General features: G+C 36.0%; 5 protein-coding genes across 15 annotated transcripts; 4 read left to right on the top strand and 1 right to left on the bottom strand.

Annotated features, from left to right (window-relative positions):
• Positions 1 to 8,898: 8,898 nt before the first annotated feature.
• LOC106071470 (GRIP and coiled-coil domain-containing protein-like) lies at positions 8,899 to 28,690 on the top strand. 2 transcript variants are annotated; one of them, XM_056016473.1, is made up of 5 exons: positions 8,899 to 8,961; positions 13,261 to 13,308; positions 14,085 to 14,118; positions 14,301 to 14,382; positions 25,588 to 28,690. In XM_056016473.1, exons 1-5 carry the CDS (start codon positions 8,905 to 8,907, stop codon positions 25,658 to 25,660), a joined length of 294 nt encoding a protein of 97 aa, XP_055872448.1. In that variant the 5' UTR covers positions 8,899 to 8,904; the 3' UTR covers positions 25,661 to 28,690. The 2 variants fall into 2 exon arrangements, with proteins under 2 accessions (XP_055872448.1, XP_055872447.1); XM_056016472.1 differs by lacking the exon at positions 8,899 to 8,961 and adding an exon at positions 11,626 to 12,459 and having other exon boundaries at positions 13,264 to 13,308.
• Positions 28,691 to 40,735: 12,045 nt separating this feature from the next.
• LOC106077764 (uncharacterized) lies at positions 40,736 to 98,420 on the top strand. The gene is made up of 9 exons (XM_056015114.1): positions 40,736 to 41,155; positions 85,791 to 85,814; positions 87,582 to 87,687; positions 88,196 to 88,468; positions 89,576 to 89,779; positions 92,087 to 92,160; positions 92,746 to 92,812; positions 94,270 to 94,437; positions 94,833 to 98,420. Exons 1-9 carry the CDS (start codon positions 41,057 to 41,059, stop codon positions 94,997 to 94,999), a joined length of 1,182 nt encoding a protein of 393 aa, XP_055871089.1. The 5' UTR covers positions 40,736 to 41,056; the 3' UTR covers positions 95,000 to 98,420.
• Positions 98,421 to 99,529: 1,109 nt separating this feature from the next.
• Positions 99,530 to 118,941, top strand: LOC106077761 (MFS-type transporter SLC18B1-like). 3 transcript variants are annotated; one of them, XM_056016079.1, is made up of 14 exons: positions 99,610 to 99,782; positions 102,117 to 102,616; positions 103,475 to 103,570; positions 110,152 to 110,225; positions 110,785 to 110,932; positions 111,667 to 111,735; positions 111,843 to 111,933; positions 112,251 to 112,387; positions 112,759 to 112,857; positions 113,245 to 113,339; positions 114,652 to 114,747; positions 115,291 to 115,365; positions 116,893 to 116,986; positions 117,577 to 118,941. In XM_056016079.1, the coding sequence occupies exons 2-14, from the start codon at positions 102,284 to 102,286 to the stop codon at positions 117,802 to 117,804; spliced, it is 1,635 nt and encodes a 544-aa protein (XP_055872054.1). In that variant the 5' UTR covers positions 99,610 to 99,782; positions 102,117 to 102,283; the 3' UTR covers positions 117,805 to 118,941. The 3 variants fall into 3 exon arrangements, with proteins under 3 accessions (XP_055872057.1, XP_055872055.1, XP_055872054.1); XM_056016082.1 differs by lacking the exon at positions 116,893 to 116,986 and having other exon boundaries at positions 99,530 to 99,782; positions 117,577 to 117,697; XM_056016080.1 differs by lacking the exons at positions 111,843 to 111,933; positions 112,251 to 112,387 and having other exon boundaries at positions 99,580 to 99,782.
• A 2,824-nt stretch (positions 118,942 to 121,765) lies between these two features.
• Positions 121,766 to 140,553, top strand: LOC106077760 (MFS-type transporter SLC18B1-like). Of its 5 annotated transcripts, none has more exons than XM_056016077.1 (14): positions 121,766 to 121,919; positions 128,410 to 128,929; positions 130,369 to 130,464; positions 130,894 to 130,967; positions 132,235 to 132,382; positions 133,422 to 133,490; positions 133,574 to 133,664; positions 134,318 to 134,454; positions 135,156 to 135,254; positions 135,557 to 135,651; positions 135,828 to 135,923; positions 136,832 to 136,906; positions 138,103 to 138,196; positions 138,596 to 140,553. In XM_056016077.1, the coding sequence occupies exons 2-14, from the start codon at positions 128,507 to 128,509 to the stop codon at positions 138,824 to 138,826; spliced, it is 1,728 nt and encodes a 575-aa protein (XP_055872052.1). In that variant the 5' UTR covers positions 121,766 to 121,919; positions 128,410 to 128,506; the 3' UTR covers positions 138,827 to 140,553. The 5 variants fall into 5 exon arrangements, with proteins under 5 accessions (XP_055872052.1, XP_055872051.1, XP_055872049.1 ...); XM_056016076.1 differs by having other exon boundaries at positions 121,766 to 122,084; XM_056016074.1 differs by having other exon boundaries at positions 121,766 to 122,088.
• A 194-nt stretch (positions 140,554 to 140,747) lies between these two features.
• LOC106077757 (solute carrier organic anion transporter family member 5A1-like) lies at positions 140,748 to 237,529 on the bottom strand. 4 transcript variants are annotated; one of them, XM_056016069.1, is made up of 14 exons: positions 237,359 to 237,529; positions 194,812 to 194,971; positions 168,667 to 169,525; positions 167,324 to 167,751; positions 162,233 to 162,550; positions 154,195 to 154,359; positions 153,280 to 153,360; positions 150,977 to 151,094; positions 150,204 to 150,384; positions 149,831 to 150,024; positions 148,765 to 148,829; positions 147,960 to 148,088; positions 147,240 to 147,340; positions 140,748 to 146,421 (listed from the first exon to the last, which is right to left on the bottom strand). In XM_056016069.1, exons 3-14 carry the CDS (start codon positions 169,149 to 169,151, stop codon positions 146,119 to 146,121), a joined length of 2,568 nt encoding a protein of 855 aa, XP_055872044.1. In that variant the 5' UTR covers positions 169,152 to 169,525; positions 194,812 to 194,971; positions 237,359 to 237,529; the 3' UTR covers positions 140,748 to 146,118. The 4 variants fall into 4 exon arrangements, with proteins under 4 accessions (XP_055872044.1, XP_055872045.1, XP_055872048.1 ...); XM_056016070.1 differs by having other exon boundaries at positions 194,812 to 194,948; XM_056016073.1 differs by lacking the exon at positions 194,812 to 194,971.
• Between the last annotated feature and the right edge of the window lie 1,293 nt (positions 237,530 to 238,822).

Here is a 238,822-nt window from a genome sequence, read left to right as displayed (position 1 = left end):
CGAGTGATGCCCAAACTAAGGCTATTTTTGGCTCGTGATGCGAAGAACTCTAGACCCTCGAAACGTCTGCCCAGAGATGCTCAGTTCCATCAGACTTGTGTGTGTGTGTGTGTGTGCGGTCAGTGAGACGCGTGTCGGTAATTAATACGACCCCCTCCCTTTCCCCAGGCCAAAAAGGGTTAAACAAATCCCAGAAAATACAAAGTGTGTGACAAGTTGTTGGCCCATTAATGTGTCCAATGTAGACACATTTGAGAACCTTTCACGTGGACTTATAAATCTTAACAGTCCCTAAGAAGCAGCTGATGGAAATATCAGATATGTAGTTAAAAAAACAAAACTTGAATGTAATTATTATTTAGTCACATCGGTACTATTAAACCCATACCGTGCCTATTCAGTTTTCTACAATACAATCCACTATTAATCCATCTACCTTTTCGAGGGATAAAAATGATGCTGTATTTGCATTGCCGATATAGATGGAAATTAATCAAGTACAAATAGCATTAATACGTCTCCGCCAACGCGATACTATCCATTCTTCTCGAGCAGGAAAAAAAAAAAGTCTCCCAACTTCAATTGATCCGTGACCAAAACAGGCCCGTTACAAAACGTCTTACTGAATACAAAGATGCTCTTACGGTGACCAAGCCCATTACAGACGTACGTGCGTTTGGTGTGCATCGCATGACTTTCACGCCCTGTTTTTCATTTAATTAATCTACTCCACCTACACCCCTTTTACTGTGATGTGCGCGCTGTAGACGCCAGTAGAATACATTTCTGCAGTTTTCTCTTTTGTTTTAAGGTCGACCAGTTCTTATTTATAAACAGTTTTTAAACGAGTGCTATGCAATCAAGCACTATTTTAGAGTAATAAAGGTCTACTCTATAACCTCCTCCCCCAACGACTTAAAGAATAAAGGTCACCTTAAAACAAACATATGGCTCCACAGAGAATCATCCTCCCCCAAATGCAGTTAACAACGCCCCTGTGTACTCTTTCCTTTAAAAAAAAAATCCTAATTAGATTCTACAAGGAGGTTTTTGTACCCCCAATGATAGCATACTATTAAATAAAACGACAGTACGTTGATGGCTTATCCAATCAATGACGAGACGTAACCTGTGAGACAATCTATTGATTTTCTTAAATACTAAAACAAAGTCAATAAGAGATTATAAAAAATATATTAAAAAAAAACAAGGGCGACGATCCAATGCGTTGTTAAATGGGCTCAATGTGGTAATCCCCGCTTTCTTTGAAAAAGCTTATTTCAACTCCCTCTGTCTGTCAAGTAACAAAGTTACTTTCTACCACACCCTATCTCGGATCAAGTGGAAATTTAGCACAATTGTTTCTTGTACCTGACCAAACAAGAACCATTATAAAAAATATCAAATTTGTTGAATAACTTTTGGTAATTAATAATTTTGTTTGGTATTGGACAATGGAAAGAAATCGCACTTGACAGATGTGGTGATATAAATTGAATTCGTCCCTTTGAGGAGGCTAGAGCCCTGATGTTGCTTTTTTTTTCAATGCATTTAAAAAGCGATCACGGTAACATTCACAGAGACCTTCCTTCTTTCTTCCCCTCCCAACTGGTCCAAACAAGTGATAGGATCATAGCATAAAGGAAAAAAACGCATGAAATTGCGCTAAACAAAAAAACAATTGGTAAATTTATTTCTAATCGCAAAGAAACTGGAACAGAGCAGTGAGATTCATAACAAACGAATATTCACATTTGACTAGAGTAACACCTTTAGTAAAATCACTAAATTTAGAAAGCCTTCATGAGAGAGGATTCAAAACTAAAGTAGCAATTATACAAAAACCACTGAACCATAATCTTCAAATACAAAAAAACAAAATTTAATCAAATACTCAGAAAGACACAAAGATAACGGGAATAAGTCTCAGCAAGATACTCGTCACCAAGGGAGTTTCAGATACGGATCCTAAGGGGATATTTTTTTTCCGAAATGACATTAAAAACGAATGAAATATTGAGTGTGAAGTAGAGTTACTGACTAACGAGAAACCTAATACCGATACATGTTTTCTGAACTCAGTTCCTACTCTATGAAGCAGGCCGAGGTCTATCGTTTCTCAGTCCATATCTATTGCTTTCTTGTAATGCTTCATTATTTGCAAGAAGTCTTTCCAGTGAGATTTGCACATTCAAGTTCCTCTATTAACAGTCCAGCTTCAGATTTTACAACTTCTAGACTAGCACACGTCACGGGTGCGCAAACTGTTCCTGCACATCTGTTTATTTATTCAATTATTGACTGAATACTTACAAACATTTGAGCCGAGTGCGGGAACTCCCGCTGCAGCCATGTTTTTTTTTTAAAAGTAAGCCAAATTTTAATTTTAAGATGATTCTATTTTGATAAATGATAACATAGTCGACGTTTAGGCCCATTAGGTCGCCGTTTTCGAAATACCTGTCCACCTATGAAGAGACTGCAAACTACTAGTAGGAATTGAGGAGTTATACTTAAGAAAGAAGTGTTGCAAGGTAGAAAAGTGTGTGTGTGTGTGTGAGAGAGAGAGAGAGAGAGGTGTTATAATTTAAGACAAAGAGAGAGGAGATATATGATCCCCTCCCCCTTTTCACAACTAAACTAGATGGACTAGCAGATCGATAACGTGGTCCTAAACAATATGCGACCATCTAGGTGAACCCCCCAGCCCCCAAACAACGCGTTCCCATCCAGCAGCTTCGCATTGATCAGCAATAAAACATCTTCCTTGATGTCATACTAATAGACTGAGACGCTTATCCCAACTAACACACAGGCACATACAAGCAATATTACAACGTGGACATGAAGTGCGGCAACTGAAGCGTTCACATTTATTGCAATCACTTGAGTATGTGATGGACAGATGCAGCACCATGGCAGTGTGTTCACTTACTGCTGAAGTCGTTTCCTTTATTTTAGAAATGCAGCTAATTGTGATCAGGTAATTACAAAAAGGGATGCGTGACTTCAGATGGCAAGGTAGGCCAAGTTTGTGGTATATCGAAGTAAAACAAGGTTAGGGTTAGGGTTCTTTCCTTTTCAATGTTGACAGCATGGAAAAATTAATAATTTACGAACGAGTTTAAGATTGCCGCATAGCGCACATGCTAATAGCACAGCTCAGTTCGCTGTGGCCCAATCTCTTTAGTGGGCATGTGGATGGAGGGATTGTCTGTGCTGCCTTCAGGCGCTCACCTAACACAGCTCGAGTCCTTTTGATAGGCTGCCAAGTGATTTATCCAACTTGATTAATCAAGTTATGCAGTTAATTAAAAAATAAAAAAAAGTAATCAGTAAATATAAAGAAGAACAACATTTGTTTTTAACTAATTAAAAAAAAAGTTTTATTAAATGTAGTTGTATCATTTAGATTGGATTTTTAAAGTAATTAAAATTTGTAATAGATCTAGAAACAACGATTTTGTTTAGCGTTATTTCATGCTTTTAGTTTTCTTAATACTCTATGATCCAATCACTTGTCTGGACCCGTTGGGAAAAAAAAAGGGGAGGGGGGGCGTTGGGTGAAAAAAATGGGATATCTGGGTGAATTTTTACCGTATTCTCTTTTTAAAAGCGCATACACCTGAATTCGAACTCATGGCGCAAGCCTCATCAAGCAGACATCCTAACAGCTTTGCTAGTGAGGCGAATATGAAAATAGAAGATTGCATAGTTATCTATTGTTTGTATAAAGTTACTTTGAAGCGGCGACTTATAATGAGACTAATTCAACTTATACCACCACTTCAGTCAAGTACTATTTCTTTCCCTTGTTCGAGATGACAAACAAATAATTTATTACCAATTGTTAATTAACTAATTTATAATTTTTTTTAAATTGATTCTTGTGTTGTTAGGTACAAGAAATAAGTGTGCAAAATTTCAGCTTGATCCGAGATCGGGTGTGGGAGAATTAACGTTTACAAACTTTTTACCACAAAGACAGTGAGTTGATAATAAGCTTTTAAAAAGAAACAAATGTAGAGAAAAAAAAATGCGTTGATTTTATGTATTTAGTATAAGTTAAAGTTAAATTTACACCCAACGATTTCCCCCCTATTTTTTTTTTAGTGCTTTTTAATACGTATAAGCGTGATTAAACTAAGGTCCTCCCGCGCCGTTCGGCGCATTGGGCGGCAAGCTGTCTCCAAAAAGATCTGTCACTAGCAATTTCTGAAGCCTCCTCCCACTTGGTGTCCACTGTTCTGAGGTCCTCCATGAAGGTGTGGCGCCAAGTTATACGAGGGCGTCCCTGTTTGCGCTTTCCTCGTATTGGCCTCCATGTCATCGCAGCTCTTGGTATGCGTAGTTCATTTTGTTGGAGAACATGTCCAGCAAATCTCATGAGACGCTCTGTCACAACCCCACTAAGTGTTCGACTCCCAGTTCGGCATAGGATTTCCTTGTTTGAGACCCGATTTGTGTAACTGACACCCAAAATCCGCCTCAGCCCATTTTGAATAAATAACAGCCAATACTTTACAATTGGCAACACGTACACTGTACAAATATCTCTCTGATAACACCGTACTGCCGTATTAACTCTTGCACTGGCCTCTCCGTCTCATTCCGGGCTTGCACTGGGTTCAACAGTTCAGGACTGACTTCACACACAAGGCTCGTTGTGTCGGACTCGATCGCAGACCAAGATCAAGACGCCAGTCGTCTCAACTGTACCGGTACTTGACAGTACTCCGCACTGAACCGTCGTAATGCTCCGTACAGAATCACACCGTTGAACTGTGCTGTAGTTGACCGTGTTCTGAACCCCTGTCGTGAACCTTCTGTCGTGAACCATTTTGACTGTGTCACCTCCACTCTTTATATAGGGTCCCTGCTGGCCTTCTAGAACCGGGCAGAACGTCGCTGGACCATTCTGGGTGGTCAGATGACTACAACCCTCGTGACGCTCCTGAGCTCTGTTCACGACGTCGATCCTTCCCGAACCATCATGTTGACACTCGTATCGGCCGACCGTCGTAACTCATCACGGTTGACCGCTCGTCTAGCGCTGGCCTGGGGCGATTTGCGTCGGCTGACTACACTCACACCACTACCCCCATCTGTGCCACCACCAGGTTTATAACAATATGTTGCTGTCGGGATGAAGATTGTGTTGAGAAGGTGTTGTTTTTTTTTTGTCTCGAGTCCAATGGCTTGGCTTGTCCAAATAAGCGTGATTAAGACAATGCTAATTTACAAATCTGTTATAACGTGTGTTTTTTTAATGGATTAATATACATACACTTTTTTTTAAATAATCTTAGCATTAACAAGCAGTCTTTCAAACATCTCACTTATACAAATACAATAGAAGCATAAGAGGTGCTTCTGGTTTTGTTTGAGGTTATATGTGTCCGTTGTAGAAAATCATCAGTAGTTTTCCATTACGTTCGCATTTCAGCCTCCTTGACATGTGTACCTTTATGGAATCTCTCAGCCGTGTTCGCTAATGACAAGTCCCAAATAAGGCGCGGGGAAAACAGCAAAAAAAAAAAAAAAAAAAAAATGTAGAAAGCGCATTTCTCGTGACATTTGGCAATCCTGGTGTTCACGTGCTTTGAAGATGTGGCCCACTACTTCAGCCTCGTTTTCAGAGCATCTTTTCGCCAGATGCTTATGTACTGCTAGCAATTCTTCGTGATTGTCCTATGTGTTGAGCCTAAGACTCTTAGAACTCAAGGCCTATGGAAGCTTGTCTACATCTGCCTGTCAGAACAAACTTCTGTCTGGGAAAGATCCTAGCAGATGTAAATGATTACATCCCTATTACCGATGGTTCGTATCAGAGGACGGTCGGATCAGAAGCGAGGCTAAAGGCTAAGCACGCGGGGAAACTCCCATAATTTCCTTCTTTGTACCGCAACGGCAGAGCATGTGTCCGACATAAAAAAAAAAACGGCCAATTGAAGAACTGTGTGTGTTTAAAGACATGTTTGTTGGGGCTTTCTTGCATCTCCGAAAGTGCAATGTACTCGGTCCACATGTTCTTGTTCCTTCCCTGTTGGCCTGATTGTCTCTTCGACCATTTCCACTCGATCACTGCTAACACAAATGCCTCAGAAGTTGCAAGTTCAAGTGGGTTGAGTTTTGTTCTGAATGTGTCATCCTCCTGGTTTTAGCTTGTTAGTTACAGGGCCAATAAAAAGTTGGCAGTTTTCAATAAACTTCTTTGTTCAAATACCGAAAATCAAATCCAAGACTCTCAAGTGCAGTGACAACGTTTATACTAAGCAATGAAGAAAAATCCTTCAGTGAATCGACCAGTGATTTGGCTACTGGCAAACTGTAATGCTCGAGTCTGGAAGCTCACTGTCTCAATTTATTGCAACCAGTATACAACATGATGAAATTGCTTTCCAATTAGTCCTGCCAGTCTATAAATAGCCTCCATTTAGAGGGTGTAAAATGTACAGAAACATACATCACCTCCCATTGCATAGTGTTGCGTTTCCATTGCATAATTTATCTTTCATTACATAGTATTACTTTTCTTTGCATTGTATTGCGTTCTATTGCCTGTATTACATAGTAATGCTTTTCATTGCGTAGTGTTGACTTTCATTAACTTTTGCTGCATAGTTTAACCATTCATTGCATAGTACTAACTTTCATTGCATAGTACTAACTTTCATTGCATAGTATAGCCATTCATTGCATAGTATTCTTTCTTTGCATAGTACTGACTTTCTTTGCATAGTATAGCCATTCATTGCATAGTATTAACTTTCAATGTCTAGTGTTGCCTTTCATCAAATGGTATTAACTTTCATTACCTAGTATCGCCATTCATCAAATGGTATTGACCTTCATTGCCTAGTGTTGCCTTTCATCAAATGGTATTGACCTTCATTGCCTAGTGTTGCCTTTCATCAAATGGTATTAACTTTCATTGCCTAGTATCGCCATTCATCAAATGGTATTAACTCTCATTGCCTAGTGTTGCCCTTCATCAAATGGTATTGACCTTCATTGCCTAGTGTTGCCTTTCATCAAATGGTATTAACTTTCATTACCTAGTATCGCCATTCATCAAATGGTATTGACCTTCATTGCCTAGTGTTGCCTTTCATCAAATGGTATTGACCTTCATTGCCTAGTGTTGCCTTTCATCAAATGGTATTAACTTTCATTGCCTAGTATCGCCATTCATCAAATGGTATTAACTCTCATTGCCTAGTGTTGCCCTTCATCAAATGGTATTGACCTTCATTGCCTAGTGTTGCCTTTCATCAAATGGTATTAACTTTCATTACCTAGTATCGCCATTCATCAAATGGTATTGACCTTCATTGCCTAGTGTTGCCTTTCATCAAATGGTATTGACCTTCATTGCCTAGTGTTGCCTTTCATCAAATGGTATTAACTCTCATTGCCTAGTGTTGCCTTTCATCAAATGGTATTGACCTTCATTGCCTAGTGTTGCCTTTCATCAAATGGTATTGACCTTCATTGCCTAGTGTTGCCTTTCATCAAATGGTATTAACTTTCATTACCTAGTATCGCCATTCATCAAATGGTATTAACTCTCGTTGCCTAGTGCTGCCTTTCATCAAATGGTATTAACCTTCATTGCCTAGTCTTGCCTTTCATCAAATGGTATTAACTTTCATTACCTAGTATCGCCATTCATCAAATGGTATTGACCTTCATTGCCTAGTGTTGCCTTTCATCAAATGGTATTGACCTTCATTGCCTAGTGTTGCCTTTCATCAAATGGTATTAACTTTCATTACCTAGTATCGCCATTCATCAAATGGTATTAACTCTCATTGCCTAGTGTTGCCTTTCATCAAATGGTATTGACCTTCATTGCCTAGTGTTGCCTTTCATCAAATGGTATTAACTCTCATTGCCTAGTGTTGCCTTTCATCAAATGGTATTGACCTTCATTGCCTAGTGTTGCCTTTCATCAAATGGTATTGACCTTCATTGCCTAGTGTTGCCTTTCATCAAATGGTATTAACTTTCATTACCTAGTATCGCCATTCATCAAATGGTATTAACTCTCGTTGCCTAGTGTTGCCTTTCATCAAATGGTATTAACCTTCATTGCCTAGTGTTGCCTTTCATCAAATGGTATTAACTTTCATTACCTAGTATCGCCATTCATCAAATGGTATTGACCTTCATTGCCTAGTGTTGCCTTTCATCAAATGGTATTGACCTTCATTGCCTAGTGTTGCCTTTCATCAAATGGTATTAACTTTCATTGCCTAGTATCGCCATTCATCAAATGGTATTAACTCTCATTGCCTAGTGTTGCCCTTCATCAAATGGTATTGACCTTCATTGCCTAGTGTTGCCTTTCATCAAATGGTATTAACTTTCATTACCTAGTATCGCCATTCATCAAATGGTATTAACTCTCATTGCCTAGTGTTGCCTTTCATCAAATGGTATTGACCTTCATTGCCTAGTGTTGCCTTTCATCAAATGGTATTAACTCTCATTGCCTAGTGTTGCCTTTCATCAAATGGTATTGACCTTCATTGCCTAGTGTTGCCTTTCATCAAATGGTATTGACCTTCATTGCCTAGTGTTGCCTTTCATCAAATGGTATTAACTTTCATTACCTAGTATCGCCATTCATCAAATGGTATTAACTCTCGTTGCCTAGTGTTGCCTTTCATCAAATGGTATTAACCTTCATTGCCTAGTGTTGCCTTTCATCAAATGGTATTAACTTTCATTACCTAGTATCGCCATTCATCAAATGGTATTAACTCTCATTGCCTAGTGTTGCCTTTCATCAAATGGTATTGACTTTCATTGCATAGTATTGCTTTCTATTGCAAAATATTGCATAGTTTTGTCTTCCATCACATCAGACCTAGTGATCTAAAGGACAAAGGGCAGACGATGTTAAGGCCAACGGTTAACAAGCACGTTGTCATGTGGCCAGCACAACTAAAACAGGTACCCATTAGAGTTAGGTGGACTCAGGGGCGAATTGAAAATTCTGAAATTCAAAACCCCAGTCTTCATTATGCCCCCTATATCAAGTGTAATATTACCAATTAATTTAGATCAGTCATGTAATTAAATTTGTAATACATGTAGACTAACAATAATAAATCTGTACGATTAGAAATATTTTTATCAATTGTTTTTGTTTAGCGAAATTTCATGCTTTTAGCTTTCTCAATGCACTATGATCTTATTACTTGTCTGGACCAGTTGGGAAAAGGAGGAGGAATGGGGTATCTACATGAATGTTACCGTTATCGCTTTTTAATTGCATTTATAAAAAAAAGCTTTATGGCTTGAATTCAAAGGGGACTTTACTTCTAAATCAATTTATACCACCTCATCTGTCAAATACAATTTCTTTCCCTTGTTTGATACCAAAAACAAAAATTAATTAAAAATAGTTAATTAACTAATTGGTTAATTGTTTTTAATGAAAATTGTTTTGTCAGGTGCAAGAAATAATTGTGCAAAATTTCAACTTGTTCCAAAATTGGGTGTGAGAGAAATTAAGTGTACAAACAAACAAAGTCAGTTGATATAGGCTTTGTAAAAATATAATTAACAGTTAATAGATAACTATTTTCTAAATCTATTTATAAGTATAACTTAGTATACGTCTATAATTATAATATATAACTTTTTAAAATGTTAGTTTACAAAATAATTAGATTTCTAGACCAGTGTTTCCCAAACTTTTTCCATAACGGAACACTTTGTATATATATTTAGAGTATTTAGTGGAACACTTCTTTTTTGTTTTTATGATTTAATCACTTTTAAGATATATTATATCCTGGAAGAGAATTTAATAATGATATATGTATTTTCTTTACATCAGAAATGATGTAAGCTATTTGAATTCTAATATATCTGATGTGGCATCAAGCCTTTTTCTATACTTTGACTTGGTTGCAACACAAAAAGCCTGCTTCAATCAAATAGGCTGTAGGAACTAACATAAAATAATGCTAACTAGTTTTCAAAAATATTATGATACTTTGTATCTTTGTTTCAAAGTAGAACTAGAATCTAGATCAGTTTAAAGTTAATAGAAATGTTATAGAATTTATTTTATTACCAAGAAGAACTTATACAAATCTTTTTTTTTTCTGCATTTACTTAGTGATTAATTCGCACATAGGCCTATTTCTTGATTATTCCAGTAGTGTTCCACGGAACCTAGTTTGGGAAACATGGATCTAGACATAGATCTTCAATAGTACAATGACAACATCTAGATCTACATATCATAATTAATATCATTTTTACTAAAAACAAGAGACTCTTTTTTTTTCTATAATATAGGTCTAGTAGTCCTAGATCTAGAATAGATCTAACCCATTCCAAGGCCTACAACTTTACTGCAAGACTTATCAAATCTAGATCTACATCTAGTCACAATAGAATCTAGTGTTAATAATAATAATTAATATATTAATAAATTACCCGCCACTGTTATCTGTTGACACTGTGTATCTTTAATCTTATAATAATCCTGTCAGACAGAGCTATATCTAAGTTGACTAAGTATCAGTTACACAGAAATCCTAGTAGAATTTATAATTGAATAGAGCTGAGTTACAAAGTGTCACAGGTGTGAATATCCTGAACTTGAGCTGAGGGAGGCTTGGTGTTCTCTTCATGAATCGAATTAATATATTATAATTCAGAAATTGAATATTAGAATAACTTTGAATAAGTTATTCCAATTCAAGTTATTGAGTCAATAACTTGAATAATATTAATTACATTAATAATAATAATAAGTTATTCTTTACTTTGTCTTTGCAGAAGTGCAATTTTAACAATTAATATCATTGTGATTGATTTTATCAACTTTATAAATTAAAGTTCAACTTGAACTCTAGACTAGAGGCTTATCAAAAATAATCAAGCTAAATTAATTTACTAGATAAATACTAAAATAGAGGCAGAAAATGAATTGTCACAAATTGTGACTGTGACGACTGTCACATCAGACTTTTTTTTTTATATAAATTAGATCTATAAATCTAGAATCTATTATCTAAATTAACTAGATGTCTAAATATTAAATATATTAATTTTAATATATTTTAAATTTTTATATTCTGAACTATCGTCGAGACTAATACCTTTTACTATTTACTTATAACTTATAGACTTATAAATTATCTTAAGTCTTATATTCTTATCTAATATTAAATATCTATTTATCGAATAATATATTCTATATTATATTTATATATTGTCTATAATCAAAATTTAATCATTTCTAATGCTGTGTGTTTAGGTCCTGGAGGCATAAGCATAAGCCGTTTAATGCTGATTTAGACCTGATCTATAATCTATCTAGATCTAGAATATATATAAATCTATAATATAAATAATATAATATATTGACTTGATTTTATGATTGTAGCCTATTGTGACCCAACAGGAAGTAAACAAATACATTTGACCCCTTTTTGTTCCTTTTTTTGCCCTTTCATGCCCAAACCAATACAAAAATTTGAACTTTTGCTTTGGGCTTATCAAATTAATAATTTAGGTGATCTAAAATACAGTTCTAGATCAAGATCTTTTTTTCCTTATAATTTATTATTAAAGAAAAAAACTTTGAAAAAAAAGACTTATTTTTTTAGTTTATTTACGTTCTTTATCTCGTTGGCAGTATTTGTTTTGTTTTCAAAATGTACAAATAGATAACTTTTTTAGTTTCTAAATGGAAAGCCTTTTTTTCAAAGTTGTGCATTCCAGGGCAACTTGACAGTAACATTTCAATAATTTTCATAATGAAAGGATTCATATTTATTTTTAAACGTCTTTACTTCATATAATTTTCCTTTTTATACTTGCTTAATTTGTTAACTTTGTACAATGGGATCAGGAGCCAGCAAATCTTCCAAAATTCAAGAAAAATCGACAAAACAACCTGTTGCTAATGTCAATAAACAAGAAAATCAGAAGTCGCCTTTAGATGTGAACAGTAAAAATAGCACTACTAAAAAACTAGATTCTAAAAATGACGCATCCTCTTTAAATCAGATAAAAACAAAAGACCTAAATTCATCTGAATTGATTAATGAGAAAAATAAGCAAAACAAAAGTAAGAAAATTACCAGTGATTATGATTACAATAACAAGTTACAGTTTGAAGAGGATTCAGAAATAAATGATGATATAGATGAAGTTTTAAAAATACCTACTTCACATGATAATTCTAAAAAGCCAAATAAAAAGGACATTAAACAGTTAGTAAGAAACAAAGAAAACAATTACAATAATATCTCAACTAATGTGCAGCAAGATTTTCCAGAAACTTACGCACAGAGACAGCAAAGAAAACAATATAAACTTCAGCAGGATATTTTAATTCGTGAAAAGACAATCATTAGAAATTCAAAGGACTGGGATTATGATGATAATGATGATGACAAAAATTATGAGGACACTGAAATGGAAAGTAAAATTCTAGATCTACATTTTTTAAAATATACTTTCTATATATAGCTTTGTTCTTTAGATAATGCTGTATAAAAACACATTACACTGTTGTATATCAATCCATATTATTTAAAAGAGTCCAGTTTTTAAAAATACATAGTCTCATTTCTTTCTCCTTTTACCTTATTGAAGTCAGAACTTCATGGAGCAATCTGAAACCTAGATGATGATCTCAAAAACGGCTCTAACAATTTTCCTTGAAAAGAGTTGATGTATATTGTTGTGAAAAGAATTGGCTATAGAGGGAAAACTTTGGTTTGACCGTTATAATTTTTCAAAGTAAAAAAAAAGAAATTAATTTAAATTTGACTAGAGAACTAGGCCTAGATCTAGATCCAGAATGGGTTTTAAAAGGACTATATATTGCCTTTGGGAATTTCAGAATGTAAGGCATTCTTGATTCAAGAGTTTAATATGTTAATGTTCATGAAAATTTTGTGCATTGTCTAAGTCTAAATTTTTAGGCCTATCATGGGAATATTATAAAGTGTAGTAGATCTATACATTTGCTTAACTAGGATTCTTTCTTGGGGGGAATGGGGATATTGGGGCAGGAAAAAATGTTCCAATGATTTTTAATCTAGCTTTCATAACTTATTAAGAGAAAAATGATCGCTCTAAGTTTTACAAAAGAAATATTGTTTAAAATAGTATTTTTAATATTTTTCTTGTTACTTTTTTCTTTTTTTTTCTACAAATGTAAATTTTCTAATAAATATAGGCAAGTGACATTTTGATATTGCTCTTATCATTTGACAGGAATCACCTAAAAAATTTGATGCATCTAAATTTAGAGCTGCAAACAAGGTCAGTTTTTTATTTATAGATGATATATTTCACAATATAAGTATATATTTATTGTTCCACCTGACCATAGCTAATAAAATGAAAAAGAAACTAAAAAATTTTCTGAACCAAATGAGAGACTACAATATAAAATTATAATACTTTCTTTGAATTGTGTTTTCTTGCCCATTCTGCTGAGACTTTTGTTTTGAAAGAAAATACTGTATTGACCCATTGAAATCACTACTTCAGTGTTATCACAAGACATTAGAAGACTTGCTGTATAAATAGAATAACATTGGCAGCTTGATGATGTTGGTTTTATGGGTCAAGTAGATACAGAATATTCGCTCAATCAGTATCCCCCCACCCCCCAATATTTTATAGAGATAAAAAAAACTTTGATCTTATAGTGCTACAAATTAATGAAATAATGTAATTTAGGCTATTTCGAGTTCAAGATACTGGTATGCCTAGAATATTGACTTTAAAAAACAATTCCCATGATTTATAATAATTAGAAAAATGAATTTAACTTTTTTTTCTATCATCTAACCCAGATGAATGGGAAGATTTTTTTTTGGTGGATCATTGTCTTAGCTTTCTTCTGCTTTCTAGATGTCTGTAATGATAATGTGATCCTCTCCTTCTAGTTTGTCTCTCTTACTTTCTTCATCCGGTACTATATGTCTTCAAGGTGTTTTTTTAAGACTTAATCTTGTAACATGACAAATAAGATACTATTTTGAAAATGCCATTAAGTTAATGAACATCTTTTCATTATTTCTTATTTCCAGGAGCAGAAAAAGGATTTCCCAACATTAAAAGATGGTAAGAAGTCTTTTTTTTTAAATTGTTAGTAACGTGTAAGCAAGTATGACATATATTTTATGAATGTTTAAAAGAAGACTTTTCCTTAAATACACAAGGACTCATTTCTTGTGTATACTCTTTAAAAATTTCAAAAATTATTTATAGTAAGCGTAGTCCTTTAACAATTTTTTTAATGCTAGACATGACAACACCAAGGTATTTTCAACCACCTGACCAGAGGTTAGATGACATTGGTGTCAAGAAAAGAGATGATACTTATCTGTAAGTTTGATCTATATATATTTTTATTTTCAGAATCATTTCATTGCTTTAAATACTGTCATCTGCCTACAGAGTGTGATGTTGTGATTAGCAACACATTCAACTGGTAGATTAAGGTTCACTGACTTAGATTCATAATCTTTCAAATGTCCATTGTGATTATATAAACTACTTGATTACAATTTCTTCGGTTTATCATGTACATTTTGAAAAAAAAATGACAAGGAAGGTTGCAATTTTTTTTTTCTGGTTCGGAGATTTGGTGATTCCGGGGCATAATTAGGTAGACGTTGGGATCTTATAGTGATGTAATGGGGATGGCTTCCCCCATCCCTATGTTGAAAAAAATCTAATATATATTACATCTAGATCTAGAAGTAGATCTAGACTATATCTTAACACTTTCAGTGCGGGGTTACTCTCCAGGAGGAACTTCTCTAGCGTTGTAGAGTGTGGCGTTACTCTCCCTGAGTAACTTGGTATATAGTGTTTGTTTCATTATTTTTCTTTATTTTTATTTCTTTCCGGTTGAGAGAGTGATTGTTCTTTTATTTCATAGTTGATTGGATGCCATACGTGCACATTTTATTTTCAAATCTTTGTTTTAGTGACACCGTGTTTTTCGCTTTGAATGGATTCTAAAATGGATTTAGGTGAATGTAGTGGACTTTCTAGACCTGTGACTAATTCTAGATCTAGGCGAATCACCTAAGAATGAGCCTGGCATAAATGAAAATTATTTATCCCAGTCATCTTCTGTTCTGGACTGCTTCTCTGCCCTCTTCACACGTACCATCATGGATATTGAGATAGGGTACATAAATGCTTATGCTCTAAAGAAAGTGAAACAAAACATCTCATTGAGAAGAAGATCAAGATTTCACAACTGGAAACCTGTTACAAAGTATGAAATGATTAAATTTTTAGCAACCACCATGGCTATGGACAAAAAAACAAGCATCCAAGACTTTTTTTCGACAGACGATATTTTTTTATACTCTGTTTTCCTCTGAAATGTTTGAGAGGGACAGGTTTTTGTCATTATTTTGTTCAATGCTACATTGCAGGGAACCAGATGCTGAAGGTAAAAACAAGATAGAGCCATTCGTCAATCTCTTGATTGAAAATTACAACACTGTCTACACCCCTTTCCAAAATGTGGCCATTGACGATATGATAGTGGGTTTTAAAGGAAGATGGCTGTACAAGCAATTTAACCCTTCAAAACCATATAAATACCATATCTAAAGCTTTGGGCTTGTTGATAGCTGTACAGAATATGTGCTCAATCTTCTGACATACTATGGAAAAAACACCTCATTTGACCCAAACAGTGACAAGGACGGAGGGCAGGCAGTACAGATTTTTAGGACTTTGCTTGGCGTCATTGGCAGAGGTTACCATTTTTTGCTGATCGCAAAGAACAATATTATACTGGAACAGTACAGACTACCCACAAAGGCTTTCCTGATGAAATTAAAAAGCTAACCATGAGGCTCAAGGAGTCTAGATATTGGGCGACAGCTGAAGAAAAACTAATGGTAGTGTAATGACACAAGATGCGTAGAAGTTGATGTGAATCGGGTTTTTCCTAAGTAATGTGACGAGTAAGAACAGAGTAGGATAATGAACAAGAAGAATAACGGACAAGACGCCTAAGAGGACGACGCTAGGCTAGCGACGACAGAGGACTGTGCCCTTTTTATTGTTTATTAAATTGTTGAAGTTATCAGCCTGCGTTATTAAGTATATTCTTGATTCATTCTGTTGTTGTGTCATATGGACTCGCATGCACCAGTAACATATATATACTCATCAACAAAATAGACCATCAACAGATGTGGCGACCCACGACGGCCAGGGCGTCATTTTGATCTACAATCTAGTTAACTTCGTGTTCTGGATATATCTATCTACAATTCTACACTTGGCGAAGTACACTGGAGAAGTACTGGATTAACATTCGTTTATTTCTACTAGATCTACCCTACGTCTGTGCTAATTATCTGGACTGCAGCTGGATTTTGGCATCTTTGTTCCAGTGGATCTAGACTTTCTATTAGAGAAAATTCGAAACCGTTACCAGCGTCTAGCTTTGTCAGCCAGGTTAGATATTTTTAGATTGAACTTGGATCTATATTGACTAGATCTATATCTATTGTGTCTGAACCCAGAACTATTTCGTCCGTGTAAGTGATCTAGGGCAGTCCGTCGTCAGTATACCTCTATCTAAATATATATACCTCAAGACTACTCAAGAGTGAAGATACCTCATTTTGTCAGGTTTATCTGTTTATTGTGAGTACGGGAAGTCACCTGAGTCTACATATCTAGTATCTACAAGCTGACCGTTGGATCGAGTCACCTTGTCTGGCTTGTCAGGTTTGTTTTTCAAGCTATTAATTGACTGTTGCAGTGTTGCTGAGCTTACAATCTAATCTACACACGAGTGATGGTATACCCTACTACCACACTGCGTGACCATCTATTCAACTTGTAAAGTTGACTAATTTATATTCATCAAAAGAGAGAGTTGGACTTAGTCATTTTTTTTACCTCTCTTGAGACAGCACCACCAGCTTGTCTCAGTATTGACTTATGTTCCTGACCTGAAGACAGAAGCCAGCACCAACAGATCATCAAGTGGAACCGGAACCTTGGAACCTGACCAGAGGACTTTATCTGAGATTCGTACCATACTGTGGCAGCACCAGGAGAGATTGGCCTAACTCAGTACTGCCTGTCGAGTAGCCTGTGGGAGCACACCTTGCCTTGCCTAAGACTAAGACAGTGGGGAACTTGTGTGGAACTGACCGTTGTAGCTCCGTGGACTGAACAAAGGGGATCTAACTAAAGATAAGTTTATTTTTTCTCTCCATTATTATTAAATTAAGTCTATTAGGGACAGTAGATCTTTGTTAAGAGCAGGTTGCCTGATAAGGGCGTCATTATAGGACACATTAGAAAGTGGACCTGCTCCATTTAATAAAGTCTCGATGATTGTTTAGATTGTCTTGTTTTGTTCGTATCCACGTACATTTTATTTTTTTTAGAAGTCAAGTGAAGTTATCTTTATTTGTCTCTTTCAGTGTATACTTCCTCTAAAAAGTCTCATCTCATTAGAATAGATTTATTTTTTTTGTGTCTTATTACGTTTATTTTACACTATTCTTATTATATATTAGTAATTTTATCTTAAGTAGATAAGGTAAGCCACGTTTAATCTAGATTATAAATTCTAGATTGTTTCCAGGTATTAACTAAATTGTTATACCTATGAGAGCCTTAGATCTATTTTATCCTGAAGACAACTGAGTCTAAGGAGTAATTATTTATATATAGATCTTTTGTCCCGATTAATCGGTTGACATTATTTTATAGATGTGTTTAAACACAGTCTAATTGGTCAGAATAAAATTTTTTGTCAGTATCACTGGATTGTGATTTACTGTTGGAGGTATAATATTGATTTATCTATTTGAAGTTGTATTGAAGTTGTATTGAATCTAGACTAGTGACTAGAATAGTCCTAGGGGTATTTATTGGCAAGAAGTAAGTCCATTGAATTAAGTATTGAGGTATTGATAAAAGTATATAATATGATATTTGTTTATGTGGTCTAAAGTAAGTCCACTGAATTAAGGTGATATAAAATTTTGAGTTGTATTCAAGTATTGTGGCTGTGAGTAAGTCCACTGAGGTAATATTTGTTAATATAACATTGAGCAAAGGTATTTAAATATATATATATTACAAGAAGTATTTGAAAGTGAGTTTTTGTGAAAACTAAATTGGGATATTTAGGCCAATAGGGAGGCCATATCAAAACTATATCGAGACATTGTTTAAAATAAAATAAGCATAATGGCAACAGCTCCAAACTTTGATTATATGGAGACTTTTCGCCAGCAAATTATTGCTGAGGCTAAACAATTAGAACTTAAAGGGAAGGACCTAACTAGCTATGTACAGCAAATGGTGACAATAGAGAGAGATAGAATTGATCAGATAAGGGAGAAAGAAAAAGATAGGGAAGCACAATTAATAAAAGAAGAAGCAGATAGGAAATTACAATATGATCTTGAGAAATTGAGAATTGAAGCTGAACAAAATAAACAAAAAGTTAATAGCAATAATACTAATGATAGATCTAATACTAATACTACCAATGCCCCAGACAATCACATTGAAACCAATAATAGTAATAATCACACAAACAACACTAATATTTCAAGTGATAACAACCATTGGTTGAGGAAAAAACTACAACCCTTTCAGGAGGCTAGAGATTGTATTTCAGACTACCTAAAGAGATATGAAATTAAAATGGTTAATTGTAATATAAGGGAGGAAGAGTGGTCTCAAATTTTGTTAGACTTTGTACAAGGGCAAGCTCTTACAATTTGTCAAAACCATAATCATACTGTACAAAATAGCTACCAAGTTTTAAAAAAGGAATTGCTGAATGCATATGGACACAATGCCAGCACATTCAGAAAAAAATATTTTGAAAACACACCTTCCAATCAGATAGAACCACAAACCACTATAAATTTGGAAAAAGACTATTTTAATAAATGGCTGGGATTTGAGAAGATTGACAGTACCTTTGAGGGATTAAAAAATTTTATATTACTTGATAATTTTGTAGCCAAGTGTGACCCGCAATTACAATCATTTATCAAAGAAAGGAATCCCAAAGTTTTGGATGATGTTACTGAGATAATAAGAACATATAAAAATGCCTATCCCAACAACCTTTTTTCATGTAAAGATAAAAAGAATATTGATCTAGTGGGATATACACAGGAAAACAATGAAAGAAGTAGAAATAGAAGTAGGGATAGCCAACATTTTAGATATAGCAATAGTAGAGATAGGTCAAACAACAGGGATGTTACATGTTATAGATGTGGGAAAAAAGGACATATGGCTATGAGATGCAGGGGAACACAAAACAGGTCAAACAGTAGGAATAATTATAATAGATCAAGTAGTACACATAATTACAATAGGACAGATAGTAGAAATAATTACAGAGCAGACAGTAGGAATAGGTACAGCAATTACAACAACAATTACAATAATAACACATACAATAGGAGTAAAAGCAGGGAATATAAAAATAGAGATTCTGACAGAGTGTTTTTTGTTAGGGAAAATAAAAACAATTTTGCTTTCTACCCAGCTTTTATTAACAATGTTCCAATAAAGGCAATCCGAGATAGTGGCTGTAACACACTCGTGGTTTGGGCTGATCTCATTGAGGCGCAATATTATAGGGGATATACAAGGAAAGTGGAGTTGGCAGATGGCAGTATAAAGGAATTTAAAGTATTTAAAGTGTTTATTGAGACACCTTTTTACACTGGCCATTGTGAGGGAGTAGCCATGCCTAACATGAGACATGATATGTTGATTGGAAACTTAACAGGTTTGAAGGAATGTTCAAGACAGGAAATTGAAGCATGGGAAAAGAAATATGAAAGGTTACAGCAGAATAGGAATACTGAAACAGATAATTACATTAGTAATATGGTAATAACCAGATCTAAGAATAAGCCAAAACAAGAAACTCAGGAACTTATTGATATGAATGATGAAATAGTTAATGGTGAAGAAGATAAAGAGAAAGAGGTTGAAATACAAGGTCAAAAACAAGACGAAACGCAAGCAGAAAAACAGAAAGATGGAACTGAAGAAATGAAAACAGAAAAATTGAAAGGAATAAACAAATTGGCTCAAGAACAAAAACAAGATAACATCATTGGGAAAACATATGACAGAATTAGTGACAGGAGAAATAATAACCCAATGGAGAAATATGTCATAGAAGAAGGAATACTATTTAGGAAAACAAAAATAAATGATAGAGAAATAAAACAATTAGTCTTACCACAAAAGTATTGGAAGGATGTCATGATTTTGTCACATGACAGTAATTTAAGTGGACATAGAGGTATAAAGAAATGTTTTAGAAATTTAGCAACTCAAGTATTTTGGCCTAAAATGAAAGGAACCATATCAAAATACATAAGATCATGTGATATGTGTCAAAGAAGGGGACTTAAGGGTAAATTAGGTAAAGCTCCATTACAGTCAATGGATGAACCAAATAAACCATTTCAAAAAATAGCAATAGACATCATAGGACCTTTAACTAAAACAGAACATAATAATAAGTACATATTGACAATAGTAGACATGTTCAGTAGATATCCTGAAGCAGTGGTATTATCCAATATAGACACAGAAAATATTATTAATGCTTTAGATCAAAAGTTCATAGTCAGACATGGGATACCAAAAACATTACTATCAGACAATGCTTCTATGTTTACATCTGAGTTATTTAAAAGATGGATATTAAAATATGGTATAGAACACATTAAATCATCGCCATTCCACCCGGAAGCCAACGGGCTTTGTGAACGCCTTAACGGTGTTATAAAAAGATCCTTAGCTAAAATTGTAGAAAATAATCAGAAAAACTGGGATCAATATATTAATTTTGTTCTATTTTCTATTAGAAATAATATTCATGAGGCAACTCAATTTTCACCATATGAGTTAGTACATGGAAGGAAACCTAGGGATGAAATACAAATTTTTAAAGAAAGTTTGATCTTAAATAAAATAGAAAAGGAAAATGACAATGAAACAGCTTTAGATTTAAAACAAATATGGGCGGAAGCTTTTGAGAATAACATGAAATATAAAGAAACAGTACATGAGAACTTAAATGAAAAAAGAAAATTAAGAACATTGGAGGTAGGAGACAAGGTATTACTTTTGGTAATTGACTTAAAAAACAAATTAGGAAAACAGTGGAAGGGTCCATTTGTTGTTACAAATAAAACAAGTGAAGTAAACTATAAGATTAATATGAATGGAAAGATAAAAACATATCATATAAATAATTTGAAGTTATACAATGAGAGAAATGAAAATCAATTTCAAAATTTGGATACAGAAGTAAACAATGAAAATCAAACTCAAAAGTTAGATACAGAAACTGTGGAAAATGAAAATCAAGTAGATGAATGTTTAATTGTTTTAATCAATGAGGAAACTAATGAAAATGATATTAAAAATATTCCTATACTAGAAACTAAAGATAACCAAACATGGGAAAAACTGAATTTAGAAAATTTATCTCCAGAAAAAACAAAAGACATAATAAATGTAATCAATGATTTTAAAGAAATTTTTTCCAGTTTGCCAGGAAAAACAAATATCATAAAGCATGACATAAAGTTAACTAGTGACAAACCTATTTTCATGAAACCTTATAGGATTCCATTACACTTACAGGGAAAAGTTAAAGATGAAATAGACAACTTATTAAAACTAGGAATAATAGAACCATCCAATTCAGCTTATGCTTCACCAATAGTTATAGCAAAGAAAAAGAATGGGGATATAAGGTTATGCATAGATTATAGACAGTTAAATAAGATAACTGAATTTGATCCTTACCCTATGCCTAACATTGATGACATATTACACAAATTGTCCAATGCTAAAGTATTTACAAAATTGGATCTGACAAAAGGATATTGGCAAATTCCTTTAACCAATAGAGCTAAACCTTATACTGCATTTATCACTCCTTATGGAATATTCCAATGGAACTTTATGAGCTTTGGGCTTATAAATGCTCCAGCTACCTTTAATAGGATGATGATGTCGGTTATAGGTCATAGAAAAAAATGTAATCTGTTACTTAGATGATATATGCATTTTTCATGAGGATTGGAAAGAACATTTAAAAGGAATTAGGGAGATTTTTGAGTTAATTAAACAAAATGGTCTAACAGTTCAAGCAGAAAAGGTAGAGATAGGCTTAGAAGAAATCACATTTTTAGGACATAGAGTTAAAAATAATACTATCAGTCCCATTGAAGATAATGTAAAGAAGATATTAGAAATAGAAATACCAACAACACAAAAACAGATTAAATCAATACTAGGGATGATAAACTATTATAGAAAATACATACCAAATTTAGCAGAGATAGTTGATCCATTAAACCAGTTATTAAAGAAAGGACAGCCTAGAAAAGTGACTTGTAATAGAAAGTGTGTAGAAGCTATAGAGAAAGTTAAGCATATTTTTTCTACAAATTTGATATTGAGATTACCGGATGTTTCTAAAATATTCTATGTCACTACTGATGCTTCTGGTAGTGCTATAGGAGGTTGTTTGATGCAGAAGTATGATAAATTACACCCAATAATTTATGTAAGTAGGAAATTATCTGATACTGAGAAGAGATACAGTGTCATAGAGAAGGAGGCTTTAGCTGTTGTTTGGGTTGTAACTAAGTTGGAAAGCTATTTACTGGGAAACAAATTCATATTGTTATCTGATCACAGGCCTCTTAAGTTTATGCAAGAAAAAAGTATTAAAAATGGTAGATTATACAGGTGGTTTCTAATTTTACAAGAATATAATTTTCAATTGGAGGCTATTAGGGGAGAAATTAATATTGTAGCTGACATGTTGTCAAGAGTTACAGTGAGATAAACTGTTGTAAATAATGATTATTCATTTTGATTTGTTTATGCATGTATATATATGTATATGTTCTAGTCAATGGGTATGAATAAGTTGTTTATATATGGACTATATATATTTTATTTCCTTTAAAGGAAGATAACTCAGTAAAATATAAATTGGGAATTTTATTAAATCAAGGGAGATAATTATAAAATTTCAATAATTGAAGTCAAAGGTGTAAATTAAAGTAAGTATGATCATCTACAGTCATTATTTTTTTATATAATCATTATCATCCATTAGTAAAAGGCTAGGTCAGTTTGGAAATGGTAAGTGGAGAGAAAATATACTTATTGGTACCCAACAAAAAAGTTAAGTAGAATAATTTGGAAAGCTGTTTTGACACAAATATTACATTTTGTCTGACAGGTAGGGTTTGGTGTGATGTGAGGCGACCAGCCATGAACATATAGCCAATGACAGTATTTACTCTGAAAAACTCTGATTTATGCCTATGGAGTCAGCAAAGGCATCTTCGTATGTGGACTATATACATGTGTATTTACTCTGAAAAACTGTTTTATGTCTGTGGAATCGACAAAGGCATCGTCGTATGGGGACTGTATACATGTCTTGATGGACTTAGTACTATTAGTTGGTGAAACTATTACACTGTACTATACTATTTCATCGTCAATGACATGAGTGATGATTAGAACACTGTATACCGGATATTTTCTTACCAATAACTGTATTGGAACTGTACATATTGTTTTCTTGGTGTCAACATTCAACTACAGTGTGAACTTTGTGACATAGGAACATGGACAATTTTACCAGGAACTGATGAAGATGGGAAACATGATGATGTCCATCAAGATCAAGATATATGTTTGTTTTGTCTTTCCCCAAAATTTTGGCCATGTATATTGTACAGACATGACAGTAGGGATAGTGTTTTAGACTGAAAAAAAAAATTGACAAAATTTTTTTTTTTGATAAAGGGGGGAGGAAATATGTAATGACACAAGATGCGTAGAAGTTGATGTGAATCGGGTTTTTCCTAAGTAATGTGACGAGTAAGAACAGAGTAGGATAATGAACAAGAAGAATAACGGACAAGACGCCTAAGAGGACGACGCTAGGCTAGCGACGACAGAGGACTGTGCCCTTTTTATTGTTTATTAAATTGTTGAAGTTATCAGCCTGCGTTATTAAGTATATTCTTGATTCATTCTGTTGTTGTGTCATATGGACTCGCATGCACCAGTAACATATATATACTCATCAACAAAATAGACACTCATCAACAAAATAGACCATCAACAGTAGTAAGCTGGCAAGACAAAAAAGCCTGTAGCTATTGTGTCTACCATGGGAAAAGCTGAAAACAGAGAAATAAAAAATAAAATGAAGCCTGCCATCGTGGATACATACAACAAGTACATGTATGGTTGCAATCTAGTTGATCAGAAAATTGGCTACTACGAATTACAGAATAGAAAAGTATCCAATGGTGGAAAAAATTGTTTCACTGGATAGTTGAGATAACAATTACAAAGCCCATGTTCTCTATTTGATGTGCAAAAATGAAGAGAAAAGAGAAATGTTGAGTTTGAACAATTTTAAAATTCAACTTGTCCATGCGCTATGTATGGAAGCAGCCGCTGTGATGCCCCCAGAAGAGAAAGACAGAAGAAAGCCGGTAGTAGGAAGACCAATGAAAAATCCCCAGGCTAGATGCAGGCAAGCATATACCGGTAATTGACTATTCAGATAAAGAAAACGGGTGTAAAGTTTGCAGCACACCCAAAAAGCCAGCGCGCACTCATTTCATTTGTAGTGATTGTCCTGATAGACCTCATCTGCATCCAAAAGATTGTTTCAAAAAATGACACACACAAGTTCTTATTTAAAATGCTGATGAAAAAAAACCTGTAAATAGTGTATATATATAGTGACATTGATTTTCAATTTGGTTTTGGGATTTGTGTAAATATTGTGTAAATAGAAATTTTCTTCATTTTTGTGAACATCAAAGAAATTGAAAAAAAAAAAAAAAGACTTGTGCAAATGCTGTTTTTTTATTAGTATTATGTGACAAATATGTGTGGTTAAGTGAATATTCTTTTATTGTGGATTTACTTTAAAAACAAGGGAATAATAAACCTTTCAGTAAGTTGGATTTTTACTTAGTTTTTTTTTGATACACTTCAAATTCATCTAAAAAAATTATTTTATTGAATTTTTATTTATCTGATACTTCAACTTTTTGCCCATTCATTTCCCTTTAACTTGATACCAAATATATTTAAATATTTTAAGAAATAAAAAAAGTTATAGTAGTTTTTGTAGCGCCACCCTCTCTCCCATCTTGGCTCTTCCTGAAAAAACTCCAATTTTTCAATGAAAAAAATTTGCACCCAAAGAGTTAAAGAGTTCTAAATCAGAACTTTAGGTCTAGTATTACATCTAGATGTCCATAAAATGAACATACCAGTAAATAATCGCACTAATACACCTATCTTGCTAGCAGAATCAGAAAATCTATATATTTTTTTGGCAGCTGACAATGCCTGAATTAAAAAAAAGATTTTTCATTATTTTTTTTTTATTAATTTCTTTTATTTGAAATCTAATAATGGAGGTAATGTCTTTAAAAAAAATATATTTTATAAAATGTTTTTCTTGTTTATTTAAAGATACAAACAAGCTCCAAATTATGACAAAGATGAACTTGATTTAATGAGACAACTAGAGGAAGAGCTTCTGTGATAGCCTCATTGTGCACATCTATGGGTCAATGGACATGAAAAAAAAAATGACTGTTGACAACATTCGGCATGGTAATAATACACTGAGAAATGATTTGCTAACATGCAAGTCATTAATAAATACATTTTGTAATATTATTTTTTATTGATAAATAATATTAAAATATGTTCCCTTACAATATTTTTAAATACTGGTAAGTAATAAAATCATGCCTTCATTGATTGACGCAGCATTTCAGGTTCATAAACTTTTTGTTGATTGGCTTAAATGATCCGTCCATTTTTGTTTTTAATGAAGCTAAATTTTTCTTCTAAGCTACTTTTTTTTTTATTGTATATTAATTTTTTTTTACAAATACAGTAATAACCTGACTTTTACACTATATAACAATACCAGAAATGTATATCTCTAGTCTTATGAAGTATGACATTTATTGTAAGCTATATTTTTATGTATAGTCTCTTTTTTATTCTTATATATTTCTGAAATACTTCTGTTTTTATTGGAGGATGCAACAGAAGTTTTTATTCATTAAAAGTTCATTGTACTTGGAAAAACAACTTCATCTCTAAACTAAGAACTTTACATGTCAAATACCAGTGATGTTTGTATACTATTTCTGCATCTCTTGTGACAAAATATACAGGTCACAAATGGATCTGCAAAGTCACATGAAACACTGCACTCATCCTTTAATCTTCGAACTTGCCTTAATTTATTTTATTTTTTTTATTTATGACTGAATCTAGAAACAAAGAAGGAAAAAAAATGAAATTTCTAAAGAGATATGTTTTTAAAATATTGTTTAATGCATTTGTAGAATTTTATTTGAGAATTTTTTATTATTTAATATATCTGTGATAATAAGATAAAAAGAAACTGTGATAATACATTATACATAACTATTAGTCAAAACACAAATGCCAACTGTTCTGCATCATGAAGTTATTATTATCTTATTTATCCAAATATATCTAAATAAATTCTGTTACCATGTTTTATTCATCCATTTATATCTGTTTAAATTCTGTTACCATGTTAATATTTAAAACTGTACAAAGCTTTTATTTGCAAAGCTGCTGTCATACGTATTTAAAATAAAATAAAATCACACACATATCATGATTCCCCTATCTGTGGCCTTAATATAAAATTGTTTGATCATCGCTGGGCTATTTGATGATTGCTCAGGTTTGTGAAGTTATACATGTAGTTTGTAGCCTATGATGTTCTCTTTGTTTTATTGTTATCATCTCTAATCTATGCCTGTGGTCCTTTCTGGGGCATAGGCCACCAACCATCTTCCTCCAGGCTTCTCGGTTCTGGGTGAGTCTCTCCATCTGTCCCTACATCTTTCCCATCTGCTTGGCATCTGCTTCTGTGTGCTGATGGTGGTGGTGGTCCTGGTAGAGATGATGGTATTTGGCCTCTGGCTTTCATCGACACGCCTCATAAACCTTCCAGCTGGAGGTCCATCTTCTCCCAGGTCCGTGACTTCTATTGATTTGCTGTTTGGTGTTTCTGTAGCTAGTGGTTTTTCAACAGGGAAGGGTAGCTAGCTCTACACCAAACCCTCCTCATTTCTCAGCCGGGCTTGGGACCGTCCAGTTTTTTTATTGTTATATCTCAGGCCATTTTGAAGCAGTTCAAACCTCACCCCCCCCCCACCTCCATAAAAATGAATTGACTACATCTTCTCTATCAAATGTTGTATTATTACTATAGTTAACCTGAATTGTATCAAACATGTCATTAACATTATCAAATGCTTTAGTGGTACTATCAAACATCAGGGCCAGTCTGAGGTATTGGCGAATTCAGCAGCCGCTTAGGACCTCCTATTGGTGAGAGTCTCACACAGGGCTCAAAGAACAAAGTTTTTGAGTGAAAAAGTTGTGAAACATGAATCAAATGTCAAACATATCATAAGTCTCAAACATATCAGAAGTCTATGGCTCTTTATCTACTAGCCTATCTCTAAGTGTCTACTATGATTCTTCAATGTTTATTCCCAAATGCTTAGAACTAATTGTTAGACTATAGGTGTTAGAAAACCTTTGCTGCTTTTTTTTTCTTGGTGAAATGTCAAAACGTTATTTCAAGTTTGGTGATCATGAATTGTCCATGAAGCACATTCATGCTATCAGCGCCATATAAATTTAACTTAATTGATGATTTAGATATAACAACAGGAAAGTTTTTAATTCATTGCATATTTTTCATTCTTAACTTTTTTGTTTTCTATTACATTTGCGGCCACTCTATTCACTTCGCCTAGGGCTTCCAATTACCTAAGTCCGGCCCTGCAAACATGTCAGTTTCATTATCAAGAATGTCAGTGGCATTATCAAACATGTCAGTTGCATTATCAAACATGTTAGCAACATTATTGCTACTTTTTTTCTTAGTGTAATTTGCGTAAATTAATTTCTTGTCAATATTTCATATGAAATTTAAATCATTCAAACACTGTAAAAAAAATATTATATAAATACTTTTATAGAGCCATAAATTTACTTTATAATTTATTTTTAATGAGCTTAAACCATTTATATACAAAATTGATACCTGGCCATTTCAGTGGAAACAATTATGGCATGAAATGCTCATAGCTGCTTTATGTTACAAATAGAATGATAAAAACATTTCAAAGCAATGATTTTAAATTTATCATGCACAAATGTATTACAAATATTCAAAATGTTAATATAATTGAGATAATTTAATTTTTAAGACACACCTTTTTTCAATGTCTCCTAACATGACCTTTGGCACCACCTTTGAAAAGACATTCAGCTTTATAAAATTGTTGATATATACATTTTTTGTTTGACAAATCTGTATGTTAAGAGTGCTAAAAGTTTTACAATGTATATATACTTAGAATGGTTCAATCAATGTTCAGTTGTTTTGAAATTGTTGTTAATGTCTGTATTTATTGACCTTACAGCAATACGTTTTGTACATTTTGACTATTTAATGTAGATGTTGTAGATATTCTGATGGAGAAATATTTTAAAATAAATATAAGAGCAGTACAAAACATTTTCTTTAGTTACCTTTTTTCCAACTGCATTTTTTTTTTAAATTTATTACATAAGGAATTTTCTTTCACTTTACCTGTTGTAATAATAATAATAATAATAATAATCTTTATTATGCATAAAGAAATTCGTCATACAATTTGTGCGTTACACCAAACAAAACTACAGAAAACCAAAAAGAAACATTTTAAAAATTAAATCTAGAAACATTACAATACTTTAACAATTGACATTAGTAGGCCTACTGGTATCTTTAGTAGGCCTACTGGTATCTTTAGTAGGCCTACTGGTATCTTTAGAATCTTCAATAATTGGCCATATTCATTGTAGGCTACATTCTGTCTCCTATTAATTTTTTTCCCTAATAGGTTTTTTATTCTGTTAAAACAATGTACTATTTTATTGTATTGGAAATCAATTATCACATTTTATAATTATTGTGAAACCTTTTTTAAAACTAATCTAGAACGATTACATATTCAATGATAGTGTCAATAAAACATTCACTATCACAATTTACACTTATACTGGTATCTCAAAAGTCTTAACTAATCCCTCATAAAGAAAAATGACTACATACAAGTTACTGGCCCCGAGAACACACCTTTGGACAGTGGTGTAGCATCCATGGCGTGAAGGGGTTCAATGAACCCGGGCCCACAGCTGTGGCGTAGCAACCATGGCGCGAAGGAGCTCATTACGCTTGGGCCCATGTCTCAAGGCCAGTTGGAGCCCATATTAGAACTTAGGAAGAATATTGTTTGTTCATTTGAAACACTTTTAAGTCGTTTAACTCTGTTAAGAAGTTGTTAAAACGTTCACTTTTAAGACACTATTACTTATATGCAGTCCTAAGTGAATCAAACGTTATGACATAATTACTTTTTTAAAGAAAAAGGTACGATCTTTACATTTGAATGTCTTTACATTTAGTTTACTCATTTTTTGTCACACACTAAATTTGTCTTATTGGCTGGAGAGGAGCCCATCAAGATGTTCTTGAACTCGGAGTACTAGTGTGATATTTACTTGTGTAGCAGGCAGTGGTTACGCGCGGCAATTCCAGATCCCACCTCATCGTGGTTGTCGCGTGAACACCCCATGTGGGGGTGGCCAAGTGGAACTGGTTTTTGATTACAGGTTTTAAAGGCCAGGTGATCAATGTAAAATTAAAACAGCCACACGTCTCCAGCTCCCAACTTAGTAGCCACTGTATTCGGCTCACAAGGCTGAGTACGGGGGTGAAAAGATCGGAGCCCAGCGTGCTACGATACGGCGCGCCATAAACGTTGGGGGACCTCGGGGCCAGTGTTTCCGGAGACACCGGCATCGCACTAAGCCGCCACGCCGACGGCATTGGTAACGAACGTTGAAAAAGACGGTCTCCAAAATTTCCCCTCTCTCGAGGGCAAGCTCGCAGTGCCGACAATGGGTTCAGCGGTCTTGGACACCAGTCCAAGACATTCAGCTACTGTCTCAACGATTGGGACAGCCTATGTGTCTTACATGCAACCAGTCCGCCCCCCCCCCCGGGGCAAAATTTCTCTCTATGCAAAAGTCAAGTGTCGAAAACGCGGTATGAGCATTACCGGTCTAACAGGCTCCGACCACACAACGGCAACGATAGGTTTGTGGTCGAAAAATGTGCTACTATCGGACAAGAAAACGCGGGAGGAAACGGTTTCCTCTGGATGTGAGACAGGAGGCCAGCATCCCTCGGGTACGACGCCCGAGCCCAGCCCACTAACACAGAGCGCCACGATGGCCTCAAGCACATACGGTGGAGTCGTGCCCCACCAAAAGACCGGCAATACCATAGGATGTGAGAAAGGTGGCCAGCATCCCTCGGGTACGACGCCCGAGCCCAGCCCGCTAACCCAGAGCGCCACGATGGCCTCACGCACAAACGGGGGAGTTGTGCCCCCCCCACGAAAACCCGAAAGGTGACCGTACTAGGAGGCAAGGCTAGAGGACGTGGTACACCCTCATTCACCAAAACCCGAAAGGTGAACGCACCAGGAGGCAAGGCAGGGGGGAGTGGTGCACCCCCACCCGGTTACGACCGAAGCAAACAGCTACGGATTATCCACCTCAATCTGAATCGGCAGTTCTCGTTGAAACGGATCGATGTCTATACGATAGCAGAGCAATACGAGGCAGATGTCCTACTGTGCCAAGAGACTTTACGCTCAGACTAGGGGCCACCTCTTCTTTACGGCTTCACAGCCTACCGGTGTTCCTGCTCGAGGTGCCAGGTACTTGTAACGTTCGTACGTAATACGCTTACAGCCTGAGTAGTGGAATCCAGCGCCCCTGCGGGACCCGGTGGGACTGACACTTTGACAGTGGAGGTGTACAAATATGGTCAGCGATTCACATGCGTAAACATATACAATCCACCTAAGTCTGAGTTGCAATTCAAACTGCGTGAGCCTTTTGGTACAAGGATGATCGTTGCGGGTGATTTTAACGCTAAGTCCCCAGCGTGGGGATGCGCGGACTCTGATATCCGAGGGCGCCGACTACTTGAGATATGTGACGAAACAAATCTGGTTGTTTTGCAGGGCAAAGACAGCCCCCCGACCTTTCTGCACACCGGGCATGGGGGTATGTCGCGGCCAGATTTGTCCGTGGTGTCAACTGACTTAAGGTCACAGTCAAGAGTGGACGTGCTCAACGACGTCGGTAGTGATCATCTGCCGGTCTTGGTCACAATCGAACTCGGAAAGCTCAACGTGAGTACCCCATATACAGAACCAAAATGGGTGTATAAACGTGCTAACTGTGATCTGTTTAGGAGTGCATCGGATGTAGCTCTGAACGGATTGGATATCCAAGCAGATTGCATTAACCGGACTTACGGACTCTTTGTCAAAGCCATCTTAGGTGCTGCTCAAAAAGCTATCCCGAGGTCCTACGGGGGGCGCAAGTTTAGTCACTTTTGGTCTCCCGCACTGGCACGCCTAATCCGACTAAGGCGGTCTGCACGCAGGCAGCATAGTCGTCGAAAAACCGATGAAACCAGAAGAGCTTACAACAAGCTTACGGCGGAGGTGAAGGAAGCCATTGCGGAGGGTACGAGACAGAAGTGGGCGAAGACATGTGCTAACCTGGATCTTGCGGACGGACGACAGGCATGGAAACTTCTCAATAACCTAACCAGGGCGAAAGAACCAAAAGCAGCTGCGCCCCTGCAAACGGCTCAAGGCTTGGTGGTCACTGACTCTAAACGGTCGGACGCTCTAAACCAGTGGTCTTCAACCTTTTTTGGCCTACCGCCCCTTTTCGAATGTTTTCTTTAAAAAAAATCCGCCACCGCCCCCCTCTAAGAAAAACAGTTCTGAAGAAGCGTGAGAAAGCAAATTTGAACAAAATATCATCTATTTATTAATTTGTATGCTGTCAATAACACTTATCCCGCTTAGGAGACGACCGCATGCCAAAGGCGATTGTTGTGAACTCCTTGGCCTATGACTGACGAGCTTTGAGGAGGACTGGGTTACAGAGGTGCCCCCCTTCCCCGTTTGCGATATAAAGATTTATTCAGGCGCCATTTCGCTCTCACTGGCATAGAGGAAAGTACCTGGCAGCATTCTCTGGCAGCAGATAGCCTCTGAGAGAAACAGTTCGAGAGCTCTTACAAAAACTGCGGGACAAACATTTGCTACAACGGCTTTGTCTGCACAAAATTCGGGAAAATATGTAGGTCGCAGTTTGGTTTGCGTAGTTATGTGAAACACTGGACTCAGCCGTAATCTTCGGAATGAAAGGCAAAAACAGCCAATATTATCATTATGCAAAAATTATGTCAAATAATTTGCAGTGATTACACACAAAAATTAATTGTAAAGACTTTCCTTCAAATCCTAAGAATATTTGGGCCTACTGTTTTTAGGTTTAATTGTCAATTTAGTTTTATTTTTTAATATAAATATTACTATTACTGAATTCACTACAAATGAAATTAAGCTAATGGTAACCTTGTGCTTCCTGCAGTCTGACAATATTAGAAATTTCAAGCTTTAAATTAGTCAAAGCAAGGCGAAGGTCTACTCTATTGGCTACATCCAGTCTATTTCTTTGCTTATTTATTAACTTTGTTACGCACTAAATCTAGGTTAACCATGTATGTTTACTGAAAAGCTAAAACATCATTCCAATTTCGACCAAAGTTTCGGAACTTTACTGAAACTTTAAATGCAGCCACATCTCTGTTGTGCCTCCAGGGGCGTAGCTAGGAATTTCCATCGTTTGGGGGCCAGGGGGCCTGACATTTCTGGGGCCGCTGCATTTTGCGTAATATTTAATTTAATTAATTAAAAAAGCACTAATTTGGGGGATTTTCAATTTCCCCCCTCCCCCCACCCTAGATACGCCACTGTGTGCCTCCTATGTTTAGATTCTTTTACTGAAGACATAGTTTTGTAAATCTATTTTTTTCATGCAACTCAATTTGAATGCCAGTAACACATGTTTAATAAGTGTAATTTATATATATATATATATATATATATATATATATATATATATATATATATATATATATATATATATATATATATATATATATATATATATATATATATATATTTAATTTTAGAAGCAAATCTTAATTTCTTCATAGAATTGTTATGTAAATGGAATAGATATAGGTGTCCTTGGGCACTAATTCATTTGTCAATAAACAAGTGATATGAGATTGTAAAACTCTTTAAAATAGATTTAATATCTCGATAAAAGAGAAAATGATATTATCAATAAAAGTTAATCTCTTTCCTAGCATTCGGAAGTTAGTTTCATTCATTTGTGTTAGATGCCTACCTTGTACAACAATTTTTTACAACTAGAGTCTTACACCTTTTTCATCATTTGTTTCATAAAACTGTTGAAAGAAGTGATTATTGTCGGCATGGGATTGTATTTTATTTACAGTTTTATGATTAGATTCAAATAGAAATGAAATTGCGGGCTATACTTTTATTGTGTATCATAACTAACAATGTGAATAGTGAATAGATTTGTTCTTTATCCTATATCACCTATGAAGTCATTGTAGCGTCCAACCACTGATGGTTTCCTTTATCTTCTTATCTTATCATAAGCTACATAACTAGACAATTTTGAAAAATATTTCATCTCGAACAGTAAAAAAGTCTTTTTGTGTTACATATGTTTTAAAATAAATTTAGTTTTAATCAATTTTTCAACAATATCACAAGTATTTTAAAAAAGCTATGCATTTTTCTAATAAGCCATTAACACATATCCTGCTTTGCAGTTGTTGTTTTTTTTTATTTTAATATTGTTTTAATTGTAGATTTTTATAATTGTTCATGAATATTCTTAAATTATTTTTGGATATCGCTATATGTTCGTTAAGCCGACTTGGTTTTAGGGTTTCTGTTCTTAAATTAGAAGCAAGTTAACTATAATTTGTCTATATTTAGTTTCCCAGCTTTAATGTTGAAGAATTTTTTAATTTGTTTTGTTTTAGAGCACCTTTAGTTTCTTCTTTCCACCTTTATGCCCAGCGCCCCCTTACCGCCCCATTTTGTGCCCAGCGCCCCCCTACCGCCCCTTTGGCTCTCAACGCCCCCCAAAACCTCGAAAACGCCCCCTAGGGGGCGATATCGCCCCCGTTGAAGACCACTGCTCTAAACCATGCCTTTGCGGCCATCTCTAGGACGGGTGAGAGGAGCGAAGTGTCGAAAGCTCTAGACAGCATCAGGAAGGCGAAAGCGAAACGCAGATATGTCTATGGTGAGGACGAGACGAGCACATTCATCAACTCTTTTACCTACGGAGAGCTAGACATTGCACTTCGGAAGTGCAAGTTGCGCAAGGCACCGGGGCCAGATGGGATCAGCAACGAAATGCTGAAACATCTCGGTCCCATAGGCAGAAGGAAACTGTTGGATTTGATCAATCGTACTTGGACTAAGGGGGATTTCCCCAGGGCTTGGCGAGTGGCAACGATTGTTACCCTGCTCAAAAAGGGGAAAGTCCCAGATCGTGCAGAAAGCTACCGACCCGTCTCGTTGACGTCCAACGTCGGGAAGGCGGCCGAACGCATGGTCAACAGAAGGCTCACATGGTTTCTAGAAACGAAGGGTCTCATTGCTCCTGAACAGGGCAGGTTCAGGAGGCAACGAAATGCGATCGATCAAGTGACGTTATTCATGCAGAAAGTGGCGGATGGCTTCCAGTGGGGCAACACAAATCGACCTGGTCAGTCGACGCTAGCGGTATTTATCGATCTCAAGCAGGCCTACGACAGAGTATGGAGGCCCGGCTTGTTGTTGAAACTGATGAACTTAGGTGTCGGTTCTCATATGCTTAGGTGGATCCAAAATTTCCTCACGGAAAGAACGGTACAGACTCGTGTTGGTAAGCACTTGTCGAGGAAACTTCCACTTGAGCAAGGGGTGCCGCAGGGATCGGCACTCAGCTGTACGCTGTTTTTGGTCTTTATCAACGACTTGCCGGCTCTTTTGAAATGTCAGAAGCTGTTGTTTGCAGATGATATCGTGTTGTGGGAGTCAGGGAGAGATCGTCAACAACTCATTGACACTCTCCAGCAGGCATTAACAACTATATCCTGCTACGCCAGAATGTGGAACCTTGAGGTAAACCACTCGAAGTCGGTTTACTCATGGTTTACGCTGGGCCGTGATATATTGAAGGAACCTGTCGAGCTTAGAATGGATGGCAAGATTCTGGAATGGGATAAAAAGCCCAAGTACCTTGGAGTAATTCTCGATCAGAAACTGACTATGTGCGATCATATCCAGCAGGTAAAGGAAACAGCTTCCGAGAAGTTGAATATCGTAAAGAAACTAGCTGGAACGAAGTGGGGAGCGAGAGCTGATGTGCTGAGAGGACTGTACATGGGTGCAGTACGCTCTCACATGGACTACGGTCTTCCTGTTCAGGTCTGGGCTTCGCAAACGACCTTAGCAAGCCTAGATGCTGTTCAGAACCAAGCCTTAAGACTAATCTGTGGAACCTTTAGGACAACGCCAATTGCCGCTGGCGAGATTATGGCAAACATCCCACCGTTGAAATTGCGCAGAGAACGAGCCGTCATACTAGCTCACGAGAAACCAATACGATGCAATGCCCACTCATTCACATCGTAGTAGCTTAAAACCATCCATTCGAATAACTTTTTTTTTTTAAAGTTACGATCTTTACATTGGAATGTCTTTGCATTTAGATTATTCATTTTTGTCACACACTAAATTTGTCTTATTGGCTGTAGGGGGCCCACCAAGATGTTCTTGAACCCGGGCCCTAGGGTACCTTGCTACGCCACTGCCTTTGGAAAACAAACTGTATCTGATCTGGAAACCACTGTGCATTTCATCTCAGATATAGGACTGATTATTTGAAAAAGAAGGCAAATGACTAGAAACATATTTATTGCTTAACTTATAAATCTTAAATACATTGGTGTTATTATAATATCAACTATTTTTATAACAATACTTATATAATATAACATTTATTTTGCTTTGACAAATTTTAGTAAATCGTCAAAAAGTCGATTATTTATGTAATTCTTTCAGACACTTTTAAGGAGACCATTTGACTTAAAGCACAGTATTGGCAGCAAATTGCCAACTAATCGTCGACTCTTTCTGTTTGGACGGTTCATTGGACTAGCCCCTTTAGAGCATCAGATCGACATTACCAGCACGGTGTTGATATTCCTCGTGTACACGGTGTACCTCAGTCAGTAGCCCTTAAGGGTCGAGCTTGCTCCCTTTAATGATCCTATGACCAACAGGAAGGATTTACACAGAGGCCTGGAATGAGAGATTCTTCTTCTTAAGCTGTCAGGTAGAGTTTGGAACTCTAGGCCAGCAAAAGTGAACAAGAGCTCCCTCTCACCGGCCTGTATAAAAACAGTGTACACTGTTTTGTCTGGTGGGTGGGTCAGACTCGCCGCAAGAGGCCGCGTATAGATCTACTAAGACCCCGCCATTTTTCTTTTCTATACCAAGCTAACCGTGTGGGACACGCCATTTATTATGTAACGGCCCTTTGAGGAACAGCGCCTGGATTGTGACAAGGTTGTGGGAGCTTTTTTACAACTCCGCGCAGTGCAATGAGGATGCTCTGGCACCCCCTTAGGCACCCCCACGGGAGTCTTGTTTTGCTACCCTTTAGCCTAATCGTTTCCTCCTACGATCGTTTCCACCCGGGCGCCACTATGAGGCAGAGTAGCATGCCCGGGGAATGAGAGATAAATAGATCCCTCTGTCCGGTGGTCCCCCGTCAACAAGATGGCCATTTAATCGCATCCGTTGTCATGGGACACGGCTCCTTAAGCCAACCCATGGGTTCCTCCGCCCAAGCGATGGTCGGAAGCCGATTCAAGGCCACGAGGTGTTCCTCCGTACGTATGCATCAGATTCTACGAGACCTTTATTGGTGTTTTAGAAAATGTGCACTTTGCCTGTGAGAAGAAAAAAAAAAACAGTTAATAAGCAACCTTTATCTGATGCTTTTCCCCAGGTAGGTTAACACGGCATAGAGTTTATGATGTCAAAGTCATCGTCTGCATAAAATTGTGTCAATCGTTAATCTATTGTAATGTGGCGTAGCTAAGGGGGGGGGGAGAATTTGAAGATCCCCCCAGGGCCCACACTTGAGGGGGGGGGGGCAAATGAGTGTTCTAATTTTTTTTTACATTAAATATTAAATACTAGCCATTTATTACATTATATATTGCATATGAGATTAGGCTTACACATTTTTTAAACACGGTTATTCTACTGAAATTCCCTCTTTCAAGTCAAATGTTTCTATTAGATTCAGTAAAAAAAATTGAATAAGTACAAAGAGGAACAGGAACATTAAGCGTATCGAATTATTGCCGTCATTAGCGGGACTGGTGATAGAACTTGACTGTGCAAAGCTCACTTGCAAGACTCCTTGAAGCATTACAAGATATAAATAGAATGTGATGAGGACTTGATGATTAATATGTGTATTGACTCCATAACGTTAAGTTCCCCTTTCTGACATTGCAATATATGTGGCAGATGATGTAAAGGTCATCTGTTGCTGTGGCCCAAGCATGGTGTCATAGGGCCAACCGCCTTTACTTTTCCCCAACTAATGTCAGGTACCCATTAGAGCTGGGTGGACTCAGAGGCGCCCTAAAATCCCGAAATTCAAAAGCCCAGTCTTCAACATGATACGAACACGGAACCCTCGGTTCGGAAGCTAAGAGCTCTACCACTCAGCCACCGCGCCTCAAAAAAAAAAAAAAAGGAGGAAACGAATTGTAAAAATGTTCTACCTATACGCTATCAACTAGTATCATGTTGCAGTGTTTCCTCCCTTGAAGCCTACACTGATGTTTGATGTTTCCTCCCTTGAAGCATACACTGATGTTTCCTCATTGTCTTGACTGTCATAGAAACGTCCATGTTTTAACATGTTTCTGTATCTTTAGTAAGTACAAGTCAAGTTCCCCCTTTCAGACCTTGTGATCTATAGGGCAGATGGTGTAAAGGTCATCTGTTGCTGTGGCCCACAGTTAACGAGGGTGTCGTGTGGCCAGCCTAAAGACCAACCGCCTTTACTTTTCCACAACTAATGTCAGGTACCCATCAGAGCTGGGTGGACTCATAGATCCCAAAATTTATCCCGAGATTCGAACCCACGACCCCCGGTTCGGAAGCCAAGCGCGCTTCATTGTGTATCAGTAGAAATTTAAGATTATAGAGACCCACAGACCAGGAAGCCTGGAAGTGCTTTTTTTAGTTAAATCTTGTTATAACTATTATTTGCCTTTTACTACAGTTACCATACTATTGATAATAACGCCCGTCTGTGTGATGGTGACATTGCAGTGGCGTCACTAGGGTGGGTGTCATCCGGTGCGGTCAACTCAGGGTGTCACCACTATCACCCCCCCCCCTTTTAAGAAATCCTGCCTTTTTTTCGTTTGTTTGTTTAGCTGTAATACATATAGTTTATAATTACCTGTGTTATTTGATTGTTGAACAACTATAAAACGAGTGTCCTAAAATTTTAAAATTCACTTGTTTATACAATTTATCTAAATTTCACTGGGTTGGCTTAGTGAAACTCTGCACTCATTCTTAATCTTCAGAATCGAAGACATTGCCATTAATCTAGAGTTCAATTTTACAACAATGCAACCACAAGTAAATTACAGTTGTTTTCTTAAATCTGGATTTCAAACTGGAAAACTTTTCATTAACTTGATCAAAGTTAATGTTTTGAACGTTTTCATTTTTTAAAAAATTGCCCGTTGTGAAACTATTGTCTGTTCGTTTTGTCTAAAAAAAAGTTCTTAATTTTAATTATAAATATCCTTTTAACATGAGACCAAACATATGCAAATGTTAAGAAACGGTTAAAGCATATGAATCGTGCACTGACATTTTTTTTTCTCTAAGAATAACTTTTGTTGCCTTTAGATCCCTTCTCAGACATGGCATTTCTGTTTGAATGTGACCTTTTGGAAAATCATCATATACGCCAATATTTTGAAACTGACATCTACAATACTTCTTTGGTTGTTGCACTAAAGAATTTTTGGTTGAATCGCTCTAAATGTATCTGCTACATCAATGATTGCTTCCAGTAGGATTTGAAGCTCAGCGTTACGATCAATGCACATAAGAATGAACCTCTTTATTTTCTCTTTTTAAATAGTGAGTCCGGCATCTTGTTATTGCTCGCCTGACATTTTCTTCTTGTTTTTTTTTCCTTCCGAATCACAATGTTTTTTTTTTGTTTTTTTTTTTTAGAAGAGCCTTTTTTTTTTATAAAACACTTTGCGCTAACGTGTTATGCTTTGGTTAATTAGTCACCACTTTGTCAATAGGTTAAAGATAGGCCTACTTTTATGTATCTTTGGCCTTCTAATACATCCCCCCTCCCCCCCCCCCAAAAAAAAAAAAAAAAGTAAAGATATTTCCAAAGTGAATTTTTTTTTACTTGGGTGTCACCCTCCCTAACGGGTGTCCTCCGGTGCGGACCGCACCCCCCCCCCTAGTGACGCCATTGGGTGACATCAAGGTGTCATTGCGTAAATTGTACACTGTAGAGCTTTTAAACAGGGATGACGGCTAAGTTAAGAGGGCATGATACAAGGGGAGCTAAAAGGTTATTCTTTTGTTATGTATTTTGAACTGAGTTATACCCCTTGATTAAAATAACAACAACAACAACAACAAATAAATAAATACAAAAAAAAAACAACAAAAAAAAAAAAAAACAGCATTATGGGTGTGCCAATATATATATATATATTCTTTATTTAAACTAAATAATCATAGGCTCAAACAATAACATTTAGCAGTAAGTGTATGTTCTTTGTAAATTTGAGGGGTGGGGAGAATATAAAATCAATGTAAGACTTCGTAGAAACTTTTTAAAAATAAATTACAGATAGCCTACATTATAGGCTACAGTTCTAATCTCTTGGTCTTATAGTTCTAATCTCTTATCAGACTTAGATCTATCTCTGGAAGTAAATGCATGTTTTGTTATTGGGGAGCTATATAATATCAAGAATATAGAAAGAAATATCAAGATCTAGTCTATATAAAGCTAAGATAAAGCTAAGTCCAACTGCTTCAACTTTGTGGGGGAAAAAAACTAGACCTATTACTTTTCTTGTATTTTAACGTTTATTATTACTTTATTAGTAGTAAAAAGTTAGGCAATCCATCACTGAGTACCGGCACCTTTTGTTTTAATATAGCCTTTAATTATTAACATTCCCCTTTGGTCACTAAAGAGGTAAAAATTAAGAAATCAAATAAGGGACGAAAAAACATTATTTTAATTATTTTTTTAAAGGCTAAAAATAGACATATTTCAGTGTTGAAATTAGAGTCTAGATCTATAGATTATATCTCTCCCTACTTCGATTCCCAGCCTGAATCAAATGAATGAGTTTTACAATTATTTTTTAACACAGAAAACGGATGTACCTTCGCAAGTAAAAAATAGTTCCGATTTTTTCTAATCATAGAACAACGAAAACATTTAGATCTAGATGTGGATCTAAATTTAAAAGCCGGTGAAACCAAGACAAGAACCAAACAATTTTTAATTTTCTAATTTTAAGGTCTCAGTCTATTTTTCTTTTATTAAAATTGACGAACTAGATGTAGATCTAGATCTTTATGGCTATGATACAGCGGAAGAGTACACCTAGATCTAGATTTTATTATGAAGTTTTGATGTGTTGAAAACAACGGTGGTTCTGAGACTGAAGCCGAAGCATTATATATAAATTCATTTATTACACAAGTGTAACCACTACTCACAAGTGACAGTGTTTTATATAGATCAAGAAATGCCTTGGATATATTTTAAAGTTATTCTTCTTTTTAGCCTATTTGGATTATTATATGGTGATGCACCCCTACTTGGTACTCGAAGCAGGACGTCTTCGGTAAGTCTAAGTTAACTTAAAATAAAAAGTTGAAAGTTGATGAAGTTCGAATTGTAACTTTAAATTAAAATTTAAAGGCTAAATCAAGTAGATATCTAAATCGTGTCTCTAATCTATTATTATATCTATTATTAACTCTAAATTATTAAGTCCAGTAAATTTTTATGTCTCACTGAACTCTTAGTCTTACTTAGAATCTAGAATCTAGATCTAGTTCTAGATTCTAGATCTAGATAGGCAGATAGATCTATCTAGACTCTAGACATAGATCTAGATCTAGATCTAGATGTAGATCTAGATCTAAATTTCTAAACCTAGACTCTAGACTAATAATTAGAGATCTAATCTAGTAAAAATAAGTAATGTATTACTATTTGACTATTAGACTAGATCTAGACTTTCTAGTTATTTAGTTAGTATCTTGAATCTAGACTATTCTAGACTCTAGGTCTCTATTTAATCTATAATCTAGACTAGAATCTAGATTCTAGTCTTAAGTTAAGTCAATGAATGAAAATGAACTGTCTTAGTCATACTGATAGTCTTACTTTAACTTTCTTAGTAGATCTAGATCTAATTATTCTAATATCTAGATCTAGACATCTAGATCTAGAATTAGAATAATCTAGAGAGTCTAGATCTAGATCTAAGTTCTAACTACTTCTACTAGTAGTAACTAGTTCTAGTTCTAGACTCGTCTCTAGATCTAGGTCCTAGGTCTAGACTAGACTCTATTCCAGGTCTAGATTTAGAGTTAAGAGTCTAATTACTCTAATCTAGTTCTTCTCTAGTCTCTACTACTAGTACTAGATCTATCTCTAGTATAGATCTAGACTAGAATCTAGATCAATATACATCTAGTCATCTAGTCACATTCTAGTCTCTAGTTTATTATATTATAGAGTACATTAGTAATATTATTGACTATAATATTAATTAATAAATTAAATATAATATTTTTTTTATTATAAAATAGATCTAATTAATAGATTCTAGATCTAATTACTTATATTATTAAAATCTAGATTTTAGACTGTGAAGTATAATGTACTCTTGTATATATATTATATATATATAACTAAAATTAAAAGAAAGGCTACCGACTGTCTTTATTTCTAGACTAATCTAGACTTCAAAAGATCTAGATCTGGATGTAAGTTCTAGAGTTCAATATCAATCTAGAATCTAGATCTATATTTAAACGTATGTTATATAGATTTAGACTTAGATCTATATTTAGAATAATTTAGATTAAGATTATATCTTAGTCTTAGTAACTAGATTCTAGACTAATCAAAGTCTAGATTAGATTTAGAACTAGATCTTAAAGGTAGACCTTGTAATCCGCTAATATTGATAGTATATATATATATATCAGTTTTATTGTACAACAATCTAGTAATTCATAAAAACTTAAATTTATGAGAACTAGACATTTAAGCATTAAAAAGATGGGGACAACTGCACTCACCCTCCAAAACGAAAAATCCACATCTCAAAATAGTCCAATTATTCATGAATTTCACTATATTCAGAAAAAAATTGGTATCAGTAAGCTAAGTCTTGTTGGTTCATTGTTATTATTTATGCCTAAAATATATGTATTCTTCGTCTCCCCATTTTATAATAAATCATAAGATATCCCCCTGACATCTCATTATTAAAAAAAAAAGAACATAAAATTCTCAAATATGGGAGACTTATTAATCAAAATTTGTTGCTTAACAATAGATTAATAACAAAAGAAATATTACTAATTTAACATAAATTATATAAATATGCCTATTGTAAATCAATTTAATATTGGCAAGATTTTTACAATCTGTTGAACTTGCAAAATTTATTGATTCACCAAGAAATAATAATTGATATAATTGGACAGCTCTATATTTTGACCTAGACCTATAGCAATACACAAAAAAAATAAAGTTTAGTATTAATGTTCTCTTCAAGACAGTTCATGGGGCAGGTGTATAATGTTTCCTTGGCATATATAGCTTATATTAGTGTTATGTGGTTAGTACAAGAATAGATCACTATGCTCCTACTTTTAACAAATATTTGGTAACCACTGGAACTAAAAGAGGACTCAAAACAAACCAACTAAGACCCTATGTTTTGAAGTCTGGGCACTTTTAATACTTTGACTCCACAGCCAGTCAATACATTACTAGACCTAAATAAATCCACATCCATGACTGTTGGAATAATAAAAAAAAAAGACCCTAGATAGGATATTCGGGCATAAGATGATTTGAATTTTAGAGGGAAGAGCTATTTCTGATAGCCACTATGTGATGTACTTATTTTGAATGTAAAACATGATTAAACTGGAAGAAAAAATATTTGTACAATATTTTTAAATAGTGTTGCAAATATAGTTGTTTGGAAATAAACTGTGATAGAAACATGATATTAATGAGATATAAAAATTGTCACCTTATTGTGAAACTTATGACAATCATTTTACAGTTAGACCAACAAACAAATATATTGTTTTTTTTATTTTCTTTTTATCATGCATGTGTGTCATTTGAATGCAATTTGTTGAAATGTTCAATTAGTAATAAAGTCTCTCCCCTTCTTCTTGCCCCGTTCTAAGTGTACATACTGCAGTTTTAGGATGGACCTTTACCACACCTGTATCTTTTTTTTTTTAACCTTATTGTGTATGTGCTGCACCTTGTACTCCTGGACCAACTCACTATGTTTTTAATTCATTCAGTTGTCATTGAAAGGAGTGACACAGAGCTGAGATTAATGTTTATAATCACTTCCAGTGGTTTCACCCTCCCCCCCCCCTTTATTTTTTTCTCAGAAAGACTTAATATAAAAAGGCTTATATGGGATTATGCTAGAGTCATTCTACTTTATAATTTTATTTATATCAGTTTGTTTATTTTGTTTGGACTTTTTTTTTTTTTTATATGATTCACACTAGGCTTTCAAATGTTCAGTTCCTTGGTTATGATAAAGAAATAGCAAGAACGTTGAACAGCTTTAACATGACACACTGCGTTGAATCCTATTTTACTGATAAAGAATGTGGTTAACGTCTTTAAATATTTTAAAATAACATTTGTTCCATTTCTTTCTCTGAATATTATTCAAAGTTTTTCTGTGAACTTCCTCCCCCCCCCCCCTTTTTTTTTTCGTCTACCACATCTGGTGGTACCAAACTTATAAACGAACGGCACAGTAAAGTCGATCATCGTCTACTTTCTCCTTTGCCGCCCCACCCGCTTCAACACGCACACACCCACCCGCTCAAGTAACTAGCTCTCTTGTTTAGGCTGCGAATTTATATGAGGGTCATACGTAATGCTTCGAAGAAATACCCACGCACCTTTCAAATCTAGACTAATATGACGACGATAGTCACTCCCTCTTTATAGAATATCGGGGAAAAAAAAGTCTTTTTTTTTTTTTTCAAATATATTTAAAGACGTAAACTACATTCTAAAAAAAACAAACTGTTTCAAGTATATTCCCATTGCTTCCTTCATCGTTTAAGTTCCAACTACTTCCAAAACTGTTACCAAGGGATATGCCTCATACAGTCAAGGAAAAAATAAATAAGTTCCGTGTACAGCGCAGTTACTGTAATGTTCACCAGCATCAAACACATTTTTTTTTGTTTACAGAGTATATTGTAGTGATTTTCTTTTTGACTAAAAAAAAATATTAATAAGCAGTTCATGTTTGGTCACCTGGCCTTTTAATGTTATTATCTGAGAATGTTTCATTATGAAGAAAAAAAAAATTGGGTGCGCGTTTTCCCCTTTTGTTGCATGTCCTCTCTTACATTCCTTAACTGTAGCACCTCTTTCTTGAAGCACCCAACCGTTGCCAGTGGGAGATTTTTTTTTTCTTTGAGTCAATAACTAAAATGGGTGAGAGTGTGCTGCGTACCTAGGAGTAGTTGTAGTAATGACTGTGTCAGTGGTAAACGTAAAGTGCCAACCCCGTGAAGCGAAGCAGTGGAGTTCAACGAGCGGGTGCTTGGGGTATGGTTTGTGTGTGTGTTTTTTTTTTAAATTGCATACTTTGTGTTAGCGCAATCATCTGAATGGGCATATGAATGGGGTTAAAAGATGATTGTGGTATGTGAATGGGGTTAAAAGATAATTGTGGTATATGAATGGGGTTAAAAGATGATTGTGGCATGTGAATGGGGTTAAAAGATGATTGTGGCATGTGAATGGGGTTAAAAGATGATTGTGGTACTGATGATTGAAGGAGAACTAGGAGCCAGCTGACATGCACGAGTGTTTGCGTGGGTGAAATTAGCTCGCGTTTTTTTTTTTTTTTTTGGTTTAGGGAAATGTTCTTTCTTTGTGTGTGCGTTGGGTTGGGTCCATTGTTGTGGCCAGTACCGACAGTACCCTACTGGATCAGTCACGGTTGAAAGTTGACCACTAAGACCCTCCTCTATGTGTAGGGCACGCTCTGGATCCTGACGATAAAACGCACGGCATTTTTACTACTATCATTTTCATTTAATATATATATATATATTATATATACCTATATATATATATATATATTACAGGTTAAAGGGAAGAGAGCTGTCTACATGTTGTTTCACAGGGTCCTTTTATTTCAAAAATATTTTAAAAAAAATAATTTTAACCAGTGCATACATGTATTCACCTCGTGTCTCCAGCACAAGTCCTTTAAACCACTTAGGCACCAAAAGTAAGTTTCTAACAAGTTACCCCCCCCCCCCCCCCATCTCCTGCCTATCAGTGTGTCTTCAGGGTAATGGCCGGTCTGTCTCTTGAAGTCACCCGTCGAGCATTGCATTTTTTGGGTAACTTTAATGTTACGGCATCGCTGTAAGGAAACCGAATCTCTGGTTCTGCCGTGACTTGGTGAGCTAGTGGTGATAAACGTCGTTGCTGCGATGCTACCAAATCTGTTGTTACCTTCGTGTCGAAGTTTGAGCGTGTTTTGTTTATTTCACTGTCTACATAACAAGTTATGTTCCGTGTTTTCTATCTTTAAAAAAAAACAACAACTTGTAGATCTTTAAAAATACGTTTTTAATTTGTATTATCTATGTCTTGCGTGCTTTGCTTTCAACTTCGGTTATATAAATCTAAGTATATAGAAATATAGTTCTGGAAATTGTCTTTGAAAAATGTACATACTGCGCATTATAACATCATTGTTTAAGTTTGACATTCAAAGCTGTTTGTTTCATTATGTTTAGCGGCCTTGGTCCGTTTTGTTCAATTGTTCCATCACAGGAGAGGTTACTTTGTAAACGGATTAAGAGCTATAGCCCTTCCTCGGGGGAGCTGAACGGTAAGAGATTCTCCTGACCGAGACTGGGAGACAGCACGCGATGCCAGGTCTAGGAAATTGATATTTGTCAACAGAAGATCTCTTGCTTAACATTTTTGTGATGGGCTTAATACATGATGACTTCAGCTAGTTCATGACATGGGGTAATGGGCTGATATTTTTAGCTGTACAACTATTACATCGTATTTAGTCAGCTAAAAGACATGTTCGAGCCGTCTGCTGGCCACATTTTTGTGTGTGTTCTCTCCCATACTGAAGCTGTAAACTTGAAAAAGGTGCGCTCGTTTGTTGTCATTTCACAGTAGACCAGGCCTACATTTCACAGTCTTGATCTTTTCTTTGACTTCTTGCTTCTGATCTGTTTACCAGACTGCGAGAAGCCGCTAGCTAGCAAAACACGTACTAGGACACAGAACACTGGTTCAGCCTCCACATACCTGTGTGGGGACCAGCGCGCTGTTGTACACAGGTGCCAAGGCTGTGCCCTGTTCGCAATACACTACTTAATAGATGTCTCATTCACACCTCAACACGATTACCATGTTCGATTTGTTGTTGTGTGTTCCTTTTTAGAGTTGGCTCTGGTCTTGGAAAAGAATTGTTTCACAAGGAAATAGAAAAAAAAAAGTAAAGTAACAGAGAAAGCCGCGGCAACGACTATAAACATGGTTATAACTAGTCTAAGCATTTCTTTTGAACCTTTATGAAAATGAACTCTACTGGCAATGGAGTAGGTTATTGTTGTAATCACATTCTTGAGTGAATTAATGCAGGGGAAGAACTAGATTGCTTGTGTGCATGTGCACACTAAAATATTGTGAACTCGTAGGGCGACTCTGCATACACATTTGGAAAAAAAAATGGGCCGTACTGATGACCTTGAATATTTAATAGGGAAAAAGTCTGTTCAAACTGCGTAAAAATAAAAAAAAAATAAAAAAAAAAAGAAAAATCAAGACATTTTCAGGATATATTCCAGATGAATTAGTTCTTGGGTGCATACAATGGCTCTATTTCTACATTTTTTTAACAAAGCTTCTATCAACTCATCTAATCTGTCTGTTACAACGTTTGAGCACGTTATCTTGCCCACATCCATTCACGGATGAAGTTGAAACTTTGCACAATTCTTTGTTGTACCAGACAAAGTAAGAATCAATAGAAAAATTAACACATTGGTTATTTATTTATTGGTAATTAATTATTATTTTTTGTGTGCATTGAACCATGGAAAGAATGTACTTGACTAATGTGACGGTATAAGATGAATTATTCCCCTTTATACTTTGTCTTGAGTTAGTTTGAACTTACAGTTACATAAACACTCCGCTTTCCTAATGGTTACCATGTTAGCTTGATGAGGCTTGCGCCTTGATTTCGAATTCAAGTCCATCCACTTTTTTGTAAAAAGCGATCACGGTAACATTCACACACAAACCCCCTTCTTTCTCCCCACATCTCTTTCCCATCTGGCACAGACACAGTGATAGGGTCATACCGCATTGAGAAACCTAAAAGCTTAAATTTGCGCTAAACGAAAACAATGTGTAAAAATATTTCTAAAGGCATAGATCTATTATTATTGGTCTAGATCAATGTTTCCCAAAGTTTTTCCTTAACGGTACACTTCGCACATTCTGGGTATTTAGCGAAATGCTTTGCTTATATTTTAAGACAGATTTATTAACGTGTTGGCCTATTAGTTAATTATTCCAATAGTTCGTGGAACACCTATTCAGGTCTTGCGGAACATTAGGGTTCCGCGGAACACGGTTTGTCTAGATTTATTACACATTTAATTACATGACTGACTGATCCAAACTAATTGATACAATTACACTCATTATAAGCCTTTTTTTTTAAAAAAGTATTTTAATATTTCTTTTGTTCAAAATCTGCTAATATATATGTTTTTGAGTGAAAATCTATTTCTAAAACTCATTGAATCGACTAATTTTTGCGATTTTCCCCTGATTTTTATCTTCACGACGACATTACACATGAACTTCATGCTAGCAATATTGCTTTTACCCCCCCCCCCCCGGCTCTCTCTCTAAGTCTGTAGTTAATGTATAAGAAACTTTATAGAGATACGATTGTGTGGGAGGTATAAGCTCTGCGGCAGGTCCGTCGCCGGAAAACATTTTTATTGAAACCCGACCATCGTCCTTTCGAGTCAAAGATGACATAGTCGTGAAGAGAGAGAGAGAGAGAGAGAAGACTTACCTTCTGGGGCAACATGAAAGCGAGACGGGTGGTCTGCAGGCGGAGCCATGACCCACTCATTCCCAAATGCTGTATTACGTTACTTAGATATGTTTTCATGTGTTGAAGCTTAGTACGTTGCATAGTTCTTTTATACATACAACTCTCGATTCTTCTATTCTTATGTGCCCTTTTTTACTTAAGGGAAGATAATTCGGTTTGTGCGTTGATGTTAAATTATTTCCCTTCGGTGAATATCTTTCCGGTGGTTGTCGGACCACCCTAATGTTGTTTCAACCTACAGTCACTTCAAACTGAAACCTCCGGTTCTCTTAGGATCAGGAAGGAGAATAGACAGTAGATGATTATGGACTATCACAGAGGTAGACTAAAAGATGGTTAGTTTGGTACGAGGTGGTCTGGTACAGTTACCCTACCCTACGCTGTATGATCACTACACTGACTTTGGATTCCTTGTATCCATGTTTTGAAAGCTTGAACTCTTGCTTCCAAGAAAAAAAATGTAGATAAACATATAAACATGATTAAAACGTATTGCCTCAAATTAAACATTAAAACAAATCGCTTTGTTCTACGTGCCATTAAATATAATTTCGTTAAGTTTCCAAACCATTGTTTGTGTGTGTATGTTTGTATGTACTTTTAAAGACTGATTTGATTTATTCTGGAAAAAGAACTTTGATATTTCAGTCTATTAATCGGTTAGCTTTACTTGGATATAAAACATGAACGCTGTTTTTGTAAACCGATTTCATTTTTCTTCCGTATCATTGGTTTCTTATTTGTGCAGATGACTATGCACCATCTGATAACCCAGTCTTTAACCACCTCGGGCAAAAAGAGGAAAATTCCTCCTGTACAACTTCGATGGAGTGATGCCCGCTTACATCTTTAGTCGTTCTTTATTATCCAGAGGTGTGTTCTTTTTTTTTTCCTAGTGGTTTTTATCTTCCTCTTACAAAACAGAAAACGTGGACACATTAGATTTGTAAACCTAACCATCTAAGTTAGATGGTTGTTATTTATTGAATGTGACAGGGTCGATATAGTCCTGTTCCTATTCTGTACCATGGTCCAATGAGATGTGCCCTGTTAGTATCCAAGCGGCCCATCATAGTCTTCGCGAGGCAGAAAGCAGATACGGCTATAGAGACTACGTTTTGGATGAAAAGTGAAGACAGGCAGAGGATGTCTGCCCTTCTTCCTGATGCCATTATATAATGGGGAGAGTCGGATCAATAGACGGTCGATGCTGACCCACTTAGAGCCGCAGCTTATTCTGAAGACATCCGGGTGTTTAGGGGTTCAACTTAAGTGTGATTCAGATCTTTCTCTGCGTCTTTTTTTCCCCCTCCATACGTTTGTCTTCGGAGAAAAGGTTTTGGAACGCTCAGTTGAAGTTATGAAACATATTCAAAGGCTGCTTGTGCTATAGATTTCTACCACAAGTTTCAACACGCCCCCCCCCCCCCAAAAAAAAAAAAAAGCTAATTGTTACGTTTTTCTTGTGTAGTTTATATGAAATTTACTATTATTGTTTATTTCAATTGTCTTTTGGAACTCTCTTGCTTCAGCCTTTTTTTTTTAAAGCTACATTCGAAAGTGGGTTTTCAACTATCCTATTCTGAGGTTACATAGTAAACGCATGATTTAATTAGCTCCACTGAGTTTCCCTTTAAGGCTGTACATGTTAAAAAAGTCAAAGCTTTTGTTACAGTCTCCGCCAATAGTACAGCGAAACATTCAACGTGCAGAGACCTTGCCAGGCGCAGTGTTTAACGAAGAAGGAAGAAGAAAACAAAAAAAAAAATAACAAAAGGGTGTACATTTGAAAAAGGGCTTTTTTTTGCGGTTTATGTGTGGAGGGTTGGGGAGAATTGATGAGGAGAAGTGGGTATGTTAATTTAGTTCTTTTCTGTTATTCATGGTCTTTGAAGAATGTTAATACCTAATGGACAAAAAAAAAAGTCGATCTCAAATTTAGATTATAAATATATATCCTTAAACTTCAGCTTTTATGACATTTTTTTTTAGCCAAATGCTATAAGTTAAATCTTAATGTCAAGTTCTTTTAATCAAATGATACAGGTTAACCAGGCTAAGACAACACAAAGTATTTTTTTTTTTTTTTTTTTTTTTTTTTTGTAATTCGTTTAACAGATGAGAGCGTTGTCAATTAATGCTATGTTTTTAGTAATGATGCCATAACACATCCTTTACTCCAAGTAAGAAGATGAATGTGTGTATTAGTAAATCATTTTAAGCCTTCATTTTAAAAAAATCTGTTTTGATCTCCGAACTATGTCTAGTGCAAAGGTCTTAGTCAAAGCAGACTTCAATCCCACAAGCATAAATGAACCCAAATATAGCCGTTCTTGTCTTCGCTGTTGCCCTTCAATGTCACTGACAGAGCTTCGAATTGTGCGTGTCTGGGTTTTTGGTTTGCAATTGTGCTATACATAGACTGTTAGAAACTGCCTTGATTGGCCCACACAGCACACTTGTTAAACGCCGCATTAGCTCTATGTACGTCTAATCAGCGTTTGTCTAAGTTTTTTTTAAAATTTGTTCTGTGTTAATTGACGGAGATGCAACCCAAGGAGGTATTTCTTTGTCAATGACTTAATTGTTTGACTTCAAAGTACTCCATTGTTGTACTGTCAGCTTGATTTACTTCAATGAGTCAAAACACTTTTCTTATAAAAACATAGCCCCTTGTTGGACGTAACGCTGTACACAAATAAACGGAATTGATACATTGAATAATGAAGAGAGAATTAAGCCAAAGCAATGAGACATCAGAATAGACTAGAGAATGTAGGCATCTTTAGATGCTTGTGTTGCTATCTTAAACGGACACTTTAAAAAAAAAAACTTTAAAAAAAATTGCTCTTTCGTTCCTAATGCCCTTGCCATAACTTCAGCAGTTTCATATCCTGATCTCTTCAATTAATTTGCAACGTGTGCTTCAGTGAAAAGGGCGTTAAGTGCAAATGCGGCAGAGTTATCATTTTGTTTTGTATGTTTTAATTTCCTTTTTTTGAACTCGTTATGCCAAAAGCTGCCAACTTTCATGTGTTCGATCCACGCAGCAATCTCTGTCCCACCAGCATGTTCTTTGATCTGTATGCGTCCTTGTTCTTTGTGGTGCGTTAACAGAAAGATTGAACTGACTTCCCATTTCGTAAACTTGCTCAATCTAAAGAGTTAGATCGTGCAAAGTTTCGCAAGAAACTTGATACTAATTGAAGCTAATTTTTGCTGTGATAGTTCAAACATTATGGGCGTATGTGATCAACTCAGTTTATAGTCTTCTTTTCTTGTTTGTCTAAATAGTGCACGAAGTGTCTAGATTTCGAGTAATTTTTTTTTCTAAAAGCGAAAGTTCTTTATGAATGAAACTATTGATGAAACAAATAGATCAATGTGTGGGTTATATAGTCCAGAAGTTCTATATCGCTATTACTGGTGTTTCTTTTTCCAACACTTCAAAGCGTTATTAATTAAACCTTAATTGTCCTGTATTGATCTGATGTGCACCAATGACAATTTCATTTGCAGCCAAGAGTGATCATTGCAAAACATGTAATGTGGTGACTTCATCCAGAACAACAAGAAATCCATTTCGCGATAACATGTTCTCTCTCTCTCTCTCTCTCTCTCTCATTCCCTCCCTCCTATTGACGCCACTGTTGTATTGTATACATACTTAACCACATTTAATCAAGGAAACACAACACAGCACCTGATACAGTCTTTCTTGTTGACAATAGTTCTTCATCTAGATCTGGTTGTAAGTTAAACCTTTGAACAGGCTTAGATAGCTTCTGGATCTATAAACAGATCGATTTCATATTGAAGAATTTGAGTACTAATAAATTATAAACTTATTAGAGGTATCTATCTTTGAGAGAGTAATAATTCAAATCATGTTATTTTAATCTAGAATGTGAAGGTTTTTTTTTAATCACTGTTTTCTAGACACATAACTAGAGAGTGCACCGCACACAGCGATCAGCTGTTGACCCAGTTAATATCATTTCAAATTCTGTCATTTCTTTATAAGGGCAGCCTTTCCTACTAGATTCTTGGCTTGGTCGTAGGCTACCTGTTGACCTTGAACGATATTGTAACGCTGTAAACATGGGTATGGTCTATTATACCTTGTGACTTCATCTTATCTTAACCTGCTCAAGAATGTCCCCCCCCCCCCCATTCACAACCGCGGATGTCTCCCGCCTCCTCCTTAGGCGTTCTGCGCTTCCTCCATTAACCTGCGCCGTGTACATGTATATCAATGTCCTCCTCTTCATAACGCCACGGGATGGGCTGTAGTTTTGTTTTCATCTGAAATGCCTTTATAACGGTAGCCGCATGGAAAATGTCGCAACTGGCTTCGCTTGTCCGTCCGTCAATTTCAAAGCTCAGAAACTTAAAGTGACGTTCAAAATTCAATTTCACCATCTTTAATAAGCAAGTTTTTTTTTTTTACTTTTAAAATGAACTATGCAAACTGTTTTTACATACACACTCCATTGAAAACAAGATTAAAAGTTCTTTTTATAAAAGAATCTACATATTCTACAGTATGCTGAATAGAACTATTTGTCTCCTGTGACACCCACGCAGATAGTATCACATATGTTTTAGTCTTTTCACATAAATGTTTAAATTAAAAACAAAACAAAAAAAAAGACCAATGTTTTCTTATGTACAAAGTTACTTGCCTTTCGAACATACAGATTCAAATCGTTTGTACCTGCGTTATAGCAATTTTTCAAAGTAAGTCAGTTGTTGTTAAATGATAATTTGTATGAATACGACTGACCAGCAGCACACGGACCTGTGCAAAAGTAACTCGCGTCATCATCTTTTTTTAAAATGACGTTACTCTGCGCCTCTTGACTGTCCACAGAGTTACCGAAGTCTTGCCATTTTATGCATTGAATTGAGCGCAGGAACTTTTGTTGGGACCATTCTAATAGCTTTAGTTGCTCTAGAGCAGTGATGCCCAGCCTAATTCGACCTGCGGGCCATTTTAATTTCCGACACTAGTGTCGCGGAGCAACATGACCGAAAAGATACAAAAAAACGTAATGAAATGGAACTAAAACTATTTTATTAGAAACCCGTGGATCTAGCACTTACATTAATTAGTGAGATGTTTGAAGTTTATCGTCTTTTCTACCCTTCGGAACAATGGCTTCAATTCTCTGCTTACAATGTGAGCAACATTCTATCTAGCTTAACCACCAACTCATTTTCTTATCATCTCTTTTTGGCAACTGTTCAATCCTTCAATCTCTAGGCGTAGTTTAACAATATTTTATTAGCGAATCAAATCAAGAATGCTGCCATATTTGTTTGTTTGTTTTTTAAACAGCCACACTTTCTTTACAAATCAAATACATTGGCACAATGTCATATTCCTCAAAAAAAAAAAGTAAAGATCCGTTCACTTTTCCTGTTAGATTATACATTTAGTCCCATTTTATAAACACATTATTAAAGGTCATGGTACCAATCCATCAGAGAAAAAGTTAGGGCCCTAACGTAGGTAAAATTAACTTTATCAACCATTTGGAGAGGGGATATTCTACACTTTGTGCCGTCGTTTCTGCGGGCCGGATGGAAACACTTCGCGGGCCGGATGTGACCCGCGGGCCGTATTTTGGGCCTCACTGCCCTAGAGTATGATTGGCAGGCGGGAAGCCTTGCAATAGTCTTCATAACCCCCCCCCCCCCATACCCATTTAAATTAAAGGTTGCCATTAAGTAATTTTTTTAAAATAAAGTTATTTGAAGCTCTCGCCTCTTCAACCCATTAGTTACGCACCAACTTTCTTTTTGTTGCTATAGATCTAATTATACCAGAGTTGATTCTTTAAACACCGTATCGAAATGGTACTCTTTGGAAATATCTTAGTACAGTGATACTCTAACTTGGCTGTAAAAGTATTAGCCGCTGTGTAAAGTCACATATATACAAACTCATAATCTCTGTGTATATTTTTTTTTTTTTTTTACTTTCACTTTCCTGAAACGAGATTCAGAACGCCCCCCCCCCCTCTCCCCCGGGGGGCGAGCAATCTGTGCTTAACGATCGTATCTTCAAAATAAATTATTACGGCGCGTGTGATCTCTGGTCTTGGCAAAGTTATTTTCAGAAACATTCGTCAAAGCCCTTTTTTGTTAGCAAGTTGCTATAGAAATGTGCTTTGGGGTAATACACGTTTTCTTTGTCCTCCGAAACATTCTTTCACAAACTTTGTGTGTTTAAACAAATCTCTCTTCATTTAAATCTTTAGGCAAGAGATAGACGTTTGATGTTGCGGTATAGGTCTGTCCGTTCTGGTTGCACATGAACTTGCCATGTTTGTTTCAATAAGTTTTTTTTTTTGTTTTGTTAGTTTGTCGGAAACTGCTTAACTTTCTAATCCCTCCGTAACGAGGAATGACATTTTGTATATGATTTCTCTTCAGCTTTGTAGCCTATTTAACACCTGTGCTCTTTATTGAACTGAAATATACACATTTCTCGTGTTTATATATATATATATTATATATATATATATGTCTTTCTTGAACACAACTTATCTAGACTACCTTCCAATGACTTATCTAGATTACCTTCCAATGACTTATCGAGATTACCTTCCAATGACTTATCGAGATTACCTTCCAATGACTTATCGAGATAACCTTTCAATGACTTCCATCCAAACTATTTTTGTAATAGAAGTTATTATAGCCTTTCTTTAGTTTTGTGGGCACGACATGGCCTAAAGTGCGCCGATATGCCAAAAAAAAACTCACTCTTTAGTTTTGTGGGCACGACATGGCCTAAAGTGCGCCGATATGCCAAAAAAACTCACTCTTTAGTTTTGTGGGCACGACATGGCCTAAAGTGCGCCGATATGCCAAAAAAACTCACTCTTTAGTTTTGTGGGCACGACATGGCCTAAAGTGCGCCGATATGCCAAAAAAACTCACTCTTTAGTTTTGTGGGCACGACATGGCCTAAAGTGCGCCGATATGCCAAAAAAACTCACTCTTTAGTTTTGTGGGCACGACATGGCCTAAAGTGCGCCGATATGCCAAAAAAACTCACTCTTTAGTTTTGTGGGCACGACATGGCCTAAAGTGCGCCGATATGCCAAAAAAACTCACTCTTTAGTTTTGTGGGCACGACATGGCCTAAAGTGCGCCGATATGCCAAAAAAAAACTCACTCTTTAGTTTTGCAGGGGATAAAAAAATCAGTTTGGTGTTCTCCTGTTTCTTTTAAAATGTCTCAGGCTTTCAAGTAGATTCAGAGGAGTGCATCTTTATTTTTTCTCTTGGTAGTTTACCCAGAACATTTTTTTTTTACATTTTTAGTTTGTCTAGTATGTATGATTACAATATACGCCCTTGAAACTCCTAACGACGGACATTCTAGGTTCAGTATATTTTACAATTGTATTTGATCTTGATTAACAAAAAAAAAAGTGATTCAAATATAACAAGATGAAATCATATATAGAACAAGTACTAGTCCAGATGTGAGGTTTTCTATTTCTGATTTCGCTTTTCTTGTTGATGAGGAATATGCTGTTAGTAAGATTCACATTTGTTCGTATTGAATTAATTATTTACTGCTCTGTTGATATTTTTTAAATACGCATGACCTAGTTCCCTAGGTCTACTTTGTGACTGTACTGTACACTATTTGTCCCGGTGATATCATAGGAAGTTTGGAAGAAGGATTGCCTAGATCAAAGGTTAACCGTGACGGAAAGTTTCTAGCTATAATAGTCTCTGATATGATGTCAGGTTGACAGCTGTCTCTTATCTGTCACTATGTTGAACGTAAACAGTTCAGCACTCTAGTTTGACTCTTATTTCATAAACATTGTTTGATCACCAATGTGATCACCAACATGTCTAGTTGTATGAGTAACTATGTTTTCCTTTTAGTACATTGCTATCCATCTATTTGTTACACCTTTATGTACTTCATTTTGTGAAACTTTATGTACATCCTTGAACTTGTAATATTCTTCCTTATTTCTATGACACATAACCAGAACGCAGGATAGAGGTATTTCCAGTTTTTCAATGTAATGTTTAGTTGAACTAGCACCCGCAAAGAATTTTCCACAAACCTACGCGAGTCTTCATTTACCTTCACCGTTATTTGAATGTACTTTTACCCCCTGCCTTCATTACAAGGCTTCAACGTGACTCGGTACGTGTCTACAATTGAACGAGGGTAGCACACGATCACTATCTACACACTCAACACGATACTCTGTACAGTTTGTGCTCATTGCAATACGCTGGGTTTGTTTGTCCCTTGGTGAACTCTTCAATTGATAGGTCTTTTAAAGCATTGCTTGGTTCATTAGTGTTATTTTTTTTGTTGGTATCAGTTCGCACTTAGACTGTATTGTAATGAGAATGACGATGAGCAAGCCAGAGAAACCGAACAAACTTCTTGACTGCTTGAACGATGCATTAAGTGACACACTACATCAATGTTGTGAACACATTCTTGCACAAACATTAAAAGTATCTACTTTTTCCCATTCTTCAAGCCCCACCTTTAATCAAATACACAACAAAATAAAACCAGTGGTCTCTGTTTCTCTCAACAATTTGTACTACAAACGGCCACCCTACGGGGTTGAAACTCTGGTGTAAATTAAGATTTTCTTTCATTCTTGTGGTTGAGAGCTTGGCTTTACAAAGTTCTTGAATGTCACAAGTTTCGTAACTGTGAAAAGTCAATACAGTTGGTCAGTGTGTCAGTACCTTCATATATCCTTGCCCAAGAAAGTACAAAAATATATACTCACTAACTCACATTAGTTCACTATTGGAATGACATACAATCGACCTGTCATCTTGTGAGGCTGTGCGCTTCAATGGAAGAGTTGACTCTCGAGCTGCACGGCGTTTTGTAGCTGACGGACAAGATATGGACCCAACACGGTTGTCGTCGCTGGTGGCCATCATGACATTCTCCCTATTTACTCGCCGCTTGTTCTGTTAGTTTAGATCCACGGATACATCTTTAAGTATCCAAGGGTCGAGCTTCGTGCTAACCTCGTTGATGTGGCGAGAGATGGCAAATTGCGCGTGGGTCTCTACTCAGTGGTCATTAAGCGTCACGACACACTATAAAGAAATAGCGTTATGGTTGACCGTCTCTTATAGAAAGTAAATTGCACTTAATACCAGCACGCAATGTTTGTCTCTCCTCAGACTCTCCTATCAACAGTCAAGACGACTTGGTAACCCATTGGTTAAGTGCTTGTCTTTGAAATCTCGGTTAAAGCGTGGATTAAAACTGCGTGATTTCAAGACGACCCTTACTAAACAGGTTACCTGACACTTGGCAATAGCTAAGGAAATCAAAGGGCCACATACAAGACAAGCTTTGGTTCATCTTAAGTAACAGATGACCTGTACAACACAACAATCGCCCAATCGAGCGCGAGGTCTGAAAGGGGGACTTCATTTTTTAGACCACATATAAACCTTTGTTAATTTTAGACCACATATAAACCTTTGTTAATTTTAGACCACATAGAAACCTTGGTTAATTTTACACTACATATAAACCTTAGTTCATTTTAGACCACATATGAACCTTAATTAATTTTAGACCTTGCGATCTATAAGGCAGATGATGTTAAGGTCATCTGTTTCTTTGGCCAATGGTTAACGAGCTGGGTGTCTTATGGCCAGCACAACGACCAACCGCCTTTACTTTCCCCCCACTTAAGTCAGGTACCCATTACAATTGGGTGGTCTCTAGGACAGTTAGGTCTTAATGGAAATGACTTTATAAAATGTTACTGTTAGATGCGAAAATAATCCGAAAATAAGAGCAACACTTTTAATACAACTGTTTATTGTAGATTTAGCTGACAATTAATAACACTCTTTTCCGAATACCCAAGTCTACTGTGCTGACCAATCATTTTCAAATACGATTCTCTGAACATTTAGATTTTAATGTATTGATATGCTGCAGTGTTTCCCAATCTGTGTTCCGCGAGGCCCGAATAGGTGTTCCACAAACTACTGGAATAATTAACTAGTAGTGCAACACGTGAATTAACCTCTCTCAACAAAATGCTAAATGCTCAGGATGTGCGAAGTGTACCGTTGAAGAAAACGTTTGGGAATGATGAACATGAACATCTTTTGGGATGCAAAAAGCCACAGTATCTTTTGAAATAATCTCATAGTTTCATCACAACTCCACAAAGTCTAATGACTCCACAAAGTCTAATGATAGACTTTCATATTCTCATCACAACTCCACAAAGTCTAATGATCATATTTTCATCACACTCACAAATACAAAAATGTCCACGTGAATGTAATTTTGGCACCTCTTTTGTGCTGGCCACATGTCACTCTTGTTAACCGTCGGCCATAGAAACAGATGAACTTGTTACATCATCTGCCCACATAGATCGCAGTTTCTGAAAAGATCCCCCCCCCTTTCTTTTGATCACATTAACCCGCTATTCTCTGATGACACTGGAAAGACTTCATTTGATAAGTGCACGCAACTTGAACGATAGGAATGTTCGTCATCCGCGTTTAGCGTTTTTCTCTCCCCCCCCCCCCCCCAACTCAAATGAATGTTGTCCGTTATCTTTTGGGTTGCACAGCTTCATCCTTGAGGTTAGCAAACGGGAGGACCCTTTTTTTTTTTCGAAAGTTTATTTCAATTTATTTGGCTCGAAAGTTTAAATTTATTTGGCTCGTTTAGACCTCAATGGAAACTGAGTCATTGGTGGGTTAGGGTGGCTGTGTTTGAGGGCACTTCTATTACATATCACTATGAAATGTTGTTATTTTGGCTAGATCATAAATGCTAATATTGTGTCTCATTAGGTGGGGGTGTTGGATGCATTAAGTCATTTTGGTTGGTTGCTTGACCTTGTGTCACTTAAGATTAGGTACTATATTAGATATTATCTGTCTCGTTTGGGCACTAGATAAAAATTGTCTGACTTTGAATTTGGTTGATTGCATCGCTTTGGATTGTACCACAGTTTTAAATTGGACACTTAATTGATTTTTTTTAAAACTCAGGATACTAGACATTGCTAGGGCTAAACTATCATTGTGTCTGCTACGTAATCCTTGTTTACAAGATTTGTTTCCAGACTTCATATTCTCAATGCCAGTGTCGACGTTGGCCAGTGCTGTCCTTGTTTCCTTGCTGTACTTGACAGTTGTTTATTAAACTTTCAGTTCCAACTAAAATAGGTTTCCCACTCTATCCTGTCGGATATTATGACTTTGCGTCTATTTATAGACCTACCAGGTTCATTTGTTGTATGCGTTGTGTAATTGGAACAGAGATTGTTGATGGGATTATTCTTAGATGAGAAGTTATGTTAGGATTTCATTGTTACTAACGATATAGTTTTAATATTATCTGTAATAGCTGGGGTTATCAGACCTTTAGAAAACGTGGCCGTGTAATATTCGGACACATTGTAGAATAGAATAATGGTATTGAGATACTACTGGTATTTGTCACGCTGGCGCCCACAGTCACATTCACAGAGTATTTTTTTAAAATAACTTTGGAATAAGAAACGGATACAGTTGACAAGGGTTCCATTGCTTGGGAAGGGGTGCGAAAAGCCAGCCTTTTCTTTATAAGTAATCTGATGCAATCCTCTCTGCAGCGTCCCAGTGATAGCCTATCTTTCAAAAGTCAAAAGTCGTTCTCTGGAGTGATTGTGTGTCGTCCATGTCTCTTGCCTTTTTTAGAACAATCCTAGGATATACTATTGTTATACTAACTTTTCTGTCTATGTTTGTGGCATTCGAATAGATTTAATACAATTCAAAACCTTTTTTAATTGTCAGTTACGAATGGTGTTTCGTGGTTTATACAATTAAGAATTTCCAGACCCTAACCCTAAGTCTTGTGACACAGTATCCACGTGTAACTGGAGACTAATGAAATGTTGAAATGATGAAATCCACATATTGAAATAAAATACTTTATAAATATCCCAAATCGGAGTTACAAAATAAAGCACAAATAATACTAGAAGTAGGCTTAAAAATAATAATAATAAGATTAGTGAGGAGTGCAGTATTTCCCGTGGCTGCGCAGCCCCGGCTGTGACCTACATATTTTGCCACAACTATGGCAAGCATAACCATTGTCCGCAATTTCGCCGTCTGCGTTTGTCCTCGGCAGCGGATTTTCTCTTGGTCTCAAATGTGTATCCCGCGGCCTTCGTTCGTGACCTCCAGCTGTCTCGTTCTGAGGCCGCATGCAACCAGGTGCTCTCTTCTATGTCAGCCAAGGAAAGTTGACGACTAAGCTGGTCTTTGAAGCGTTTCCGTGGGGCGCTTCTGTTACGTCGACCACCTTTTAGCTCACCAGAAAAGACTGCCTTTGGTATACATTCGTCTCCCTTACGGGATACGTGCCCTACCCAGCGTAACTGACTGTCGGACCATAAGAAGTCCCTCTATACTGAGTCTATACTCACCGTACCGGCGTTCGCAAGGACATCGCTGTTTGTAGTGCGGTCTTGCTTATAAATAAATACACAATATAAACTACTTTCAATTTGCAGAAATAGTGTCCAAATGGGGGACAGCTAAATTAACAGTGGGCCAAAGTCATGCGTTAGGTTCTCTTGTCATAGTCCTCGTCCTAGTTATACTGTTCTAGAATGTTCTGGATTATCGTTATTGCATAGTTTAATTATATTTTAATATCCTCTGGACTTTCAGCAATTTTTATCTCTTCTCTACGCAGTCACAGTGTTCTGAAAATATTTAAGAAAAAAAACCTTTTCGATTTTGGCGACCTAGGGCATAGGAGACCTATTATTATTGGACAATCCCGCATTGAAAAAACACTCAAGTTTAACTCTACGTAATGTTTACCGTTTCCTTCATGTTTCTCCCAAAAGATGTTTATGTTCATTAGAATCCTACTTAATCGTTAGTACAAGATTATCGTTTTGATTTTCTCAAGTTGTTAATCTTTTCTTTCAGCTATTTTTATGAAAATTTAGTAAAAGTTTAACACTTTGTATATAAATCTTGTCCGTAGGTGTAGGGAAGGCATGGGACGCGTCTCATCCCATTACAGAGTTGATTCATAAAAAAAAAAAGAACCTATAGGGAACACGGGACGGTGTCTCATCGCACATCTTGATTCATAAAAGTAACGCCTAGTAAAACATTACCTGCCAGTTCTCATTACAGGATGGACAACTGGGTGTCACTTACTGGCACGGCAGTGACTTGAGCCAGCCCAAGTGTTATGAGACCCAATTGGTCTTGCTCTGATTTTAAATTAACGTTTACTTTAGTCTGATAAATTATGCAGTTTGACATAAGTTACTGTATTGAAGGGTGCACGCACGCGCACACACATACAAACTTCGTATCTTGTTCTCGCCCTTTATAGCTATCTAGATTCTCAACATCTACACTAATCTATATCCACGCGTTAGTCTGCGTAATTAACATTACAGTGTGATTTAGGGTAAGTTTTACAAAGCTCATATCACTCACTCTTTCTATCTTTCTGTCTGGTACAATTTTTGTGTGCGTTTTTTTTTCTCCCATTCTCGGATCAATTTCTAACTTTGCACAATTATTCATTGTTTCTAACAAAATATGAATCACTAAAAATTTACCAATTAATTAATTAGTGGTAAATTTACTAATTTAGTATGATATTGACTGAGGGAAATAAGTCTTATAGTATTGATAGATATGGCTGTAAATATACAGTTCTTGCTGTTAGAGAAGCTTTTTTAAAAATTATTTTGCTTGTTTTTCTTTCGTCACGGATACATTTCTATTGTCTCCCTGGGTTTATTGTGTGGAGGTGGGTTGGTGTGTGTTGGTGGTGAGGCTAGACCTAGGTAAGATCAGATTAGAAACAGTGGTTGAGGTGTCTGTAACACAGATGCACATATTTACATTTCTGTGTGACCGACCTGCACCTGATCTGTTTGATCGTATTGTACCTCTTTCCAGTTGAGTTCTCCAATCTGTGCACTTTGTGTGTGTGTGCACCACTTGTCTGCTTCTTGCTTTTATTACGGATGTTGTGCAGTCGAGGAAGTAACAACACGCTTGACATTTTCATTCCAGGCATAAACGTAGACAGAGTCCAGTGCTTCTATTGCTCGGAATCCCCTACCCCCCCCTTTTTTTTTTCCACTTTTCCTTCATTGAACATTTGTTGCACTGCCTTGATAGAACATTTAAAAAAATGTTTTGTGTTTTCATAACACTATTGAAGAACTATGCCACATTTACATCACTCTCAAATAGCAATGGTATCACCTTCGTAAATCTGGCATGGAAAGGCTTTTGGGGTTTGTTTTGGGGTTTTCTTTTTGTCATACTAACAATACAGATAGAGGAAGCTAACGTTGCCACATGTGACCAATATGAATCGACTTGTTGTTCACAATGAGTGAAAGTAGATTGCACTCGTATGGTAAGTATGGGGTGCCAATTTGTTCATAGTGACATTAATAGGAAACGTTCGTGTAAGATAGAAACTGTTTTGTTCTAGTCCAGTTTCTCATGTGCACCTAAACTGTATCGCTTGTGCTAGTAATGATGACATGACTACAAACAAGAAAGTATACAGATGTGACTCCCAACATGGAGTTGCAGTTCTTGTCGGTGACCGTAGATCATCTTTCTATGATCCCAAGTTTTTTTGCTGGTCACTTGTACAAGGAAAAGGAAGGGGGGAAAAAGGGGGGGGGAGATAATTTCGCATAAACATCTTATCGGGTAATCTTTTCATTTAGTTCTACTTCCGCTCGCCATTTATATGACTTGAATATGAAAAGTCCCGCAGGCCGTATATCAATAATACGCATACGCCAGTGAACTTGTGTGTGTGTGTTTATACTAGGTCTTCTTTTACAATGAGCTTTGCGGGACCAAATATTTGCTCATGATGTAACATATAAACACACACACACACACACGCATAAATCAAAGTTTGTACGTCGTAAGTGGAAGCAGTTTTATAAAGCCTGACATAAACAAGTGTTCCATTTGTGTCGCTAAAGATTACTTTTGCCCAGAACGTAAAGTTGAAAACATTCTCCAAGTGAACTCTAGATGTGGCAAGATTTCGTGACTTGAAACAAAGTCTGTTTCTATGAGACAGCTCTGGTACAACAGGGTCTTTATCGCAACGCTGATTTGTTTGAAGTAAGTGGATACGACTGAAAGGTCAGCGACTGATAAATGCTACTCTATCCTGTTCTCAATACTCTAGAACTCTCACGAAAGTGTACATCTAGTGGTTTTGTCTGTACTGTACAAGAGTTTTTACTTCTTCACCCTGAACTGGCTAGTATTATGAGTATTCCCTCTTGTATTAGACACAAGAGAGTCTGAGGGAAGAATTTTTCAAATTTTAAAGCCCTTATCAGAAATCTTAATAAACAAAATTATAAGTAAAGTAAACTGTCGGTTACTTATTGACACATCGTAATTTACTTTAATACTTTAAACATTTTTTTACGTGGTTGAAACATACGTTATAATATTTAGGAAATCAAAACAAAATAAATTTAACATTTAATCTAGTATCGATCTTGTAACAAAAGATTTGGTTTCAACTAAATAACTTGTTTTTTACTTCTATTTCTGTAAGTAATTTTTTCCTCACTAAGTAAAGTAATACTCAATAAGGGGGATAAATATGTTTTTGTCCTTTCTTTACCTAATAGTCTAGACTTAACGATTTAGTTTTAATTTGCTAGTAAAATGTTGGTTCCTTTGTGGAGATTACGAAGTACATTTGTAGGACGTTTTCCAAAGGAGTTGTTTGCAAAGAGCATCCTTTTTTTTTTTTTTTTTAATCCGAGACTTAACTTTAACCAAGCTTATATCAACTCACTCTGTCTGTTTGGTAAAAAGTTTGAACATGTTTTTTTCTCCCATTTCCCATCCTCGGATCAAGTTAAAAACTTTAACACAATTATTCATTAAACCTGACAAGACATAATTCAATCATAAAATTTACCAATTAGTAAATACATTTTTGGTGATCAATTATTTTACTTGATATGGAAATAGGGGGAAAATGCTACTTAATGAGAATTGTGGATGTATATATGGATTTAATCCATACGTTTGGACACGTTTTTCTCCTATTTGCCATTCTCTGATCAAGTTGAAATTTAGCAAAATTATTCATAGTCGAATCAATCAAAAAATTAACCAATTAGTTAATCATTTAGTACTGATTAATTTTGTTTTATGTAGCAGAAACGGGTGGGGGGGGGGCAAGCCCCGTAATTTTCAGATAAATGGCAGTAATTAGCGGTTCTTTCCTTTAAATAAGCTTTTTTAAAAAATATTATTTTTCATATTGCTTGTTACACTTCAATTCAAAACCCCAGGACATTATACAGGCGACAAGTTTGAAAATATTGTCAAGATATGTTCACTTTATAGCAGTGGTTCTTAACCTCTTGATTGACTTCCAAATGTTTGTATGATGTAAGCTAGCAACGGCATTCACAATTCGTAATATAACTCTGTACTGCATTGGTACTTAATAATTGTACTAGCCAAGAGTCTGTCCACGTATTCATTGTGCTTACATTTTCTTTAAAGAAAGTAAATAAAATCATTGCTACCTTTTTATCAGAATCCCTGGCAGAACAGTTTCTTCAACTTACTATAACCTATCTTAACGACTAGTACCTGCACATTTTCAAATATTTTGCCTTTTCTTGGAGATCCACGTGAACTTAATAACTGTTCTTGGGGCTCCGTATTTCAACGCCCCGCCCTCCCATGCAAACATTTGCGTTAAAAATAAGAACTGGTTGGCTTTGTTGCACGTATTTTAGAGTTACAGTAGACTCTGTTTGACTTCTTAACTTGTTGAGTGTCAAAAGTAATTATACTATGATCACTCCTTCAGCTTGATCATTTTTAAAGTCTATTCCCACCCCACCCAAGATGTAGCGCATTGGTTGATTTGATCACATTTTCTTACCACAAGGCGTGTTTAGACCTCTGTGCGTGCTGGGAAATCATTGTTAATACTATTTCTATGAAACAATTTATTCGGAACTTAACGGCCTCCATAACATTTGGCACCTCTGGGACAAGGCTATGCCAAAAGAGCTGAGGTGATTGGATGCCAAGCTGAATGGCGACTCGGCTTTAATTTTAACGACCACTTACAAACTCTCATGGATACAAAGTGAACGCCAGAGATAGAGAGAAAGGGGGTAAGAAAAGTGTATTTTCCTCCGTTGAATTGATGAGCTTACATAAAAAGTGTGTGTATGTGAGAGACAGTCGAATCATTGCATCGTATTTCTCGTGGGGACAACAGAAGAGAATTGCTAGGAGGCAGAGAAAGAAAGATGTTCACGTTGTTTGCACAGAAAGAGCAGGAATCAAAACACACAAAAACATCTTCTCCTTTCTGCGGGTTCTCACATTTTTTGTCCTCACTACATTAAGATTTCTTTTATTTTTTGCACTGTACAAACCAGGCCCAGAGAGTGAGAAAGGAGATCAACTTAACCTTCCCCCCATTGACGAATCGATATTCATGTCCCCTTGAAACCCTTTTGAAAATTAAAATAAACTTTCAAGCCTTCGTGCTGGGCTATGGTCATTTGCTAGGACCTTTCATTTTTATTCAAATTTTTTTTTATTTATTATTTGGATCTCTGATTATATTGACCCAGCTCCTACCCCCCCCCCTCCTTATGGTGATAAGCTTTTCAGTTTCTCTGGCTGATTTCAATAGTTCAAATAATAAAAAAAAAAAGATGAAATTAAAAATGTTCCCTATCAATATTTTTAAGAAGGTTTGAAATGAAATTTTTCATAAACCATCTTTGATGACTAGCTAAATGTTTCAAATGACTTAGAGGTGATTGCTAAATCCAATTGACGCATGCTCTTTAATTGTTAGTAACTTTTTTATTTTCGAAATACATGACATGCCCATCCTTTTCTTATTGAACCTCTGCCCTTCAAATGCCTTAAAACCGCTGTGCTTTATTTAGAATGGCTTTCAAGCGGCACCTACTCATGTCCTTGTACGTCGTCAGCAGTACTGCTCGGTTGTCTGCCGGTGATTTCACGTTGTCCCACACTTCACGAGGATTGGAACCCAAACGTTGCATTGAACAGCTGGACAAAACAACAACGTGTTTCTTGATCCAATGGAATATAATCAAACCTGGTAATGTCGAACTTGAATTGACCGCTGTGTCAACGTTTCGACATGACCATTTAATGATCATCCCTTAAAAAACAAAAAGATAGCTTCTCAGTCGCTATTCAGATGTTCTTTAAAAGAAAAGGAGACTATATTAGAAAGTTTTAAGTTCTGTTTGTAGTTCTGTTTGTTTCGCGCCCCTTCCGATCGATGTACACATGAAGGATACAAACAGTTCTGAAAAAAAAAAGGTATTACATTACTTAAACTTGGGTCTTAGTTTTATGAAAAATACTTTTGTTGTTGTCTATCCGTTATTACGTAGCATCGGGTTATGATATTTAAACAAAAATCACATGTCATTTCCCACTTTGATGCTGAACAACCAGTGTATCTACATGTTCTTTCGTAATCACTGAACTTCCTTTGATACTACATCCCGAGATGTCGACACTAGTAAGTGTTTCAAAGGTAGCGGTCTCAGTCAAACGTATACTTATTACCCACGTGACTAGTGTCTCTGACGTCCCCGGGAAATAGGTCAAAAAGAAATCACAGGGAGAAGGATATATTATCGATTGCTTGTGGCTTCTATCGAGCGTGTGTATTATGTCACAAAATTTCCTGTTAGCTTTCCTAACCTCACATCTCTTCTTGTCTTTTTTTCCCCCATAAATTTCCCGTGGGGGTAAACGACATTAAGGAGTAAGAAAAAATAAAGAAGAAATGGAACGGTCAGGTCAAAAAGAGGTATGGACGAGAATGTCAATAATATTTGAGGAGAAAGGCTATCACCGGACAGTCGATGAAAGGAGTCGTGCTCTTTGGGGAAACGAACTCTTTTACCCACAGTAATACATTTGTGAACTCGTTTTATGACTGACTAGATTGTGTAAATCAAACGTTTTTTTTTTATGACTAGATTGTGTAATAAAAAAAAATTGGGTATAGACTAGATTGCAGAATCAAACTTGTTGTTACTGACTAGATTGTGTTATCAAAATGTTATGGCACTGATTTGATTGTGTAATTAAAATGTTTTAAGTACTGACTTGATTGTGTTTTGGTGCGAGGTAAAAACAGAATGGTAGAAGACTATGTTTCAGCGAAATGTCGTTTTCCTTTTAGCTCCTACACGGTGGCTCCAACGTTTAGCTCTTTTTGTTTTAGAGGCCTAGAATCCAAATCATCCTCCTCCATTGTTTTGAGCTAAATTGAACTCTTAATGATGATTAGAAATTACTGGTCAATATGTAGTAAACACCTGAAGTAAATGCAGCTATTATAAAGGCCGAGATCAAAGACGGGCTGTTTTTGTTTCCTTTCCAAAGATCATATAGAGATGAACATATTATAAGATTTAGTAAAAAGCTGTTTCAGCATAGACATGAATGTAAACATCTCATTCTAAATATCTGGTATGCTTTCAAACTGGATTCACTTAGTCTACTACAAGTAATCTGTTCCCGAATGCTTTGATGGTGTTCATTGTGTGCAATTAAAATAATATTAGAAAATTAAATTTATAAAATATTGCTTTCTTATTTTTGTATGTATTTATTGTTTGAAGATAGTGGTTGCCTGCGGTGAGCTAATGTCTAGCAATTCATGTGGACGATTAGATGAACTTTGTTAAGGAACTGCTCTGATAACTTAGTTTTATTTCTCGAGTCCAACGTTTAGTATTTTATATCTGTACAATAATAAAACTCCCAGTCTCAGGAATTGTTTGAATTCCGTAATTACATCAGTCTTGTTTTCTATTGGGCTTATGAATGAGTGTGGGAGGAGTAGGGGAGGGGTGAGCCAGCTTTTGTTAAACTAAACGTCTGTTGACTTCTGCCAACGTTCCAACAGAAGGCGTCTTGGGTGCCTTTCAGCGGAAACGATTTTTTTTTAATTTTTTTTTTTTTTTACGCTTAGCGAAGAAATATAAATTTGGTGGGTGTGAGAGTCTTTCTGCATGACTATTTATAGGATGATCTACTGCAGTGTTTCCCAAACTTTTTGCTTAACGGAACACCTCGCGGAACACTTTGCTTTTTTCAGAGAGATTAATTCAGGTGGTGGCCTACTAGTTAATTATTCCAGTATTTCGTGTATTACACAGTTTGGGAAACACTGATCTACTATATGAAGTAAGAAAAGGGGAAATATATCTTCCACACGCACGTGCTGAAACTCTCAAGCTCTGTGTGGGACATTTCTTTATAGCCTTGAAAAAATATTTATAATAGGGTTAATTTTAGCTGAAGCACGTCACGTGGTCTTTTGTAATTAAAAGTAAATGGCGTCTTCGTACTTTGTTTTTCTCCACTTCCTCTAAGTTGACTCCGTGTTGGTTACGTCCACTGGGATAGTGTTCATAATTGTCTAGCTAGATGTATTGAACTAAAAGTAGAGTCATTATTCGTTTGTTGTATTTTGGTAATGCTAGTGTTTACAATTGTGTGTGTGTGTGTGTGTTTGTTATGCGTGGGGAGGGGAAAACATGCATTGAAATATTATCAAGCCACCCACAGAAACGATTCTTTCTGTTCATCGAAACTAACCTTTTTTTTTTTTTTTTTACACCACACGTCGCTGTCAGCTATTGTTACTACTGCTACCGGAATGTCACGCCGACTGAATGGGTTGTTTGACTACGTTCTCAGCCCTGAAGAGATTAGTGAACTGATTTCACACCGAGCAACGAAAGCAGGTTTTTTGAATCTGGAACTTTCAGACTCTACCATACACATCGTCATACGAAATTAGAAACAAATACACTCTGAATATGATGATGATATGATTAAAGGGGCGGGAGGCTAACCATGCTGTGATAGACCTTGCCCTTGTAGTTGTTGATGGCTGTCTGACTTCGGCAGGTTACTCTGGAGATGTCTGGGTTTCTTGTACGGGTGTAGTCGATGCAAGTAACTAAGACCTACACCTGTAACAAGTAGAAAAGACCAAGTCCAAATTGTTATACAAACTTAGATGATGTTGAATACCAAAAGGGCCACAGTCGAGTCTCTGTCCGTAATGTCACATTATCGTCTCTGAAATCCTAATACCAAACTGACTAGATTAACATAAAATAATAATCTCTAACCCAACTAAGTCGGGAGGTCACTACATGTCGCGTTCAAAGTCTGTCACACTGGTGCAAACTAATAATGCTAACTAAGAGTCTAACAATACAAGGAAGTGGTTTGGTTATGAATACTTGCAATTCTTTATGAAGATACTTAACCAAAGCTCGCCATTTCACCCCTATTATTACGTGGCTGCTGGCTAGGTTTATGACTGACATAGGAATGTTTGTTTCTTCCTATCACGCCCCCTCAATGTCGTCAATGTGTTGTGGTAATGAGTTTTGGCTGGTGATGATTACACCGCCTGGCCATGCTAGTCATTAAGTCGCGATCAACGTGACCCCCACCTTTTTGTTTTCCTTTTAAAGCTGTGTTAGTAAGATGTTAGAAACGCAAGTTAACCTAAAAGTCACAATCTCTTGAACTTCGTGCAAACGTTGGTCAAAGTCAAGCATTTGTTAAAAGCTTGTTTTTTCTTCGCCTTATTTTCTGTTTTTTTTTTTTTTTTTTGCCCAGCCTCCAAATAACAGCACCAAGAAATAAAATCCGAAATTTATGTGCCAATGTGCTTTAAAAAAAAAACACAAAAAAAAAACTATGGAATTTTCACGTATTACGAAATTTAAGTCTAGTTTTAAAACTCATAGGTGGCGTTTGGCTTCCGAACCAGGGGTCATGGGTTCGGATCTTGGTGAAGGCTTGGGTTTTCAATCTCGGAACTTTCAGGTCGTCCCGGAGTCCAACCGACTCTAATAGGTACGATAGCTGACTTGGGGGAGAGTAAAGGCGGTTGGTCGTTGTGCTGGCCACATGACACACAGCTTGTTAACCGTTGGCCAAAGGAACATGACCTTAACGTCATCCGCCATGAAAGGGGAACTTTAAAAACTCACAACAAAAATGTGCTTTCGATGCCACCATTCATTAAGTCATCCCGTATAGTGATGCTCTTGTATTTCTTGGTGATTCCTAGCGATCTTAAAATATACTGTGGGCTTTCGGGTTTTCATTTGTTGACTTGCTCTATTAGGGTTGATGTTAATTTCGTTGAGTTTGAATTCATTGCTTGACTGTTTGTGTTAGTCTCTGACAGAGTTCCCTTCTCCCAACGTTGTACCCTCTTGCTATGGCGTGCAGTACTAAATGGCTGTAAGTGGTGGTAAGCAGTGGATAGGAAACCCGACCCAGCGTCCTACGCGAGTATCGATTTCATTCGCTTTTCATTCCATTTAAAGTTAATCCAGTGTTTATGTTGACCCTTTGGGAAAACAAGTTTATGTAATGACTTTTTTTTTTAAATGTCTGATCAATAAGAGACTTACTGTATACGCTTGGGAAGGGGAATTGAGAAGAAAGGAATTTGAACGACATGTCTAGGATAGGTCTTCGTGCACTAGAGGATTCACTATTTACTTGGTTCAGAATTATGAGAGGGAATAGAAGGTTACATTTATACAAGTTTTTAATTAGTACTCATCGATAGAAGCGAATAATCCGTAACATTATATCGTTTAGAAAAGGGCATTAAAAAAGTTTAAACAAAGTCAATTGTTTTCTCTAGCTCAAAGTAAGTATTTGAACCTCAAAAGCTTTTTAGAATTTCAGTTTATAAATGTCTCCTTGTAAACAGATGTGCTTTTTCAACATGAATACAGACAAACATCTTACATCTGTCTTGAGCAGTATTTTTTTCTTAATATAAGCAAAATTTTTATTGGATGGTGGTGGTGGAGAGAAAAGCGCTGTAACCAAAAATAAAAAGCACATAAACAAAGGTTACCATTACGTCAAATGATCGTCTCATTAGTCAATTAAGAAGCTGATTTCGACCAAATTGTTCACGTTTTTCTCCATTCCTCTCTGTCTTTTGCCTTGGATAGAATATCTTTCAATGGCAAGCTTGTCCATTCTTTGATGTTGTCTTCCCATCGCTTCCTCTGCCTCCTCGTCGTTTTCGTTGTACTTTTCCCTGAAAGAAAGTCTGATGTGGCTTAAAACCAATAGCAGACAAATACAAGAAAAACAAACTTATGGTTACAGATTATAAAAAGAAACTGCTTATTATAATTTCGCAAAGCTTAGTACAACATTTTGCGAAACTCAACACTGGACTCTGCTATGTCGATCTCGTGTGTTGATTTCTCTTGTTATAATCCATCTCTTCGGTTCAACTGTAAACCTACTCAGACCTAGTGATAGACGCGGAGTCCTGGCACTCTTCAGACGGCACGATGAGGAGCTTACTTGTTGATGACCTTGTCTCTTGACATCGATTAAAACCTTCATTGATTTCGAGTGGACGGACACGGGGGAGACCAGAAGAATGGAGATAAGAAGATTTGGAACTCCCAGAGTGATTGTCATTCTCTGCGTCATTTTTCTCCATTTTGTTGGCTTCCCCGATTTAACGTAACGGGTTTTCCCAAAGGCTTTCGATAATTGGAGACGGCAGTTTTACCCCCCCCCCCCCCCGGCCGGTACTTGAAAGCCCATTCGTTTTCTTTCTTTTACGTAGTTTTGATTGGGCTCTAGACGAAACTAATTTGACGGCTCTGTAATAGCGAAACTTTGTTTTTTTTTTAAAGTTTACATTCATCGACTGGTACTTGGAAATACCAGGACCTAGCTGAAAAGATATCGACTTTATAAAATAAGCTTAGTCATTAAGTCCAAGGAGATAGAGGTTTGTTATACTCTGCTCGTTGTTTTCTGGTATTTAAAAGATGGTCATATGTTTTTACCTATCTACTTATTTCATAAGAATAGTTACACATCCTTGTGTAAGATTTTATTCTCAAATGGTATGTCATCTTGCCCCTTTTACTTGGTGTATTTTTCTTGACAGTATAGATGAACATTGAACTGTTGAATCTGCCGGGAGTCAAAAGTTTCAGGTCACTGGGACATTCAAACCTAAAGGGAAGAGTTACCGCGCCATAGATCTTTATCTTTGTTCAGATGATGAAACCTCCTATTCAGGCTGGCTTAGGAAGTCTGTCACCAAAGATGACTTTCTCCGTCAACATCACGTGTGATTCCTCTAGTAAGAAGCCCCTTGGACTCGAGAAGTCACTGAAGCCTAGACTAACGTGAATGGCCAGCTAATAGTCGGTTCATTACAACGAGATCACTTTGTCATATCTTACATCTTCCTCATTCCCAATTGGATTACAGAACGGGGAAGTTACAGAACGTGACAGTTGAAAATGAACAAGTTGAATGATTGTCTATCTTTCAGAGTTGGATCATTTATACATTTTTTTAATGTTCTGCTTGTTCTAGCTACGTATTTAGCTAGTTAAGTTTATAACAACGGTTTAAGTTGTTTTGTAGTCTTAAATATGGTTTAGTCCATTATACATGTACATCATGGTCAGCAGTTAGCGCGTTGAGATGGAGTGTCACATTATACATGTACCTAATGGTCAGCAGTTAGCGCGTTGAGATGGAGTGTCACATTATACATGTACCTAATGGTCAACAGTTACCGTTGAGATGGAGTGTCACATTATACATGTACCTAATGGTCAACAGTTAGCGCGTTGAGATGGAGTGTCACATTATACATGTGCCTAATGGTCAACAGTTAGCGCGTTGAGATGGAGTGTCACATTATACATGTACCTAATGGTCAACAGTTAGCGCGTTGAGATGGAGTGTCACATTATACATGTACCTAATGGTCAACAGTTAGCGCGTTGAGATGGAGTGTCACATTATACATGTACCTAATGGTCAACAGCTAGCGTTGAGATGGAGTGTCACATTATACATGTACCTAATGGTCAACAGTTAGCGTTGAGATGGAGTGTCACATTATACATGTACCTAATGGTCAACAGCTAGCGTTGAGATGGAGTGTCACATTATACATGTACCTAATGGTCAACAGCTAGCGTTGAGATGGAGTGTCACATTATACAGCTGGTATCATCTGTGACATAGAGTGTGCTAAACATCTTTTTTTTTTAAACAGTATATTCTTTAGTTGTCTTATTCTTCATAGGAATATGATAGTTCCATATCACTATTAACACAACCCAACACACCCCATCTCCCTCATTATCCGAAAACACTTACCAGTATACTCAGTTACGTAATAAGTCATGCAGGAAATAAAATGAAGGAAGGGGGATGAACTAATCTAGAGAGAAACTTCTATCTGGTTAGAGTTATCTTTTCCATGTCAACATTTTTCTAACTTAAGAAACTGTACTTGATTCTCGGCTAGATCTAGCTTACTAGCGGAAAAAAAATGTGCTGAACAGCCCTGCACGAAATACATAAGACTTAATTTATCAAATTAGAGACGTTCCTTCATACCAGAAGATAATTCTGTCCTACACGCATCCATGTGTTTATCTAGTCCTGCATGTTAAAGGATGGCTGCCTGGTCGTGTGGTTTGCGCGCCTGACTGTCTTTCGGCTGTCTAGATGGTCATGGGTTCATACCCTGCCCGCTGCATACGGTTTTATCTAACGTCTGTGAATCATGCAGTTTTGTTTTGCTTTACTCGTTCCTTGTATTAGCCAAGTGTCAGAAGAGGCACGCGTATGGTTTCCATTTCCCTAGCCGTGCCGAATTTCATTCAAAGTTTATAATTGAGCATAATCTTACTTGATTGGGAAATATCTGACGTATAAACTGCCGTACTCTAAACTTAGTGAAGTTAGCCTCTGTTGCTTGGTTTGGGAAATAGTTGACGTCTAAACAACTCTAAACTTAGTGATGTGCTTGAAGAACATCGGGACTATCTCTTTACACATATCTCTTTACCACCCAACCCGCCTACAAACACAGTACTCTATTTCAAGCTAAAAGATAGATACCTAGTTGTTGGCTTCCTTCAGTCGTAGAACGACTATGGTTCATCTCGTAGAAAATACTCTATTCAGACATCTTCTAAATAGTAAGGCTGTAACTATACTTTCTCCTTGACCTATTTTCTTAACTAGACTTCAACATTTACTTTTTATGCTTCAGTGATTTCGGGTAGATGAAATCTTACGCTCCAAACTTTTGAAATGCCGGATTAACCCCCACCCACTTTTTTTTTTGGCGTTATTTTCCCCGTTTTAAAAATAAATGAATAAAAACTATTTGATGTTAATTTAGCTAACAATGGCTATTTTATCATATTTTACAAAACCTCAAATAAAACACGAGTTTAGTGAATCTGTATTATTATTGAAAGTCATAGATTATGTACCAGTTTAGAAAATTGTAACAGAAGTTTGAGAAGTATGTCAAAGGAGTTGAAAAATTACGAAGCAGCGCTAATAGATCTAAGCACATTGTTTGTTTTCCCAGTATTAAAGTATACTTACTAGATCTTTTATTTATTTTGGTTTCAGCTTAATTATTACGGTTGCATAAAAATGAATACATTTTAGAGATGGCGATTGGTACTTTTTTTTTGGGTCCAAAGTATTATCTCACTTTTGTCTTGTATAATACAAAAACGTCCGTGGTTGAACTTTTTCAAATGTGTTCGCCTTTTGTAGACCTCTTCCCGACCCAATCAACCTTGACATTTACCTAATGAACGACCTTTTGCCCCTCCCGTTTTTTTTTTCTTTCTTTTTCTGATTAAAAAAAATAATTCTTAGCTAATTATTGTAATGCTTGTAGATCTCGATCTAGTCTTCTGATAATGTTGAATGTGTTATAGTAAAGCGATCTTTCCCCCCCCCCTGCGTCGATGTAGTTTGGTTACCCCCATCTTGTGAGAAAGTGGCTGAGATTGAAGAAAGTAGCGAGGGGAGAAAAGGTAGGTGAGGGGTGAAGAAAGGCGAGAGAGAGAAAACAATGTTTTAAGTTGTCGGTAGGGGAAAAAAAACGAATGGTGGGGGCCAGTGCATACCGATTGAAGCTGTTCTTGTACCTGGGGGCTGTCTTAACTTTGGGTAGTCTGACCCTCTTTGTTTACGTCCACTGTTAGTGACTTCTTGGTTTCAGTTCCTCCTCCTCCTTCTTTCTGTTAGTTCAACTGTTCATCTTTTCGCTCGGTGGTACACAATAGTTCTTATCTTTCAACACCTTCAGTTTGAAACTCAGGCAACACACAGTTGCAGCTCCTGTAGAAACGTACGTAGTACGCTCGTTCATTGTAAGACATCCTGACGTTGTTCTGTTTACGTTTTTCCTCAAAACTGCTACATTCGTTTGAAGCTTGAACCTCTGGACGTGTATGTTATCGTGGCCAAGAGGCTAGAAAAGTAAAGTACATAGAGCTCAAAAATATGTCATTTAATCTATACCACACATACTCTTGCGACATTAGGGATTCAAGGGAAACTTTAACGTGGAAGAAATTTAAAGTAGGGCTAATTAATCATTTTTTAAAAATTTGATAGTAAACTATCTTTAAAAAAAATCCAATGTCGAAGTCTTCCAGGCATGTTACTGCCACTGTTAATGTTCGTGTGTCCAACCCGTGTTTAGTTCAGCGTATGATGCCAGATACTGTATTACACGGTTCAAAACTTCCTTTCATTCAATGCCGGCGTGGTTCCGTCTTTTGAAACCTTTTTTTTCCCCTTCGAAATTGATGAAATTTCTGTGTGATTTGTCATACTGATCTGCTTTTGGGAACCCACCGGGACACGAACAGTGACAATAGTTGCGTGGGGGGAGAGAAATATAGGTTTAAAATTGTGCGATTGAGACATTGGCCAATAAAACTAATAGTCTAAAAATAAACATTAATTCTTTTATTGTACTTCCTAGAACGATTTCCTGTTTTTAATTTGGTTAAGACATGTACATTGTACTCTTAATGGCTTATCTGTCGCCATGTTTTTACCGATATTATCAGACAAAATATTTTTTTTTTTGTAAACACTTACTATATGTCACTAGTAGCTAAATAAACACATATAATTTATATTTACATTACAAGAAGTAAAGATACATGGGGCAGCAGATCCATTAATAGCAACCTTTTTTTTTTTTACTGCATCAGCGTATACATTACGAAAATATTGATACATATTTATTTAGTTGGCGAAAATGATCTTTCAATATGACGTCATTGACCTTTTTTAATTGTTTTTTTTTTCTTCAAAATCTCAATTAATCTTCCTTACTTCATTTTCTAACGTTTTCCTTTAGGTTTTGTTATATCGCCACCACATTTCTTCTTATAGCTTTCTTTTCTTTTTCTCAATGAATTGTATTGCTGAAAGAAAGTCAAAAGGATCTTACAAATCGAAGTGGAAACAAAGAGCAGATAGCTGCGATACAGTATTGCGCTAATTTCTAAACAGACATCGACAAGTAGCGTTCAATGTATTCAGTAACTGTTCTTAACTTTCAAGGGAGCAGCTTTTTTTTTAAAATTAGTTTGTATGCGTGTTTGTATGTGCTTATGTGTGTGCTAAATTATAAAATGTTTTGTCCAAAGTTATTCATTGTGTTGTGATAAGAATAATTTATTGTAGGCTTCTGGAAAATCGTTTGTAAATTAGCTTTTATTTAAGACTAGTCTGATATGGTAACTTGAAATCTAGAGGTGGCATTGTTTTTTTTTTCTGCTAGATTCATAACGAAGACTGTTCCATTTCCAGTAAGCATTTTAGGGTTAAATGAAGAGTGTAGCAAGAAAATATGCTGTTCTTGGTTTGTTCCTGACTTTCTAGTTCACACAGAATGCATTAGAAGTCGGGAATTCCCATTAAAAGTGATAGTTGCTTAGCATGACTCCCATAAACAGGCTTGATGAGCTCCTGGCGACCAATGTTGTCTTTTAATCCTTGGCCAAAGTAGATTGATCAAAGCATCGGTCACGTGATCCTAGTCTGGATAGCGTGATTGCCCTCAGTCTCAACCCCCCCCCCCCTTTTTTTTTTCTTTGTTATCCTCGTCTTCATCAAAGGCCAAGACTGATTGAATCGATACAATCTGACCTAGTGGTCAAGGAGTTAATTGATTATGAGTAGGACTTTGAATTACATTGATGACATTTCATTTCTCTAAGATCCGCTGTGTCATCTCATCCACAAATCGTACAAGCGCTGTCCCAACATGTATTCACAAATACATTTACACATTCTAAATCTTCATATATATTTTTATTACAATTCTGGAATATCTGAATACGTAGGCAGTTCAATGAAAACTGAAGAAAATACAAAGATGGTCTTAATAATTATTCTTGCCAGTGGTTACAATTGATGAGATCTGTGATAACTTTCTGTTTCAATCTTGTCTTTATTTATACACAAAATAATATCGCAATATAGAGTTTGAGGTCATCGCATATCTGCTCTTCATGTTCATTATATACTGTAAACAACATTCGTAGGAAAGACAACAACACATTCCTTAGAATAATTGCTGTTTGGAATCCGGAACACTTAATTAAACTTTACCTCTGTCTTAAAGGGAAAAAAATACAAAGCTGCTTATTAAGTAGTTAATGAAAGATTGTACTCTTACAATTTACATTTTTCCCCATACTAAATATTCACGAGCATGTCCAAAGCACACGAGTTGAAATGTAACATTGAGTAGCTGTGCCTAGTGTAATATTTTGGTAGGTAAGTAGATCGGCGAGTAACCGAGTGCTGAAAGGGCTTTTGAAAACAACGCATACAGTTCGCTGAGAGCAGTACACGTTTTGTTAGGCCAACAGTTATATTATGCTAAGGCCAGCAGTCATGTTATGTTAGGCCAACAGTCATGTTATGCTCGGCCAACAGTCATGTTATATGCGAGGCCTTTCTGTATCAACGCTCTGGAGACATTCAGCTGTGGCCTGTGCTAACTGTGCCATCTCACACCACGGACATTTCTCTTGTTGTGTCGACCCACACACTCCCTTTATCTGTGTCCCTCACACCTTCTTTCAAAGCTGCCATAATCCTCCCCTTGATCTTCAGCTGTGATCCCCCCTCCCCGCTTTCATTCCCGCATTTCCCCATGTCTTCTCCCAATGGTGTTCATTTTGTTGTCATTTCTGGACCCCCCCCCCCCCTGGAGAGTCCTTCCATCTCGCGACAGCCGTATTGAACAAGAGTGCTTTGATGTGACTTGGTAGTCGGGTAGGAAATGTTCGAAGCTGTGATATGTTGTGGTTACTTTGTATGACATTGCATAAGCAGGCTTACTTGTGTTAGGGCTATCAATCTGTCATTAGTTCGGGATTCGTAGTAACATGTAGCGCAAACTTTATTTATAGCTTAACCTTCCAATAGGGTTATTCTCTTCTTTCAAACGACTCGCGTCATTGCATAGTACGTCATTGTACAGGATCTTGTAATCTTGACAGATGTGCCGTGGTTATTAGATTTGTAGAAAACACCTTTAGAGTCGCTGTTGGGCTCGTAACATGCATAATTCTTGGTGGGTGTAGCGAGTCATTAAGTTCAAACTATGAAGTAGTAATGAATGCTGCAATGGCTTGCTTTAATTAGATTATAACAAGGGTGATAATTGTTCTAAAATAAAGAGGCCTTGATCTACTTCAACTTTCACTGTTTATAAACGTTATGATGGCTCATAAAAAAAAATAGCTTTAAATATTCTTATAGCTCCATGACAAGCAACCCAACGAAAGGGAGTTCTACAATTTACGGACGTTTAATAACTCAATGAGATACAAATATGACAGTCCGCCTTCGTTGTACACAGGTTTCTTCTTAGCTACTATACTTGGGCGGAAGTAAACTATATGTACACAATACACCATTGTCCCGTTCAGAATGGCGCGCTATATCGTGCAGGATGGCAGTCTGCAGGACAGAGTTCTAACAACAATAGAATCGTGTTGTTTACAAAGACACACAAGGACATTCACTCAACTCGTTAGTCATATGGTGAGAGGTGGGCAAAGAACTGGCTTGTTATTACGGAGGAGACTACGATTATAAAATGAGTTAAATAGACCATCTCCACAATAGGCAGGTCGTAACATCTATCAATCGGCCAGTTCTTGTACTTTGCTATAACAGGCACATGACCAAGTGGGCCTCAAGAGTTTTGAATGGGGTTTTATTTTGTGAGTCATCTCTCGGCTTTTCGTTGTAGAATTCCCTATCAGTCCAGTTGCTCAAGCAGACACTTTTTATCATGTGAAGACTCGCGGGTTTATTCGTATGTATGCTATCTGTTCGCTTGTCTTAGTTGATTGACGTGTCCGTGCATTGATCTTGGGCTCAAATAAAAAAAAAAACAACTCCTCCCCCCCTTTTCCTTTCCCTTGGTGTTCATGTATTGAGATCACGTGTTTCCTTTGTGGAACAGCTTGAAATGAAATACTCTTATTAGCACATAATTAAGATGATTGCTTTTTAATGGTAGCTACAGCAATTGTGATACACGCAAACACACACACACAGCTGTGTCGCTGAGGCATTCATTCAATCAGTCCCACTCACACACATTGAAAGCACCCGTTATTTATTAGTTTGAAGTTTCCCCTGTACATCACTCCTATTGGGATACATGATGTAAGATTGAACCCAGGTTCAACAAGCCCTCGATAGACGGTTAGAAGATATGTATCTCCAGCATTGAAAGAAAAATTCCAAACTCGGGTCAAGGGTCAATATTAGTAGAGCTTTTGACCTACCGTGATCATCTAGCTAGTGCGATAGGAGACTTGTGACGAACAAGGAGTACAGTCAATACAAATACATTGGGCATTGCCAATGAATCTCTCTCTCTCTCTCTCTCTCTCCTTTCCATGTGCTTGTAGTTGTGCCTATAATTTCAGCCCATTATAAATGACTTAAATGCAAATAGGGCCGACGTCTAATACTCAAGCTGTGACCAGGTCCAACTGAATATGTTCACATCTTGATAGTCATTTTAAAGATGAACAACGACTGCTGGTTTATGACAATACATCATCCACTCAAGAACACAATGTATTATCCACAGTCGCCCCCTTTTTTTTTTGTAGGTCTGTGCTGTAGGGTTGTTGTCACTCCAGTTCACCAAGTACTTTTGTTTACAACACGTTGAAAGCACTAGAAAAGTAGATTTGTTTACTCACCAATACGGTTACATCGTTAAGGGGGGGAGGGGGACGCCTCGCAGCAGAGATACGCCTCTACAAATGTTCAAAGAGAAGTCGCTTTGAGAGGGGCGCCATCACATTATGATAGAGAAGAACTTTGATAGGTCAGTGGCATGAGGAGGAAACACAAAAGCGCGCTTTTCACCAAAGTTCAAAGAATAGTCTCAGACAAGTCAGACACATCTGGTCGTTCTCGTCTAGTCTTCTTGTCTTCTAATACGCCAGCTCAACATAGAAAACATTTTCTAATTTCCCTCTAAACATTTGTCGGTGCTGAGGTTTATTCCTCTTTAGTCGGCTGTGCAGTAAAGCTCTTTGGATTTCATCCACTTTAACTCTTACTCTCCGTGGTTATTTTTTGTCGTTCCGGAAGTATTATTGGTTTTGCTCATGTGTATTTCACTATCCTGTTAGGATTAAACTTCAATAACTTTTTTTGTTTGTCATCAGAAAATGTTATAGTTGGTATTGAATTCTATGAGAATGCATGCTCTTTTTTACACAATACAATTTGAAGTTTATAAATCTAAAAATCATTGTAGTTTAATGGGTGTCAAATCAACGTTGGCATCGTGAATTAGGAGCGAAAGAGTTAATTGGGCAAGGTAAAAGCGATTGTCTACAGAGACTGTTGAACTAAACATCTATTGACCTTTTTTGGAATACTAGCTCATTGAAGAGCAAACAATGAGATGGGAGTGAAAGTCGCTTCTTGTTGTTGTAGTGTGTGTTCATGCCGAAACAAAATCGAAGGCTGGAGCCTTGGGGGGACAAATAAGTGTTACTGCTTCTCTAGTCTGAAGTGTACAGGATTGATCTTTAGCACACACACACACGTCGAGACGTCAGTTATAATTGTCACATGGATTAAAACTATTGCGAAATAATCCCCCCTCCCCCATCACACACATACCGTGTCCTCTAGTTTCATGGTCCAATGGTTTCTTGCATACTTTCGACGTCACAGCGGTTGCTGGATTATCTCAAGGCGAATTTTATAGTAGTGGTTTCAATAACATTGTTAGTGGTTTTCATTTACACTGATAACACAAACAGTAACACAAAATAGCCAGGATAGGTAAAAGTTCAGTAAAGGGTTCTCAAGGCTCTCAATATTTGCACTCATGCACGCTTGAACTGTTCCCAGTTTTTATCATTAAAAAAAATTGTGTTCCCTAAGTAAAAACATTTTAAATATTTGCAGCGAAATGAGAATATTTCCAGTGGTTAAAAAAAATGTGTTCCCCAAGTAAAAACATTTTAAATATTTACAGCGAAATGAGAATATTTCCATTGGTTAAAAAACATTGTGTTCCCCCAAGTAAAAACATTTTAAATATTTGCTGCGAAATGAGAATATTTCCAGTGGTTCAAAAACAATTTGTTACGGTCTATTGGGAAAGGAGGAACTCACATTCGTCTGGAGTTGATTTCGTTGGATCGAGACATTTTCTGTAGTAGCGAGAGGGAGACATGTTAATGTTGGACCCCTTCAAATGTCTACCTAAGCTATTTCATGGACCTGTCTCCCCAATCTTTTGAGTGTAGTTTATTCAGTTCACTCAAACACTCATTGCCAGTAATGGTTGCCTGATGTCCCTGTAAATAAGAAAGACACACCACCGAGAATAATCGGATTCAATTTGACTGTCTCGTAGCATTTGCTCGACTTAATTAGTTCATTTAAAAAACAAAACAAAAAAAAAAAAAACAACTTCAACATGCTTCTTAACCTTCATAAATATTTTAAGCCAACTCACACTTCTCGACCCGAATTTCTACTTGCTAAGTGTCAGCCTTAGAAATCCCTTACAATGTAATTTAAATAGCTTATGCTCTGTCTTGTATGTGATGTAGTCTTGGGCTCACGTCCAGTCCGATAGTCATAGTCTTGGTGTTAATAACTTCAGACATCCTTTCTTTGACCTAACCTGATTTTATACATTCTGTTGAAGCCAGACTTTTCATTATCGTCTAGGTGTCTCTATTCAAAATCTGCTTACAGAGCGCGATTTTTTGGCTTGTTTGTTTACAATCAAAATGGAAGATGACTGGAAGTAGAACATTACATAGTCTGTGTCAGTGTGGTCTTGGTCCTGACTGGACGTTGACTTGCTGCCTAGTCTGGCCCAGATTCCAACGTTGGTGAAACATTAGCTACCAGGCGTTGTGTGTTTAACTCTTTGTGTCCTGGAGAACAAGTGGAACGGAGACAATCTATTTCCGAAGAGATGACTGGAAGCAAATTGCCTGTCTCCTTGTTGGGTAGTGCCAGTCAGATGGTACAAGTCAACTAGACATTATGCGTCTGGCATATGACAGCGTGAGCCACCACCATCTCCTCCTATCGTCTCCCTTGCTTTTCTATTTCTTCAAACTTAGATTATTTAAAAGAATAGGAATGTATTAGCACATGATGGACACAGTTTACAAAGAAGACATTATGTTCCTTGCATTAGCACATGATGGACACAGTTTACAAAGAAGAAATTATGTTCCTTGCATTAGCACATGATGGACACAGTTTACAAAGAAGACATTATGTTCCTTGCACTAGCACACGATGGACACAGTTTACAAAGAAGACTTTATTTTCCCTGTATTAGTACACTTTGGACACCGTTTACAAAGAAGACATTATGTTCCTTGTATTAGCACTTGATGGACACAGTTTACAAAGAAACGTTTATGTTCCCTGTATTAGCACATGATGGACACAGTTTACAAAGATGACATTATGTTCCCTGTATTAGCACTTGATGGACACAGTTTACAAAGAAACGTTTATGTTCCCTGTATTAGCACATGATGGACACAGTTTACAAAGAAGACTCCTCCTCCCCCCCCCCCTCCCTTTGAACAGGGGTGTTTGATAAAGTTTCTGCAGTATCAATGGTACAAGAGGTGTCTATGTTGACAATTTAGTGTGGTGAACACTTGTAAAGATTGAGTGGGATGGAGGGGGCATGTAAATGTCACTTGAAAGTCTCCCCCCCATCAGGCTGGCCCTGCAGTAATGAAATAATTGACTGCACTAATCCACATTGTATGGGGTTTGAGTTGTGCATGCATTGATACACACCCACACATTCCATCTTGAAGACACTCACATGCTAACACACTCACACATACACACACAAGCCCCACAAATGTGGGCAACATATTTATGGCTCACCACACTCCCTGTTGTTCTGACACAGCACAGACACACACACACACAATACCCATGCCTGTATGTTATTGTTGGAATAAATTTGCACATTTCTATTCTAGACAATTGACTTGGCTTCTAAGTTAAACAAAGCTGTGGCCAGACTTTTATTGATTAGACCCAAGCAAGACCTAAATGTTATTTAAAGCTTTGAAATCTTCTTACCTGTTTACATATAAAATAATAAAAGAAGTAAAAGAACAAATCGTCCTAATTAAATTAAATTAAATTTTAATTTAAAAAATTGATTTTAAAATTCATATTTTTTTTTACAGACTATAATTAAATAATGTTCCTTGGAATGGTGTAATTAAAGCTTATTTATTTGGTTGACAACAAAAATGTTTATAACATTTCTTAGAAGCCAGTTTAGCTGGTAGGTGCTTTTGTCCTAAAAAGCATTTGACAAATTCCATTATTCCATTCTGAATTCAATGTCTTTTTTGTCTACTTTGCCATTATATTGATTATATCATAAGTATAAATCATTTTTGAAAACCTTTCAATGAGACTAGAATTTAATATTATTAGTAATAATAAAAAATCTTTATTATTCGTGAGGAAATTTGTTTTACAATTGTGCATTACAAAAAACAATAAATGATTAGGGCAAACATTTGTTCAATGGCACATAAAGATATACATTCATACCCCAGTTTCTCTTTAATATTACATGCGAAATTTACAACAGTAAGTCACATATTGTTCAACAGTTTAATTGCCTAAGGAACGAAAGTGTTTTTGTATCTATTTGTTTTTGTGATCAGTGTCTTGTATCTTTTTTGTATCATTGAGCTGAACTCTGCATTATCATTCAATATTTAGGAACACAGTATACAATTAAGCAGAGCTTCATTCACTTTAGTTGACATTGTTTGTATGTCTCATGTACAAGTTATATTATGAAAGGAAATCTGTAAAGTAAACTAATAAACATAATGGATTTTATTTTCAAAGCTTATGTCAACTCACTCTTTCCGTCTGTCTGTCTGGTCAAAAGTTTGAACATGTTTTTTCTCCCATTTCACTTTCACGGTTCAAGTTTAAACTTTGCATAGTTATTCATTGAACCCCAACAAGACATGAATTTAATTTAAAAAATTAAACAATTGTGATTAATTATTTTGTTTGATTTCAAAATAAAGAGTATAAATGCTATTTAATAAGAGATGTGGACATATACATATGTCCATATATATGGATTTAGTCCCCTTGTTACGTTTTGCATAATTATTCATAGTTGATAACAATACACAAATCAATCCAAAAATTAACCAATTAATTAATGATTTAGAGTACTAGTTAATTAATTTTGTTTTATATAGCAGAAAGGAAGCTATACACTGTAATTTTCTGACAAATTGTAGTAATTAGCAGTTATTTCCCCTTACATAAGCTTTGTTTTTAAAAGTATCCTTTTTTCTATTGCTTGTTTCTATATTTCCATCAGTTTGTATATATTGTTTTCTATTTTCTTAAACATGGTAAAATTTGTTTCCAATATTTTTACACTTTTTTTTTCCAAGGTCCTGATATTTTTTTTCTTTGTTTTTTTCCAGCTGGATACAAGTAACATTGAATTCGTGAGTAAACACTTGACTGACTTTAATTGAATAGGAAACCATTGAAGCTGCTAATTCTTCTATACTACAGTATATTGGGTTTTTGGCCTGGAGAGACTTAAATCTACACTATATTCGTGTATCGCTGAGACAGCTGGGTAGTGATAGCTTAGTCTGCTGGCTAAAATTAGATTACTAACTTGATACAAACAGGTTGTTTTGGACTGGTTTAAACTTTTTTTTTCTTAGGGTAGTTAGTTACTCCAGTTAATTTTGTTCATTTGAAATTATCTTCATATATATATATATATATATATATATATATATATATATATATATATATATATATATATATATATATATATATATATATATATATATATATATATATATTTATATATCAAATATGTTTTTTTTTGTTAACATTTTGTAGAGAGATCTATTGGGGATTTGCAGGATACACCTAAACACAGTAATCTGCCCTTTGTTTAATTGCTTTAAGCAATAGAATAAAGTAACAGTAAAAGATAACAAAGCCATTTGGAAAAATGTTATGATATAAAGTAATCTAAAGGAAAATATAAGAAAAGGAAAGAAGATTGGGAGACATTTTGAAATGAATAGACAAATTCAACAATGTCAATGGAAGACAAAAAATGATGGTTGCCAATGAAATTATACAATTACTTTGTTCCACAAGAAAAGAGATTACAAATTTGATTTTGCAGTGTTAGAAGTGCACATAGCTTACCTTTTTTTTACCTTTTGAAATGCATATTCTGTTCATGGATACACACAAAAAAAAACTAGTTATTTATAGTTTCTGCCATAAATGAGAATCTCCAACTGTTGAAAATTTGGTTGGACTATTGGAAATTAAAACAAAATTCTAGAAAGATATTCCGGATTTAAACTTTGAAGAACTTAAGTTTCAATAGCTAAGTATTTTACCCCATCTGGCTACAAAATATCTACGTAGAATAACAATAATCTGTATCTGTTTTACAATAGTCCATTACAAATAACAATACATAATTATAGCAAACAATTTGTACCATAACACTCAAAATATACATTCATACCGCAGTTTCTCTTAAACATTACATGTAAAATTTACAGTAAGTTTCGCCATAACATTGGATTTACAATGCATGCATTAAGTGGAATGTCTAATAGCTGGAGTTTAAATGTTGTGGTTGGGGCATAGCATTTTAACTGTTAACCTAAATGATTGTTGTTGAAACTTCAAGGTGGTTGGTCTTTGTTCCTGTGGCTAAGTACTGTTTGTGTACCACAAGTCACAGGTATGAATGAACTCAAATTTCATCTACACTGTTGACTTCCTTTTTTTTTCCCTGTAAAGAGTGTTTAACAAATATTTACTCAAGCATGTTAAAAGTTACTATTCAAAGTTGGCACACTGTTTTACAAAAAATGGCACCACTTTGGAGATCAGATCAGTAGACAAGTTATTAGTGCTTAAACATTGTAATTAGTGGGTTATAAAAAGAGAAAACATTTAATCTTATGTAACCATGACTGGTTAAGCTTCAGGCAGAAAGAGCTTGTTAGCCTTAACTGGCTACCCACTTAAGAGAAGGAAGACTCTGAAGCTGCCTGTGTCTAGCTTTTTTCTCTTTTAATCTTTTATAATTTAAAATGATTGTCTGGTCATGTGGTATGCTCTTCAGACTGACATCACAATGGCTCTGACTTGTAAAAGTAACAGCAGAGGTACACATGCTAAGTAGTAGAATCTTTTAAAGTTAATGTCTCTGTCCCATCCAGGATTTCGACCCACCATCAAGTGGCTTTGGCCCTACAGATACAGATGATGAGGATTTAGCAGGATCTGGTTCTGGCCTGTCTGGCAGTGGAGATGGACCCAATTATGGTAAACATAGAACTGAACTGAACTGTTACAATATAAAACCACCTGAGCCTGTTTTTTTAATTAGGAAATACTTGGCTTGGTCTGCTGTAATTTTAAAATAGGATCTTGAATAAAAAATACATTCAAACATTCTGGAAATGAATTTTACATTGTTCAGGAAAGTTTTTTGATTTTTTAAAACTAAAAGTTGTTCAATTCAATTTAACCAATGATTGAAAAAAAACAACAACAACCTCTTGATAGAAAATTAGAGGGTAAAAAAAATCTCAAAATCTTTATGAATATGTTTTTATTTTTTCAAATCTTCTAGCAATTGTTGTTGTTTTTTTTAAGTAAAATTCTAAATATAGAGAACTTTCCAGACAGAAAAGCTCAGCTGTGGATAGCCTGTAGTGAGATGACATGTTTTTTTACTGGGCTACAAAGGTGATGAAGTATAAAGGTATTAGGATTTGTACAAGGTCCTTGTCATTGTCCTACTCAAATGTATGATTGTTTTACTTGATAGATACAGATGTAAAGACCACACCCACAACAACCAGTGCCACAACAGTGAATGCAACTACTACAAGTAGGCCGATGTCTGAATGTGAAAAAGCATCCCAAACCACCAAGATGGTCATTGGTCGCTACATCCCCAGATGCCTGCCCAATGGAGTCTATGCTCCCTTACAATGTCAAGGCGAGCCAAAAATGTCCAGCTGCTTCTGCAGTGACATTGCTGGAAAGGAGATTCCAGGGACAATGATGGACCCACCCAACTACCCAGACTGTGAGAAAGGTACAATGATCTACGCATTTATAAAAGTACACATCAGTCAGTTACATTGGTACCCCATTATATCCCATACATATCATTTTTTTATATATTGATGGTTATTTCATTTTTGTTATTAACATGTTGCTTTCCCAAAACTACTCAATACACTATGGTAAGCTAACTAAAATGTACAAAATAGGTGGCAACAGTTTTGCATGAAAAAGTTGGAAAGAGATAAACAGGTTATGCTTTTTTTTTTATTGATCATAGGCAAAACAAATGTTACACATTACATTCTACCTTGAAAAGATGAATGTTACACATTACATCCTACATTCTACCTTGAAAAGATGAATGTTACACATTATATCTTACATTCTACCTTGAAAAGATGAATAGTATGATATCAGCTAATTACACCTAGCATTGTAGATCCATCAAGAGTATCTAAAAGAATGGGGTTAAAATGTTTAGATGTAGTTATTATTTATATATTATATCATGTCTCCAACCAGTACATTTTGAAATGGACAAATTTGCACAGCATCTGTGCTCTTCTAACACAGAGAAGACTATGCTGGCTCGGACATGTCACTGGCATGCCAGATGGAAGATCCCTAAAGACATCCTATTGGCTGAGTCAGACCCGAGGGATGCCCAAGACAAACTTACAGAGATGTATACAAGCGAGACATGAGAACCATAGGCATCAACCAAAGTATGTGGAAGGAAATAGCCAAGACTGGACAGCATGGAGACAAACTGTACGTGCTGGTATGAACTTCTCTGAGAGCAAAAGAAATGAAGCTGCATCAGTCAATAGAAAGAAAAAGAAAGCTGTCCTGTCAGCCAGCCCTAGCGCAGATGTATATATATATGCACGAACTGTGGCAAACTCTGCCACTCCAGGATTGGCTTGATCAGTCACTCCAGATTCTGCCCCTTCTCAAGACGAAACTAAAGCCATCTGGTCGCATCCATTGTCTTCCGAGACAGAAGGAACCATATATATATTTACTGAGATAGTATAATATTGATTTTATATTGATCTATACATAATTGATACAGACAATGACTGGTCACTGTTTCATCACTTGTAAACCAATTCCCGTTGTTTTTATTGTGCAGGTGAAAACTTGAACCCCTGTGTGTTTCAATTGGTCAGCTACCACAGGCACCACTTAGTGGGTAGCTACTATCCCAAGTGCTCACAAGATGGTCAGTTTGAGAAAGTCCAGTGCCATGAAAACCTTTGCTTCTGCGTAGATCCAGAGACAGGGAAAAAACAGTATGGAACTGAGTCACATTCTTCAAATACTATGAATTGTGAAGGTAAGCTGATGCGATGTTCATGTTTCTTTCATCCTTCTTGCTCTTCACTTAACCCTCTTCAACAAGTGTGACACATGTCTTCAAAAGTAGTACTTTTCATCTTGAGTTACTGAAGTACCTAAGAGAATAGTATTGTAGTGATTTAGTTTAGTTTTGAGAGTATATTAGTTTGTAGAAAAATATTGTGCATTGTATTTAGTGACAGTTAAAAATAGTGACTTAACCAGACAGACTAATGACATTACAGTATAAGAGTAAACTAGAAGACAATAGTTTTAGGCTTGGAATAAGAAGCATGGTGGATGGACATTCCATGATGTAAAAAAAAAATAGTTGAAGTCTTCATAAGTATTTTCAAGTATATCGTTGTTAGCTAAGTCTTTTCAAGTATATCGTTGTTACCTTATTCATTTGTCCCATGAATGTGTCAAACTTGTACTTCCATTAACATAATAATTAAGTAATCAAAGTCATTAATCTGTGATCAGGTCAAGTCATTAATATCAAACAGACAACAAACACATCATTCAAGTCTGGTGAAAATTTAGACAAAACTTTGCATAGCACATAAAAAATCTAGTGAACTATTCTAGTAAAATTATGCTTATTTTATTAAATTTCAGAAAAAAAGTTCCCTTTTCATACCTGGCAATCTATAGGGCAGATGATTTTAAAGTAATCTTTTTCTAAGGCTAACAGTTAACAAGCAGGGTGTCATGCGGCCAGCACAATGACCAAGGGCCGTTACTTTCCCCAACTAAAATCAGATACCCATCAAACTATCCAAAGCCCATAGGAGTCCAATGACACATTTTGATCAAACATAGAAGTGTGCAGAGAAGTCTAGTGAAACATTCTTATCAAACTATATTTTTCACATCCAAGTCTAGTGAAACATTCTGATCAAACTATGTTTTTCACATACAAGTCTAGTGGAACATTCTGATCAAACACATTCAAGTCCGGACAGTATACATTAGCCATTAAATGACTTCTTCTGCTTAAACAGTATAGGTGTAATATAAGCTAAATATTTTCCTAATTCTTATTTAAAGTCATAGGCATATATCTTAGTATTTAATCTAGCAATGGGCAATGGATGTAAAAGTCTTTGAAAATTGCTATAGTCCCATCAGTTCTTTGCAAACATTTCTGGGGTTAATGACACCCTTAACTCTTTTATCTCCATAATTATTTTCCATGTTCTGACAGAAATGTTTTTTTTTTTTCACATTTGTACATTCTACCCTTCAATAACAATTTTGTTTGTAATCAGAAAATATTACTTTTGATATAGAATTATAGGAGAATGCAAGCTCTTTTTATAAAACACAAAATTAAAGTTTATAAAATCAAAAAGTAATTAAATTTAATGGGTCCATTCAACGATGGTATCGTTAATTAGGATAGAAAGAGTTTAAAATATCATTGTGTTTGTAACCCTAAAATATTAAAATAAAATCTTAGCCAAAAAGAAACTGCATTTTATTTTGAATGAATCAAAGTGTCTTTCAAGGCATCATCCCTTAGTCTGTTTGACCGTTAGAGCACCATGCAAGACTGCCTTTCTCTATTCCTCTTCTGTCTTTTGCTTTGGATAGAACCTCTTTCAATGGCAGGCCTGTCCATTCATTTATATTATCATCCTGTCGCTTTCTCTGTCTGCCTCTTCTTTTTCTTGGTACTATTCCCTGAAGGAAGATCTTTGCGAGCCCCGAAGACCTTGTAATATGGCCATATAGTTTTAGTTTGCATTTTTTTTTTACAATAGTTAGCAGGTCATCTTGGGGTCCAAATGCTGTAATAACCCTGTCTCTAATCTCTTTGTTTGTGAGACATAGACAATTTTATTTTCTGAACTTACATATTGGGAAAAAAACAAAACCTTTTGCCAGTTTTTCTTGAACTATAAATTATCTTGATTGACTTTCTTAAAATGAATAGTTAAAAGCATTAAAACCTGTGTGGTTTGTGTTTGAGAAGCATGAACAGCAGCTCAAACATCTAAATATGGATGCTCCATTATATTACTGCAAAACAATTTAGTCAAGAACATACTGTTTGGGAGAACAGGTTATACACCATAACATAAGTACATGAAATACTCAATAATAATTCACTGCTAAATGGTTAGAATATGAAAGGAAGAAGTATCTACCTGTTATTTTATAAAACTTGCATTCCTCATTGAGCTTTAGGAAATCTTTAGACTTAGTGGATCAATCTAACAAACAAAGGTGTAATCCCATACATTTTGATTGCATACAATAATGCATGGTAAATCTTTTTCTTTGTGTTGTATCTCAGGAGACTCTGATATTGACCTGGACTTAGCAGTACCTATCATCACACCACCTCCTACAGAAACAGAAACTCCAAAGGTTGGTGGATGTAATAGTAAATGTTAATCTAGCGGGTATATACATGTTTTATTTTTTGAATATGCAGTTGGTAGGAAAATAGTAAGACTGATAGTTAGAATATGCTTTATCATCTGAACTAGTTTGTATATGTCCCGTATTTATTCACTTCAAATAACTTGAATAACTTTGTTGTGAACAAGTAATTAAATATTAAAACCATTTCCATTGTGTTGTCCCGAGTCATGTAGTTCAACGGAACAGACCTTACTTTTTAATTGAACAACTGCTTTTTTTCCCCTCTCCCTCACAAAATAATTATAAAATTTTGTATGTTTCAAGACTCTTCCCTATTTGTCAGGCAACATGTAGCATTCAAAATCCAGTCTTTAAAAATAACCCAACAATTAAGAAACAAATGTTTGAATATTTGAACTCACTAATTTGTTTATTTTTAAATCTGTTGTTCATTTATCAACATTGTTTATTTCCAACACTACTTCCTTATTGAATGGCAAAAGGTGTTGATATTCTTTTGATACATATGACATGACTTTGTCTCTTGTTTAACACTAAATAGTTTATATTTCTTTATTTCTTCAACAGACCGAGGAAGAAAAACATGATGATGATGATGATGATGATGATGATGATGAAAGAATTGATACCAATGGTAAATAATCTACATTAGAAAATCTTTTGTTACTTAAGAATGCCAATAGTATTGACCTGGCCTATTCCTATTTCTTTTGCATTTAAGTAAAAAATCTTCTCCTTTTATATGTCTCCTTCATTGGAGAGGCTGTTTTAACGGTTTCAAACCCCCCATCCCCCATTTTTCAAGCGTGTGCAGTGTTCCAACATATATTGGTAATGTGAAGCTAGCCAGTCCAGACTGCCAAGTAGGATGAAATTTAAAGCAGTCAGCAACCTAAGTGTATTATAGAGAGTATAGAAGGTTAACTCACTGTTAATACATTAACTCAGTGTCTGAGCAGTATTTTAATAGATTGTCTCAGTGTCTGGCTGACTAGTAGTTTAATTGATTGTCTCATGGTTTCGTTGACTAGTTTATTAATAGATTATCTCAGCATCTGATTGACCAGTATATTAATAGATTATCTCAGAGTGAGCTTAACCAGTATATTAATAGATTATCTCAGCATCTGATTGACCAATACATTAATAGATTATCTCAGAGTGAGCTTAACCAGTATATTAATAGATTATCTCAGCATCTGATTGACCAGTATATTAATAGATTATCTCAGCGTGTGCTTGACCAGTATATTAATAGATTGTCTCAGCGTCTGATTGACCAATATATTAATAGATTATCTCAGCGTGAGCTTGACCAGTATATTAATAGATTATCTCAGCATCTAATTGACCAGTATATTAATAGATTATCTCAGTGTGTGCTTGACCAGTATATTAATAGATTGTCTCAGCATCTGATTGACCAATATATTAATAGATTATCTCAGCGTGAGCTTGACCAGTATATTAATAGATTATCTCAGCATCTAATTGACAAGTATATTATTAGATTATCTCAGTGTGTGCTTGACCAGTATATTAATAGATTATCTCAGCATCTAATTGACCAGTATATTAATAGTTTATCTCAGTGTGTGCTTGACCAGTATATTAATAAATTGTCTCAGCGTCTGTTTGACCATTATATTAATAGATTATCTCAGCGTGAGCTTGACCAGTATATTAATAGATTGTCTCAGCGTCTGATTGACCATTATATTAATAGATTATCTCAGCGTGAGCTTGACCAGTATATTAATAGATTGTCTCAGCGTCTGATTGACCATTATATTAATAGATTATCTCAGCGTGAGCTTGACCAGTATATTAATAGATTATCTCAGCGTCTGATTGACTATTTGTTGGTCACATTATGTCTTCAAATGTCTTTGAGCTCAGAACAACAGAAACACTGGTCTACTAGCGTTGTGAAATATTAAGTTGTGTGTGTCTTAGTAGGTCTTACAACTTCTTTTTTTTCTTGACAAACAGAATAGTTCACTATGCACTTAGTCTTGATTGTGTATTTTTCTTGACAAACAGAATAGTTCACTATGCACTTAGTCTTGATTGTGTATATTTCTTTTCTAGACAATGGAGTAATCAATATTGACCAGCCCGGGGTCAACAAGCATGACGAAACGAATGAAAATAAAAGTGGCACATCAGAAGAAGAAGAGATAAATAAGAAACCAGAAACAGAAAGTCGGGTGGAAAAGGCAACTAGTGAGATAATGACTCAGCCAGGAATTTTGGCTGGTAAATGCTTTCTACATAACTATGTTGAATTTTCTAGAAGTCAGTTTAAATGTAACTAAATTAAACTTAGTAACATGTATAAGAAATAAATCACACTAAGTAAATGTACTGATTTGTGGTTGAGGATTCAACAGCTTAACATATTGGCAGACATTTCCTGTGTAATTGCTTAGCATGATTTTCAAAATAACATCTTTACTATAACATATTTACAATAGCATCCTTAACAGAAGTAAGTTTAATGTTCTAAGATGTCTTCAAAGGAAACTTAACTTTTTTTTTTTTCAAGCAAGTGTCTAAATATTTCTATCAGATATTTCTTCTCATCACACATTCATTGTTTTATTTTTATTTCTTGTTTAGTGCAGTTCATCTCATGCATTTCTTGTCTGCAGGTATCATCGGAGGGTCTGTAGTTGTCCTCCTCTGTCTGGTCCTACTCATCATGTTTGTAGTTTATCGAATGCGCAAGAAAGATGAAGGCAGCTACCCACTAGATGAGCCCAGGAAAACTCCAAACTACTCGTACGTCAGGGCGCCAGAGAAAGAGTTTTATGCATAGGCTATAGATAGTAATAATGAGACGCACAATATGAAATGATAAAGAAATAAGAATAAAAAAAGAAACCTATTTGATTGTCATGATCAACCAAAAACAATGACGTCTGCTGATACTGCAGTTTGAAAGTAACAACAAAAGACAAGAACAAATTTTTTTTTTTCTCACACCTTTGGACAAAAATCACGATTGACTTGTACTTAATTATTGGCCAGATTATTTTTTCTACACATTTGATTGTCTAGAGGCAATTGAGTTCTTGATGACTAATGTAAATAATTTCAAAATAACAAGATGATATTTTTTTTCTGTTTTACTTTATTGATCAAGTTTTCAACTCTTAAAGAGAAATTGTGGAATAATAAAAATGGAAATTTAAATGTGTCATTAAACGTTTGTTTTAATCTAAAAAAATACTAGTTTAAATAAGCAAAAACTTTTATGGACTGCCACTATGAACTTTGAACTATGTATAAACACTCTCACACATATATACATATATATATATCTAATATATCCCTACACAGGCTCACTGTCAATCATCTGATGTGCCTTCTTATGCCATCCATATAACTGGCTGTAATGTTTGTATTTTAAAACAGATTTTGTTCAAGATTTAGTTCCACCGAGTTTTTGTTTTTTATTACATAAATCACTTTCTGAATCACTAGACTTTTATATAAGCCCGTAATATATGTATTTTTTTAAATGCTATAATGATATCAGACTGGAACGTTTCTTGTCGAGGCCCACTTGGATCACAAGATGTGTGGGTTTTTTTTGTTTTTGCACATGTAATTTTTCAAAATGCCCAATAATGTTTCAAAAAAGAGTTGTGTTCTAGTGTATTGGTTAGGAAAAACAAACCAATTGATAGCACTGTATGTGTCAACTTGTGACAACAGCAATTCAAGAAAGCTACATAAATGTTCCAAACAATTTTCTTTTTCATGTTTTATTTTTGTATTTATTCACTTGTTCATTCATTTCATTTTTATAATAATTGTCTATGTACTCTGATCAAATGGATATTTCCTACTGTAGAGTTCATTGTATTGAGTCACTATGACTGTAACGTCAACTTCATTAGCATCATTGACTTGTGTGTATATCAATTTCTTATATTGTCAGTACCCCCCTACACCCACACATAATAGCTCCCCCCCCCCCCTTTCCAATTTAAACCATCTCTTTTATCATTAAAGTGTTGTATAATTATTTATTTTTTTTACTGTTTCTATCTCCATTCAATTCTTTCAAGTTGCTTTCTCCATAAAATTATTCTTTTTTTTTTGGTCTGCTTTTTTGAATTGAGAAAGAAATGATAAACAGTAATTTTAGTTGAATTCTGACTTTTATATAGTGTTTTATTTTATGGTTTTAAGGGAGGGAGGTGGTATATCTGTTCATTCAGTTCCCCATAAGTTGCTTAAACTTAGCTAGAACTAATATAGTGTTCCTTATGACCAGTTCACAGAGTTGTCGTTAAAGCCAGATTTGATGATTTAGTTTGTTGTTGTCTTAGCAACATTACTTTAAATATAGAATGTTGGAATGGTCATCGGAGATTCAATTTTTCCCATCTCTGTATTCAACCACCCTTTCAATGCTTACAATACAAAACACATGAGATACTAGTAACTAGAGTGTTATTTTTGTATATCTTTTCTTTTTTTTAAATTTCATTTGCGTTGTGACTTGGTGATTCTAGGCCAATCTAAAATTGTGAGTTTTTCTTTTACCTAAGAAAATTGTTATTCACTGATTAACCTACTCAGTTTAAAATATGTCTAAGAGTATCCTTACCTAGATTTGAATTACACTAGAACAAAAGTCCTTCACATTGCAACTCCTGGAAGTGTTGATGTGATTTTACAAGATGATCAATGGTTCACAATGCTTGGATTCAAGTTTTTGGCCAGTTGGTTCCCATTCATTGGCTGGTCTTCAGTTCATTTGCTTGTCATGTTGTAAATAGTTCATTGAGTTCTAAACATGTTTCTGCTTGTTGTTGCTGTTTCCTTAGGGTAGATTTTTTTTTTTTTTTGAGTGTGTAATTTATTTATACAAATTTTTAAAGCATTTATTTGCAAAACTTAAACAGTTTCCTATTATTTAACTAATTTTATCGAATGATTATTTTGTAGGTTTTACAATAGAAAGTACCAATTGAATATATTATTTTTTTTTTTGCATGGAAAACAAAATTATTGTATTGTGCTTGGAAAAAAAAAAATTGAAATTTTCTAATAGTGGGGGGTGTTCTGTATCTACAAACAAAACAACAAACTGTTTAGATGTTTGATTCACATTGATGTGAAGAATTAGTTTCTTATCTGAATGTTGTTTAGGTTTTCTTCTTTCAATGGCAACAATCACCAGACTGTTATTGAAGGAAGCATGCTATGATCATAGTCTCAGCCCCCCCCCCCCCCCCCCCCCCAGACGATGTAGAAACAACAGTGAAATGGAATTCAGCTCTAAAGCTTCAAACTCTTTTAGTTTTTTTTTTTTGTAACCATCAGTTGTTTTTTTTTATTTTACAAGTGTCCAGTTTTTGGGCAAACTGAAGTTTTCAAATGTTAATTTTGGGCAGTAATAATCTTTGTTGTTGTTTTTTTAAATGAGACTTTCAATTTCAGAGTGAAAAGAAGGGAATGGGGGGAAACAAAAAAATACCTAGTATTATAGAGTTTTTGTCATCACATTGTTTGTATGTCAAGAGTGAATGAGGAGTTTGTACCATGGATCATTTAGAAGTGTTTAGAACTAGAAATGTTTACTTCCTGTCTGGTTGAAGAGCCATGTCATTTTTCTCTTGGACCTCTTGTGTGGTTTTAATTGTAGTTTTGTTCAAATCTGTTTGTCATGGGGTTTTTTGTTTTTTTTTCACCAGGGGAAATAACACATGGGAAAGTTTGACCAGAACTCTTTTCTTTCCTTTTATTTTCTCTGCTATGAATCTTGTCATGTTGACCTCCAACAGTTATTGATGTGGACCTGCTAAATTGAAACTAAAATATTATTGATGTGATATATATGTTTTATAACTTGAGGACCAGTTCAGCCCATCAACTTTGATATTACATCATAAGTTAAAAAAAACAACACCCCCCTCCCCCTTTTTTTTTTAAATTTCTAAACAAGTAGTCTATGTATTTTTTATTTTTTTTTATGTTATTGTGTTTTATAAAATTTATAAATTAACCAAAAAAAAAAGAAAACCACCCACTGCAGGTTTTGCTCTAAATGGTAGAAGAGGTTTGGTCTGGGCTCTGTACATAGAATGTTGTTATGAACTTGTACCATAGAGAACACATTGACTCTGTGTAGCACATTCACTATGTAGACTTATACCTCATTGATCAGTGCAAGTGACGTGTGACTGTCTTGTCTTCAAATAAAAACTGGACAAAAAAAAATACTGAAATGTTTTTTCACTTTTTTTTTTTTTTTAATTGACATGAAACTTTGTTTTTCTTCCCTATTTTTGTGGTCCTTCTCACTAATGATAGATTTTAAACTGTGTCAGTTGCAACCAGTCACTAGATGAAGATTAAAATTAGGCTCTGTGATCTTCAGAATTTCTTTTGAATTCTGAATTCCTTTGTCTCTGAAAGAAACTCAGCAGCTCTCAACAAGGTATCTGGACATACATTTCAGGCTCAACGAAAAGCCCTTGTTGGAGACAGGCAAAGCCCTTGTTGGAGACAGGCGCAGAAGATGAAATAATAGACTTTGTTTGCATCTTATCAAATACAGATTTTACTTAAAAAAAATGATTACATCCTATGTGTGTCCTCGATAAATCTAGTCATGCATGTTGATCAATGACTTAGATTCTGCCAAGTCACTGGTTTTCCTGGCTGGCTCAGGCAACCCGTTCCATGCTCTTATAGCAGTAGGGAAGAAGGAGTATTTGTAGGGTTATTTTGTGTCTGTTGCAGTTGGCAAAATATGCAGGACACAACCGGTTTTGTGTAGTCCATATGAACTACTTCAGTCCTCCATAATCTTTGCAATAGAAGGCAATGCATTAAATCACAATATAATTGCCTTTTACAATGTATTTATTTTTGTTACTCTGAAATATATTCATTCAGTTTTGTGCTACAATTAGTCTTAATTTGAAGAGGTCTAGAGTTGCCCTTATTGTGCTGTTTATTGGGGGGGGGGGGGAGGATGTACATGGCCAATGGTTGACAAGGTTGTCATGATGCGAAGCACATCAGCCAACCGACATTACTTTCTTGAACTAATTTAAGTAGTGCAAATTGTAAATCCAGGTTACCAGCCTTCATAAGGACAAACCAAGACCCATAGCTAGACACTGAATGCTCTGTCACCATGCCACACCATGTTTACACAGTTTATTTATAAATGTTATCTTATGGAAGGAGCCTTTCTTGCTCCTAATACAAACAGCACACGATATCGAAAAAGATTTTTTTTTTCTTCGAATTAAATAAAAAGCGAGCTGTTGGAAAACAGGTCAATGTGTGAAACATTTTTTGGGTAGGTGCTTTGAACCCCAACTTTCCACGCATATGCTAAGACATGTAGTTATCAGTACCTAAGCACCAGTAAGTGAAGATGTGGACTGTGCCATCACGGTACTTTATACGATTAGAGATAAATGTATGATCGTCAAGTATGTAAGTTTGATTCAGATGAATAGTTTGTTGTTTTTTTTGGTCATGCCAGACTGCAGTAGTTAGATCTAGAACTTAGTCAATTCAATATTTGAGGAATACGTTTTACTTTTCTCTACTTGGCTTCAATAAAGGTAAACATTGATTTGGTCTGAATGAATGGAGTAATGCTCGCGGATCATTTGATTTTCTAGACATGAAATTCGAATTGGATTCTCAGGTGCAGACAAACTTTTCATTGTATGTATTTAGTGCATTAATTCACCAGAACTGTAGGACTATAGCCTACTAAATCATCGTTTGGTCGTAATGAGCTTACCTCCAATGGTACACCTGACTATAATGACTTATACAACAAACGGCATTTATTTATTTCTGCTTTTTTGCTACATTGTATTGTACTGTTCTTTTGAATTCTGTCCAAGAGTATTTATTCCTGATATTTTCATATCTAAATTTTCACCATCCCAATTCTAGTATGAATGGTATATGCCTACATTTGATTTTGAAATGGCCCCAAATGTTTATTATGCTTTATTAATCGCGCAATCGAACCTTATTTAAATGGCGACAAAATAAAACTGTACGAAATTCGTCTCCTTTACATACTAGATTACCGATTACTAACTCTCTTGACCATCAGTAAAATAAACTTAGATTAGGTATACTCCAAGCAGACTAACTAGTAAAGTAGCCGTAACACCGAGCCTTAACTTGCAAGTAGCCCTAGGCAAATATAACCTTATCAAATACATATCACACATTAGTACAAATTCGTACAACTGCTTGTTCTTTCTTGGCCCATTGCCAGAACCAAAGTTGTGATTGTCGAGAGAGTTACGACATTAGTTGAGTCAGAGACTCTTGAAACTCTTGACCTCCTCAGGCATGTCTGATCAATTGTTCTTGACCTCCTCAGGCCTGTCTGAACAATTGTTGTGTCTGTGAGAGATTCAAGCAGATGTAATTAGATCACATTTCTATTTCCAGTGGCTCAAATCCCAGCGCTCTCGGGACTAGAGGCTGCGAAAACCGATAACACCGGTGAATTCCCTTCATGTTCCTTCAATGCAGACCTGCTAAAGTTGCCTTGAGGTTGTCCGCAGAGGCAGCCTTAGCAGAGCGCGGGGCCCTGAGCGAGTGTCAAATGCGGGGGCCCTGAGCCTATATATACCGCACCACATCACGCTTACGAGCTCTCCGCCTCTAACCCTATAAGCCTTATTTTCGTAACTAAACATAGTACCTTGCGTAGGTAGTGTAGCCTACCATTTGCCTTTCACGTAGTACATACTGTATTGCAATTGTTCTGCATGAAAGATTTCACCATTTAAGGTTAATAAACGTGACTAATGATTCAGAAATATTTTGCCTGAAAAATCAACAAACTAGGTAATATGTATATGCATAATAGTCTGTTGGAAAAAAAAATGAATACGCCATTGCCTAACTTTCTGGATGCTGATAGGCCGAAATCAGCGTATAGTAGATTAACTAGTTCAGTCTAGAGTCTCTAGACCAGTCCTTATAGAAGGCCTCAACACTGACCTGCGACGTCACAACCTGTGTTGACCAATAGCTCGTTCGAAAGTCAAGAAAACACTTTCTTTCTTTATTAATTTTCATTTAAAAAAATTAATTTGTCAAACGTTGCCTTTATGTTACAACTATATAAATGACGTATGACTCTTTCATGTAGAAATAACTATAGCCTCGCAACTGGTTCAAACTTGATCACTACGCGTTTTCCTATTCAAATCCGATTCGATGTTGTTTATTTACGAAATAAACATTGTTAATTGGTCGCATCCATATGGTCGCATCCGGCTACTTGTTTTTATTGATCCCAAGGTGAGCTGTTAAACAATGATAGCCTCGTAGAATCGACAGGTCATGTCTTTACCCCCAACTGAACTGTATTTAAACCAAAAATGTCATGTTAAGAGCTTGCATGGTAATTGGTATCATATAGATGCCGGGAAAGCTTCCAAAATATCGAGTAACAAGTCATATTTAACTCTTTCTTTCCTAACTGACGATAGCAGCGTTGATTCCACCAGAATGTGGTAAATAATTACGGAGAGAAAGAGTAAATGAGAACTAACCTGGATTGTGATCTGAAGGTGACAAGGAAATCTACGATCGCGTTTCCCCACTTGCCACCCCCTAGGGCCGCTACTGGTTGTCCGCCAAATAAAGGCCTAGTCAGTATCACAACAGGGGTGTTTGGGCTCTCTTTCAATCCCCGACCATTGCAATGAATAAAGTTCTTAGGTCTTAGGTACCCCCGTCTTGTTTTGTACCTTATTGGCCTAGTCGTCTCTGTAACAACCGTTTCCACGCGGGCGTTAAGCTGAGTAGCGTGAATCAGCCAGGAAAACAAGTGACTGAGTTTAAGATTCTAATTTATTTACACATTAACGCGTAGGATTTTATATTCTAATAATATCCTTTTTTTTTTTTTGAAGGAATATCTGCATATGAGGACTATAATATTCAACACAATTTAAGGCATACTTAAATATTTTATCTTATAAATTTGCCAACTGAAGCACAGCTCTACAATATCAAACATTACGGACACTCTATGATGCTCGGGAAGTCTCATTTATAATTTCAAAACCAACGATTGAAAATGAGCTCAAATCCTCATCCATATCTATCATCATCGTCTTTCAATTTCACCAAATCTGGTTCCTGCACAACACAGGGACGCAGACAAAGCTTGCAACGACATTCAATTTCAAATGAAACAAGAAGGAACAGTAACGGCAATGGTAACAAATTAATTTTAGAAACTGGAGACACCGCATTGCTTGATGAAAAAACAGAAAACTCAGGCGGAGGGGAGGTAATGAAATTTTCTCAAATGCCACACAGAAGCAAGTACACCCTTTTTATGTTGGCTGTCGCTAATTTTGGTGCAGGATGTGCTTACTCTTTACCAGCACCTTTCTTTCCGAGAGAGGTAAGATACGTTGTATACAAATTGTAAAGTATATAATCATCTTCTTTTTTGAAGTAACGTCTGTATTATATAAGATAAGATAGATCTAAAGTAAAGCTTAAATGTTGTTGCCATATGTGTGTTTGTGTCTGTTTAATATGAGTAAACCTGGCTCAATAATATAATCATTAAATAATTGTAATTATAATCCAATAACAACTAATGATCTAATGTAGACAAATATTTCGTACTCAGCATTGTATACTGAAATAATTTTTAATGGTCTGAATTATTGTGGAGCTTTGATCTTTAAGCTAGGTTTAGAAGTTCTTGCATTACTTGTAAATTTAGAACCTAGACTGGCTAGAGGCTTGAACTTAGCTTGTCTTGTTCGACACCCGACTCGGGCAGATTTGTATTTACTGACAGTCTAAAGGCAGCACGGAAAACCTTCTCCCAGATACTTCCTCCCCCAAATGGTCCACAAAAGAGATTAAACCATAGCGCTCTGAGCATGCTATAAGCATGAAAATAGCGCTATATAAAAACTATTATTATTAGTTTCTTCAGCTCAATATTCTGTTTGTTGCCTGTCATTTGGTGGAAATAGAAAGTCAGTTGGCCTTAATGCTTGTAACACAGACTAAAACTTAGTCAAACTGTCTCACAAAATAGTTTTACTCTACTAATGAATCTTTCATTCCTTTATACTTGCATTGTTCATAGTTAATAATAGATAAAGTGGGGGAAAAAGTCCCATTATAGACTGTTATAGTCTATGGTTTTTAAAAAATGTGTTAAAATGTGAAGGTATTTATTTTGCACCATGAGTAAGGTTAGTTACAAGATGGAAATCTAAAATAGGCCTATTATTTGCAGGCAACAAAGAAAGGTGTTTCCTCGACATTGATTGGTCTTGTGTTCAGCTGCTACCAGCTAGTCATCGTTTTAACAAGTCCTCTAATTGGGAATTTTGTAAGTATATATATATATATATATATATATATATATATATATAAAGAATTACAAATCAAGTGACTATATATATTTTGGGAAGGAAGGGCTTGTTAGCCATGACTGGCTACCCACCTAGGAGAAGGAAAACTTTGAATTCAAACCTCTGCCCAATCATGGGAAAGGCTTCAGGAGTCAACCCTGAAGAAAAATCAGAAGCTGGCGACCCTTAGGCTGTTTGCAGCACCCAGTGCTACACCTTGGCAGAACCTGCAACACTGCTGACCCCAAACAGTATGGGAACTGCCGTTCCTTTGGATACATCAGCTGTGTGGAGAGGGGGTAACTGATGTGTGGGTGACATTATTCCAACCATAGCTAATGCCCAGGCATTCATCTCATTTCCATGAGATGATCCATAGTCACTTTGCGACTGAAGTAAGTCATATATATATAGACACTTTGAAATTCTTTTTAAAATGATGTTTTAATTTCTATTTAGATATTTCTTTTTTGCTTTACCAACAACTAACATATTGTTGATGGTCTATTTTGTTGATGAGTATATATATGTTAATGGTGCATGCGAGTCCATATGACACAACAACAGAATGAATCAAGAATATACTGAATAACGCAGGCTGGTAACTTCAACAATTTAATAAACAATAAAAAGGGCACAGTCCTCTGTCGTCGCTAGCCTAGCGTCGTCCTCTAAGGCGTCTTGTCCGTTATTCTTCTTGTTCATAATCCTACTCTGTTCTCACTCGTTACTTAGGAAAAACCCGATTCACATCAACTTCTACGCATCTTGTGTCATTACATATTTCCTCCCCCCTTTATCAAAAAAAAAATTTTGTCAATTTTTTTTTTTTTTCAGTCTAAAACACTATCCCTACTGTCATGTCTGTACAATATATATGGCCAAAATTTTGGGGAAAGACAAAACAAACATATATCTTGATCTTGATGGACATCATCATGTTTCCCATCTTCATCAGTTCCTGGTAAAATTGTCCATGTTCCTATGTCACAAAGTTCACACTGTAGTTGAATGTTGACACCAAGAAAACAATACAGTTATTAGTAAGAAAATATCTGGTATGCGGTGTTCTAATCATCACTCATTGACGATAAAATAGTATAGTACAGTGTAATAGTTTCACCAACCAATAGTACTAAGTCCATCAAGACATGTATACAGTCCCCATACGACGATGCCTTTGTCGATTCCACAGACATAAAACAGAGTTTTTCAGAGTAAATACACATGTATATAGTCCACATACGAAGATGCCTTTGCTGACTCCATAGGCATAAAACAGAGTTTCTCAGAGTAAATACTGTCATTGGCTATATGTTCATGGCTGGTCGCCTCACATCACACCAAACCTTTCCTGTCAGACAAAATGTAATATTTGTGTCAAAACAGCTTTCCAAATTATTCTACTTAACTTTTTTTTTGGGTACCAATAAGTATATTTTCTCTCCACTTACCATTTCCAAACTGACCTAGCCTTTTACTAATGGATGATAATGATTATATAAAAAAAATAATGACTGTAGATGATCATACTTACTTTAATTTACACCTTTGACTTCAATTATTGAAATTTTATAATTATCTCCCTTGATTTAATAAAATTCCCAATTTATATTTTACTGAGTTATCTTCCTTTAAAGGAAATAAAATATATATAGTCCATATATAAACAACTTATTCATACCCATTGACTAAAACATATACATATATATACATGCATAAACAAATCAAAATGAATAATCATTATTTACAACAGTTTATCTCACTGTAACTCTTCAAAGTATTTCCCTTTCTCATCAACATGGGCTTATGAGTGCCATACTATAGCATACAAATAAATATCATAACATATACAACTTATTTACAATCTAAAAGAACTCAACATGTTCATGCACTATACAATTAAACCATTGCTAGTATATATATCTATATATACTTATAAGTAAACCATCAAGAATTTACTTTCTCCAACTATATTCTGCTTCTCCATTTCTTCTTTGGTAAGGTCCATATGACCTACAATTGTCCCTTGTACCATGGTACTCATCAGAGTTACATCTTCTCTGAGGGTTCCCTCTATGATACTGTCTATCATAGACATTGCTATCAAAATTTCTGTCATACTCATAATGGTCAGATCTTCTATCTGAATAGTCACAACTTCTGCATTGCCTGGCAATATGTCCCTTTCTTTGACATTTAAAACAAATAATGTTTCTTCTCATTTTACCATAAGAATTTCTTTGTCTCATTTTGTATTCATGTCTTCTATTCCAGTTATCTATTTCTCTTTGAGTCATTTCCTTTAGTCCATGTATATTGCCTAAAAGCAAATCATGAGACAATCCTGGTATTGCTAAACCTTTACAATAACCAGTATAAAATGGTGTTTCTAAAAAAACTTTACAGGCTTGATAGCGCTTGATACTGCCATCTATCAACCTTACTTTTTTCTCATAGCCTAATAAACAATCTGGTTTAACTAAGTTACTCCTAATTCCAACTGTACTACATCCAGAATCTTTGATAAACCTCATAGGTTTCCCATTGATAAAACCAGAGTGTACTCTCACTCTGCTGGTTTCAACTTCTGCAAAATTTATTTCTTCTACACCCCAACAATAGTTCATCTCTTCTACTTCTTCATTATCACTACTTTCTCTACTATCCCTATCATTGGTGAAATACACTCTACTTTTGTTATTTCTGTTTCTGTTCTCTTTAAACTCAACTTTCCTGCTCTGCTTTCTGTAATTATTCCTATTTTCTGATCTATTGTAATTCACTTTTTTACAGTGTGCTGCAATATGTCCTCTACCTTGACAATTAAAACAGATGATCTCTCTATAGTCACTATTATCTCTATTTCTATCATTTCTGCTCTCATGTCTCTCTTTACTCTTAGTTTCTTGACTCTATCCTACAAAATCAAAGTGTTTCTTGTCTTTATTTGAAAATGAATTATTAGGATAAGCACTGCTGTAAGTTCTCATAATAATAACTATGTCCTCTAAAGTTTTTGGTTTTCTCTCTTTTATAAATGACTGTAACTGAGATTCACATTTGTTTGTAAAGTTATCTATCAAAATAAAGTTTTTAAGTCCTTCATAGCTTTGATCTATTTGCTCAAATGACATCCATTTACTGAAATAATCTTTTTCAAGATTTACTGTTGTTTGAGGATCAATCTGACTACTAGGAAAATTTTCAAAATATTTTTTCCTAAATGTACTGGCATTATGACCATAGGCATTAAGAAGCTCTTTCTTTAATATATCATAACTATTCTGAATGGTATGATCATGGTTCTGACAAATAGTTAATGCTTGACCTTGAACAAAATCAAGTAAGATTTGAGACCATTCATTTTCTCTTATGTTACAACTGCTCATTTTGATCTCAAAACGCTTTAAATAGTCTGAAATACTGTCTTTATCTTCTTGAAAGGGCTGCATTTTCTTTCTAAGCCAATGATTAGTACTTTGATTATCCCTATTTTCATTCATGTTATTACCATTACTTGTATTATTACTATTGTTTATGTTTTCACTCTGAACAGTAGGCCTATCATTTGTGTTTTGTTTTTTCAATTCAGCATCTAACCTCAATTTCTCTAAATCATATTGTAATTTCCTATCTGCTTCTTCTTTTATTAATTGTGCATCTAGTTTATTCTTTTCCATTTCTATCTTATCTATTCTATCTCTCTCTATTGTCACCATTTGCTGTACATAGCTAGTTAGGTCCTTTCCTTTAAGTTCTAGCTGTTTAGCCTCAGCAATAATTTGCTGGCGAAAAGTCTCCATATAATCAAAGTTTGGAGCTGTTGCCATTATGCTTATTTTATTTTAAACAATGTCTCAATATAGTTTTGATATGGCCTCCCTATTGGCCTAAATATCACAATTTAGTTTTCACAAAAACTCACTTTCAAATACTTCTTGTAATATATATATATATATTTATATATTTAAATACCTTTGCTCAATGTTATATCAAGAAATATTACCTCAGTGGACTTACTCACAGCCACAATACTTGAATACAACTCAAAATTTTATATCACCTTAATTCAGTGAACTTACTTTAGGCCACATAAACAAATATCATATACCTTTATCAATACCTCAATACTTAATTCAATGGACTTACTTCTTGCCAATAAATACCCCTAGGACTATTCTAGTCACTAGTCTAGATTCAATACAACTTCAAATAGATAAATCAATATTATACCTCCAACAGTAAATCACAATCCAGTGATACTGACAAAAAATTTTATTCTGACCAATTAGACTGTGTTTAAACACATCTATAAAATAATGTCAACCGATTAATCGGGACAAAAGATCTATTTATAAATAATTACTCCTTAGACTCAGTTGTCCTCAGGATAAAATAGATCTAAGGCTCTCATAGGTATAACAATTTAGTTAATACCTGGAAACAATCTAGAATTTATAATCTAGATTAAACGTGGCTTACCTTATCTACTTAAGATAAAATTACTAATATATAATTAGAATAATGTAAAATAAACATAATAAGACACAAAAAAAATAAATCTATTCTAATGAGATGAGACTTTTTAGAGGAAGTATACACTGAAAGAGACAAATAAAGATGACTTCACCTGACTTCTAAAAAAAATAAAATGTATGTGGATACGAACAAAACAAGACAATCTAAACAATCATTGAGACTTTATTAAATGGAGCAGGTCCACTTTCTAATGTGTCCTATAATGACGCCCTTATCAGGCAACCTGCTCTTAACAAAGATCTACTGTCCCTAAAATAGACTTAATTTAATAATAATGGAGAGAAAAAATAAACTTATCTTTAGTTAGATCCCCTTTGTTCAGTCCACGGAGCTACAATGGTCAGTTCCACACAAGTTCCCCACTGTCTTAGTCTTAGGCAAGGCAAGATGTGCTCCCACAATGGCTATTCGACAGGCAGTACTGAGTTAGGCCAATCTCTCCTGGTGCTGCCACAGTATGGTACGAATCTCAGATAAAGTCCTCTGGTCAGGTTCCAAGGTTCCGGTTCCACTTGATGATCTGTTGGTATGGTGCTGGCTTCTGTCTTCAGGTCAGGAACATAAGTCAATACTGAGACAAGCTGGTGGTGCTCGTCGTCTCAAGAGAGGTAAAAAAAATGACTAAGTCCAACTCTCTCTTTTGATGAATATAAATTAGTCAACTTTACAAGTTGAATAGATGGTCACGCAGTGTGGTAGTAGGGTATACCATCACTCGTGTGTAGATTAGATTCCAAGCTCAGCAACACTGCAACAGTCAATTAATAGCTTGAAAAACAAACCTGACAAGGTGACTCGATCCAACGGTCAGCTTGTAGATACTAGATATGTAGACTCAGGTGACTTTCCGTACTCACAATAAACAGATAAACCTGACAAAATGAGGTATCTTCACTCTTGAGTAGTCTTGAGGTATATATATTTAGATAGAGGTATACTGACGACGGACTGCCCTAGATCACTTACACGGACGAAATAGTTCTGGATTCAGACACAATAGATGTAGTCAATATAGATCTATATATAGATCCAGGTTCAATCTAAAAATATCTAACCTGGCTGACAAAGCTAGACGCTGGTAACGGTTTCGAATTTTCTCTAATAGAAAGTCTAGATCCACTGGAACAAAGATGCCAAAATCCAGCTGCAGTCCACATAATTAGCACAGACGTAGGGTAGATCTAGTAGAAATAAACGAATGTTAATCCAGTACTTCTCCAGTGTACTTCGCCAAGTGTAGAATTGTAGATAGATATATCCAGAACATGAAGTTAACTTGAGATTGTAGATCAAAATGACGCCCTGGCCGTCGGGGGTCGCCACATCTGTTGATGGTCTATTTTGTTGATGAGTATATATATGTTAATGGTGCATGCGAGTCCATATGACACAACAACAGAATGAATCAAGAATATACTTAATAACGCAGGCTGGTAACTTCAACAATTTAATAAACAATAAAAAGGGCACAGTCCTCTGTCGTCGCTAGCCTAGCGTCGTCCTCTAAGGCGTCTTGTCCGTTATTCTTCTTGTTCATAATCCTACTCTGTTCTTACTCGTCACATTACTTAGGAAAAACCCGATTCACATCAACTTCTACGCATCTTGTGTCATTACAATATATACATAAGAAAACAAGAAACAGGAAGAAATTGTATTTTGTAGAGCACAGACTTTATTTCAAATGAACTCTATTTCTTTAAAAATAGATCTAGTTTTTAAAAAAAGTTATCACTCAGAATGTATATAAAGCTTTTGTAAGTACTAATCACTCAACATGTACAGGTATTACAATAGATTTTTAGAACACATTTATTTGGAGATACATTTCTATTAACACATAACATGCTAACACTATATGTACAGCTTTGTTTGCACTTTGGAATAAAGTCACAATTGGTGTGGGTCTGAACATAGACAAAGAAATATAGACCTATAGGACTAAGATTTGGATTCTAACAACACTTACCTAGAAATTAAATGTCAATGTAAATCTGTACTTGATTTTTTTTTTCAGATAACTCAAATTGGTGCCAAATTTACATATGTTATTGGTATAATGTTAGCAGGGGTATGTGCAATTCTTTTTGGGTAAGTAAAGAACTAAAACTTAATTTTAAAATTTAAGAACAATTATACATTATTAGCTATACATTTTAATTTCAATAATTTAATTAATATTACAAGGGTAGTTAATATATTTATACTTTTATAGCTAATAAATTCATAAGTAAATATATTTTTAAGTAAACTAACAAATTTTGTTTTACTTTACAAATTATTTATGCCACAATTTTTTTATAATGCAAAACATTGAATGGTAATATTGCTAGACATAGAAATGGTAGTTTTAATATTTTGTTTGCATGTCCATACTTGGCTATCTGTCAATCCTGACATGGAGCTAAGTTGTATTTGCTGAGAGCTTAAAAGGCAGCAAAGAAACTTTCTCCCTGATATCCCTATCCCACAGAACCACAAAAGCGACTCCACCAGAGTGAGCTGAGCATTCTATAGCATGGAAGATGAGCTGTACACAAAGTGATTTAAAAAATGATTTGAACAAATATAAGTTTTTCATTTTTCTGATATATACAACATACTTAACATAGCATAGGTCTGCTATTTAACTATTTTCTGTTTTTATAAGTTTTCTAGGTCAAGGACCGCCTGGTACACCATTTATTGTCATGTCATTTTTAGTGAGGGCAGTAGAGGCTATTGGTGTGGCTGCTTTCTCAACAGCAAGTTTTGCTATTGTTTCAAATGAGTTTCCTTATCACATTGGCTCAGTCTTTGTAAGTTTAACAAACAAAAATATTAAATATAAATTCTACTAATAAATTTAATTATAGATAATTAAAAAGTCAATAAAGAATGATTATTGCAGGGTAATACAATTGATTAAGGTATTGGATTGCATTAAGAAATGTTTCAGATACGTTAAAAAAATTGAACACAAGCTGAAAATAAAATTTATTTACAAAATACACAGCTTTTTTCTTTTCAATAGCTTTTATTTGTTTTGATCTTATCTTATAAATTACAAACATTCCTACAAAACAAAATTCTGTCCATGTGCTAATCTAGTCATGTATGTTCATTAGAGCCGTAATCTCTGCCAAGTCATTGGTTCTCCTCACTGATTCAGGCAACCCATCCATGCTCTTAAATCACTATAAAGGAGGAACCCTTGTTTGATTTCATCCTCGCATATGGAATAAGAAATGTTCCTTTATTTTTTTGTCTTTCTTAGTTTTTTATTCTAGATTTTTCTATTTTGTCTGTTAATAATGCCATTTTGTTAAAGGTGTAAAAAAAAATATATTAAAAAATCAACAGCCTAAGTTGTACAAAATTCTAACTCCCTTCATCCACCTTGGATTAGATGAAAATGGACAAATGTTATCAGCCATACTACATTGTCAACTGAGCTGTGCCAGAGAATAACTGATAGCTTACATCCTTTAATTCATTAACTTCAAATCAATTGAATACATTGCATGGAATAAGTATCTGGACTCTATTTCAGGCAACACTTGAGACTTGTGTTGGTATTGGCCTAATGATTGGTCCAACTATTGGTGGAGCTTTATATGAGGTAAATGCATTAGTTGCATGTTCCTTTGATTGTACCTTCCATTTGTGTAAAACTTGAAACCTTACTGTTGACAAAAATACATATTTATTTTCCAATGATGTCTCAAGCTTGGTGGGTTTGGAATGCCATTTTGGATAATTGGTGTCATCATTTGTAGCAGTGGACTCACAATCATGATCTGTCTACCCGAGCTTCAAGGTATTTCAAAATATACATTTTTTATCTTCATCTTTTTGCTAAATATTCAAGCTTTATTTCCCTTTCAAAAAAATTATTAAGGATTATTTATCCTTGACCAAACACATTTTTAAATTTCATTTTTGAGCAATTCACTACAAGATGTTAAAATATTAAGTTTGAAAGGCCTAGATTTATATGTCTGTCTCTGTTATTAGAGAATTTAATCAATATTCATAATGAATAGATCTGAATATGTCTTGAAGATTGTTAATGTTTTCAATAAAACTGATCAAAACCAAAGATACATATTGAAAAAAAAAATTTTTTTTCAACAGATACTCTTAAACAAAAGAATGGTTCAATATTGTCCTTATTTAAAAGTGTTAAGGTCTGGGTATCCAGTCTGTCTATATTTGCAGGAGCTTGTGGAATTTCATACTTAAACCCAACACTCTCAGATCATTTGGATCAGGTAGAAGATTGATTAATCACTTATAAGGTATCACATTTTAATATTCAATCCCGGAGTACATTTGGAATTTAAATCAAGATTATGTATTGTTATACTTTTTCACATATAATCCTAATGTTGCTTTAAAATAACATAATGGAAAAATAAAAAATAGACTTTTGAAACAAAAAATTCATACATAATTTATGATCTTTTTTTTCATATTGACATGCTATTTGAACCGTTAAGATAACATCATTTTCAAAAAATAGCTTTTACAATTTGATAAATCAATTAATATTTTTAATTAATAATATGTTTAATACATTTCTTTTTTAATAAAATATTTTACAAATTCTTTTGTTCTTTTCTTTTTTGTACCCGGCGTATAGTTTGGTCTTTCAACACTTCTAGTTGGCCTGTTTTTTATAATATGTCCAGGTTTACATGCCATATTGGCTCCAGTGTGGGGATACATCAGTGACAGGAAAGTAAGTAAGTAATGTTGTTTGAAATTTATTATTACAAATCTAATTATACCTTCTGTTACCTTGAACTTTTGAAGAAAATAGAAAAATGAGTAGTGACAGTTTTAATAGTCACTAATTAAATACCTATTTTATATTTATGATAATTATTGGAAAGCCATTTCAGTTAAAATTATCTCTGTAAACAAGGTACAAATCTCTCTTTTACTTGCCAAAGAATATTTATATATATTATGTAGAATTTGCTAATATTTTATAATGTTGTATTGAACACCTCAAGTAAAAAGTGTTTTGTAGTCATACCATACTATTACAATAAAGCCCACTATTAGTCTCTTATGCTATATTTTCTGACATATATGTATATTCATATAGTTTTATCTCTTAAAGGACATTCAGTCACCCTTACTGATTTTTGGAAATCTGGTCGGCACCATAGCATTTTTATCTGTTGGACCAACACCACTTCTACCTTTTTTACCTAGGCAAGTGATCTTTTATGAAACACTATAAAATCTACATACTAATTTGTGACTGGTATTTTACGACTCGAGAGATTATCTTTTCCCTTTGCAATTTTTCATGTGACTAAAGAGAACAATTTAACCCTTGATACACAGCTGCAGTCATAGTTTGGGCATCTGTAATCACCAGGTGCTGTTGCACTTTCACCCTTTATTCTACTCCTGGTTTGTAAGTTATTTGCAATCCAATACCCTTCCATAATACTTGTTCTCCAATTGTTAATGTTGATTTTGAAGAGCATCATGTTATGTTTACATACATCAGTATACCTTAGAAGTGGGCAACTAGTGGCTCAAAATGTCTTGTGGCAGTGGACCTTGTGACATTCTGTGAACATGACCAAGGCAGCCAAGGTGTCTGCTCTGCTGATAACAGCACCGATGTCCTGGCACCCTGCTCTTTGCAGCACTTCCACATTGGTTATTTTATCTTGCCATCTTATTTAAAAAATACAAATACATACTAATAGCTTTAATAATATTTTTAAGAATAAAGCTTATAAAGGGACAGCACTGCTATGGACTAGCAATGAGAACTACAATGAATTTTATTTCCCATGAAAGTTGATCCTGGCAGTGCTGGAGAATTTGAAAAAAGTTTTAAATAATAATAGTAATAGCGATTAGCTCATAACTACAATAAAAGAAAATGTACCCAATAAAAATTCACAATTTTGGAATCAATAAATATAATAATTATAGGCTGTGATATCCCTTGTCCTAAAATAAATATGAGTGAAATTTACATAACAATTACTAATTCACTATTTTAGTTTGTTTATCTAAATGGACTGTGTGTAGGTCAGAATAAAAAAATATTTTTATAAAACCAAATTAAATTTTCCTTTTTTCTTCATAAAAACAAAATAGCCATTGTATGCATGACTTTACCACTTTATTATCAACAACAAAATAAAAAATAGAAAGTTTGAGATAAGGAAAGGCTATAACAGTTTTTGATCTAGTTTATCTAAAAATGATGATGAATCAAAGAATTTTATTGTGTATAAGTGATTTTTTTCCCATAAAGGCTACTAAAATTTACAGCTAAAAAGTGTGTATGTGAAGATTGACATGGGAACCATGGTGCATTGGTGTTAATTGCTCCAAGACCCATAAGAAGGAAACACAGGGGACATTGAACGATAGTCCTTTATAACATGTAAAAAATGCACAATTCTTGAGTCTTGACACCATTATTTACAAGAAGTCATCACACATACACATTATACCCTTATAAATTACAACAATTTTTTTTTTTTCAATCTACCAGAGATCTTTGGGTAGTTGCTGTGGGTCTTATATTATTTGGACTAACCATTGGATGCTCTATAGTGCCAACTATGAAATGTTTAGTCATAGGAGCCAGGTGAACACATTTCATTTCGTATACCATTTTCTAGAGTAAATACACATAAGTATTCTCTCTTCTCTTACACTACGTGAATGAGCCAATTTAAAATTATAAGATAAGATGATAATAATATTTTTAAAATACTTCCATTATAATTTTAAAATAGCTTTGAAATGTATTTATCTGTGTATAATGCTTTTAGAGAGCTGTAACCAGTACAATCAATGATTAAATTTAGAATGCTATAATTGACTTTTTTGTTAAGTCTACTAAAGACAGTTTTAAATGGAAAGTTTGAAGTTTGACAGATCAAGTACTTAAACTAACCTAATCTTATTCAGTTTTAAAATTGTATATCCCTAAAGAGGTACTAAAAATTAGGCTTATTAAAGCCTTTATGGTTGGGGAAGCCATGGCTATACAACTATAGGAATAGCTATTGTTGGGTTTAGAAATTGCAATGTGCCTTTTACTTGATAACAAAATATAGTATTTATAATTTTAAAAAATAATAGCCATACTGCTTATTTTTTAAACTATTTTTTTCTTTTTAATAAGAGAGCTTGGATTTCCAGATAATCTAAGTACATTTGGAATGGTCTCTGGACTTTTTAATGCTACCTACTGTTTGGGGTATGTAATGGATTAATTTAATGGATATATTTAATAATTTTATAATATATCTAATACATTTGTATCTTTTAATATATATTTACGACTTATGTATTCATGTTAAAAGTTTTTTTTTGTTTTGGGCTTTGCATCTATGTTTTATTAATGCCAAAATAAAAACACTGCTCAGGGAATTCACAAATTTGGAATGAGATTTACAAAATTTTTAAAAATTCCACTATGAAAAATAGTAAAGTCATCATTTGATTTGAACAAAATCTGGAAAGACAAAGGTATAGCCCTCAGCATTAAAATCAGACTGATGTACTCCTTGGTCGTGGTCACATTCTTGTTTGCTTGCAAATCTTGAATGTTAACTACAGAAGAGAGGAGGATCCTAGCAACAGAAGATGCTATTGAAGGATACTAGGTAAACCCTGGAGGCATGGTGGTAGAGTGGTAAAGCACTTTGGCTTTCAGACTGGGGGTCCTGGGTTTGAATCTAAGAATTTTTATTTTGGGATCTTTAGGGCACCTCTGAGTCCAACCAGCTCTAATGGGTACCTGACATTAGTTGGGGAAAAGTAAAGGTGGTTGTTCATTGTGATGGCCACATGACACCCTCATTAACCATTGGCCACAGAAACAGATAACTTTTACATCATCTTCCCTATAGATTGCAAGGTCTGAAAGGGAGAACTTTTACTTTTTAACTAGGTGTCACCTACAAAGACCGCATCACAAAGGAGGAAATTCAGAACAGGATCACAGTGACGATCACAGTGGCAATTTGGTCCCATGATGATATGCTGACCACTGTACAAAAAAATGCTAAATAAAACTTTATAGCCATATCACAAGATCTTCAGTTCTTGAAAATACCTTCCTTCAGGGAACAGTACCAGAAAAAATAACAAGCAGACAGAGAATGCGATGGGAAGATAACACAAAAGAATGGATGGACCTGTCATTGAACGAGATTCTATTCAATGCAAAAGACAGAGGAATGGAGAAATTCTTTTGACAGATCATATGTTTCAACATACTAAGAGTGAAGGTGGTGATGGTGAAATGAATATATTATACACATATTTCAAACAATTTATCATATAGGAATAGATTAAGGATGAGTGCTGTGTTTATTGTCATATCTCCATTTGGACAAAATAACCTCAAAACATAATTCATTCAAAGACACTGTGTAGAAACTGAAGCACCTTTTCTGGGCTGTAGATGAGAGCTCAATCTGAATTTTTCATGTCAAATGATTAGCCCAAAGTCTAATTGAGGCTCTGTAATCTCAAGCAAAACTTACTATCATACCATTTTTATTTGTCCGATTGGAAGATGATTAGAATGGGCATCAGTCAACTTGATTGTAACTGCTCAGTTTTTATAATTGAAGATTTCTACATCTTAGCCCAAACCTCCCACAGGAGGTGGCCATCAGGTTTCCAACACAGGACCATTGAGACAACAGCCCAGAGCACATATCCCATTACAAGAAAGGAGATGATTTAAATACTCAATGACTATTTGTTTCTTCAGTGCCTTTATTGGACCAACTGTTGGTGGAGCTCTTATTGAAGAAGTTGGATTTGCATATGGTTCAACAATAATTGCTGCTCTCTTTTTCTTTGTGGTAAATAAAGTCTATACTTTTATCCATTTCTTTTTTTTTTAACATTGCACCCTATAATTAAAATATGCCACTATAAAACAATGCTCACTGGATAGCTAGAGATGTGTCACTTGTAATACTACCTGATGACATAAATCCCATCTGTAAGCCTCTATGGTTTACTCTAAACTCTTTTCATGATTATGGCGTTATAATATAAACAAAATATTTGATATATATTTTTTGTTAGGAGTTAACTTTGAACAAAAATTGTGCTCTGATGTGACTGAGCGGTAAGCTGCTTGGTTTCCGACAGGTGACCGGGTTTTGAATCCTGTGAAGACTGGGATTTTTGATTTCGGGATCTTCAGGTTCCTCTGAGTCCACCCAGCTCTAATGGGTACCTGACATTAATTTTGGAAAAGTAAAGGTGGTTGGTCGTTGTGCTGGTCACATGACACCCTTGTTAAATGTAGGCCACAGAAACAGATGACCTTTAAATCATCTTCCCTATAAACCATAAGGTCTGACAGGGGACCTTAACTTTTTTTTATGATCATGTTAATTAAGAAAGCAACATTCCATAATAACATTATTGTTATTATCAACAGATGATTGTAACTTCAGTCTACTTTGGTGTCAGAAGACTAAGACACAAGTCAGACATACAGATGACTAAATACACTGACCTCAGCTCTACCCCACAACAGACACTCTGGTCAAATGAAGACACAGAGATTACTGAGAGGTCCCCACTTCTATTGGATAAATCCCAGAAAGAAACTCGATTAACTTTTGAATCATCATTTTCTTCGGCGTCTTTTTCACAAGAGATTTGAACTAAAATGTGACCCCTTGATCTGTGTTGATTAATCAGTATTCTCTCAATTATTTTTTATTTGTACTCTATTGCATATTCAAGTGAATGCAACAATTTTAATTATATTGCTAACAATACGAAAGTTGTGAGCATAAAGTACTGAAGCAATTAGTCCTAAGGCCTCAAAAGTGTGACTTATGAAACAATTCATTTGTATTTTTATTTTCCCCCAACAGATATTGAATTTGTTTTGGTGGTATAAAAAGGTTTGGCTTACAAATAATCTGAATATTTATAAGTAAAGTAGATCTACGGAGATGATCTAGAAAAGTTACTGCACTAGCTCTGTGACCAGAAAAGCTATTTAAAGACTTTCTGTTTATCACATTATCCTCATTCAGCATAATCAAATAAGTCTCTCCATGTACAGAACTGAAGTGCCTCTTTATTGCCCCTTTAACCTTTCCATTTTAGTAAGACAAAGATAGTTGTAGACTTGACAGGAGCCTCTGGTCTTCCTCAAGATGGCTATAAGTTTTTAAACTGAATTCTCTGCTCTTCCTTTATGTGCTTCTTCCCCCTTCCCATGCTGTGTTACTATTTAGAGAATCAAGCAGCATTTTTCTCTGATCACAAAGTAAGAATATTATCATGGTTAAAATATAGGTAAAAATGTGAAACAGTGGATAGGAAAATCTATTAGTTCAGAATAAAAATGAAAGCACAGATCTTTTTGTCCATTATATTGTGGAAAAATTCTTGACTTGTATCTTAAAGTTGTTTCTTCAGTAGTGAAGAATATGACATCCTAGCTCAAACAGCCAGTCAGATTAACTTTAAGAGTTAATTACAGCTTGTTCGTTGAGCATTAGGCTAAAATTAAAATAGGCCTAATGAATATTTCTTACTTCGTTAAAGAGTTTTATAAGGAAATTCATTTTATGATAATCAGGAATAAGTGTTGGCTCTAATTTTATGTTTTGTATTGAAAATTAAGCTATTGTTTCTTTTAATGTCTTATAGTTAAATTCTGTCTAAAACATTTTTTTATTGATTCAAAAAGAAATGTAGGCTCGATCAATACTTTTGTCTTTTGGTACAATATATGTGTAAGTGTCCTGACATTAAACAATGTAAAATTCTATTGCCAACGTTATATACCAGTAGAATTCCTTATTTTTACACATGATATATGCATAATCTAGTCGACCTACTACAAGTATTGCATAACAACATTGAAAAACAAAACAAATGGCTTTGACATTAGTATACAGCTATTGCAGCATAAGAAGTAGACTAAACTTTTAAGTACCATGGTACTGTCTGAGATTATTAAATTTTATTACATGGGCCTACACATATTATCTCAACAGAATGAATACAATAAAGACTATAACTACCAAGGAAAATGTTCTTCTTCAATGTTAGTAAAAAAAAAAAAACCTTGTCAATGTTTTTCCATTCTTACATGTGCAGTAATTTAAGCTTCAATATCTCTGAACATGAAAATAACTAAATAAAATCCTAAATTATAAGTACAATGGGGAATCATCTTACTTTTTGATAATAATAATCTATAGGGACACTGGACCACATAGACATAGGAGTTAAACTTTTGACACTACAAAGCAAGTGGTCTTAACTTTAAATCTCATTGTAGGCTTCCTTTTTGAATTTGGCATTTGATCCAATGATCCACCTGTTCATTCATAGACTAAGTAAAGGCAAAAAAGTTTTTGTTAAAATCACATGATACAGAAGAAGATTACTTTTGCATGTTCTCACATGGATGTTAGTTTGTAGTTCTAGACAGTAAGTCCCAACTATTGTAAGCATATTACTTTATTAATACTGAGCTTCAATAAAACTTGAACAAACTTCTTTTAAAATAAATATAAACTTAAATTTTATTTAAAAAAGTATATACACAGCTTTCAATGTCAATGTAGATGTATGTAGAAACACAAGTGTAATACTAATATATGGAACAATTTATAGGAAATATAACTCAAACTATATGGAACAATTTAAAGGAATTATAACTCACTTCAAGACTACAATAAACACGCGCATTTCTGTCTCAAGTCTTCAACTTTTAAAATTCAACTGACTAGGATTAATCTACTAGTACACCACTGTACACCCCTATTACCAGAATCGGTTCACCCAATCCAAACAGCACCTAGATACACGTCCACAACAGTACCGTAGCTCTTCAGGTTAAAGTGAGAGGGCCAAGCTGAACAATGTCTTATCGTAGTGCCAAATAGCATTCTCCAAAATTTTAAACTGTCTTTTGGTACAAATATATCACAGATCGTCTGGGCTATCGCTGAGTAGGGTTCGAACCAGGGACCACTGAGAAGACAGTCCACAGTGCATAGCCAACGACCAGGCAGCCATCCTTTTGCATTGGGATTCAAAAGATACCTACACGCCCAGTTATATATCCTATACAACCCTTCCAGTTGCCACCTCCCGCTCTTTGGCTTTCATTTTTCAGCTTTATTCCCCCTTCTGTCTCCTGGTATCAACCCCCACACCCCTTCCTTTTTTTAATGCGTATCACAATGATAATAATTCATCTCATTGCATTAATAATGTTACGTGTTTTCTTGAGTGTGTTGCAGTATCTAGAAGTACTAAGAGTGAACCTTATTAACCATTTAATTTAATCGTCATTGTACGCTTAATTATTATTTTTTTTTGTGTGCTAAATAATGTAACATGAACAACTTGATAACAAAGAAGTTAACACATCTGCGAGTTACTTCCCCTACATTGACGCACGAACTTCAATTATTGTTGCGTGACGAGTGATAGTGTTAGTTATATTTCACCCACTTCTTTTCTTCTCCAAGTTATTTTTTTAAAATCAATACTTAGAACTGAAATACTGCAATGTCATCATATCATGGTAGCCTTCAAGCATGGGGTGATTGATGTAAGGGGCCTTGTTGGTCTTAGTAACAACTCATAACAACTTAAGAACACTATATTGCGTTGAAAAAAAAGTTCTCAGAAATATTCAATACGATAAAAATCGCCCTGTACCCTCAATGCTCTGGAAAAGATTTTCCTATATGCAATGAGGCTGACAGAAGTCCTCCTCTCAGTTCTGGCTAACAGTAATCAAGCCCTTCAGTTTTTCTATTTCATTTAAGTCTATACTAATATACTTTGATATAAATAATTGGACATGATACCGTAGGTGTTAGCCTACACTGTCACACAACTTATGCAGTTTCTGCATCCCGTTCAATATCGTTAGCAAGTGCAGTTGCTTAAGAAATCAGATCAAGCTTAAATTTAGTTTTGTTTTTACAAAGCTTATATCAACTCCAGGAAAAAGAATAAGAGGCAGACAGAGAAAGCGATGGGAAGACAACATAAAAGAATGGACGGGCCTGCCATTAAAGGAGGTTCCAAACAAGGCAAAGGACAGGGAGGACAACGGTCCAACAGACTAAGGGATAGGTAAAGGTAATATCAACTCACTTTGTCTGTTTGGTATCTCGAACAAGGGAAAGAAATAGTATTTGACAGATGTGTGGTATAAATAATTAATTACCAAAAGCCAATTAACTGATTGTTGTTTTTTTTTTATTATTGATTCTTGTATTGTGAGGTAAAGAAATAATTGTGCAAAATTTCAGCTTGATCCGAAATCGGGTGTGGGAGAAATAAATTGTACAAACTTTTTACCAAACAGACTGAGTGAGTTAATATAAGCTTCGAAAAAATAGTTCTAAAATATATAATGATTTCGTAGTTATATTGGTACAACTTTGTCTTACGGAAATATAGATTTAGTTTACGTAACAAAAAGGGTTTCTTTGAATTGAATAAAACTTAGAAACCATTTGAGATAATGAAAGGGTGGAGGTCCTGTGTGTGTGTGTTTGTGTGTCAGTGTATATGGATGACTTGCACATCCTAAGACATATAGTTATCAGTATCTAAGTAGCGGTCAAGCAAGTGACGCAGTGTATGGACTGTGCCATCACGGTACTTCATACGATTAGAGGTGTGTCGATGTAATGGTCAGGTATACCTGTGTATGTGTGGGAAATGTGTTCAGTTTAACTACAATTATTATATGCACGACTCGAGTGGTTACAACTGTAAGGTAAGGTCAGTCTTTTGAGAAATACACAATGTGTAACTAGTCAGTTTAGTCCTCTGGTTGTATATTTCATTAACATAGATGTAGCCATTGTCCAAATGAACGGATCAATGCTCACGAGATAAACCATTTATCTAGACGCGACATTCCATCACGTGATTGGATTATCAGAAGTAGGTAAGTTGCCCCCTCTTTTTTTTTCCCACACACTATGTCCTCTCCGAATGAGCCTCTGACATTTTCTAAGTAGAGAATGCATCATTTTATTTCATGTTATTAATTCTTAAAAAAAATAGTTGCATTAAATTTCATCAGAAGTATAGTACTAGATCTATGTGGGGTTTATAGCACTAGATTTGTGTGAAGTTACTATTTATGTAGTGACAGCGAGCACTTTAGATCAACGATGAAGTCAATGATCACGAGATTAAATTTTTAACAATTACTTTTAAGTGTCATTCTAACGTGGGTTTTAGCTTTTTGTATAATGTAATGGTAGGATAACAATTGATAAGAATGCATCTATAAAGAAAATAGCCTACACTATAAACAAACAAGAAATGTGTATAAAAAGAAACTGATGACGCGACAGTTCAAAGTTTAAGAAAGTGACATGCCAGTTTCTAAACAAGAAAGAAATGACATTTGCACCCATCCAGAGGACATTATGCTCCAATCGAGAATACCATTGTGTTGTTATACCAAGGAGTCTCTTATTATTATTATTTTTTTGTAGCTTACGTTTATTAAATAAGTAATTTAACAGTACTCACCTATCCATATAAATAATAAATAAATAGTAACCACAGATCACAACACTACGTAGGCATATTAATACAAAGGACCTGATTAGCATAAAGCTACATGCATACATGAAAACTATAAATTTTATGTCTATGATGAAAACATATTATTAAGTACACTTTCGCTTAATAATGTCATCTTAGAAAAAAGTGCACTTCAAACTTGGTTACAATATCGTATCCATAGTGATTAGCATAAAACAATTTCTGTTGGAGATTTGAACGAAGATTCTCGTTGTCTATCTTATTGTAACTTATCACCAGGGTGGGCCTTAGGCATAAGCAAACAAGCCAGCGCCTAGGACCTCCGATCGGTGGAGGCCTCGCACAGGATTCAAAAAAAAAATTTTAAGAGAACAAATAGTTTAACTTGCTCTCAGTCTTGTTGTTAGAGAACACTAGGTTTTAAATAAAAATTGCGTAATTATATTTTTTCACAGTTTTTTTAATTTGTTTTTCCATTTTTTTTGGGGGGGGGGCATACCAAATTCACTTCGCTTAAGGCTCCAATTATCAAAGGCCGTCCCTATCAGAAAGAGAAAGGGAGAGTAGAGACTGTAGAGCAGTTTTGTTCATTACATCAAACATAATCAAAGTTATCCAGAACTTCTACAAGGATGCCACCAGTGCGGTGTACTTCAACAATAATATTGGGGACTGGTTCAAAACCACAGTTGGAGTAAGACAAGGCTGCCTTCTGTCACCAACACTCTTCAATATCTTCCTTGAAAGGAGAATGGAAGATGTCCTCGAGGGCTATGAAGGTACGGTTAGCATTGGAGGAAGAAGAATGACTAACTTGCGCTTCGCAGATGACATTGACGGCCTAGCAGGGACAGAAGAAGAACTAGCTGACCTGGTGATGCGCATTGACAAGACTTCCGCAGCATATGGCATGCAAATAAATGCCGAAAAAAAACTCAAATTATGACCAAGAGCCATCACGGCTTTAAAAGAGGCATCAGTATTGGAGGTGAAAAGCTAACTAGTGTTAACAGCTTCAAATAACCCGGAGCTATTGTCTCAAATGAGGGAACAAAACCCGAACTATTGGCCCGAATAGCAGTCCACAGCAGCCCTTTCAAAATTTAAAATAATATGGAAAGATAAGGGCTTAGCCCTCGGCACCAAAATCAGACTGATGCGCTCTCTGGTCATGGCCACATTTTTATATGCTTGCGAGTCGTGGACGTTGAATGCAGAGCTTGAGAGGAGGATCCTAGCAATGGAATTGAGATGCTACAGAAGGATCCTAGGCATCACATTCAAAGACCGCATCACAAACCAAGAAATCAGAGACAGGGTTACTGTAGCGATCGAAGCCCATGACGACCTGCTAACTATTGTAAAAAGACGAAAACTTAAAACCTTTGGCCACATTACAAGATCTACGGGGCTCGCAAAGACCTTCCTTCAGGGAACAGTGCCAGGGGAAGAAGAAGAGGCAGACAGAAAATGCGATGGGAGGACAACATTAAAGAATGGACGGGCCTGCCATTGAGAGAGGTTCTAAACAAGGCAAAAAAAAAAAAAAAGGAAGGAATGGAGACAAATCTTGCCTGGTGCCCCAACGGTCCAACAGACTAAGGGATTGGTAAAGGTAAAGAAGCAATTAGCGATCATTTTTGTTCTTACATATATGTAGGCCTACATACTACACATGACTAAAAGTAGGCCTACATACTACATATGACTAAAAGTAGGCCTACCTACTACATATGACTAAAAGTAGGCCTACCTACTACATATGACTAAAAGTAGGCCTACATACTACATATGACTAAAAGTAGGCCTACCTACTACATATGACTAAAAGTAGGCCTAGTTACACACTGTTTTTTTTTGTTAACGATTCCTGCTGTTTGCTTGTCTTCTCTTCGTGGGTGGAAGGATGGACAAACTTGGATGAAGATGGGTGGAAGGGGACACGGAAAACGGTTATAACGGTTTATGTCTTTAGGTTAGAGTCTTTATATCTTTGGGAACGAAAAATACTAGGTAATTTGCAACACCGGTTTGACCATTATATTTGGTCAGAATGCTTTAATTGAATTTGGCATACGTCTTTTCACCAATGAAATTGTTTCACATGACTCTAAATATTTTTTGATACGCTCTATGTTATACGTCTTCAGCGTGAATTAGTCTACCACATTTGACCTAAATGTTTCTTTTGGAGTCAAGAAGGGCTTGAATAAATAAATAGTCATACAGGAAATATTTTGCGCATTTTCTTATGTCAGTGTCAACTCTGGGAATGTTTTGAGATATAGAAATGTAAAATACTGAACTAGATCTAGATCCATGATTGTGTAAAGCTCAAAGGAAAGACTCCTTATGGATATTATGAAGTATTACCAAAAAAAATGAATGAGAAATCATAGACCGACATTAGCTTCATAAAGTAGACATCCATTTTAAAATTTATATTAATTTAACTGTTTAAAACAAAGTAGAGAAAGGTTACAGAAATCTGCTCCGTCCAAATTGAAAAAAAAAAACAAGGCGCATAATAACACATTCTTAACAGAGTATTAGGCCTACAGATTGAAAGCCCATAGAAATTATTTTTTGCTGATTCAATAAACTAAAGCTTTATCCCCTTTAAAAACCCTAGTAACAAGCAACGACTATAATTTGTAGGCCCTATCGAATATTATTGAATCTCTTGATTGCACACCAATCCATCCCCTATACGTAGGCCTATAGTTCACGGGGGTTCGTGTCATAGAGTCTAAGACTCATGAATCACTTTCTGCTATTACCATATATATATGTGTTCCATATTAATTTCTCTTACCTCAATGATTCGATTAGTCCAGATGATCAATACCCGATGATTATTTTATCCCATAAACTCATCGATAGAACCACCTTTCCCTTAATTCCACATCACAATTTTCTTGACGTCTGCTTGTGCACTTTTTTACCTCCCATTAATAGGCTTATTTCGATCTATATTTAGACTCTTAAGAATGCAGTTAATAGAACACCTAGCTCAAGCTTGTAATTTTTTTTATGAATCCGTGATATGGCTTTCATGATTCCTTGGCTAATTTTACAATATGATTAATACATTTAACAATTAGTAGGCTTTTTTTGTTAACTTTATAACAATAAGCTAGTAGGCCTGCTATTTTTAAAGTGTAACTGTTTCCAAAAATGTAGATTGATGTCGGCTATTAGACTTGTTTTCAATAGGTGAGCTTATATTTCATATGTATGGTTAGACTATATTAAATGTTAGGCCTACTATTCATGGAAAATGTTACAATCATAGTAACAGGTATGTAGGTCTCTAGGTCTCTTTAAATAGCTTGTCATTTCGTTATTGATGCATTCCAGCAGAGAGAAAAAAATAAAACAAATATCTCATTCGTTTATCTGTTTTAGTTTTTTTCTGTTTTTTTTACAAAGTTATATAATTTTTAAATGTGGTAATTGAGAGGCTTTCGATTTGGGTGACCTTTGCTATTTGAGTATTAAATAAATACTTAATTTTAGTTACCAGACTATCAGCATGTCCTACTTTATTTCGGTGTCGTGTCCTACGACCAGCAGGCGTTATCATAAAATGTGAACATGTTCGCCTTTGACTTCAGTGCATCTCCTTCATATCTTCTGGTTTAGGAAGGCACGGTGACGGAGTTAAGTCCCCTGGTGAATTTTGTTTTTTTTTTTAAATTTATTTCGGGATCTTTAAGTCGACTCTGTTCACTCAGTTCTAATGGGTACCTGAAATTAGTTGGGGAAATGTAAAGGAGGTTGGTCGTTGTGCACCCCAAAAACAGATGGCATTTACATCACCTGCCCTATAGATCACAAGGTCTGAAAGAAGAACTATAGTATAGTCTTGTTTAAACCACAGAACTCACTCATAAATATTCGAAAGATGTGAAATTTTGCGACAACCACGTTCTTTAAGGGGTTTTCTTTTACTCAATACTGTTCAAAAGTCGCAATTTTATTACTTTCTGTAATGTCCCCTTTGTTATTCCTCTATTTGCATGCACGTGCTAGAATATGTGAATGCAAAGAAGTCAAGTTTTAAAATTCGTTACCTTTAAGACAGAAACAATTTTAAGTTATGCTTGTTGAATTTACAATTAAATCTGCAATATAACTGCTCTTTTCTTCTTTTTCTTAAAAGCTTAGTCATAATTGCGATTTTGTAGTTTTGTTAACATGTTTAAAAAGTCCACGATTCTGTAAAATAATTTTCACTCCTGACAAATAAAAAGCTCAATATGCATCTCCTCAAATCTTGTGGGAATGTTTGAGAAAATACATCCGACTTTGGAATGGCCCCCGTGTTAAGCTATTTTTATAAGTCAGTACAATTTGACATTAAACATTTGACATTATACATTTGACATTTTAATTGCTAGCTCTGATTAAAACCAAGTGTGAGTCCAACAGCTTAAATGCAATAGAACATCGGATTGAAAAGACATCACTCTGAGTGCTTGATATATCTAGGCTAGTGCAAATTCAACAAAAGCTCCTCGGATTGTTTAGGGTTAAACATTTTAATTTTACTCTACAGCTTCTTGTAAAGCATATTAATGAACTGTTTTATTTGCTGAATACAGACATTTAAAAAGCTTATATCAACTCACTCTGTCTGTCTGTCTGTCTGTCTGTTTGGTAAAAAGTTTGTACACGTTATTTCTCCGAAACACAATATCGGATTAAGCTGAAATTTTGCACTATTATTTCTTTTACATGACAGCACAAGAATCAATACAAAAAATTAACCAATTAGTTAATTAACTATTGGTTATTAAATATTTTGCTTAGTATCTTGAACAAGGGAAAGAAATCGTACTTGACAGATGTTGTATAAGTAAATTAGTCCCATTGAAGACTCTTGAGCTTTTCTTTATGCATTTAAAAAAAACGAACCAGGATACCCCCTCCCCCATCCTCCCTTCACACCAGGTTCAGACAAGTGCTAGGATCATAGCTAAACGCATTGAGAAAGCGAAAAGCTAAGCAAAAACAGTTGGCAAAAATATTTCTAATCGCACTGATTTATTATGTCTAGGTCAATTCAGCATATAATTAAACATGACTGAACCAAACTAATTTATACAATTACAATTAATATAAGCTTCGTTTTTGTTTTTTTTAAAGTATTTTTTTAAAATATTTTTCTTGTTTTTCTATTTCAAACAGTTCAATATAAGTTTAAATAGTGACCAAGTAGAATACAATTAGATTATGTGTATGGTCAAGTATTTTATAATGTCATAGGCCTACTTCCCTGAAGTTTTCAGTATCCATTAGGCCTACTTCCCTGAAGTTGTCAGCATCCATTAGGCCTACTTCCCTGAAGTTGTCAGTATCCATTAGGCCTACTTCCCTGAAGTTGTCAGTATCCATTAGGCCTACTTCCCTGAAGCTTTCAGTATCCATTAGGCCTACTTCCCTGAAGTTGTCAGCATCCATTAGGCCTACTTCCCTGAAGCTTTCAGTATCCATTAGGCCTACTTCCCTGAAGTTGTCAGTATCCATTAGGCCTACTTCCCTGAAGTTGTCAGTATCCATTAGGCCTACTTCCCTGAAGTTGTCAGCATCCATTAGGCCTACTTCCCTGAAGTTGTCAGTAACCATTAGGCCTACTTCACTGAAGTTGTCAGTATCCATTACTGTTCAATAAAAACGTAAAGTGTCTTCCAATCTTTGCCACCAGACTTAAAGCTCTGCAACATCAGAAAAGACAGATACTTTTTGAGGGCATCTAAAGCATCTGAGTTATAAGTTCAACTGCAAAGCCAACACTTCAGACAATGAGTTCCAGTTCACATCCATATTTATCCTCGTCGTCGTTCATGTTCACCAAGTCTGGTAGCTACATAAAAGACGTGAACACAATGGGACACAGACAAAACACAGGAAGCTTGCATCGGCATTCAGTAGCCGAGGTGTATAGTGAGACCATCGAGAGAGGTAACCTTTCTAATTCAAGGGAAGAAAGAAGAAACAGTGCCTCCAAATGTATGGTGTCAGAGACTAACGGCAGTGGTAACAAAATAAGCGTAGGAAATGGGCACACAACTTTGCCGGATGAAATTATAACAGAAAATGCAGGAGAGGTAATGAAATTTTCACAAATGCCACACAGAAGCAAGTACACACTTTTTATGTTGGCTGTCGCTAATTTTGGTGCAGGATGTGCTTACTCTTTACCAGCACCTTTCTTTCCGAGAGAGGTAAGATCTATATATATCTTAAAACAAGAATTGAAAAGGCTAGATCTAAAGCTTAGTAATGTGTTTGTAGTTAATTTCACAAATATTAATCATGTCATGAACAATTTTTTTTTTGATGGCTGCCTGGTCGGATGGCTGCCTGGTCGTGCGGTTTGCACGCTGGACTGTCGTTCAGATTTATCGATGGTCCCGGGTTCAAACCCTGCCCGCTCCCATCCCCCGTCGTCCTGCGGGAGGTTTGGACTAGGAAGTAATTATCTTCAACTCTGAAGGAACATCCGAAACATGTAAAACATTTTACAAACATTTTTTTAACAAAAGGTGGAATACAGAGACCTTTAAGTACTTGAATACTCTAGAGTTCATTTGATCAAGGTTCTACTCCTAGATCTAGATCTATAATATTTAATAGTCACTATGGTGGTAGAGTCTTTTAGTTGTTTCTAGTCTTCCGAGAAATCATTAAAATTTGTTCTAATGCTTCTTCTTCTTATCTTATATAATACAGACGTTACTTCAAAAAAGAAGATGATTACGTCCTACGCGTCATGCATTTAGTCATGCATATTAACCAACGACTTAAATTCTGCCAAGTCACTGGTTTTCCTGGCTAGCTCAGGCAACCCATTCCATGCTCTAATAGCACTAGGGAAGAAGGAGTATTTGTACAAATTTGTCCTAGCATATGGGACGAGGAATGTGCCTTTATCTTTGTGTCTTTCAGAGTATTTTATTAAATTTTGTTTTTGTATTTGAAGATTATGGTTCAGTGTTTTATGTATTATTGCTACTTTACTTTTGAGCCTTCTGTCCTGAAGGCTTTCTAAATTTAGTGATTTTACTAAAGGTGTTACTCTAGTCAAATGTGAATATTCGTTTGTTATGAATCGCACTGCTCTATTTTGTGTCTGTTCTAGTTTCTTAATGTTTTCTTGAGTTGAGGGGTCCCAAACAGAGGATGCATATTCTATTATTGGCCTAACCAAGGTTAAATAACATTTTAGTTTTATTTTCTTATTTGATTTATAGAAATTTCTTTTAATAAATCCTAATGCTTTGTTTGATGTTTTTGTAGTTTCATCAATATGTGGATTCCATGACAGTTTTTCATTTATTATAACACCTAGGTATTTTGCGTTTTTAGTCTGTGTTACTGGTTTGCCATGAATAAGATAAGTGGAATTAATTTGTTTAAAATGTTACATAGATTAAACATTTATAAACTATTAGCCACACAGAAAAAGGTTAGCTCTGCATTAACTTCGCGGGTGTCTTATGGATCTGGAATATTTTTATTTGGGCCATTGTAGGTCTAAATGATGTATGAAAAAAAATTAACCGTTTAATATATTTTAAGAAATAACTGGAAAATTTTATTAGCATACATTCTGAACAAAAACTCACAAGTGGGCCTTAAACAAAATGATTCCTACTTGCAGGCTGCAAAGAAAGGTGTCTCCTCCACAGTGATTGGTCTGGTGTTTAGTTGCTTCCAGTTAGTGATTGTTGTGACAAGTCCTTTCTTTGGCAATTTTGTAAGTAGTCAGCTCATTTATATCCTATTACAATTAAGTATAACATTTAAATTGTTATTTTAATTATTTTAAACATGCACACTAGTGTCAGTAGAAAAAACAAAACAAAAACAGGATAATGTCTCATAATTCTTATTTTTTCATTTCAGGAAGGCTGCCATTGTTTTCCTTCTTTCTGTTAATATTCTCAGTCTTTACAGGAGATATACAATTAGCATTAACTAAACATTGAAACTGTTTTGTACTTTTAATAGCTTTACAGTATTGAAAATTGATTGGCTAGAGCCATTCTAGTTAAAATCATCTTGAATTTTTCACAAATTAGCTTTTCTCAAAGTTCATCCTAGATCTACAATATGCAAAACATAATTTTCATTGATTTAAATATTACACAAGTTTGGTTGCAATGCTGCAGTTTTATTTTTTCAGATAACTCACATTGGTGCCAAATTTACATATGTCAGTGGTATAATGACAGCAGGGGTTTGTGCTATTCTGTTTGGGTAAGTCCAAACTTTAATTTTAATGAGACTTTTTGGAAAAATCTACTTCAACAACAATACAAGTTTAAATGTTTTTAACTAAACTAACTATATAAAGTTTATTTCACCCATATTTATTTAAGATCTCTATTGAAATATAAAGTCTGAGAGTTAAACTGTAGTTTAAATTTAGTGAGATGGAAGTCCAATAATCATTAAGTGTATTAGCTTAAGCCTTATATCTTATCTTATCTTATATAATACATACTTTGCTTCATGCATTAAGTCATGCATATTAACCAATGACCTGCCAAGTCACTGGTTTTCCTTGCTAGCTCAGGCAACCCATTCCATGCTCTAATAGCAAATTTGTCCTAGCATATGGAATGAGAATAGTGCCTTTTTCTTTGTGTCTTTCTGAGTATTTTATTAGATTTTGTTTTTGTACTTCAAACATTTACGAAAATGTTGTACTGTACAAATAATCATGATTAATGATATGAAAACTTCCTTTCAGCATCACTGGTACTTAAGTAATATTATAAGTAGCCCCCAAGACATTCTGTATGGTGATCTAATAAAAGGAAGGAGAGCTGCTGGTTGTCCACTTCTAAAGTATACTGATGTATGCAAATGCTCCTGCTGGAATAACCTGCCCAGTTTGCAGCCAAACATTCTGGGCTCACATAGGTCTCACCAGCCACATGAGGAGGCACAAAACCCCAGTGCAATGCCCTCAGCCTTCTGGATGACAAAAGTGGTCATCATCAAACCATGATGGACAAACTATATATATATTTATATTGACTTACTCTTACGTATTTGTGAAGCTGAACACAGCATATTGAGTTTCAAAGAGAAATTAAGTTAGGAATATTGAAAGTTAATAATAAGGAAAACAAAACAAAAGGAGCTGGTCACAAGTTGGAATCAATGAAAACTGAGACAGTTTGACATTTTGTGAAACAAAATCATCCTTTAAAACACTTAAATGGAGCATTTAGACAAATTTAGCCTGCAGAAGTATTGGTTGGATAACACGAAACATAAACCTCATTTGAAGTGTCCAAAAAGGTTTGAAATAAATCCCTTTTATGAAACTTTGAACTGGGAAAGCCTTAAGTCTGTGGCCAGGATCAAGGATTGGCAAAATGTAGACCAACTTTTCTGTTATATTATGTGAATGGCTTTTGGTGATCATACAAAGTTAGTTAAAAGATTTTGATTATTGTATATTCAGAAATATGTAACAATTATCTTCTATTTAACTAATCTCTATTTGTAACAGATTTTTAGATCAAGGACCTTCTGGTACACCATTTATTGCCATGTCTTTCATAGTCAGAACAGTAGAGGCTATTGGTGTGGCTGCTTTCTCTACAGCAAGTTTTGCTATTGTTTCAAATGAGTTTCCTAATCACATTGGCTCAGTCTTCGTGAGTTAAATAGCTAAAGACATTTTATGCAAATATAAATTTCTACTGGTAGGTTTACTATTTAGAGATATGCAGGCTACAATAATGAAGGACTATACTTAACAAAGGATAATATTTGTGTCTAAATTACTCAAACTTGCTTTCAGATATTTGAATTTGCTTTAATTATCTTAAATTTATTTTATAATAGATGTTTACATCAAAGGAGTATAAAAATAAATTTTTAAAAAATTTACAGTAACACTAAATATACTTTGAAAGCATTGAAATTGATTATTTAAAAAAAAGATTTTGTTTTTGATCAAAAACTATTTTTGAATTGTTTTTCCACAACAATTAAATATTTATAAATTGATAAAATATAACAAAAGACAGAGGATATGAAATTATTGGATGGTTGTGCTGTATTTGCTATCTTTACAATAGTACTGAGTTTAATCCTGTCTCTTTCATCTTGTCATTCTGTAGAAGGCTTGAGGTTGGACATAATAATTTATAAGAACCAAAACCTGTATAACAAATAAAACAATGTTCATTGTTAATACACTTTTTCCTTACTTTATAGCATAGAGGAGGCGCAGTAGCTAAGCAATAAAATGCTTGACTTCCGAACTGGGGTCCGGGGTTCAAATCCTGGTGAAGACTGGGATTTTCAATTTGGGGATCTTTAGGCGCCTCTGAGTCCACCCAGCTCTAATGGGTACCTAACATTAGTTGGGAAAAAGTAAAGGCAGTTGGTCATTGTGCTGGCCACACGACACCTTGTTAACCGTAGGCCACAGAATCAGATGACCTTTACATCATCTGCCCTATAGACCACTAGGTCACAAGGTCTGAAAGGGGAACTTTATAGCATAGACTCAAAACTATATCATTTTCTCAGCCACCTCCCCAACAGTTGCCTAAGAGACCTCAAAACCATTTTATCATTTACTAGATATAGGTTTAAAAGTCATAGGTCACTGTCTTTTGACTCCTTAATTAAAATAATTGGAATACTTTGCATGCTCTTTGGTAAAGTTTCTTGTTATTATTTCAGGCAACACTTGAGACTTGTGTTGGTATTGGGCTTATGATTGGTCCAACTATTGGTGGAGCTTTATATGAGGTAACTATGTGTGTATGTGTATTACTTCTAATTCTATCTACTTGGTACTAGTACATTTACATTTACTTTTACTCTCCAAACAGTTTGGTGGGTTTGGAATGCCGTTTTGGGTGATTGGTGTCATCATTTGTAGCAGTGGACTCACAATCTTGACCTGTCTACCCCAGCCTCAAGGTATTAGAATGTATAACATTTATTTAACTTCATATTTATTTCTCTTAAATAGATTTATATAATTATAAAGTTTTTACTTATTCCAGCTTGAAAAAGAAATGAGTCTTACACATTTTTATTTTTCCGTAATTAGTTTGCTATTATTAAAAATTAATACTTACATAGATTTAATTATAATAATAATAATCTTTATTGTCTGTAAGGAAATTTGTCTTACAATTTGTGTATTACACAAAACAAAACATTGCAACTAAAGAAAACCAAAATGTACATTCACACCAGACTCACTCATAATTTACAAGTGAAAAATTTATATCAGATAGTTTCTATTTAATAATTTGATTGCCAAGGGGAACAAAAGAGTGTTTGAGTCTGTTTGTCTTTGCTATCTGTGTCTTGTATCTCTTTTGTGAAGGTAAAATCACAAAATCCTGACCCAACGGGTGATTTTTTAATTTCTAGAATCTTTTTAGCTTTTTTATGGATGTTTGTCTCAAACAGCTTTGTCTGTCTCAAACAGCTGCCCAAATGGGGTTTGTTTTTTGCCAATTTAACATTTAAAATAGTCTTGTCCTGTACATATAGTTAATTATATTTGCAGTAAAACTTTCTTCAAGAAGAAAATACATGTTAAACATTAATTCTTTAAACAGACACTGTCAAACAAAAGAATGGCTCAATATTTTCCTTACTTAGAAGTGTCATCGTCTGGGTCTCCAGTCTGTCTATATTTGCAGGAGCTTGTGGAATTTCTTACTTGGACCCTACACTCTCAGATCACTTGGATCAGGTACATACAGCATTATACAAAACAATGGATCACATATCACATTTCATTCTCTTAGTATTAGTATCTCTGTATTAGTTTTGAATGCAAGAGAGACAGAGTCTGATGTTTTGAACTTACTTCTGAGGTTGTAGTATACAAATGTGGAAGGTTTGCCTCCCTTATCTTTTCTATAAAAAAAATCTTAGAACTTTTTCTTATCTTATATAGTACAGACATTGCTTCAAAAAAGAAGATGAATACGTCCTATGCGTCATGCATCTAGTCATGCATGTTAACAAATGACTTAAATTCTCTCAAGTCACTGGTATTCCTGGCTGGCTCAGGCAACCCATTCCACACTCTAATAGCACTAGGGAAGAAGGAGCATTTGTATAAGACTTTTGCTTGTGTGTATTTCAAGATTAATTTTTGTTTAAAGTTTATGTTGTTCATGCTATTTTAAGTGTTCAACAAAAATTTTGTCTGTGTTTTTGTCTGCATTGGATCTGCAAGTAAAAAAACGTCCTTAATCTTTTAACTCCAGACAAGCTTTGTTGTTCTTTCTTTTTATTAGCTATACAATAAAGATTGGTATTTGTTTACAGTATTTTTTTACTTCCAAATTACGGTGTTTTTTTTTTTAGAAAAAGTGTTTTAATCCATTTCATTAAATGAAATTTGAAATGTGAAATAATGTTCACTTTATTTACTTTTTTTTATAGTTTGGTCTATCAACACTTCTAGTTGGCCTGTTTTTTATCATTGGTCCAGGTTTACATGCCATACTGGCTCCAGTGTGGGGATACATCAGTGACAGGAAAGTAAGTAAGTAATGTTGTTTGAAATTTAATAGTTCTGTATATAGCTTCTGTAAACTGTAACTTTTGAGAAAAAAAAAAGATATGGATTGAAGCAGTTTTTTAAATTTGTTTTATGTATAAATTTTGATTATCATTAAAGGAAGTTCTTTTTTATATTTAAAATAATTGTTAAAATTATTTTTTTTTATTGTAATAACTGTATGAATATATTTCCTTTTTTTACATTAAAATAAAAAACATTTATCAATTTCTAACCTCAGAGTACCTGATGTATGTATTTATTATTGTTTTATCTCTCAAAGGACATTCAGTCTCCCTTGTTGGTCTTGGGAAATCTTGTCTGCACCATAGGATTCTTGTTTGTTGGACCTTCACCATTACTACCTTTTTTACCTAGGCAAGTGATTATGAATATTGTTACATTTTAGCTAGGCAAGTAATTAATAGTGAAATATTTTACATTTATTATTGTTTCTAATTATAGATATAAGAAAATGTGTTACTAGTCTTTAAATATAGTATGATGAAGTTTTATTAAATTATAAAGAAAAACTTTTTAAAAAAATCTTTCAGGGAATTATGGGTAGTTACTGTGGGTCTTATATTGTTTGGACTAACCATTGGATGCTCTATAGTGCCAACTATGAAATGTTTAGTCATAGGAGCCAGGTAAACACATTTCTTATCGCATTTGCTAGAGCAAAATTTTTCAGCATATAAAGTTATAAGATAAATGAATGCAATATATAAAAAAAATAACTATAATAGTATGGTTGCTTTGATATGAACCATTACAGTATAATACTTTAAAAGACCTTCAACCAGTTTTTAAATCTTGCTAAAATTATTAACTGACATATTATACTTGATTGCTAAAACATCATAATTTTAAGATACTGAGAAAACAAACTTTTTTTTCCCTCTAGTCCAGGACTAACACATGTAAAAACTCTTGTTGTCCCACTGCTTCAGTCCTTTCTGCTTACATTACATGTCTGTAACTGACGAATTTACTGATTTCTACTGTAGTAGAATATTGGAAATAAAATAATGATATTGATTATTTTCAAAGTTATATTTTTAAAATGGGGCATCATGGCTGAGTGATTAAGCTCTTGGCTTTCAAATCTGGGGTCCTGGGTTCAAATCTCTGTGAAGATTAGGATTTTGAATTTCAGGATTTTTAGGGCACCCCTGAGTCCACCCAACTCTAATAGGTACCTGACTTTAGTTTGGGAAAGTAAAGGTGGTTGGTCGTTGTGCTGGCCACATGACACCCTGCTTGTTAACCATTGGCCATAGAAACAGATGACCTTAACATCATCTGCCCCATAGATCGCAAGGTCTGAAAGGGCAAACTTTACATTTTTTAATTAAAGAAAAAGCTTGTAATTAGTTTGTCAAACCTGAGCCAATACCACTTTTTAATTCTGACATTCCAAGACAGAGAACACTTTTCTAGCAATATTTTTGTTCAAATAGCTAAAAGAAAACTAATAGGAATCAATTTGTTTGACTTATAAAGCTTTAAAGCTTGTTTTTTGTTTAAATAGATGTATTATTTTCTAATTATTTAGAGAACTTGGATTTCCAGATAATTTAAGTACATTTGGTATGGTCTCAGGACTTTTTAATGCTGCCTTCTGTTTTGGGTAAGTAACGGATTGATTTATACTTATATACAAAGCTTGTTTTTAAGATGGTTATAAGTGACACAGGTTTCATGATATTGTTATTTGAAGTAATCTAATACAGAAAAAATATTTTTAACATTTACAGCCATGTCTCAATACTGTAAGATATATTTCTTTTTAATCAATATCAAACAAAATTAATTTAATTAGCACTATTTAATTAGCTTCATACATTTGTTTGGAACATTCAAAACAACTTGATCTGAGAATTAGAAGTGTTCGAAATAATGTGTTCAAAATTTGTACCAGACAGACAGACAGACAGAATGAGTTGATATAAGTTTGTAAAAATAACAGTAGTAGCTTTCTTGCAAGGAAACTTTGTTGAATTTTTAAAAATCTACTTAAATTACCTACTTAACTAATGAATGCTCAACTGATTGTTTTGTGGAGACTTTAGACTTATAATATTAATCCTGTTCTTGTGCCTTCAAATTATTAATCTTTCATAATAATTAAATCTAAAATATTTTTCTTACATTGATGAATTGCTCTAATGATATGGCCAAGTATAATCAAGTATTTTACACAGAATAGATTACAACACCTTAAATTTATAAATTTATGAATGAAGATAGCAAGTACAATAGTTTTAACTAATAAAATACTTTTACATGTCAAATGTTGAAATACTTCTTAGATGTCAAACATTGTTCTTTTAAGCATTTCACATAGTTTCCCTACAGGTCATATAGTATAGTGCTCCAAAAGTCCATTTTAAGAAACTTACATTGGCTCATACTCATTAGCCTCTGTTTCATTTATTTTGTTATTTAAAAACTTGAATTTGATAAATGTTTGCATTTCCTGTACTGCTCTTCAATTAATTTGGATAAAATCATGAAAGACTAATTCAACATTTAAAGAATCCTCATGTGGGTGTTGTTTTTTTTTCTTTCAGAATTTTGTTTTATTGAATAGTTTTTTTTGTTTTGCAAAAAGAAATTGATTTCTAGTATGAAGCAAGTAAATGAAACTCTATGAAACAATATTATTTTAATGGTATAATTAGTTTGAAAGGTGGACTTATTTGATAGGCCTACAATAGTTTAATTCCTAATTAATCATATAACTGTACAAAAAAAAAATTAGCTTATTATGTTTGTCTTAGGGCAAACTCAATTTAAATACCTAATAACTATTTGTTTCTTCAGTGCCTTTGTTGGACCAACAATTGGTGGAGCTCTTATTGAAAAAATTGGATTTGCTTATGGGTCAACAATAATTGCTTCTTTCTTTTTTGTGGTGGTAGGTATAAGCTATTTTTGTTTCAAATACACAATTTACTTTTAAGTCCTTGTCAAAAACAGGGGCATAAACTTAAATAAATTTCTTGGCATACAATGGCTTTGTCTGCATCAGATATGTGGCCCAAATATGTAGGTCTCAACTGGGTTTTTGTAGTCATGTGAAATACTGCACTCATCTTTAATCTTTGGAATTGAAGACAATACCTTATTAAGCATTAGAATTTAAGTACATGACTGTAGGCCTTTACTCTATGGTTCTCCTTTTGTCAAAGAAACCTTAAGGTCTGAACAAAATATTATCTTCCCTGGAAATAATTTTGCTATATTAGTATCATATTAATAAGGAAAGCCACATTTGCCTGGCTTAATGTATCACCTTTTTTTGTATTATCAACAGATGATTGTAACTTCAGTCTACTTTAGTGTCAGAAGACTAAGACACAAGTCAGATATTCAGATGACTAAATACACTGATCTCAGCTCCAACTCACAACAGACACTCAGGCCAAACGAAGACACAGAGATTACTGAGAGGTCCCCACTTCTATTGGATAAATCACAGAAAAAAACTCGATTGACATTTGATTCATCATTTTCTTCTTCCCAAGGGGATTTAACTAGAATGTGAACACATGTTTCAGGCCATTAAAATGTGTGAATGCAGCTCAAGTTACTCTCAATTATTTTCACTCATATTTTTTTTACATGATTTAAAGCTCCCATTATAGACCTGAACAAAGCAGCAAAGTAAAGTTGTGACCATAAGATATTGAGACTTTTAGATGTGACAAGTGCAATAACAATTTTTTCACAATTTATTCCCATCAATTAACTCTTTCTCTACTAACTGATGATACCAACGTTGATTTCACCAGAATGTGGTAAATAATTACGGAGACTAAGAGTTAATGTTCAAATTGAAACAATAGGAGGAGGAGGGGCATCCAATCCTGAATAAATCTTCTCTACTTCCCTTTTTTAAACTATGGTCTATTGTCTTGGCAGGTCAAAGGTAATACCACTTGGACAAGTTTCATATTGTCTTCAAAATATATTTGTTTTACTTGAGAAAGTTAGAAATGCATTTTTTCAAAGTTAAAGAAACAGAACAAGTTTGTCCTTATGAAATATGATGCCACAGGGCACTAATCAAAATTATTTGTTTCCTAAGCTGAAACTCATACATAGCTGAGAGGACTTAATTTGATATTCTGTTAATCTCCAGATATATGCAGTCTGACTAGATTTCATTGTTAGTATAGGTTCTTGATGATGGACAGTGAAAAGGCAATGACCTCAACACTAAGAAAAGCAAGCCTAACAAAAAATGTCTGGTTCATCTATCACCAAAGCAAATATCGCCTTTACCTGCCTTGCAAGTGGATGTGAATATCTCTCCTGAATAGAGCTATACAGTCACATGAAAAAGTACAGCATGAGATGATCCAGAATCATTTTATGACTGAAGGAAGCCAATAAATAAGGGTTTTGTCAAACTATTCAATAGAACATAGCAGTGTATCAAGTTCATTTTTTTTCAAATGTAGGTATTGTCCTTTCTTTGCCTTAAGTCACAAGATACATTCCACTTCAATTGTAATTGTGAAAATAAATTCTGGCTGCTCACTGCAATTCTAGGAATGGTATTAGAATTCAGTACATTTTTTTTTACTTAAATACTAAGAAAATGAAGGAAAAAGCCAATATTAAAGTCTGTAAAGACTTTATTTCTCAAAACATTTGATTTCTTGTTTGAACTTACAAAACATATGTCTGTTAACCAAATGTCTATGTACATATGTCTTGTTCTACTGTCAGATATATACAACTGATTAACACATCAAGAGGTTGGATCCTTAACATTAAGATACACACAAATACATGTAATGCAACAGCGGATTGGATCTTATAAAGGAAAACTGGATAGGATCCAAAACAAAAAAAGTATTAACAAAATTATCCCATAATCACAGCATAAACACCAAGTCAGTTCAGTTTTGATCATCAAATCTTTTATCTATATTCAGTTGAAGGAAACAAAATTTATATGTTCATATAAATAATTAACATAAAAACTGTATAAACTTTTGTTCTTGTGTTTGATTGACAGTGTATTCTAACTTGTCAGAGAATCAGTTTATTTCTAGATCTTGAAAATATAGTTGTTTAAATAACTAATTTAGCTTGCAATAAAAAATTTTAATATGACAAAGCTACTCAAAATTGGCAACAAAAACTTTCTACTTGCAGGCAAATTTTAGAACCTTATTTCTAGTTAGAAGAGATGTTCTATTCCCAATAAATTCTATCAATGATTTACAATTCTGTGATTCTAAGGGAGAGATGAAGCTTAAACTAAAAAGATACTATTTGGCTTGTCTTGTTTGTGTTTTAGATTATTTTTGTAATGATTTATTTAAGCAAGACGTTCTTTCTTGCTGCAAGAAGACAACTGCATTGAACATACTAGCAAGTTGTTGTTCTATAACAAACATTAGTTATGTATAGGCCAACAAGAGATCTGGTTATAACAAAAAGTTATTTTACAAAAAAAATGAAAGAAAACAATAACAATTAATTCTAATATGCCATCATACTAAATACATATTGTAAGCAAATCTAAAAAAAAAGTAATAGTAAAATGTATTTGACAGCCAAAATAAACTGAGTACAATTACAAGTCTCAACTGACTGATAATGTCAGATTACATGGTCAAAGGGAAACTACTGGTCTAAGCAACAAGCCACAACAATGACAAGGGCTTTGTAGGTTGTCTGGCCTATATATACAAACATCTTTGAACAAACCTACAGACAGAAAGAATCAAAACAAAGCATGCCAGCATGCTGTTTACTTGGGGACAAACACTGACAAGATCACTGGCACAGCCATGCTGTAGAGAAATTTACACATTTGATCAATGGTCATTTTTAGAATCACTTCTAGAGGGCCATAAAATGGTCATTTTAAATCAAACCTTAACAATGGTCAAATATAATACTGATTTTTTAGCTAATCAAAATGTAGAATGTTTATGACTTTGTTGGACTATTGAGTTGGACTAACTATTGGTGAAGGTCTTGTCGCTATATATAACCAAACATTCATCAAAAGTTACCTTTTGCCAATATTATATACACAAAAGAATTCAATCTTACATGATAATCTAACATCATAATATATCTAAAAAGATTTATCCAAATCTGTCAGATAGATTAAATTGCTTTTAACTAAATGGCTATTAAGGCTACTTTAAGTATTTGAAATGAAACAAAATAAAATTTGTCAAGATAGTGACTCATTTGTTTCAGTGTTAGATAATTGTTTATTTCTAGGAATTAAATTGTGATTCCATCTATATGCTCTGATCTAAACACCAGTTGGGGAAAGTAAAGGCTTAAACCATTAAAGAATGTTTGCCATTAACACAAGGGAATTCTATTTCACCTGCCAAAAGTCTGTGACTTTCAATGGCATCAAGTCTCATTATTTCAATCTGACCCGTATGAAACACCATAGTATTTAAAAACTTGGACTGAAATTAACAGGAGTCACCTCCCAGTGCTAAAACTCCATTGAACTCACAATCAATCCTGGAGATCAGTACAAAGCAGCAATTACTCTATTTAGTTCACGTAATACACATGTATAGAAGATGGAGACCTCTTAATAAATAACTAACAATATAAACACCCAAAAAATAGTACAGCAATAACAATATCTTGTAGTTCATTGTAACCAAGATGCCTAGAAACAAAGTGCAGATAAATGCAGATACATAGAGCTCAAAAGTGTAGACATGATTACTTCCCCATGCTATAGCCCTGTGCATGTGAACACAGTTTCTACAACTACATAACAGCCAAAAAATTCTGGTCATGACAGAAAAACAACAAAAAGGCAATATTATTATTTACAGCATTTCAATATTGTCTTTTCAGTTTGGAAAACTTGATGATAAATACTTGGATTCAATCAGTCTTTCCATATTCAAATTTTAAATCAAATTTTTGAAGACTAAGACTAAGACTAAGACTGCTTTATTGATCCTTACGGAAATTTGTTGTGATTACAAGGACTCGTTTCTCATATAAAGACAAAGATTATTTATGAAAAAAAAAAAAAGAAAAAGAAATATAAGTAAAAAAAAAAGTCATGTAAAAAAAGTGTCCACATAAACGTATGTTCTTTAACTAAAGAATATGTTTCAGTGTAAAAAAATTGAGTTTTTGCTTTTGTTCTTCCAATGGTAGTATTACAAAAAGATAAATGGTCATAAATTGTGTAAGAGAAATGACCAAACCATGGCCTGTGAGGTTATGTTGTATTTGAATCAACAATTGTTTTTGGTGATGCAGATCATGACACAAGTTTCAGAATTTATATGCCCCCTCCCCTTCCAAGATCATAAAAGGTCACCGTTGAATGATGTAAACAAAAATGTATATGATGGGAAATAATATTTTGTTTGAAAACTTTTTTTATAATTGCTCGTTTAAACAGATTATAGCAGTTTGGTTCTCTCTTGTTCTTTGAAAACTTCTAGATTAGTATAGAAACAAAAGTGAAATTGAAAACTAAATTTTCTTGAATAGACTATAACCATTTTTAAAGACAAAAAATAGAATGAGCCCTGGTGCTGAGGCTACATATAGGAATAAGAACAAAAGAATCATTTACAGGCTTACATTTAAACAAGGATCCATTCAATCTGTGGTACCTCTACATAACTAGGAGTTCAGCAGAGTTTAATTCTATTTGATCAAGGCAAAACTTTATTAGGAATATATTGGGTTTAATTTCATTAGTAGGTTGTTGTATTGGTCATAAAACATTTTCATTAGTGATGGTCATCATAGGTGAACTTAACCTTATCAGAGACAAGAGAAATTTACCTTATCAAAGACAAGAGAAATTTACCTTATCATAGACGAGAAAAATTTACCTTATCAAAGACAGGAGGAATTTATCACAGACAGGGTAACTTTTCCTTATCATAGACAAAATAACTTTATCAGACAGGTGGATTGTACCTTATCATAGGGGAACTTCACTTTGTCATAGACAGGAGAACTTTACTTCATACCCATGGAAACTTTTCATTAAAATTTGAGTATTGTAGGGGTAGTTCACTAGAGAACTTTGGGACATGTAATTGTGACAACTAGAGCCCAAAGCCAATGCAGCACTACTAGGATTCTGAGTAAACTAGAGACAGACAGAAAAATAAATATCTGTATGACCAGAGATTTGGAAGAACATTGGGATAGAAATGTGAAAGGAATCACAGGATCCAATGATACACATCACATAAGACAAACATCACATTTTTGTGTAACCAATACTATTGGAACTGGATTTTTACTTTGTCCATTTCAATTTGATTCTGTTTGGTCTACATAAAATGTGTTGTGACTTGAACATAGACAAACTTGTTCCTATAAATATGCACAAAACGGCATGTTAGAAAAATAAATGAGAAATAGTTTAAATGAAATGAAGAAGCCCTGAGAAAAAAAAAGCAAAGAGAATTAAATTAATAATAGAATGAAATTATTAAGCTTTGATTATCGATAAAATTAATAATAAAATGAAATTATTAGTCTTTGATTTTCATTTTCAATCTAAATGTACAAAAATATTTCAGAGCTACATTTTGTTTTTAATTTATCCCCTCAAAAACATTTATTAAAAAAAAATTAATCCAAGAGATACCATAAAAAAAAGCCAGACAATATTTTGTTAACCATGATTAGCAATGGTGCATATAGAAAATGTTATAAAAAAATTAAAAGTAGACTAGAAACATTACATAGTGCAAGAAAAGGTTAAACTAATGTCAATAAGCCATTTCCAGATTGAAAATCTCATCAGGCAGGAGTTTCAATTCAGTTATCTTTTCCTCTACGAAATGTCCCACAAATGTTTGGACCAGAACTATGCTAAGGCGTAAACAAACAAATGACATTTCCATGTAGGAATATTTGAATCAATAAACAATGAAAGACATATTATACTTGCGTAGCACATCTCAACACATCAAATTGTTGAGTATTCTACTGACAAATCATTTCACTGAGGAGTATTGAGTCTTGAAGTACAAAAAATGCCAGCCAGTTCGTAATACAAATATATTGGACAATGCATAAATGTTTTGATTTGATGGGAGCTCTCTAAGTGACAATGTACAGCTTTGTATGTTTTGATTTGATGACAGCTTGCGCAGTGACAATCACAACAAACAACTACATAAATGATATGCAATCAGACTTTATAGTGAAAGTGATATTTACAATATTATAGACTAGAAAAGTCTAGTGCTAGCGTGTGTGTAACTTGACCAAATTTTTTCACAGTTTAGAAATGATAGGTCCATTTAAAAATCAAAGAAAAACATATACCAGCTTCATAAATCCAGTGTTTTTAAAATTGGTGGTCCACAAGCCAAACAATTAAGACATCAAAAAAAGAAATTATGAATATTTGACTTTATTTTGTTTTACTTGTTTTTGAATTGAAGATTATCTAATCTTAGCCCAAACCTCCCACAGGCTGGCAGTGGGGGATGCCAGTGGGCAAGGTTTGAACCAGCAACCATTGAGACAACAGTTCAGAGTGCACATACCATGCGACCAGTCAGCAATTATTGTTCAGTATTATATCTGTCATTTCAACAATGGTCAAATCACAGTCTGATCAATTAAAAGGTCAGCATAAAAAATCTTGCCTATATAAATGAAATCTAATTTCCATCCATGTAAATATAACACTACTTTTTTGATTTCTTTATGTTCTGTTTGTAAAAAGAAAACAAAAAATGTAATTTAAAAAAAAAAGTAACAACAATAGTTGTTGACAAGTAACAGAAAGTTTTGATATGTTGATGAGTAATATTGGAAGGCTGGAAATTTTAGAAACTGTAGACTAGCTTCTCTTTGTAAGCTTAGAGGAGATTCAGCTTAAGATCAACACCTAACATAGTAGACAATAAACAAAGTTAATAAATGCAATGTTAGAAACATATCTCTCATGCAGAGATCTCCAATGAAATTTTGAACTCCAAGTTAATTTCAAGTTGAATTGGATTCCACAAATCGTATGGTCAAAATTTTAGAAAAACTCATTCAATGGGATCCATAGTAGTAATGTTACTTGCAATTTAGTTGCTTGCATCACCCTCAAAATCTATATTTTCTTATTTCACAAGATGAACTGCATTACAGACAGGAAAAAAACATCAAGAGACAAGCAAATATCAATGCAGATAAAACAGAAATATTTCTTATACAAATATGATCCAATGGAAAGTTTGATATCCCTTTGACTCCACTTGAAAATAAAACAAAACACATCAACAAAGTTTTGAACTGTCACATGATGAACACAAATCTTTCCATTTCCAACTGCCAGGTCATTTCACTTTTTAGATGCTTATAATTTGCCATACATAATACAGGCTCAGAAAAAAAACAACACAAAACTGTTTTCAATAATTTCTTTGAGTCTGTGAGTAAATTCTTTGCTTCGCATGGAATGCCATTTTTGTTTTTAAAAAACCTTGTGCATTTGTATCAATAAGTTTATGTGTAATACAACAATAAGTCCTTGACCTTTTCACTGTCTTCTCTTTTTGTTGTATTACTTCCTCTGTGTTTAATCAAATAATAAGTTATCAAACTCCTTTTTTAATGAAATATCACTTTGATACATGTCAAAGAATAACTCTGATATATGTCAACGAATAACTCTGATACAAGCCAACGAATAACTCTGATACATGTCAAAGAATAACTCTGATACAAGCCAACGAATAAATATTAATTCAGTTATTTGATCATCCAGCAATATCTTTCTGTGCATATATACAACTCTCTTCCAGCACACAGTTCTGGTAGTAACAGCCTTAGATACTGACATCATCACAAAATAGACTCTCGTAAAGGAAGGCTTAGACCCTGACCACTAGGGTTCACCCCATGAGAATCAGAAGACAGCCCATTATTATGGCCTGTTTGGCCATTCAGGAAATGACCATTTAACTGATCTTGAAGATGAGATATAGTTGCTTGATTCTGTTGGTCATCTGACTGGTTTCCATGTTTAACAAGTGTAGAAGGAGATCTGATTGGCAGAACTGATGGTCTTGGAGTACTCCTGCCTTGCGAATCTAAACTGCTACTTTTATCACCTGAGGATGTTACACCAGTATGGGCATCATGAGGCTGGAAAAAAAAACACCAGAATATTACAATGATAATCATAATCTTTCAAATGAAACTCATAAAAAGCTTAATAAAATCCTTAACTTACTTAGACCTTTCTTTACAAAATCATAAACATAAGGATTTATATAAAATATACACAAAAACAAACAAAAAAACAACTAACTTAAATGAAATTAGAAAACAAAAATATTTTTTTTTATTTAAACATTTTAAAAATTTGTATTTTCATGTATATATTTGCATCCATTGTCTTCTGAGACAGAAGGAGCCATGTACATGTTTTCTATTTGCGACAAATTAGAATGTTTTTATTCATAAATATATTTTTTTTATTTAATTAAATCTACTTATTTTTTTAAAAGTGCAAATACTTCAAACATAGTTTATTACTATCAAACTAATTGATTAAAACTACATTCAATATTATTATTTGAAGCACCTATTAAAAATTTGGTTCTCATTCTGAGCAAGACTAAAGATTTATTTTTATCTTACAGGATACAACATTTAGAATTAGTCAAAACAGTTGTTCTTTTTCCATAAAATAAACTTAAAAATGTATCAGTCTGAGAGCTTAAACTAAAAATCTATGAACTTATAGCTAATCTTCATTAACTCATATTAATTCCCTGCTACTTATGCAAGCCTTATGTATCCATTTTTTCGTAGTAAGAATTAAAACCAGTAAGTTATAACAATAGCAATATGGTGTTTCAGAGTCTGTCTGTCAACTTCCAAGCCCAATCAATGTCCTTGCATCGGCTGGAAACAGACAGTAATGATGGAGGTCAACAAATTTATTTGTATAAACTCACCACATTGTTAGCAGCTGTTTCTGCCAGTGTCCGTCGCCGAATGAAATACCAGACTCCCACAAAAAAACACATGGAAATAACTTTAAGCCCTGCGGCTATACCTGTCAACAAAAAAAATAGAAAACCAGACAGTGTTAATCTTAATATAATGTATGTACTCATAGCTTTGACATTGAAATGTTTCTTAGACTCTTTTATACACCTTAAAATAATTTTGTTTTAAAAATAATAATTGTAATATATTACTGATTGGGAGAATGACAATACAATTCTAGGTCACAAAACCAAAACAGATTTAAATCTTATCTTAGTCATGCATGTTAATCAATGACAATACTCTGCCAAGTTGTTGGTTTTCATGGCTGATTTAGCAACCTATTTCAACCTCTAATAGCACTAGAGAAGAAGAAGTATTAGTACAACTTTGTCCTTGCATATGGAACTATTTACTTCTGTCACTATATAATCTTCTACATGGCTAGATATATATATATATTAATGGTTTGACAATGACTGCATGCACTAACTATGTTCACAATGCAGTATTTAGAGAGGAGTATCTTCTACAACTTTTCTAAGCAACCTCTAGGAAGATAGATCCGTTTCAGTTTAGTCCCAAATGAAAAACTGTTTTATAACTCACCCACTGTACCATGCTTTCATTAAATATGTATTTACATACATTTAGAGAATGAAACATGAGTATAAATAAATTCTTACCAACATAGTGATATCTGAACCTAACTATGTCATACAGAAGGCAGGACCCATTCCCTTTGCATTTGACACTCCAAAGTATACAAGCTGTGTCTATAGCATTACCAAAGAATATAGGGCTTGGTATGTAGGCTGCAAAGAAATAGTACAAACTGTTAAATTATGTAAAAACTTAAATTGTTAAATATTTCATTTGGTCACTTCAACATTTAATATAAGTAAATCATTTCAACTACTTCAAGATTAAGTTCATTGCCAATATTAATCATGTGTTTGAGTTAAGAAGCTAATAGCTTTATCAATCAGCCACCAGACCCCCATTATCTAAATACTTGAATAGTTTATCATTTAGTTTTTAAAGATAATTTTTATGTTCTACAGATCTTTAATGTTTGGTTAAGATTTTTGTGCTTAAAGATTTTTACTCATAGGTTTTCTGTTGCTGATTCCAGAAACTAAGTATTCTTGTATTATAAGTTATATGGAATAGATAAGTATTTTATTAGCCTATGTTTCTGTATTTGAAAGTTTAGTGTTGATTATAGCTAATGTACTTCCTGAGCATGTTAGTGTCAGATGTGTTACTTTTAACAAGTGTGAATATTCACAGCGCTTTAATTTTTTTTTTTTTACTTCAAGAATTTCAAGCAGAAAATGCACCTTGTTTCTTTTTGGTCCTTGGACAAATATCATTTTAATTCATAATTAGATTTGTGGGATTTTTTGCAAGGTCTAATTAGATATCAAGGGAACTGAGATTTTCATTATCATTGATAGTCATTATGTAAGCAAACAAACTGGAACTCACCAAATAGTCGCAGCACAACAAACTGCATTCCTAAAGCAAAGGACCTCTCCATAGTACCCACTGACCTAGAAATAAAAACATTTTTCTTATTTGTGGAAATGTGGATTAAGATAACAACGCTGCAGTTAACATTTTAAATAAACACTGTTTTCACAAAGTTTAAAAAAAAATCAAAACTAAGCCATTTTTATGTGGGCAATTGATAGCTATCATTGGTGGCAAAGAGGATGGCCCAAGGCCGGTCAATATATTTTTCAAGGGACAAAAATGTATATTTCACTGTAGTTGACATTATTATAATTATTTAAAATATTTTTTAAAATATTTTTTAAGTTATAGATGTCGTTTCACCTTCTAATTAGTACCTTTTAGTATCTTTTCAAACAAATACCATTTTTTTGAGAGGCAGCTGCAACAATATGTTTTAAAACTTTTTGAAGAAGACATTTCAAATTGTCTCTACTAACACTATCAATCTCAAGTTTCTTATGTCAGAACGGTCTAATTTCTCCCAACTTATGTGCATCTTTATGTTGACATCTTTTGCAAAAAATAAATTCAGCGACAAGATGTCTTACTTAAAATGAAGATGATCTTATGATGATCACAACCCATTACACATCTGAATATGCACTTTATGTACCTCAAATGTCCTTTGCATAGAAGTAAGAAGTTCCCCTTTCAGATCATGGGGTCTATAGGGCAGATGATGTTAAGGTCATCTGTTTCATCGGCCAATGGTTAACGAGGGTGTTATGTGGCCAGCACAATGACCAACCGCCTTTACTTTCCCCCACCTAAAGTCGGGTACCCATTAGTGTTGGGTGGACTCAGGGTGCCCCTAAAAATCCTGAAGTTCAAAATTCCAGTCATCACCGAGATTCAAACCCAAGACCCCAGGTTTGGAAGCCAAGCACTTAACCACTCAGCCACCATGCCCTCATAGCTGCCTCCTTAGACTTAATTTAACATACACATTGGTCCAACACACCCTTTTTTGATGAACTTTTTTTGTTGCCATTCCCCTTTTGTTCAACATGAAGTCACTAAAACTATCTCTCCTTACCTCAGGGTCACCATCAACAGAGGCATCTGGGTGCCAGCCACACAGAAGGTCATGCCCACTAATAGAATCAGGAATGGAAGCAGTCGATCGCATGTGTTCTTACAAGGTCCACTGGTAGCCATAGGTGAGATAATGACCTCTAGGTTAGAGTGATCCAAGGGATTGTTGCTGATACAAGAACAGCCACTGTAGTTCTGCGGAGAGAGAAAAATTATTTAGAAAACATGCAAATTTATTTTTAAACATATTGATGATTCATTAAAGCCTTGTCTAAGACTTTTCCTTTAAGATCTTGTTGGAAGTAGAAATATTACAGTTATATTGCCAGTAAAGTCTAAGCAGTCTGGTTAGAGAGAATGAGAAAGAATCTTACAAAACTTTTCTCCTCCTTGCCATGTTCATAGAAGTAGTTGGATCCTGTACAGCCGGCATGACAAGGAGAGAAATAGGTCATTCCGTTCACACCACAGATGGGCTGCAAGTGGTTGGGGGAACAATCACAGTTCTGGTTGCAGGTGGAGGTCAAATTGGCTTCAAAAATCTTGTGTCCAGAGCTGAATACACAATATAAATAAAAAAAATCAGTGAGATACTGATGGCAAACACTTGTCATTCCAGTTGAAGAAGTGTTCATTACAGTTCTGAAATCCTTAGATTAAAAACATAGAAAAACAAAATAATAATAGATGCAGGTACGATGTTTAGGTCAGAAATTGATAATGCTTTTTTTCTTCTTCCTCTAGCAAAATTTTTGCTGCAGAGCTACAGGCTCTTTTTCAGTCCGTGCCAATAAAAATAGCTGCTGTTTTGTTTTAGTTGTTAAGCACTACCATACAGAGTGTTGGTTATGTTGGGCTGAAGTGCCTCAGCTGGATTAAATTGAAGCAATCAAAGAGGATATGATTCACAGTTTCATAACTGTGCAGTGTCTACAGAGGGGTGGGTGAGTGGGATTTATTTTGTTTATTCTTTTAAAAATATTTCTCTTCAATATTTCTGTGTATGGAATTTGTAAATGATGCTTGTAAGGCTTATCAGTGGAAACATTTCAAAACCTAATCAATGTATGGTTCTGTAATATACTTAAAGAAAAGAGCCAAGCTCTCAAGAGATAGAATCACAGTAAAAATAAACTGTTCAACTTACCTGTTGAAGTAAGGGAAGTTGGCACCTGCTATCTTCGGGTTATCACATCCCATAAAGAAGAAGAAGGAGAAGCCACACAGGGCTAGAGTATTCAGCAACAAAACAAACTGGATGGCACCTACAAGGGGAGAGCAAACAAACAGTAAGCAGACAGATACAAGAATCAAGAAGTACAATTGACAACCCAATGAAAAGTGCCTTTATACTCATAGTACTAAGTTAAAAATAAAATATTTGTTGCCAATCAACTAGGTAAATGAACATAACCAAAGACATATAAACCCTTGATTACAAAACTCTGGCAATCTTCTCAAAGATAACTAACAGACTTTGAAGCTAAGCACATATATATTTACCAATTAACCAATAAAAGTTTTTATCTTAAAATGATAGATGTTGGAAACAGGCAGATTTACAAGGACATAAAACTCTTTTTTACTATTGGAACTGTTGGTTAAAAAACAAAATAGTAAATATGTTTAGTATAGCTTGTACTTTCAGCGATATACTGAACAGAGTTGACTGGGTTTAAACAACAGGAGGCTGACTGGTGAAGTCAAACAATTCTGATCTATGAAAAGAAAGACTTTAAGGATAGGACATGTCACTGTCTTTGCCTAAAATCTTTTATTGGATTTATTGAGCTGTTCATGCAGTACAAAGTAATTATAAAGAGAGGCAGAACAACAAGGAAGAAAGATAATAACAGGAAATAAAAAAGGCTTAAACTGGGATGAAACCTTATTAACAAAGAATGAATAAGCCTCTGACAGGGATGAAAACTTATAATGAGGAATAGATAAGCTTCAGATAAGGATAAGATCATATGGTCAGCAAAAAATGGACACCACTGTGTGCACAAATGGTGGAATAGACTACAAGACAGTAAATACTATTTGTCAAAGCTAAATAAAATAACTTCTTGCGGCTGGGTCAATTAGTTCAATATATCTGAAATTTGAAATAACCATACATAGATCAAGGCCACTAAAAGTAAAACCAAGATCATTCAGACCAAAATATACAGACAAATTCAAAAACATTTTTCAGCCAGTAAACAATAATTCTCTCTAAACGAGTCTAAAAGAATCTAAGCAATTCAAAATAAAAACTTGGTAGGTCTTCTATACTTACAGCCCCTGCTAGGGTATGGGGCTAACAACAATGATCTCCTTTATACCCAGTCCTGAGCCATCCTATCCATCTTGTTTCAAAACATTTTACTCTCTGCATTCAGCTTACAAAACATGGTCTTTTTAAATAAACTATCTCTTTCACTTACCATGTCAGTTCCATCTTATCCAGTGATACCAGCAACTGTTCAACCCAGAACCACTTTCTCTTTCAGATTTTTCCTTTTCTAGACTTTTTCCTTTAGCTCATAATTAACAGATCTAAAGAATTCTGCAGAGGCAGCTGGTAAGTAATGCCTGTACTTTCCTAAAGGTGGCTTTCATTCTACTATAGATTTTTGCTTCATGCACAACTAAATCTTTGCTTTGAAGTTCTACAGGAACACTTTGGTAGCTAAGGAGATCTTTCCATGTTTAATTCATGATTTGCAGATTATTCGATATTTCTTTCTGCAGGCTTACTAATTGTATTAGATGGTTTGATTAATGACGACCTCAAACTTACACCTACTCTAAATCCAGTAGCTGTTTTTTATTTATAATTTTATGAGTATTATTTCATGCTCCGGATGTTAAGCGTTAAGAATATTTTGTGATAGAGCATTTTTCTATAAGAGTGATTGGATGAATCCTAACTAGTGATAAAGAGGCCATACCTCATTTCCACACTCCAAAGTGTTTTGCATGACTCTAAATGTTATACCATCTTAAGATAATTAACAGAAGACTTGTGATGACAATAAATTACAATAATTCAATGTGGCTTATGATTAAGAACATGAGTGTTTATATCGAACTTTGATATCAACAAACACTGGAAAAATGTCTGTAAAAATATCAGAAATCAATAAGTGTTTAAATTAACCACATTTAATTCAACTAAATGATATACCCATTCATTATCAAAGAATCTGACTGTGTTCATTACAACTCTTTGCTTTTGTAACATATTAGTATTATATGTACATTAGCACACTAGCGCGTCAGTGCAACACCACTTGTGTGTTTACTTAATAAATGGAGTACCTAATATGTCTTCCCTCTTAAACACTAGTTTGTTATTTGTGTATTACAAATATTCTACAGCTATATTCATTTTCTGTACTGCAAGATTCAGAGACCAAGTAAATATGAATTCTTGAACTTTTAGGACAATGATGTCAAACTCACCTTTAGGGGACAGAGCTAGACGCTTGAGAATGTATCCCCCCATAAGGATACCTATGACAGCTCCAGGTATTCCAATACCACCTGAAACAAAAGAAATTATAATTACTTCCCTTTGCACACATGTTGCCTCAAATAGTTACTTTCGTAAGTGTGTAAATATCATTAGCGTAAATTATTGCAGTGCCAATGCTGAACAAAGCAATAAAACTAGCATATATAAAAAAATGCTTCTAAAAAAATAAAGCTTATTGAAGTGGAAAAATATACAATTCCTGCCGAATCTCACAAAACTGCAAGGTTTTAACTCACATTGTTCTATATGAAACAAAATTAATTAATAACCACTCATTCATTAACTTTTGATTCTTGCACTGTAACTGTTGATTGATTCTTGTATTGTCATTGACTATGAATAATTGTGGTAAAGTTTCAGGTTGATCAGAGAATGGGAAGTGGGAGAAAGAAAAGTGTCAAACAATCCACACAGACAGATGGAGTGAGCTAATATAAACTTTGTAAAAAATGTACATATTGTTTTTACCATAATCACTTAAGATAGATACTTTACTTCTAGTGCGAGATGATTACTTCCTATAATCCATATTAATTAAGAGCACCCTCCGAACAATCCTAAGAAGTTCTACATGGCTTACAAAGCAGTTGATAAAACATGGACTAAATATGACATACCTCTGCATGTTTATTTTGTTTAGATCTGTGTTGATTTTTAGATTAATTATATTATGCAGAGAAACATAAACTATGATAATGTCTAAGCATAAAGTGGTTATATGTGTAATGCTTTCCCATAAGATACAATTATCATTTATATATAATCACAAAATATCTGTAGCAAAATGAAATATTATACAACTCTATAACTACTAGGTTAACTACTAGGTACAGTATGTGTACCTGTGAAAAGGTTGGCCAGTGATGTGGAAGTACCAAACTGTGATTCCAAGTATTTGGGTAGAAAGACAACAAAGCCACTGACTATGCAGATCTCACAGCAGATGGCAGGCAACATCACAGCATATACAGGATTCTTCAGGAGATGGAGGATAGCCTTGGGGATTTCTGAACAACCAAACAAAAAAAAAACAGCATTAAAAAGATTGTAAAGAAATTTACATTTATCATATATCATACAATCATTATTATGTGGGATGCTTGGCTACCAAATATAGGGGCTCAGGTTCAAATCCCAATATAGACAATGAATTTCAAAATAGTTTCTTTGACTCAGGCTGAGTTTGGTTTGCTGAGCAGGACTAGATCACACTAAGTGTACTATAGTGTACTAAGTGTACTATAGTGTACTAAGTGTACTATAGTGTACTAAGTGTACTCTAGTAGAAGACTAGAAGAAGTGCTATACAAAAGCAACACAAATTATAACAATAATAATGTTGATAGATTGACATGCACGTTTATTACACATGCAGAGTCTTTATCATATTAGAGTCAGTAGAAATGAAAGTCTAATGAAGTAAGTTTTATATACAGTGTTAACTTCTTTAATACACTTGCATGTATTTATGCTTGTCAAACCAGACATTGAACCTGGCACAAACTGTTGACTGTATCAAGTTTCACAGACTTACATTAAATGATACGAAAAATAATAGGATTGGATCTATGAATCCTTAATTGTATAGATCTATGATCCTAAATGGTATATGTTATTCCAATCCAAGTCCCAAAGCACACAAATCAGTCATAGCTATTACTTGACAGCCAAGACTTCTAGCACACAACCATCACAGATAATGTTGAAGTTAATTATATGAAATGTCAACAGCCTCAACAACTGCATCAAGTTTCTGTTTGTCTTGAAGTTTGACATTTCCTTCTTCAACATTCGACGAGGAGTCCTGACTGTAATCAGATCAGAAAATGACCAGCTCACTACCGTCCTGTTAGCCATTTAGTCACTCAGGCTCATTCCACAGTAACATGAGCAGCAAACCACCTTTTATCAGAGAGAGAGAGAGAGAGACAGAGAGAGAGAGAGACAGACAGAGAGAGAGAGAGAGCGTGAGAGAGAGAGCGACAGAGAGAGAAAGGAAGAAAGAGAGAAAATCCGTGTCCTTACAGATGAGGGGTATGGAGGGTGAGTGGCAAAGCCCTTGGTTTCTGAACCGAGAGCCTCCAGTTTAAATCCCTGTAAAGACTGGGATTGTTTGTTTCGAGATATTTAAGACGCCAGAGTCCGCCAACTCTGAGGGGTACCTGACATTAATTGGGAAAAGTAAAGGCAGTAGGTTGGGCATCCTTGCTAAATGTCGGAGATAGAAACAGATGACCTTTACATCATCAACTCTGTAGATCTACATCGCAAGGGGTCTGCAAGGGGTCTGCAAGGGTTACTTTACTTGACAAAACATTATGACTCTTAGACAGACTGCTATAAAGAATAACTTAAAAAAAAAAAGTACAAAATAGGAGCAACAGCAATTGTAGGCTATTTTCTTATTCCATTCCATGTAATACACATTTTGAAACTTGATTCAAGAAACCACGTATTTCCGATACTAACAATATTGTATGACATCAATCGGCTTTATTTAGGAGGTGGAGCATTGTGTACTGTTCTCTGTCGTTATAATAACATCAACAGCAGTGAACATTTTGTATTGAGCGGACTGTTGAGGTCCAACACTTATACTAAACAAGTGTCAAGCCAGGGCTCTCCCTGAAACAATAGATTATACTCCAGAACTGAAAACAAGAAAAATAAGCAAATCTTTGTCGAAACCTCCGATTGAAACGTATACCCCAGCAGAAGTCGACTCTCGATGTCAACTCTACGCTAAATATCAAATTTTATTTGTATTTTGTGCATCTATAATATAGTAATTATAGTTTACGAAAAAAATGTAATTCTCACTCCCCCCCCCACCTAACCAAACAGGTTTACAGAATGGAAAATTCTCCTTAATTAAATAACCGTGGGATATTCGTCGTTAATTTGTGTTCTATTAGTTTAAATTAGCAAAAAGCCAATTTACTAGGAATAGAAATGTATCAAAACTCTATCAATGTCACTCAATTACCGAACATGAAAGTGAACAGTTGGTTATAAAGCTAATTTCATTGTAGTGCGTCTTACCCACACCCACCCAGCTCTTCACTCTCATTGCTGCTTTTGATTAAAAACAAAACCAGCAGACTACTCTGGCAGCCATCTTGTGAAATGGGATCAAAGCTTTTCGGCTTGTTTGTATTTCAAGGAGGAATCTAAAAAGGTTTTTACCTGGTCAACAAAGATAATTAAGATCTGCAAGGTAACTACCTCACTTAATTATTTCCCCATTTTTGTTTTCTTCGGGTCGACAATTTGAGCTTCTCAGAACGAAAACGAAAGTCCAGTGAAACTTCTTTCTTAACTGGACGCCTGGCCTAGGACTATCTGGAAGCTTTACAAACTGGTGTCGAAGTGTGATGCAAGTCTAAACTTTTTCGCGTGCTTATCATTTTGACAACTCAAGGGCTTTCAATCGAGTCAAACTGAGACCAAGCGTTAGAGAAGGCCTGAGCACTGACCTGCTGTACGACGTGGCAACTAGCTTTTGGCCTCAACTGCCCACAGGTTGTGACGTTGCAGATCAGTGTTGGGGCCTTCTAAAACGGTTGGTCTCGGTCAAACGACACCAACCAAATGAGATATACAGAAGTGTATAACAAGGGCAACACGGAGTAGGCCGGCACAACAACTGTTTGGTGTTTAAACTTCAGGGTTGAAGCGGGGGTTCTCAAAAAGAAATCCTCTGTTAGCGTAAGTCTCGTTCACATCCTTTCTTTTAAAGTGTAAAATGAGACCACCTTCTGTGACCAACTATATATATATATATATATATATATATATATATATATATGTTATATAAACACGTTCTTTTATACTTCTGCTCATGAATCCAGAACTTGAGAGAATTGTTTTTTCTTCCAGCTGATTTGTTTGTTCCAATGATTTCCCAAGCTTTCACCCATCCCCAGCTTTCCTTTCAGTGTCTGTACAGAGCCCTACCCCCCCCCCCAAACTTTCCTTTTAAAAAATCTTACTGTGCCCCCCCCCCCCTCCTTTTTCCGTTTTGTTCAGTCTTCCTTTCAATGACCTCATAGGATTTCCGCCTCTCCTCCCCTTTTTATCTTCATTACAGAAACATCTTGGTTCATGGAGTAGCCATGGCATCATATACCGCCATGATTTAAACAGACCAAAAAGTCCATTGGCTGATTTTGTATTGTACACTTAATAGAATCAAAGTCATTCAAGTTCTAAAGAAAACTTGGCCAGAGAAACAATGTAGTAGTAGTGCATTGCCAGTCAGGCCTTGCTACTAAATGACAACAAGGGTTGTCTTCCCCTTCTCATTTTGGAATACTCCTCGAAACAAAATGTTCAAATATTTATTCAATGTTTCTTGCTTCCCTGTTGAACATGTTCCTCGACGCTGTTCTAAGGTCAACAATCTTGATATAGGGGGCGAGATGACATTTTTTGTCGGTTTATTTCTTTCCACTAAGGTAAATAGTGCCCCCCCCCCCACCCGGCCCAACTCAATAAAAGACTCTAATGTGAGCCTAACGATTCAAGTCATTGAAAAAACCTTATATTTCAGTGGCTCATGGGACAGAGGTTTAACACAGGCTCACGGGACATAGGTTTAACACAGGCTCACGGGGCATAGGTTTAACACAGGCTCACCGGGTATAGGTTTAACACAGGCTCATGGCACATAGGTTTAACACAGGCTCACGGGGCAGATGTTGAACATGGGCTCACTGGTTTCTTGAGTCAATGGATAAACCAGTTCGCCATGTGTCCAGCACAATGACCAGCCGCTAGAACTTTCCTCCAAAACAACATGCCACTCATTTCCTTTCACATCGCTTCTCCCTTTGTCTGTTGAACTGTTGGGGAACCTCACATGATATGTCGACCGTCTTATTTCATTCCCCCTCTGTCTTTCGCCATGACTAGAATCTCTTTCAATGGTAGGCCCTTCCATTCAGGCCAGATACCCATAAAGAACTAACTAGGTTGTATTGAAAAAAAAATCCTGAGCCAGAAAGAGATGAGAAAAAAAAAAGGTCCAAGAGAAAGTTTGGTTCGTCCCTCCATTGATGTTTCGCTTGAATGATTGCGAGTTAACTCAATCTCAGTAGACATAGAGATATAGTAGATTATGAACAGAGATGGTGCTTCAAAAGAGAAAATAATAACGTCCATTTGTTCATCTAGTCTTGCATGTTAATTAGAGACTAGAGGAACATTAGTTTAGTCATTAGTTTTCCTGGCTAATTCCTGGCTAATTCGGTCACCCATTCCTTGCTGTTATGGCACCAGGGAAGAAGGAACACTTGTACGGCCTTGTACTTGCATACAGAATCTGCCAACCTCTGGGGACAGTGGAATAGCTAGGGTGGTGGAAGGGGTTCAAATTTGAAAATGCGCCCAGGCTCTCACTTGAGGGGCCCCCTAATGAATGTTTGACTTTTTTTTTTTACATTAAATATTAAGCCAATGCCATGTTATCTTGCTAATCACGTTGTTACGTAAATTAGTAACCATATTGCATGTATTCCACACATTCCACATAAGTACATTATCTCTTGTCATGATGTCGAATGTCTACATGCAGGGGCCTCTGAAGAGGCGAAACCCTCCTGGGCTCCCAATTCCCTTCCTACGCCACTGTCTGAGAGGTTATACTACTGTTAGAGAAGCTCAACTAGGCCAACGTCTGGAGTTAAATTCAAGACCATTGGATTGGTAGGTATCATTGCTATCGATTAAGAAAAGGGAAATAAAAAAGATTAAAAGATCTCTAAGCGTCTTCCCCAAGCAAGACCCAATAAGATTCGTTTTAAAATCACTTAAGAGTTTACAGTTAGCTTTAGTAAAAGAGACAAGAACTCTCAGATGTATCTCCCATTGGAAAGATATCGAACGTGTAAAGAGGAAGAACTGAAACTATCTTTCAAAAGTAAGGTAATGAAATGTTTACGTGACAACGGCAAGAGCTGACTGTTAACACGAACTGGTCACTTACAGATCTAGAATAGAGTCCAACATTATCTACGTCTAGGACACACATTTGTAGCATGCAAACACACACACAGTGCTACACTGTAGAGGTCATACACAGTCCCCCTCAACACAAACACACATACATTTATCTACATCTGATACAGATAACGAAAGGAAGATACCACTTGTAAACATGAATTGTTGTTCTAGAATAAACAAAACAAAAAGTGGTTTATTGATCTTTACATTGTTGTTAGTTTAAGCAGGAGGACGCGTCAAGAGAACACAACTCTTTCTGCCTTTTCCCCCATACTTACAATTTAACATGAAACTGACGTATCACATCCATTTAAAAAAAAGTAAAAAGTAATATAATTTTTTACATTTAAATACTATAGTAAACTCGAGTCTTACTTTTGCATGAGGGTGGCCCTATGTACAGAGGATACTTCGGATACTCAGTAATAAGAGAAATACAATCTAATTGTTAATTCCATTAGTCTCATAGGTGTAATTAGACGTGATTTAAATTGTACACCATGAATCCAACAAATGTTCAAACATATCTGGCACCTTATGAGGTCTTATGATTTGCATACGTTAGTGTAATTATATACCTTAGAGGTAATGGAGTGCTTCCTAATGGCAGGCGTCTCAAATAGCCTCTGACAACCAGTCCGACTCCTGGCCTTCACGTGTGGCTCAGATATTGAGTCCGGCGGAACTGTTCTCACTAACAGGAGAAGGGGCAAAGGCGAGTAGCTGACGCCTTAACCAGTAAGCTTCGGACAGTAGGGGCTCGTTAGCCATGGCTGGCTACCCATCTAAGAGAAGGAAAACTCTGAATTCAAACTTCTGTTGCCTTGCAGCTATACCCAATCATGGGAAAGGCTTCGGGAGTCAACCCTGAGAAAAAATCAGGTGCTGGCGACCCTAAGGCAGTTTGCAGCACCCAGTGCTACACTCTGGCAGAACCTGCGACGCCGCTGACCCCAGACTGTATCGGCAATGACGTTCCTTTGAATTCATCAGATGCGTAGAAAGGGTGGAACTGATGTGTGGGCGACATCGTTCCGACCACAGCTAATGCCCAGGCATTCATTTCATTTCCATGAGATGATCCATAGTCGATTCGCGACTGAAGGAGGCCATAGAATACCTAGAGGTTAAACTTAACATATACGTAACCTTCTTCTTTTTTTAAGTAACGTCTATATTTCATAAGATAAGATAATAACCTAGGAAATATAAGTAGGGACCAAAATACAACCGAACGAACATGCCAGCACATCTCAAACACTGACCGGTTGATCTTAATAACATAATTCTAGTTCTAAGTCACATGGGAACTCGTCATCAGCAATATAGTCACACTGGGACTGTAACTGACGATACATCTCATTGACTATTTGTTTTTAGCTATACCCGCTACCAGGTAACATAAATGGATCACATTTGTTCATAACATGTGTGCTCTATAGATGCAACTACATATGGTATGTAACACGATCTCTTTGAAATGTTAATGTGCTGTCATCCAGCAAGAGTTGATGTGCACAATGTCAGCTCGATAAGATAACGTCAAAATAAATTATTCCAATTTTACATTTTTTAAACTTTTTTGTGTGACAATAACGAAAGTGTGAGTTAATAGGAATCAACACGAATCTGCAGGATGTATGTTACAGTCACATCGCTAGAGTGACACTATTTGGTCACCTCACAAAGACCTATTTAATTCCTGTTTAGTAAAATGTAATTAGTACTTGGGTTCCCGAAGTTACGGCTGCAGCTCCCTTCAATGCTAAGCTTCTTGCAAATACACTTCCCAACAGAATCCAAATCTGTTTCTCTTGTGGATTGTGAAACCTCGATGTGGCCATGTTTAATCATGACATCGGCTGAACAGGGAAAGACAATCTACTCGCTTTATTGAAAGGGTATTAGATAGAATGGTTTCCCTTTATACTTCATGACTTGAGAATATTTTTGTTTTTTTTGGTTTTTTAAGGTAAAGGAAATGGAATGGGCACGAAGTAGCCTAAAGTTTGAATGCAGTCTAGGATAAGTGCCACACGTGTAAGTCTGTGAAGACAGAACCAGAAATAGATTTACAATAATTTTTACAATATTTTTTTCTATCGCATGGGTTCGAATCTTGCTGGAATTTTTAAATGTATAGGCTACATACCTTTTTTTTCCCAACCAAACAAACTTTGACAGACGAAAGGTCTATTGAAGCTAAGTAAAAGTGAGTACAAAAGACAAGTGCCCGTTATTCCCCAGGTAATGAACTCTTGATCCTGCCACACACACACACACACACAGACGCAAGTGAAAACCTACGAGTTTACGCGTCTTTCAAGAAACGTTCCAAACAACTTGTTTGTTGTGTAGCCAGCACAATGACGGTGGAGATACAGTCAAATCTCAAACATTCCAACAATACAATGAGTGCACCATTGGAATGACTGGATAAAGTCCGTTGGAGCGACTGACCGACTCCTCTAAACTTTAGGACCGCCGGGGAAGATGTCTACCGTCCAGTTAACTGTGGACCACTTGGCTTCCGAACCGGGGGTCCCAGGTTCAAATCCTGGTGAAGACTGGGATTTTTAATTTCGGGATTCCTAGGCGCCTCTGAGTCCACCCAGCTCTAATGGGTACCTGACATTAGTTGAGGAAAAGTAAAGGCGTTTGGTCTTTGTGCTGGCCACATGACACCCTTATTAACCGGGGGCCACAGAAACAGATGACCTTTCATCTGCCCAATAGACCGCCGGTTCTGAAAAGAGGAATGTCTGTGGACCAAAAGTTTTTCACTCCCTCGTCTCTCCACCCGCCCTTTGTTTCGCTTGAGTACGTCTCGAAGGTCAACACATACCTGGCCAGGCTGTAAGGTAATCAACTACTCACCTTTAATAGAGCGTCCATACTGTCCAGCGACGATATCGTCAGTGTCCCCCGGCTGCAGCAGCGCTTCCTTCGTCTTGGTTTCCAGGACTTTCCTTCTCTCTTTCACCAGAACCCTGGGATACGCCAGGAAAGGAATAGCCAGCATCAAGAGGAGCAGGCCGCAGATGATGAACCCGCCCCACCAGGCGCCGATCCACCTGGGACTGGACGTTGTGATCAGGACATCGTGGGTGAAGGTGTCCACGTAATACTGGAGGAGGAGGGCGCCAAGGGCGTAGCCAAGGACTGGACCGAGAGCACCAGAGGCGTGAATGCAAGCTATAAAAATACATCAAAAGATAAAAGTGTTAGCGTTAGTTATTAGAACATGGCCGAAACAAATAAATAAACAGAAGTACATGAACATTTAGCGCGGCGTCTTCTGTAGAAATGAGCTGGACTGTAACAGTCGCTCACTAGATAGACTCCTTGAAATACGTTTGTTTTGTTTGTTTACAATATTGAAGCATTACAAGAAATACTTAGAATGAAAAATTATAGAGACCACCTGTCAGCTTCGTAAAGGGGGAATAAATTTTCAAAAAAAAAAATCTTTTTTTTTAAAATATATTTATTGTTTCAACTTATGGAATATTTCCAGAGCTAGAAAAGGAGTGGCAGAGTGGTTTAGGGTTGAGCTGTCTGCTGAAGGTATCGGGTTCGCTTTGCGGTAGAGACTCTTTAAAATATTGACCTTGTTCAGATCAAGATGATTAGTCTTTATTGGTGAATGCGGTTTTAGATTTGTCCTGGCCAATCCACACCCATGTTTGGCTCAGAAACTGAGCTTGAATAAAACGTTTGAGTCGAGTGCGGTAATTCCCGATAAACCCGCGTTCACCATAAAAGCAATTTTAATTTAACGATGATTATATTTTTACAAATTAAAGAATTAGTAATTGTTCCCCCCCCCCCCCCCCCAAGATATACATAAACTGTCAAATTTCTTGGAAAATCGTTAGAGCTCTTTTCGAAGTACTCGCCCTATGTCCAGTTTCCATAAAAAGTTTACAAGCTAATAAGAAGAGTGGTTTAAAAAAAACACTGAAAGACGACTAACTAAAACATTACTAAAATAATTGAAAGTACACCTGTAGAAAAATCAGCAGGTAAAATAAGCCGCCAATTCAAACGTAACTTTATAAAAGGTTTATCCAAACTTTTATCTGTTTATTGATCTACTTTTCTTTATCATCGAGCGCTCTTGCATAAAGAACAGAGATTTATCTACACACAACTGGTTGAACTACACAATCTCAACAAAAAGTAGATCTAGTGAAATGAAAGAAAATATGGCAAACTGAACGAGAGGACTAAACGTCTAGACTCTATAACCTTTACATCCCCCCCCCCTTTTTTATTCCCGTTTGTATTGAATCCATTATACGTTTTAGTTTCTCTACAAGTAAACAAGATTCTATTTCAAACACACATTCGCGTACAAAAGATTTAATCTGAAACACGATACACACAACAGCACACCGGTAGCACACATTCAGACGAACATTCAAATAGTATATAGGGCAGTAACAACAACAGCATACATTGTACTGGAATGAATATGCATTGTAATGGTATTGACGTGAATACGTTAAGAATGTTTTAAAAGAAGACAGTTTGAGTTTGTACAATCCTACCCATCAAAGCACACACCATAAGGGTTAATAACATTACAGTTATGATCACTATTAGACAAATATGATCTCCGATCGGTTTTGACTTTATTCAGATATAACCAGGGCGGACTGAGTGTCAAAATCGGCCCAGGCTTTATCATACAGTTCGGCTAATGCTGATAAACTGGAGGCCATATGTTACAGAACGGCAAACTGAGCCCGTAAATTATTGTAATTATTATTATAGCTTTTATATAGCGCTACTTTCATGCTTATAGCATGCTCAGAGCGCTTTGGTCCAATCTCATTTGTAGGTTGGTAGCCTATATGTAATCCCAATTAGAACAGGCCAAGCCTAAATTTGTTTCAATTACTTTAGTATGATCCCACATCCCACTATAGTAACACTAACACGAAGTATGTATAGTTAAAAATAAGATGACTTGTTTCGTTAATCATTTAGTAGATTGTATGTAGGCCTATACATGTTTGAAGCTCGGCAGAATCACCGAATATGCCGTATGGATAAAGGATATTACATTATTACGAAAATGTGTGGAGATAGTAATACACTGTGGGCCCTTTTTATAATAGAATATTATAATTTTAAAAAATCTCAGTGTATATTATTGGTCATACTGTTATTCCTAGCGGCCCATTCGACGTCGGCCCACAGGCCCATTTGAGTGCAGGAACACAGGCATAAGCCCTAATGGCCATATAGCCAGTCCAATTTTGGATATAAACAGTAAAAAAAAGAATCGTGGAGTTCACACAGCGATATTTCAAAAGCTAGAAACCAGTAAAAACATGAACTCAAGCCACTATTTTGTTTCACTTCATCTACTTTTAAATAGTGCACCTAAACATGCTAGAGCTAGCGCAGTGCCCTCTGACCCAATGACTTTTGTGGACCCATGGGGTGAGGGAGTATCTGGGAGAAAGGTTTCCGTGTTGCCTTTAGGCGCTCAGCAAACACAACTTTGCTCGAGTAGGGATTCGAGCTCCAGCCCCCTAGATATGTAGCCGAGCGGTGTATGTCACTCAGCCTAATATCTCACATCCTTCTTAACGGAGGCGATTAAAAAAACAACAACAATACTCTAGTTCCAGATACATTGTTTACGAGATAGGAAAAATGTTTGACATGTAGACCATGACCCGGATACAATCCAGACCAGTCGTCATAGAAGGCCTGAACACTGACCTGCAACGTCACAACCTGTGGGCAATGCAGACCAATAGCTCGTTGCCACGTTACAGGTCTGCACAACGTGGCAACGAGATTATTGGTCTCCACTGCCCACAGGTTGAGGCCTACTCGATACAATGCGGTGGAATTCATATTGAAAAATAAATAAAAAATTGCCTTTGTAAGAATACAGTTTACTTTAATTTCCCATTAACATTTATAGATTACGAAAAAAAAACTGGAGGGGAGGGGGAGGTGAACACTTATCTTTCCCTACTTGCTAGATCAACGTAGTCATATCATCAAGAAAAGAGAACCCACTTTATCGTGTAAAAAATGAAACAGATTCTTCCCCTTTGATAAAAGAAGTGGGGAAAAAAAAAAGGGGCAGTGCCACTTAAGCTCTCTGTCATCTTGCACATCGCACTCCAATCAATTGTTTTCATGAAAGAAGAGCGCGCTAGCCTAGATATGTGCTCAACCCACACACATGCACACTTACTACACATACACATGCTCACTCCATTTCTTAACGTGTGCTCCGTGAACCTGATGTCATGCTGACCTAGCCGTTTCAAGCGCTTGGTCAAATTATTTCCAATAAATTTCAGCTTTCCCCAGCAGCGACCCCTCGATTGTGGTGATAATTGGTAATGTACTTGTATATTTGTATCCATCTTATAGAAACATGAATTTATTGCCAAAGCTTGACTTTGTTGTCATTGCCACAGAAAAAAATATATTGTTACGATAGAGTTCGGTCGTTTAAAAAAGAAAGTTCCCCCTTGGTGGCATATGATGTAAAGGTCATCTGTTTCTGTGGCTTACGGTTAACGAGGGTGTCGTGTAATCTGGGTGCTGGGTGGACTCAGAGGTGCCCAAAGATCCCGAAATTAAAAATCCCAGTCTTCTCCAGGATTCGAACCCGGGACCCCCCGGTTTGAAAGCCAAGCGCTTTACCGCTTTACCCCCGCGCCTCCAGTCGTTAAAAAGTCTTAGTATTTTTTAAGAAAGTCCTATAACCCACAGTGTTGAAGTAGATACTTGTTTAAATGAATCACAATTCCTCGTTAGGAAATAAAACAGTGGAATATTCTTAACTATCAAATAATGAGAGGATTGAACATACGTTATAAACACACAAAAATATAACTTGATTCCAAATATAGATTCATGAAAGTAGACTTAACACGAAGCTTGAAACTTATTGACTGACCCCACTTATTGTCTTCCCTTGTATATACTCCCTTAAAGATTCTAAAAGATCTCTGCTTATTAAAACTCCCTTTGCTATTTTTAGTTCTACGGGAAATGTATTTTTGTTTCTCGAAACCAATGTGTCAGTAAACAACACAACTTTGTTTACACATCTTTTGAGACCTTGAGGAGTAAATTAATGACATACTACGTAAGTGTGACTATATAATCAAAGCATGAATACAAGATCGCATTATAAAATCACAGTCAAGTTTCGAATTTACAAACTTTGAGATTTTTCCTTAATGGACCTCATTCACCAATCGTAAACAAACAACATTTAGTCACGTGATTCTCTCTCTCTCTCTTCTATACAAATTACGTAATACACAAAGGCTATCACGTGACAGTTTTTGTTGTTATTATCACGTGGCTAAATGTTGTTTGTTTACGATTGGTGAATGATGTCCATTGTCTACATCTAATTGCAAGTTCAAATAGCCTTGCAGCTACGCCGGAATATTTTTTTTTAACAGCTGTATTTTCTTATAAAGTACAGCAATGAGCTGGAAATTATTTAACATCACAAAGATACTGAAGCCGACTGCCTTGTCTGTGAAGACGATCCGTGATCAGTCAATGAGATCAGTCAAAATATGAAGAACAAGTTAAAGGTCCAGGGTGTCAAAGTCTTTGATGAGAACAGTAAGTAGAATGCAACAATTTTTTTGTTTATATTATCTTTTTTTTTCATGATTAAAATTAAAGACTTGGAAACAAAAAGAGGCTTCACAAGAATTAAGAAATTTTCCGTGTCCGGAAAAAGAAAATATTGCAGAATCTGTGATGCCTAAACTATGGCCAGTGGACCATATTCGGCCCATGTCACGGTAATTCCGGCCCTTCAAACAGTTCATAATGAAGCTGCAAAGACTCGGTGATGGGGCCTCGTGACTGGCGTGACTGAGATTTATATGCCCCCAAGTCTGAAAAACGTTAGTCACCATTGAAATACACTTTCATTTCTTCACGTTATTCTCAACTTACCCAAGTACGCCGGAGACTTCTCCTTAGCCACGTGGTTGTCCACGTAGGTCACCCCGAGGGTCATGATGGGAGTGCCCCCCGTGCCGATCATGATCTGGGCCGCCACCAGGAGCAGGACGTAGCCCCAGTTCCCAGAGTTCTCCTCAAAGCATAGGACGTCCTCCTCTGCGTGGTGTCCGGGAGCGCGGCAGATGTTGCCGTCCTCCGTGTCGTTCTCCGTCATGCCGGACCGGACCGTGTACTTGGGAGCAATCACGTGCGGCAGAGAGAAGAGCAACGAGCCGGTGCCCATGATGAGTACGCCGAAGCCGATCCATTTCGGAATGTGCCGAGAGGCTCCGAGGTACGACACGAAGATAACAGCCACGAGGTTCCCAAACTCGTAGGCCGCAGCTACCAACCCTGATATAGAGCTGCCAATCTCGAATCTGAAATATCAATGGTTCTTATTATAAGATAGACAATTCTGTTATGTCATTTTTAATGAATAGAAACAAAAAAAAAAAGATCAATAGAACTCTATACCATTAGAAGACATTCATTTCAAATCTAAACTTTGTATTATTTTGATTGATGACAAAGTGAAATTAACGTTTTTGTGTTGTCATTTCAAGAAGCGTTTGTTTCTATATATGTCTACTAGATCTATTCATAGAGCTCAGATGGTTTTAATAATTTGTTTATTTACAATGTTGCAACAAGAAGATACTTTTAGTTGATCAACTAATTTGACAACATCTCTAGCGATTGCGGGGCCCTATGCGAAACTAATTGCGCGGGGCCTAGTCTGGGTGGGAATAAGGATAATAAGCGAAAATTAAGATTTTGTATTAGAAAATAAATTCGGCTTTGCATTTTATTCATTCTTTTGTAAGTACAAAATTGCTATCAAGTTAATTTTACTTTACCAATCTTGCAACCTATAGCATATTTATATGACAGTGACAATAAAAGTAAATACGTATTGGAACTTGGAAAATTCGTCCGATTCTCACATTTTATTACATGAAAGCTGACAATGTCTTTTTTTTTTATCGCGCGTAGGAATGGCGTTTTCCATAATGAATGACACACACAAATGATAATTTTATCTATTTTTCATGAGATTTTTATGAGTTTTCAGGAAATTTTAATAAGTGCAGGTTATTTCCAGGAATTCTTCGTATATATTTTACAATTAATAATTACACATAAAATTAGCGTGGGGCCTATGAAAGCGCGGGGCCCACTGCGAACGCATAGGTTGCAGTGGCCTAAGACCGGTCCTAGTTATACTTAGTATTTTATAGCAAATTTGATGCTGTATGGCTAGATTTGATTTGCTTGCCGGTGTGATAGTTTACCTTTTTTCAATAGTTGTGATGACACTGTTCAAATAGCCAGTGGTCAGCGCCGAGGCCACGATCAGCAGGACACACATAAAGAACACGAACATCTTCACGTTGGCACAGGCCTGGAAGCAGCGGGGGCTGAAACTCCCCAGTCGGCACTGGTTGTCCTCCTCATCATCCTCGTCATACATGTTCATCCGCTGCTCGATGATTACATCTTTTGCCCTGTTGCCCTTCTTCAGAAGCCCCACGCGGCTGTGGTCCGATTGCCCGCTTACCGAGCTCTGGCCACCGAGGGAAACCTGGCCCTGGCTGATGGCGCCAGGGGACTCTAAGTCGGTCGTGGGCGAGCCGAAATAATCCTCACCGGCGTCATCCGCGTCGCCCTTGAAGATTCGGTTCCGTACAGCGGTGGGCGTAGAGGCGCTCTCCGCACTATGGGGCGGCAACATGGCGACAGCTTCGGGACTATTTTTATTGTAATCAGACTTTTCCATGACAATCGCTGATCAAGCTGACTTTTTTCTTCAAGTATTAGACTAGAGCTGCCTTTCTTCTAGTGGGAAGCTGGAGGGTGTTACTTTTGTAGAGACCAGCAAGAAACTATCACGTGTATTTCGGAGATTACTTTCTGAGCTTCAGGCCGAGGCATCATCAACGTCATTAAGCCATCAACGTCATTTGCTTTCGATCAATAGGATCTAGTCTGGGAAGAGGTGACCCTGTAGGACGTCACCATGATACTACAATCTTAGAATTCAGGCGTCAAAAAAATGGACATTTGTAGACCAAGCGACGACCGTAATTCTGTAGCAGTCAAGAACTGCTATCAGGTGCTGCAGTCAGGTAATGGCATCACTAGGCTTCCAATCTGAGAAGAAAAAAAATGAAATGTAACAAAAAAAAAGCAATGGGTTTGAGTAATTCAAATTTGATATGAGCAAGAACATTAATAAAGTCTGAAATAAATGGAATAATTAATAAAGTCTGAAATAATTTGAATAAGAAGGTAATTTTATTAGACCTTTGGAAAAGCCCTTATTGAGTTGATTCTATTACAAAACCTAGGTTTCAATAACTTGAATGAAATAACAAATAAGTCTACTTAATCTATAGAACGTAGCTCAGGTGTTAGTGTCCATGAAATGCTAATATTTGACACCATGTATTTAGTCCTATGAGCACCCATAGTGTGTTTTTATTTTGTTTTTGATGAACTTTTTTTTTTTTTATTAAATAAGTCTGTCAACCCCTGTATGGAAAAAAAAAGACTTACAAATAAATGTTTTTATATTAATTTTATTATAATTAACTAATATTTTTTTTTACATTTAATTGTAATTATATTTTGAAAAAGAAATTGTAACGGTCAAGCCATAGATTTCACTATATTTTCACTATTGGGTCGTCCCCCCCCTCCCAAAGATATACATAAACAAATGAAATGTCAACTTTCTAAGGAAATCGATAGAGCCTATTTCGAAATACCCATCCAGTTTCCACCCACCTTTTTGAACCCATGAAGAATTAATTGAAGAAACATATCAAAGACAATGTCCTTATGATTAAAGGAACATTACAAAGACAATGTCTTTATGATTGAAGGAACATTACAAAGACAATGTCTTTATGATTGAAGGAACATCATAAAGACAATGTCCTTATGATTGAAGTAACATCAGTTTGAATTAAAACGAACTAATGTTCAGTAAGAGTCTCCATAACACTATAACGTTGAATTAAGTTATGTATGCCTTCAAGAGACTAAAGCAAAGGCTAAAATTCTTAGAAGAAGTAGACTATCTGCTCAATGACTAACACATACAATAGGTCGTCTGCTGACTAACACATACAATAGGTCGTCTGCTGACTAACACAGATAAAAGAGAGCCCCAGAGGACACGTGAAACTGGCCAGCGGTCCATAAATCATATCTCAGTCTAGACATAAATCAATGCGGACATTTTGTCTCGATGGTCCGGGGAGAGAAAACACCACAAACCGCACAAGACCACTCAAGACAACTGGACTTGCAGTGTTGAAACTTAATAAAAGTAAGCGAGGCTGACACAAACTCTGAAGGAACAATCACTCAATAAAAGCAATCCAGGGATTGCGTTCAGAAATATACAGAGGATAGAATCAATCAAAAACTTTTGGAACAAGTGTTTCTAACTGTATAAAGAAGCAAGTTCAATATAACAAAATAAACCCACGCTTATAGTGACTGCCTTTGGTGGAGAGCATCGTTCAAACCATTATTGCAAGGCTTATCTGCCCTTAGTTTAGTACTATCTAGGTCTTTTATTTGAAAATTAATTACGACAAATTGATTAACTAATTGGTTAACGATTGAGTCTGTAAGATGTTTGTAAAAAAAACAACTCCCGCAGGACAACGGGGGATGGCAGCTGGCAGGATATGAACCCGGAACCATCGAGACGACCGAACGACATTCCAGCGCTATTGTGCACGACCAGGCAGCCACCGTCATCGACGATAATTGTGCAAACTTAAAAATTAGACCCGAGAATGGGAAGAATGAGAAATAATGTGTACAAGTTTTTCACCGGACAGAGTGAGTTGATATAAGCTTTGTAAGAATAGATATAAATCTACTATATAAAGTAGAATGTAAGGTGTATGCATTTATGTATGTATGTTACGCATCAAAACCGTTTGACCAATCTTAATAAAACTTGGCATAAATGTCCCTTAGATCATGGCGGAGACCGTAGTGTATGTTTAATGTCCCCCTTCATTATAACTGAGAAAATACCTAAATTTTCCTCTATTAAAGAGCAAATCGGGTAAACCCGGACCGCATGTAATATTCGGCTAGTAGATAATCAAAAATACATCTTCCATTTCATTAAAGAAGTTGCACGGCTACTTCTCATGTAATATATATATATATATATATATATATATATATAAGAAAACGTAATTAGGGACCCAGGGGAAACTACTACGAGTGAACAACAGAGAGATATTTATTTATTGTAGTAATACAAATATCTGTACAAATCAAATTAAGAATCAGTCTTCAGAAACTGTTCTTCATGCATCGAGCAGAGGTGACTGAATTATCATAGAAAAAAACAAATTCTACAAAAGATTTACAATCATAGACAAGATAGGACAACAAATGGACTGGAGTTGAAATCAGACATCAAAATGGGAATGTTCTTATTACTTTTGAGTTAGCCCGAAGCACAGTACCGGGACAACATGGCTTTTTCAAGTCTATTTGAAGTGCTCAGACCAAACCCTCGTTCAATGAGATAATATCACGAGTCAGACCAACTCAAGCGATCTTCGACGAGTCTTTTGAGCTATCTACTTGAAGAAGACACTAGACACGGACAACTCCTGCCCCCAGCTCCCAGACAGGCGATGCTTCACAGGGCTCGATAATACAATTTTCTTGTTAATTCTGTATCGACCTTCCAAAAACACATACACTCAAGAATAGACACACTTCAAAGTACTCACATCACCACATCCATTAGAAGTATCGATTACATGTATGAGTCAACGATACTTTTAGCAACTTGTAGGACATATGTGGACATCCGATATTCAGATAAATATATAAAATAAACAGTGAACAATATTTCTTGTTAGGCAGTGAGCGTGACCAGGGTAATTATAACTTTTCTGTAAGGTTTTCAATTCCAGTCCAAGCAATGGCTGAAGAATTTGTCTCACTAATGATTTAACGCCAAATTAAAAAGAGTTTAATATATTTGCCGAAACAATTCATGCAACGTTCTCAGCCTGAAGCCAGCAGAAGATTGTTGAACACTCAGAGACAGAAATAACGGACTCCACCCGATAAAGGTCAAGTCACTTGTACGTTCTTTCAAACAAGAAATGACCACTTTCTTTGAATTTCTTGACCAATTTCTTTGAATTTCTTAACCACTTTCTTTGACTTTCTTGACCACTTTCTTTGAATTTCTTGACCACTTTCTTTGAATTGTTTTGACCACTTTCTTTGAATTGTTTTGACCACTTTCTTTGAATTTCTGTGTCTCTATGCAATTAACGGGGAGACTAGCATTCATAAAGTAAATTAGAGAGCTTGAAAACAAAAAGCTTTGCGCTTTCCTCGTGGTTCCACATCTCCAGTTCAGAGTAGCAAATAAATGGAATGCACTTCTGATGATGACCAATTATCTGTCCATGAGATTTAAGCGGTTAGTCATTGTAATGTTCCCTTAACACCCGCGTAAATCTGGCCTGCATAAACTAGAACGGAGCTTTTTTCTACCCTATCTGCATTTAAATTATTGTGGTGAACAATTTACTGTCTACGGGCCCTCCTCGCCCGGTCGATGGTGAAAGAGAAGAGTCTTGAAATGAGCAAAACATCAACAAATATCTGCACCGCAAAACACACACACACACATCGGAAAACAAAACAGAGCGAAGTCGCTGTTTGGGGGTGGAGCTGAGTAACGCGGGATGCGGGCGCCAATCAATACTGCTTCCCTTTTCATCACACTCATCGCTGTAGACCCGGCACAGATACACAGTGATCATCATGCAAGTTTAGGGCGATCGATCATCGACACACCCTGTAAAAATAAAAGAAGAAACAAGATTTGGTGTAGGGGGTGAGGGTGCTAGTGAGTCTGCGAGGCTGCACTAGCTACTAAATGATTCATAGTACATGCAGTCCTGTGAGATTCTAGACTTTAGGTCATTCTGACATTATGCCAAGGTCATTTGTTAAGTTAAAAAAAAAAGAATGACGTAGGATCGAATTTTTGGTCAGTTGTAATGACTCAGTACTCTGCACACAAACTCAAAACTGAAAACTCAGTGAAAATTCATTCCAAACAATGACCACACAAGAGCTTTATTATCATTGACATACATTGATGATGTACAATGTACGTGTAATCTTGTTCTTTTATTGGATGACACAGTCCATTTTGATTGATTTTAAAATGGTATAGATGTAAGCGCATATATAATTCTAATTTAATAGAAAAAGGTATGCTTTTGAAAGACTGTAAATTAATTGTCTTGGCACCTTTGTCGACTATCACAAAGATTGAATCACATTTAAATATTACGAAGGGCATGTGTGAATTAAGAACTGACATTTTCCACTTGTTTTAAAAAATGTTTTATACTTTAGCGCATACAATATGATGTCAATATCACCACTAAAGGAATATATAAAACAGAAAGTAAGGCGTATGTATGTATGTATGTCCCGCATAGAAATCAAAACCGTTTGACCAATCTTGATAAAACTTGTAATAATGTCCCTTAGATCATGGCGCAGACCGTAGTGTATGTTTAATGTCCATACCACTACAAATGGCCCTAAAAATAGACAAAAATACCTAATTGTTTCTCTATTAAAAAACGAAACTTTTAAACAAATTTTATATTTGATATAAATATGTCGGGTAACCCCATTTTCACACTACGTTCATTTTCGTGGCAAAAAAAAAAAATAAAATTGAAGGGAAAATTCTCTATGTTTAACATAGATCAGTAATACGAAAACTAAGGCCCGCAGGCCGCGGTCATATCCGGCTAATAAACAAATAAATAAATAAATAAATATATATATATATATATATATATAAAACCACGAAATCATACGCTTTCAGAATCCAAAATACTTTCGCACCTTGATCTATTTCAAGCCCGATTAGCGCGACGGAAAATCAAAAGTGCAAAGGCGCCTTTAATATTTGAGAGCTAAACATAATGGACATAGAGACAGCATAAGCACAATAATAGATTTTAAAAAATTAGACCCGCTAAAATTAAAAATCACGCTGAGAGCTAACTTGTTTTAATTTATTATATTAAAAGTGTTTTATCGGCAGCATTTTTAGGACGGTCCAAGAGAGCCCGCTAGGTCAAGATAGTAAAACGAACACATCCTCCTGTTATTGCAGGGTGACTTTGAAAACAGACAGACGTGCCATTAAATTGCCTTCACCACATTGCTATTGCAATCGATTGGTATTGATTGGGTAGACACTAGAGAGTCAAGACAATGATCTACATTCTCCATCTCATAAAACACGTTTTAACAAGAAAAGATTGAGTTTCAACGATTGCTTGGGAGTCAAGGAACAAACACATGTGGCTAGGGAGAAATGCCCTATGCCAGCTGCATGCCCTGAAGCTACCTGTTGATGAAAATGTCAAGGTCTGCTACAATAACCTTCATAATGTTAAGGTCTCATGCTTTGCCCATCTAAATGTTAAGGTATTATGCAGTTCCCATCTAAATGTCAAGGTCTCATGTAATGCCAATCTATTTGTCACGGTCATGTATAGCTCCAATCTAAATGCTAATGTTATATACAGTTCCCATCTAGATGTGACGTTCATATGCTATTCCCATCTAAATGTCAAGGTCTTATGCAGTTCCCATCTAAATGTCAAGGTCTTATGCAGTTCCCATCTAAATGTAAGGTCTCATGCGGTTTCTATCTAAATGTCAATATCTTATGCAGTTCCCATCTAAATGTCAAGTTATTATGCAGTTCTCATTTAAAGATCAGAGTACATGCCAAGTGGTCATCATTTCACGTACATTTCCATTCAGAAGGTTAATGTCAAAGTTCCCTTCAGAATGTCATCATGACATATAAAGTTTCCTCTAAATTGTCATGTGACCCCCAGCAAAGCCTGACTTCAGAATGGGACGCGACCCCACAACAATTGGCATGCTTTGCCAAATTTTACTTTCAACTGTCAGGAACCATCACTTATAAGTCATCCATCCAACTAGGTCAATGACCTCTTATTCTATACATTTCGTTCAGTTGACCTGGTCAAGACGTTGATTGGTATACGAAGCCTGGATAGACTATGTATGTAAAATATCTCTTGAGTGACCCCTCCCCCATTTTGCCAGGTGATGTAATTATTACACAGGTAGACGCAGTTATCTACAGGCTCTATTTTTAGCGACGTTTACAGTTCTTCCCCCTTTCCTAACCCTGATCCCGGACATTGTTTACCTGTTCGTTCCAAGACCAGTGGATTGATCTCGGCCTGAGTGTTGGACTTTGTTTAGCAATGGACGGGACAAAGAGCTCAAGACGTGACAAAAAAGATGGCAAGTCTGCTGAGATCACGAGGGGAAAGACGTGATTATCTGCTTCACCTCCAGAACTTCAGGCTTACTTCACGTGAATATATTAGTGCTATTTATTCTCAAACATTAAGAGCAGACACATGCCTCTGATGAGACTGTGTCTTTACTATTGGGGGAAAACTCACAAAACAACAACAGCTAATTGGGTAACTTTCTGAGACTCCAGTACAATATAGTGAATAAAGTATAACTTTTTGATAATTATTTCATCACAAAACCACAGATTAAAAAAAAAAAATTATAAGAACATGGTTATAATATGTAACGTCCATTTAAGGATCTTTTTTTTTTTTTTAGAAAAGACCACTGAAAAATAAAATTTAAAAAAAGAATCATGAGTCAACTTTATAAAATAAAACAAAAGAAATGACTGAGGTCTACAGGAAAATCATTGGTGCGTGTCGCAGAGAGGTCGCATCTTAAAGCTGAGAACCCCTGGTTCAAATATTTTGTTGCTACATTTCTTTCTTGTTTTGAGTGTTTCTACTTTGGATAAATCGCCAAAACAAAGAAAAGATTTCAGTATAAACCACTATTGGATTTATGAGTATCAGTGCACAACCAACGTCCATTTAGGAGCACTAACCACTTGAAATTACTTTGTTATGGGAGTCAGTAGCAGGGAAACTGGAATCAAATATCGCAGTTAATGCATTCGAAAATTGAAGAGTCATGTAGCAGCCATTGGCTAACAGAATGTAAATAAATGTGACAACACTAACTTGATCCTAATTGCTTTTAGATAAGATAAGATAAGATAAGATAGCTTTATTGGTCCAAACATAGAAATTCAGCTTGACTACAATTGTTCACCTCAGCCTTACTACTAGAACAATAGCATTATAGACGCAAACACGAACAACATACACACACACACATGTAATATTTGCAAACACAAACACATGACACGCGGTTTTATGAATTAGACTTTTATTAGTTCTCGGTGACGACGTGACCTTGAAACCCACCGACTGAAAGTGGGATAAAGTTTTTGAAATCTTTTTTTTTTTTTTCAGCCTTCATGGAGTGGAGCCGACCACTTCGTCCAGATCGGATGTGATTTAAAGGGTACAAATGGTATTTAAGGATCGTGTGTGTACTTTGGTATAAAGATTTGTAATTTATATTACTACTATTATTACTATATTACTACTACTATTATATTACTACTACTATTATATTACTACAACTACTGACTAAGTCCGAGATTCTGATCTGACTTAATTCATGTTTTCTATATTCCTCTCTCCTTTCTTCAGGGCGTCTACTGCGTTTCTTCAAAACTTCTGTATAATGCTTTAAAAGTACAAACCATAGACTTATATTTACTATATCTAGACTGGACATGGAGATTTTTTAGCACTACAAAAGATGTGAAAATTTTTTAGAAAGTTGGATCAAGGCGTTGTTTTGTAAAGTAGTTCAAAGAAGTAGAGGTGTTGTTTTTTTCAACCCTAACCTATGTAACATATAATTTAATTTTTAGATCTAGATCTAGTAATTGAACATCATCAAACATAAGAGTACTCTCGTCTCATAATTATTATTTTGCAGTGTTTAGATACATAATCTAGAAAGATCTAGGTAATCAATTTATTTAAATGTACTTAAGATGATTTAAATCAACATGAATTATTTCGATCTAGGATTTTTGAAACTATCTCAATGGAAACAAACAGGAAATGGCTTTGTTTCATATATTAGCGTGAAAATCCAAGAAATGATTTTGCATTATTTCTAAACTTTGAAAACTAAAGATCATTACTTTTCTAAGACAGAAAAGATTGATTGACTTGACTCCCCTTAGAGCCTGAAAAAAGAGTTTACGTACATAAAAATCTATACATGTCTAGGTCTGTGAATTGATCAATCGCGGATAAGAATTTATTTCCCGTTTGCAGTCTAGATATAATATACAAATCTATGGTACAAACATTGGTTACCTACTACTATCCCATTAATTAAACAAACAAACCAAAAACAACGGGATATATGCACACCATTTCGCACCTGAGAATAACTCCAATTGGTGACAAGGCAGGGAGACCTAGGTCTCCCGTAGTGCCCTGGCCATTTCGCACCAGATGTGTCGAAAATAGTAAAAAGTAAAGCCTCCACCACCCTCCAGCTTCCATGAAGTTCTGACTTGAATAGAGGTATTGTAAAATTAAAGGTTAGTGTGTGTGTGCTAATGCAAGTAAGTGCGTGTGTGCTATGTCTAACGCTTCAAAAGGAAAACTCCAAACAAAGCCGGATAAATAACCTAATAAATTTTTTACAAAAATGCATTAAAATCTACTTTTGTTATTACAATACCTCTATTCAGCTCGTAACTTCGTGGAAACTGGGTGAGCTCAAAAACCGGGGTGGACAGGGATCTCGAAAACGGCTCTAACGAGTTTCCTAGAAATTTTACAGATGCTGAATATTGTTAGGAAAAGATTTACAACCAGCTCGTTCGCCTCACTAGGAAAACTCTAAAAGCTTGAAAGCTATAATTTGGCTAGAGAACAAGAATCTCAAACGGACTCTACGTCTTCGACTATTTCCCTCAGGTAGGCATTGTTCATTCAGGAGTTCAATAAATTAAATGTTCAGGAACATAGTCTTCTAGGTCGAGATCTGAAGACCTATTATTTGAATTTCATAAAGTCGAGTAGATCTATATGTTCACCAAACCAGGATTCTTTCGCAAAGGGGGATGGGCGGGGAAAAAATAAAAGCTTTTTTTAAAAATATTCATTAGTTTATAACAGAAAAAAATAATTGCTCAATAAGTTTGTATAAAGGAAGTATTGTCTTTTGTTTTTTTTTAAAGAGTTTTTAAAAATGTTTTTCTTGTTTGTTTGTTTGTATTCTCCACAAGAATGGATAATAATACCTGAAACCGAAACAAAAAGAGTCAAGAAACATGTTCAGACCAGAAGAGAATAACAAAGGCATCCCTAGAAAATACGGTTAATGACGTCATTTAAAAGTGCTGTCTCCATTTTATTTTTATTACCCCAGCAGAACACAGCAGCGAACAAAAAATATTGGATTCATTTTTTTTTAATGTTCAGATATCCATTGCTCTGTCCGGCCTTTGCTATTTTTTATATTTTGTTTTTTAAGAAACCAGTCAAAATTGGATAAGATGCCAAAACAAGAAATTTAAGGGGCTTCTACAGTGCTAATGAAAAACTACATTACTTTTTCTGTATATACAATTAATCAAGTGAATAATACATCGTTGCACTATGTCTTTTACACAAAGCATTTAAAATTAGAAAAAAAAAACGTTGGGTATGTATGTATGTAAATATATGTATGCATGTATGTATGTGTATGTATATGTGTATGAATGTATGTATGTATGTATGTATGATCAATTTCTTCAATGGAAGCAGACTTTAAATTTCTAAAGAGGCTTACGGTTCTCACTGTAAAGTAATATTCTAGATGTAATACCAAACACTACTAATTCTTATTTTAAAATATTTTTGAATTATATACAAATACAATCGGTGTTTTCTTTTTAAAAAAGAAAAACAGACTATTACATTAATTGTTAGTAGCTAGTTTAACAGAAAGCACATCATTTACTAGTATAAATATTTTCATAACTTTGTGAGTTATTTGAGGAAATAATAAAATCGTTTGCCTAAGTGTAGTATACAGTATAGTAGACATTACTTTGCTTACTTAATATAGCCTCCACTGTTTCTTACTATTACTAGTAAATAGTTTTAGTAAATGTTATATTTTTACATATTTCAATAAATAAAAAAAAAAACGGTTCGCTTTCAGAAAATAAAAAGTAACTGTCGCACCAGAACTTTGCAAGCTGCAAAATATGATCTTTTCTAGTTTTTGAGATTTAAATGTGACGGACCACATTAAACTAATAGTGTCTTGTTCCCTTTCGGGTGCCGCTAAAAATAGACCATCTAATTATACCTATGGCTGGCTGCCAAGATGAATGACGCCATAGCTAAATGTGTTACTCTCGACGAAAATGTTGAATTTGATAATGAAATGGCATTCTGGTGACGTGAGCACAAGTGACGGTTCATCGAACACTAAAAGCGAATAGTGAAAAAAACAAAAACAACAACAGACTAGGTCAGGTGATTACGCGCGCAATCAAAGCCGTGAGTTGTGTTAGAGCAGAAAGAAATGTCAAGGCGGCAAGTGAAGCAAAGAAAACCAAGGATGATGGATCTATCGATAAAAGAGACACTGAAGGGGTAACAACCTACATCTTGAGATGACCTTACTTAGAACAACATGAAAGACAGTTGTGTTCATTTGTTGAAGCTACAGTCCCGAAACTTGAGGTGCGATTAATCCCTGACGTAAAAACTAAGAGAGGCGTTAAAAAAAGGGGATGGGGTAGAGAAGGGATGATGTGAAACAAATTGATTTTATAATTTAAATAAAATAATTTGAAGCTTATTGAGAAGTCCAAAAGCATGACAAAGTGTTTTGGGCCAATCTTCTAGAACAAGACAAGACATCTCTAGTGAAAAAGTGTCTTTCAAGACCTGAGAAGGTAAAAATGATATTCTGAAATGAAATGCTTCAAGACCTGGACATTTCAAACCAATGTTCTAAGGTGAAATGTTTTAAGACTACATTTTCAAGGAGCTGACTGTCTTATGAAATACAAATCTCAACATCCCGTACACATCAGATACAAAAACAAAATGTATGCTGGACGTAAAAGCCGAGTCAAGAAGTCTCCAAGTAAGAGACTCACCACAAGTTTACAAATACAAAATAACAGATGGATTGAATTGTCCAGATTGACCAGAACAGGCTTGTGTTCTAATGTTAGTGTTTTTGTAATAGAGGATTTTTAAAAAATACTTTATGATGCTTGGAGACCTGCTTATTTTACGAAATATATATAACTAGTCGACCGGTGGCGTAGCATACACCGCTATTTTGCAGGGCCACTGCAACCTATGAGACCAAAGTGGGCCCCGCACTTTCATAAGACCCGCGCTAATTCTAGGTGTATAAATTATTAAACTAAACCATTTTATAACTTATAACAAATATCCAGAAATTATTAAAATCTTTTGAAAACTCATACAAATCTCCTGAAATATATAGACAGAAATTGTCATTTTGGGGTGTTATTCAATATGGAAAACGACAATCCTACGCGCGATAAAAAAAAACGGCATAATGCAATACCAGTAATTGTGGAATCTAGTGAAAGAAGCTTCTCGCGCTTTAAACTAATGAAGAATTACTTGAGGTCAACAATTCTCGTAGATAGATTGAAACATTTGGTAATTCTTGCTATTGAGCGTGATCTATGTAGGAAACAGAATTCTTATGATATACCGTATGACTTCGCTACACGCAAGGCTCGTGTAGTAATTCTGTGCGTAGTAAAGAATGAATAAAATGCAAAGACGAATTTATTTTCTAATACTAACTCTTAATTTTCACTTTTTATCCGTATCCCTACCCAAACTGGGCCCCGCGAATTCCGTTTCGCATTGTGCCCCACAATGGTTAAGTCCGGCCCTGCCTTTTAGTAACGGGTGAATACTACTTGTTCTCCTCCCCCCCCCCTTCTCCCTTTTGATTTCGCCTCTATAATTACGTGAGGTAACTAGTCCGTCAGACTAACAGAAATAAAAGAGTAATTTTTCCATTACTTGGTGTCCAAACTCTTGAGCCATGAAGAGAATTATATACATAGATATATGAGGCGCGGTGGCTGAGCGGTAAAAGCGCTTGGCTTCCGAATCAGAGTTTTCGAGTTCGAATCCTGGTAAAACTGGGATTTTTAATTTCGGGATCTTATGGTTATTCTGAGTCCAGCCAGCTCTAATGGGTACCTGACACTAGTAGGGGAAAAGTAAATGCGGTTGGTCGATGTGCTGGCCACATGACACCCTCGTTAACCGTGGGCCACAAAAAAAAAACAGATGATCTTTACATCTTCTGCCCTATAGATCGCAAGGTCTGAAAGGTGAACTATATAATATCTATTGAGGCTCTAAATATTATCCGGTTTTCCTTAGGAATTTCTTCGAGGCGGGGCTTCATTTCTCAGGAGATAAACGAGCGACTAATAGAGTCCCATTGACGGAACTCTACGGTCGTACAAGTGTGTGTAATGATAAGTAGTCAGAATCGAGGCTACACCTACAAGACCAATCATATCTCATTTTTACAATTAGGGTCTCGACACTGTTAAACTACGGATACGCCACATAGAATCTAATAACCATTTTTACTAACACAGTCGAAATCCCACACCCCTAATCTTTATTACAAGCTAATTGGATTAGCTTGTGTGATAATTATAGTCAAGATCTTTTTCTGGGCTAATATCCTCCCCCTCCTTATTTTCAGAGGTGGCGGGGAGAGAAAGATATGGAGGAGTGGTTCTAACACTGCCAACAAAGCGACACCCCAGCATCATTTAACAATCCTAACTGAAACATAATCGGAATTATTTTTTTTTTGGTACCCATTCATCAAACTATTATTAATTTTTTCCAACAAAGAAGAGCACTTGATGCAAGAGAAGTTTTTAAGGAATTATTTGTGATCCTGTGACCATCCTATTCAACATACATCTAGATCTCTCTTCCCCAAAAGAAGATTCAGGGAGTAACATTTTAATTACTTGTGATCCTGTAACCATTTCACTCAACATAAATCTAGATCTCTCTTCCCCAACAGAAGATTCAGGGAGTAACATTTTAATTACTCGTGATCCTGTGGCCATTTCATTCAACATACATCTAGATCTCTCTTTCCCAAAAGAAGATTCAGGGAGTAACATTTTAATTACGTGTGATCCTGTGACCATTTCACTCAACATAAATCTAGATCTCTCTTCCCCAACAGAAGATTCAGGGAGTAACATTTTAATTGTGATCCTGTAACCATTTCACTCAACATACATCTAAACTATATCTAACCACTGTTACATAAGATATGAACGAAGTGGTCGTCTCCTTTCCATTAGAACTAAAACAGAAAAATTTAAAAACTCCTTCATCCCACTGTCGGTCGAGTATTACAAGATCATCTGTCATCATCGAGAAGTTCATTGAAGTCAAATTCATAAAGCGCTGGTTGTGAATGTGTATGTGTTTCGCGTGTGAATGTTGTTCAAATTTGCATCTGTAATGTTATTGTTACAGTAACGCTGAGGTTGTCAATTGTTGTCAAACTGAATTTCCATTTGATTGGATCAATAAAAATTATCTTATCTTATCTCTCGTTCCCAACAGAAGATTCAGGGAGTATCATTTTAATCCCACGAGTTACAGCAATTGAAAGCCAATGCCCTAAAACTATATTTCTAATCAAGCTTACAGGTAGGTATTCTCATTCTCTTTCTTCCTCCCTCCCTCCCTCTCTCTCTCTCTCTCTCTCTCTGTTTTAGTAGACCCAGTGTGTATCAAAAACCAATGTACACATAATTTGAGATTCAATTAACACCGAGGCGTTACCAGGTATGCTCAGAATGTATGCCATATTTAATTATTTAATTCACTGTAATACAGTAGATAACTAAAGTGGTCGGTGTCGTTCCCCGGAGAGATACATCACACACAGTATATAATCAACAAGTGCGTTTGTGGCAGTGGGGCTAAGATATTGTATAACATACATCACAAGAAAATCCATCAAAGTGAACTAAAGACTCACGAGAACCCTGATTCAGCATTGCACCTTTAGTTAGCAGAGAAATGAAATCGAATTGATAGATGCATATTTAATTGATACATGAATACATCTTAGTTTGCTAAGTCAAACTATCTTGATAGATGCATATTTAATTGAAACATGAAAACATCTTGGTTTGCTAATTCAAACTATCTCAAGTTGGAGCTGTGAGTAAACATCAAACAAAAAAATATGTTACATTTTATCATCAACAACTTCAGATAAACCTATTCATAATATTGACAAAATTATATTTTAAGATCAAGGCACATCTTTTATTCATTAAAATAGCAACTTTGTTTTCATCTTCCTATAAACACAATTTAAAAAAAAAAATTGGTTGGCTTCAAACATTTTGTGTAAGGATTCGTTTTCTTTGTTAAGTATATTCAACGATTAAACACATAACTCTGATGCTAGTTTTTAACTGACAAAAATCAGATGTTTATTAGGACATCATACTGGGTAACAACAGTCAACAAGGGACATTACTCCTATATACGAAGTAGCATAGCCTATATAAGTGTTCGCCAAACTTTTTCCTTAATAATAATATCATAATGGATAAAGTAGTACCATGTAATTTAGGATTGTTCGGTACAAAACTCAAATTGTGTAACAACTATATGTGTGGACATGTCATTGTGAAATCATGTTGCAAGCCATCATTAGCTGCTCGCGTCTAATTGACTCGCTATTCTCATTCATAGGAGGCAGTTAATGGCTACAAACTAGTGCCCAGGTACCCACCGAAGATCCTTGACCTAGCATTGATTTCAAGATTATATCAAAAAGCATTATCGTAACGTGCTTTTCGGAACGTTGGTCACGTGATTAATTAACGCCGTAACTCTTTTATCTATAGAAACCTTCGACACTGTCGCAGTTTAAAACAATGCACACTACCTATATAGATCTACTACCGATTAGACATGTCTTTAGTACACACTGAAGCTAGAGTTTCCCCACAGTGGTTTCACGAAGCTTTCTTGATATCCCTAGAGTCGGACTGCCACTGGGCCCGCGAAGGCCGCGCCAGTCAGCACAGCTTGGCCCATTACAGAGGGCCGCGAATCAGCCAAGTTTCAAGAGAACCATCGAGTTGGTGTCCAGCGCTTTTCAGAAAACCCGTGGTCCCCTATTCACCGTTTCTCCTGGCACCACAGGAGGGGGGGGGGTGACTGGACATAGCCTCACAACCGACTCATTCGTCCGTAGCGAGCAACTACCCTAATAAAGAACAGGTTGTTCACCCGGCAACCACGATGAGGTGGTACTGGACTGCCATGTTTGTACACACTTGAATTTTTCAACAAAGCATTTTTTTTTCATCATTGAATACTGTACTGTCCTAGGCATTATATCATTGAATGCTGTACTGTCCTAGGCATTATATCATTGAATACTGTCCTATCCTAGGCATTATATCATTGAATGCTGTACTGTGCTAGGCATTATATCATTGAATGCTGTCCTGTCCTAGGCATTATATCATTGAATACTGTACTGTGCTAGGCATTATATCATTGAATACTGTACTGTCCTAGGCATTATATCATTGAATGCTGTCCTGTCCTAGGCATTATATCATTGAATGCTGTCCTGTCCTAGGCATTATATCATTGAATGCTGTCCTGTCCTAGGCATTATATCATTGAATGCCGTACTGTCCTAGGCCTTATATCATTGAATGCCGTACTGTCCTAGGCATTTTATCATTGAATGCTGTCCTGTCCTAGGCATTATATCATTGAATACTGTCCTGTCCTAGGCATTATATCATTGAATGCTGTACTGTGCTAGGCATTATATCATTGAATACTGTACTGTCCTAGGCATTATATCATTGAATGCTGTACTGTGCTAGGCATTATATCATTGAATGCTGTACTGTGCTAGGCATTATATCATTGAATGCTGTACTGTGCTAGGCATTATATCATTGAATGATGTACTGTGCTAGGCATTATATCATTGAATGCTGTCCTGTCCTAGGCATTATATCATTGAATACTGTCCTGTCCTAGGCATTATATCATTGAATGCTGTACTGTGCTAGGCATTATATCATTGAATGCTGTCCTGTCCTAGGCATTATATCATTGAATACTGTACTGTGCTAGGCATTATATCATTGAATACTGTACTGTCCTAGGCATTATATCATTGAATGCTGTCCTGTCCTAGGCATTATATCATTGAATACTGTACTGTCCTAGGTATTATATCATTGAATACTGTACTGTCCTAGGCATTTTATCATTGAATGCTGTCCTGTCCTAGGCATTATATCATTGAATACTGTCCTGTCCTAGGCATTATATCATTGAATGCTGTACTGTGCTAGGCATTATATCATTGAATGCTGTCCTGTCCTAGGCATTATATCATTGAATACTGTACTGTGCTAGGCATTATATCATTGAATACTGTACTGTCCTAGGCATTATATCATTGAATGCTGTCCTGTCCTAGGCATTATATCATTGAATACTGTACTGTCCTAGGTATTATATCATTGAATACTGTACTGTCCTAGGCATTTTATCATTGAATGCTGTCCTGTCCTAGGCATTATATCATTGAATACTGTCCTGTCCTAGGCATTATATCATTGAATGCTGTACTGTGCTAGGCATTATATCATTGAATGCTGTCCTGTCCTAGGCATTATATCATTGAATGCTGTACTGTCCTAGGCATTATATCATTGAATGCTGTACTGTGCTAGGCATTATATCATTGAATACTGTCCTGTCCTAGGCATTATATCATTGAATGCTGTCCTGTCCTAGGCATTATATCATTGAATGCTGTCCTGTCCTAGGCATTATATCATTGAATGCCGTACTGTCCTAGGCATTTTATCATTGAATGCTGTACTGTGCTAGGCATTTTATCATTGAATGCTGTACTGTGCTAGGCATTATATCATTGAATACTGTACTGTCCTAGGCATTATATCATTGAATGCTGTACTGTGCTAGGCATTATATCATTGAATGCTGTACTGTGCTAGGCATTATATCATTGAATGCTGTACTGTGCTAGGCATTATATCATTGAATGCTGTACTGTGCTAGGCATTATATCATTGAATGCTGTACTGTGCTAGGCATTATATCATTGAATGCTGTACTGTGCTAGGCATTATATCATTGAATGCTGTACTGTGCTAGGCATTATATCATTGAATGCTGTACTGTGCTAGGCATTATATCATTGAATGCTGTACTGTGCTAGGCATTATATCATTGAATGCTGTACTGTGCTAGGCATTATATCATTGAATGCTGTACTGTGCTAGGCATTATATCATTGAATGCTGTACTGTGCTAGGCATTATATCATTGAATGCTGTACTGTGCTAGGCATTATATCATTGAATGCTGTACTGTGCTAGGCATTATATCATTGAATGCTGTACTGTGCTAGGCATTACTTCTTATTAAAGCGCCGTCCACTTGAGGCCTCTCAGAGACATCGTATGAATATTTAGACTTAGAGTCTCCAAATGTAGCTGATAGAATCAGTAACCAAAGTCATTGGTTCTCAAATTTAGAATTGTATTGATCAGGGTGACCGACACTTTCAGCAGTTGTAATTGGTTCACACTTACAACCTCGGCACATCGAAGGTTCTATGCGGTATTCATGTAGAAACCTTCACGCGATTCTACAAGTTGAGCTCCTTTCGGTTTTACACCCAGTGTTACCGACGTACCCCTTAACGTGAGATAACAAAGTAGCCATTGATCATGCGGCGTCCAGGACGACTCCGAATCCCTGGAAGATAAGGGTGCCAAGTCTGATTAGCAGTGCGGTCACTACCTCAGACTAAACCTAAAAAGTATCACAAGTGTGCGCGTGGAGAGAGAGAATACGGAAAATAGTTCAAGTAAAAAGTGGAATTAAAGAAACGGAGAGAGAGAAATGTAGTACGCAAGAGGAGGAGGGGGGAGAGATGTAAAGTAAATAGCACTAGACATTTGGACGGATAAATTGCCAATACGAAGGATGGGCCAAGACGAAAGAAAACGAAAAGGGGGGGGGGGAGACACGGACAGAGCGCACGAGCTCATCAGTTTTTGAGCCCCCCCCCCCAACTCAATTCGCCAACTAATCGATTCCGGAGGAAAACTTTGCTTTGCTGCCAACTTTCCCACGGACGGACTTGTCCGAATGTGTTTTTGATGAATCCCAATCAATCAGATTGTATTAGGATGCCAAACATGACGTTTGCTCTAATGGAAATCAAAAGTGGACAGTGTACACTTTAAAACAGTCGGAATCCAAAGAACCCTCTCATCCCTCTATTTCTTTCAGCTTTTTGAGCTAGCCAATCCAGGTCTCGTAGCTCCTAGTCTGGAACAACTAGCTTGACAACTCAAACGAAGAATATGTGGTTATCATGAATGTTTATTTTAGCACTGATCTTAGGAGTATTTTGGTCTCACATATTAGTCGTTTAGACTTAACATTTACAATGATCTAGGCCCAAATAATGATTTAGGAAGTATTTAACAGCTGTTTGTACAATTTCTTGGTTTACAATATTTCGGTTTATAGAAACTTAGAGAATGAGGATATCAAGAGCTTCAGCTCGTTCAGTTTTACGTTCTACTTACTAGGTAATAAAGGTGGAAGCAGAGTTTTTGTAATGCTTATATTACGGTATTGAGCTTACTCCACAATAAGCGTTCACATTTGTTAAGTGTCCATTAGTGTCCAAAGAGCCGAGCTGTTGGCACTAGAGACTCCTGACCTAAGTTTTTCTTCTAATACCAGAAATGAGAGATTGCCTCTTTACCGGCCTATCTATTCTAAAGTTCCATCATCAATGGAATGATCATTTAATTGCATCCGTTCATCGCGGGTTGACGCCCTTTCTCATTGGGGTCGGAGGCCGAGCCCCATGAGATATTCCTCTCGTATTCCTGCACTGTACCACCACATAACCACGATTATATATTTATTCCAGGCACCATGGTGAAAGCACCCACAAGAGAAGATGGATAGACGAACACAGAATAAAGCTATCGTAACGAGTACATAGCACGTGGTAAGAAATAAAGAAAGGTTCGCTAAACCTGCCCCATCCGCCGCGCCGTTCCTAAATTAAGTTGCACATTGCTGTGGAAGCTGTCTCACAGTTATGTTGTGGTACAAAATTTAACCAGATCGTGCTTGCGATTGAACCGAGCTGTGGCACTAGTTCGTAGACAAATACACTTTATAAGCAGAAACGGTTCCATTACAACGAGATGTGTAGTAATCATAAACATTTTTTTGTAAAGAAAGAATTCAGTTTTCCCAAAAATATGTCAAGAAGAAGAGACGATGTAGGAGGGGGGAAAAAAAGAGCCTGTCGAAAATGAAATGGTCATCTGATTGGCGCTTGTGACGTCAGTGCATGATGACGCGAAGAGGTCCATGAACGTTAAATTTGTCAACTGACACAACAGAAGCTCGTCAACGTGACACTGTCAAAATGTGAGCGTGAAAACGTGATCAACTACGAAATAATCAGCCTCGTTTGTTTAACCTTTGTGTACAGATACATTCATGATTGCCCGCTAGGGAGAAATCTGTGTGATTGGACGTTGGCGGTCACGTTTTATTGCACAGCATGGGGGGAAGAAGGTCTGTATGGCCGGCAAACTAGAAGATCAGTCATTTTGGTCAGACTAGCAAGGGAGATCAGCTTGATTGCCCTCACGGCTAGAGGGATAACTCTAATCGTCTTCCAGACTAGAAAGATTAATCCGATTGTCTGCCCGCACACTGTCGTTTGTCTTCCAAAAAAGTTTGAATGAAAGCGAGTCTTTTTTTTTTTTAATCAGTCAAATAATTAGGAGACTTTAAAGATGGAGGTTTGTGACGGGGAAGGAAATCACGTGATGCTAAAATTAAACTATTGGCGTCTAAGAAAAAGTTGTTGTTTTGGTTTTGTTTGGTTTCAATTAGAATGTAAAGTCTATTTGAAAACTAGAAGCCAATACACATTGATGTGCACATAAGAATATGGAAAGACAAAGGCATAGCCCGCTCGAACTGATGCGCTCCCTGGTCATGGCCACATTCTTATAAGCTTGTGAGTCTTGGACGCTGACTGCAGAGTTAGAGAGGAGGATCCTAGCAATGAAATTGAGGTGCTACAGAAAGATCCTAGATCATATTTAAAAAACCGCAACACAAAATAAGAGATTAGAGACAGGGTTATTACAGCGATTGGACCCCACGATGACCTGATAACTACTGGAGAAAAAAAAAACGCAAACTAAAACTCTATGGTCATGTAACAAGGTCTTATATCCTCGCAAAGACCTTCCTACAGGGAGCAGTGCCAGGTAAAAGAGGCAGACAAAGAATGGATCGGCCTGCCATTGAAAGAGGATCTACCCAAGGCAAAAGACAGAGGAATGGAGAAAGACGGTTGACAAATCTTGTGTGGTGTCCCAACGGTCCATAAGAGTAAAGGATAGGTGAAGGTGCACATAGATTAAACAAAAAGAATACAGCCTTAATGATCGCCTCCATTTTACCGACTTAGTAGAAAAGAAAGCGTTTTGGAAAGGGCGCATTTTACTAACGTCTTGAATCAGACGTATCCCTTTTCAAAAGAATTAACACGTTTTGCCTGGTTAAACCTAGTCGGTGACCCATTTCTTGGTATCCATCAAAGTGTTCAAACTTTCAGTAAATTCAAGACGATACATGAGATAATGGATTTGAATAGATCTCAATGTAAGTAAAAGCATTGGATATATGCACACATTCAACGTGTTTCTGTTCTCTGGCTGTTCGGAGTTCTAGAGTCATTACGTCACATGACAAACTACAGAATGGTTCAATCTCACATTCTATTTTTAAAACAGGAAGTAGCCTTCCCCTCTAGTCTAGGTGATACTTGGACAGTGGAAACCGCTTCATTACAAAAGCTGCTTAGTCGCTAAGCATTTTATGTTCTTTCCAATGTAATGTTATAAGAACTATACAGTTATGCGGGTTACATGTACAGCTTTGTATTAAAGTATTTTTTTTATTCAAGTTCGTTATGAAAATCTAAAATGCGAATCAATCTTTAGAAAAAATAATCCGATCCGCCGCTACATTGACGTCAGACCAAATGATGTCGCAGGTCACACAACTCCAATCTGACCAGGCAATTGGATAATGACTGACATTTTAGGATAATTTCTTGATTCTCGGGACTTGTGTCAGACAGTGGAATTAAAACAACAGGAACAGAGGACGACGCCAGGATCTAGTTATTGATTTTTGTGTCTTTATTTACTTGCTACGATTTGGAATACATTTTTGCGACTGTTCTTTTCCAAGTGAGTTTCGTGACAGCAGTTAATATGAACACTAAGATCTGGACCTAATCTAACAAAATTAAGATGTCTATAGTACAAAATTGACATACGAACAAGAATAACTGAAAAATTAGGTGGTCCGTTGTGTACATAGAGCCCAATGTACTTTTTTTTTCCATTTGTTCTCTGAGTGGTAGGTGCCCTGTTATAAAATAAATTATTTGTCGACGACTGTAAAGGAAAGTTAAATAAATATCATTATAGGCTGAATATGATGTTTCGTACCTTGCTCATAATGTCTATAAGAAATGTCATATGGCCACGAGGGTATCAAAAGAAGATTATAACAACCACAGCATGGCCATGCGTTAAATAGTGCTGACAGTATAACAACCACATGATAGCCATTTGTTAAATAGAGCAGACGGCTGGTCTATTTTTACAAAGCTTATATATATATATATATATATATAAATATATATATATATATATATATATATAAATATATATATATATATATATAAATATATATATATATATATATATAAATATATATATATATATATATATAAATATATATATATATATATATATATATATATATATATATATATATATATATATATATATATATATATATATATATATATATATATATATCAACTCATTCTGCCTGTCTGTTTGTTTGTCTGGCAAAAAGTTTGAAAATGTTTTTTCTTCCATTTCCGATTCTCAGAACGAGTTAAAACTGTGCACAATTATTAATTGAAGACATGAATCAATAAAAAAATTTAACAATTAGTTCATTAATTGTTAGTGATTAATGATTTTGTTTGATATCAAGATAAGAGGAATCCATGCCACGTAAGGAGAGATGTGGATGTATATGTGGATTTAATCCCCTTATTACGTTTTGACATGTTTTCTCCCACTTCCTAATTATCGGGTCAAGTTGAAATTTCCCAATATAATTCATATTCGATAAGAACACACGAATCAATCCAGAAATTAATCAACTGTTAATCATTTAGTACTAATTAATCAATTATGTTTTATATAGCAGAAAGGGAGTTAAACACTGTAATGTTTAGATAAATGGCAGTAATTAGTTGTTTTTTCTAGTTAAGCTTTGTGTTTAAAAAGTATTCTTTTTTCTTTTGCTTGTTACTGCTATTGCTTCGATCTAGGAAGTTAACCTTCTACACCGGAACGCCGGTAAGCCCACACATATACATCATTGAAATAGCAAAGAGTAAAATAGATCTAGATGAGACGCGATGAATAAGTTCTTACACTGGAATATAAAAAATGTGTACAAATGAAACGCTAAATTGGCCAAAATTCTTCCTTATCTTTCTGTCACATTGACTTCTAACAATGCCAGACATCCGTTTCTGACGACTTTCAACCGTCAATAAAGGCGGGGTAAATTGTCACGACCTTGACGGAAGTGCTGAATTCTGAGCCCCAGACGTCCTTGACATTACTTAGCATTTGAAGTTTATGAGACGTGAAAGATTTAAAAAAAAAGAGAGAGAGAGAAGTGTGGAGCATGAATGTAGGTCGGATAACAATTATACCTTTCAACCTTGGCGATCTTATAGAGGCAGATGATGTAAAGCTCATCTGTTTCTATGTCAGACAGTTGACGAGGGTGTCCTGTGACCAGCACTTGACCAAATGCCTTTACTTTTACCCAACTAATGTCAGGTACCCATTAGAGCTGGGTGGACTCAGAGGCGCCCAAAGATCGACACAAATGGTCCAATATTGTTGGAGGCACAGCTGCTTATGGACGTTTCTGATATTAAACATATTGAATAAACGTATACGTTCATACAGAATATAGAATGAGCGCCACGAATTACAAGAATGTGAGAACCGCACCCAAAAAAAAAAGTACACTTGTCCAACATCTCGAGCAAACAACTGTCTTGGACTCTGTAGCTGATGGAATCTGTCAGTCAGCTTCTAGTGGTCAACAATTGGCCGCTAAACGCCCGCTGGTGGTGTTATTTTACAAGCCTCAACCTCCTTCGGCCCTTGTCAAGATAAAGAACAGCACTACATGACAAGGTATCGTTTGCAAGTGAAAAAGTTAATCCATTCTTGGTTGTCTCCCATAACGTGGAAGGGCTGACCCACTTCCTCACCCACATCTCCCCAGACAGATGCGTGATGCTGATCATTAACATACAATGTAACATACAGATCTATCTACTCCAATATTACGATACGGTTTGAATCACAATGAGAACAAACCAAGATTTTGCAGTTCGATGGTGACCACTTTTGTCATCCAGGGGGAGGCTGAAGACTTCGCACTGGGAAACTGAGTTAGAATGGACGGTGACTGCTCCATCGTATTACCAGTAGACTAAGCTTATCTACACTTGTAACAGTAACAGTAAACTTGCATACAGAATAATAATTCATTGACTATAGGCGTGCAAAGAGTATAAACATACACAAACTTTAAGCAGCAACACCCAACCGTTGGTACCCCTTTCCCTTGCCTAACAGATAACTCCCGTACCTCACTGATGGCACTCTACAAAAAGATGACTCCCCTACCTAACTGTAGGCACCCTACATAACAGATAACTCCCCTACCTAACTGTAGGCACCCTACATAACAGATAACTCCCCTACCTAACTGTAGGCACCCTACAAAAAGATGACTCCCCTACCTAACTGTAGGCACCCTACATAACAGATAACTCCCCTACCTAACTGTAGGCACCCTACATAACAGATAACTCCCCTACCTAACTGTAGGCACCCTACAAAAAGATGACTCCCCTACCTAACTGTAGGCACCCTACATAACAGATAACTCCCTAGCTCGATTGCACACTATATAACAGATGACTTCCTACCTCCATGATGACATTACCGCTAATACTATAGTACTATCAAAGACAACAAAAAAGACCCAAATGAAATAAAACAATTTTCTTAATGCAGTTCTTTCTCCATAACCAAAACAGCTTAATAAATAAATCAATAAGAATTATTTCACTTCATTCACAGTTTTTAAAACGCTTATATCAACTCAATATGTCTGTCTGTCTGTCTGTCTGGTGCACATTTCGTACAGGATATTTCTCCCACTTCCTATTACCGGATCAAGCTGAAACTTTGCACAAGTATTCATTGCCGTTGTCAAAACAAGAATAAATCAAAGGATTAACAATTGATTTAATTCATTAGTGGTAATTAACTAATTTTGTTTTATGTAGATAAATCTTGCAGTATTGATATATGGTCGTAATTGTGTGGTTTTCTTCCTTATATAAGATTTGTTTTTTAAAAAGCATTTTTTTTTATTTTACTTGCTTTTTTTTTTGAAAACCGGATTAGCATTTAATGAATTAAAATACCCCTCAGTAGTCTAGGGAAGTCTCTATGTAAAATGATTTTCAAACGAGGCGCTAAAATTAGGTACATATAAATGCTGGTATCGGTTTTATGTTTCATACATAGATCTATAGAAAACTTTGAAAGTATGAATCATATTTTCAGCGCCAAATTTTCCGGAGACACCTAGGCTAGAAGAACACTTTATGTTTACATTTCAATTTTTGTTAACATACTGAATTGACTTCAAAATATACTAATGATTTTTTTTTTTAAATCCAGATTCAAAATGAGGAAAAAAGCACAGAAACTACCTTTAGGCCTTTTGACAGTGAGAAAGAAGTACATAAGACGACACAGAATAACGTACAGTGTTTATATTTGACGTCCATAAATAAGAGACTTTAAGAGACTAACCTGTACAGTTGAATACAAAGACCATTGTATCCGACTACATGTACTTTAGCAGACGTCAACACAGACAAAGTGCAAGGCTTATACTAAACACCGCGCTATAATTAACACTGTCACATTGAACGGAAGAACCCAAGCAAACAAAACAAAAACAAAAACAAAAAAAAACACTCACTCAGCCATTTTTTTTTTAATCTGGGGGGAAAATGAGTCAGAAATAAATAGATCATACCTTGGTGAACAGACGACTAGTTCCGTCGTAATGACGTCATTGTCGGGCTGCCTCTCTTCGAGTCATCCGGCGCGCGCTCACGCTCCCGTCAAGCGGCGAGAGTTAATCCGTGGTTTCAGGGAACTCCGTGAGCCCAGCTGAAGATAAAGGATAACGCAGTCTGAAATTAGCCAAAGCAAAATATTCAGTCACAGTTTCAAGTCTTAAGATTTACAAGACGAAGAGATAGCCCGCAGTGAAGCATATTTTAAAAAAAAAACATTTTTTTCTACAGTAATAAGCTGAACACCAAATGCAATTTAAATAATTAGATTCATAATGGCAATGTCTTCGATGGGTGCAGTGTTTCACAGAAACAGATGGCCTTTCTTTACATCATCTGCCCTATAGAACACAAGGTCTGAAAGGGGAACTTTACTTTTTTGTTTACATGGCTACGCAAACCTAGTAGCGACCTGCATAGTTTTCCACAGGCAAGGCCGTTATCCACAAGGGGGAGGGGGGGGGGTTGTTTAAGTTTTCTTTACGTCATCTGCGCCTGTCCTCTACAAGGGCTGTCCTCTGGGCCTCAAATGTTGGGCCTGCGGCCCCTTCGTTAGAGCTCTCCAACTGTCTCTTTCGGAGGCTATCGGCTGCCAGCTACTTTCCTCTATGCCAGTGAGGGTGAAATAGCGCTTGAGTTGATCTTTATAGCGCTTACAGGGTAAACCTCTGTTACGCCGTCCTACTTTAATAAATATTACTGGCTAACGTAAATGTCCAATACAATAGTTCAGACATTTACTCTTTAAAAAATAGCTTTAAAAATACGTCAATGGAATACGGATATGTAGTCAACTCGCAGAATGGACCTCATTCACCAATCGTAAACAAACAACATTTAGCCACGTGATAATATTGATAAAACAATGAAAATTGCGTATCACGTGACAGCCTTTATGGATGGCGTAATTTGTATAGAAGATATAGAGAACCACGTGGCAAAATGTTTGTTTGTTTACGATTGGTGAATGAGGTCCATTGAGAAACGGATGCTATATGCAAGACAACAGAGAGATATGCCAGTATAATGGATGAACTAAACATAAGTAGATATAAAAATATGAACAACATAAATATCAATTCACTGGAACAGAAAACAGATGTCAACGAAACAGTGTCATAAAAGCTGTCTTATTAACAGTTAAATATAAGAGAGAGAGATTATTATGCTTAGAGTCAATAACAAATATATGAAAGTAATGCTGGTTTCAAAAATTGTAAGTGACACTGGAAGTTTAACACAAAGAAATGTATTAAAATCTGTAAATAATAAACTAAAATACTTTTATTTTTTTTTATCGCTTTTAATAATGTAGACGTTATTTCCTTTTTTTATATATCAAACAAAGTAATTAATAACCAATAATTGATTGAATAAATAATTAATTTTTTAATTGATTCATGTATTGTCTTCGCCAATGAATAATTGTGCAAAAGTTTCAACTTGATCCGTTTAAATAGCGCAATATAGAAACTATTTATTCGAAAGGCAATTGTTTACCGTATGCTACAAAAACCGAAGACCTTTACGTCATCTGCGCTATAGATTGCAAGATCTATATCTATAAAATATATATATATTTATAGATCGCAATCTGAGATCGAAACTATACTTTACTTATTTACTAGTGTATTGAATGAATGCGTACACTTCAGATTGTTGAAAAAGCAGCTAACTTAACTACGATACACAGTCCAATACAGATATACAAAGTAAACTTTAAAAAAAAAACAAAAAACTCCTTATTGCAAAGCTTATATCATCAATTCACTCGGTCTGGTCAAAAGTTTGAGCATGTTTTTTTCTCCCATTTCCAATGTTAGGATCAAGTTTAAACTTTGCACAATTATTCATTGAACTTGACAAGAATGAATCAAACAAAACATTAACCATTTGTTTAATTAATTATTGGTGATGAATTATTTTGTTTGATATCGAAATAAATGAAATAAATGCTACTTAATGAGAGATGTGTGGATCATGGATCTCTTTTCTTCTTCCACTTCTCATTCTCGGATCAAGTTGAAATTTTGCATAATTATTCAAAGTCGATGACAATGCAAGAATCAATCCAAAAATTGACCAATTAGTTAATCAATTAGTACTAATTAATCAATTGTGTTTTATATAGCAGAATGGGAGCTAAAACCGGCAATTGTCAGAAAAATGGCAGTAATTAGCGGTTCTTTCCCTTAGATAAGCCCTTTTTTTTTAAGTAATCAGTTTTCTATTGCTTGTTTTTGCTTATCAAATAATTAAGCAAGGCTGGTCTAACAAACACAAAAGCAACTCTGAAAATTCTTACACGACTGACAATCCAACGAGATCAACCTGTAGGATATAAAATCGTAGAACCTATATACTGAATATGAGATTGCATTGATATGTACATATGTACATGTGCAGGGTACACATGGGTTTGAATGTAGCTTTATCTGGTCTATAAGGTATATGCAGTTTTTTTTTTGTTGTTGTTGTTTTGTTTTTCGCATGTTAAAACAGATACGTGTGATTTTTTTGCGAATGTTTTCTAAGAATACACTGGACACTTTAGAGTACATGGGCTAAATATATTGTTATAACCCTATTCGCGACGAAAAAGGGTTAACTGTGTGTAATTAGCTAACATAGGTGACACAGGCCAGTAATACAGTTTAGCGTGCTATATTGAAAAGCAAGGGACAATACTGGCATGTACTTTGCATGTGAATAGCGCCCGTGTTATGGTCATCCGATCATAGGCCTGCGCAGACCTGAGACACAGTGTGTAGGAAAGCGGCAGTTAAAGACCGGAGAGCGTTGAGACCGGGACTGTTAGTCGGCCATGAAGTCGGTCCTGGTGCAGTCCTCCAGTGAAACGTCCAGGAAGAGACAGTAGAGTTTATGAGTTCAGTAGAGTGATATACAGTCTAACGTTGTAGCAGTTGATTGTGTTGCCAAGGACCAGATTATTTGGAGCCTTGTTGTCAAGTTCTAGATGTGTTGATATGTTGTGTTGTGTTTAGCAGTGTTTACAGAAGGCCTGATTAGGAGAGAGAATCGTAACAATATACTGTTTTAGGTGGGCATAGGACTGGTTGACATTATACACACACACACAGCATAAAATTTAAAAAAAAAAAACAACTTATGTCACTTGGACTTCCTAGACAGCGAGTCAAACACTTTATATCCAAAACACGAACAAAGACATAGCATAACGAAACAAAGAATTAAAACAAAAATTGATTTTCACAAGCATGAATAACGTCATTCATATATTTCTAAAGCACTGCTAAAAGATAATACTTATCTCCGCCCTGTGCTTTATTCTTCAAACAACATATTCTAAATATAGTTTTATGTTTCCAAATTGAAATTTGTATTTGGTACACATAATATATACTAAAAAAAAATAAAGTTGAACTGTTTTCTTTACATAGTAAAAAAAAAACACTGTTTAGAGAAAAAAAATTTACATTACCCATTCAGTTGTCACGTGGTGCACGCGTCAAGGCCTCAAGAGAAGTGTAAACAGGAAGTTAACTAACACATTAGCTTCTCGATGATTATAACTTGTTGAATTCTTAAAGAAGAATTATGTTCTTACTTCGCCTAACAAGTATCTCAGGAAGACTCTGGACATTGGGTCATCAGGTTTAACTTTTAAAATTACTACGACCACCCAATACCTTTGTAAAACCAGCTAAAAAAACAAGCAAAGGGAAAAAAAAAGAATACTCTATTAAAAACAAAGTTTATTTAAGGGAAAGAACCACTAATTAATGCCATTAATTTCAAGATGGCAGGGTTTACCTCCTTTCTGCTATATGAAACAATTAATTAATTACTGCTAATTGGTTATTTAATTAATTAATTTTTTATTGATACGTATATTGTCGTCGATTACGAATAATTATGAAAAATTTCAACTTAATCCGAGAACAGGAAATAGGGGAAAAACGTGGCAAAACGTAATAAAGGGGATACATCCATATTTGCATCCACATCTCTCATTAAGTAGCACTTACTACCCTTATTTTGATATCAAAGAAAATAATTAATTACTAATAATTAATTAACTAATTGATTCATTGTTTTAATTGATTCAAGTTTTGTCAGTTACAATAAATAATTGTGCAAAGTTTCAACTTGATCCGAGAATGGAAAGTGGGAGAAAACTCGTGTTTAAACTTTTTAAAAGACAGACAGACAGAGTGGATATAAGCTTTGTAAAAATAGAAAAGATAATAAACTACATTAGATGCCTTTACAGAAAATATATGAATGAAGCCTTTGTTCATAACCAGGTAGTATTTTTACCTGGACGTCTTAACTGTATTGAAAAAGAATTGGAAAATACAAGCGGCAGACAATCTCGAATGTCGACAAAGTCAATCTACGTGACTCTGTGCTAGGATTATTTCCCCTCACATCCTAAGATGCTGGCAATTATGGCAAGGTCCCTGTCGGAGTTGGGCCCATCTGGCACTCTTTTAACACCCACGATGTGCTGTCTTCTTCAACTGGACGAGGTTTGCAGCAGATCATCAGCGGACTGACTAGTTGTGGTGTGTGTCAAGAGGTTTGCAGCAGATCATCAGCGGACTGACTAGTTGTGGTGTGTGTCAAGAGGTTTGCAGCAGATCATCAGCGGACTAGTTGTGGTGTGTGTCAAGAGGTTTGCAGCAGATCATCAGCGGACTAGTTGTGGTGTGTGTCACGAGGTTTGCAGCAGATTATCAGCGGACTGACTAGTTGTGTGTGTCAAGAGGTTTGCAGCAGATCATCAGCGGACTGACTAGTTTTGGTGTGTGTCAAGAGGTTTGCAGCAGATCATCAGCGGACTAGTTGTGGTGTGTGTCAAGAGGTTTGCAGCAGATCATCAGCGGACTAGTTGTGGTGTGTGTCAAGAGCTTTGCAGCAGATCATCAGCGGACTGACTAGTTGTGGTGTGTGTCAAGAGCTTTGCAGCAGATCATCAGCGGACTGACTAGTTGTGTGTGTCAAGAGGTTTGCAGCAGATCATCAGCGGACTGACTAGTTGTGGTGTGTGTCAAGAGGTTTGCAGCAGCTCATCAGCGGACTAGTTGTGGTGTGTGTCACGAGGTTTGCAGCAGATCATCAGCTGACTAGTTGTGGTGTGTGTCAAGAGGTTTGCAGCAGATCATCAGCGGACTAATTGTGGTGTATGTCAAGAGGTTTGCAGCAGATCATCAGCGGACTAGATGTGGTGTGTGTCAAGAGGTTTGCAGCAGATCATCAGCGGACTGACTAGTTGTGGTGTGTGTCAAGAGGTTTGCAGCAGATCATCAGCGGACTGACTAATTGTGGTGTGTGTCAAGAGGTTTGCAGCAGATCATCAGCGGACTAGTTGTGGTGTGTGTCAAGAGGTTTGCAGCAGATCATCAGCGGACTGACTAGTTGTGGTGTGTGTCAAGAGGTTTGCAGTAGATCATCAGCGGACTAGTTGTGGTGTGTGTCAAGAGGTTTGCAGCAGATCATCAGCGGACTGACTAGTTGTGGTGTATGTCAAGAGGTTTGCAGCAGATCATCAGCGGACTAGATGTGTTGTGTGTCAAGAGCTTTGCAGCAGATCATCAGCGGACTGACTAGTTGTGGTGTATGTCAAGAGGTTTGCAGCAGATCATCAGCGGACTAGATGTGGTGTGTGTCAAGAGGTTTGCAGCAGATCATCAGCGGACTGACTAGTTGTGGTGTGTGTCAAGAGGTTTGCAGCAGATCATCAGCGGACTAGTTGTGGTGTGTGTCAAGAGGTTTGCAGCAGATCATCAGCGGACTGACTAGTTGTGGTGTATGTCAAGAGGTTTGCAGCAGATCATCAGCGGACTAGATGTGTTGTGTGTCAAGAGCTTTGCAGCAGATCATCAGCGGACTGACTAGTTGTGGTGTATGTCAAGAGGTTTGCAGCAGATCATCAGCGGACTAGATGTGGTGTGTGTCAAGAGGTTTGCAGCAGATCATCAGCGGACTGACTAGTTGTGGTGTGTGTCAAGAGGTTTGCAGCAGATCATCAGCGGACTAGTTGTGGTGTGTGTCAAGAGGTTTGGGACAAGAGTTTCTAAACCAATATTGCAAAGGAAAAGAACAAAAAAGTGGCCATTGTATTGCGGAACTCAACACAACGTGAAAGAGTGAAAGACACAGAGAGAGAGATAAAGAGAAAGAGAGAGAGAGAGAGGAAGTGAGAGAGAGAGAGAGGAAGTGTGAGAGAAAGAGAAAGTGTAAGAGAGAGAAAAAAATAGAAAGCAACAGAGAGAGAGAAAGAGAAAGATAGAAAAAGAGAGAAAGAGACAAAGATAGAGGAAGTAACAGAGAAAGAGGGAGGGAGGGAGGGAGGGAGGGAGTTTGTGAATGCATGTTTGTGAATGTGGGTGTGTTTGTGTGTGTGTGTATATACATTCCTCTCCCACTTCCAAAGAATATTTATTATTGCTCTTCAATCTGTGTTCTAATTTTTTTTTAAAGTCTAGATGTTTATTTCTTAGCTACCAACTGCTGTCATAGAAAATATCTATTGGACAATAAAATTTAACCAAAATGTCACAGACCAAATTTATAACCTGTTTAGGCAATAACGTTATAAATAAACCAATCTGCTAATGCTATTCGGAAAAACAATATGGATTTTTCTTTTAAAATCAATTCTTATAAGGCCAACCTGTCTGCGTTGAGAAAAACATTAAGAGCTAATAACTCAAAGCCTTCAACTGATTCATAAAGATAAGTCAAGCAAAGAAAACGTATGCTACGTAAAGGACAAAAAGTGGATTGACAGACGCAAAAATAAACTTTGCAGCAATTGGCGCTCAAGGTGTTCATGGTTTGTTTTTGATTAGTCCTAACTTGAAGTGTCCTGACAAGTGTCTAGGGAGACTTTCGCAATAAACTAAACAATGTCAAGGACGCCTAATTAAACTTCGATGTTGCCAACTAAACAAAAAAAAAAAAAAAGGATCTACAAACTGAAGAGCCTGGAAAATTAAATTCTACCACACTAAAAATGTGCACAAAAAATAATCATATATAAATTTAAAAAAAACAAGGTTACAAAGGCAGTTTGTGTGGAGACACAAACTCAAAATCGGCCCCCGAAGTGGTACACCCAGGCAGGTAAAAAGGAAGGTTTTAATATTTTCAGAAAGAATATCATAATGAAAATCTATCAAAGGCAAATGACACAAGAATGGAGAAAGAAGGTTGACAGATCTTGTGTGGTGCCCCAACGGTCCAGCTGACCAAGGGAAAGGTAAAAGTGAATTTGAAGTTAGATGTGAACCTGGCCTAATGGGTGTCTTATAATAATTATCTAATTGATCTAATTGTTTTGTAAGTCAATCTCTTATTCAAAGACTATAAGAATGTTTCAGTTTAAAAAAAAATTCCTTTAGTTAAGTGTTCTGTAGGTTTGTACATCTCTGCAGTTCACGCAATAATATGAAAAACTACTTATTAATTGTTGTTTTAAATTATGTTCCACTTATATGCAAACTAAATAGATTTTTTCTCTTAAAAAAAAAAGTAAACATTATTTTTGTAAATGTTCTAGTTTATATCCAGAACTTACTTAACTTAGCAATACGATTGTAATAAAAATATTTTTTTTGACAAAAAATCTAAGACCATTTGCATAAATGTGTTTAAAATATGGTGTGATATATTCCCCCTTACTATATAGCCTTCGGTGTTTGTTACTATTAATAGTGAATAGTTGTAAAAGTGGTATATTTTTATGAAAAAACTGCTTGCATAAGTGATTTAAAAAATTAGATTTTTCGCTTTCAGAAAAGAAAAAAGTAACCGTTGCATCAGAACTTTTAATGGTCTAAATTATTATGATGTAGGATTTTCACTATCTTTTCTAGTTTACGAGATCTAAAGGGACGGACGGACAGATAGACCACACAAAACTAATAGCGTCTTTCCCCCTTTCGGAAGCCGCTAAAAAAACATAGCTTATCAACACTTCTTTTATTCTGTACACCGGATCCATAAAAAAGCTGGCTATTTACAGTTTTTCCGCCTTGCTAGAAATTTCTAATAGGGATTTATTGTCAAGAAGATATACATTTTGTATATTATGTTTTGCTCTTAGTTTGGCCTATCATTCTTACTTTTTCAGAAATAATCTTCGTGATCTAACTTTGTATATTTTTTTTTTTACGTATTATCATCTACTTTTTCGAGTTTATAACAAGTTTTGACAATTTTAAAATCATTCCACGAGAGCTGGATAGCCCATTTGGACGACATCAATATATAGTTCGTCCATCGTGGTTCGATGATGACCACTTTTGTCATCCACGGGGCTGAGGGCTTTGCACTGGGGTTTTGTGCCTCCCCATGTGACTGATGAGACCTATATGAGCCCGGAATGTTCGGCTGGAGCTGGTGTCGGTTGCCTTGATATTTTTTTTCCTGGCGCTTTTCTTCTGGCAGCACTGTTCTCACAGCGCGGGGCCATGAAGCTCTATCACGTGCTTCCGTCTTCCAGGTGGCAGGGTCAAGGTTGAAGACTTTCAGAGACGCTTTGACTTAAAGTATCATTATGTGGGACACGGTCAATAAATTAGTTCAGGCACATCTCAAAGACACGTTTAAAACAACCAAAGATATAAACAATTTAGTGTTCTATTTTTTTTTTATTTTCAATTTGACGAGAAAACAAATTATTTCCATTTTTTTTTATTTTTAGCTAGGCCGCGAGGTGGCGCTGATAAAATGATGATCTAAGCTAAAACAATATGTCTGCTTTAAACTCTGGTCGAACGTTTTTTGTTAGTGAATCTAATAAACGTTTACGTGTGGTTTACATCTCGGCTGCTCCAGGTGTTCACTGACATCACTGAGAGCCTCTCTCTCTCTTTCTCTCTCTCTCCCCCCTCTCACTGTCTCTGTAAAACAAATATACCACAATACAGTGATCTGCTAAGCTCTTCTCTTACAAGACCGAAGTTTGTTTCTTCCCAAGTTCACACGCTGAGTCCAGCTGTGGGAGATAAGCCGATGAGACAAGACAGCTATCAAGATCAGCTAATATACACAATTTGTTTCAGTTTGGTGCGAACACAAAATAGGAAAGTAAACAGACTAATGAATCGATTTGTTTTGTTGTACGTTGGTCAAGTCACTCTTGCGTTTGTCGGATTGCTCTCGGGGTCTTGCAGGTCAAGTCACTCTTGCTTTAGTCGGGGTGCTCTCGGGGTTTTGCAGGTGAAGTAACTCTTGTTTTTGTCGGGGTGCTCTTGGGGTCTTGCAGGTCAAGTAACTCTTGTTTTTGTCGGGGTGCTCTCTGGGTCTTGTACATTATTCAATGATTCATGCTACACTGTCCCTAGTGTAATCGGCGATTTCATAGCGTAGTGACCCATACATGTAACATTGGTGACCCATACATGCAACGTATTGACTCATACAAGAACGTATTGACCTATAAATGCCACGTATCTGAATGTTGCTTGTTACACAAACTCCTAGGCGACCCATACATGTAACACTGGTGACCCATACATGCAACGTATTGGCTCATACATGTAACGTAGTGACCTATACATGCCACGTATCTGAATGTTGCTTGTTACACAAACTCCTAGGCGGCCCAAATGGGTCAGCTGTTTGGTAAGTTATGCGGGTCAAAAGACAGGTTTTGATAATTTTAGCAAGTCAAACATGGGGGTGAAATTTGTTAACAATAACAATTGACCCCTTTTTTAGCCTTCATTTTTATTAGCTCTTTTATTTTTTTTTTAAATATCTCATCGTGACAGGCTGACGGAGAGACATACTGCACAAAACTAATAGCGACTTTTCCTCTTTTGGGGACCGCTTAAAATGACAATTTGGAACTTTGTATAGAGATTCATGATTAATGTTAATTTTATTTTAATGCATTCTAAGCTCCTTGTCTGAATTAACGGGATGATTTGTAAGTTCGTGCAAACTGTATTATAGAGAGCTGCTGGAGGTTACCTTTTAGATGGGGGCAAAAACAACACTGCTAATGCCTACATTAAAGACAGAGATGAGCTTGTAACTGGGCCCTAATACCTAAAGTCGTGTATTTATTTTAGAAACTCATATGAATGTTCTGCTTAAGGCCATGTCCTATTTACATGACATATAATTTTGTTGACGACTATGACCTTTACAGGTCATGAACTATATAATATAATTAGCCGAAATGAATCTCGCAGTCTGTCACGTGGTATCGGTCACTTGAATTGCGTATTCACCTGCGATGGAACTAATATGTTCAAAAAGTCCCCCCCCCCTTTTTTTTTTCTTTTACTGTTATGACATGATTAGGAAGTAGTTAGGAATTAGTTATTTGTTTCGGGAATAGGGTAAAGTTTTAATTAGCGACAAGTGACGTGACAGATCTTTTAAAAATAAGAACGCTCTAAACGACGCTAGAAGGAGGACGCTTATTGTAAAGTAGTAGACTTGAGTACGACATTATTGACATCGGACGATTCCCTTTTGAGTATTAAACATATTTGTAGAACAATATATCAGCGTCGACTACATATTTGATTGTTTCGGCCTTTCGCCGGTGTTACTGAAGTGTTGAATTCAGCGTTACCTACAGTCAGATCTACACTCGACAGATTGTCAAGAATCAACACCGCGCAGAGGTCTTAACAACGTGGCGACCCCTGACTCGGAGCTCACTGGCAGCAACATCAAGAAGAATAGAAGCCCTCTGTTAGGAGGAGGCAGAAGTTAACGTCATCGGCCTAGTCTGCAGCTAGACCCTGGTTATACAGCCACGTCGGCGAAGGAAAGCCAGTGAGATCCTGGACTCGTAGACCTAGGAGGTAACGAAATATTGATCTAGATCTACATTTGTAATTTGTAAACGCCCATACGTTGGGGCAGCGTATTGAAGCCTGTAGTTCGGTATTGAGAGGGCTACAGTTGCTGAAGGGAAGAAAAACGTCCTGTCGAAGCCGTACTGAAGAGATATCGCCTGCCCGGCATCGAGAGAACGAACGTGAAGGTCACCTCTGCAAGGCCAAGATCGACCGTTGAGGTCACGCCAGAGAACTTGTGACGTAGGAACCATCTTACTGCCTACGGCACTTAAGTACAGTAGTGCTAATCTGATCTACGTCTCGGCTGAATCTGTGATACACGTTAGATAGCCAGATAGCCGATATTTTAGCACTGGACTTTGACTTTGTCGCTGGGTCAACTGTTGGACCGTTCCAGTTTCACTTTGGACAGACGACCACCCGGAACCACCGTACCTGCCTTGGAACCAGCAACCGGAACCAGACTCTACGTCACCGACGAACCGGAGCCAGACGACAGAGCACCGGGAACCAGAACCAGACGCCGTACCACCGAAGAACCGGAGCCGTTGCAGACCAGTACCGAAGAACCTTGGAGAGCCGAAACGTTCACTGTCCTTATCTCACCGCTAGGGAAGACATCGCCGTGAGCCTTGCCGCCGGGACAGACATTAGCGTAGGAAGAGTGGACCCGAGACTGACTGTGGAGTTATCGCCGCTTCTTAGACAGATAAGTCAAGTGTTATTTAACTACTTTCTCCGTAGAATAATTAGAGTCTGTAGGGAAGTGACCACTCGCTAGATTATCACTACCAGGTTAAATCGTGGTGGATTGGGGATATCCTTAAAATTAGGTGTAATCTAGCAAGAGGTCCAGATATACGTTTAGCTGTTAATTCGTCCTGTGTGTGAATGTGAATCATTTAGTTAATCATTTTTATAACGTCATGTATTAATTGTTTGCAATACTCCTGTCTTAAGTCTTACTGTCAGACGAAAGTCTCATTCATTAGAACTAGATCTATAGTTTGGTGTTTAACGTATTTAGGTTTAATTTCATAGTTGATTTGTATGAGTAAGTTATATACACTCCTGGCTGTGAAAGCAGGTAAGAAGTAACTAAGATCTAGCGTAATCTAGACTAGATCTGGGGAACAATCGAGGTGAAGCCTGATTGCCCAGTTGTAAATTTTAGTAGTTGTAAATAGACAGGCTGGTCTATTTACCGGCGACTCGTGTGAGTAACACGTAGTCGGTTGGGTGTGCGTGTGTCGCACAGCGTATTCAGTCGGGTCAAAGGGTAGCCTACACACTGGTACCAAGGATACTAAGTGTATCTTGGAAAGTACAAAAGTTATTATAAGTCGGAGTTGGCAGTGCAGACGCCAAGGGTAGAGTGACGAATTTAATTTATTTGAATCAAGAGGTATTAGGTAGCCGCGGAGCGAGGTTACGCTCAAAAGGTAATTTGATTTATAGAACATAGGTAATAGACGCTATTAGGCCTGTGTGTAAGATAATTTAAATAAAAAAGCGAGGTAAAGGAACAAAGGTAATATGGCAGCTACTTCAGGTTACGACCTGGAAGAATTTAGGAAAAAGCTAATTCATGAAGCTAAGACAGAACTAGAACTGCGCGGCAAAGAACTAACTGCTTATGTACAGCAGATGGTGGCGGCAGAAGCAGAGCGCTTGGAGAAGGAAAGAATTAGAGAAGCGGAGCGCTTGGAGAAGGAAAGAATTAGAGAAGCGGAGCGCTTGGAGAAGGAAAGAAGTAGAGAAGCAGAACGCTTGGAGAGAGAGAAAGCTAGAGGCAGAGAAAAAGAAAAAGAAGAAGCAGATCGCATAGAGCGTGAAAAGGTTAGAGAGGCAGAAAAATTGGAAAGGGAAAAGGTTAGAGAGGCGGAACGCATCGAGAGGGAGAAAAAAGAAGAGGCGGACAGAAAAGTGAGAATTCAAGTAGAACAGATGAGGATAGAGGCTGGTGTAAGTGTGCCCACCGAAGGAAACAGCAACAATAGTGCCAACATAGAAAGCCATAGTAGCGCCGCATGGATGAAGAAGAAAATCCAACCTTTTGCGGAAGACAAGGACGACATCGGCGACTATCTGAAACGCTTTGAAATTAAACTTGCAAAGTTTAATGTTCAGGAGAAGGAGTGGTCCGAAATCTTGTTGGACTTCGTACATGGGAAAGCCCTCACGATTTGCCAAAACCATGACCACTCCATGCAAAACAGCTATCAGGTGCTAAAGAAGGAACTGCTAAACGCATACGGGCACAACGCGGAAACATTCCGAAAGAAGTATTATGAAAACACTCCATCCAGCCAAGTTGATCCCCAAACAACTATCAACTCAGAGAAAGACTTCTTCACTAAATGGCTCGCATTCGAGAATGTAGAGAACACTTACGAGGGGTTGAAGAACTTCATTCTGATTGATAACTTTATCAATAAGTGCGACCCTCAGCTACAGTCCTTTGTAAAAGAAAGAAACCCGAAGGTAATTGAAGACTTGGTAGAAATTATTAGGATCTTTAAGAATGCTTACCCAAACAACCCACTTTCAGTTAGCGACCATAAAAAAGTCATTGACCTGGTAAATTATGTAAAGGGAAATGATGTTAGTGATAGGGATTATGGTAGGAAAAATGATAGGTCCAGGGAACGTGGGAACAATGGTCGGGATAGTTATGAAGGCTTAAATGATAGACCTTGGGAAAATGAAAACAATGGCAGGGAAAGTTATGATAGGAGAATAGATAGACCTAAAGCGGGTGATAGAAACTTTAGGGATGTTACATGTTTTAACTGTCAGGAAAAGGGACACATGGCATACCAGTGTAAGAAACATAGAGGGAATGGAGCTGGCAATAGAAATGCACAGGGTAATAGTGGCACTAGTGATAGGAGAGGTAATCGAGAAAACCGTAGACAAGAGAGGGATAATCGGCCACCGGATAGGGTTAATTTTGTAAGGAGCATCCAAGACAGGGATCGTGATAGTGGACATAGTGAATCAGATGAAGAAATTAATTACGTTGATTGTGGGGAAGATAGATTTAAATTATATCCAGGCATGATAAATAATAAACAGGTAAATGTGATCCGGGACACAGCGAGCAGTACACTCGCGGTTCGAGGGGGATTAGTGAAATCTAAGGATTATTTAGGCTATACCAAATCGGTCAGATTGGCAGACGGCGCAGTTAAGAGGTTCGAAGCATGCAAAGTGTTTCTTCAATCTCCAGTATACACAGGGTATTGCGAAGGGGTAGCCATGCCGAGGTTATCTAGAGATGTTTTACTTGGAAATGTAGCAGGTGTCAGAGCCGCTTCTGACAAACAGGTTAGAAGTTGGAAAAGCAGGTATGGCAACATGAGGCGAAATAAACCTAGAAATGACAGAATTTGTTTTAACTGCCATAAACATGGGCACATCGCTAAAGACTGTTGGAGTAGGGCAGAACAGTCTAAACAGAAGATTGCGAGTTCGGATAGGAGGCGCAGGTCTGTACCCGATAGTGATGATAGAAGAGATGACTATGGGAGCGGTAATCGCAAGTCATACCGAGGTAGAAGGCCACACGCGGGATATAGTGGCGTAAGAAGAGATGTAAACTCCAGTTGGGGAGAACAAATGTATGAGTCGTGTAGATAGACTGTGAAACATAGCACTATGAGACCGTAGTGTGTAAATAAGTTGGATTGTATTTAAATTGTTTATTCTTAATTAATTGACCTAACTAGTAGTCATCACTAGACGGGTATTAGGTTGTGTTAAGGTATCTTTGAATAGGATATTTATGTTATAATGTATATGCGATTGCGTTATTATTAGATTAGCTCATGTTGGTTATTTAATTTCGGGTAGTATGTATGCATTGCATGTATGTGTGTATGAATAGAAAGGGCATTTATAAGGCGACGATGTAGTTACATCAAGGAAAAGTAAGTTTTATAATTTAGTCTTTGTATTTGATCATGATCATACATCAGTCAAGAGTTAGGTCGTGTGGGGACAAGTAAGTGGAGAGAGGAAATAAAATACACTTGTAGATGCCCGAAAGAACGTTAGGTGTATAGTGGGAGAACGAGCATTGATAAATGTCAATTTGTCATATTAGGTAAATTGTCTGTCCTGACGTGTGAGGGAAAGCGGTGTAACCTCTGGAACGTGATGTGATGAAGTATAGATAGACACACCTATAGTGTCAGAGCAAACGAACTATGTCTGCGGTCACCTAGGGCACATCACATTGGACAGTATCAGTTAGTGACACTTGAGGGAAATATGTGTTCAGAGGAACTTGATTGTGGACACAGAAAGAGAAGTTGAAACCGCAATCAAGAATCAAGTTGTGTTGTCTTTTATGTTTCCCTACATTTTGGCCCTTGCACATTGTAAGACTAAGACAGTAGATTAAAAAAAATTGACAGGCAATTTTTTGTAGCGGGAGGGGGAGGAGTTGTTATGACATGATTAGGAAGTAGTTAGGAATTAGTTATTTGTTTCGGGAATAGGGTAAAGTTTTAATTAGCGACAAGTGACGTGACAGATCTTTTAAAAATAAGAACGCTCTAAACGACGCTAGAAGGAGGACGCTTATTGTAAAGTAGTAGACTTGAGTACGACATTATTGACATCGGACGATTCCCTTTTGAGTATTAAACATATTTGTAGAACAATATATCAGCGTCGACTACATATTTGGTTGTTTCGGCCTTTCGCCGGTGTTACTGAAGTGTTGAATTCAGCGTTACCTACAGTCAGATCTACACTCGACAGATTGTCAAGAATCAACACCGCGCAGAGGTCTTAACATACAAAGCATATATTAATTCATTCCGTCTGTCAGTCTGTCTGTCTGGGTGGTTTCTTTCACACATTTTACCCCCTCTTCCCATTTTCGGATCAAGTGCAAATTTTGCAATTATTCATTGTCGAAGATAATGTATGGATCAATTTGAAAATTAGCCAATTAAAAAAATCAATTAGTGGTAATTAACTAATTTTGTTATAAATAGAAAAAGAGGAGATAAATCGTGCAGTCTTGAAGGAAATGGAGTGTTTGTGCGGTGCTTTTATATTTTGCTTTTTGTTTTTAATCAGAATCAGAGACTTTAAAAAAAAAAAAAGGTTCTTTCTTTCTTTCTCTCCGATGGAAGCACGGTGCTTCGCATGTCTGTACGTAATTTAAACCAGAGTAAAACGGTTACAGACTGAAGGATTATTTACTGCATAGGTATTTCTAGTGATGGAGGCGTTCTCGGCAAAGCACTTGGCTTCCTAGAGGGATCTAGGGTTCGAATCTCGACAATGTGATTTTGATGACGCTCATAAGTCCACCAGACTCGCATGGGTAACAGACATTAGTTGGGGAAAGTAAAGGCGGTTGGTCGTTGTGATGGCTACCTCCTTAACCGTCGGCCGAAGAAACATCGTCTGCCCTATAGATCTCAAGGTCTGAAAGAGGTACCTAACTTGATCTCAACAGATCTCAACTTGCATTTCATTGTTTCCCTCAATGTAATCGAAACTAGTTTTCTTTTGACCTTAAAGCCAGGCCAGGAGTCCTATTCACTGTGTCACTTCTGTTCAAGTATTCATGTGGGAAAGGCTGAAGGGTGAAATTTGGTGCGCAATCTCACGACATCATTAAATATGCAAATCTGCTTAGGTCAAAGGTGTTTTATAGTTTTAATTTTCTATCGCAACTTCCAGATGGCAATGTTAGAGAAACGGTTAAAGGAGCGGGGAGGGGTACATCTTACATTAACTGAGAGGATTTGAATGTTTCAGACCTTGCGATCTATGGGGCAGATGATGTAAAGGTCATCTGTTTCCGTGGACCACGGTTTACGAGGGTGTCATGTGGCCAGCACAACGAACAACAGCCTTTAAATTTTCCCCAACTAATGTCAGGCACCCATTAGAGCTGGGTGGACTCTGAGGTGATATAAATATATTGAAAGTGAAAAAAATCGAACCTGGGACCCTCGGTTCGGAAGCCAAGAGCTTTACCACTCAACCACCGCGCCTCCCCCCCCCCCCCCGAATGTTTCGTTGGAGTTATAATAATCCGATTCAGACTTTCCACAAAATTTGATCAGACACATGTTGAGATGTGAACTGACCCGCACCCTTCCTAACACACACACACACACACAAAGTGGCACTTTCCAGACTAGAAATAATTCGTTAAGCGGTGGGCACTAAGCCAAAAAAGGGGCCCATCGTCACAAGGTGAGAATCCCTGTGTTGGTTGTCCAAAAGACGCACATTACTTTCCCATTGATCACACCTCCCCCCCCCCTGTGTTTTTCATCCTACTTAGGTTACAAGGTGACCGACTTTTCAACATGCACACAACACACAAACAACACACACAACACAAACATCACACACACATCACACCAACAGCACACAACACAAAGGTGTTACTGACAACATTAAGAACAGCTCTAGTGACAAGCACAAATACATCGATAACGTGTTTGTTATTTTAACGAAAGGGGGGGGGTGACAACACAGCTGCTCTCTTACGTCCATCAACACACACACACACACACACGCGCGCGCGCGCGAACATCCTTCCTAATACAGATCTAATTGTCCAAGACACGTGAGAAGGAGGAACAGCTCGAGTGAGTGTGTTTAGGATGTACACAGGAGCCCCCACCAAACGAAGTGAATTCATTGATAATGGAACGAAACACGAACCATCAAAAGTGACCACACAAAGTGACCCACACAAAGTGACCACACAAAGTGACCCACACAGAGTGACCACACAAAGTGTCGAATGGGAGAAACGGAGAAAACAAAAAATTGTACCGTTCATTGATAAACTGTGGTAAGCGAGACTGACATCTATAGAGCTCAGTTCGAATCCTAGAATACCGTTTCACCAATAAGAGTTTCTCATATTTATTTCTTAGACTGGACAAGGGTTAATCACTATCAGTAATGTATTTCAGGTTATTCGGAACTAAGGTTCACTCAAACATGCTACGTAACAAGAACAACATCTAAAAAATGCTTGAAAAAAAAAAAGACAATACCTCCTTTACACAACTTATAGAGCGATTTTTTTGCTCTTAATAACAAATGAATTTTTTACCCGTCCTAGTTTCTAGTCATCTAGCCAAATTTAAATCATTTTTTTTATCATTTCAAAAATTATGACGGTCAAACTAGAGTTTTCCGACTGTGGCTAACGAGCTAGTAATCCTTTTCTCAACTGTCCTAGGAAAAATCGTTAGAGCCGTTTTCGAGAAATGTTTCGACCCACCCAGAAGGATAAAGCTTCCTTGAATGTGCGACTCTGAATAGAGTTATCTTAAAACTAGATTGATGATAAGGAATGTATAGACCCTTCTCTTTGTGTGGATACAAAACCTAAAGAATACGAGACTAGTGCTGTATTTAGATTTTGAAAACTGAAAATCACAAGTTTTCTTTTGGCTAAACAGCGAACTAACCATTAGCGACCATTTTGTTTTTCACTATCGTAATAGAAAGGACCAAAATTGAGCGAATAGAAATCGTTTCGTTAGCTAGTCTGTATATGTCTCCGCCTGGTGTGAATGATTATCAAACTGTTTAGACAATAGAACTAAGATAACACGCTATCTACATGCAAACAAAATAACGCCGGACATATCGCCTTCTTACTGATACTCAGTGATACAGATTTCTTTAAGAGATAAATGAACTGAAAGCAAACTGGCTGGGTTCAATGAAAACATCTCTATTATCTCGCATTATTATTTATCTTAATTGGTGAATGATACACTGATATTCTCTAGTGAGTTTGTTATGTAGAACTATTGCAGGTGTAGTAAAGAGTCACATCCCATAATTAAGATCATCTGACATTCTATTGGTGGATGGTCCTAACCAGGGCCTACAGGCTGCGGGGCCCTATGCGAAACGGATTTTGCGGGGCCTAATTTGGGTTGTGATAAGGATAAATAAGTGAAAATTAAGACTTTGTATTAGAAAATAAACTCGTCTTTGCATTTTATTTATAGTTTACTAAGTACAAAATCACTGTCAAAAATTAAGTTTACAAGTCATCTACAGTAGATAGTAGTTTTTCAGCAAAAAGCCGATAAACATTCAGATCTGCCTTTTAGATTTACTATCGACTAGCAAAATATTGCTTTTTTTTTTTCTAAGAGGTCGAGATAGATAAAAATCTATATTTGTATGCCAGTGACTATTAAAGTAAATTAAGTATTTCAACTTCTGGTTTTTGTTAAAATTCCGCTTATTATTACATTTTTATTAAATGAAAGGTGACAATGCCGTTTTTGTTTTGTTTTTTTTAATCGCCAGTAGGATTGGCATTTTCCATATTGAATGACACCCCGAAATGACAATTTTGTCTGTTTTAAGGAGATTTTCATCAGTTTTCAGAAGATTTTAATAATTTCAGGGATTTTCATGACTTTTTATTATATTTGATAATTTCAGGAGAATTCCAAGAACCCTTTAATATTAAGTTAAAATGGTTTAATATAATAATTTACACATAGAATTCGCATCGCGCGGGGCCTATGAAAGCGCGGGGCCCACTGCGGCTGCATAGGTTGCAGTGGCCTAAGACCGGCCCTGGTCCTAACTAGTGGTGTGTACATGATGGAAGAAGTGGTCCTCGGCAAGAATTATAACAACCTATTCAACTACATCCTTCATATCAATCTTGTGTTTCTAGTACCCACGACCCATCGATCATCTAGAGGAAAAAAACACGCTATTAGCGGAACTGAAACTGAGTACTTTTTGCGACGAGGTAAATCTAGCAGCTAACTGCATGTTTAACAAGAGAGATTATATTCATTTACTTGAGTAAACATTTGCATTCCCTCCCTTTTTTATGTAGTTGTCTGTCTAGAATGAGAGTTGATGGACTCGTCACCTAGATAATTCAATATTTAACAAGCTAAATATTAAAAAAAAATATATAAAAAAAATAACTCCAGTTTTACAGCCATATATTTCACAACTGTATGAAGTGTTCCCTTTTTTATATCAAACTAAATTAATATATTACCACTATTACATTAACTAATTGGTTAAGGGTTAGCGACAGATTCGTGTGTTGTCTTCAACAATAAATAATTGTGCAAGATTTTAACTTGACCCGAGAATGGGAAGTGGGAGAAATAACGACTGTAGAGTATATATCAGACAGACAGACAGACAGACAGTGAGTTGATATAAAGCTTTGTACAAACAAGAAAAAAAAAAGGTCTTGGAAGGTATATTAAAAATGGGAGATAACAACAAACGCCTATAATAAATAGTACATAAACCAAACATTTATAGCCAAACTAAAATGCTTGATTTAAATATCGGGGAAAAAAATAAATGTTAAAGAAATTTCAAAAAATTAATGAGCTTTTAGTATTAGTAAGTAAACAACAAACAATTTTCATAAACAAAATAGCCACAATGACTGTCAGGACTCGCAGAGACCCTTCTGCAGGGGGGTAGTATCAATAAGAAGAGGCAGACAGAGAAAACGATAGGAAGACAACATAGTAAAGAATGGACGAGTCTGTCAAAGACATAGTCAAAGGCAAAAGACAGACAGAAATGGAAAATGGCGGTTGAAATATCATGTGTGGTTCCCCAACAGCCTAACAGACTAAAAAAGGATAGGTGAAAGTGATTATTTATTGATTATTATTATTGTTTCGTTCCTCACTTTTCCTTTCATATTTTTAATCCGTTCAAAATTCAAGTTGTTATGAACCTAAAGTGAACCTAAACCTTACATTGGATTGTATTTGGACTCTGGACTCAATGACACAGGAAAGAGGAGAAGAACAAAGCTGCAGTTGATCTTGATGATGAGTTGCTTCGCCTTATTTCAACATTCCATATGAATAAACTGACCAGATAAACGTTAGGAATCGACTGGACATTTTATTTATGGAGGAATGATCCGGGACTGTTTATAAATCACTGTATGTTCCCTGATTCCTCAGCAATATCAATCTTATGCGAGGGCACACAGTCACACACACACACATGCAATAGAGAACTGAGCGCCAAGCATGGTTTTGGTAAGATTACGTAGACCGGGAAGTTTTAGAGTTAAATACAACACACCGAGACGATTTTAGTGTCAACGAAGTCAAGATGGCGAGTCCCTAAATAATTTGTGGCTGAGTTTCTTGGGTGTAGCACTAATCAGATTCGTGTTGAAAAGGTGACGACAATGATTTGAGAATGGCTGGTGTAATACTGTTTCGAGAGGAACTAACACAAAAAAATAACCCATTATGAATGATTCTGGAGTTCCAAGTTTTATCAGCCACGCTTTTGTTTTCTTTTCAAACGAGGGAGGAAACTTCAAACTACGGAGCTAGGCAACGCCAGCCCCCCCCCCCCCCCCCCCCCGTTGGCATACTTAAGAAACTTCTTCCTTTCAGAATGCTTTGGGAGAAACTATATTTCATGCTTGAAAAAAAAAAAAGGGGGGGGGGGTTGTAATTGAAGAAAGAACCTGTTTATTGAACTGACTAGTACATGTCAGCGGTCTCGGTAGAAACTAAAGCCGAGCCCCAAGTTGTGTTTCTTTTTTTTGTTTTGTGTGTTGCACGTGTGGCCAAGCGCTTAACTCTACGGTAAGTTAGCTAGAGAAATAGTGTTCGACTCTCGAGGCGGATTAAGTGTTACGGAGGAAGGGAATAGTTAAGATGTTCTATTAGTCGAAATTTTCAGAAGTTAAAACTGATAATCCAATTTCGAATTTTAAGCCGGGGGGGGGGGGGGGGGCAAGAATCTAACTTATGTGAAGAATGAGCAGACTTCATCTTCTTTAAGAAATAAATGTAACAATTTAATCCTTTAGGTAGAGATCTTTAAATAGTTAAACACTCACTATTAATGCACAATATAATTTCATTAATAGACTTACCAAAGTAGACTTAACATGAAGCTTAAAACATATTGACTGACCCCGCTTATTGTCTTCCCATGTATTTATACCCTCTCTTAAATTAACTTCTCATATAGTCAAGAAAGACCCAGAATCTCCCACTGAAAAGGTCTCTCTTAATTTCTAACCAACTTGACTATTTTTAGTTCTATTGGAAGCCTACTGTTGTTTCCCGAAATGTCAAAACACAGTTTATTGTTATGCAATCAAAACAACCTAGACGCGTATATTTAGGTAACACTATCGCGTGAATATCTACTGCAACCCTGAAGAAAGATGAGAGTGTTAAAGGGGCTGCCATATTCACTGCAGCGGAGGAATGTTCGAGGCTGTGTCAACAAAAGCAATGTAAAGTTCAAGTCAGTCCACATTACCGGCTATCCCTTGGCACTGACCCCCGTGTTGCTATTGCAATGAAAAGATTCACCATTAAACCCAACGCAATGTTTCTTTTCCAATGTCTTTTAAATGCTTATTGGTTATACAGGGACAGCGAAACGTAAAGATATCTAGTGTTAAGAGCATAAAAATAATGACATATATATATATATATACCTAGGCAAGCAAAATAGTTTTTAAAAAATACATACAACGCTAAAGCTTATAATAGTAAATATTAGTCCACTATATGCATAAAATATTATCGTAAAGAAAAATTTCTTTTCCAAATTTTTATTTCAGTTAATTTCTTAATGTAAATGTAATTGAACTTTCCTTGTTCTGGGTGAAGAAAAACAAAATGTTGAACGTCTGTGTTTTAACAAATAGGTCATCTAAATGAACCTTAACCTTAAAGAAGTGTCCAGTTGATCTATATCTTCCCAAAGAACAAATTTTACAGTACAAAAAAAAAATGCACGTGTTCTTGCATTGGGTAAAGGTGTAGATCTAGGCGTGAAATGGAAATCAACCATCAGTCCAAAGCGCTGCATACAATCAAGCCCCAACTACCGGCACCTTGTTTACGTAGAAAAAGCTGAGACGGTGCTAATTATATATTTGTATAGGTAGATTTCTATTTTGTTTACCCCCTGACTGCTGTCACGACATTAAGTAGGCATTTCACAATTACTTTAATTAGACTAAGTCAGGAACGTTTACACCATTAGAACATGGAGAGACAACAAAAGAATAATAGAATCTATACGGAAGATATTTTTATTTTTACAAAGTGGTCAATATTATGTCAGTTTCTGAAGCCCAGTGTATGTACCGGGGAAGGGGGGGGAGTTGATCTGACCCAAGAAAGTATGGACAGAACGAACATTACGTCGACTTGATTTCCAAATAAAGTGAATTGAAAACTTTACTAAACCAGAACACTATCTTTGAGTATCGTTTGTCTACATGTCAAAATTAACTACATCAACATTTTTTAATACTTACCTTCCGTTTATGGTACAGTGACACAATATAGGCCATGATGATGGCGTACTAGTCAACTATGTGACATTCACTTGTTTGGCTTCACTATGGGTTGAAGTGACGTAAACGCGTTAAAAGAAAACCCCGAGGGCTATGCGTTGTAAGCCCGGCCAAGGTTAAAGTTGTGGAATTCGGGATTGTAGAAAGGACCAGAGCCCCACCCAAATATTACACGTGACTACCGTAAGGAGACGTGACGGTGTTTAAGCTTGTCAGGTGACATCTTTGGTCACAGAAATATATGAACTTGACAGCGCTTACCACATTGGCTCGCGAAGTAAACTTGTTACATAGACATAGCTCCTTATACACATGAACTTCTTTTTTATTTCCTTCAATTGTCAAAGCGAGACCCTGATCAAACGTAAATCTACCTGCGTTCTAAAGTGAATAAATATCGTAGAAAACAAAATGTTTCTAGACTTTAGTTTTAATAAAACTTTTGAATACATGCATTGATGCATTGTTGACTTTCCCTCTACTAATGATACATGTAACAAACAAAAAACAACAGGGACTTAGTGGCCAAATGTTGACTTGTTTCAGACGTTTCTCCAAGCTCAAGTGTTGACTGTTTTAGACGTTTCTGCTAGCCAAAATGTTGACTTGTTTCAGACGTTTCTCCAAGCTCAAGTGTTGACTGTTTTAGACGTTTCTCCAAGCCCAAATGTTAACTTGTTTCAAACGTTTCTCCTAGCCCAAATGTTGACTTGTTTTAGACGTTTCTGCTAGCCCAAATGTTGACTTGTTTTAGACGTTTCTCCTAGCCCAAATGTTGACTTGTTTTCGACGTTTGTCCTAGCCCAAATGTTGACTTGTTTGAGACGTTTCTCCTAGCCCAAATGTTGACTTGTTTTAGACGTTTCTCCTAGCCCAAATGTTGACTTGTTTTAGACGTTTCTCCAAGCCCAAAAATCCTGCAGGAGGGCACGGTTCGAACTTGTGACCATCGTGACTACAATGCCGCGCGCATACCACACAAGCAGACTGCCACCTAATTCTATAGTATGACATGTCTTATCTAATTCCCGTCAATCTCAAATATTTATCATTACAATGTCCAAGATGATCAAGTAACTAGAGCGGAGACAACCCACTAATGATGATTACAATGTCCAAGATGATCAAGTAACTAGAGCGGAGACAACCCACTATTGATGATTACAATGTCCAAGATGATCAAGTAACTAGAGCGGAGACAACCCACTATTGATGATTACAATGTCCAAGATGATCAAGTAACTAAAGCGGAGACAACCCACTATTGATGATTACAATGTCCAAGATGATCAAGTAACTAGAGCGGAGACAACCCACTATTTATCATTACAATGTCGAAGATTGTGTGTTGTCGAAATAACTAAATTAACCTATATAATTAAACATTTTGCTATACTTGTAGACTAAATAGTTACGTAGCCTGACTACGTAATGTGCATTCAAAACTGGGTCAACGTCTGAAGTGGGGCGGCCTTGGTAATGTAGGTCAAGACAAGGTACAAACATTTCGGCTCATTTTACAACGTTGATAAACGCTCTAGTTGTATCATCATTTTGAACCTTTTTTTTTTCAAAGCTGTTAATGTATTGATCGCAATCTGTCTCGACATCCATCATGTTACACCATTGCTTGGTACAATTAGCTATTAACTATTGCTATTCAAGTCAAGGCAAAACATACAAACAAAAATTGCCCAGAATGATGGAATTAGAAAGTTGTTATTAAACTTCTATATGAAAACGGATCCAAACTTGGAGACACAAGAACTAAATCTATAAAAGTTGACGAAAGTTGAAGAACACTTTTTTTTTTACAAAGCTTACTTACTATGTCTGTCTGTCTGTCAGTCTGGTACACATTTGGAACACCTTATTTCTCTCACTTCCCATTCTCTGATCAAGTTAAGACTTTGCAAACGTATTCATTGTTCCTAACAAAGCGTACATCTGTTTTTAAAATGCAACCAATTAGTTAATTAAATATCGGTAAATATTTAGTTTTGTTTAATTTAGGGAAAAGGGGATCTAAAGATTACATTATTGAGATATATGGTTGTAAATGTGGAGTTCTTCCCCATTGGATACGCTTTCTTTTTTTTTTTTTAATTATTATTTTATTTGGCTTGCAACGTTTAAGAAACAAAAAGATATGAAAGCAATCAACAAAACATTAAATGTGAATTGAGTAATAATTGGTTGAACACATATTCTGTTTGTGTCGTTTATGAACGCCATTCTGGAATGAAACTATTCTTTGTCCCTTTTTACAACAAAGCCCACCAATGATGTATCGTAGTATCCTATGTCCGTTATCTTTCTGTTTCACCACTACCACTCCAGATAACGCTCAGGCTGTGATAACATCCTTGAGCAGATCGAATATGTCAACCTGAACTAACCTAGTATCGCTGGCAACTGGACTTCTATAACACACACACGCCCTCGCTGAGACATTCAGCAATATTGCATAATGGAAGAAAACGGAACGAGACGGAGAGGCATTATACCAGAATATGATATATATATACCAGAATATGATATATATATACCAGAATATGATATATATACCAGAATATGATATATACCAGAATATGATATATATACCAGAATATGATATATATATACCAGAATATGATATATATACCAGAATATGATATATATATACCAGAATATGATATATATACCAGAATATGACAAATACCAGAATATGATATATATACCAGAATATGATATATATACCAGAATATGATATATATATACCAGAATATGATATATATATATACCAGAATATGATATATATACCAGAATATGATATATATATACCAGAATATGATATATATACCAGAATATGACAAATACCAGAATATGATATATTCCAGAATATGATATATATACCAGATTATGATATATATACCAGAATATGATATATATATACCAGAATATGATATATATACCAGAATATGATATATATACCAGAATATGACAAATACCAGAATATGATATATATACCAAAATATGATATGTACCAGAATATGATATATATACCAGATTATGACAAATACCAGAATATGATATATACCAGAATATGATATATACCAGAATATGATATATATACCAGAATATGACAAATACCAGAATATGATATATACCAGAATATGACAAAAGCAGAATATGATATATACTAGAATTTGATATATACCAGAATATGATATATATACCAGAATATGACAAATACTAGAATATGATATATATACCAGAATATGATATATATACCAGAATATGATATATATACCAGAATATGATATATATACCAGAATATGATATATATATACCAGAATATTATATATATACCAGAATATGGTATATATACCAGAATATGACAAATATCAGAATATGATATATATACCAGAATATGATATATATATATATATACCAGAATATGATATATATACCAGAATATGACAAATACCAGAATATGATATATATACCAGAATATGATATATATACCAGAATATGATATATATACCAGAATATGATATATATACCAGAATATGACAAATACCAGAATATGATATATATACCAGAATATGATATATACCAGAATATGATATATATACCAGAATATGATATATATCAAAATATGATATATATACCAGAATATGATATATATCAAAATATGATATATATACCAGAATATGACAAATACCAGAATATGATATATACCAGAATATGATACATACCAGAATATGATATATATACCAGAATATGACAAATACCAGAATATGATATATACCAGAATATGATATATACCAAAATATGATATATATATATACCAGAATATGACAAATACCAGAATATGATATATACCAGAATATGATATATATACCAGAATATGACAAATACCAGAATATGATATATACCAGAATATGATATATATACCAGAATATGACAAATACCAGAATATGATATATACCAGAATATGATATATACCAGAATATGATATATATACCAGAATATGACAAATACCAGAATATGATATTTACCAGAATATGATATATACCAGAATATGATATATATACCAGAATATGACAAATACCAGAATATGATATATACCAGAATATGATATATACCAGAATATGATATATATACCAGAATATGACAAATACCAGAATATGATATATACCAGAATATGATATATACCAGAATATGATATATATACCAGAATATGACAAATACCAGAATATGATATATACCAGAATATGATATATACCAGAATATGATATATATACCAGAATATGACAAATACCAGAATATGATATATATACCAAAATATGATATGTACCAGAATATGATATATATATATACTATGGGTAAGACTTAGCACAGATTATGTGAGGCCGGTACGTGTGAAACAATGCAATGAGAATTGAGCCCTGGACACAATGAAGAATGAGCTCTCTTATAGCTTCAACAAGAAAACGAACTTTAGTCTACTCAACATTTCACTCAGATTTACTTAGATACTAACGACACGACACGAAAGTGAACGATTACACAATTTTTGTAAAAAAAAAAAACAAACTTGAATACAGTTTCTTTGTTGAGATTTTGCTCTAACGTGAAAATTATCTGATAATAAAACAAACGAAACAAACTAGATTTAAAACGTATTTTTTGTGCTATAAGATTGATTTATTTACTACATACCTAGCAATATTGAAACTATATTTAAAAAAAAACATCTCCAGAGAGTGTTGTCTTTCCAACGATTAAAACTGTGTTATTTCATACGTTTGGTAAATTGATATTTATATAACTATGTCCTTGAACTCGCTTTAAGAGCTTGATACAGATAGAACAAAGCAAGGTTTCGTATTCTATCCCTCACCCCATCACGCAAGTGAATAAAAAAAAAGTGTCCTCTTTCATACCAAAAAGTCTAAAGAGCTCATCGCCCTCTTTTTATGTGAGTGATCTTTTGTGTTTGAAACACTGGAACCATGGCGACGCCGCTGCAGCATGTTGGTAGCCTCGAGTAAACAAACGTAGGACCAGCCAACAAAGAATCGCTTTTATCGCATCTCATCATTTCACTAGAGCGCGCTATTAGACGCCATTCAGGACTGACACAAAACTAATGGCAGTATGTAGAGTCTGATATTGATACCATGGGGTAGTAGATAACTCAAGCCGCAGTACCCCAGACAAGCTGCCAGGTAAATGCTTTTAATGGATACCCAGCAATTAACATTGTAGTTTAATTAGGAAGCGCTGTGCGAGAGTGCGCAGAGGGCGCATTGGCACCAATCAGATGAAGGAGAGTGATACGTACCTTTTGTATTGGTGGTCAAGAAATAATAATGACACTTCACAATAGGATAATGGCTTGCAAAGTTGGTGGTATTCAATGCAATGGATGGTGCTGATAATAGATTTTCCAGGGATAAGACAATAGGTGAACTAGAGTGGTCGAAGGAGACTAAGTGGAGATTAAGTGAGATAAACAGTTGAAGTGAGGATGGCCATTAGTCAACAGTAGAAATTATCTTTTTAATTGTCTACCTACGGTATTATTTTTTTGGAAATAATTTAGTTCAATCTAGCACCCGTTATAAATAAGTAGCTTATAATAGAACCCTGAACGATTTCAACTTTTTGTATCTAGTGAAAGCCCGGTTATTTCAAAGCACGCCTTATGTTTCTAGTGAACGCCCGGTTATTTCAAAGCACACATTATGTTTCTAGTGAACCTCCGTTTATTTCAAAGCACACATTATGTTTCTAGTGAACGTCCGGTTATTTCAAAGCACACATTATGTTTCTAGTGAACGCCCGGTTATTTCAAAGCACACATTATGTTTCTAGTGAACGCCCAGTTATTTCAAAGCATGCCTTATGTTTCTAGTGAACGCCCGGTTATTTCAAAGCACACATTATGTTTCTAGTGAACGCCCGGTTATTTCAAAGCACACATTATGTTTCTAGTGAACGCCCGGTTATTTCAAAGCGCGCGTTATGTTTCTAGTGAACGCCTGGTTATTTCAAAGCGCGCCCTATTTTTCTAGTGAACGCCCGGTTATTTCAAAGCGCGCCTTCTGTTTCTAGTGAACGCCCGGTTATTTCAAAGCGCGCCTTCTGTTTCTAGTGAACGCCCGGTTATTTCAAAGCACGCCCTATGTTTCTAGTGAACGCCCGGTTATTTCAAAGCACACATTATGTTTCTAGTGAACGCCCGGTTATTTCAAAGCACACATTATGTTTCTAGTGAACGCCGGGTTATTTCAAAGCACACATTATGTTTCTAGTGAACGCCCGGTTATTTCAAAGCGCGCATTATGTTTCTAGTGAACGCCTGGTTATTTCAAAGCGCGCCCTATGTTTCTAGTGAACGCCCGGTTATTTCAAAGCGCGCCTTCTGTTTCTAGTGAACGCCCGGTTATTTAAAAGCGCGCATTATGTTTCTAGTGAACGCCCGGTTATTTCAAAGCACGCCCTATGTTTCTAGTGAACGCCCGGTTATTTCAAATCGCGCATTATGTTTCTAGTGAACGCCCGGTTATTTCAAAGCGCGCATTATGTTTCTAGTGAACGCCCGGTTATTTCAAAGCGCGCATTATGTTTCTAGTGAACGCCCGGTTATTTCAAAGCGCGCATTATGTTTCTAGTGAACGCCCAGTTATTTCAAAGCGCGCATTATGTTTCTAGTGAACGCCCGGTTATTTCAAAGCGCGCCTTCTGTTTCTAGTGAACGCCCGGTTATTTAAAAGCGCGCATTATGTTTCTAGTGAACGCCCGGTTATTTCAAAGCACGCCCTATGTTTCTAGTGAACGCCCGGTTATTTCAAAGCGCGCATTATGTTTCTAGTGAACGCCAGGTTATTTCAAAGCGCGCCCTATGTTTCTAGTGAACGCCCGGTTATTTCAAAGCGTGCCTTCTGTTTCTAGTGAACGCCCGGTTATTTCAAAGCGCGCATTATGTTTCTAGTGAACGCCCAGTTATTTCAAAGCGCGCATTATGTTTCTAGTGAACGCCCGGTTATTTCAAAGCGCGCATTATGTTTCTAGTGAACGCCCGGTTATTTCAAAGCGCGCCCTATGTTTCTAGTGAACGCCCGGTTATTTCAAAGCGCGCATTATGTTTCTAGTGAACGCCCGGTTATTTCAAAGCGCGCCTTCTGTTTCTAGTGAACGCCCGGTTATTTCAAAGCGCGCATTATGTTTCTAGTGAACGCCCGGTTATTTCAAAGCGCGCATTATGTTTCTAGTGAACGCCCGGTTATTTCAAAGCACGCCTTATGTTTCTAATGAAGGCCTGGTTATTTCAAAGCACACATTATGTTTCTAGTGAAGGCCCGGTTATTTCAAAGCACGCCTTATGTTTCTAGTGAAGGCCCGGTTATTTCAAAGCACGCCTTATGTTTCTAGTGAAGGCCCGGTTATGAACGTCCATATTGATTCTGGTGAATAGATAAGCCACAAGAGAAGTATAGTTAGGGAAGGGGGTACGCCCAATCAATGTTAATACAATTAGCAGCTTCATTAATTTTGCAAGACCCATTGTGAGCTGAGGTTTTCATCAGAATGATTGAGCTATTACAGCTGGACACGCTGGTCATGATGTCACAACAGACTCAAATGCCAGACCTGCCTGAAGTAGTCATTGTGAATAAAGGCAATCTCTTGATACTTTAATATAGTTCACATTTTGTGTACACTAGTGTACAGCATTGAGGCATTAAAATCGACGAATGCTTAAACTAAAAGATCGCTACTTGGCTGAAACGATTCGTAACGAAAAGAGTGCTAGATTTCTAACAGCTTGATGATATGTACTATCTGGAGTGCCTTGCAAGACGAGTGTACTGTCAATAGATGTTGAACGAGACGTCTCTTATCTTGATCTTAGGAGTCAAGGCCATACAGAAGAGAAAAGCCTGGACTAAGAGTTTGTATCTTTCAGACTGGAAGTCGGTGGCCCTGAGAAACAGAAAGCTTTGATGGCGAGACTATTGCTGATGTGGTGAGACTATTGCTGATGTGGTGAGACTATTGCTGATGTGGTGAGACTATTGCTGATGCCGAATTTAGTTGCAAGATTTCCTAATAGATATATTTACGTAAGGTGAGGTAATAGCGGGTTGTGCTGACCCACAAGTTGACCCCCCAACCCATCTGTTATTCTAAGTGTACCTATGATCATGAAAAATCTACACTGAAAAGTTATTTACTAGATCCAGTGGGGAAAGCAGGCCCAACATTGCGTCCCATTGTCCATTTACTCTAAACACGATGCACCTTCTACTGGACTGGTCACATACCTGGTGCGAGATTATTATTTTTTTTTTTTGGCAACTTTTCAAACTCTCTTTTTTTTTCTTCACTGAATCTAATATTTTCAGATCTCGTTTACACGAACTTAACAATCTGTTTGCAAAGAGCGCCCCAGGGAGCGCAGCCGTCCCCTCCTTTCCTATTCTGAACAACAACCAAAGTTATTTTCTAAAAGTACCCTAGGCCCGAATCATTCACCTTTCGATCCACAAACAATACAATCAACTCTGTTTGACAAAGTCAGGTCATAAGGTCACGTACTCTGCAAATTGCCGACGGGAAATCAAAACGCAAGGAGGAATATGTGAAGTGAATATGGGCAGTGATATAAGGTACTGCACATTCGGTTATTGTGCAACCTAAATAAAAATGTGGGCGTAATTATATCTTTTTTTAAAGAACGTTTTAAAAGTATAAGAAGATACTAGATTTCTCTGTGCCTAGGTATTATAAGGCTACCTCACTAGATTACTCTTTGCCAAGATAATATTAGGCAATCTTACTCGATCACTCTTTACTAAGATAATATTAGGCGATCTTTCTCGGTCACTCTTTGTGAAGATAATATTAAGCGATCTTACTCGATCGCTCTTTGCGGATATGATACAAGGATAATTCCCCATTCTTTGCTTTGATAATGAAGGCTACAGAGAAATGTAAATATAGCAAGTCAATTAATAGATCTAGATCTTTATCTCTTCAAACAACAAAGTTTTCCACCCATCAAACAACGCAATCAATTAATAGCCACACTCTTAAGTGATGTTTCACTGGTGACGTCCGGATACGTAATCACGCGCCCGAGGGTGTTGGTGTGTCATCAAAAAAGTGAAAAATTAGGTAGGGCATTAAACACATATGAATTTCAGCTTTAATTTAGGGTCCATGCCTTTTCTGATTTCTTCCAGCATAAATTTCACTTTTGAAGGTAGTAAAAGGCGTGGTTTAAGCAAGGAGTATTTTTTTCAAAATTAAGAATTCAGTTGTTTGATTTATTTCTTAAAGGATTGATAGATGTACTAATGCCAGCAGAAACATCGCTTTCTCCTTTAAAAAAAGTGTGTAGCCCGTGTAAACAACAACTTAAGGCTTCGGATTTTGATTAAATGGCTTAAATATCTAATGCCACAGGCCCGACTTCCACAAGATATATGCCATGGTGATCTAATAGAGGCCATGAGAGCTGCAGGTGGTCCACTCCTAAGATGCACTGATATATGTAAACGCGACATGAAGATCTTTTAAATGGACACAGCAGTTGGGAAAGAAAAACAAAGGCACAGAGTAGGCCCACACCGAGGCTAAAAACACTGCATCGTCTGGTGAGAACAAATGTCTAATAACCTGTGAGTGTGGATGTACATCAAAGATTGGTTTCTTTAACTCTTTCATAACAAGTTGCAAAGTTAAGTTGCAATATGCCGCAGATGTTATGTAATATCCATTATCCTTTGCGAGAAGCCTTGGTGAAACAAGTACGCACTAAGCTTTAATGAGACAAGTACGCATCTAAGCCCTTGGTGAGACAAGAAGTACGCATCTAAGGCCTTGGTGAGACAAGTACGCATCCTAAGCCTTGGTGAGACAAGTACGCATCTAAGCCCTTGGTGAGACAAGTACGCATCTAAGCCTTGGTGAAACAAGTACACATCTAAGCCTTGGTGAGACAAGTACACATCTAAGCCTTGGTGAGACAAGTACACATTAAAGCCTTGGTGAGACAAGTACACATCTAAGCCTTGGTGAGACAAGTACACATCTAAGCCTTGGTGAGACAAGTACGCATCTAAGCCCTTGGTGAGACAAGTACGCATCTAAGCCCTTGGTGAGACAAGTACGCATCTAAGCCTTGGTGAGACAAGTACGCATCTAAGCCTTGGTGAGACAAGTACGCATCTAAGCCTTGGTGAGACAAGTACACATCTAAGTCTTGGTGAGACAAGTACGCATCTAAGCCTTGGTGAGACAAGTACACCCTTCAATGAGCAAACATTTTTCAGTCGAAGCAATGAATACATTTTATGTTTGCGCTTAAGATTAAAATGGACGAGGTCAAGTTCGTAGTCGAAACTCTTGGCTGTGTTGGACAGGTCAAGCAAAGTACCCCACGGTAAACACGAGAGTTTAAGTTGCCAATGGCTACGACTAGACCTAAACACTTTATTTCACTTTCTCAAAACGTAGATGTCAGACATACTTATTTGATTTACATTCAGAAATATCTTCCTATCCCGAATAAAACACAGTCTTCCACTCGAGCGCTATAACACTCGGCTCTTAGGTGATGGGCAAAATGAAAGAAAGTGATTAAAAAAAAATTTAAACTCGCCGAGTAGGTCTGTTGTATGGTAGTCGTTCAACGTCCTCTAGAAATGAGAAAACTTATTACTGAAATGCAGTGAACACACGAATTCAACAAAACATGTTATTTAACACGAGGTTCATGTAAACCCCCAAACACACACGCACACTCACGCACAGTTGTTACTAGTCACACACACACACACACACACACACACACAAAACAGTTTACACACAAACACGCCTACGAACATCAGAAGCATGAAGAGAAGTCAAAGTAATTGTGTGAGGAGAATAAATCTATATATATATATAAATGATATGCTTTTACCTTAGAGAAAACTTAACTTGACTTCGTTTCACAAGTAAGTTTAAAGACAACAATCTAAAGCCCCGCCACAACTCTCTAGAATATTTTTGTTTACTATTATATTTTGTTAATGTGTTAATCCTTTAATCTATTTTAGGTATATATACTACCACTGTGTTAATATTAGAAGATATTACGTCATTGTTTGTTGTTTATGTTTTATGCGAAAGCAAAGAATCGGACAGAAATAAAAGTGAGTTATATATGTCTACCTTGATCAAGACAGTCTCGTTATTATCATTATTAAATAGTAACGTCTACAGTAATTTATTATTAATCTGTGACTACAGAACATGGTGTCAGATTTGGTTTCAGATCTTGTGTCAGATCTGGTGTTAGATTAGGTGTCAAATCTAGTGTCACATTGCTTTAAAGTGCTGGTAACAGGTAGATTTAGATATAGTGGTTTCTAAATTGCTAAAAGTACATTTTATTTGTGGTGTCGTTAGTTCATGTTGTTAGATCTAGATCTAGACATAGAATCTAGAATCTGTACGAATAATGGAATTATTCGATCCTCCTAAACCGTTATCACTTAGAAGGTAATCTATCTGAAAGTGGGAAAAATGGAGACAAAGTTTTGAACTGCTTATGGTTGCCACTGAAAAAAATACGAAGCCCGAGCCAGTGAAGAAAGCTTTATTGTTACACCTGATCGGTGAACCCGCTCGAGACATCTACAATACTTTTCAAGTATGTGAAGATGAGACTGTAGACAAAGTAATTGAAAGGTTTCAGAATCATTTTTTGCCTAAGTCCAACACTGTATATGACAGATTTAATTTTTTTTCAAGAAAGCAGAAAGACGGAGAAACGTTTGAACAGTATTATACTGAGTTAAAGAATTTGGCAAAAGAATGCAAGTTTGACAACCTTCGAGATGAACTCATCAGAGATCGATTGGTATGTGGCATACAGTCGGATCGAGTGAGAGAGAGACTTCTGAGAGATGTAGACTTAACTTTAGAGAAAGCAGCAAGCATAATTCGTGCTGACGAGCATACCCAGAACCAAATGATAGATATGAAAGGACTACATGTAGATGCTGCTAATAAATTAAAGAAGACAGAAGATAGAAAGCCAGTCAAAACCTCACAGGAAAAAATGGCAAAGAATCATGTAACAAGTTTCATTAGAGATTGCAGATCTTGTGGTGGATCTCATGGAAAATACAATTGCCCAGCATTTGGACAGACATGTAGAAGATGTAAAAAGAGAAATCATTTCGCTGTAAAATGTCGTTCGAAACACTTCAAGGCTGTTGATTTACTGGAAGATGAAAGTCAGTCAAGCCAAGTAAATGAGTTGTGGTTTGAGGCAATTGGTACTGACAACAATGTCAAAGTTTGGATGGTTGATGTCAATATTATGGGAAAAATAGTCAAAATGAAGATTGACACAGGAGCACAAGCTAATGTGATATCAGAGTCAACGTGGAACGATTTAGAAACTGATACTCAGTTAAAGAATTCAAATACTACCCTACGAGCATTGGGGGATGAAGCATTAGAACTGAAGGGAGTTGCATCGGTCACATTTAAAGTCGGCGATGTAGAAGTTAAAGATGATCTGTACGTGATCAAGAAAAGTATAAATCCTATACTAGGTCTGAAGACATCTATTGCTTTAAAACTAATTGAGGCAAAGAGAAATGTCGAAGTACACGATGTCAAGCAACAAAATGAAGTTCCACGAGTGTTGATGAAAAAATATACTCAAGTATTCGAAGGACTCGGTACATACAAAATGAAATATCACATTAAACTGACGTCAGATGCAAAACCAGTTATTCAATGTGCGCGCAGAGTTGCACCATCACTCTATGAAGAATTAAAAAGAAAACTCACACAAATGCAACAAGATGGAGTGATCACAGAAGTTGATGAACCAACAGAATGGGTTCATAACTTGGTTATAGCAAAGAAGAAAGATAATTCTTTGAGGTTGTGTTTAGATCCCCGAGAACTGAACAAATATATAATGAGAGAACTTGCTGTGCCGGTCAAGACAACCAGAAGTGGTCGAGTTGTCAAAATTCCTTGTAAATATAAGTATTAAGAACTTTAAAAGGAAGGATGTGATGATAGCTTCAAAAGGAAGGATATGTTAATATTAGAAGATATTACGTCCTTGTTTGTTGTTTATGTTTTATGCGAAAGCAAAGAATCGGACGGAAATAAAAGTGAGTTATATATGTCTACCTTGATCAAGAAGTCTCGTTATTATCATTATTAATTAGTAACGTCTACAGTAATTTATTATTAATCTGTGACTACAGAACAACCACTGAGCATTGATTGGAAGTTGAGATCATGGTACTATATACACAGAAAAAAAATCGTAACTATATCTAAATACTCTTCAATAACATGTTTTTAAATCCTTAAACAAATAAAAAAAAACAACAATACTGTACTAAATACATATTAAGTTCTAAATCGTATATGAACTCAGCAATCCAAAAGGACTGTCTGGACACAAGAAAGAAATGGGAGGCCCTGAACTGAGTCTAGTAACTAGTACGTGACCAGCATTCCAATATAATGTTACCGCAAAACATTGGCTGAGATCCTCATGCCGCAACTAAAGTACAACCCCCTTGACTTTGTAACTCTCAAACTGTTCAAAGAGATTTGTGGAGTAGAGAAAGTTGCTAACAAATATATTTTCTATTAGTTCAATGTATTGAAAACATTTTTTTTTATGTTTAAAAATACTACTATGAAGAAAAAAAATCAACAATCTGAGAGTCCCTGTGATCGAAAGGGCTTCCCTTTAATCCACCATTAGAACATTAGACTTACCTGATGCTTGTAACTAAGAAGATGTTGAATCATTCTTGAAATCAAACAGAATGTCAGTGAAGTATCTTATCTACTTTTTAGAAACTTAACACCAAAGATTCTCAGATTATTTCAAGCTATCCACCAACATCTTTGATCCACGTTCTAAAACACTTAGTTGAAACCCCCATTAATGTAATTAAGACGTAAGGCCCCGCCAATCTAAAGAGTTCCTTGATTTATCTGTTTGTTTTGAGTGTAACCAAAACTATTGGGATGTAAGATATTGTGGTTGAAAGTAGTAAGACAAAGGAATGTTAAAGTTGTCATCAGCAATTTGGCCATAACCCTGTACTTCGATGTTAAATGGCAAGCATATTTACAAGAATCGCGAGATCTCTTAATCTGAGAGCTGACATGGCTGGGCTACGAAACCTGGTTAATGTCCAGATTTAGATGCACTTTAAATGAACATATTAATAACCTATTGAAATAGAATCTTGGGTTAGGTCGACGTTTATGCATGTTGATTAAACTTGATATATTCTCGACCATGTTTGAGGACAAACGGCTGGTATACATATTTAAGCCGTAGTTTTTTTGTTATTGTTGTTGTTGTTGTTTTCAAAGTTTAAAACCTATATTTAGGAATTAGGTTGTCTATAGATGTCGGCCTAATAGGTAGGTAAAGTTCCTACAAGCATTTTACGGAGTTGTGATGAGCTCAAACCTTAATACAAATTTGGGGATAATTTTGGTTTTATAAGTGACAATGGATTTGTCATTTTGTAATAAGAATGGAACATGAAATCGGGGCTAGAGAAAAAAGGTCGAGGGTGGGAGCAGGATTTAATGGATCTATTCGAAGCTTATATTTAATAACAAAATATTTCATTCATTCACGACAAGGAAAAAAAAATCTAGTTGTCGTAATCATAACATTTCACCCACGTGATTTATGCTTAAGTTTTCGACTAATGTAAGACCAAATAAGATGAGACAATGGCCGTTATGACGGTGGGACACACCATAACCCTTCCTGGATCTACAAACTACAAACCCAAACGTTTCAAGAAACAAACAAACCTGCCCCATTGCACTCTTAGGAACACCAAACAAAACCTCAATGGTGTCTATAAATAGACATCACGTCTTGCGCTGCAGGTGTCAATAAACGAATGAATAGAAATAAGCTTGAGAGAGAGAGAGAGAGAGAGAGAGAGAGAGAGAGAGAGAGAGAGAGAGAGAGAGAGAGAGAGAGAGAGAGAGTACATTGATCATGTTTTCTAGGTAGTCCCTTACGTAAAAACAGATATATTTACATTATATTCAATTTTATAAGTCTATCTACTGCAATAAATACAATGTCTCGCACCAGATGTAAAATAAATAAATAAAACTTATTGGACGCATGTACGTGTGTGCAGAGATATGTAATAAGTAAAATAAAAAAAAATAAATGAAAAAAAAAATAAATTTCGCGACCACGTTTCGAATCTATCGTCTTTACCGATCATCTACCTTGCCCCAAGAATCACAATGAAAACAACATATTTTATTTCTGATTTGTTTTGGCGTGTTCCATGTCGATGGAGAGCTATTTTACCCCCCCCCCTCCCGCATTCCCCCCCAAGACTTTTTGCAGCTTAGGATCAATGTTTGAACCGCTGATCTGAGAAAAAATAAATAAAAGGCAAAAGCGCTGTCGTGATTGAGAAATCTGGAAGACTAAACACGTGACCAAGCCAGGGACTAACTGTCTACCAAATACTTTTCGTTTCACTCTACACCAATGAGTCTCAAACGATGTTTCCTGTCCATCCAAAAGTACTAAACGGAAATGTCATGGGACGATGGGAGCCACTCCTTGGTTGCAACAGAAAGCATTTTTTACAGCCTGAAGTCACCAATAAAACCACACTATCTATGCATAGTGGCACACACAAACACACACTTTACTTATTTGCCTGTTGGCAGAATTATTTTTTTTTTTAAGTCTAGGGTGTGAGATTATTGCGAAGAGAGAAAAAAAGTAACGATTTACGATGTCGCCATAGGATTCTTGTCTTCTTCTTGTAGCCACTTTTTGCTGCTGAGCTGTCAGCTCTTTTGCCGACTGTGCCAAGGAAAAATAGTGTGCTGTTCTCTTCAGTTGTTCAGCACTGCCGTACAGGATGTTGGTTATGTTGGGCTGTAGTGGTAGTCAGGTCTGCCTAAGGTGGATTAGGAATGGGCTTTCAAAGAGGATCACCATAGGATCTAAGTCTAGACCCTTGAAATGTTTACTTCCTACACCCTGTTCGCATTATAGGTAAGGAACCTTTTTTAGACCTTGCGAGCTATTGGGGGCAGGTGATGTAAAGGTCATCTGTTTCTATGACCGACAGTTAACGAGACTGTCATGTGGCCAACACAACGCCCTTACTTCTCCAACGTATGTCAGGTACCCATTAGAATCAGATGGACTCAGGGGCGTACTAAAAATCCCGAAATTCAAAATTCCAGTCTTCATCGGGATTTGAAGACCCCTCGGTACTAAAGCCAACCACGTGACTAATCAGTCACCAAGGCCATTTCCTGAAACCATAACGCTACTAAATGCTTTATACCAGTTTCATCCAGATCTATATAGGATCTATTCCCTCTCCACCAAAATGTGATAAAAGGTAACATACATCCGGGCTACCGAGGTCACGAGAGAAAGAATTATACCGGTCTTCGAGGAGTGGGCCAATATCAAATATTTACACCAGATGAGTTGAAACGACACCTTCACATAGCCGTGCATTCAACGAAAAGGTGCCAAGAAGAAGAATATTTACCTTCCATAGTTTCGTGTACATCAGCTTTAATTTTATACAAGCGTTTGAAATAGATTTAGTCACCACGAATTCAAAAAAAAGATAAATGTATATTTGCCCCCCCCCCCTTTTTTTGTTTGACCTAGTTGAGTACATGCATTTTATTCTGACTTTTAAAACGTATTGGGCATTTTCACACCAAAAGTTAATCACAGTAATCTGCTCTTTATTAACCCTTACATTTTTTAAGACTCTCTTTAAAGCAATTAACATACTGTGAGAGAGAAAACGAACAAGAGAAAAGCGATAGAAAGAAATCGGGGGGCGATATAATGGAATCGTAAAGAAAAGCATTAAAAATGGAATGACAAAAAATAGACAATATAAACAGTGTGAAGGACGCTGTACTGAAAGGTCACTGTTGCCAACTAAACAATACAAATAGCTACAAACGAAAACGCTTACAAATTTGATTCTAGGGTGCTGAAAAGCTCAAATGATATCATCTGGTTTATTAAAATACTTCCCCATTTCGCATATATAGGATCTAAGGCTTGTCTTCGGAAATAAGGCTTGTCTTCGGATATAAGGCTTGTCTTTGGATATAAGGCTTATCTTCGGATAAAAGGCTTGTCTTCGGATATAAGGCTTGTCTTCGGATATAAGGCTTGTCTTCGGATATAAGGCTTGTCTTCGGATATAAGGCTTGTCTTCGGATATAAGGCTTGTCTTCGGATATAAGGCTTGTCTTCGGATATAAGGCTTGTCTTCGGATATAAGGCTTGTCTTCGGATATAAGGCTTGTCTTCGGATATAAGGCTTGTCTTCGGATATAAGGCTTGTCTTCGGATATAAGGCTTGTCTTCGGATATAAGGCTTGTCTTCGGATATAAGGCTTGTCTTCGGATATAAGGCTTGTCTTCGGATATAAGGCTTGTCTTCGAGAAGTACAGTATTTCACGTGGCTACGCAGTCCCAACTGCGACCTACATATTTTGACACATCTAGCGCAGACATAACCAATGTCGGCCGGTGGTCGTTTTAGATTCTCTTTTCGCCGTATACGTCTGTCCTCGGTAGTGGATTTTCTTTTTGTCTCAAATGTGTAACCCGCGGCCTTTATAATTTATCTCCAGATATCACTTAAAGCAAGTTGGGGCCTAACTTGCGTTTCTCGTGGGGCACCTCTGTTACGCCAACCAGCTTTCAGCTCACCAAAAAGGACTGCCTTTGGCATACATTCGTCCCCCATACGGGGTACTATCCCTGCCCAGCGTACCGTTACTGTCGCACTATAACAAGCCTCGATCATACTGTCTGTACTGTCTATACCGGCATTTGCAAGAACATCGATGTTTGTAGTGCGGTCATCTCAGAATGATGTGGCTATTGTCAGTATTGTACAGAATATTTTTTCATCTAGAGTCTAGATCTATCAGCAAAAAAAAAAACAATGACAATATGTGCACTTAAGCTAAAACAATCAGCTTAGTCTAGATTAGATCTAGATAGGAATCTAGATATCATGTAAAATCATGTTATATAGCTCTAGATCATAATTGACTAAATCTAGACCCAGTAAATCTATAAATTTTGTGTGGTACCCAACGGTCCAACATATAAGGAATATTTGAAAGTGAAGGGCTCGAATCTCTAAGTGTAAATAGTTACAAATCTAGATCTAGACTCTATAGATCTAGTAGCAGTAAATAAAATCTTGATGCACGAAATCAGAGATCATCTACGAGTCTCTATGGTATATGTATGTCCACTAGATTTCCAACTATGTCAAAAGTAGATCTATTTCTAGAATCTAGATTTGAAACAAAGAACGACATCTTAGAATATAGATCTATATAAACGGTCCAACATATAAGGAATATTTGAAAGTGAAGGGCTCGAATCTCTAAGTGTAAATAGTTACAAATCTAGATCTAGACTCTATAGATCTAGTAGCAGTAAATAAAATCTTGATGCACGAAATCAGAGATCATCTACGAGTCTCTATGGTATATGTATGTCTACTAGATTTCCAACTATGTCAAAAGTAGATCTATTTCTAGAATCTAGATTTGAAACAAAGAACGACATCTTAGAATATAGATCTATATAAACATCTATTTATTCCAAGTAGGAGAAAGGCCTGCTGACATCCGGCCTTTCCCTTTCAACTCAAAAAACAGCTGATTGTCCCGATTCAACTCAAGTTACTGTTGACCCAGTTTAGATGTCTAAATCTAGAGTAGTCTGAGATGCCAACAACAATGACTGTAATTATAGACAATTTAGAATTTAGATCTAGAATCCACAGTTATCTAGATTCTACAGGGACTCTATAGTTATAGATCTAGTCAGTAGTCACTAGATGATCTTCTAGATGTAGTATTACTATTATTGCACATAGATCTACAAAGTCACAAAGTAATAGGCTAGATCTATACTACAGATCTAGGGACTATTACTATTAACATTAGTGTAGTGATATCTATAATCTAATATTATAATGTAGCTCTAGATTCTAGCTCTAGTCTAGGTCCCTAGTCCGATACTACTACCTACTAAACTCTAATACTAGCCTATAGTAGAGTGACCCTAGATTCTAGATTGGCTAGATTGTTACTTGTAGTTTGTAGTTATAGATTTAGTCGATCTTACTAGAATCTAGACTCTATAGATCTATATTAATATGGGTCTAGGATTCTAGACTAGTTGGGCTATAATTTCATTACTGATTACTCACCTTGAAAACTCTAGGTAGTCTAGTAGATAGATATATTCCCAACAAGAATATTGTTTCCAAGTGAACACACGAGTGACACAGAAATGAGAAACAAGGCCAGTCACCCACTACTGTGTTGTAGCTCAATCTTCCACCTCTCTTCGCCGTCTGCTAACCTAGATCTATTTTATTCTCGGCCTCGCATCACAACAGAGGCGAGTCGTGGACTGTGAACGAGTTGATGCACTATTCTTCTATAATTAGCAATGGCAGGGGAAGTAACACTGTATATGGGAATCGGACAGACAGATATGTGAAGTTGCATCCCTTGATTATCGCCGTCTGAAAAAATAAAATCAAGCACTTTGGAAAGAGTGGGAGGTAATGCCCCCAAACACACACACTTGACAGATCCCACTAAAGCAGCGGTTCTCAACCTTTAAAGCTCGGCAACCCCTTTTACAATCCCCCACTCTGCCGCGACCCCCCCCTCCACACACACACACGACCAGCAATAGAAGAATAGATAAAAACAATCCATTTTTTCGATGGTCATTGGCGACCCCTGGATAATTGTCAATCGACCCCCAAGGTGATCGCGACCCACATGTTGAGAATTCCTGCACTAAATGATGGGGGTTGGTTTTTATTTATTTTTTCTTGTTGCCTTTTTTTTTTAAAGAAATTAAAGAATTTATGTAAACAACTATGACCACATGTAAACAACTATGACTACCTTTATTAGCGAAGTAACTATGGATCAAATAGATGTGATGATCCGGCAATCTACAAAGTGTCAAAAGTCAATCACACAGTATTCCTCCATCTCCACGAAGCTGTTATTTCCAAAAAGAATAGCAGACTTTGATACAGCTTGGGATCAGCTGAAAGTATTTAGCACTGTGTGTTTAAAACTGACTAAAGGTCACCTGCCTCTGGTTTTCCTCGGGGTTGACTCTCTGGCAGCAGTGGTTTGAATCAGTGGCGTAGCAAGGTACCCGTTGGCCCGGGTTCAAGAATATATTGGAGGGCCCCCTACCCCAAAAAGACGAATGTAATGTGTGACAAAATCAGTAATCAGTAATCTGAATGTATTGGTATATTTACCAAAAGACATTCCAATAAGCCTACAAACTAGAGTGCAATAATCGTATTACGTTTGAATCAGAAATCCAATACAATTTTTGAACTGAAACGAATTAATGGTGTTTCAAATGTATTAAGAAATGTTTGATGAGATCTAGTTCCCATTCTATACATTTACATTCCTAAAAACACTTCTAGGTGTTTGAAACATTGACACAAACTAGTATCGAGTTCTACGTCCATTATTGAACAGCAGTTGCGTAGCTACCAATGTGCGGGTGGTGCGGGCCGCACAGGGCACCAAGTGGAGAGGGGCACCAAAATTCCCCCAGTGTGTATTAATTTCCTATTTCCCTAAGCGTTTCAGTAAAAACGACTAATTGCATGGACACGAACAAA

The sequence above is a fragment of the Biomphalaria glabrata genome, chromosome 17 (assembly GCF_947242115.1).
Source record: "Biomphalaria glabrata chromosome 17, xgBioGlab47.1, whole genome shotgun sequence".
Taxonomy (NCBI): domain Eukaryota; kingdom Metazoa; phylum Mollusca; class Gastropoda; family Planorbidae; genus Biomphalaria; species Biomphalaria glabrata.
The sequence above is the reverse complement of the archived record's forward strand: the minus strand, read 5'-3'. Positions and strand labels throughout refer to the sequence as shown.

Bases quoted from the DNA above. Each gene is read 5' to 3' on its own strand.
- LOC106077764 (XM_056015114.1), top strand. From the start codon at position 41,057: ATGCCTTGGATATATTTTAAAGTTATTCTTCTTTTTAGCCTATTTGGA. The intron at 89,780-92,086 runs GTAAGCTGATGC...GTTGTATCTCAG, and splicing joins AAATACTATGAATTGTGAAG to GAGACTCTGATATTGACCTG. The intron at 94,438-94,832 runs GTAAATGCTTTC...TCTTGTCTGCAG, and splicing joins TCAGCCAGGAATTTTGGCTG to GTATCATCGGAGGGTCTGTA.
- LOC106077757 (XM_056016069.1), bottom strand. From the start codon at position 169,151: ATGGAAAAGTCTGATTACAATAAAAATAGTCCCGAAGCTGTCGCCATG. The intron at 167,752-168,666 runs GTAAACTATCAC...TTGATATTTCAG, and splicing joins ATCACAACTATTGAAAAAAG to ATTCGAGATTGGCAGCTCTA. The intron at 150,025-150,203 runs GTAAGATTCTTT...CTCTCTCCGCAG, and splicing joins GCAAGGAGGAGAAAAGTTTT to AACTACAGTGGCTGTTCTTG.
- LOC106077761 (XM_056016079.1), top strand. From the start codon at position 102,284: ATGAGCTCAAATCCTCATCCATATCTATCATCATCGTCTTTCAATTTC. The intron at 102,617-103,474 runs GTAAGATACGTT...TATTATTTGCAG, and splicing joins CACCTTTCTTTCCGAGAGAG to GCAACAAAGAAAGGTGTTTC. The intron at 111,934-112,250 runs GTATTTCAAAAT...TTTTTTCAACAG, and splicing joins CTGTCTACCCGAGCTTCAAG to ATACTCTTAAACAAAAGAAT.
- LOC106077760 (XM_056016077.1), top strand. From the start codon at position 128,507: ATGAGTTCCAGTTCACATCCATATTTATCCTCGTCGTCGTTCATGTTC. The intron at 135,652-135,827 runs GCAAGTGATTAT...AAAATCTTTCAG, and splicing joins TTACTACCTTTTTTACCTAG to GGAATTATGGGTAGTTACTG. The intron at 136,907-138,102 runs GTAAGTAACGGA...TTGTTTCTTCAG, and splicing joins AATGCTGCCTTCTGTTTTGG to TGCCTTTGTTGGACCAACAA.
- LOC106071470 (XM_056016472.1), top strand. From the start codon at position 11,875: ATGGGATCAGGAGCCAGCAAATCTTCCAAAATTCAAGAAAAATCGACA. The intron at 12,460-13,263 runs AGTAAAATTCTA...ATTTGACAGGAA, and splicing joins ATGAGGACACTGAAATGGAA to TCACCTAAAAAATTTGATGC. The intron at 14,383-25,587 runs GTAAGTTTGATC...GTTTATTTAAAG, and splicing joins AAAAGAGATGATACTTATCT to ATACAAACAAGCTCCAAATT.